This window comes from Cuculus canorus, chromosome 24 (assembly GCF_017976375.1).
Source record: "Cuculus canorus isolate bCucCan1 chromosome 24, bCucCan1.pri, whole genome shotgun sequence".
NCBI classification, from domain to species: domain Eukaryota; kingdom Metazoa; phylum Chordata; class Aves; order Cuculiformes; family Cuculidae; genus Cuculus; species Cuculus canorus.
In genome coordinates this window covers 2,148,011-2,380,203 of record NC_071424.1, presented here as the reverse complement: position 1 = coordinate 2,380,203, position 232,193 = coordinate 2,148,011, and the positions used below count along the sequence as shown (strand labels likewise).

The window sequence follows — 232,193 nt, the reverse complement described above, 5'->3', positions numbered from 1 at the left end:
AGACAAGAGGGAAAGAGTTAAAAGCTGTCTCCGGGCAGGAGGATAAAAACGCTTTTGCACTCATCTTGCTTGCTACGCTCATCTAATTACGTTATTTAACAAGATACCCTCTCATTGATTTTAATTACTCACATAATTTGGGAAGTAATTCACAGCACATCCCTGCAGGGTGCATGAGTCTGAGCTGGGAACAATGGGCTCAAATCTTCCTTCCTACATGAAAGGAGAAGACGGGGAGGACGAGGAGGACGAGCCCGGGTGCAGCCGGCAGGGGGAACGTGGCCGTGGTGGCTCTTTGGGGCTGATTTCTCTGGCAGGACAGAAGCTTGGGATGCACCAAGATGCCAGCGAGGCCGGCATCGCACCTCAACAATAGATTATCAGCCGTGGGTGTTGATGCAGACCCGTTCTTGTCGCCCATCGCTGTCGCCCCCGCCCAGCCCGCTGTTCCCAGTGGGATTTTCAGTGGGATGCGGCGATGCTGCAGCTGCCGCCCGCATGGACGCGACTCAAGGAGCTCCTTGTCCCTCACCATCCCCCACGCGGAGCAGCTGCGGGTTCATCACCCCTTGGATACCGCCGGGGAGATGCTCGTCCCGCTCGCTGCCCACAGCTCTCCCTCCAAACCCTCCTGGAGCAAAGAGCCGCTCCCGCTCACTGAAGACCCTTAATCAAACACTCTCCATCATTATTAACTATTAAAACTGCTTTTTTTTCCCCCACAGCTCTCCTGCAGTCTTAATGTACATTTTTAAACACAGTTACTCACGGCTTCGCAAAATTGGGCTGCGCATCCCCAGCAGACACTTGTGTGGTTTCTTCAGTGTCTTTTGTACGATCCCAACTTAATTAGGATGCAAACAATCCCAGAGGAATGTTTAATTAATATGATAAAGCAACAATGGGATGATTAAGCAAGTCTGGGCAGCTGCTATTTATACACAGGGCATGTGGCACTTGTTGGGGGTGAGCGTGTCAAGGAAACATCGCTCCACGGGCCTTTCTGTGAGATTTTATTGCTTGTTTTAATTGTCTGGCTCAGTCCCTTTCTCCTCTTTGTGTTCGCTCAGGCAGAGCGAGAGAAACAGCGATTTCGCTCGGTCTCTTGTTCAGCTTAATTACAGAGTGAAAGCTTTCAAGCGAGGAGCCGCTCTCCCACCCCTTTCTCTTCTATCCCAGCCACGAGGTCTCTAGAAACCACCCAACCGCAGCTTTGGGCAACGAATGCCCTAAAACTGGTCCAGGAATAGCATCCGGGAGGCCCCTTCCAGCAGAAAAATACCCCGGAGGGAGGCTTTGAGGATCAGAGATGTGAAAGGGCTCTGCCGGGAGCAGCAGTGAGCGCTCGGCTGCCCCGTGCGAGGGGATGGGATGGGATGGGATGGGATGGGATGGGATGGGATGGGATGGGATGGGATGAGATGGGATAGGATGGGATGAATCCTGGGCTGGTGTGCGTGGGGGCTGCGTGCAGCATCACGGTGTCCGTAGCAGGCAGCCCCAACCCTGTAGAATTAAATGCACTCCTTGAACGGTTAAGCGATGCTCTCATTGCGCAGCGGCCTCATGGCACTGGGGTTTAGGGCATTTGCTATTCAGAAAATATTCCTTCTCTGCAGCTTGCATGCAACCTGAAGTAATCGCGTTTGCCTCGGGTTGAACTCCTTTCTAAAAATAAACACTTGATTTCTTCGCCTTCCCGTGGAGCCGTCCCCACCGAGAGCAGCAAGCAAACAAATTAATAAAAAATGGAAGGAAATGGGAAATCCAATAGGAGAAGGCAGCGGCGCAGCCCCAGCCCTCTTAGGGATGAACGGCTCGTAATACAGCGTGAATAAAGTCGTATGAACACAACTACGAGGCAAGAAATAGCACACCCCAACAGCCCCACGACCCAGCAGCAGGACTCGGGGTGCTGTGCATCCTAGGGAAGGCTCTCCACAGCCTTTCCCTCTAGAAATCTTCTGGCAGCTCAAAGAGCTCAGTCCTGAGACTCCGAGGAGCCTTTTCCCTCCTTCCCAAGGGCAGCAGTTTTGCCTCCAGCTGCTCTGACTCACCCTGACGTGTTTTATTCACCACCTCACACTTATTCAATTATTACTCCAGCCCTGGCTCCGCTCTGGGAAGTTTATCTCACACCAAATCCTTCTCGGTCAAGTCCTGAACACGGGTTGTTTCAGAAGGAGAAGCCCCAAAGCTACGTGGCAGCTGCTGGTCGGACTGCATCACCTGCGGAATAAAAGGGAGCGCCCTGAGCTCAGGAGTGCAGCAAAACCCGGTCCTGCTCTTGCAAACACTCGTGGGAAACGTGCAGCGGGACAACCCAGCTGCAACATCCTGAAGGCGTAAAGTCCAGCTCGTTGAAGCCAGCAGCTCCCTCCCTGGGGTCTTCCTCCGGGAGCAGGATCCAAGGCTGTAAGCGCCGTGCAGCCACTGCGCTGCTGTTGTAGTTTTGAGAGCGCTGAGGCTGTTGTTAAAGGACTCTTTTAGCGCGATGCCATCTCCTGAAGGCGCCCCGTTCTTCTGTGATGGTACTCAGGGTGTGGGAGGGCAGAAGGGCTCTCAAAGTCTACTGGAAATCAGGAAACTCTTTCAACAGCCACCAACAAACAGGCCATGAGAGTTTCTTGGAGAAAACCTCTTTTCAGGGAGTCTTTTTGGCTGAGAGGGGTTAACCGCATACATCCCAAGGGATGACAAGCCTGTACAGTCAGCATTGTTTCTTTTAACCCCAAGGTGTTCAGCCCTGAGCGACGAGGGGCTGCGCAGTGGCTGGGGGGCAGAGATGGATTACCACATCAGAGCCAAATCCACACGTTTAGATCAGAAAACTTCCCTCCAAGCCAGTAAAACGTGTCATTTGCTCAAGCAGAGCCTGTGACAGGACACATAAGTATCTCCTCCTACTAAAGTCCTGCAAAAATAGTCACATTTTTCCATCTTTCCATTGAAATTCATGTCCGTTTGTAATGGGACAGTGGGAAACAAGAGGCTTCTGTTTGCTGTTTAGATGTCTGGCCAGATTTCTGGTACTTCTGCACTGGCCAATATATCATCTGGTGACTGAGGTGCACTTATAGGAGAGAAGCCCATGGGTACGGAAGAGAGAAGCTCCAGTTGGTCTTTGCTTTGTTCCACCCCAGCCTCTATGCTTCGCTCCGAGATGATGTTGTGCCTTTCCCTGTCCCTTTAGGGTCACTGCGAGCGGTGCACGGGAGGACCAGCATCGGGTCTCCCTCCTTTCAAACATCATCTCTTATAATGGATTATCCCGCAGGGCTGCCGGGCAGTCGTATTTAATAACGGGCAGTGTTTCAAATCCAACGAGTTCTCCTGGGAAGTTAAGCCACGCTGACGCAGCAGCTTGACACCTCTCATTTCCAAAGCCAAAGGAAAAACAGTCGATGGGTGCTGGACTGTCCGTGCCCCTCGGGATGTTCCATCCACACACCGACGTGGGGACGGCTGAGTGAAGTCAGTTTGATGTTTGTAACAACTCAGGCAGGGAACAGCAGCAGAGACGCAGCGCCTCTGGGAACCCTCGTTCACCCCAAAATGGGTTGCAAGAAACCGGGTTTGTATTTAAAACGCTTTCAGGAAGAAAAGCAAAATGATTAACTCTCCTTTTGCAGAGGAGCTCGGCTGCTGCTCTCCCTGGGGTCGCTCCAAAGGACACCCAGAGCTCTTTCCCAGGTTTCCTGGCTGCACGACACAGCTCCATGGGGATTAATCCCAGCAGCATCCTGCGAGCGAAGTTGGTCCAGCACAAGGTGGTCGTCACCCGCTGCCGGAGGCGAGAGTCTGCCTGGCGCTGCCTCGCTCAGCCCATGAATTTGTCCTTTGTTGCCGATCCTGGGCCATGGCAGCAGCTGCCGGCCGTGCGTGCCCTGCTGCTGCCCAGCCCGCGTGCCGGAGCCGTCCCCCTTCGGGCACGCAGCACGGGAGCGCTGCCAGCACCCGCAGCGCCCTCCCCTCCACAGCACAACGGGCTCCTTATTCCCCATCCGAGCCAGCGGGATGTGCCAGCGAGGGGCTGGCTCTTGGCCTCAAACGGTGCTACCACCCAAAGAAAACGCCAGGGATGTTTGAACTCAGGCTTCTGCCTGGGTCGGCGAGACGGAGCAGGAGTCGTGCTGATCCGAGCAATTCCTCTGTCCCAAAAGGGCATCGAGCAGCCGGGATTTGCTGAAGAGCCGGCACAGCCAAGCCGCAAGGACGGGCACCTCGGGCTCTGTAATTCCAGCTCTGTCACCAACTTGTCCAAAACCTCTGACCAACAATTTCACCTTCCTCTGCTGCTGCTGCTCCCTCCGGAACGCTTCCCGTTGGAAAGGAGGGCCAGGGGTTCCTGGACAATGTGGATAACGGGGTGTCACTCAGTGCTCTGGTCCCACCCGCTGAGAGGCATGAGCTGAGTTTCTCGGGGTGCAAGTTCTCTGCAAAGGGAGGAAGAAAAGGCTCGTGACAGTCCCAGGGTAGCGCACACAGTTTCCCAACACCGGGATTAGCAAGTAACCGAGCTAAAGGCCAGCCAGGGGCAGCCACATTAGCACAGTGCTGTGCCAGGGCTACTGTGAGCTCGCAGCCCGGCTAATTAGCCCTGGCATAGCCTCTAATTAGAGCTGGCTTGCGGGTCTGCACAGAGCCCCAGGCAGGGAGCTCGGAGCGCTCGGCAGTACGGGCACGTGGTGGTCAAACCTGCCCATCCCCAGCTCCGACCACGGGCAGGAGATTCCTGAGCGACACAGGGAGACCAGGAACCCTCGGAGGTAAGGCAGGAGCCGCTCCTGTCCCTGCTCACTGCAGCCACTGTCAGGGAACTGGATTTCCAGGCGAGTGGTAGGTGAAACCATCGCAATACACCGCACGGTACCTTGGCCGCTGGACGCCTTCACTGGCAACGAATCCAAGTCCAGGAAAGTCCGCAGGCACTGAGCTCAGCCAAGCGGCGGTTTTACTGCTGGGCACTTTCTTTTGTGATGCTGCTGGGGAGCTGCTTCCAGAGCGGCTCATCCGCCTCCTCCCACACAGGGATTGTCTCTGGGTTTGTGGTTCTCTCGGCAGGGAGGGCACAGCCAGGGCACCAGACCCAGCGAGGACAGCCCAGCCCCTCCCTGGCTGTACCGAACGGCATCCGCTCCACCGTGAAACTCAATCTCACTTCTCCTGGCAAAATAAATAAAGGATTGGTTAGTTTGGGTGATTTTGCAAAGGTTAACTTCAAACTTTACACCGCGAGACCTCTCAGCAGCACGTTCTGCAACACCAAGAATGGAGCGGAGCTGATCCTGCCTGCGCCAGCATCGCTGCTCTCTCCAGAGACGACACAACATCTCCTGCCACAGCTCCTGCTTTGCTGTGCATTCAGATCAACATCAAAACTTGATGCTGCAACACTCCAGCGAGGCAGGGCATTACTGAGCAGTTGCTGCCTGGTCCGTCCCACACTAGATGGAAAAACATGATTTAAAATTACCTTTAGATAACACCGAAAATAGATAAACACAGGTGGAGAAGTTGAAGCACAGTGTATTTGTGCAGACAGCAGTGAATCACCGGCTGAATTAGTGCACAGCTCGAATTGTTGCAAAGAGCAGGCGGAGGGCTTCGGGGCTTCATGGAAATAGTAAATGTGCTCCTTTCCTCAGAGTAAAATGTTTCTTTGCTGGTGGATGCTGGTCAAGCGCAGAAGCGTGCAGCTCCTTCAGGAAGGCTTTTCTTTTACCCTTTCCTTAAGACATTCTTCCATAAACTGATTTTTAAGCCAGTGAAACATTAAACACCAAGTGCTTTAGGACACATTTGGTTTGGGCATAGAACTACCCCGCATCTGCGGCAGTGAATCCAAGGGCAGAATCCAGGCTATTGTGCCGAAATCCATTAGATTAAAACATTTGTTCCAGTGAGAAAACCATCACTGTCTGAGGCACACAGGGAAGTGCCGGAGCGGGACCCGTTCTCGCACCGCTGGTGCCTCAGCAGAAACCAGGGCTTCACCCTCCCAACTATTCTATTTTCACTCTGGTGTAATGGAACTCAGCGCCTTCACCGCTCCAGCCCCTCTCGGTGCCTGATGTTTTCCGACATCACCATCTAGTGGCAAAGCCAACGGGCTTGGGAAGCTCTTCCACCCTGCTACAACCTCTTCCTCCATCACTTACACCAAAGTTCCGTCTCCTTGTGCCACCCAGGGCTCAGCCCGGGCTCAGCCCGCTGCTCCTGCCTCTCCTGGGACGCCAGCATCAACTACAAACCTCTCCCGCAGTCCACCTTTTGCAGGAGATGGGGTGAGGGGAGCAGATCCAGCTCCCTGCGAGGCACCCAGTGCAGTCACTGGCATTGCTCTCGGACACCCACCCTGCTGTGCTCCAGGCAGATCCCGCTCCGGACAGAAAACACAATAGAAAAGGCTGGACTTGCCTTCACCAGATCCACCAGTGACAAAAGGGTGGGAACAGCTGGACTGGGAGATGCTGCTGAGATGCCAAGTCAGGTCAAGCTCCCCAACCACCGCACAGCCCAGCTCTGCGGGCAGGAGATAACGCAGTCGGCTCTTGCCTATAAAACATTCGGTTTTTAGGAGATGAGGTCTGATGGGTTTACGGGACACGCTGCAACCCCAACGTCACAGTTAGTTTTCTGCCTGTAGAGAAGAGACATCGCAGCAATCGGCGGGTACATTAAAATTACTTTATTACTAAAATATTTGTACATTTAGTAAAGGTAACCAACCTGCAGATACTATGCTCCAACCCCTCCAGAAAAGGGAGGCGCAGAGGTAAGGTGAAAGCAACCGGCTAAGAACTACATTTCTCCTAGGAGCTTGTAAGTAGGCAGATGTGTTCACATCGTCTTCATCCAACTGTTTCCATCCAGTCTTGTTTGGGCTGCAATTAGAGACTGGGATCTCTGTATAATTCAACAGCTGCATCAGTAACAACTCTAAAAAAAAACCCTATTTATAGAAATTTCTCCTCCCTGCTTTTCAATAAAACTGTACGGTGGCTCCGTGAACGACTGCTCACCAGGCATTACACCGGGATTTCCCATCCAAACCACCAGGACACACTCCATCCTGGGTTTTCTCCACTGTAAAGATACATTTCTCACTTACTCCGAGTCCTCCAGTGCTGCAGGAATTCCCACAGCATCCCACGCGGATGGGATTTGGGTCTCCCAGGTGCCAAAGGCGGCTCTTGTGGATCCGCAGGATCGAGGTGGAGCATCCGTGGGGCTCTTCACATCCTGTTCTCTTAAACTTTATGAAACCAAGAAGTATTTAAAAACCAGAAACAAACCCAAAATGAAGCAAAAAGCCAATCAGGTGGCTGTGCCAATCAGGTTTGGCTAAGAATGGAAACCAGCTGTTGACTTGCTGGAATTGTATTTGGACAGAACCAGCTTTCAACTCCATGGCTTTGTGTTGAGATGCCGACCATGAGAGCTCATCCCACCCGGAGGCAGCAGCACCAAAGCGGGGATTCCACCCCAAAATCCATGGCCGTGCGACACCAGAGATCAAAGCAAAGGTCAGACCTTGACACAGTGTTAAAGGAAATGCGTACATATAAAAACAACTGTACAGAGGAGATATTTTCAGCAGAATCAAACTTTAAACACTCAAAAGAACGTTAAAAAGTGATTAAAAGTGGCCTTCTGTGCTCAAACGCACCCGACGAGGAGGCTGCGTGAAGACATCGCCTCAGCAGAACGTTGGCTGTAAGAAAACATCTACCAGAACGGGACAGGAGTTCACAAAACACAGATAAACCCCAAAGCCTGGAAACCATAACAAAAACACAGAAACAAAATGAAAATGTACTAAAATTTAATCATTCATAAAAGCTGTAATTTAATCTGTGACAGTAAAACACAAGAAGCAATATTAGAGTTGGTTTAGTATATTATATATTTTTTGCTTTTAAAGCCATAGAAATCAGTTATCCCAGGTTTTTTTTCCTATAAAAGACCCATTTTTTTCCAAAGCATTATGCACAAACATTTTTAATTAGAATAGAATGGCAGAATGAAAATAATGATATTCCGTAACTTTTTAAATATAAAATGAAGTCAATGACTCAAAAAGTTATTTGCTGCAGTGAGTTCAAAGGGAAATTTCCGATAATATATATATATATATATATCTATAGTTATAGATACAAAATAGAACGGTGGAGTATTTTTAGTGCTTGACAGGGAGGAATTATGATAAAGGGGTCAATATGAAATTTGAATTATAGTAGCAATATCTAACATTTGAAATGCATCCATGCTCCTTTGTACAATCATACGCTACAGTCAATGATATTTATTTTCACACCTGTTAACAGCAAAGGAGGAGAACTATGGGCTTAGATTTCCAAGAGGGATGCACAGAGCAATTGCTTTTTCCAGGGACTGTGTGCAAACCATTTTAAGATCTAAATTCTTCTCGTAGTACATAAAAAACAGGAGAAGCTTCTTCAGATATGTTATTAATTTCCATAAGGTTTTGAAGTTCGGGAATGCTGGCACTTTCCATTGAGGCAACAGTTCTTCATTCCTGCAATCTGGACAAAGTAAAAAGAGGTGATGGAGAATATGTTCCTCATCCCACTGAGGAGATAGAATCACAGAATGGTTTGGCTTGGAAAAGTCCTTTAAGATCATCGAGTCCAACCATCGATCCAGCCCTGCCAAGTCCCCCACCAGATCATGTCCCCAAGTCCGATATCTACTTGTCTCTTAAACCCCTCCAGGGATGGGGACTCAACCACCTCCTGGGCAGCCTCTGCCAGCACTTGGCAACCCTTTCAGTAAAGGAATTCATCCTTGCATCCAACCTAAATCTCCCCTGGCGCATCTTGAGGCCATTTCCCCTTGTTCTACCATTCGCTACCAAGGAGAAGAGATCAACCCCCACTTCGCTACAACCTCCTTTCAGGTTGTTGTAGAGAGCAATGAGGTCTCCCCTCAGCCTCCTTTTCTGCAGACTAAACAACCCCAGGTCCCTCAGCTGCTCCTCACAAGGCTTCTGCTGTAAAACTTCCTCAGCTTTGTTGCCCTTCTCTGGACATTCCAGCATCTCGATGACCTTCTGGTAGTGAGGGGCCCAAAACTGAACACGGATGATCTCCAATAGAAGCCTGAACACTTCCCCTCACCCAGGCATGTAAAACCACGCAGTGTTTCAGTCGGAAGAGCTCATCTTCGTGGTGGCCCCATCCCTGGAGTTGTTCAAGGCTAGGTTAGATGGGCCGTGGAGCAACCTGATCCAGTGGGAGGTGTCCCTGCCCGTGGCTGACTGGCTGCGGGAAGTCCTTTGGCAGCTGCTGACGGGTCAGAGCTGCGCTGCTGGGAATGCTGGGTGGGATCCCAGCCAGGAGAGCGAGGGGAGAGCCTCAATGCGCCTGGGGAAATGTCTCCAAGAGCCATCCTGGCTGACCTCACGCTACCTAAATTCAGATACATCACCTGAGGCACAGGAAAAGCCACTTGAGACTCTTCAACTCCTTTTCCTAAAACCTTCGTTTCCCCACCACTCTAAGCTATTACTTTCTGGCGTTCAAAGCTCAGGATAAGGGACTCATCAATCACGGAAGTACAAGACATTAGAGGCTGGGTTAACTGCACAGCCCCAATTAAGCCACTCAATCACACCCAGGCTACATAAATGGCCACCTAGAGCCCAAACTGCAGATCTGGCAGAAAGCCGAGAGCCACCCACTTTCAGGAATTAATCCCCCAAATCCTTCTGCGATCAGGAGTTTGTCCTAAATGCTACAGGACGATGGCCCTTGAGTTGCTTTGCCAGCTACACTGCACCTATCAGGAATTTAAAGAGCAGAACACAGAGCCGATGGGTCACAGAAGCCATAAGAAGTGACAGCCTTGCGTAGGCAAAGACTTTGCTGTCAGCCGTGGCCCGGCTGCCCCTCTGCCCTCGCAGGCTGAACGTGCTCTACGCTATAACAGCCACTCCAGATTCCTTTCTGACCTGTTTTAACTTCCTAGTGCAGAGATGGGCCACCCACTCCGTGCCCTCCTCCGCCTCCGCAGGGCGCCAGGCAGCACGGGGCAGCCACGGTGACATTCCTGTCCAAAACCTGAAGCCACAGAAATGCCCTTTCCTTTCAGCAGCGCGACAGAACAGCTGTAAGAACACAGAGCACCCTGCCAGGGTACACAGGAAGATTATTTATAGCTCTGTCCAACCTTGGGGTGGGTTTGTTGTTTTCCTTTTTGTTTCGGGTGGGTTTTTGCTGGGCAGCCTTTTATTTCTGTGCCATTGGAATCCAGGTCCCACCCAGACCCATTTGGAATTGTCCCCACATCACTTAGGGCTGAGACAGCTGCTGCAACAATGGCACAAGTGACACGGATGCATCAGCAGAGGATAAAAAGGAAGCAAAGCTGAGCGGTGGTGACTCAGAGCGCGCTGTCACAAGACAGAGAACCTGCGAGCGGAAAAGGGAAGCCCCTGCCCGTCTCCATTAGTTCCTGCGCTCTTGCACTCATCAACCCAAGTGAAAGGGCAAAGGGAGAGAAGCAGATGTTTCTCTGCCAGGTCAGACAGCAGAGCTGACTGTTTTAACGCAGCAGAATGAGGAGGAATTTTGTATTTGGGAGTACACAGAAGGAAAAGGAGTGGATGGAAGGGGAGACCATCCTCTCTCTCTCTCGGAAGCAGCTCACAGTTCCATCACCTGAGCTGTCGCGAGAATTCAGACGCCTCTTACCTGGCTCAGAGCTGCTGCGCGATGGGAGTCTAAAGCAGCAGACAGGATTTCTTTTTAGGTTTCTTCTTTTCCACTGGTGTTTTTCTATTTATCTGTCTGACCAGGTCATAAAAGATCTGAAAATGAAAAACACAAACTGAAAATCAAAGTAAGAAAACACTACTCATGTCAAAAACTAGGCAAAAACTTTCCTAGGAGCTGCAGTCTTAGAAATTCAATTAAACTGCTGGCATTTACTTAAATGCGTTTCTCAACTTGTGGGATAAGAGTGCACGGAGCACACATAAGAGTGCAGAACATTGCGGGGCTGTGAACTCGTACCCTCAGCGCACAGCTCTCTTCTTCAGGCTGCGCAGGACCAAAGGCTTCCGGAGCTCACAGCAACGCAAGAGCAACAAAGCCCTTACTTTGGAAAACTGAGCAACGACAAAAGGGTTTTTAAATGACAGACAATGTCCTTACGGATTGTCTTCTCCCTGGTGCTCCCTGGGCTGATGGGTGCCTCCCTTTTCCCTGGCATCCCGTTTTCCTTGGCATTCACCTTCCACAGCGGTCCTCCTTTACCCACTGCACAGGATGCACTGCTCTTTCTCCTCTTTGCCAGGTTTGAGCTGCTAACCACTTCACCTTATTGCCTGGCTTAATCTTTGGAGTTTATTAATAACATTAACAAGGAGAAGCAAAACATCTGCCCCAAATGCAGATATTTCCAGAAGGGGATGATTACAGGGGCCTCTTTCAGCTTCAGAGAGGAGTTTCTTGTGAGCGCTTTTGCCACGAGTTGTTTTCCCAGCAATACCCAACCCATTTATAGCAAAAGAAGCTTTGGCAAAAATGCTTGGAGCTGGGTCAGAGTATTGAGGAGAAATATTTAAACCTCCTGAAGGCTCCACCCTTGTCCCTGTTTACTTTTTTTTCCTTCCTGGAGTGGCTGACAGCTCACAAATTCTTGTTGACTCCAAGGAAATTCAGAAAACAAAGAGACAGTTTATAAAAAATGACAACAACTGGAAATTTCAGGTTTTCCGGCTGTTACCTCCACGGAAAAGCACAGTTAAAGAGTTTCAAATGAAATGGAAGCGACACAGTCTGTACTCTCACAGCTGAGACGCTCAAAAGTGAATAGATGAGATAGAAAGAAGCAGTTTCTGTAGGAGAAAGCAATTAATAAGTGGCATCTTCTACGCTGATGCAAAACAGCTTTCAGTATTGAGCCTTTATAAGCAAGAGCCAAGATGATTTGAAGGCGATTATGATGTGTCTGGATTTCCGAAGGCACCAACCACCTTTGCTCCGGCAAAAAGATGTTTTGAGGCAGAGCCCTCTCACCTTCCCAAGGCTAAGGGAGAGGAAAAAAATCCCAAAGTTGGATATTTCAAGTGCTTGCACAGACCACAAGCACAGAATGAAGCCTGCAAGGCTTCAGGAATGCCACTATCCCTAAGAAAAGCCAGTGAGATGCAAGAGCATCACGCAGGGCACCAGAAAGTCTTCAGAGCGCTGCTACTGAGACTGACTCTCACTGCATTAAACTCTCGCTATCGGTATGAACGGTTTGTTTCACTTCCAGCAAATGCACACGGGAATTTATCATATTTCAGCCCAGATTTTAACAAAGTTAGAAAGTCCAAAAGCAGCCAACTCCCACCCAAACCCGGAATCACGCAAATGCTTTCCCAGTTTGTGAGCGAGCAGAACAAACAAAAATCCAGCACAATAAGTCAATTGATTCACCATGTTAGATTTCCTCAGCTTGTATGTTTTTCATAACATGAAAATATAAACTGGCAGAAACCCAGAAAATGAAGATCCCAATAAAGCCAGAAACAAATTTTCCAGGTGATAATTTTGCGCCCTCTGATCTGAGTCTCACCGGAGGCAGCAGGCAGGAGAGGGAATCAGGGAGACACAGGATTCACACATTAAGGATGCTGTATGTAAACATAGGCATGCATTTGCCTCCAGACAGCTCAGCTCTGACTCCTGGAGAAACCTCTTCCCTGCACAGCTTGCAGGAAAGCTCTAAGTCACCTTTGCCTAATGAGAAATCCATCTCAAACTGAGGAAATACAAATTAAATACAATTTGTTGTACTCTGTAGTGATCTCTGCAGTGACTGAGCCACTGGTTTCTCCATTAACGGTCCTGGTTTTACTACAGCTCAGACACACACACAGAAATAATCCTTTCTGGCAGCAGTCGAGCCCAGTGAGCTGTATTTACCAGGTTAGATTTGTGCACACTGCAGCTCAGCCGATGGCAGCCACAGAGGCTGCAGTTGTTGCAGCCGGGAGCTCCTTTCCTTTCCCACTGGGGGAGATGCAGCGCCGCGCGCATCCCACCGGCTGCCAAACAAACGCTGGATCCAGTCCAAGATCCTACTGCTCCTGCTTATCACACAGCCTCCTAAATGGTCCCAGTTATCTCCTGGCACCGAACCAGCGGTGCTCGCTGGGGTCACCTTAGCTCCTGCGGCTCGAGCCTGGCCTCTGCCACAGCCCGATAATTCACAGCAGAGAACAAAAACTCAGTGCCCGACGCCCAGCAGAGCTCCCTCAGCAGCACCACACAGCAGCAAAGACACGCCGACGGCAGAGGTGTTTCTGCTTAGACAGATCTATGTTTGGACATAGACTCTCCGTAGGTCCGCGCTTTCCCAGAGGACTGCGGTGTGTGGTCAGCTGGAGCAGCCGACCTCGCCGGAATGGGAAAAGCAAAGACTTACAAAAACAATAGTCAGCGATACACGACATGACATGAAACACAACTGGGCGTAACCCACGCTCTGAACAGCAGCAGCAGTTACCTTGAAAAAGTATATTCTCCTTATAAACTTCATCTAAGCTAAGAGTCATCCAGTTATCCCAGCTTACTCTGGAGCCTCTGCTATCCACGTCCTCTGGCATCGGCTATAGACAGCACTCACCTGGTGAAGACATCCACCTTTTGCAGAGAAAACGGAGCAGATCCATAAAACAAAGAGAAAGCAGCACCTAAACACGCTGCCACTCAAGCTTTTCTTAGGATTTCAGAACCGTCCTGAACATTCCCGACCAATAAACACACAAAGGACCGCACCGTTTAACGGTGGCATCCATGCTGAAGTAGGATAGACAAGGGACCAGCAGATAGTTACCTCATTAACGTTGATTTTCGACTTTGCAGATGATTCTAGAAAGGCACAGTTACACCACTGTCTTGCTAAGTTTTGACCCTGTTCTTTGCCGACTACACGCTCTTCCTCCAGGTCACATTTATTGCCGACCAGAATCATTGGAACCTGGAGAGGAGACAAGCAACAAGAGAGACATCGGCACGTTAACGCTCAATCTGGGCTGTAACGCTGCGGCTCACACGGGCACCTGGGGAAGACAATAGAGACAGTATGAAAACCAATAAAAACCAGAGTTTGGCAGTGCTTACAGACGAGACTGGAATTTAGATGCCTGCTGGGAAGGAGGTGAACAAAGTCCACGGTTATGGACACCGTGGTTCACTTTAGGATTAAACACCTGGAGGACCCCATAAAGCAAAAAGGTGTTATTTCAGCACAGTCTGAGTTAGTAAAGATTTACTTTCTGGTCTCTACATCCAAAACCATTCTGGTCAAAAACTTAATTTACTACTGAAATGCATTTCAGGACTTTGACGTGGCAGCAGGAAACGTGCCTGGCAGCTTAGCCTGGTTTAGACAACGGAACATGCAGCACGTGTGTCTGTTCCAGCCCCTTTGACCTGTCTCCTCAACCTGTTGTCAAGCCACACAACAATCAATGGAAGCCACTTTTTATTCCCTGGGCAGGGAATAAAAAAGGAATAGTTCTGTGCAGCAAAGTATTCTCCAACCCTGTGCACAAGACCCTCCTTTCTCACCTCAATACTGTACAAACCACTGATGGGTTTTGCACACACAGGGAAGAGGAGGTTCGCTACAAAAGGCACAAACAGCGTGTGCTTGATTTATAATAATTTAAATTATTACTATTACTATGACTCCCAGCAGCTCCACTCCTGAAAGGACATCACTTCCAATAAATAATCTCACGCGACATTAAACCAAACATTTGATGCATGTTCAGAAGATTCATCCCACACCCGTGATTCAAACACAGGCAAATCATTTGTCTGAGACAACGGTGAAAGGGCATCTGCCCCTCTCCTTGAGTCGCTGGCTTTCTAACGTGTCTGAGTGAGTCACCTTCTCGCTCCTTCACGAGGAGAAAGAAAGTGCCTTGAGGAAACCATATTCCTCGTGACGTTTCCTCCTGAAAGGCAGAGACATTTAATACCATAGGAAAATGACCTTGGCTGTAGTAAATTGTCTCAAAGTATCAAAGTAAGCATTGGTAGGTGAGCAGAAGGAGATGAGCTCTCATCAGTTACGTTGAGACATTGAGTTAAAACGCTTTCAGAGAAAGAAATCTTAAAATCAGTACCAAGACGTCTCAGGAATAATGCCCCAATATACCATTCCAGGAGGCTTTCCCTACTTCTCCGGAAGCCTCGACCATGGCAGCAGCCCACAAAAGATGTCACAAATGGGTAGAAAAGACCTTAAACAAGCAACAACGCTCAAAGCACCCAAAAACTCCACCCACAAACCCCAAAGTGCTCCCAGGTGCCCTTTCTAGAGCCCCAGAGGGTGCACGCGGTCCCAGCCGCTGCCTCCCCCTCCGCCAGGACCCTTCCCAAGGGCACTCAGCCCCATTCCCACCACTCTCCCTGCACTTTTTGCAGATCTGGAGACAGATCTGCAGCTCGGGACTCTCTGCGCCCGGGAATGGTGGGCTACACACCATTGTGACATTTGCTTTTTACAGCCTGCATTTCACAGACCTTCAGCCTGAGGCGGACTCTGAAAGGCAGGAGCACAGCAGGATCTGCAGGACGCGCCGCAGCGCTCCGCGTGCAGCCAGAAGCGGGAGCATCCTGTTTCCTCACGCTGTGTGAAAGCACAGAACCTACAGAACTGCTGATACTGGGTGTGCACCCGCTCCATTTCCTGAAGCATTCAATTCTTCGAACAGAAAATTAGCATTTTCCAGCTGGAAAATAAATCATCATCCGCTTCCTTTGGTAACTCACAATGCATTGTACGCTTTTAATCTACTTCAGTGTTAATATTTGTAGCCTCTTCCTAATTCAAGTATGCTCAAAAATAATTTTTTCTATTTTAAATTTACAACCATAAGGATTGGAAAATTATCTTCTTTTATTTTTAAGAAATAAGTTTTACTCATTACATCAGAAACCTGAAGTCATGACACGCATGAGGTGAACACAAAAAAGCTTACTTCACATCCGAGACCAACAGGATATTTCCAACTATCTCATCTTAATGCCATTCTTTACAGTTATCTAAGCTGTTAAATGAATTTTACTCATACCAACACAGGCAAATGTGTTTTGAAGATGTTCAGCAAAAAAAATAAAGGTATGAAATAATAGCAAAAAGGTGGCATTTGGATTATAGGATTGAAAGCACTGAAACTCTAAAGGGTTATTTCACAAGGCAGTGATTGTTTATTATAGAGCCAAACTGGAAGCTTGATGAACAACCAGCTTTTCATCATTTACTATATCACAAAGACTGGAATTTAAGCTTTGTTAGATGTACATAACTTAATGCTTTAAATATTGGGATTTTAAGAGAAATTCTGGAACTCAATACAGGAAGGAGTGCATTTTCCTAACTCCGCAGAACACAGCTTCAAAGGTTCCCAGGCTTGGGTTCAACAAGTAACACCCCCTGAACACAGAATAAATAAATGCACATTAATAATTCAATCAGAGCACTGACATAAACCCCAAAGCACCAGTCTATTGTCTGATGGGCTCGACCAGCTTACGGTGCAAATTCCCCTGCAGCGAGCGCAGCGGAACGGAGCGTTGGGCTCTGACCAAGAGGCTGATAAAGGACTCGTGCTTCCAGGGATTTGTGCAAGCATAATCCCTACCTAAATGGAAATCAGTTTTGCATAAATAGAAGTTCAATTTGTTAAACCAAGGCAAGAACCAAAGCCATTCCACACAAAGTCATCGGGATACGACACAAGATCCGAGAGAAAGCAGCAGCCCCGAGAGGTTGCGTTGAGTCCCACAGCAGCATCGCTGCTCTCCTCTCTCTCTGCCTCGCTCTGCTCTTTGCTCCAACCACCCGTTCCTGAATAGCTATTCCAATACAACGCACACGGCTTACCAGGATTTGGCCTGCGTACATATTCCAGCCCTGTTCTCCGACTGCCTCTGCTCCTCCAGCCCCAGGAGCGCTGGAAGGAGAGAAAGGCTGGGAGCGAGGGGCTGGTGCCACTCCTGCAGCTCTGCCAGCCAGCCCTGCAGTGGCTGACACAGCCTGAAGGCAATCGGCATCAAAGGCAGCGGGGAAAAATACAGGCAATCCTTTTCACATCCCTCAGGGCAAACCCCTGAGTACATCACCAACAAAAGAAAACCATTTCAGCTCCCTCTGGAAGAAGCCTACACAGAGCGAGGGTTCCCACGCATCTCCACCAGCCACACGGCTACTGCAGCCTCAACTCCACCACACATTTGGAAATTAAAACCCATCGAGGGGTTCCAGTGACAGGGGTTGGGCCAGGAAATATGGTAAATGGTTTGCTTAGAATCATGGAATGGTTTGGGTTGGAAGGGATGCAATAAGATCCAGGGATGCTTCATCTAACAAACAGCTCCTGCAGCCGGAGCAGAGGCAACAGAGGAGGCTCCCGTCGCCTCCCCAGCCCTACTGATGCTGCCTTCTCACTCACAGGAATGAAAATAAAGGGATATCCAATGATTTTACCCCCAAAAAAGCTAATGACAACCTACAAAGCATGGTCTGGTCAATATGCTGAACGTGCCCTTTCTGTTTGCAGGTTCACCAGCTTGGATTGGGACTCCTACGCGTGGGAGCGGCACGGAAGGCACAGCGTACAACACAGCCTGCAGGAAACATCACGGCTTTGTAACGCAATTCCTGCTTCAAACATTTGGGAAAAGCAATGCCAGTCTCCAGTTGGGAAAAGCAATGCCAGCCTCCACCACAAAAGAGCTGCAGATCTACTGAATATATAATTTGCGTGAGTTTAACTATTATTTCTCCTTAACTTTGAGGGATGTGAGACACAGCTAAAGCCCGACGAAAAAAGAAAATGCAAATACTGGAAAGGAGTTAAAAAGAGGAGAAAAAACCCATTGTTTTCAGTCAACTCCCACCATTTCTGAGGACCATCAGCCTTCTGGTACTCGTGGAAATCTGGTTTCACTGTGTCCTTTAGCAGGCGCTGGACCTCAAATAACAACATGTATGGCAAACCTTTGTGTTGAGGTTTCCCTTGCCCGGTTTGTTATTAAACAGGGCAAGGGAAACTTCAACACAAAGCTTTGCCATATAGCAAAGAATGTTCTTAGGAAGAAATCTTGCTCACAGATTCTTGGTTGATTAATTACAAGAGCATTTTAACCATTTGCAGAAGAACAAATACTCTACTTACATCTTCAGTGTCCTTAACCCGTAAAATCTGTTCCCGCAGGTCCTGTAAGTCGTTAAACGTGGACTGCGCTGTTATGGAATATACTAGTGCAAACCCTTGGCCGTTCTTCATATAGAGATCCCTCATGGCTGTAAATTGCTCCTGTAATCAAATATTTTAAAAAGTAATTAGCTACTGAACACAACTAATGAACCTTTACAAGGGAATACTTTATTGTAACAGAGACAAGGATACAGCACAGCACGCCTCTACATTTTCAGTCCTTACAGGGATTCACTGGAGCGTGTAAATTTAATAAAAGCATTAACCAATCTCTTGCCATTTGTTTTTCTTCCTCTAGTAGTGAAAAAGGTTTCTTGACAAAAAGGAGACGATCAAAAGCAACTACAAAAACGTATCTGCAGGCAGACTGCTGTACGCTCCACGCCACAACAGGAGGCGTTAGGATTTGGCTGCTTTGTTTTGTAGCGATCTTTCGTTTATTTTCTGATACGGCGTGAAGCGTAAGCCTGCCATCAGATATGGACTGGGAATTCCATTTCTCCTCTACACAATATTGAAACAGGACTGGGTGTCACACACAGATGATTTACTCTGAGCACGACTGCGTGGGCAGGCGGTGCCTGATCCCCTCCAAACACAAGCAGTTAACATCGCAGTCAGCTCCAGCACAAGAACAGCTTAAAGGTTCAGTGCAATGAAATGAAGGCTGAAAAAACTGCCCCGGACCAGAGCTGCCTTTGTCCAGGTCGGTGAAAGGAGGCTTTATCAGAATTGTGTAACAATGCCTTCTGTTTCCACACATTTGTGTTGCTGTTGGTAATTTCCAAAGCTTTCTAAATAAAATCAACATTTAGGAATCGTGTCCTCCTGCTGTGACGTACACTCAATATTGCAAAGTCTGCTTCTTTAGGGACAGGACTTTGCAGGACAGTGAGTGATGCCGGCATGGCAAAGGGAGTTTCTCTCAGAGTGGAAGGACACGTAGAGATACCACCTGGGTATAGAAACATTCCTTCACAGATACAAAGTCTTTACTGACTGAATGCTCCCCACGTGGGCGGGTGTGACGTGCTGGGAGCTGATCCCTATCCATTCCTTCAATCTGCGTCTCTCCAGCCACTTGCAAAATTCATGCATACAATTATTCCGTATGGGTGTGTTGACAGCACGACGACGGTGGATAGCAGAGAAGAGGAGAGCGGCACAGGATGCACCAATCCTTGTGTCCCAGCACTGGGGCACCAGCTGGGGAACGGGCTCACAACGCTGCTGGTGGGGCTGCAGAAGCCTCATTCACCGCACTGGTTTGGGGTTACGTGACATAACCACCCGATTTAAATCACTGATGCTGATCTATTGCTTTTGCTTGGGCAGCATTATTACATTAGTGTAAGTTCTACTCGACTTCTCACCTCATTCTTAACAAACAAACTCCATCCCAGGTACAAAAAGAGATCATACTCACTGTCCCTGCGGTATCGAGGATTTCCAGCATACACTGCTGACAGTCTACTTCCACTTGCTAGGGGGAAAAACGAAGAGAGAAACACAGTTAAAGCTAAAAAGTCAGAAATGGGACAGGCAAGAAGAAGAGCAGCTTCATTTTCACTTCTCCCACAAAGATCTCTGTAAGCAAGGCAGGAACCGGCATTGCCCAAATGCTGAGAGGCACCAATGTTAGAGGATTAATTCCACCCCAGGGCAGGTATTTGGGTTCACTTACGCTCAAAGACTCTGTTAACCACAAAAGCCTAAACGAGCATCTCATTGCGAACATCTCAATTTAACTGAGATAAAAATTCACTCATACAAATCAAAGGACCCTGAACTTCAATTTTCCTTTGCTGCTGGGGGAGAAGCAAAGAAGGAAGAGAAAGCAAAATATTGAGAGATCCTCACAGTGAAGCTTAGCATCTCTTCCACTCACTGAGAAACGAAGGGAATTCCAGCATAAGTCAAATAAATTTGACAGCAGAACTCATACCACAATTTACATTTAATCACCACAGGCACAAATGTTAAATGGGTTTGTTTTCTGTCACGGTGCCTTTAATTATGCTAACATTGATGCTCGTCCGTAAAACAATGGGTGACTTGATATCAGTCACGGGAAGAAAGCAGCTCTGTTGTAGAATTACGCAACACGACCGTGTCAGGGATCCTGACAAGGACTTTCGCTCAGCAATTTCAAGCCTGCATCCAAACCGGCTCTAAAGAATTGTAAACGCCTGCAAACCAAGCAGAGCGCGCTCGAACTAAACAGTGAAACAGCCACTCCTGAAAGAAAACAACAAAACGCGATTTCTGTGCTGCGGTAACGTAACCTACTGAGATGAATGATGTACGTGTCCTTATAATAACTGCTATAGATAGCAAACATAGCAAATATCGCTGCCTTTATGTTTTGAAGTAATCATTATATGTTGAATTGCAGCACACAGAGCTGAGTAAGAGCCTGAGCCTTGTTTGGTTGAGCTGCTTCCACCACAGCAGTGATGGCTCAGGAGAATGCACCAGGCTGAGCTCTGGGCAACCTCGAACGGGAGAGCAGCAGCCTCCAACTGCCTCATCTCGAGTCAGAGGAGACTGAAAGTGAAAGCTCTTGGGCGCACGGAGCCGTGTGAAACAGAACTCAGTTCGGAAGGAGTCCAAATAACAGCAAAATTTGTCATTCCCTGATAATTCAGCTTTACAGTACCTGATATAATTGGTCTGACCGCATCCAGACACCCTAAACGAGTGAAACTCTGAAGTGGAAGAGAACCGCATGAAACCATTTCATCTGCACGGAACCAGCTCCAAGACTGATGCTTCTCTACCCATCACTTTCCTGCTGAGGTTTTATGCAGCCCTAACACTTCCCAGACAAGACCTTTCTCATTCCAATAGCTTCTGTTGCATTATTAAAGAGAAATGAGCTTTACGAGACTTGAAAGAAATAAGTCATGTTCTTTTACCTTTCTGTATGAATCCTCTATTGTTGGGTCATATTTTTCAACAAAAATTCCCTGAACGAACTGTACAGTCTGCAGGGAAAAGAAAGGAGAAAAATATTAACTGAATGAACACAACCAGAAACATTTATCAAGAAGCACTTTATGGAAATGTAAGAACACCAAAACTACTCAATAATGCGGTTAAAATTCAGTCATATAGAGCACAGAAAGGGAAATAGAAATTTTCTATTTTTTTACAATAAAATTCATGCAGTTTCTGATAAAAATCACTTTATTCAAGAAGGTTTCCATAACTTTTTTGAAATGCAAACAGCCTGCCTGCATTTTCGCAAAAGGTGACACCTGCAAAACCACCTTTGCTTCAGCGCCTGCAACTTTAGAAGAATAAAGATCACTAAATATGGAAGATTTGAAATTGAATCAGAGGAACTGGCAATCTGCACGCTGTGGTACCTTATGGGAACTCTACATTTCAATTCAAATCCCACTGGAGTTCCCCGGAGCTGCTCTGGATTACACGCCCAGAGCACAGACACGTTTCAGAGCAGCAAGTTCCATCTGGAGCATCTCCAGATGCTCCATTTGTATCAAACCATTAAAGAAGGAGACATCATTCATTTCCAAAAGGAAACCACTCTCCTTCTATATAATTATTCAAAGCAAATCCACTCAAAATATTTCCCATCAAGCTGCCATCCGGATGTGGCCCACTCTGGACATCCAAGCTCTGCTCTCCAAGCACTGATGTCGTCCGGTCACATCGGTTCTGCTCTGTCCTGGGAGCCGTGTTTGTGACCGGCCTTCAGCGTCAGAACCTGACAAACCACTCGCTGCATTTCATCTTGCTACTATACCACCAGAGTCTTATCTTCTATTCACAGTACTGCTCAGAAAGATTAAACTGGGCCCAGGTATTCATTCCCCAAATTGTTTTATTTCTAACAGATCTCTGTTCTAATTTCTATTCTCTCAGCTGACGCCCATGTGTTCATGGAAAATCATAATTACGGCTATATTCCACTTCATTCATAACCTACCTTACTACCTAATATTCTTAAGCTCTGATGTCCTTTAATGTTATCAATCAGAGGAGAAAAGAGAGGCCAAGGGAGAAGATACAAATTAGGGTTGTTTTCAGGTTATGCGTGGATTCGAGACTTCTATAACTTTTTGTTAGTTGGGGGGGTTGTGCATCCCATCTTTCTTTTCCAGTTCCTTTATAGAGGATGATCCACAACTGGATATTCCTGGTAGAACTGCCTGCCCGCTGACGCTACAGAGGATCAGAAATGAGGAGACAGCTTCTGTACAGGAAACACTTATAAAGAAGCCGCAAGATAACTGCCCGAGTAACCGCACAGGGTGTTCTGCTATGCTCTCATTCCCAAAAGGCACAATCGGCATCATATTGACACAGAAGAGTTAATGCGACAAGAAGGATTTGCAGTGAAACAACACCATATTGTGATGCACTCTCACGACAACCCAGGACTGAACACCAGCCCCTTTGTCACACATTTCAGTTTATACAGTTGAAGAATGAAATCTTAAAGTGACCTCCAAATTTCTTTTTCAATCCCACCTTGTAACCTCTCCTCGCTGGTGCTTGTAAATAAGCAGACAGGCATGTCAAAAGGTAAATATTATTCACACTTAACGTGCTAATGGGCACTTATTCTGCCCTGTCACAAAAATAAGTGTTATGTAGGAATTACAATATATGCTTACTTAGCACCGGGACTGTCAGAAAGAATTTAACTTTTGTTTACCAGACGCATTAAGTATTTGCATTTCAGCTTTTAAGAAGGCTGGTGATGGATGCTGACTCAGACTTCACACCACAAATAAGGAAATTCAAGTATGTCAGACGCTGAATAGCTTTCATGTACAGCATATTAGTGCCCTATTTTACTTAGCGAGTCTCTCACCACTATAGAAGGAAAGGAAGATAATCAATCAAGAGGATGCTGATGGAAAGAGTGATACAGTGTGTTTAAGCTGCTGCGGAAGAACTGAGCGTATCAAAAACATTTTACTCCTACATCTTGTTAACATTAGGATGAGATGTCTGAAAGAGCACATTGAATTTCATAAGCAATTGAATAATCGTTCCCCTTCTTTCACCTGGATCCTGCAGGCAATTATACTAAGATTATTAGCAGCCCATAAAAGACAGAGCGAGGAGCAGTGTCTGCTACAGGAAGGGCTGGCCAGCTGTTATCATCGTCTGTGAGATGGGAGAGGGTGTAGCCCCTTGTTTTAGATAACTTTACACTTACACCGGTTCTTTGCCTTTCTTCTTGGAGGGAGCTGCTTGACTGATCTGTGATAAATAGGTGACAGATTTCTCTTACAATGCTTTACTATCAACTCTACTATGTAAACCTCTTCTAGAATCAACAAAAGTACTTGAGGAGTGCAAAGTGTCATCGGGCCGCTTATCCCTCTGCACTGCATGCACTGGAGGCAACTCCTCATTCTGCCCCGGGTTTTTAGTGCTGCACACTCAGGTTCAATCCGGGATGGAAAAGACACAGCCTTCAAGGTATGAGAGGCTGCAACCATCCCCGGTTCACTGCCACACACAGCCAGGCTTCACTGGCCATTCCAGTGTCCTCTGGCTTTTAATACTTAGATATTCAGTCATTTACAATCTTACAGCCACGCAGGACGCAGAAATGAAACGCTGACTATTCTAACAGTGATTAATCGGTGGCTGCTTCTCCAAATCACGGCACATGTTCATTCACAGGTAAGTCAGCAGCGTCATGTGGAAGTCCCTACACAAGTTAAAAGCGATACAGAGATGCCAATGCACTTAATGAGCATTGTCTGCAAGAAGACAGGCCAGTTTTGTGTATCTGTTTCAGAACTGCTTCCCAAAACTCACCAGAGCAGACTTCCCCACACCTCCTGAGCCAAGGACCACCAGCTTGTACTCACGCATGGTGTGGTCTGTTCAGAGAGCGGCGATCTGGAAGGCAGAGAAAAGCCAAGTTTAAAGCGCCCCCGTACATAAAGATTTATGACAATGTCTTCTGGAGAAGCAACACGCTCCCCTTCCCCAAAAGGGAAGCGCAGTTGGACGCGCCCGCTCTCAGCCGCACCGGGCAGCACCAGCTCTCGCCGCCGGACCTCTGTGTTCTCAGCATTTTACAGCACAAAACAATGAGTATCAGGCAAGAAAATCAGATCAGGAAGATGCAAGGAGAGAGGTTTCCTTCTCCTCCCCACTGGGAAGGATTTAGGTCAGTATTTTCTCTCTGGAAAAGGTCAGGCCTCGCTGACGGCTGCCAAGGCAGAACCTCGCTGCTCCCCAAGCAAGGGCTCTGCCTTTTTATGGAAATCTTGCAACTCCCTCGACTTGCTACGCAGCACCACTAAACTTCTCGTTCTCCTCGAGATTCCCCGACAAATAAGGCAAATGACAAAGCCGGCGAGAAAACACTTTACGGTGTGTTTACATTATACGCCGGGCTGGGCTGTCCCTGTCGAGGGAGCGCAGGCAAACAATGACCTCAGCAGCGAAGGATCTTCCCCTCTTCCCCTGCACACAGCACTTTCTTCCCAAGTAAGGCTTCGGAAACACGAGTGCGATGAGGCTGCGGCTCTCAGAGGCATTTCAAATGAACGTTAGCCCCAGGATTTATGAGCTCCCTGGCTACAGTTTGGAGACGGCTTTAAACATAAAAATGTATTCCAAGTAGTTTGGTAGAGAAATGCATCACCGTGTTGAGTACCGGTAACCACCATCTGCGAGAAACGGGGATCTTACTTCCAGTTTTGCAATTGTGGACAACTCCCTGACACTGTGTCTCAAGTTTATACATCATTAAATCAGGATGGGTTTTCTTCTATCATTTAAATTCCCAAGGGAAAGCTGTAACACACAGAGAGAAGAGGAGACCCCCAGCCGGTCCCTGCAGGAGCTGCACCGGGCAGCTGGACACGGTACCGGAGACCTTACCTACTTGGCACACCAATTCTGGTTTAACACCACTTGAAGCTCATTTTTAAGCCAGAAGAAGAGAAATACCAGGCTGGTCTGCCTATGCCAAGGCTCTGTGGGCACACAGCCACTCTGCCCTTCCCGCATCCGAGCCTTAAGAGAGGGAACGGAGCTGAAGCTGTCGGCAGCAGCTCATAGCTTTAAGCACCTCGGGGTGGCTTTTCTTCAATTCTTCAAGCCTCTATGAGCTGCAGTTGCTTAACTGCATAGAAATTGTGAAATTAAGTCAAACTGAAAAGGAATTTTCCAAAATGGTAACTTTAAATATCTAAAAGCAGAGGGAGCAATGTCCACGCGCTTGAGTCCACTGACAATATTTTGGGGTTAAGTTCTGGCAGCTGTAAGCTCACCCACTTGAAAATTTCCTCAAGAAGGAACATTCGCTTCCTTTCTTTCAAAAAATCACTATTCTGGATGGGAAGGAGAGGGTAACAGTAATTAGCAATGATTTTCCCCTTGATAATCTATAGAAATTAAAAGGCAATGCATTTTTCATAAAGTATAAATGCAACTTATTGATCCAGTTCACCTTCAGCTTCCAGTTTTGCAGTCTGTTCCACCCAAAAAGCAATCAAGCTACGGGTTAAATTTATCTGTGAACTCTTTCACTTCTTATTTATAGTAAAAATACTTGTGGGAAAGTTTCAGCTGGGAGCAGTACAAGCCGAACTTCTCATTTCTGCTCTACAAGATTTGCTGATTATGTTTTTTTTTCAGGTGCAACAGGAAACCAAGATCCTGAAATGCATAAGCCTTATTACTGTAAACCCCACACGCCTTCATTATCTTGTGGCTCTTTCACAAGTATGTTAATGCTCTCTGTTTATGCAACGTGAATAGAGTGCTCGAGAAATTACTACGCTGCATCCCAGCCAGCTTTTCGTTTGGCAGCTGTTTATGGCCACCTAAACTCGGGCAGACACAGCAGCTTTCATTTCCATCCAGAGTTTCACGTAGTGGAGCTGCATGCTGTGAAGCAATGGCTAAACGGAACGAAATTATGGGTGTTAAGTGCTTCTTTTGAGTCAAGAAAAGAATATGATCAATAAGGACTGGAAGAAACCTAACTTTTAGCACTGTTGTAAATGTTGTGAAACCGGTCTCATTAGTTCTGAATGCTACGGAATAAAATAAAGCAAATGCTGAGCACATCTCGTTGCTCACAGTCCCTTTTCCCACACGCACGCGGCCACGGCAGGACATCCATGGGGCACAGAGCATGTTCCACACCGACCCACTGCTGCCCTGACTGCAGGCTACCTCCTCCCCACTGTACCAGGATTCTCCAACCTACCCAGTGCTTTACAGCCACATTAAATACAGCGTAATAAATTAGCAGGGTTCAGGTTTCTATAATAAAGAACAAGCTTTGCTTCTATACTGCGAAACACCTGGCACGTCAGAATTAATCTCTCCTTTATTCTTTAAGAGGAACCTCTCTTTGTCACTGTCGCCAGTGTTGCCTGGAAAGGGACAGAGATGGATATTCAGCTATTGACAGCATCAGCCCTGAAGTGCTCGGCTCTTCCCTGAAGGGAGGGTGAAGAAAATCATAGAATGAAGGAATGGTTTGGGTTGGAAGGGACCTCAAAGCCCATCCAGTGCCACCCCTGCCATGGGCAGGGACACCTCCCACTGGCTCAGGGGCTCCGAGCCCCATCCAACCTGGCCTGGAACCCCTCCAGAGATGGGGCAGCCACCACTGCTCTGGGCAACCTGGGCCAGGGGCTCCCCACCCTCACAGCAAAACATTTCTTCCTAAGATCTCATCTCAATCTCCCCTCTATCAGCTGAAAACCATTCCCCCTTTCTTTTAACACACAAAAGCAAAAGGCAGTGCATGCGGAGCGGCAGAAGGATCTCTGAGAATGACCAGGAGAGGGATGCAGATGAAGCTGTAACACGAAACGTGGTTCCAAGCACCTGCTCAGCCACATCTTGATTCAGCCAGGCACTCGCCACGCTCTTAACCGCACGGATGCTCTTTCGTCCTGTTGCAATCGAGAGGCTGAATCAGGGTACAAAGAAGAAAAACACTCAGGGTATTTCCCAACCAGTGGAAGAAGTCGGGCAGAGGCTGTGGAGAGGGCAGCGTGGGGAGAGCAGCCCAGGCACCCTTCAGGAGATAAAGCTGCCACAAATATTGGCTGCTCCGGCTACAAAAGCTTTACCAGCTCAGTTTAGCATCCAGGTGGTAAGGAGAGAGAAGCACGAACAAAGATCAGTGAACACAGCACAGAAAGACAATGGGTGCAAGAACTTCACGCTAACTAAACATAGATGTGCCCATCTGAAGAAGGCAGTTTGTATTTAGTAGTTTCTCCTTCCTCCTCCAAATGCTGATGGAGCCACAAGCAGCAGGAAGTGCAGATACGCCGCTCAGTGTGCGGAAGACCATGGAAAGAGCACGTGGTCTGATGGTTTTGCATAACTCGTTGGCCATAACTGATGACAAAACCTCCATTAAGTGAGGTGATAACAGAAAAACATAAAAATCAGAACAGACACGTTCTTGACTCAGCCTTAAGCACTGTGGACTGCGATCGTGGATTTGTGTTTTGTACAGCAGCAGGGAAGACGGGACACAAAACCTCAAGGCTTCCTTTCCCCACTATGGCAAATGAGCATCAGGCAACTTCTGATTCTCAGCAACGCATTATATGCAGCAATTCCTGAATTCCCTCAGCTGCCAAGGGTTTCACAGTTAGCAATTTCCTTTGAAATATACTGAGAAGACTGAAAAACTCATACCTTGGCATAAAAGATCTCTCATCAGTGTCAGCAGCACTACTGAAGGTTTTTCCAGGCTCCCTACAGGGACTGAAAAGAAAAAAAAGGAATTAATCTATTTTTCAATGACACTGCATGTAAGCATCAAATCTTCTCTTTACAGCTTCAAACCAAATGTGCCTGGTACAAAATTTCCTCTTTGCTTTATCCATTCTGAATATCTTTCTGAACACTCAGATCAAATTACCTTAAACACAAGAGTGCCGTCACAATTCAACTCTGCCTCTGGGATGGGAAAAGACCGGGGGTGTTCAGGCACAAACCAATGGCAAAACCCAATTTCTACTTCATCGCGTCACTGAAAAACTGCTTTACATGAGGTGAACCATAGGAAGATGACACAAAACTGAACTTCCTTAGGTTATAAAGCAAAAATGAAGCTCACAACTGTCTAAACCTCCCTTGGCACAGCTTGAGGCCATTTCCCCTCATCCTATCGCTTGTCGCTTGGGAGAAGAGACCAGCACCCACCTCACCACAACCTCCAAGTTCCTGTTGGACTTTTTCTCCCTAATAAAATCTGCACAAAACTTCCCTTACAAAAACCAAACTGCAGTCAGCCAAACCCTATCAAGCTTGCAAGGCATTTTAAGAGAAAAACCTTCCAAGGGATGAAAGAAGCAATTGTTCCCCTTTTAAGGCCAAATTCATGGTAAGTTTAAATGAAAACCTAGTAATTTGTTTTTTTTCCAAAGCTTTCTTTCTAGCAGCTCTGCATCCAGTGCTCCAGAGCCACGGGCACGTGCCAGCTGAGAGCCACAGACATCATAGTGTTTGAGAAACAGATAACGAAGCTGTCATAGTCCTTGTCCAAAATTTTCCCAACTTTAATCGGAACTGAGCCTTCGGCAAAGCAGAGCTCAGCCAGGCAAGCATTCACTCGGACCCCATTGGTGCACACCTGAAAAGTGGGATTTTTAGGGAAAGCGCTGAGCCAGTCTCAGCTACAGGAGTGGGGGCAGATGACAGCTCGGCACTGCGGGCTGTGTTGTCGCTCCAGAAGCGGGACAGGCAGCCCTAGTTTGAAATAAGGGCGAGAAAAAAAGGAGTGGAAAAGAGGAAGGCACCGAGCGAGCACGCTCCAAACCACAAGCATCAGCTCCTGGAGACAAGGTGAAACGGCTTCTTGAGGTGCGGCTCCTGGGCATTGCTAACCTGCTGGGAATTGTGCTGTTCCCTGGAATGATGATAGAGGAGAGAGGAACAGGGAGCAAACAGCACTCACTCGGCTTCAGGGGAGAGAAAAGCAAATCGCCTCCTCCTGAGTACCTGCTCACTCACCACCCACACCTCCCTTTTCTTGCAGTCTGATTTTCACATATGGAAAAGAGAATATTCCACATTTCCAAGGGAAAACGTGCTGTCAGCATCTTACAGACCCAGGAGGGGAAGGCGCAGAGCTGAGCAGATTCCTGGGATGTTCCAGCCGCAGGTCCTGGCTATTTTTACTCTGGCAGGTAAATATTGAATCATGGCTACTATAAACAAACCTGTTCAATTTGGAACTTGTTCTTCACACCTGGGTTTGAAGCCACCACAAACCAGACCATGAAAAGGGGTGGATTCTTCTCAGAGTGTCTACTCAACACTGCTCAATCCTGCCTCAAAATCCTTTCAGCACCACAGCCCTGTCGGCAAACCAAACTCGAACCCTGAGCTTCTGCAAAGAAAAGATTTACGATGGCCAAAATCACCCTAAAACCGATGCAGTAAGGAAAGCCGGGAACACGAGACTCTTGCCTTGGCTTCATCCTGGCTGAGCACCAGCGCCTCACCATCTGCTCCCTGATTAGTTACCTGTTACACACCGTGTGCCCAGGTATTGAATTACTCGATGAATTCGAAAGCACGTTAAATACTTCCCTAATATTAATCAAAGCTGTCCACAATGACGCAATTGTTACACGCGAGCTACGGAAACGTGGCAGGAAGAGGGATGGTGGACCACAAATGAAAGGGCGTTTGTGCAAATCTCAATTAATTAACAGATGGCTCCCCTAAAAGAAAAGGGACAAACACCAGCCACAGACTTACCTTGTTAGTATGGCATTTACTTAAATAACACCAATCGCTGCCATGGACTCACTCACCAATCCCTTCCCCTTGGCAGTTGATCTCCCTCTCTTTAGGGTACACTAAATCTCCTGCACCTTTCCTGAGGCCATCAACATTAGTAGAATGAGAGGGAAGGAAAAGAGAGAAGGGAAAAAAAAGACAAGCAGGACTTCAAGGTGGCGTTAAAGTCCAATTTGCCAAACTTTGATTCCCACCATCTTCAAAGTTGCCTCTGGTTTAGTGCTCATAGTGGCGTCCAATACCCGAGTAAATGGATTTTATACATCAACATTATAAAAGCAGAGTTCACCTTTTATACGTTATGGCAGGAGCCTCACCCTCAAATTTACAATTTTAACAATAAAACATTATCATTTCCACTTGCTGCTTTTACCATCAAACCCAATACCAATCCAAGCAAGACAAGCTGCAGGACGCGTTGCTACCCAACTGGAGCACAACTGGTTCTGCAGTTCACATCCAGCCCAGAGCAGTGGTGGCTGCCCCATCCCTGGAGGGGTTCCAGGCCAGGTTGGATGGGGCTTGGAGCCCCTGATCCAGTGGGAGGTGTCCCTGCCCATGGCAGGGGGTGGGACTGGATGATGTTGGGAGGTGAATCTACTCCTGAGCCACTGTTTGTACTAAAGAGTATTTTAATAAAGTTACTATAAGCCAAGTTAACTGTGATGAGTGAAAAGCATGACAGTATTTCATTACCATAACTTCCTAATATTTCTAAAAGAGAGCTTTCACCGATAATTCATGTATTTACAAACAAGAAGACAGCAATGCTTTCATAACAGATCTTGTCCAAGTGAGAGGCAATCACCATTTGGGAATCGAAATCTAAATACATTGTTTTGGTTTTGAAGCACCAGATAAAACCAAAAAAAGCACAGAGAGAAGCAGTGAACGAAGCTCATGACGAGCCAAGGAAGCCAGTAGGTGTGCGAGATCCCTCGAGCACAACAGCATTGCTGCGAGATGTCACAGTGAGCGTTCGATAGGCAAAGGTAGGAGATCAGCCTTCACATCTTGCGCTGTTAAAGCCTCTGATCCCGACCTTGTGCTCCTAAACCACCTCTGAATTGCCAGTTCTGGCACAGTCTCTCCTCTCCTGCAGCGCAGCGGGAAGGTCACTGATGCAGGGCTGGAGCCACAAAAGCGTGGGCTGAGGGTAAAGTCCCCCAGCAACAGAGTTTGGCTTTGGTGCTGTGCTGGACCACAGCTTTGTGCAGATGAGCCGCACACAGATACATCGGAGCTATCGGCTTCTCTGAAAACAGCCACAATTCTGTCATTTGAAACAGCGACTTTATGCACAATCATACCGAGAGCGATCTTCCTCCGCCTGTAGCCTTCACTGCAACCAGCTTTGCGCTGAACTGGCAATTTTAAACATCAGAACATCTACGGCTACGGAAGCGATGCCTCATTGTAAATCGCTTTGCAAGAGCAGCACTAAAAAGCTGAAGCCTGCCATGCCAAAAAGGCTAATTCATTTTTTGTCCTATTGGTCTGCATGTGCAGAAAGATGCCAGGGCTGTATGCCAGGCAGACAGAGAGCGGGGAAAGGAAGCCAGGAGCAAAACTCGGAGCCCAACACACACCCCTCCTCCCCGAATCAGAGCATCGCTGCGTCACTCGCTGCAACTGGCAGCCTTGGCTCTGAACGGACTGCGGCACCACGGCAAAGCCCATGCGAATGGACACCAGCCTGCACGCAGGAGGGCAGACAACACCTAAACTGGGAGGATTCGGGGGTAAACAGACTTTTCTCAACCATAGACAGAACAGTTTAATTGGAAGTGTGGTGTAACCATACAGTGGTAACCAACCAGCGATGAGTTGCCGGCAGGAGAGGGGTCCTCCCCAGCCACACCACAGCCACACGCAGCCGTTCCTCCTCATCTCAGCTACTCGAGGACTTCCGGCAGAGGGGTTTGCACAACTCTGAGGAGTTCTCAACAGCTTTTTTTGGAAGAAGAAAAGAAAAACATTTCCTTTCCCTTTTCCTCATCAGCAAAACACATAAATGTTAAGGGGCATAAACATCAGACGTAGAAGCCGTTGGTGGGACTTCCTCTAGCTCATCTGCCACAGCCACAGTTGCTGCTGATTTTTAAGTCCTACAACTTTTTTTTTCCTCCATTTTCTTTAGTGGAAAAAACATTCTGACCTTTTCTAATACAGATTAAATTCCAGACAGACTCTGAGAGGCTCAACCATAGCAAAACACCAATGATGTTTTACTTGGTAAGGGTCATTTGTTGTGCTGATAGTAGCTTGGCAACGTTCTGGACTGTGTTCTTCCTGGTTTATATAATTCGAGTAAATAAGTGACACGAGGCGGGTAGGCTGTCACTGCCCGTTCAGCTCGTGCTGCAATAAGTTCATTTCTGCAGGAACAGTGAGCAGACACTGGTCCCTGCCGGGAGCTGGAGCCCAGCTTACCCTCATTTCATAGAATCATGGAATGGGTTGGGTTGGAAGGGACCTCAAAGCCCATCCAGTCCCACCCCCCACCATGGGCAGGGACACTTCCCACTGCATCAGGTTGCTCAAAGCCCCATCCAACCTGGCCTTGAACCCATCCAGGGATGGGGCAGCCACCACTTCCCTGGGCTCCTGCGATGGTGGCTCACCTGGTCAATGACGATTGTTTGAATTTGATTGTGTTCAGTTTCTTTTCCCTCGCTACAAGAAGGACATAGAGGGGCTGGAGCGCATCCAGAGAAGAGGAAGGAAGCTGGGGAAGGGTCTGGAGAACAGGAGTTATGAGGAGTGGCTGAGGGAGCTGGAGTTGTTTAGCCTGAAGAAAAAGAGGCTGAGGGGAGACCTTATCACTGTCTACAATTGCCTGAAAGGAGATTGTGGTGAAGAGGGTGGTGCTCTCTTCTTCCAAGTGAAGAGACGAGAAGAACTGGCCTCAAGTTGCACCAAGGGGGGTTAGATTGGATATTCGGAACAATTCTTTCACCCAAAGCTTCCTCAGGCACTGGCAGAGGCTGCCCAGGGAGGTGTTTGAGTCACCATCCCTGGAGGTGTTTAAAAGACAGGAAGATGAGGTGCTCAGGGATGGTTCAGTAGTGAACAGGTACTGTTGGACTTGAAGATCTCAAAGGTCTTTTCCAACCAAACGATTCTATGATTCTACGAATGAAAAGCCCCACTCACCATATGGCCATTCATTAATAGTACAATGTTTAGAACTTCAAATAAAACCCCTACAGCAACGAGTATCCACGTAACGAACACATAAATCCATTTGACGACAGCTGCATTATAGCTCTGTGAAGCAGAATTCTTGAAGCGTTTTCATGGCAAATCGTTAAGGTTCGATAGGAGTGAGAATAGTAGTCAGTTAATATACAGAATTAGCTTAAAACACAGAAAAAGTAACAGTTGTGTTACCTTTTATAATGAAGTTATTTAATACAGTACCTAATCCTCCAGCTCAGTCCCTCAATGCTGCTTTCCAAGGACGGAGTGGGGTGGGAACTGAATTTTCTTTTACAACACAAACAACATTTTCTTCTGTGTGAAGCTTTTAGCTGAAGCAATATTCAAAACTGTTATTAACACTTCAGTGCTGGAGGCTGAGGGGGGTCACAGCAAGATCTTTCGGGCCAGGAGGGTCAAGACCTGAACTGTGGGCAGATCTGACCTCTCCGGAGTTTTTATACCCCTCCTGGGTTTCAACTTTCCTTTATGAAAAATAAAAGGTGACACTAACCCCTAAAGGAAACAGCTCTGATAGTTGAAATCAGTTTTATATGAGCCATTTCAGTATTTATAGGTCAAGCTTGATTACAACCAAAATAGATTACTATCCAGCTGTCTTTAACCGACCACAACACAAACGCAGGGCAGTTGGACACCCGCTCCCAGCAGAAGAGTTGCTATGTTTAACTCCCCAGGAAGGGAGGGGACATCCTACATCAATGAACAGATGAGCACCCCCTGGCATCAGCCGGCCCTCCCCCTCTGCCTCACCAACAGCCTTCAAACAGGAACAAGAACAAGTCTGCTTGTTTTTAACGTCTCTTCGAAACGATAAGGCATAAAGCAATAGGAGAAAGCTCTCTCCCATATTAGGATGCAAACTGGTTCCATACATGGCCTGGAGACAGCCAGTCCTACGCTCTGAGCAAGAGCTTAGAGCACGCCACGCTGAATTTGAATGGTAACTGCCGTTATCCACAATTTCTGTGCTTTCCATTCGGGCCAGGATAACTTTTTATGGCAGTAAAGCCCTCACTCAACTGTTTCTGCTACACCAGATTCACAAATACAACACACCAGCCATGCAAACACATCACCACCACTGGTTTAATATACATTTAACATACATTAGCATACATTTGCTAAACCTCTGCCTGTAGAAACAGTCGCTACGGACTTGGCATAAAAAGAATAAAAGAAGTTTCAGCCTCTCAGCTCCACGTGGACTGGAGTTTTCCTGACACCACCCCAGCACTGCAGTGACTGGTACCCGATATCGTGCGTACGACGCAGGTTCAGAACAAACACCGCGTGCAACAGAGCCTACAAAGCACCCAAACTGCAGAATAAAGGAGGAGATCCATTTTTCTCGGAACCCCACCATTGAGAAAAGGGCCCTGGAACATTGAAACTCCTGTTTGATCCTATTAAATGAGATTTCTGAGAAAGTTTTACTCTTTATTTGAGAGCCTTCAAGTGACCAATAGACTAATGCAGTGTATTGGCGAGACAAGAAAAAGTCATAGTAATAATACAATCCCTATGATAAGTGATCTGATGAGTTGAAAGCCCTAAATGCATGAATATTTCACGAGAGAGGCTGTCTGGAACTGCTTCAGTCCGTATCTTTAATCTTAATGTTATTTTCAACTACAATTACTGCTATAATCCAAGGCAGAAGGCATCGACTGGCTGAATTTATTTTATCTTCATCTGTCTTGGCTTCATAAATCCATCGAGATTTCTGTTCCTCAGGCTCAATACGCAGCAGTGGTCAACCAGCACAGCCCTCACACATCCCACCTCGGGGTAAATCAGGATGTGCTGGAATGGGAGGACTTACGCAAAAAGGAGAACTGTGCCAGAAATAACCTTACCCAGTGAACTATGATTTACTTCAACCCGTCACGTGGGAGCTGGCGTATAAAAAGATATCATTCTGCATGTCAGCTGTCTGTAATGAAAGTTTTCCTCTTCACAGCAGCCCCTCCCTACAACTTCAAGTTTATTTGCACTAAAGAAAAGGCGATTATATAAAAAGCAACACAAAAGGCGCTGCAACCCATGCATCCAGCCGAGCTGCTCCTCCCACAGACCCAGCGCTTCTCAGAGGAAGGGTCTGTTTCCAGCTCATGTGTAAAAAATGTGCGATGCCCGATTCCATACGGATTATTCACTGGGACGAAAACTAACAGCGGTCTTGCTTCTAGAACACAGAGCACTCACAGTCACAACCAGAGATGCTCTGATCTTTTAAAAAGCAGATTGCGCAGCCATGAGTTCACACGCAATTTAAATATGATAAAAGCAATTTTTTTCTCACTGTTAGAACACAACAGCGTCGGATACAACAAATGGTGTAACAAAAATGCCCCATGAGCCCGGCCAGCCTTGCCGTTCTGGCCACTGACAAGTGAAACGCGACTGTCTGTTTGTCCGTAATGCTCCAGCAAGCAGCAGTTGCGCAATGCAACCCGCTGACAAACACGCTGTGTGCTACCAGCTGCAGTGAGCTTCCAAAAAGCAGTTTTTCCACTAACTTTTGAGAGGGAGACAATTACCTATTACAGAAATGCCCATCCTGCTCCTCAGGCGAGTGTATGAAGCACACATTTCTGAGTGCCTCATTTAAGCGATCAATAATGATCTGTTTCAGCCACAGCACACCCACCGCTGGGGATGCATCCACATCTCCTGTTTCAGCACCCAAATGGGTTTAAATACTTTCCGTCTTAAGGAATCACAGAATAGTTTGGGTTGGAAGGGACCTCAAAGCCCATCCAGTCCCACCTCCTGCCATGGGCAGGGACACCTCCCACTGGCTCAGGGGCTCCAAGCCCCATCCAACCTGGCCATGAACCCCTCCAGGGATGGGGCAGCCACCACTGCTCTGGGCAACCTGGGCCAGGGCCTCCCCACCTGAACAGCAAAACATTTCTTCCGAAGATCTCATTTCAATCTACCTTCTTTCAGCTGAAAACTGTATCAATATTCAAAATATATAACAAACCATAATGACTCGGGCCACCTGCCCAGGACTATTGAATGGCTCCTCATATTTTCAGCCAAATTAAGCGAAAAAGGTGAGAAAGCCAAGCCAACCTCCTGCAGCCCTGAAGCCTCCTTTAGTTTGCTGTTTGTCCTCCGTCACCAGCTTCTTCCCTGTTATAAAGGCTCTGCGGAGGGTCAGACTTTCCCCCCAGATAAAGGATGCTGTTCATCAAAAGAAGACAAACAGCAGCTTTTACCCCACGCTAAGCTTCGTTTCTGTCAGCATCTGGATTTCTCAAACCAAAAATATGAAATATGTGCTCTCACCCAGGCTCAGACCGAGCCACCGCAGCTGCGCCGAGGAAGTGCCTGTTCAGGTAGAACAGGTATTTCCCAACACCCAGCACCCAATTCCTGCTGGACCACTCGCAGCGCGGAGCAGCCACATACATCAAAACATCATCTTCATGTGGCCACATTCGGATTCCAGCAGAGCTGCCCTACCTGCTCCAGCCAGCTGACGGGGTGGGAAAGAGCCCTGCGCTGTGCCCTCTGGACTGACAGCACGAGAGACAGAAACAACACCACTTCCAACTTCATCATCACCTGCTACGGTGGCGTGAGTATATTCTGTAAACATAGACATTTCAAACCTCAAAATGATCGGTGATCAAAGTTTGAGAAGGTTTCTGGTGTCCTGTTTCTTCCCACGCACACCTCCAAGGGTTTTCCCACTGCGGATGAATGCGATTTAAGTTTAAACACACCATTTCTGATTAGGAATGTAACGCTTGGCGCCTCCTCCTTGAACACCACCCATCTTCCCACAGCCTCTGCATTTTAATATCATTAAATGGACTACTTTGGACAACCTTAATTACTGCAGTATTGGCAAGGGGAGAAGGAATCTCTCAGTAACCACCTTCTGTCCTGCTCAGAGCTTTGGAGATCAAAACTCATCTCATACCAAAGCTAGGACCGAAACGGAATCAGTACATCTAGCACCAGAACAAAGAGCTTCAGTGTGAATTGAAGCAGGGATGTGCTGTCCCGAATGATGCTCTGCTGTTGCTAAGGTCTACACAGCTTCTCCTCGCCCTCTTCTTTCTTCAGAAGAGCGCTTAGAGAAAAGAGTCAATAATTAACCAAATTATCACCATCGCAGGAAAACACAGGTACCTTCTAGTGATGAACTATCGACCTCCAAAAGGTTTCAGCCAGCCAACAGACACGTAAGCCAAACTCACAGGCAAGGTCTTAAAATCCACAAACGTAACAAGCAAAGCCAACTGAAAAACAAGCGGTGAAGACTCTAAATGTGCTGCAACAAAACAGCAGCTTGATATAAACTCCCATAAATGCCGGCTGCAACTCCACTGAGGACAGAGAGCAAATATTCACCTATTTGTCCACCACCCAGAACAAACCACAGGTCGCATTCTCTCCAGGTTTAACAGGAGAGCCATCACGTTACCTCTGCCACACAGAAAAGTTCCATCCTAAGTAATACGTGGCCAGGGACTTGTTTCTCACTCTCTCCGCAACTTCTTCTCTCACTGAGTGCTGGTACTTGCACAGCCACACCGCGAGTCAGAGCAAGAACTGATGTGGCCGAAAACTGCAGATATATTTTTGGGTCCAGCTCAGTTTTCAGCAAACTGAGCTTCCTAAGTTACCTCAACATCCACAAGCGCCAGTACCAGAGCAAGGAGGACACTGGGGCGTGCAACAGCGTTTAGTGACCAGGAAACCCCAGCCTGGAGCTCTGGCCATCTCGCTGCATCTCACCCACTCTACCAAGAGATACAACAGTGCCATGGAGGTTGAGACACCATCCCTGGAGGTGTTTAAGGAACGGGTGGATGAAGTGCTTAGGGACATGGTTTAGGGAGTGTTAGGAATGGTTGGACTCAATGATCCGGTGGGTCCTTTCCAACCTGGTGATTCTGTGATTCTACGGAAACACAGACCAAGCAGAGGGCAATTCAGGTTGCACTGGATCCCCAAAGGTCTCTGCTCCAAACAGCGCCAAAACCGATGTCAAACTAGGTCACTCACCTTGCCTGGTCAAGTTCTGCGTATCCTCAACGACAGAGACTTCAGAGGGCCCTGGGCAGCCCGTTCCAGCATTTAACCGCTCCCAGAGGAACAGCCTGTCCTTGCTGAAGGGAAATATCCCTTGCTGCCACAACTCCTCACACAGCGTTGCCTTGCCCTGGCCACAACCGGCTCCAAGGGACAGGCAGGGTCAGCCACTTGGTGAGACGTCTGCGGATGTTGGGGTAGACTCAGACTCAGAACCCACCTTGCTCATCCACCAACAGCTCGTGTCAAACATCCTCAGCTTCCTGTGCTTTTAACGATACGGGCTGCGTGCTCATCTTAGCAGACACAAAGCAACTATTTACACATCAGACCAAATGGAATGTGGAAAAATGGCTTTTTTTTTGCACACGGAAGGCACTGTCTACAGAAAGAGAAGTTACCTCCTCTGCTCCATCAGGGCTGCCACCCACAGCAAAACCACCCTGACCTTGAAGGTGCTTTTTTATGGCCTGCTCCGGCACCTGAGGAAGAGGAAATCAACCCAAAGCGCACTCAGCTGGAGCCTCAGAGCTTACTTTAAAGCCTTGCAGCTGCCTTCCACCCTAGTGATACTCCATGAAACATAACTAAAACATCATTATTTGTAGACTATAAGCAGATTTGTCCTAAAAATTGGACATTATCAGATGAAATGCTGCATTGACTGCCAGGTTTACAAGCCACACAGCAACCTTAAAAAGTCTATTATTTACATTTTTACAAAACTCCAAGGCATTGCTAGGAAAACCAGCATTTACTCTAAAAACCATTTTATAAATCAAAAGAAACCACGCGTTCTGCAGAGCTTGTTTAAGTACAATTCAAGAAATCTTACGGAGAAAGGAAAATACTAGATGGACCCAAGGAATCTGTTTTGCTTCTGATGATACGGGATTGTTTTCCAGAGAACCAGCCAGCAAGAACACCTGGCTGAGCTTCACCCTGTTTGGGTAACAACAGACCAAGAAGTTCAAACCCTTAATTTGTGCTCTGGCCCCTGAGCGATCCAACCCTAAAGATGCCAACTGCCCACAGAGGCAGCTCCTTCCTCCGACGGGGACCTCCCTGGAAGCCCACAGGCAGGGACACAAACGCAGGCAGGAAAACAAAAGGGATGAGGACACCTCTGAGCAGAACCAGTCACCACGCCAAGACCAGAACACGACGGCCTCCCACCAGGTCACTCAGAACACACGAGTTTCTCAAACACAAACCTCCACTACATTTGGGTTCTACGAATATTTAAATAAGGTTTGTGTGAATTTTGAATAATTTACATAAATAAATATTTAAATGATTTGGGTATCGAAGACTATTTCTCCTTCCTGCAGTAACTTTCCTTGGTGGCACAGGACTTTCAGAGAAGACGGCTAAAAGCAACGCTGAACCACAGAATTCATGTCATATGGCCAGACGCTATTTTTTGTCAATGTGGAATTCACAAGTGTGCCTGCAGGCCGACCAAAGGTCATTTCTATTTCAACATATTGATATAAAAAGTGTCCCCACAGATACTTCACATTAGATAATTTTTGTTTATATCCTTCTTACTCAGAAGCTATTCATGAAAGTGTCTCTTCTTCACATCTATTTTAATCCTGGGCTACATCGGAGGAACCACAGCCCGCAGGGCGAGGGAGGGGATTCTCTCCCTCTACTCCTCTCATGAGACCCCACCTGGAGTCCTGGGTTCAGTTCTGGAATCCCCAACATGAGAAGGAAATGGAGCTGTTGGAACAGGTCCAGAGCCGACCACAACAATGATCCGAGGACTGGAGCACCTCCTGTACGAGGACAGGCTGAGAGAGTTGGGGTTCAGCCTGGAGAAGAGAAGGCTCAGGGGAGACCTTAGAGCAGCTTCCAGCACTGAAAGGGGCTCCAGAAAAGCTGGGGAGGGGCTCTGGATCAGGGAGGGCAGGGAGAGGACAAGGGGAATGGTTCTAATCTGAAAGAGGGGAGATTGAGATGAGATCTTTGGAAGAAAAGCTTTCCTGTGAGGGTGGGGAGATCCTGGCCCAGGGTGCCCAGAGGAGCTGAGGCTGTCCCATCCCTGGAGGGCTTCAAAGCCAGGTTGGATGGGGCAGCCCTTGGCAGGAGGGAGGAACTGGATGTGCTTTAAGGTCCCTTCCAACCAAAACCATTCTATAATTTGACCAACGTGGGTTATTTTTCATTCCAACATCAGCGTTACAGACACTGCACCGGAGCAGTGAGGCTCCAACTCGGTTCCTGCTTCCCAGCATTCCTGAATCCTCAACAATAAGAACTCAACAATGGGAAGGCAAAGGAGTGAAATCTGCACCTTGCCTAGAAGCTCTGATCTTATTGTACAACAGCAGAGCATGAAGAACCTACTGCTACTTCTGACCGAGTGGCTCTAAGAATAAAGCCAACCATTCCGGGAAATGTTTTACCCAGAAAACTGTGCCTCTTCTCAGGCTGATTGATAAAACTCAGCACTCGTACACGTAGGATTGAAATAAATGCATCTTCGCATCTTTACGCTCTATTTAGCCATTTAGCCTACTGAACTCGATGATGTTTGCCACATGAGCAGTGGGAAACACGCTGTATTTTCAGTGTGAGTAACAGCCATGAGCTAACACAGCCGCAGCCTCGTCCCAACCTGAGCTTCATGAACAAAAAGCCAGATCCTCCCTTATCCTCTTCACACATCTTTAACATGCTGGGATATAATCCAAGGAGAAACCTGTTTAAGAGGTGAACATTTTTAGGGCAGTAATTTATACCCAGAGAGCAGTCTAGGAACCCAAATAATCTCAAACCCAGACTTGAGTCCTGCAGCAAATAAACCAAAACACCTCGCACAAGTTTCAGCATCCGAACAAGACAGACTGGATCAAATTCAACAGCTCAGCAAGATTAACTTTGCTTTCCAGCTTTCTAACATCCTCACTTATCTCAGCCATTAGTGTCACATTTGCAGGATCAGAAGCTTTTGCAAAATGCAAACGTAAAAATTTTACCCTGGGATTTATCAGCAGCCCTTGAAGAAGATATTTTCATTAAAATTCTATTTAATTTCCTATTAAATAAAAGAGTAAAAGCAAATCAACAACTGCTTCAGAGCTTCTGATAAAACAAATTCAGGCTACACTCAAACCACCATCCCCACCCTCTCCTCTTTAAAAAAAACAACAACAAACCAAAACCCACCTCAAATCACGGCCAAAAATAAAATCCAAACCACCCCTGGGACTTGACTGAGTTTTAAAAGTTGAGTCACTTGAATCTGGTTCTGCAGAACTAAACACACAGAGCTAGCAGAACTGCTTGGTGTTTCACACCAACCTGGCTCATCAGAAATGAGAAGAAAGCGTTGAAATTGGAAGTTCTCCCCTGTTTCCTGGAACACGGCGCTGACGGGGGATCCGCAGCCAGGTCCAGCAGCGCTGAACCCACTGCAGCAGGGCTGAAAGCAACAGCAGATCACGAAGAACCCCGAATTCCACACAGCTACGAGTGTGTGGAATAAAATAAAGAAGTATTTTAAATATAAAACTTGGAACTGTCTGTATGTTCAGGAGATTCACTTCCTTTTCTCTGGTAGAAATGGATGCCACGTTCCTGTTCTCAGAATATTTGGATTCCTCTTTAAGAATGATTTTTTTTGAAGTCTCTGTAAAGTTGCAGAGAAGCAACGTGTTCTCTAAACGCTAAGTACGTGTTCCCCTACAAGAAAAAAGACCACAATATATAGCACCAACAAGCGTTTAGAGCTTCAACACACAACTCCAACTCTTACGTGAGAGTATGACCATGTTACACTGCTGCTATCTAATTACATCTCAATTTTTTAAGAGCAGTCCTCAAACGGGATGAACGGCAATGAAATGGGTCACAAATAGCCTGTGCCTATGTATTTGCAGCTTAGGGTTTCAAAGATAAACCATTCTGATAACCTGCGTAAACACGAGTCTCCAAATAAAAGCATTAGCGTGTCACTGGAATTACACTGCGCTCGTAATTCAGCCCGTTTGGCACGCTGTCCTCTTAAAATCTTCAGCAAAGCTACTTATCCTGGAAACGGCCACGCCAGAGCCAAGCCACGTGATGACCTACACCGCTCTGGGTTCCTCCGAGTCTTCGGAATTACAACTCCGGGGTCTGCCGTGGAGGTTCCCTCTGCACCATCCACACTCCCCGGAGCAGTCCGACTGCGCCCTTCTGGGCACACACTAACAAAGGCCATAAGGAATCCCTGCTTTTAAGACGTACAACTCGTTTTTCTGCAGAAACAGAGCACAAACACTCGGCACCTTCCAGTGCGTTGAAAACTGCGCATGAAACCAGATTATTTTTAGCAGCAGCGCATGTGAGCGCAGCCCTTCCTGACGACTCCACCTTGAAGGACAACAGACGTCTTCTCATCCGCATTTCCGAAACGAGCATTTCACAACTTCGGCTGCCCGGCACAACAGAGGGAAGGAAGAAATAACCTCCCAGTTTCTAACTTGGCATTAAAAACTTCTGTCGGAATACAATGTCGGTCTCCAATAGATCCATGGCATTATTTTCTGCCACGATGATGACAGAACGTTAAATGTTTTTATTTATTACACCGCTCTTTTCCATAGCAACAGGACGTGGACACGGCATTCCCAGCATAATGAAGTCACTATAGCAACATGATAATGATGTCAGAATAATCAGAGAGCATTTCATACTTGGGACACGGTGAACTCCACCACTTCTCTGAATTCAAAGGCAGGAGAGCTCCATCTAAAAGTTCCCTTTAAGTTGCCTCACTCCAGATAACTCCTCGTTAAAGGCACAGACCTGTCTGCTAACGTACTTTCTGTTTCTCCATACCTCCATCCGTTACTGCCTAACAGCTTCAGAAATTCCCACATCCCAGATCCGAGAGATCTGCCAGCACCACCGAGAGGTAACGACAGTCTGCTTTGGTATGAAAAAAAAAAGCAGCAGCAAAAATCACAACAGCGAAACACTTCCCGGCAGACAGCCTCTCTCAACCCTACAGCCGGTTTCCTCCGTTTAACTCTTCAAATCATCTCACAGCTCTTTTTACGGAGAGCAACTCGGGCAGAACCACAAAAGCAACAGGAATTACGGAGTGCTAATACAACCCTCTGAAGGCAGGCAGGCGTTTGCAAGTCAAACTACAATTTAATAAATATTATCTCCCTTGTCAAGCTACCGAAAGGCAAAAAAAAACCGGAGTTCTCATGGTTTGCCCTTCCTGTTTGCAGCTCTTTACAAGTTGTGAGCAGCGCAAAACCAAAGAGACGATTCTTGCTCCGCGTCGCTCTGCATCGACTCAGAGAATCCAAACCCCGACCCTCCCGCTTCGCAGAAATCCCTGCACCAAAACTGCAGTATCATAGCTTAAATATTGTAAGCAGAGACGCTAATTAAAAGGAAAAATATACAAACACAAAAGTTTCCCTACATGGAGAACAGTTTCTCTTTAAAGCAACTGAAGGAAGTGCAAGAACCATTGTAGAGCTGAAGTGGTCCGAGATAACGGCTCTCTGGGCCTGGAGGATGAGGGCAGACTGTGCATTGCCTGCTTCCCAGATTAAGCCGTCCCCTTGGTCTGGCTTCTCCCACCTGCCTCTGGTCCAAGCCTAGAGCCTAAACCTCTGGCCCAAACCCCTGGTTCAAATCTCTGGACCATCTTTGGTCTGACCTTCTGGACCCTCTTTAGTCTGACCTTCTGGACCACCTTTGGTCTGACCTTCTGGACCACCTTTGGTCTGACCTTCTGGACCATCTTTGGTCTGACCTTCTGGACCATCTTTAGTCTGACCTTCTGGACCAAGCCTCCAGTCCGAGCCTCCGGACCAAGCCTCTGATCTCAGCCTCTGGTTCCAGTCTCTGGACCAAACCTCGAGCCCGAGCTTCTGGACCAAAATCTCTGGTCTGAGCTCCTGAAGCCTGAATTTCTGGACCAAATCTTCAGCCCCAGTCTCCATCCATCCATTGGGGTCAGAGCCACGACGCAGCTAGCAAAGTCTGACCCTGTCCCTTGCGATGCCAACCACCCTGTCCCGTCCGCCGTCCCTCTCCCTGCATCCTCACTCTCCCCCAGTCTTTAGGGACGGCGATGCCCGGTGTTTGCTCCCCAAAACCTGCTCGGTGTGAACCCACAGGGATTCGCAGAACATCCCAAACTGGAAGGGATCCACTAGGATCACCAAGCCCAGCTCCTGCCCCTGCCCAGGACACCCCAGCATCCACAGCGCCACCCCAGCATCCATCCCGTGATCCCAACATCCACACCGTGTCCTCAGCATCCGCACTGTGACTCCAATATCCACGCTGTGACCCCAACATCCACGCTGTGACCCCAATATCCACAGCATGACCCCAATATCCACAATGTGACCCCAATACCCACAGTGTGACTCCAACATCCACTGTGACCCCAACATCCACAACATGACCCCAACACCCACTCCGTGACCCCAATACCCACAGTGTGACCCCAACAACCACTCTGTGCCCCCAATACCCACAGTGTGACCCCAACAACCACCCCAATACCCACGGTGTGACCCCAATACCCACTCTGCAACCCCAACATCCACTCTGCGTCCCCGATACCCACTCTGTGACCCCAACATCCACTCCGTGACCCCAATATCCACAGTGTGACCCCAACAACCACCCCAATACCCACAGTGTGACCCCAATACCCACTCTGCAACCCCAACATCCACTCTGTGTCCCCGATACCCACTCTGTGACCCCAACATCCACTCTGTGCCCCCAATACCCACAGTGTGACCCCAATACCCACTCTGTGACCCCAACATCCACCCCAATACCCACAGTGTGACCCCAATACCCACTCTGTGACCCCAACATCCATCCCAATACCCACTCTGTGACCCCAACATCGACTCTGTGCTCTCAACACCCACTCTGTGACCCCAACATCCACTCTGTGCCCCCAATACCCACAGTGTGACCCCTATACCCACTCTGTAACCCCAACAACCACCCCAATACCCACTCTGCGACCCCAACATCCACTCTGTGCTCTCAATACCCACTCTGCGACCCCAACATCCACTCTGTGCTCTCGATACCCACTATACGACCCCAACAACCACCCCAATACCCACTCTGCGACTCCAACATCCACTCCGCGCCCCCAATAGCCACAGTGTGACCCCACCAACCACCCCAATACCCACTCTGTGCCCCCAATACCCACTGTGTGCCCCCTATACCAACTCTGCGACCCCAACACCCACTCTGTGCTCTCGATACCCACTCTGTGACCCCAACATCCACCCCAATACCCACAGTGTGACCCCGATACCCACCCCGCGCCCCCGATACCGCCCCCCCCGGCGCCCCGTCCCCCGGTACTGACCCGCTGCCGGTGCCTGGCCCCGCTCCTGCCCGCGGCGGCCCCGCCGGGCGCTCCCCCCGCGCTCCCCCCGCTCCGGCCCCGCTCGCCGCCGCTCCGGCCCCGCCGCTCCGCCCGCTCCGCCCCCGCTGCGCCCGGGGAGGGCTCGGGGCGGGCACGGGAGGGGCGGGGCCGGGCCGGGGGACGGGGAGGAGGCGGTGACGGGAAGAGAGGGAGAGGGGAGCGGCGGACGCGGCCTCGGGGGACGCTGCGGTCAACGGGACCTCCGTGTGCCGCCATCCCGCAGGAGACCCCCACATCCAGGGACTTCTGGATCCCCCGGGACACCCCGCATCCCCCAGACGCCCCATAACCTCCACATTCCAGGATCTCCCAGGACTCCCCCGAACCTCCACATTCCAGGATCTCCATAACCTCCACATTCCAGGATCCCCCAGGACCCCACAGCTCCCCACATTCCTGGATCCCCACAGCCCAAGACCCCCCCAGGACTCCCCGGTTCCCCAGGACCCCCACATCCAGGGATCCTCCAAGACCCTGGGCCCCCTGCATCCCAGGACCCCCCAGCTCCCCATATTCCAGGATCCCCAGGAACCCTCACATCCTGGGATCCTCCAGCTCCCAGGGACCCCTAATATCCCAGGATCCCCCAGGACCCCCACATTCCAGGATTCCCCACATCCAGGGATCCCCCAGGACCCCCACATCCCAGGATGCCCTAGGGCCCCCCAGCTCCCTGTGACCCCCCCCAAATCCAGGGCTCTCCCAGGACTCACCAGCTCCCCAGGACCCCCACACCCCAGGATGCCCTAAGACCCTCCAGCTCCCTGGGACTCCCACATCCCCATTTCCCCTTGGATCCCCCAGGGTCCCCCTGGATCCCCTAGGACCCCTCAGCTCCCCAGGATCCCCACATCCCAGCACCCTCCACAGCCCCGGACCCCCAGACAACAGGACCACTGCGGAGTAGCGTAGTTTTTTTATTAGGAAAAAAAAGCATAAAGAAGTGTAATATTGAATTAAAAAGCATCTTTAATCAAGGAGAAAAGGGTGAAACAGAGGAAACACCACATGTGTATATTTACCTACATTGATATATATTTATTTATATTTGATTCAGTGTTTAGATTGGATATTAGGAACCGTTTCTCGCTGACGGAGCGGTGAAGCCCTGGCAGAGGCTTCCCGGGACAGTGCCGGACCCTTCATCCTTGGAGGGGGTTCAAAATCCACGTAGACGTGGTGCTTCGGGACATGGTTGAGTAGGCACAGTAGGGCTGGGCTGACGGGTGGACTAGATGAGCTTAGAGGTCTTTGCCAGCCTCAGTGATTCTATACATTTGTTATATATTTATATTTTTACGTCACTTGGGGGCTGTAACAGCACCACACAGAAAAGATCAGGGCAGAAGCTCTCCACCGTCACTGCACTGGGCCTCGTGATCTGTTAGATCGCTTCCTTAGCCCCAACGTAAACTGTAATTCAGCTATAAAACACATAGTTGAGAAAAGCCCATGTCAACGGTTCATAAATTTTATTAAAATCTCATTTTTTCTGGTTCAAAACGTATCAACACCCTGTGAAGAGCTGTAATTCCGTCCCCTCTCCAAATACGCCGCTCTCTGCGAGCGGTACTGGCAGTGCAGAGGGATATTGAGCGCGGTGCCACCGCGTTACCTGACAGCAGCTCTGTCCCCAGGATGCTCGAGGTGAGGCTGCAGACCAGGGGCTCGCGGCCACCCTCCCCAGCACCGGTCTCGCTCCACGGGCAAAACTCCAGGGACACAAGCAGATTTGTGGAAGTCTGAGGAAAGAACAAAGCTATTTTTGCATTCATCCAGAACTCAAAAAAAAAAAATGCTAAATATTACTCCTCTGGCTTTCCAGATGAGGCAACTAAGACAAAGAGATTAAATGACTTATCGAAAATCCCTAGCAAGTCAGCAGCCAGGATTGGAACACAGCTCTGAGTCTCCACACTCCTCCTCCACTAATTGAGACAACACCGTGCTCCAGTTCTTCTGCCCCTGCGCTTTGTGAGAAACACACCAGGCAAAGAATTTTGCTTCCAGGTACAACTCACGGCTGCTGATACTCATCCACAAATCCCTCTTCTTTATGGCTCAAGTCCTAGCAAGGCTTCTCCTTCCCCAGGGTCCAAGATGCTGGGAGCAAGCAGGTGAATCACTGTTTCTTAACGCGCGTGGCTGCAGGCACGGTAATCTCCAAGGGATTTCCACATTTGCCATCTCTGCGGGACTCTGCCTCGCCAGCCCCGGTGGCACAGGGATCAGTCCCTCCTCTGGCAGCGGGGCGGTTGGAGCGGAGAGATCATCTGCCTTCGAGGATGCTTAACTCGTGCGGTGGAGCCACTTGCTTCCTCCGAATACAAACAGGATTGTGAAAGCTGAATTTAGGAAGTTACCAGCTCGTGGTTAACAACGTGAGGCTGTATCTGAGAAGAAAGCGGAGACAAAATACCAGCAACAACTTTGGGTTTGAAAGCTGTAAAGTCAGGAAAATAAGTAAATAAGTGATCATTCCTGTGGACTGAAACTTAAGGCTGAGAGAGTTGAGGTTGTTCAGCCTGGAGAAAAGAAGGCTCACGGGAGACCACAGAGCAGCTTCCAGCACTGAAAGGGGCTCCAGGAAAGCTGGGGAAGGGCTCTGGATCAGGGCACACAGGGATAGGATGAGGAGGAATTGTTTTCAGATGAAAGAGGAGAGACTGAGATGAGATTTTTAGAAGAAATGTTCTGCTGTTCAGGTGGGGAGGCCCTGGCTCAGGTTGCCCAGAGCAGTGGTGGCTGCCCCATCCCTGGAGGGGTTCCAGGCCAGGTTGGATGGGGCTCAGAGCCCCTGATCCAGTGGGAGGTGTCCCTGCCCATGGATGGAGGTGGGACTGGATGGGCTTTGAGGACCCTTCCAACCTAAACCATTCTTTAGAACTGCACAAGGAGATTATGTCCTTCGAGAGGCTCAGCATCCATGGAAGCGCATCACCATTCTGCGAGGTTTCACCCGGTGTTTCCTTTGAGATTCAAAGTTTCCTAAACTTCACCCCCAATATCAATGCATCTGCAGGTTTTCCCACTCAGCACTGACTGAAGAATTTGATTCTATCCAATGAATCCAACGCTTTTTCGTAGGTTGTGGCTCACCTTCTAGGTTTCAAAACAATAAGGGTCCAAGCGCACTAAGGGTCTGACTCAGCAAGAGACGAAGCTCCGACTGGATGGCTTTTCTGGGAAGGTTGACTCTCTCTCAGTTTTCTGCAGGTTTGAATGGGAGCTGATAACATTTATTGCTGAGTCAGACATCACAAGTGTGCGAAATCAGATCGGGATGGATGCGAGCCTGGTTATGAAACGATTAGAAGGGAAGGAGAAAGGGGTCCAAGTTCAGCTGCAATCAGAGGGACTTTCCTTAACCGAGTTCAGCAGGGAAGAAATCTGGATCTTCATTTCTCCCGGCACCATGTGCTGCCCTTCTCCCTCAGCAGGAGGGACGTGGCCCCACGCAGAGCACCGGCGCCGGACCCCATTTCCCTGCTGTGCTGCTGCACTTCAGCTCTTGTGCAACGGCCTCGTCAGCAAATCCAGTCTGTCAGCAGGGCGCTAAACCCCACGTCCACACCTTCTCTCCCTCGGTGCATTTTCCAATTTATAGCAAACTATTATTTCAGGAAGATGGGCGATATTATCGATGACCTCACCAGTATTTGTTGGAAGGGGGTAAAAACCTGCTGACAGCCCCAAACGCTGTGTTTCTACTCACACCACCTCAGCAGCAACACAAGATAAGGGAAAGAGAACAGGGTCTTCCCATCCTGCCACACAGGATACAGCCTGCTACGTCCTGGACACTGCCCACGATACCCAGTGACCCTTCACACTGCAGTTTTACTAAGAATATTGTAATTTATCAATTCCCTTCTGTTTATATAAAACCTGAGTTGACATAAGAATGGCTTTTCTGAGCTCGCCAGTCACAAATCCACTGATATTGTTTAATTCCATCAGCATTTCACTCCCTTTCTGGCACGTGGCAGCAGTGAAAGACTGAAGGGAAGATGCTGCTATCCCAGCACCTGCAGCAGGGCTGCGATTCTCTGCCTGGTTTTGCAGCCGAGTTGCAGGGGCAGCACTGAGACTTTATACAGAGAAATGATAATTCATCATAATCTCTTCGGACTTCTTTTATTCCCAAATAGCACTCGGATACATTATCACGAGTTGAGCAGATGTAAATACCTAGCGAGTGCCCATTTGTTGATTTAATGAAAGCCAGAAACAATTTGCAAGCGCATAATGAGCTTGGATTCCTGGCTGATAGCATCACAAGACGGGAGAGCAAAAGGCAGCTCCGCAACGCACATCACCAGCACGTTTAAATGAAAGTGCCTTTGACACTGTACACATTATAACACGTTATTATTATTATTATTGCTCTAGTCATTAAAAGCAAAGGTGCTGACTTCATGATGAGCATGTCCCGATTGAACTTAAACTGCACAGAAATGGAGCTGGTCCTCTCTAAACATTCAATAATCATTTCTTAAAAAAACAATAATCATGGGAGAATTAAGGAAAAAACGCTCAGTACAAAAGAGCTCAGCATGAGCTTCTGAAGCCAAGCATAGTATTTTCTTTACAGATGAGATAGCAGCGCATCATTAGGAATAATGACTCAATTATGTTATTAAGAGCGCATACCCGCATCCCTGACGCGGTGCTGACAGCGACTCCTCCGAGCGATGACGCGGCTGCAGGGGTCACTGAGCACGCAGTTCACGGTGCAGCGCCCTGATGCAGCGCTCCAGAGGGTGCAGCGTCCTTGCCAGGGTGCAGAGCGTAAAGGATCGCTAAACGCTCACCAGCATCCCACAAGTTCTTTGAAGGCAGGTGAGCTGCAGACTCCTGCTGGGAACACCACCCCTCCTCAGACCACAGCAGACCTGGTTTTTCCATGCCTGCCGTCTGGCCGGGTGAAGCCACTGGATAATTAAGCAGACGAACTGGGAGGTGTGGAAGCTGGGGAGGGAGGGCTGGTCCCAAGGCAGTGCTCCACAAAAGGTCTAGCAGGTTCCCAAAGGGAAAGCCTGGGCTGGCTTTTCCATGAGCAATAACCCTGGGGCAGCGGTGCTGCTGCCCTTCTCGTCTCCCGACTCAGTTGGGATCATTAAAGCTGCCTGAAAACACAGGAGAGGCTGAACCCCATCGGGTAGCTGCAAACGCTGAAGTACTTTCCAGGTCTGAGCCTTAAAGACAATGTCCCCACCTGTCAGCGCAGGGACTGCAGAAAGAAAGGATGAGCAGGGCTCCCTTTATCAGCAACTTCCCTCCTTTGTGACTTTGTCCCTCTGGAAAGACGATGAGATGGAGCCTTCTGATGCATCTGCGTGAACATCATCCTGACTTGCAAGCATCCCAGTGCCACTCTTGCGTCTGCTCTTTGCGATTCCACAGAGCAGGGAGAAAGGCAGAGGCTGGTTTCTGGTTCAAGAGTTTTATAAATAAATAGCATAGGAGGCTGTGAAGTCACAGGGGAAGGAAGCACAAATCATGCTTCCCGCTGTCAGGAATGACATGGAACGGCTTATTATCATACGCAGCGTTTCCCATTTTTTTCAGTCTAATGGCAACATAATGGGCTGCTTTTACCGTTTGCTTTCTATGAGCAAGAATTTACTTGTCCCAAACCGTAGGAGCCTGGCATTTACTACCAGAGGAGACTGTTGGCAAGGAAATAACCACGAGAGAGCTGAGACAGGAGCAGAGACATCACCCTGGGTACCTCTGTCCTTAATCACAGGTGTCGGCTGCAGAGCTATATTGGATTTAGCCATCCAGGCAATGTTACCCCGGCATCTCCCGATGACAAAGCCTATTCATGGCAGAGAGCTGCGACCGAGCAGTTCGCCGTGTCTGGTTTTGGGTGGCAGAGGTGGTTTTATGTTTCAGCGCTGGGATACACAACGGTAGATGGACCCAGCCTGGGGTGGGATCTCACCAAGCAGCAGCTCCTACCTCCCCAAAGCATCAGGCCAAGCAGAAACACTGGGATGCATTGCAGGGTGTGATGGAGAGGGCTCTAATTTTTAAAGCAGCAGTCTGGAGGCCCAGAAGGAAGCGGTCCTCCCCACACAGCTCTACACACATCCTGCTTTCAGGTGGAAACTCTGGTAAGGCAACGGGACACTGTGTTGCCTGCAGTTTTTTTCACCCTGGGACTTTCTCCAGCTCCTGAGGATCCATTCCTCCTCCTGGCCCACCTGGGTGGCTGCACAGGTGAAACTCCCCAGTGGTTCCTCTGCCTTGCTAAGCCAAAACCTGCCTGCCTCGTGCTGCCCAGTGGACACAAAACCAGCAGCAGCAGCGTATTTCAGTCATGCATGAATAGCGCTCAGCCCAGGTGAGGGATGCGCTGTGCCGTTCCCTCTAGGATGCCCTCACATAGCAGGAGTTGACAGGAACCGCAACTGGAAGAGCACAGCCCAGGGCCTCGCTCTGCCCTCGCTTATCCCAGACGTGATCAAAGCCGCTGGATTGGCATCAGACAAAGCCAAAGGAGAGGAGACCAAAGCTCCCAGCAACGGCGGGGAGAGGCGCAGTCACAAGCACAAAAGGCTGGGACAGCAGAGCTGACAATGAGCAATCACAAGCATTATTCTTCCAGCTGACAGACTGCGCTCACCGCTCAAAGGCAGCTGCAACCACACATTTTCTGCTCTTACCCAGCTCCCTCCTATGCAGCATTCCGGAGCCAAGCACTCGCTCACCCCACGGGACAAGGTGGTGCCTCCGTGTGTCACCCAGGTACCAAACCTCCTCCTCCACCAGCAGCTGCTGCTGGTTTTGCATGCTTCTAGGGCAGAAATAGCTTCCATTTCTCTACTTGGACTTTGTCGAATTCAGACAGTATAGGAAGGTGCAGGAAGTACTGGAAAAAAAAACCCCAAAATTAAAGTGAAATTTACATTTTAACATTTTAAGTAGTAGAGGAAGCCAGATATATCCCTCTGACTTTGCAGGCAGGCTGGTGACCACACAATGAGGCAAACATTGCACTGAGGTTAAGCATCACATATACTGAAATGGGACAAAGTCAAATTCAACAAGCGCTTGCGCCCATCACAGAATCACCAGGTTGGAAAGGACCCATTGGATCATCGAGTCCAACCATTCCTAACACTCCCTAAACCATGTCCCTCAGCACTTCATCCACCCATTCCTTAAACGCCTCCAGGGAAGGCGACTCGACCCCCTCCCTGGGCAGCTGTTCCAGTGCCCATTGACTCTTACTGTGAAGAATTTTTTTCTGATATCCAACCTGATCCTCCCCTGGCGGAGCTTCAGGCCATTCCCGTTGTCCTGTCCCCTGTCACTTGGGAGAAGAGCCCAGCTCCCTCCTCTCCACAACCTCCTCTCAGGTAGTTGTAGAGAGTAATAAGGTCTCCCCTCAGCCTCCTCTTCTCCAGGCTAAACAACCCCAGCTCTCTCAGCCGCTCCTCATCAGACGTTCTCCAGCCCCTTCACCATGCTTCCTTTCATGGGCTTTCAGCACTTGTTTTCCTTACACGTGGTCACCTCATGACTGTAGCACAGCCAGGAGGCAATTCTTGGTTAGTGGGTAAAAGAAGCCATCCAGCTACTCGCCTACAACCTGCTGGAAGCCCTTGAGATCTACAAGATTTCTTTATTACCTGTTCCTGATTTCCCTCATTTGACAGGTGATCCCTCCCAGGGTCAGACACCGCAGGAACCACAAACTCCAGACCAGCAGCACCCCCACCATCCAGCTGGGACAAGCCCAGGGCTGCAGGATGGGGCTTATAAAGCCATCAGTGAGTACATAATAAAGTCACCTGTACCTGGATAAGAGATGTGTGTTTCCAATTAATGCTCCTCTGCTGTGCTAAGTGGACTTCATCATCCCATAGCCTCGGAGACCCTCTGGCACATCCCAGCTACCTCATACTCCCACTTTCAGGTGTTTGCAGGAGCTCGTCTTGAAGCAGCTGTTTCAGGAGAGGCTGTTCCTCAGCTCTCTTTATTAGTCGCTCCGCTGTAATTAGGATTACGATTCTGGTAGCACTCCTTATTTCCCGATTGCTATGAACTAATAGTATTGGCTTTATGCTTCTTGCTTGGGAAGGAGCAGGCATTTTCCTGCAGGAGGGGCCGTTACTTTATGTTAACAGTAAAGCAAACACTGAATGATAGGGACCACGAGATGTTTCACTCTGGAGTACAGGGCAGTGAGTACAAGGTTCTCCTGCACAGACCTGCAGGTCACAGTCACCATCCCACCAGCAACGCAGCCGTGAGTTCCTCTCTGAAATCAGCTGTATCCTCCTCACCAAATCGTGAGTAATTTCCACTATGGCTATGACTCAGTCGACTGGAAACGTTGCCTGCAGAAGGGCTGGAGGTCTTATTCATGGTTCTCCAGCCCTGGTGAGGTTCATCCCTAGGGGCTGGCAGGGCTGCCCTGCGATGCCCAGACACCCAAGCAGCACACACTGGTCTGTCTGGCTGCACCGAAAGATCACAGACAGTGGTAAACTCTTCCAAAGATGAGCCACCATGCCTGTCACCAGCGAGCAGCACGCACGTCTGCATCGCCAGCAGAAAAGAAGCCCAACTCCATCCCAGAAACATCTGGGGGTGCTTTGGTTTTCAACGCTTGTCTCTGTTGCCCATTGAAAAGCGAGTGTTTGTGTAAATAACAGCAGATGCGTTTTAAAATAGCTCCTCTCCCAGCCAGGGTTTAGCAATAGAAATGAGCAAAGATAAAACAGTTGCATATGATGTGAGAACCCCAGCAGATGGGTCTGCAGGGGGAAGCCGGGCAGGCTGCGCTGCCGGTGTCAGCGTGACGGACGCTGTCGCTAACTGCCTGCACAGATTGCAGCTCCCGGGGCACCGGCAGCTCCCCCAGAGGGCTCAGCACCAGCAGGAAAGCCATCTTTGAGCTGCACATTTCTTGCCTGCTTGTTTCAGAGATGCGTGCATGAGGTGCAGATGGAGGCAGGACCAGCGAGCGCATCGGTTTGCTGTGGCTCTGCCCCGGGTGCCATCTTCTCTTGGGGCAGCAACTGCAGGGACCCCTTTATCCCACAGGCCATCTCCCCCTTATTTCCAACCCCTCTGCCACGGGCAGGGACACCTCCCACTGGCTCAGGGGCTCCAAGCCCCATCCAACCTGGCCTGGAACCCCTCCAGGGATGGGGCAGCACCACTGCTCTGGGCAACCTGGGCCAGGGCCTCCCCACCCTCACAGCAAAACATTTCTGCCTAAGATGTCATCTCAATCTCCCCTTTTTCAGCTGAAAACCATACCCCTCATCCTATCTCTGCACTCCCTGATCCACAGCCCCTCCCCAGCTTTCCTGGAGCCCCTTTCTGTTCTGGAAGCTGCTTTAAAGTGTCTCAAGAACCTTCTCTTCTCCAGGCTGAACAACCCCAACTCTCTCAGCCTGTCCTCGTACAGGAGGTGCTCCAGCCCTTGGATCATCTCTGTGGCCTTCTCTGGACTCGCTCCAACAGATCCACGTCCTTGCACTAACATACAAACCCTTCAAGATCCTTTCCTTCAACTCACAAGCCTTCAAAAGAAATGCAGCCATTTGCTGTCATCCGCAGAGCTCTGGCCTTCCTTCTCTGTTTGCCACCAAAACCTCTTGCCGTGCCCACTTAGCAACTGTAAGATACCAGTCCTTCCCAGTCTGCGTCAATGGGAAAACCCCATGTGTGTGCTATTCCCACTGGGATGTGACGACGTGATGGTGGTGTAGGTGTGGAACTGACAGCAGTGAAGATTCAGGTCTCGTGGACTGAATTTACACTGGCACTGCCAAGAATTGGGAAGAAACCTGAACGCACGGACCTCACAGCAGGCAGCCCAGCAAGGACCTGAGCAATCTGGGGGCAAACAGCCAGGTTTTGGGTCACCTAAGTTCTTGGCTTCCCACTAAAACAGATGGTGGGCATTGGGCTGAGCTTCAGAGGTGGTGCCAAGTCCTCAGCATGGTGACGCCGTGGTGAAGAGGGCTGGAAGGCAGCGGTGCTCCTAGGGCTGTGTTCCCAAGAAGGAGCATGCCAGGCATGGGAATATTTATCCACTAGATCTTACATTTACCCAAAACAGCCAAGAAGTCTCCCAAGAAACTGCTGCCCCATTTGGCACACGAAGACGTGTCCCGAGCTCGTGGGGTGAGTGGGGCCAGTTCTTAGTTGCCTCCACACCACAAAACTCCACTTGTATTTCCAGAGTTATGGAAACCGCAACACTATCAGCCCATTTAATCGCTTGTTTTACTGCCTGGGCTGTGTGTTGTGGTGAGGTGCCGCATACCAGACTGACGGGTTCTCACTGAGGGCTCCTGTCACCACTGCGCGCTGCTGCAAGGGCACGTCCCTGGGAGGGAGCCAGGGCTCCCGAGATGCTCACCCACTCTGCTCCATGCCTTCTGTCCCTCGACAGCGAGTGGTGGGGCAGCTCAGCGCGGGCTCCAGCCCCTCCACGCTGTCCCTGGGCTTGGAACCTGCCTGCCAGCCTGGCCAAGAGCCGGAACCGTGGCCTCTGTGTTGCTCCAACTGGGATCTTCCAGGCACTGCAGTGCCAGCGGGACAGCAGCAGCTCTTTGGCCCTTGCTTTGCTGGGGCTTGGTGGCTTCTGCTGCTTCTCCAGAGTCTTCCTCACTGCAGGCATCCGGCAGCCTGCGCAGAGGGTTTTGCCATTGAGGTTTGATGCAGAATGAGAGTGACTCATGTCTTGCAACAGCTAAAAAATGTCCTCGGTGCAGTTCTTCCGGTGTCACCATGGCTCTTCTGTGCACGGTGACTTGTGCTGACCTGCAAATCCCCATGGAGGAAGCCTTTGTCTGCCCGCCCGCTGCCATCACCTTGTCAAATCCATGGTGCCTTTAGCTGAGCTCGGCTGGTGGCAAGGACATCAGCTACAGAGGACAGCAGGCAGCTCGGCGCCTGGAGCCTCTGATTTGGAGCAATTTCTCCTCCAAGCCCAGCACTGGTGACACAGCCCGCGATCCTGACCCTGCAGGCTCTGTGCCAGCGAGGAAGAGGAGGAGGAAGAGGAGAGAAGCTGGGCAAGCCCCTGGCAGGTAGTGCCACCTTGGAGAGCCAGCACACAGGGATGGAGTGGGTCCAAAAAGGCAGCGTGGCAGGACGGTGATGCAAAGCCTCGTCTGTGTTGCCTCCGTGCTCAGCCAGACGGGCAGGGAGGGGAGTTTTTTCCAGCTGTGAGCAAGTGAGCGGTGCCGGCAGCAAACTTCAAGGCTCTGAAGCAAGGTGAGTGCCACTCCCTCACACTCATTGCTCCCGCATCTTCCTCTGTCACCATCCTCGCCCGCTCCAAGCTGAGCTCTCATGCTATTTCCCTGCATCCCATCAATTTATCTATTTATCTGTATCTGTGTCCAACAGCTCTTGGCTCGGGTGCCCTCCCTGTGTCCTGCTCACGCAGGTCCCACTCCAGCTGGCACGGATCCTGGGCCGGCTCATGGGCTCCCCCCTCTCCATCCTCGCATGGAAACCTTGAACGAGCGTGATTTGCATTTCCCTTCTGCCAAATGAGCAAAGCCCAGCTCAGCACTTTCATTCCCCCACGCGTTTGAAGCGGAGCGGAAATGGTGAGGACCTGAGGAGATGGAAACACAAATGCTTTATCTCACCCTGCTTCCAGATCTGCATTTCTCATATTTCTTCTTCAGCAAAAAAAATATATAACGGCTGTGTCATGCAATCTTCCATAACTCCAGCCATCCCATCACCTGGCAGCTCCATCTGCGGCTCCGAGGTGCTGTAAAGCTGCACAGAACTGGTACTAAATCTTATTCCTAGGCCAGTAACCAATGCTGTGTTACTATTTATCCTGCAATACGTTCAGATTATGTTCACTTCCACTATAGAGTAAGTGCCTCGTGTTTCTTAGAGGCAAACTCCAGGTACGTCATTATAAGACTCCAGAACTGCATTGGAGCAAGCGTTTAAGAACTATTTATTTCCCCCCAAATCAGGGCAGCAATCTTGGCAATGAGTGTCATTAGAAAAGCTGAGATTTCTGCTACAATGAGAGATCTGTGTGTGTTTTGCTGCAAATAATAAAGAAAAATAAATCCCTTCTTTTCCTCCCCTAAGGAACCAAATAAGAACTTGAATTGTAGAACAAGAGAGGCCTTGATTTCTACCATACATCATGGAAAGCGCTGGAGCCAAATATACAGAAATTAAAAATAAAAAGGTATAAACAATGCTTCCTTCCTCAGGAGCCTCCCTGGTCATCCTGGACCCCGAACCCGACTGCCTGTGGCTCATCTTCCTGTCTGCCGAGGCTGCCCTGGCGCAGAGCCCGGCTCCCCAGGAGGCTCTGGCCACTTTGTACCCTCTCAGGAGGACCGGTGCCCTCGAAAATGGTTTGTTTTCAGTAGCATCTCTGGGGAAATAAAGACCAGAAGCTTTTTCTTCCCCCCCCCCCCCCCCAGCACCTCCATATGTGACCGTCATTCACTTTCTGTCCTGGGAAGCTGTTGCTGCACGGCTTCATGAGGTGAGTGCCGAGCCTTGCACCTTCCAAGGCGCTCAGGGATGTGGGCAGGTATGGTTGGACTCAATGATGACAGAATAGTTTGAGTTGGAAGGGACCTTAAAGATCATCCAGTCCCACCCCCTGCCATGGGCAGGGACCTCCCACTGGATCAGGAGTTCCAAGCATCATCCAACCTGGCCTGGAACCCCTCCAGGGATGGGGCAGCCACATCCTGCTGTTGTGGCTGCCGTTGTCCAGTTCCCTGGACAACCTGGGCCAGTGTCTCCCCACTCTCATGGTGAAGAAATTCTTCCTAATGTCCAGTCTAAATCTGCCTCTCTCCAGTTTATACCCATTCCCCCCCATCCTATCCCCACAAGCCTTTATGAACAGCCCCTCTCCAGCTTTCCTGGAGCCCCTTCAGGCACTGGAAGTTCACGGAACCGCTGCGCCTCGCTTGTTGGGGCGCCAGCAGCTCTGTGCCACTTCAGCAACAGCTTTTGGGGTCTCCTTTGTATATTTTCACGTGAACTACTGTTCCTGGGGGGAAAGCCTCTGCTCCCACCTCCAAGAGGATTATCGCAGCCACGGGACCAAATCCCTGTGTTCATTACACCCGTGTAAATCTGGAGCAAATCCTTTTAAGCCATTGGGGCCACTCCAGGCTTACCCAGACATAAATGGCCCTACTATAAATAAGACCTTGGTTTGATTAGAGAATGAAAGGCAGGAAAAAAGCACTTAAAAGACATCCAGAAGAAATGTAAGCTGCCGTCCCCCAGGTGGTTACGCTGACAGTGATGAATTTGCCCATGGTGCCAGTCAGACTGAGTCACGTTCCAGAAATAAATTCACATGGATATTCCCCATCCCCGAGGACTCACCCATGGCAGGAGATCCCCACAAAACACGACAGGTGAGAAGGTGGAGGTTGGAGCCAGGAACACCTGAGACGGTGACATCACGCCGGGCTCCCTGCAGCCAGAGGGGACTTGGGAAGGGGAACGGCCAAGGCAGTAGAGGGCGTGGAGAAAGGTGACAAAGGGGTAATGGGACTCGATTAATGAGACAGTCACTAATCAGTTGCCCTTGGGGACTTCAGCAGCATCCAGCCCCACGACGGGACACAGGCGTGTCGCAAAGAGCAAAGGCAGCGTTGCACTTTCTGCCCTGGCTTCTGCAGCGTGACCTGACGTGGTGCGACAGGGGCCAGCCCGCTGCTGGGTGATGTGTCTCAGCGCCAAAGTCCTCTGGTGTTGACGAGGAAACGAGAGGAGGGTCAAGAAGGGAGGGTTCTGAGCTGTTCGCAGCAGCCCCCAAATCCTTTTGGCCCATAACTAATGGGTCAGCAGGAAAAGCACAACGTGATACAGCTCAGTTGCAGCCCCAGGGAGTCGGGAAGAAAAGAACAGCCCGGGGAGAGATGGATAACCAGGGGGAATCACCACTCCCACTGGAGGTGGAAAAGATCATTGCTGTGTAGGTGAGTGGCTTTGGCATCATGTGGGGTCCTGTGCCGATGGCTCTGCCCAGCTGAGGCTTCACCCACTCCGCAGCCACTCCCAAAGAAAACCCCAAACCCTCCAATTATGATGAAATTAATTTTGAAACACGTGAAACTATTATTTATCAGAGCCCCTTGTCCCTGCATTCCTGCCCTGTTTGCACAGGAGGTCCAAGAAACAACACCAAGAGCCGTTCCAAAGCCACAGCTGCTGCGTCCCCGCTGTCTGCCAGGCAAACCCAACGCGCTGTACTGGTTTGGCTGCCCCGTCTCCCTCCTACATAGGCGCTGCGCTCCCCAACGAGCTGAGCAAGAAAAGCAAACAGAGACACTCACTCCCAGGTTTCGGGAGGTTTGAAATCCAAACCCGCATAATCCAGCCGAGCAAAACCGCACAGGGAGCATGAGTATCACACACCAGTTTCAGGGTGCAAGTTTCACTTCTGGAGCAGCATTTTCCCCCTCACTCAGGGCAGGGACAGCATCCAGCTCCCCACACCAGGACCCTCGAACAAAGCACGGACACCGCAGTGGTGTCCATCCAGCCCTGCCCGCAGAGAGCAGCCTCCAGGAAGGGATGCCGACCCATGGATGCCATCCCCATACATGGAGAAGGCTGCCACGGGGGGAGCTTTATTGGCTTCCTGGACTTAAAAGGAGTGATGCTCTTCCCACAGTGGGGCAGAGGCTGGCAGCCTGCTCGGGAGAGGAGCAACCCCACTCTGCAGGGAACATCTCCTGTCAGCTTCCCTGCTCACCCGGCAAGAGATTAGGGATGGGTTTCTGCAATCTGTGAGCTGCCAGTGTGCCACTTGTCCCCATGGTGCTGCCCTGGGAAGCCGGCTGCTCCACTCCCACTCGCGGAGAGGAGGAGGGATGGGCTGTCTCTGCAGGAGGTGCACAGGTCCTTGAGAAATCAGGCAAACCCACAGGTTGCCATCTCCCAGAAATTAAAATAGACTCATAGAATCGTAGATCTGTTTGGGCTGGAAGGGACCTCAAATCTCACCCAGTCCCAACCCCTGCCATGGGGACACCTCCCGCTGGCTCAGGGGCTCCAAGCCCCATCCAACCTGGCCTGGAACCCCTCCAGGGATGGGGCAGCCACCACTGCTCTGGGCAATCTGTTCCAGGGCCTCCTCACCCTCACAGCAAAACATTTCTCCCTGAGATTTCATCTCCATCTCCCCTCTTTCAGCTGCTCTGCTTTAAACAACACCCAGGAGCAGCCAAGGCTGAGACCATCCCCGCAGTTGCACTGGAGAGCAGTCAGCAGCAGATCCACATTTTCACCCTTTTCCGGCTGTAGAAAACACTGGGTGAGTCACCAGGAGAAATCCCCCGCTTTCCAGCCCAGTTCAAGGTCAGGGAACAGCATGTAAAAGGGAAGAAGAGCTTTCCAGATCTGATCCTCCACCGGCAATTTGCTTCTGATGGGGGTTGAAATCATCTTTGGAACAAAATCCGGATTCTAAGGATGGTGAACTTTGTCTCTCAGTGAAGCTTTGTGCAACCGGGAGAGCATTCTGCAGGTTTTCCTCTCCGTGGCAAACACTAACAGCAGCTTTTAACATCGCTGTGTCTCAGTATCCAAGAGGGCAAGTGAAACGATGCCCAAATTGTGTCAGAAGGAAATTGAAAGCTCCCGTCCAGCCTTTCCCCACACACAGAGCGCTGCCAGGACTGTATTGACCCTCCTCTTCCCATGGATGGGGAAACTGAGGCACAGAGCGGGGACATGACAGCACCAGGCTCCAGACTTTCATTTCGGCTCGTTATTCACCAGACCACAATCACTCTCTGTTAAACCAGATGTGACCCTGCTTCACATTCACATCCTCTCCCTGCTTTGCTTTCACTTCCTTCCAAGGCAGCAAAGAGCCAGGACGGCACTCACTGCTCACCACCGCTCGCTTTTATGAGCTGCTCCTTTTTATATCCTATGAAGTAAACACTACATTTTAAAGTCCCAGGCAAAAAAAAAAAAATCCTCCATGCCTCCTGGCCCATGAGCAGCAGCACAGAGAGAGGAATGAGAGCGCACTATGGTGATGTCTCAAAGCGATGAGGTCCTGCACACCGGCACCGCGTGAGCATCCAGCCCAGAGCATGGTGTGCAGGAAGGGCTGATGGCACAGATGCTGCCTTTTTACCTCCTTCAAGTGTTTTACAGCCCTGGTAGAGCAAAGGTGGCTGTGGCTGCTGCTGACTCACATGATAAGATCACTGTGGTGCGATTAGTTGGGGGTTTTTTTTCTGCATCTATGTGTCACTTAGAAATAAATAAAACAGAAAGTCTCTACTCCTCCCCTCCACCCCCAGTGCGAAAAGGGAATCGGTGCTCAAAGCCACAGCTGGGGTTGCAGATAGACCCTTCCCTTCCTGATCCTTATCTCACCAGGATGTAGGAGGACCCTTGGGGAATCTGCTGGAAGCCTTTCGCTGGAGCCATCCAAGAACCGAGCAAGATGACTACAGTTTTCAAATGGCAAATCCATCAAGTGCTCGGGGACCAGGATCCGAATCATTGTTTAACCCCATCGAACTGGGAGTTCTCTGGGCTCTGCCACACAGGAGCTGCCCCAGCGCTGAGCCCAACCTGCCCTGGGCACGGGCTCCTCCTCGAGATGCCTTCTTCACGGAGCTCTGCGGGCACTACAGCTCAATAAAATGATCTAAAAATACACCTTCCAATCCTAATCTAAACCAAAGCCTTAAACTGCTGGCTCACAAACTTACTCCAGTGCACGCAGGCGGGTAGGTTGGTATGGCAGCAAACCCAAGGCTGAGTTTCTCTTGAGCTTCAAGCACTCCAGGGTGACCCCAGCTCCAAGAGCCCAGACGATGCCTGCACCCATGCAGGAGCAGGACTGGAGAGCTCGCTGGCTCCCGCACAGCAGGACGGGGAATAAAAGGTGGTGGGGACCAAAGAGGGGTCTGGTTCTTTCCACTCCTTCAGGCTCGGACACACCAGCGCTTCTGGTTGCAGCACAGAGCTACAGCTGGGAGCTCAGGACCCACAGGGAAGGATGGAGCCCCCTGAGTGACCAGAGAAGGCTGAGGGTCGGCAGGTGCTGAAGTTCCCCATGACAGCCATAAACCAAGGAGGTGATGGAGACTCTGTCAGCATCGTCCTCCCACTTGTCCAGAGCAGACTGCCAGAATGTCTGCCAGATTCCTGTCTTTGCTCCATGGCTGATGCCCAGCAGATACCATGGAGGAATGGAAAACTGAATCCCGGACCCCCCGTGCAAATGAGCTTGATCCTTCTTACTCACAGTCCCTCCTGCTGCCGGCTTTAGTGACCGGCACACGGCTGCCTGCTTCAAATCACAGCTGTTCTCATGGCAAAATATTACTGTATGTGGCAGTAAAGGTGTCCAAATACTCCGACCATGCTGACACAAGGACTGATTATAGATTACGGCAGCGTATATTTATACTCACACACACGTGTGCTCGCAGGGTAAAGCCACCAGCGGTGACAAGCAGAGGATGATGAGCACTGAAGTTCAGGGTTCTGCTGCCTGAGCTCAGCCATATGTTTCCCTAAGCCTCTCGGCAGGAGCACAACGGCTGCTTACAGGAGAGCAATGCGGGAGAGAAGAAAGGAGGGGGCCCTTTGGTCGGGATTTAGGGCTGGATGACATTAAATAAATAGTGAGAAGGGGACGGCAGAGCTGGTTTCCACACCTAAGCGCTCCCTGATCCCACGTTCCAGCCCCATCTGGCTCCTCTGTGCAGGGAGTGTTTAATCACTTTGTGAGCTGTAAAAACCTCCAGCCCAGGGTTTCCTGATGCTGGGACTGCGTGAGAGAGGAGCCGAGTGCCCATGGAAGGAGGATGCGGGGCCGGAGGAGGGATGCAGCACCCACAGCCCCCCGAGCATCCCTGGGCTGGGGGTGAAGCCATGCTCACGCCGCCAGGGCACAGGTTCATCCTCCGCAGGCGACAGAGGACGGGCAGCAGCCTGGCAGCCTGGTTCTTTCACATTTCAGGCAGGAAACAGATGCTGCCTGGTGGAGGAAACATCTGAAGAAGATAAGTGCACCTTGTAGCCTCGTTCCAGGAAGGAACGGGGGGTGCTGGGCTGAAGCACCCGAATTTGGCCCCGTCAGGGCAGGTGCAGCTCAGCGGGCTCAGGGGCATCGCCTGTGGCTGTGCCAGAGGGGATGGGCCCAAAGGGCTTTTTCCTTTGGGTCTTTCAACTCTCCTTAGCAGCACGAAAGCAGGGATTAGCCTGTTGGGAAGGCAACGCTGCCCTCCTCATGCAGCAACAGCCCCTTGTGCTGTCTGCTCTGATGAAAAGAGTGGATGAAGCATTTCCCACCTTGCCTACAGCCTGGGAAACAAGGGCTCTGTACCGCATAGCCTGAGGACGAGGCCAGACCCCCTCCCATGGCTCAGCAGCAAGTTTCCAAGCTACCTGTTTTGCTCCCTTCCCAAAGCAGCTGCTGCTGCCCCAGTGAGCTACATCAGAGCATTTGCAAGCCACGAAGCGCCCTCGCCCAGCAGCTGGCCCAGACCTGCGTCCTCCTCACCTGGTCTGCATTCAGTTCTGGAGTCTTCAGCACGGGAAGGACATGGAGCTGTTGAAGCGAGTCCACAGAGACAACCCAAGGGCTGGAGCCCCTCTGCTATGAGGACAGGCTGAGAGAGGTGGGGTTGTTCAGCCTGGAGAAGAAAAGGCTCAGAGAGACCTTAGAGCAGCTTCCAGCACGGAAAGGGGCTCCAGGAAAGCTGGGGAGGGGCTCTGGAGCAGGGAGTGAAGGGATAGGATGAAGGGAACAGTTTTCAGCTGAAAGAGGGGAGATTGAGATGAGATGAGATCTTAGGGAGAAATGTTTTGCTGTGAGGGTGGGGAGGCCCTGGAACAGGGTGCCCAGAGCAGTGGTGGCTGCTCCATCCCTGGAGGGGTTCCAGGCCAGGTTGGATGGGGCTTGGAGCCCCTGAGCCAGTGGGAGGTGTCCCTGCCCAAGGAACTCGATGGGCTTTGAAGTCCCTTCCAACCCAAAGCATCCTATGATTCTCCTGTGCTGCTTTGTGCAACCAGAAATCAGACAACCAGGGTGCAGCTTCTTCTTACATCCTATGATACTACAGTGTCTGTGGCAACATGCCAGAGCATTTCTTTGTAGCTCCACCAGTCTCAGAAACAGTTTCCTTAAACAGAACTTAAAAGACAAAGCAAATACTGTTAAAGGAAGAGCTGTGCAGGGCAGTAGCAGAGCCAAAGGCTAATGTCAGCCCTCCTGTCAACATGCGGGAGCTGACTGCGCTCCAGGGCTGCTTGTGAGCACCTTCCCCTGTGTTTTGTGGTTGCTCTGAGCCTTTGGCTCTGCCTCAGTTCACCTTGCAGCTGCAGAAAGATTTGGGCCAGCCCAAGGGAAAGGGCTGGGAAATGGGTCCCCTAGGAGGGAGAGGAAGAGTCCGCATCTCATCAGGGCTCAGACCCACGGAGAGCCCCTACCAAACCGCGCTGCTGGCCTGTGGAGCACCACGATGCTGCTTATTAACACATAAGCACGAGCAGCACCACTCTGTCCCCTGCACACAGCCGTCCCTCATCCAGCTGCCACTCTGTTCCAAACCCCTCACACCTGTGTGCTCAGAAATGCAGAAGTTCTTCTTTATTTTGGGAGTTAGCCAGGATCCTGGACTCATAAATGCACTGCCCAGAGCCGAATTAGCTGAACACTGAAATATAAACACAATTACTGCTCTAGAATGCGTGGTCCGAGCACTATCTTGGTGTTTGTGCCATCTTCACCCCACTCGTGTTGCTCCCACGCTGTTCCAGTTGTCGTGTCCAGACCGGGCACAGCTCAGCTGGTGCTTGGTCCCGGCTGCTCTGCTGTGCGCTCCACGCTAGAAACAGTCATCTCCGACTTCTGGAGCAGGATGTAAGTCCTCAGAATGAAAGCGTATGTTTCTTTGAACTTCTGTATTTTGAAGGAGTAGACGATGGGGTTCATGGCAGAGTTGGCGTGAGACAGCAGGATGCTCAGGGACATCAGCGGCTGCGGGATGGCGCAGGAACGGCAGAAGTATGAAACACAGTTCAGGATGCCCAGAGGCAGCCAAGAGACTGCAAATAAGAAGAGGACAAGGGCCATGTATTTGGCCATTTTATATTGCTTCCCACACACTGTTCCTCCTCCTGGAGGACTTGCTGAGCCCAGGCTCAGTTTTACCCACATGATGTAGAAAATCTCAGTGTAGAGAGCACACATGATGAGCAAGGGAAGGAGGATCCAGGTGAAGAAGCTGAAATACACCACGTAATCCATTCCCATCACGGCCAAATAGTGACACTCGATGTAACCAGAGCTGCCCGTGTGCTGGTTCCACCCCAGCATGGGGATCAGCCCCACCAGCACAGACATGAGCCAGCAGAGTCCCAGCATCCCACAAATCCTTTTCTTGGTGACAGCTGCTCTGTACCTGGGTGGGCAGGAAGCACCAGCCACATTAGATATGATTAATCAGAAAAAAAAACCCTACAAAATTCAGGAACTTGGACTTCTAAGCACTTGTTTGTGGTTGGCCCGATCTGTGTTAAACATAGCTCTGTGCAGCTGGTCCTTAGCAGCTTCTGATATTTAAAATGCATTTTGAAACTACAGGGGAACCTCCAAACAGGCACTAATCCCTTTTAAATGAGAACGCACAGAGGCGGGGTTTCCCTTTCCTTGGAAATACCAGTTCATTTTGACCGGGATCGGCAGAGCAGTAGGATTTATCCCAAGGGAACTCCTAAAGACTTATCCAGACTAAAAAGCTTACCCAGACTTAAGCAGATACACATTTATGAGCAACCTTTCCCTGTCTCTCCATGGCTTTCCAGGCAATGCTGAATTATAACGAAACAAGAAAAAAAAAAATAGCCGAGAACATCCAGTTATAAAGAGGGGAAGTTAAGGATAGGTCATCTTATGGGTGCTGCAGAGTAACGGTTACAAATGCAGAGTTAGGGCTTGTCTCAAAAGAAGATTTGGAAGCTTATGCTCCATTTTGTGACAACGAACCTGTCGCATTTCAACACATGAGATCTTGAAACCATCCTTAACTATTCTAAGCACTTGTGCTTAACATGACCTGGGTTGTCTTCCCCAACAGATATAAAATAATCACTACAGAGAGAAGAGTCCGGTGGGCGCTAGGTTTGTGCTGGTCTGTGTCCCTGCTGGCAGGATTAGTCCCCATGTTTGGGTGGAACAAGGCAGAACCAAGAAACTCTGGCTTTCTCAGGTGTCGCTTCACCTCTGTGATGAAGATGGAATACATGGTGTACTTTGGCTTCTTCACATGGACCCTGGTCCCTCTGCTCATCATGTGCGCTCTGTACATTGAAATCTTTAACATTATCCGGACAAAGCTACATCAAGGTTCAACCAGTGTGAGAGGGGCAGGAGGTTTTTATGGACAGGAGTTCAAGACAGCCAAATCTCTAACACTTGTTCTCTTCCTGTTTGCTGTATCCTGGTTGCCTCTGTGCATTATAAACTGTGTTTCCTACTTTTATCCTAAATGTCAGATCCCCAAGTATTTGATGTACTTGGGAATTGTGTTATCCCATGCCAATTCTGCCATGAATCCCATTGTCTATGCTTGCAAGATAAAAAAGTTCAAAACCACATACCTTTTCATTTTAAGGACCTATATCCTCTGCAAAAAACCAGACCCGGTTCTTACAGAGCAAAAACCAGACCAGCAGTCGTAAATAAAGGACAAATGATGACCTGCCAGTACACGCCAGACCACTGATAAACCACTTTGTTAAGAAACCCATGTGAAAATTTGTGTCGTTTCATCTGTTCCCACTCTTGCACAAACTGTTTCACGATAAGGGCAAGCGTCTCTTACTCAATCTGATGCATATTTGACATTAATTTTGTAAGGATCATTTCTGATCTCCGGCATCATTATACCCAAGAGAACTCTCCTCAGTGGCCACCGTATGCAGCCCAGCTTTTCCAGGCCAGCATCTTCATTTAACAGGACCTTCCAGTTATTATTGATCAGCCTGAGCGTTATTTGGTCAGCCAGTGACTCAAAGCACCATTAACAAGGCAGATGTTTTGCTCCTTGTTCCCCAGCTCAGATCCATGGAGAGCTGGTAAAGACAGTGCTTGGTTGTCCCTAGATTTAACCCAAGACTGAAAACTCTTTGTTACGACTCTGATTTTTGGTTTTGCCCAGTTACAGGCCCTTTGCTTACAGACAGACAAACTTGCCCTGACTCTGTTTTTGACAGTAGCGCCTCTCCAATAGTAGCATCTCCTGTGACATCTCCAGCTGCAGATGCACAACCACAGTGTCAAACCACCCTCGCTCGCTGACGGCCATCTCAGCTGACAGCTCGGAAGCTGCACTGACTTTGATGACCTCCTCCCTTCTTTAGCGAGATGCTGGCAGTGGGAGACTTCAGTCAAGATGCTGCTGACCTCAGAAGCCTGCAAGAACAGACCTCAGACACAGAGCACCAGGCAGGAGCCGTTCATTAATGAGACATGCTGGGGCAGGGGAGCATGCCAGGAAGAGATGACTGTCAAAAAATGAACTAATGGCATATTTAAGTTCTCTCCTTCTTCCCCAGGAATCAACTTGACAGTCTCTAAACCATCAAGGATGAACCTTCCCATTTTTTTTCCACTTAAACCCACCCATTTGGAGAATTCTTCTTACACAGCACATTCCCAAGCTTAACTCCCCCTACAATCACAAACCATTTTCCTGACACCCGATTCAAGAATGACTGGTTGCAAGTCTCCTCTTGTAAACCCAAAGAACAGCTGCTTGTTTTGTGACAACCTGCTACAGACCGAAAGACAGCTCTAAAGGTGTTTGTAAATATGTCTAGATATGTCTTCATATTAACTCATTTCAAAATACAGAAGAGATACTTAAGCCAAATTTTGTCCAGTGGTGGTTTTTTCCATAAGGATTGGCTGTGTCCACTGAAAGAGAGGACAAATGTGTTCTTTGTTGTTGGTAAGACAGCAATTCACAAGCGAGCCATGTCCTCACTGACCATTCTTACACCCTTCAGCTTCTCTCTTGATTTAGGCTATAAATTTGAGCCTGGTGCTACAGTGTTGTCACTTTTAAATGAATAATAATAAATATTAAATGAATTTTATATTAATCCAGCCTGCTGTTCTCCCATGACAAACAAACCAACCTAGTGATTCTGCGTAAAAAAGAACCCTGGATGAAATCTTCACTCTGTTTTGGTTGGTGTCCTCACTGGGATGGCACAGAAACTGCAGGATTACACCACAGCTTGTTTTTGGGGAACATGGGTCAAGCTGAAATAGGTCATTAAAGGCCAGGCTCTTTTTTCTCTTTTCTCCTCCATCTTTAAATAATAACGGCAGTCTAGAAAAAGCAGAAAAGGGAATGCATCGTTCTGTTATTTAACTCAGAAAGAGTTGGCATCTCCTCCTTCAGCTGAGATCAGACATCTCAATTTATTATCTGATGTAACCCTCATCAGAGGCCAAAGTTCTGCCCTGTTACACAGCTCAACTCTATTAATAAACAGCAAAGGAAGTCACTGCACAAGAACATTGGAATTTTGCTACACAATCTCTTATTATCAGTTGATGGAGCTGATTGCTTTCAGAGAAAAACAAGTTCCACTTCAAGAGCACAAAATCGTTCGCTAGGATGATGTATTTTTGATAAAGTGAGAAAAGAAGGAGAAATACCGCACAGAATTGCTAGCAGGCTGCCTGATAAACTCTTAAAGAACAAGGTGTAGGGACACAGAGAAGGAGAAAAAGAGAGGACGAGAGAAGGGGAAGCTGCCCTACCTTCTGAAAGCAAGCTGCAAAAGAGGATCTGGGCATGCTGACTAACCCTGCTCACCCCCGAGGGAACGCCAGGCAGCAGCTCACCTTGGAGCGATGCAGCTGGACACTGGCTGTGGCTAGATCCAGCATCTCTCCGTAAGGAAACCAGAGGAGTTGCTCCACTGCGGCAGAGGTCTATCAGCTGGTTCTGCCCGCAGAACAGCTGCCTGGAAAGGGTTCACACAGGTCTATGACCCCGACTATCACTCCCAGCAGTTACACTGGAAACTGTTGTGGCTTCAGCCCCAGGCAGAGATCAAACAGGCTGAGTAATGCTTAAACTGGGTGTGAAGATGGACAAAGGCACACATCAGCAGTTTGTGTGTATACAAATATCACTCAGGGACAGCAAAGGACTGAGGTCTTCTATGAGAGCTGACTTGGGGAAACGCAGCCTGCCACCAGATCAGCACCATCGCTGTAGCTCTAACAATCCATCCTTTTAACAATGCAAACACATGATCGGTTCCAAAAGGGCAGGGAGTATCACAGTCCTTGCATCCTTCAAAGCACCGCTTAACCCGTGAGCCGTTTCCACCCACCCTCCCGCGGCTGGACAAATTGTACTGGACTTCCCCATACCCATTCCTCACAAACTCCTGATGTAAAAGCCTGTCTTTAAGGAGACCAAAAGTACAAACACCTCCAACAGAAAGGTGCTGAGAGAGTGAAAATGGGAGAGCCAAAACAGAGGATCTGCAGCCTCTCCTCTATTTGGATCAGCAGTGCAGTTGTCCCAAGCTCCTCTAGATGTCTGATGGCTGTCCTTAAGAGCTGTGTATGACTACACAGCTCTTAGCGTGGGAAAGCAAGAGGCAGAGGGATGCTCTGGGATGGTTCCTGGACTTGTTTGCAGCCACCAAAGGGAGGTTCTCTGTCAACCTCCATCTCTGAGGGCTGAATTGCTGCACAGAGTACGTGAAATGAGCGTGCTAAGTCTCAGTACAATTTACAGTGAGGAAAATTCTACATAAAACCCCAACATCCTGGTTGGTCTCAGGGTGGAGAGATAAAGCCCATGATGAGTCACCTTTTCTTGCACTTCTAGCACAGAATCTAACAGTATCTGACACAAAAGAGGCATTTTTGTTGGTACAGTGAAAAAACACTTGTGCAAGCCAGGTAAATGTTCAGATTTTCTTGTTCCTCAGTCGCTGTTAGGCAGAGTAACGCTCTTATTCGTTAAAAAAAACCCACTAAAACCAGAACAAAACCCAAACCAAACAAAAAAACTGTACCAACCACAATCATGCCTCATGATCCACACAGCAGCTGCACATTTTAAGGAGTAATACGGTATTTTCTGTAGTATTTAGCGCTTGAAGAAATTGCCATGACTGAATGAAAGCCGATAACAGCAAAACACAGACCAAAAGTCCTACTCTGGCCCTGTGAAACAGCCACCAAGCTGGATTTCGGAATATAAGGTGTTTGTGCCCTTGCTTTGCAGTGAGGGCCCAGCCTCCACCAGTGTCTGCAGGCGTGAACAAAGCCCAACAGAGCTGGGACAGACTCTCCCAACTGCCTGCTGGACAGACACCAAAGAGCCCAATCCAACAGCCCATCTGTGGCTTCATGCTGCCATCAGGTGTCATCAGCTGCAGCGCACAGGCTGCAGGAACTGAGGCACTCAGTCCTGCCCAAAAGATTCCTCTAGAGAGGCATTTGTGATAGCGTGCACGCAAACATCTGCATTTTCAGAACAGAAATACTTGCAAGAGTCTGACACTCCCTGGGGAGCAGAAATAAGGAGGCCTCTGAAGCCTAGAGGGCTGGGACAGCAGGAAACTTCGCTCTGATTCAGCCTTACAGGAGAAATACTGAACAATAGATGGGGAACGCTACTTACTCAGACAACAAACCTCCCGTCTGCAGGCACAGGGACATGCAGAGAGGCTTCTCTGTGGCTGCTGTGTCACTAGTAGTAACTTATTCCCAAGTTTATGAAGAGGAGGTGATTTTTATTTAGAACGCTATGGGTAATAACATAGCATTTCCAGACTGTCACACTGTGATTGTGCATTTCTTTTATGTGACCCAATCAGGAAGCAGTCGTTTGCATACAAATATTTCATTATTGTGACTTCAATAAGCAGAACATAACTAACCAGAGCACTTGGCAAACGGAAAAAAAAACCCCAAGAAAAATGGTATTGTCAGTGGTTGAGAAGGGAAACAGAAACTTTACAAGTGCATTTGCAGGGACTCACTGAGGTTTCTCCAGATGAGGAAAGATGGTCTAAAACGCAATTTGTCCACAGGTTTGGAACAGGAGATATTATTTCCCCATAGTAACCATAGAACACGCTGGTGTTACATACAGCAGTGCTGGCGTTTCTCAGAGCAGCGTGGGCCTCGAGGTAATGTTCTGGTCCACTTGATGTGCAAGAAATAAAAGCATCTTCATTTCAGTAGAAGCCTTTTCACTACACGGCCATCAGCGTCGAGCTCTTCCTGAATACCAGAGAGGTGTAGGCAACTTCACTCTGGGGATGTGAAAGAACCCACAAACACTAAAGAGAGCACAAGCATCACATCTCAGCATGAATTCCCTGCTTCTGCATTGTCCCCAGTGCTGCAGGCCACAAGCAGTGACAGTCTGTCCCTGCACACGGGAGATCCAGTGACCACTGTGCTGCGTCAGACCCATGTTAGTCTAGCTCAGAAACACGGGCTGACTCTGCGTCAAGGGCTTCCGAAGAATTGATATCTTGAATGAAAACAGCAGAAATGCTTGTCTTTTGAAAAGAATTTCCACTAACCTGATGCCCAGGGACCTCATCACATCTCCCTGCACTACTATAAACACAGGCTGAAGCCTTTAATGCACAAAAGAAAGCCCTCTTCCTTAATCAAAAGGACTCAACATTTGAGCTTGAAGAGTAAACCTCTTCTTCCCCACCTCCAATTAGTATTTACCATTCCAAAATGAATCTGAAGTCTCTGCAGAAAGCACTAGCAATCAGAGTTGTGAACTCTACCTGGGTGTTGTTGGCAGATTCCTCAGTCACCGTCTGGGAGGGACTTTGCTCCTCTGAACTGTGGTGGGATCTCTTGCACTCTGGGAAGGAGAGGGAGAGCGGTCTCAGCTGTCTGCACCAAGTTTGAAGACAGCAGTGCAAGAGCAGCACCGAATCATGGTGACTGAGTGGCACTAGAGCGTGCACAGTCTGCATCGCTGCGCTGCCAGTGCTCCTTCTGTGGTGCCACTTACTTTTCCTGCAGAGACAGATGACTGCAAAAACCAGAACAGTCAGCAGGACACCAGAGAGAAAGACTAGTGAGATGTAGAGAATTTCATGGCTGTTGATGCACAGAAAATAGTGTCAGAACCCCCAGTCCAAACAGAGGTGCAGGAGATATTGCTCAAACTCAACAGGCTTTATGAAACGTAACCATAAACTGCTTTGGGTTTGAAGAGACTTTAAAGCCCATCCTGTTCCAACCCCTGCCATGGGCAGGGACACCTCCCACTGGCTCAGGGGCTCCAAGCCCCATCCAACCTGGCCTGGAACCCCTCCAGGGATGGGGCAGCCACCACTGCTCTGGGCAACCTGAGCCACAGCCTCCCAACCCTCAGCATGACGAATTTCTCCTAATATCTAATCTAAATCTTCCCCCTTCCAGTTTAAAGCCATTTCCCCTCATCCTATCCCTCCAGGCCGTTGTAAAAAGAACCTCCCCATCTCTCCCGGAGCCCCTTTCAGTACTGGAAGCTGCTCTAAGGTCTCCTCGGAGCCTTCTCTTCTCCAGATTGAACAACCCCAACCCTCTCACAGTCTGTACTCCTAGCAGAGGGGCTCCAGCCCTCAGATCATCTCTGTGGCTTCCTTGGGACCCATTCCCCCAGTTTCATATCCTTATGTTGTGGATTCCAGACTGGACATACAACACTGGGGGCAGTCTCACGAGAGCAGAGCAGAGAGGGAGAATCCCCTCCCTTGCCCCACTGGCTATACTTTATGCACCATTTATCCCAAGCCCTATGACATTAAAAAAGTTCAGATCTGCACTAAGCATCGCTATGAATTAAATACCCAGTGCTCAGACTGGGAAATTCTAAACAACCCTTTAAAACTCCCAAGACATAAAACGCATTAGAGCTAACTCCTCCCTTACAGGAGGAGTCTGCAGCCTCAGGAAGGTCTGAAGCCAGGAAATAAAGTTGGAGCATTTACTTATCAATCCAGCATTTAACTTCTGAAGCTTTAAAGTCAGCTGTGGTCATGGTGGTATATACAGTGGTGTGTACAGTAACAGCAGTTGAAATGGGCGCAGGTGTTGTAACTAGGAGTGAATAGAAAGAAAAATACCAAATTGAGGGTTTGAAATGTATTAATTTCTCAGGTATTATGACAAGCAACAAGAACAGAGACATATTTGTCTATTTGAGTAAGTATTATTGAGTTTAATGTGTTCCTGTCAGAGGACTGAAAGCAGAAACACCAAACAATGGTTTGTTCAGATTGTTACTGTCCTTAAGTTCTTCTCCAATTGCGGAGCTGCCCCCACAGCAGGCAGGACAATTCCAACTTAGTCAAGAATATGACATCTAAAAAATGTCCTTAAGGAAGAAAATACCTGCTTTTTCTTTTGAAGATCCACCTCCCATTCTCTTCAAATGCTCACGAACATTAAGAAGAGCTAAAAGAAGGAGAGGCGGGAAGAAGGAGTTATAGTTACACACATATACACGTGCTAGAGCATAGCAAACCCATCACCCTCCCTAACTTAGGGAGTTTCTCTGTTTCAGAGTTCTTAAACTGCCCGGTACAAAGTGGCAGCAGCAAACCCAGCACTCACTCAGCACAAATCCTATTTCCCAGTGCCTCGTTCCTGTGCACACATGGACATCCACTATGCTTTGGTGACCACGCTGCCTCCTCTCAGGACAGAGGATATTTAACAACTAAGAAAGCATCTGTAATTATTTTTGTAGCAGGTGGAACTGAGTGAGCTTTAACAACATCTTCACCATCAGAAGCGGCACTGACAAAACATCCATTTAAGTTTTTCTTTCTGAAGTTACACCGTCTTTTTTCACCAAAGCAGGAATGACGACTTCAAACTTGGGGGTAGAATCTTAACAACAGGGAAACACCAGTCTACTACGCACATTCCTACCCCAGCATTTCCTGCTACATGGTTTGCAAACACCACGTTGTGAATGACATGGCAGTATTGCTGACAAAATGACAGCAAATATCCTGATCTCTGTCACTGTCATCTTTTATTACAGAACCATTTCAGTTGCAAAAGACCTTCAAGATCACCGAGTCCAACCATTAATCCAGCCCTGCTAAGCCCACCACCAGACCATGTCCCCAAGTACAACAGCTACTCATCTTTTAAACCCTTCCAGGGATGGGGACTAAAACACCTCCCAGGGCAGCCTCTGCCAGTGCCTAACAACCCTTTCAGTAAAGAAATTCCTCCTCATATCCAACCTAAATCTCCCCTGGTGCATCTTGAGGCCCTTTCCCCTTGTCCTGTCACTGGCTACCAGGGAGATCAACTCCCATCTCGCTACAACCTCCTTTCAAGCTGTTCTAGGAAACAATGAGGTCTCCCCTCAGCCTCCTTTTCTCCAGACTAAACCACCCCGATTCCTTCAGCCACTCCTCATAGGACTTGTACACTAAACCTTCCCCAGCTTTGTTGTCCTTCTCTGGACATTCCAGCATCTCGACAACCTTCTTGTAGCGAGGGGCCCAAAACTGAACACAGTATTAGAGTCATTTTCCTGCCTCCATTCCACAAGAGTCAGTTAACGCCTCCCAGTTCCCCATGCCAAGCCTGTTAAGTGCATTGTGCTGGCAGTAATTAAAGTCAGGAAAAGAAGCAGTACAGCCCCACCTTACCTCACACCATGCAACTGCTGCCCAGCAGCCTGCAGAACGCTCCCAAAGCACTGGCAGCAGTTTCTGGCAGCACAGTTTAACAGCTCCCTTTGTATAAAGAATCTCTGTCAAACTAGTTACAGCCCCAGTGTCATTCAAACATGGGCTTGCACAAATGTGGAAGTTGAGCAACTTCGCTTTTTTTTTCATTTTGAAAAAGGAAATTATGTAAAACACCTGCATTCTCAGGAACTGTTCGCTAGCCAGCTTCAGCTCAAATTGCCTTACTTTGAAGTAAGTTTCTTACCGCTAAAAAAATGCCTTTTTTTCCTTCCTCAGCTGTCGTACTGAAAACTGTAGAAAAGCCTGCTATTTTGCTAACTCCACTAAAAGTCAGCACACTCCAGCCTGCTTCTTACGCACTGCATAAATCACTTCAAAAGCCAAGGCTACACACAGGGAAGCGCTTTGCTCAGCTTGGACATTTGAGATTCAATTTCCTTGGGCAGGGGGGGAAAGTCTCCTATAAAAAGAAAATGAGAAGGCTTACCCTGTGTATTACTGTAACACACACAGAACTGGGTTGTTTTACAGGAAAAAAAAGTTGTGCTTGTTTTTGTGTAAATCCAGGAAACCCCCACCCCCTACAACAAACTCATCCATTTCACCATTCTAAAATGAATACTAGCGAGTTCAGCTGATGTCAAGTTTTCGGGTAGCTCTCGTTACGCTTCCTGCCAGCTACATTCTCTTTTCCACAGCACAGGAAGGTGCTGTCATAATTATTTGAAGCTTTGTTACGAAAGTGGGTTTTTCCAGTTCATTTTCAGAACGTGGACATTAATTCGGAGTGCCTCCAAGGTGAATGGGGGCACTGGCACTCTACTCGCAAATGCCTTTACCACCACAGCACATCTCTACAGGTTGTTATCAGAGAGAATTCTAAACCAAACACTGCTGACTGCGTTTGCACCAGAGTTTTTCACTGGGAAGTTCTGTTCTTTGTCTCTGGAAGCGTTCATAACCAAACCACACATTGTGGTTGCAAGCAACTCCCCACTATAAAACTAATGGTAGTGGTTTATGTGACCAATTTAGTTACTTCAAACACAGAAGGAAAATCACTGCTGGTACTGCTAGAGAAAGACAGCCGACTGGTTGGTTTGTCTGTGTTTAATGACACTTTAGAACCATACAGTTTCCAACAGAAAGGAGACACATGTCAGCGGAATCAGAAGTGGTTACAGTGCTGCCTGGGCACTCTTTGATAACGCCTTCAGGTCCAGAATGCACTTCGCGATGCTCTCCTTCTGCTGCAAGAGAGAGGAGAACAGCTTTCAGAGCTAAGACTTCATCAAAGAGGCTTAAACCAGCAAAATAAACATCCTAATGCAGTTCAGATCCTCCTTTTTAGACCCATAAAATGGATTACAGACTAAATGCGATATGATTACATCTCATGGAGTCAGCAATTCAAATCCAAACAACAACCTCTGTTGAAGCATCTGCACGCACTGCTGGGAACATGTTTTCTTTATGGTTCTCAGCCTTGCTCTCCAAAAGAAAGGACACCCAGAGCCCACCTGCAGATCTGAAACTGCCAGGGTCTCACACAAAGCACTTCACAAGTCAACTCCCTGACCTGTTAGCCTAACATCTTATCACATGCTTAGCTCTACACTGCAACCACAAACCCCACACGTGATTCTATTTTAAATCACAAACATCTGGTATCCAGTAACCAGGCTCATCAGTTCTCACTCAGCAGCAGGAATGCACTGCAGCCACATTTGTAAGTCAAATATGAGCAATCTTCTTCTGGTTTAAACCCGAATCCCTGGACAGAAGGGATCTGCACAGGCTAACATGTAAAGCAGATTAAAAAGTACCTGCTGAGGTGTGATGCTCTGGACAACGTTTTTCTCCACCCACTGAATCATGTGATCCTGTTCCTTCTGGCGCTTCAAGGTCTGCATTGCAACCTGATAGTCCAGTCTTTTCTTCACTTCATTGTACACCATCAGCAATCTTTCTCTGTAGTTTGCTTCCAGCAGCATTGCAATATTGTTCTAGACACAGAAGATGAAAACAAAGGGTTAATGTTTGAGAATACAAAACAGCAGCAAGTGTTTTATAGCAAAAGTCACTGGATCAGGTAGTGGAATGGAACCCACAGAGGGTAAAGAGTTTCACAGGATAGTTTAGGTGGAAAAACTACCTACAAAATCAACAAGTTTAACAGTAAAGTTACATTTTCAAACACAATCAACATTTTTAAGGCATTAATTGCTGATAGACCTGCCTCATCACTCCTTAGCAGTTTAAGAAGACTAATGTTAGCCAGTAGAGGCTGCTGTGTAAGCTGAGTGCAGAGCTGGAACTGCTTACCCGCTTGGCATCAAAGAGGAAACTGCGGCCTTCGACCCGCCACTGCTCCTTCTTCTCCTCCTCAATTGCAGACTCCAGATTCTTAATAGCCTCATTCTTCACAGCTGCCACTTTAGCAATTTTCTCCTGAAAGATGAAACAAAAAAAGATCTGTTTCAGAATTCAAGATGTAAGCAAAACAAGAATTAACCTGTGAAATTCTGCATTCACATTTGATAAACGTCTGCAGAAATTAGACTGTGCCAGGGCTGAGGTTAAGTGGCAAGAGAGAAGAATCCGGGTTTATCATCAATTGTACTTCCAAAAAATCCTTCATACTGGTATGGGATGTTTTGGTTTTGAAGACTTAACGTTAACAATCATTGAATGGTTTGGGTTGGAAAGGAGCTCAAAGCCCACCCAGTTCCACCCCCTCCCATGTGCAGGGACACCTCCCACCGGCGCACTGTGCACAAAACCAATCTAGAACACACCTGATTTAAGCAACGCTCTCAAGGTATCAGAGTGAGGTTGTTATGCCATCGGGACACTGCAGTCTTTAGCTATTTTAAGCAGATAACCTAGAAGAGTTACTAACGACTACATAGTTAGATTAGGGTTTCTTCTGTTACCTCATTAAGTTTGTCAGCAAAAGCCGCTACATCATGTCCAAATTTTTTTATGCCATAAATAAGGACTGACAAAATGCAGGCAGCTGCAACCGTCTCATGGTTAATCACATAGATTTCCTTTGAGAGAAAGTAAAGCAGGAGTCCGGTTCCCAACATGTAAGGGCCTAAAGAAAAAACAAAGCAGCATTATTTGTACAAAGACGCACTCAAAAGTCAAACACCTACAAAGTGAATAGCTTAAGGCTTTCAAGATGAGGAACTGCTCTCTTTTACCATGAAAAGAAATGGGAACCCAGTCCCACAGAGGGTGCCAGGAGGCCACTCAGTAGAGTGCGAGCAACTTGTACCTTACGTGGCACCTTCTGCTTTCACTCATTCAGAGCAAAAATCTCTGTTTAGAGGTTCTGAGGATCAGCAGGCAAATAAACCTCCTTGCAAGACCAAGCTCACGATGCTCTTTTAGCCTTTATGTAAAGCACAGGTGCCTGGCTTTGTCTAGAGCCAAGAAGTGCTCTACTGGCTCATCTTTCCCCATCTCTTTCTGCAAACATATACACAAATAAACCCTAATATTTTACCTTTTCATCAGTCAGAAGCGGCGGACAGATCTAAATAAGCACAAGTAAACACACACACATTTTAAAGAAAAACTGCATATATTAACCTGTAACTCCTGTTTTAGGATACAGAAACTGGAAAAACTCCTCGGGGATCAAACCATGCCGTACTTCTCCTCCTTTCTCAGGCAGAGGCGGCAAAGGAGATGAACATTGTTGGGTTGTATGCAGCGGTCTTGAGTGCAATACACTATAGTGAGAAAGTTCACATTAAGCTGATTTTTCACTGTCCTCACCCTCAGATGAGGCTCAAATACATTCCCAATTAAACAGTGAGTCCAGAAAGCCAATTGCATCCCAGGCTGCATCCAAAGCAGAGAGAACTGCAAGGTGAGGAAGGGCATTCTGTCCCTCTGGTCTGCCCTCATGAGTCCCCACCTCAAGACCTGAGTGACATTCAGGAATCACAAACATAAGAAGGAAATGGAACTGTTGGAATGGGTCAAGAGGAGGCCACAAAAATAATTTGGGGGCTAGAACACCTCTGCTATGAGTACAAGCTGAGAGAAACTTTTTCAGCCTGGATAAAAGAAGGTTGTACTTAGAGCAGCTTCCAGTACTGAAAAGGGCTCCAGGAAAGCTGGTGAGGGACTTTTTCCAAGGGCCTGGAGTGGCAGGATGAAAGAGAATGGCTTTAAACTGGAAGGGGAATGATTTAAATTGGACATTAGTAAGAAACTCTTCCTAATGAGGGTGGCGAGGCCCTGGCCCAGGTTGCCCAGAGCAGTGGTGACTGCCCCATCCCTGGAGATGTTCAAGGCCTCTCGTAACCCTTGTTCTCCAACTCACTCCTCTTCTCTGGAAGCGCTCCTGCCCCTCAGTGTCCATCCTGTACTGAGGGGCCCAAAACTGAACCCAGGATTCGAGGTGCAGCCTCACCAGCGCTAAGCACAGAGGCCCCATCACCTCTGCCCTGCTCCCCACAGCTCATGTCACAGCCCAGGCCCATGGTGTGAAGCAGCCATCAATAGGGTACAGCAGGTGGGCCAGGGAACACTCACCTCACGGCGACTGGGGGCGGCAGGGACCTGAGCGCGGCCGGGGCTGCGGGGAGAAGAGGGCAGAGAGCTCGTCAGGACACAGCTCAGCCGCGAGAACCCCCCACCCCAGCGAGGCGGCGCTTCCCCCCCGCTCACCGGCGCGGAGAATGAGACGGGAGAGCATGGCGGGAGGGACAGAGACCGGGCGGGACGCGCCGGGCAGCGCCTCTGACCCCCTTCGTCCCGGTGACCGCCGGCCGCCTCCGCACCAAGATGGCGGAGAGGAACGATCGCGAGAGGTGCGCAGCGCGGGCGGGAGATCTCGCGACGTTTAACCAGCGGGGCGGGCGTTCACTTGAGTGCCTGTGGCATCACGGGAGTTCTCGCGAGAGTTTCGCGGGGGCTCTTGCAGTAGATGGGCAGGGCGGAGTTCTCGCGAGAGTTGCGAGGTGCGGCGGAAGTTCTCGTTAGACGCAGTAGTGTCTTGCTAGAGGTAGTGGCGCGAGTTCTCGCGAGAGTTGCGCGGGAGCTTTCGCAGGAGGTGGGGAGGCAGCGCGGAGTTCTCGCGAGAGTTACGCGGCTGCACCGGCTCGCTCTCCAGAGAGAAGGAAGCTCCTCCTCAGGAGTTCTCGCGAGAGTCACTGGAGTTCTCGCGAGAGCGGCGCGCGGGCGGAAGCACGTGGGGCGCCGCGGGCCCCGCTCCCGCCGTTCGCGCCGCCGCTGCTGCCGCCATGGAGGAGCCTCCGGCCGAGCAGCCCCCGGCCGGCCCTGAGTGGAACATCCCTCCCAACGCTCCCGCCTGCATGGAACGGTTCCTAGAGGGCGTTCACTACCGCGCAGGTAACGGGGAGGGGCCCCGGGCCGCCCGGTGCCTCGAGGCACGGTGGCGGGCGCTGACCGTGCCGCTGCTGTCGCCTCTCCTACAGACGGGACGCTGCTGCTGGGCGCCTCGGGGCTGACCGGGCGCTGCTGGGCCGGTTCCCTCTGGGTGTTCGCCGATCCCCGCCGCGCCCCCAGCGAAGGCTTCTGCATCGCCGGTGTCCAGACCGAGGCGGGCGTCGCCGACCTGCGCTGGGTGGCGGACAGGGGCATCCTGGTGGCCTCCGATTCCGGTAAGCGTCGAGCATCCCCCTAAAGCGAAGGAGGAGCTTCTCCCCAAAAAGCAGGGGGGCTGCCTCCTCGTTTCCTAAAGCGCTGTGGGTGTCTCTGTTGCCCCGTCCCTTCCTCCTGCTCCTAAAAGAACAACACGTGCCCCCATTCCTTCCTTTCCCTAAAAACACAACGGGTGGCTCCGTCCCTTCCTCCCCACAAAAGCCCAGTGGGTGGCCCTGTTCCCCGCAAAAGCAAAGCACATTCCCTCCCCCTGGCCCCCAAAAGCAAAACGTGTTCCCTCCCCCTGGCCTCCAAAAGCAGAGCACATTCCCGATCCCCAAAAACAAAGCCTGTTCGCCACCGACCCCAAAAAGCAAAGAGGGTCCTTCCTGCCTCCCCCCAGGCGCCGTGGAGCTGTGGGAGCTGGAGGAGAATGAAACCCTCATTGTCAACAAGTTCTGTAAATATGAACACGATGACATCGTGATGACGGTTGCTGTCCTGGCTGGCAACAACCAGGCTGTTAGTGGCGGCAGGGACTTCTGGTGAGTGTCCCCAGCCCAGCTGCACGCTCTGGGGCTGGAATGGGTGCTGGAACCGATGCTGGGTACTAACTGCTGGCTCTTGTCCACAGTGTGAAAGTCTGGGACCTCCCACAACAAACGGTGCTTCGCTCCTACAGAGGTGAGTGCCACGTGGGTCCCTTCGCTGCAGCTCCTCCCGATCCCTCGCTGCTGCTGAGCTGCCTCCTGGGGCATCGCTGGTTGACAGCCGGTGACGTTTCTGGCACAGCTTATTTCTTTGTTGATCGTTTCTCCCTGCAAAATGAACACTGCAAGGTTGAGTTTGCCTTGCATCTCTAAGCGTATTTTAGAGTAGCTCTTGTACTGAAATCTTCCTTCCACCTGCAAGTGATTGTTTTGAACAATGGCTCGTTAGAGACGATGCTGATCTTTGGAGATGTGGCATTGCGATCTGTAGGCATAGCAGAGGCCACGCTTTGTTTGGTCCTCTTTCTCCCAGCCCCCTTCTGTCCCCTTTCTCCCCCCGTCTTCTGTCTGGAGAGGCTTTCTCACGCTTATGCACATCACAGGGACTTGGACTTGGCCTGGGTGGCTCTGGTTGGATTTGGCAGTTCTCCAGTTTCTTAGGAAGCAGCTGGTTATTATTGAGTAGAAGTTATCATGTATTTGGGCATAAACTGCTGCTCATTATATTGCTGTGCCTTCTGAGGTCCTTGGGAACGCGTGGGAGAGTTTGACACAACCTTTGAGGCTCTTATCCTTTTGTGCTTTTGATAGCTCACTCCAGTTCAGTGTCATGCGTGGCTTCCTGTCCTGGTAAGGACACCGTGTTCCTGTCCTGTGCTGAGGTAAAGCCTGCTCCCTGTCTAAATCTATTCCATAAAAATGAGATTTAACTTCAGTTAGATTGCAGTTAAACCATTTACTGAGAAACCACCTATTGTGTTGCAAGCTGTATCGCTGTGTTATTTAAATGGTCCAGTTTGATAAAGTTACTGATTGGCTTATAAAGCTGATTTGTGCAGGTTTGTATTAAAATGTGGGATGGGAGCTCCTAGGTCTGCGCTGGGGACGACTGGAGGAGCCAACTTGCAGTTAACGTCCGCATAGTGTTGAGGCAAAGAAAGAGGTGGTGTGGGTTTGCATGTGGGTCAGTAGCCCTTGTGCTGTGAGTCTGAGTTTGTGCCTCCCTCCAGCCACAAAGAAATTGTCAAATACTTCTTTTCTCATTCCTGTTGCATTTATAGGACAGCAGAACGTTACTCTGGGACACCAGATGCCCCAAGCCGGCTACTCGGATCGGTACGTTTCGGCACGCAGTCCCAGCTTGTGTGTGAGATTGGAAGAAACACATTCTTTTATGCTTGACTGTCTAATTTCAGACCTAGCAATCTTATCACTAAAAAAGCCCATTAAAACCTAAGGAAGTCTGATGCTGTTACAGAGTGCAATAAGCTTTTAAGTATTCATCTCTGTACTGACTATTTTCCCACTCATTCCAATTTATTTGCCGGCAGTTTGCAGTGCCTGTAATCACCTCCCTACCTCAGTCATGTGGCATCCACAGAAAAGCGAAGTCTTTGCTTTGGGTAAGGGATGCTTTTGTTATTTGACCTTCACCAAGCAAATCAAGGTCTTTCTTTTCCCATGACAGTTCAGTAATGACCTCGTTATCCTTCCCTCTCTTGAAGGTGATGAGAACGGAACAGTTGCACTAGTCGACACGAGGAATCCTGATTCTGCTCTCAGCTCCCGTGTGCACATCCGGAGAATCACAGGGTTTGCATTTTCTGCACACAGGTACAGTCTGATCCTGCGGCTTAGAACATGCTATATGTACACTTAAAAGCCTAAAGAGTAAAACCTATGAGCGCACTGGTTTGGGTCTCCTAATCAAGAAGATCCATAGTGAAGAATAGAGTAAACCAAACTAAGTTTCACTTCTGATAAGTGTGTGAATGTAAATGAGAACACTGTTGCAGTATGCAGAACAGTTGACTCACTTACGGTCAGGATTTTTCCACTTACTCTCACCTCTGCTGGAAGAATCTTGGGTCACTTTCAATGCAGATAGAATATTCTTGTTGGGGTGTGCTGGCAGCCTGCCAAACGGTGATGAAAATGGGTTATCTTAAGATTGGTCTTTGTGAATCCATTGTACCTGGGTCAGACTTACTGAGAAAACTGCTTTTCATAAGTTTATCCCTAAGAAGCTTCTTTGCGTTTGATTATTTTAACCGTGGTCTCATCTCTGTCCTCTAGTTTGCCCCTACTGGCTTCCATCAGCGAAGACTGTACCGTAGCTGTTCTTGATGCGAACCTCTCAGAGGTGTAAGTACTGCACAGAGCGTATTCATTGCTGTAGCGATTTGTCTTGTTCGTTTAAATTAATTATTTATCTGTATGTTATTTCATATGTAAGATGAAAATACTCCTTAAATAGGGGAGCGTCATCCTAATTGTAGCGAGATGGGAGTTGGTCTCTTGTCCCTGGTAGTCAGTGACAGGACAAGGAGAAATAGCCTCAAGATGCGCCAGGGGAGATTTAGGTTGGATACAAAGAGCAATTTCTTTACTGAAGGAGTTGTTAGGCACTGGCAGAGGCTGCCCAGGGGGGTGTTTTAGTCCCCATCCCTGGAGGGGTTTAAAAGACGAGTAGCTGTTGTACTTGGGGACACGGTCTGGTGGTGGGCTTAGCAGGGCTGGATTGATGGTTGGACTCTGTGATCTTAAAGGTCTTTTCCAACCAAAACCATCCTATAATTCTAATTGCACAAGCTTCTAAACTCTTGGGGACGTCACTTTATGGCTAACGGATTGTGCTTGTTTTCCAGATTCAGAGACCATTCCCATCAAGACTTTGTGAAAGGTTTATCGTGGTCTCCTTCAGATGATGCCCTGCTCACTACAGCTGGATGGGATCATCAGGTTTTACATCACACTGTCCCCGTACCAACCGGCGAAACTTCTGGAGTCAACTGTGTAAAAGAATAGTTTTATAAACACATTTGTCCAGATTCCTTCCTGGCATTCCTTTGATTCTGGTGGAGTCGAAGGTATGTGTGAACTGGAGCAGGTATGGTCTGTTGTCTGCCTGGAAGCTTGTGATCAAGAAGGTTCCTATAGTAACTTTGAACTAGGCTTAAGTTAGTTACAAACCAAGCTTTACCCTCTCCTCAGAAGTTGGCTTCACCTCTGATGAGACTCCAGTATTTTACTGAGGGAAAAAAAAAATGACTTTGAGTGACAGAAGAGACTCGGAGGGAGAGGGATTTAGGTACAGTTAAAAAAAAACCAAAACACCCAAAAGACTCAGTTCCTCCCCAGTTTTCCATCCACGGAATTAATGGGATCATTTTTGAGGAGGTTGAACACAAAACCTCTTATTAGTTGGATGCAAGAGCCTCCCACCTGAGCAAAGTTCTTTACTAATTAATCAGTTCTTCCAAGTGAGTGGGAAGACAGAGTAGAATTTAAGGACTAGGAGGGTTCTGCTGGTGTCTTTGATGCAGCACATGGTTTCAAGGGTCAGTGCCTGCTATCGTGCATCCTGCGGTGAGCACTGTTGACGCACTTCTCCCTTAATGGGTGTGGGAATAACAGTGCGTGGAGCCTGGCGTGCTGTGCGAGGATGCTGGCAGTAGCCTTGTGATAAAACCCCTTCCTGATCGTGGGGACACGTGCCGAAACACTGGGCCCTGTGATGCTCAGCAGCTGGAAGGGGCTGTCACTGCACCGCGTGGAAAGCCAAGGGACGTCAGCAGCTGCCACGCTGTTTGACACTGTGTTTCATCTCCGTTCTGAAGACAACGTACTCCAACAACGTTTGTGAATAAACGTTTCTGTAAGGGAAAAACTGGACTAAGGACCTCAGTTTTCATTTCCTTGTTCCTATCGACGGACTCTGCTTGGTGGTAAATGAGATCCTTTATGCGATGAGTGACTTTGTGCTGCAGACAGAGGGGAGCAAGCACTCCTTTAATCTCCAAAACAGACTTCACATAACCGTTGGAGGTGTTTTTTTGTAATCTATCACACATTTTTAGACTAAACTGTTGCCCTGGAACGTATTTAACTGAAAATAATCCCTGCTCTGCATGCATGGCCACTGCTCTAGCTAGGTTTGATCCAGCCTCCTATTTCCTAGGCAGAATAAAGCCAGTCCTAACTCATGAAACAAAAAATACTATTGGAATGAATGCTACTCCTGGTACTTTACATGATAGCAACGCTAAAATGTGCGCCACTTCCAGAGGGCTTATCCCTGCATAAACAGGTTTTAATGGATCCAGAGCCCTCAGTTAGCCCTTAAGCAGAATAAGCTTTCCCAGGCTCTTAAACTCTTTTTAAACCTTGTTTGCTGCTTTTTTAATTCCCTTGGCATATAGTTGTTCGCAGGGCAAACTGATCTAGCATAGTGTATGACAAGGAGAGGGGAAATGATTATAAAAACTGACAAGTTCCCTCAAAAGCACCCCTTGAACAACCACAAACCTTACCTGCCAGGGGCTTCTGGCGCAGTGAGAGCTGAAACAGGTCTTGTGCTTGTTTGTGGTAAAGGTTATCTTGGAGAAAATGGAAGACAGGTTTAAATAAATCATACTTTCCGTTTGTAACTGGGTTTGAGTCTCAGCAGGCCACCTCGGCAGTGGTGAAGAGCCAGCTCAGATCATTCACACTGTTAAAGTGATTATTTCTGTCCCTGAAATTAAAGCCGCTGTTAAAAGCTGCACAGCCTTGCTGTTCAGTGCTGGGGTGCGATGAACCCTCAGCGCCTCGTCAGTGCAAGTCCTGCTTGGTGTAGGGTTTCCATTGTGCACAACTAGAAGGAAATGCTTCAAATGGCAGATATTAAACCATGTAGCATTCCTCACGTTGCTACCCTGCAAGTAAAGCACAACAGCACGTGGCAAAAACAGAATGGTAAAGCTCATATGGACAACATGTCACTATTCATAGATGAATCCTGTTTTTACAGTTGCGTAAAGCCTTCTGGTGTAGCAGCACAAAAATGTAACTGCTTGAGCGTCTGGCAGCTCTCTGGGTGAAGCTTTGTGTTCCGCCACAGGCGGGCAGCAACTGCCAGCAGAGAGGTGGCGAGGCAGCATCCGGCCCGCTGCAATGCAAACAGGGCCGGGGACGCTTCTCTACATAAACTGTGTGCAGAGTGAACGCTTCAAGATACCCATTGCACTCTTCCCTCACAGGGAACCTGGTTCTGCAGCCAGAGACGAATAAGAGAGAGAAGAATGCAAATGTAACATTGAGGGGCAGAGAGAAACAGCCACTGTGAAGCCAAGGCTGCCTTTTACGTTGTGCTTGCATTGCTTACACTGCGTTTTCAATTTTAAGTACAATGTTCTTGTTAGGACTTGCAAATAACTAATGAAAATAACTAGTTATAGAAGCAGCATAGGCTCCTTTAACCAGCGGGGCGTGAGGGGTGTTTCTGGAGCGGTGGGGCCACCTATTCATTCCCTGATCCGGCTTCCAAAAGCTTGAAATGGCCACAGGGTTTGTATCCACAAGTGTTGAGCAGGAATTGGACCAAGCTGAAACATGGTCTGGTGCTGAGGCCGGTTTGAGCGGTTTCCTCTGCCTTTTAATTGTGCCAAGACCTTGGTCTCGCAGCAGACGGACACTTAAGCAATACTGAATAAAGTCAGACTGAAATAAAACGATGCGTCCAGACATATTTAATGCAAGAAGGTTGGTGTTCAGTGGCACTCAAATAAGAGACTTCAGCACTTCACAAGTTAAGCTCTCGGCTATACTACATCAGCCGGTGCTTTTGGGGAAAAGGCAGCTGCAGGGGATCATTTAAGTCATATCAAGACCTGAGTGAGTGAGCTGTGCTACAGAGAGCTGAAGTGAGGATGATGCCATTATCAGGCCTCAAGATTGCTTTCAGTGCTGAGACCGGGCTACGAGGGTAACCCGTTTCACTCTCCCTTCGCTGTCACTGTATTTAGGGTGAAACAGAGCTGGGGTGGAACAGAAAGAGGAATCTAATACAGGTTCGCTCTTTATTATGGATTTAACTGAGTGCTTTGGCTGCCAGCAGCTCGGACAGTGGTGTCTTTGTAAGCCAAACAGTTCCCAATGCCACTTGTCACCAAAATACTAGAACTGTGCTTAACGCATTCACAAGGAGCCAGGAACAGCCCAAAGTGTTTAAAGAATAAAAGAGTTCCACTGCTGTTCCTCCCAACTAGTTTTACCACTGTTGGCTCAGCCCTGGCCGATTTAGTTACAGCTTAGGCTGCCACACGCTCCCCGAATGGGCGCAATGTGAATGGATAATGGCTATTCCATAAAACCGATGGATGTTATACTTCTGATATTTAATCTAAACAAATACAGGTCTGCTAGGAACATGATCCTCCACACTCTTAACACCATGGCACAACTACCCGTGGATTGCGTGTCGGGGTGAAATAGTAAATGTAAAATTCAAAGCAAGTGCCAAGTTTCACGTTCCTAAGAAAAAAACACGCTTAATGTTGGGGATACACTCAAATTTAGGAGAATCAGAGGGGGAAGCTTGCACACACAGCAATTTCAGGGCAAAGTCAGTCCTGGAGGCTGAAGTCACCCAACAAGCCTTTAAATTTAAATCTGCTTTTGAGAATTGGCAGTTACTACTTTGGGAGGAAAAAAAAGTATCGGGGAGAACAACCAAGCAGGTTACAACATTCTCCAAGAGGCTGCTTTGTTTTGTTTCAAGTGAAACTGGTGAAACTTCATCCCGTGTTAAAACACAGCCCTGAAGCCACTCAAACAGGATCACAGCTTTGCTTCTACAGGTAAGAATCCTCAGATGCTCCTTGCATGGAGCAACGTCCTCGTTCAAGGCAGGAGGCTATTCTACAGCCACCAGCACACTGCAATCCCCAGACAGCTACTCTATAGCCATTTTTCTCCATAAACCAACACCCAGATATTCAAAACAGGATATTTCAGTCCTGGCTGCAGTAAGCACACTTAGAAATCTCCCATCACTGCAACTCACTGACATAAAGACACCGTTTGAATTCACTATCAGACCAACGAGGATATTTATGTTCTGATTTTATTCACAACACAGTAAAGTTCAGAACATTGGAAGCTGCTGCAAGATCTGAAACAGCCGTTAAATTATCAGGGAAAGCTGGAAATAGCAAAAAATAGAGCATCAAAGACATGACAACAGAGTTCCACCATGAAGGAAAATCTATCACCGAGTTGTGTGTTGACCTGTAGAGCAGAATGCTGACACGTGCACCTACGCACGCCGGATAAACCGGAGCGGGACTGACAATATTGTTCGGTATCGAAAACAGAAAGTGCTTTCCATAAAAGTAGACTAATGTCTCAAAGTGCTTTTAGTTTGCCAGTGATTAGAAAACATTCTCTAGAAGTTTTTACACCTATCTTACAGCGATTGGCAGCACGGAGGAAGATGATCTATTTCTAACCCCAGGAAGCTGGCTATTCAAATCTTTGGTCAGCCGTCGTGAGGCTGTATCACTCGCTCGGGAGTATAAAATACCCTCCTCAAGGCTCTCCTCTCTCCCAGCCACTGCTAGCTCCGAGCAGGACCTCGAGATGGGCTGGCACATGCACCCAGCACCCAGAGAAGTGCTTCTGGAGACATTTCACACAGCAGGAGCATCCAATACTCTACTACCACACCCGAATTTACCTTCTCGGTCCCTCCCATCAGGCAAATCAAAGCCAATCTCACTACAGCATTTTGTAAGGACTCTGTGGTTTGGCTTTTAGAGGGGTTTATGCGGATGCGAAGTGGCAAGGGACCCCTCAAGGAAGGCACCGCCGGCACAGCACCGTGACGAGTCGCCGGAGGAAAAGGACTGGAGACTGAGCACATGGAGCAAGGTGCTTCACAGTCATCCATCCGGGCCTCACTGCCTTCTTCCCTGAGGAAGAGCCACCAGCAGGAACACCGACAGTGACCAAAAGGAGCAGGAAAGCCAGGCTTGTGCTCCTGAAGCCGCTCCCTGGAGAAGAGGGCTCAGACCACGGGGCAGAGCTGTGCTCGGCTTGCCGGGACAGGCACTAAAAGCCAGGAGCTTCTTTTTAAGGCATAGTTCATTTGCTCCAGGCTCTTGCAGGCGGTGGGGACGGAAGAGCTCAGGCTCCAGACACCCCAAACTCCAGTTCTACCCCATGGGCCTCACATTCTTACTGTAATTCCCCTACACTGCGCTATACGTTGGCTTGCTCCCACAAGGCACATCTCCCCGCTGGTTTGTCCCCACTCCTAAGCACGTGGGATTTCAACCAACTGAAAAAGAAAAGCAAACCAAAAGCAATCTCTCCAGTAGCGATGCTCTCTAAAGAGAACTAAGAGTGCTTTTTTACTTTCTTACAAGACCTACCAGGGAATAATACAAGGGGGGAATAGGAGAAGAAAAACCATATTTGCTCACGTAACAGGACAGCAGCCGGTCTCCTGCAGTAACCACCCTCCGTAACAGTCCTTTGAGAAGAGTCCAAGTCCCAGGTTCACCCCCACCTTCTCCATCAGTAGATTCAAGCAGTGCATTTGAGGGCTGGGTTGGGATCCTCCTCGGTGCCTGTGGAGGATCCGACCCACCCTGCTCATCCCTTCCCAGCCAGATAAAGGTGGTGGAGCAGCCCTGCAGATGAACCTATCGGTGGCCACTCTGGTAGACGTAGGAGATGGGCTGCCGCGCGCCAGGCCTGACCGTGAAGGTGTTGGTGGGTCCGCTGTACTGCGAGGTGCCATGGGCAGGTCTGGAGGGAAAACAGAGTGAAAAGTCACTAAAAGCCAAGGAAACTCTTTGTTTTCATTCAAAACTTCTTTTTCCCCCCCCTCCCCTCCATCGGAGCAGGAGTTTAACATCGCCTCACGTCTCAACACGGCAAAGAGAGGTGATGGGTGCCAGGGTTATGGCTGGACCATGGGACAGCTGCAACCTGGACCAAGGCGGTGGGACTAGAAGAGCAACGAAGCTGGAGAAGGGGCTGGAGAAAAGTCTTACGAGAAGTGGCTGAGGGACCTGGGGTTGTTTATCCTGGAGAAGAGGGGGCTGAGGGGAGACCTTATTGCTCTTTGCAACTACCTGAAAGGAGGTTGGAGAGAGGAGGGAGCTGGGCTCTTCTCCCCAGTGACAGGACAGGACAAGGGGGAATGGCCTCAAGCTGCGCCAGGGGAGGGTCAGCATGGACATCAGGAAAAAAATTTTCACAGAAAGGGTCACGGGGCACTGTCAGAGGCTGCCCAGGGAGGGGGTGGAGTCCCCATCCCTGGAGGGATTGAAAAGACAGGCGGATGAGGTGCTCAGGGACATGGTTTAGTGGCAGACAGGAGGGGTTGGACACAATGATCCAAGAAGTCTTTTCCAATCTGGTAATTCTATGACTTCTCTTGGTCCAGCCCAGGGTCCAAATCCAAGGAACCCAGAGGACAGGGAAGGGCTCAGCTCAGGAGAACACGCACCTGCTGGCAGACACCACACCGGCGGACGAGAAATCCCCATTCTGCCCCTTGTACTTGGCTTCAGCCCCAGTACTGCTGTAGGTCATGGCTTTCCCAGTAGCATCCAGGGACGTCCGCCTGCCCTGCGCGCTCACGGGGCCGTTCCTGTGGGCAGAGCTGAGGCGGCGGACACCCTCCCCGGTGCCGTAGGACAGGGTGCCGGTGGCCCGAGGCGCTGGGGCTGCCCGGGGGTAGGAGCTGTCAGGCTCAGAGACGTAGAGGCGCTTCTTGATCAGTGGGCGCGGGGTCGGACCGTGGCCAACGTAACCGGCAGAGCTGCTGTAATCTGGGTACTGGGGCGTAAAGTCGCTATTCCTCCTGCTCTTCTCCGAGGGCAGCAGGGCTGGTGGCTCATGGTTGCCCCCATAGCCGTAGCCTCGGCCGTATCCAGGCCACCTGAAGTACCGCGGTGGCTCCGAGTTCCGGCTGTAGTCAGGGAAGCTGGGGCACTTGCGGTTCTCTTCTCGGCTTGGGAAGGACCCTTCAGCCTCTTCCACCTCATTGCTGAATTCGGGGGGTGGGGGTATAATCCCAAAGTCCAGCACCATCTCCCCGTTCTCCTCCTCATCCTCCATGCCGTGGCGGGATGTGCCTAGCCGTGTCGGCTGCCCCAAGTCGAGGAGACCCTGCACCAGGCTGGAGGCAGCAGCTCGCCGGTCGCCGGGGATGCTCGAGGACTGCGCTACGCCCGCTGCCCGTGCATCCCTGCCCTGCTCCGAGGAGCTGGAGAAGGATGGAGGTTTGCTCCATCCTGGCCCTGCTGTACCCACCCCAGGTGGCCGTGGCACCACGATGAAGGAGTAGGGCTTGGATTCATGCCGGTAGAAGCTGGTGGAGGTGGTATCCGAGGAGGCACTGCCAAATTTCAGCGGTAGCTTTGCCCGTGGCACAGCTCCCACCTCCCCACCCTGCCGTCCCCGCTGGGCGCGCTGCCGGGCTGCCAGGAGCAGCGCCATGGGGGAGCCTCGCTCCACCAGCTCGCCCGTCACCGGGTGGATCAGCACCTCGTCCTGCCCCGCTCCCGAGGGACTCAGCGGGCTCCTGGCTGAACTTGTAGGGCAAGGCGGCTCGGTTGTGCTTGTGGGGCAGGGTGGTTCAGCCGAGCTTGTGGGACAGGGCGGCTCGGCCAAGCTGGCCCCAGCCCGATGTACTTTGTACTGGAAGATGGACGCATCCGGCTGCGGTGCTGGGCTCTGTGCGGGAGAAACCGGGGGCGAGGGGCAGGTGGGAGCAGGGGGCTTCTCTGCTGGTTCCTGAGGTGGGTCTGGGGGGCTCATATTGCTCTCGGGGGACTCTGGAGCAGGGGTTGAGGTCTCTGTAGCCTTGCTAGTGGCGGGAGCAGGATGGTCCTCATGCCCTGCTTCATCCTTCTCTGCTGCAGCCACTGGTGCTGGGAGAGGGCTTGGGGCTGGTTTTGGCATCACTGAGTCATCTGGGTCAGGGGGGCTCTTCCTCGCGTCAGGGGGGCTCTTCCTCACGTCAGGGGGGCTCTTCCTCACCCGTGGGGTGCTGCTGCCATCCTTGGTGCCCTGCTTCTGTCCACTGAGCACCGGAGCAGGTTTCCCTTCTTTCTTCAGGGACAGCACAGCCTCCAGCTCATTCCTTATCTCCATCACGCTGCGGGTCTGCGTGGTGGCGTTGCTGTCTGGAGCGGGGAGCGCCGTGCTGGGAGAGCCCCCCTTGGCACTGGGGGCTCCGCTGGGCACCTCCTTCTTCTCACTCTTCCCTCCTGTAAGTGACTGTGCATCCTTCCCGGCAGGTCTAGCCAGTTGGGGTCCGTTGAGCCTGGGCTCGTGGCTGATGGTGTGTTCGGCAGTGCCGGACACGGGCCGGGGAGCCGCTGGCTTCTCCGTTGGCCTCTCATCCCTCCGTGGGGAACGCAGGAGGGCTGAGAGCTCATCCCGCAGCTTGTTCAGGTTGCTGGCGTCCTTCCAGTCATCCTCGCACATTGGGTAGTCCGGAGGGGGCAGGTCCAGGTCGTTTGCAGAGAAAGATTCAGACGTTGGAGGAGAGTCTCTCTCAGCTGGTTTTGGCGGTGGAACCTTCTCTGGCTCAGATGCTGGCAGCGGGGACCGGCGACCGGCAGGATTTGTCCCCTGGCCAAGCCCTGGACCAGGCTTGGGGCTTAGCGGTGGGGGTGTGGGCACAGCCGGCTTCGCGGTGGTTTGTCTCAGCACGGAATTCCTTTGCTCGGCTTCTCCTCCTGCGTAAGCCTTGGCTGCGGGTCTGATGGTGAAGCAGGGTGGGAGAGGCGGCCGGGCGTGAGGCTGCCGGGCGAAGGGCTCCTGCCGGCTGGGCTGGCTCTCCTGCACGGGGATGGAGGACGAGCGGGCTGGGGCTGGCGGGGGCACCTTGAAGGACCTGGGGAAGGTGAGGTGGGGCTCAGGGCACTGCTTGGGCTGCACGCTTTCCTTCGGGCTGGGGTCAGCCGGCACAGTCTCAGCAGGGCAGAGCGGCCCCTCGGCATCTGCTTGCCTCGTGTTCAACATCGTCTCAGACTTCCACTTGGAGATGCCGGTGGTGAAGGGTGCCAGGGTACGGCTGGGCTGCAAGGCACCTGGTGGGGCTGGTGGGATGAAGTCTGGAGGAGCCGGTGTGCTGGGGGAGGACAGAGCAGAGCCCGGAGGTGGTGGAGGTGCCACAGCGGGAGGTGGCGGCACCATCTCAGGCGGTGGCGGCACCACCTCAGGCGGTGGTGGTGGTGGCGGCAGCATTTCGGGTGGTGGAGGGGCTGGCGAGGCTGGAGGTGGTGGCGCAGGCGCTGGCGTCGTTGGAGGGGGTGGTGGAGGCACCGATGGTGGTGGAGGGATGTCTTCATCCAGGTCATTCTCCTCAAGAGCCTGCGGGCGCAGGTCCCCCACCGAGCTGTACATTCGGTGGTTCCCATTGATCTGGGAGCCAGAGCCTGCAAGGAAGAACGAGAAGACCATGGTGTGAGCATCTTCTCCATCCGCACGGTGACAGCCAGCATCGCCCCTGGCCAGCGAGTCTAGGAAGCCAGGTTTTTAAAGCGTGCTGACCCGTAACAGCCACTATGCCTCACCCCTCAGAAAGGAATTAATTTCCAATGACTTAAGTAATTAATAGCAGACTCTTTTAGCATGAAAATCTCATGATCAGGCTGTCTGCTCCAGAGCTCTGTACACGCATGCTTCCCTCCCCGAGGGCACTGCTGAGCATTTAAGGCACTCAGCACCATCCAGGGCTCAACCAAGAAGATCCCTTACCAAGAGCTGCTTTTTCCTCAAAGCCCTCTGGCACCGATGGCGTTGGCACAGGCACCCCGTGTGACTCCTGGGCATTCTGCAATAGGTGAGAACACAGAGCTCTTAGTTACAGGTCTTAGGAGGAGTGGCTGAGGGCTCTGGGGCTGTTTAGTCTGGAGAAGAAGAGGCTGAGGGGAGACCTCATCACTCCCTGCAGCTCCCAGAAAGGAGGTTGTGGTGAGGTGGGTGCTGGGCTCTTCTCCCCAGTAAAGAAGTGATGGGATGAGAGGAAATGGCCTCAAGCTGTGCCAGAGTGGATGTTAGGAACACATTCTTCACTGAAAAGCACTGGCAGAGGCTTCCCAGGGCAGTGGTTGAGTCCTCACGCCCAGAGGTGTTGAAAAGCCCAGCAGACGAGGTGCTCAGGGATGGTTTAGTAGTGGACAGGAATGGTTGGACTCTATGATCTCAAAGGTCTTTTCCTACCCAATGATTCTATGATTCTACGTTTTACACCCAGGGTATCAGAGCAAAGCACCGTCAGCAGGTCCTAACCTGGACAGATGTCAATTTGTCTGTGCAAACAGGAACCTGATGGGATCCAGGGCTATTTATGAGACACAGAGGTTCCTGTGGTTGATGGGGTTCAAGAGGATGAGTAAAGAGATCAAGACTGCACAAACCCTGGGCACAGCTTCCCTGTGCTAGTCAGGGGCTGGAGAGGAGCACGGCTGTTTCACACCCAAGCTTCGTGCTCCCCTGCCCACCACCAGCACCGTTAGCTTCTCACCATTCACGTACCAACCACATTCAATCACTCCCGAGGGGCTGGTGGGTTTTGCTCTCCAGCAAGCGCTGCCAGCTCATGCCGCAGTCACAAAGTGACGTCGCAGACAAGATTCCAGCTCTTTGGGAAACCGGCACCAGCATCTCTGAACACTCCGGGGAAAGCGGCTACCTGTGTGGTTTGTGTTTCACTCTCAATTACTCCCTTTGCGTTCACGCTGACAACTCAGCAGCGCGTTTAGCTGGTCCAGGACTGTGCAGCTCAGCAGCCTACACTTTTGTGAGGATGCTCACAGCCAGGACACTTTGGATAATTACAGCCACCCACCCTGAGATATTCCTGGCCTGCTGATTCACCTGGAATGCTGACCAGGGCTCCTACGCCCGCCGGCAGCAGAAAGCTTCTCCTTCCCACTAGTGACTCACCAGCAAGATTGCTCGGCAGAGGGACCAGAGCCACAAAACGCACACGAACGCACCCGTATCCAAAAGACAAACTGCTGCTGAACCAGGCTGTCAGCACAGACTGAGGCAAGGGGCTGGGCTTTGATGGAAATAACGCTCTATGGGTAGCAGAAGCTCGCAGACCCCACGGGCAGCAGCCAGTTCCCAGGCTCTGGGGTCTCCCCGTTGCGCTCCTGCTCACCCCAGGCAGCTGTGAACATCTCATCTTGCAAAGGGAATGTTATCCTGCCCTCCGTCTGCGCCCTGGTATGCTGCACATAAAAGCCTAGAGAACGCCTGAGCCCCTGCCCTTTGCCTTTCCCTGGCATTAACGCTATTTTTACAAGAGATTCCAAAGTCTCTTCGTTCAAAGATCAAGCTGGGTTTATCCCGCCAGCCCTACCCAGGGCTCGGGCAGCACATGAACATTACGCACTGCCCTGGGCCTGGGGAGATCGGGAGCTGCTGCGCAAAGCTGACTTTAACGGCAGCAGCCTGGGCTCCTTCCGACGAGTCCTGGGATCCCTCCGCCTTGTGAAAATGATAAGAAAATAGACACGCTTTGCTCGCCTGCAGGTGGCCAAAGGTCCTCTATAACCACAAGGGCACAAGCCAGGTATTGGAAAGCCAGGAGAGAGTGAGTGGGAGTTCACAGTCATAGAATCATGGAACGGTTTGAGTTGGAACGGACCTTAAAGATCATCCAGTTCCATGGGCAGGGACACTCCTCACTGGATCAGGAGCTCCAAGCCCCATCCAACCTGGCCATGAACCCCTCCAGGGATGGGGCAGCCACCACTGCTCTGGGCAACCTGGGCCAGGGCCTCCCCACCCTCACAGCAAAACATTTCTTCCCAAGATCTCATCTCAATCTTCCCTCTTTCAGCTGAAAACCGTTCCCTTCATCCTCTTCCTGCACCCCCTGAGCCAGAGCCCCTCTGCAGCTTCCCTGGCGCCCCTTTCAGTACTGGAAGCTGCTCTAAGGTCTACTCAGAGCCTTCTCTTCCTTCTCCAGGGCTGAACAACCCAGACTCTCTCAGTCCTGGGATTGCATAACTGCCTTGTGCTGATGGAGAAGCCAAGTTCTGCAGAGGCGCTAGGACAGATCTCTTAGCTGCAAAACATCAGCCTAGGTGAGTTGTAGAGCCTTATCTAAGACCTCTTTACTGGTCCCAAAGACACAGCACAATGCTGAAGTAAGATCCTAACTTGAGCTGAAAGCCAGAGAGCAGACAAAAAGCCAATAGAGGCACTTCATGAGCCAATAATGAAACTGCAGAGCGATGAGATACCAAAACCCACCAAGAACAAACAGCCAGCAGTGCCCATTTCCTATGGAAATCCATCGCTGCCAGGCTCAGGAGCACATTGAGGATCTGTGCTCACTTACAGGGAAAGAAAGATGTCTGGAAATGAATTAAAAATAACACATGCATCACATGTTTTGATAGGAGTAGAAAGGGAGGGCAGTCGGAAGAGATCTATGCAAAGCTGGAGGAAATGGTGTTCACATTTCACGAATTCTGGACCTGACATTTCGACAAGACCTGAAAACTGGGCGAGCCTGTTCCACACCAAGAATTACTGTGGCAGTTTGCTAATGCTCAGCATCTCGCCCCAAACCCACCCATCCTCACGTCATGAGCTGGCTTCTGAAATGGAAAGCATCTCCAGCACGCTGCCAGTCTCCCGAGCTTTCTGACTGGAAAGAGTGGTTCCCCGTGCTGTGTTTGCTAGGGGTGTGCCCAGCCCAGCACACCTCCAGCTGATTCAGAACAGGCTGCTGCGCTCTGGGTGGTGCCAGGAACCTGCCTTTCCAGTTTGTGGTACTTCCACCAGGTTTATGTACGCTGAGGATCCCATTGGGACCAGCTTTCACTGTAACCACCAGGAATCGCTTTTCAGTGCTGGAACAGAGTTTGGTATCATAGAATGTGCTGAGTTGGAAGAGACCTACAAGGATCATCAAGTCCAACTCCTGTCCAGAGGAGGGGAGCATGCTTGTCCTCATAGTCCCCAGCTGTCCTGGTCTTTCGGGAGCCTGTGCTTTCCACTCATTAAATGAACTAGGTTTAAGGCTGCGTGTTACAAAAAAACACAGCAAAACACAACTGCTTGGCATCCTGAGGCCTCAGAGAGGCCAAGGGTTTCTGCGAATGTGAACAGCTACACCCAAACTTGTTCTGAAGCAGAGCTAGGGTAGTTTGGTGGTTAACTAAAGGAATTTTAGGTAAATTCCCCAAAGAAGCCATCGCTGCCCCATCCCTGGAGGTGTCCAAGGCCAGGTTGGATGAGGCTTGGAGCCCCTGACCCAGTGGGAGGTGCCCCTGCCCATGGCAGGGGTGGAACTGGATGGGATTTGGGGTACCTTCCAACCCCAACCATTCTGCGATTCTAATTTATCCTCCCGGGACGCCAAGGCTCTGTGGCACCTGCAGTGCCTGGGGAGGGCAGGGGGCCGTGGTGGTACCCAAGCAGCTGGCAGTGAAGCTTCCTCTCCTGCAATTCCTGTTTTGACTCAGCCTGGGATTCCAGGTGGCTCAGGGTGAAGGAAGCTGCTCCGTGCGGGCAGAGGTGCCAGGCACACGAAGCCCCGCAAGGGCGGCTGCTGGGCAGGGTGTGGGCATCCTCCTGACTCACAGCTTCGCAGGCGGCTGCTTCTCAGCCTCCCCCCGCACAGAGGAGCTTGGGGGGTGTGGTGGAAAGAAAGGGTTAAGGCGGGAGCTGCAGAACAGCCCAATGCAAGTATGCATGCGGCAGCAGGAGTGTCTGTGCTAAATCACATCATCATCAAACCTAATCAAAATAATGCAAATACCCAACACAGACTGGTCCTTAAAAAACGTTGCTTATTCCTGCTCATTTCTTCGATGAAACCTGTTACTCTTGGAAGAGAAACATGGGAGAGGGACCCTCACAGGGGCAACGGAGGGGGAAAAAAAGCCCTGCGAGTAACAGGAAAGCACCATGGCTGGGGTGAGAGCCCTCCGCAGTTATCCCAGGCACATTTGTGCTGTTTATTCCTCTACCACACACTCTTAGAATCACAGAATCATTAAGGTTGGAAAAGATCTCTAACATCATCCAGTACAATCACCAGCCCAGTCCCACCGTGCCTACTAAACCATGTCCCAAAGTGCCATGGCCACACAATTTTTGAACCCCTCCAGGGATGGAGACTCCACCACCTCTACTAGTAAAGCATATGAAAGCTCTAAAAAGATGCAAAAGACCAGTTGCACCCTAAAAACCTGAGGATAAGGGTGCCAGCTGTGGTCGCACACCCAAGTCTGTGTGAACAAAGCAGAGTTTCCCCGGCACCCATCCTACAGTTACTTGACTCGGAGCCCAAGTGAGAACTTTCACTTGCTGTGATCTTTTGGAAGGCATCACAGAGGGCACAACCCTTTTGTAGAACCCATGTAATCCCATAACCTCCTAATTACGCTCTCAAATAGATATATAAACTCCCTCCCCAGCTGTCCTCCAGATGACACCTGTACAACCCCATTAACTCCTAATTGCACCCAGGAGACAGCAGACCAGCCCATTTTCTGCTTTTGGCAACGGCTACTCTAAACAAAGAGGATTTAAAGGAAAAAACATCTCTGGCATTCAGATTTTTGTCAGGATCGAGGGCTTCTAAGTGTTTTGCTGCCTTCACCGACCTGCGTGCATCACTTCAGATTTAGCTCTTGCCATCTCCAAGCGATTTCTGAGCAATCACACGCTTCACTGTACCCTTTAGGGGATGAGGGCGTTGGGAAGGTGGGATACGTGGGGGAGGAAAGCTTGCTCAGCACCTGTGGCTCCTTGGAGCCAAGGAGCATGTGTGGCTTCCGGAGCTGGGATAAAGCCACCTCTGGCCGCACTGGCATTCACTGCTCCAGTCCCCGCAGCGGCAGCTCTGCAGGGAACAGTTTCCCTCACTGGAGAATCAGCCTGCCTGCTGCATCACCTCCTCCTTCCTCTGCTGTCAGGACAGCTTTGCTATCACTCTCTCCAGCAACTGGCCTGATCCAGAGGGAGATACCACCACTATCGGTTAGAAAAACGCAGCGCAAGCCAGATCTATCATCTACAGGCTCAGCAAATGTTTTAATTGAAAATACAAGTCTGACGATGCTTGTGTCTCTCGCCCAAGTATCTCGCCTATGTCCAACACAACCTTGTACTCAAATCACCTCCTAATCCCTTCTATCCAGTGTTATTATAGAGTGGTTTGGCTTTTCATTTATTTTCTCCCCTGGGGTGGAGGGCGAGAGCAGCAGCCAGCCCAGCTGGTTCTGGGCACCAGTAACTCGTGCTGCAGTAATGAATCCCAGCGGCGAGGCGGATACTCACAAGGGGTAAGAAAGTCAGGAGCGGCCGGACTCTCGGACGAGGTTTAAGTGTTGCTGTGCCAGAGTCAGTTGTTGTCCCAAAGCGATTGTCCCCATAGTACACTTCAATCACCTCACCTGAGGGGAAGAGAAGACCGTTAGCAGCAGCACGGGCTTTGAGGCAACAGGAAAAACAACACTGGACACCACTTAATGTTAAAAAGCGCTGTGAAGAATTTGCTGTATCAGCTCCCAGGAACGGGCAAATCCCTTCAGATTGAGGGTGTTTTGGAGCTGAGCTGAGAGGAGGAGAAAGGTCCTAGGTGAGCAGGACCCTGCGAAGGTGCCGGAAGACCTGACACACTCCTTCACCCTTCCCAGAACTTCAGATGCTCGAGTTTAAAGAGCAGAGTCCTCAAGTCTTTTCTGAGAGTCTAGTTTCTAACAGTAGCCAACATAAATTTACCTAAGGACCATCAAAAGTTAGCGCAAGCACTCAATTCACTCCCCACCCAGATTATATTTAGAGAAGGAAAATGCTTCAGGAGCAGCTGGATCATCTCTTTGGAGCACCGCAAGGCCCTGACACTCAAGAGAGCAGGAGCAGGTCCAGGGCTGGTGCCTACAGAGGTGACCAAACCCACCTCGTAAGCTCAGGCCCGATGTGATCTTGGCTGGAATCAAGGGGAGAGGCAGCTGCAGGGTCTGACCACCAACCACGCCAGCTGCAGGGGAACCCCTGCCTTCCCGCTGCCCGCTGTGGGCAGAGCGGCTGCACCAAAGCCCAGAGCTCCTCAGAGGTTCTCCACGCAGCTCCATCAGGACACCAGGTCCCTGTAGGGCAGAGGGCCAGCAGAGGTGTCCCTGCCCGCCTGCTGGTCTGTGCCGAGCAGGACCAGGGCGAACGCAGGGAAATGCTCGCTGCATCACTGGGACCCAGGGATGGAAACAGGACACGTGAGGGCTTCCCAGGGAGGTTCTGCCCTCCACTTTTTGCTGCCGAGGGCTGAAGGCAGCAGGAGGGAGGACCCGCAGCTGCTCTCCCTGCGGTGGATGGATGCCTGCACCATCCTCTGCTCACTGCTGGAGCAATTTGTTTCTGACCCCAATGTAGCTGGCACTGGAGGACAAATCGCGCTTGCCACAATGCTTTCACACTTCAGCCTGGCTTACAGAGAAAGGCTCTGCACATCTTCCCATGAAATCCTCCTATGAATGGAGAGGCTGTGGCAGAAAGCAGTCAGCGACCCCAGTGTTAGAAGAAGAAGTCACCAGTTCCCAGCCCCACGCATTAGTTCCTGGTTCCCAGCCCTGTGCTTCTACCTTGAACCACACCTTTTGGGCCAGTTTATTTCTGACAGCGAATAAAGCTCATAAAATTAGTTTAATTATGGTCTTTGTGTCTGATTAACAGCAGGAATTAACAAGCAGAAGAAGCACTGAGGCATGTAAACCCCACCTTGGCTGGGAGGAGATACACAAATACTTGGTAGCCAAGGAGACCAACATTAAAGAAAATGGGAAGTTTGAGGAAGTAGAGGGAAGCGAGCGAAGCGATTGTGATCAGAAAGAAAACTGCAGGAGGGTTCCCACCTAAGAGATGTCAATAGTGGTTTCAGGGAGAAGGAAAAGCAAACAACCTCCCCCCCAGCCCAAAACACAAACACCAAGAAGTAAACAGCTTCCCTGCTAAAAAAGTTGGAAAACAGTCCTCAGTTCCAACCCCAGGCTGAAGTGTGGAGCACAGATGCAGTTTCTGTCAAGTATCGTCCAGCAATTAAAAGCCGAGGAGCGGCAGAGGGAATGCTGTGTAGGCTTTGTACGCAGGCAGAGGGGCTGGGCTGTGTTTCTAAGCCTCTGAAAGCCACAGGCAGCGCTCGCTGAAGAGCTGCCTGTCCAAGGAGTCTCCTGCACCACTGTCCCTGGCCAAAACCATGCAAATAACCAGCTGCTGCCACAGCCCCAACCGCTGTCCCTGCTCCCTCACAGCCCCACGTTAGCCCAAGGCACAGCCTGTGCCCTCCACGTGCTGCTGGACTCAGCACGTGCAGGTGGAACCACCGACCAGGGCCTCTGACCCATCACTGAGTGTCATGGCATGTAGTTGTGGCTGTCACCAAGTCTTTGCCCTCCTTGGATGGGGAGAGATGAGCCAAGAAGCTCCCAAGGAGTTCGCTGAGTTCAGTGAAAAAATAAGTGGAGAGCAAACACTCGTGTGTGCTCTCACAGAAGACAAATACTTGGATGAACACCTGGAATGAAGAACCTGGCCACGCCAGGGACTCGGTAGGAGCTCCCTCAGCCTCTGCTGAAGTGATGGGTTTGCAGGCAGATGAATTCCGCACAACATTAAGATGTGCCAGAGTCCTGCAAGCCTGTGGGTTTGTCCTTTCTCCCACCGCTACACCCAAAGTTACCCTGTGATAGACGCAGGAGCATCCATCTTCCTATCACTCTCCTTAGAGTTGGTCACAACTTCCTCTCCCTTATCCCAAACTTCTGCCTCTACAAGGGATTCTTTACCAAAAGGACGTTTTCTCCAGCTTTCAAAACACTTGTCAGCCTGCAATCAGTTAGGGTGGTCCTGCCAACAACAGTTCCACCCTTCTCTGCCTGTGCGGGGCCTGAGGAGGTGCCGCTGGAGCCCCCGAGGACAGCACAGATCCCACACATAACTATTATTTTTGCATAACCTCTTGGGTGACCCCACACTCGGCAAGTAAGCAACACGGATTGAGGCCAATGTAACATCCGAGTTTGGATCCAGACAGCTTTGTGGAGCAGGGATAGAGTAGTTCAGAGACTTGAAACGAGGAGCTTTTTATATTAAACAAGACACCCGGTAAACTCAGTGAGAAACCGGACTGAAGATCACAAGGTCTTTGATCCTAGATTACTAAGCATTGCTAGCCTGAATGCATTTAATTAAAGTAAAATGAAGTGCTTGTAGTTGTGTTTTCTTTGCTAGATAAACAGGACTTGCCTGCTAAGAGCCTGTCACTGGTAAGACCTGTGCTCTGCCGCCTTCGTTTCCTGGAAGGAGGGATCAGGAAACCCGCTTTCGGAGGCTGTCGGAAGCAGCTGGCCCTGGCTACACACTTTGGCCACTTTTTGACATCCAGCGTGTCCCGGAGACCTTTGGGTCCACTCAGCCATGGGAAATACAACAAGCAATCTGCAACCTATGTAATGGAACTTCTTCCTCCTTCGGGGTTGCATCACCTGGAGTGGGCGAAGCAGGTTTGACGCTGGGGTATCCACAGCTCACAGCGAGGAGGCAGCATCCGTCGCTGCGTTCAGGAATCTCTGAGTCAGTGACAGGCAAACCTACACCCATTCCACGTTGCCTAACTTGTGTTTACTTTGTGTGAAAAAACTAAGGTGGGGATTAGCAGGAGCTGTGGACTCCCCCTGGCAGCGGCGACGGCGTGGAGCTACGCAGCGAGGATTCCACAAACAGGGGATGGGGCTGCGCTTGGGAAGAGCTTGGCACCACGGAAATCAAGGGACAATGAAATCCACCCCTTGCGAGGACCCACATCTCACTCCCCACATAGTCCCTCAGCTTCAGGGTGTCACCCAACCCTACACAAATTACATTAACGACATAAATGCCAGCAGGAGGGAGTGAACAGCTCTGATTTACGCTCAGATTTCAAGGATTCCTGGCTTTTTCTCTGCAGGCTGAGCTGCAGAGCAGTTCCCCACACCTGAAAGGAATCCCTTTGCCCCTCAATCACAGCCACAGAAATCAGGCTGGGAATAAGCAGACACAGCCACTTTTTTTGTTGTTGTTTTTTAAATCCAAACCACATCAGAGGGAAGCGTGAATCCTCCATGGGGTTTACAACAGTTAGAAATCAGCAATTTTCCTTTTGTGTTGAAGAGTTACACGAAACCGTCTGTCACATTTTCATTTTATCTTAGCCCCCTCTGCTCGGCCCACGGGGTGTAACCACCTCATGATGGACACTGCTCTGCATCACACAGCTCAGCAAGCAATGTTTAAGCTTGAAAGCGTTTATTGGAAACTTACGGCCACCAAACTTCACCCATAAACTGCTATCTGTTATCCGCCTGGCTCCAGCTCTATTAATTTGGTTCCCTCCTACACGAGCCTCCAGGGCACGGGATTGCAATTTAAACCATGAAGAAATACAAATAAATCCTGTGGAATATGTAATCATAGAACCATAGAATGGTTTGGGGTGGAAGGAAACTCAAAGCCCATCCAGTCCCACCCTGTGCTATGGGCAGGGACACCTCCCACTGGCTCAGGGGCTCCAAACCCCATCCAGCCTGGCCTGGAACCCCTCCAGGGATGGGGCACCACCACTGCTCTGGGCAACCTGGGCCAGGGCCTCACCACCCTCATCTTGAGGAATTTCTCCCTAATATTCAGTGTAAATCTCTCTCCTTCCAGTTTAAAGCCATTCCTATGCTCCATGGCCTTGTAAGAAGCCCCTCCTCAGCTTTCCTGGAGCCCCTATCAGCACTGGAAGCTGCTCTGAGGTCTCCCCAGAGCCTTCTCTCCTCCAGACTGAACAACCCCAACTCTCTACAAGTTCTCCCGGGATCCTTTTGGAACCCCCAACTTCCTCCACGCACAAAGTCCTCCAAGAAACACCTTTACAAGCAAATACCGAAAACCTGGGAAGGAGCGGAGCGTGCACAGCATGGGAAAGAGCTCCTGGAAACACATAAAACCCATTCACCAACTATTTCTCAGCTCGCTCGGGTCAAGCTCAGGGTCCCGGAGGGCCTGGGGAGCCTCAGGGAGCCCCGAAGCGGCTCAGGGGCTGCTTTAGGGCTGGGAACCCGCAGGTTTAAAGCTTCCCTCGTGTCCCCCAGCTCCTCCCGGGGGTCCCAGCCCTGAGGGGAGCGCTGCTCCCCATCCCCGAGCGACCCCAAAAAGGGGAGGATGGAAGGGGGAGATACCGACCGGTGCCCCCCGCGCTGTCCGAGGACACCTCCTGCGAGAAGATCCAGGGCGGGTTGGTAGCGAAGAGGGAGGAGGAGGATGAGGAGGACGAAGAAGCGGTGGGGCTGGCGTGCCGCTTGCCGAAGAGGCGGCTGAAAGTGCCCTGTACCGAGTGATGCTTCTTCATGGCGGCCGAGCCCGAGCGCTGCCCGCCGCGCTCCCACCGGGCAGCCCCGCCGCGCCGGGGCCGCGGGGCCGCCTCGGAGCTGCACCTGGGGACACGCCCCCACAGGTAGCCACGCCCACAAGCAGGTAGCCACACCTCCAATGAGGTAGCCACGCCCTTTAGCCTGCGTGGCCACGCCCCACAAGGTACCCACGCCCCACAAGGTGCCCACGCCCTCAGCCAATGGAGCCACGCCCCCCTGACCCCTTGGCCACGCCCCAACCCGATGTAGCCACGCCCCCAATCCACGCCGTCGCACTCCAACCAGAGTAGCCAGGCCCACCGCACGCTTGGCCGCGCCCCTAACCGGTGCCACCATGCCCAAAGTCGGCGTGGCCACGCCCCTAAGCAATGTAGCCACGCCCCTGAGCCGCTTGACCACGCCCTCAATCACGTATGTACGCCCCCATGCAGCAGCTGGCCACGCCCACAGTCTCAACGGCCACGCCCTCCTGACCACGCCCACTGCCTATCTGACCACGCCCCCACATCCTGTCATGGGCAGGGACACCTCCCACTGGCTCAGGGGCTCCAAGCCCCATCCAACCTGGCCTGGAACCCCTCCAGGGATGGGGCAGCCACCACTGCTCTGGGCAACCTGGGCCAGGGCCTCCCCACCCTCACAGGAGAACATTTCTTCCTCAGATCTCATCTCAATCTCCCCTCTTTCAGCTGAAAACCGTTCCCCCTCGTCCCATCCCTGAGCTCCCTGACATGGAGGGGGGTCTTGTAAAGATGTCATCAGGGTTCGGGATAGTTTTGATACAAAAGCTTAAATACGTTTGTTCTTGACTCCAAATCGTTTCCTGTTACAGATACAAAAGCAAGAGTCTAACATTGCCACAATATTCTACAGGGAAAACCAGAGTTAATGGGTAACATCGGTTATTAATAAATGCTGGAGAACTTTAAACCCAAAACAGTTGTCAAAACATTAACTCTGAAACACAGCTTCAAGGTAAGATCATCCTGGTTTGTATCCTCTTCTATTTCCACTACGTTTTGAGAGTCAAAATTATAGAGATTGCTTTTCCCAGGCATAAGTGGCACTTATTTCATAGAATCCTAGAATCACTAGGTTGGAAGGGACCCATTGGATCATCGAGTCCAACCATTTAAACACTTTGAAATCAAGCTTTCCGCTGCCTTTTCTTGCCACAAAGGACAGAGTGGGGTAAGGCATTAAATCACACAGCAACAATTTAAAACAAGCACTGTTATGACATTCCTACAGGAAAATCTGGCATAAATTGTCACAAAATACAGAGAAATAGCATGAATGGCAAATGCAGAAGGGAAGGGTGACATGCTGCGCCACGTGGAGCCAATCCTGGGGCTGCGATTTAGGGGCTATAATTATTTCAGGCAATTTAGTCGGGTCTGCAGCTCCATCCAGCTTGTTGGATGCCGTTTCCCAGCTGGGATGGAGGAGGCTCCATGGGCAGCCTGTGCCCAGCTCCCAGAAATCTGCTCTAGGAGCAGCAGGCGATGCCGGAGGGACGGCTCCATGTGCAAGGGCTGCAATTAGCGGGACAGTTATCTTAACTGCGCTTTGGGTGAGACAGGGAGAGGGACTAATCCTGCAAGAATCCAAGTGCTGCACGCCTGGAGCTCTCTGTGCAGGGAACAAAGCGCGGGGACCCGCAACTGCAGTTCTGCTGAGATCTTCCCATCCCTGGAGGGGTTCCAGGCCAGGTTGGATGGAGCTTGGAGCCCCTGATCCAGTGGGAGGTGTCCCTGCCCATGGCAGAGGGTGGGACTGGATGGGCTTTGAGGTCCCTTCCAACCCAAACCACTCCATGATTCCATGATTCTATGAAGACAGGCGAGGTTTGCACCATTCTTGACATCCAGTCTTTTATGGAGTGAACTGAGCACCATAAGAAGAGAGATAAGGTCAGGGAAAAGGGGAAGGAAAAGGGGAACTATTTTAAGAAAAGAAGCCAATAAAATCCATGGAATGAGGAACCTTAGACTCCTGCAGGAAGGTGTCCCACAAAACTAGAGAGACTTCAAAGGGGCTGCAGGGCTGTGGCGATGCTCTGTGGGAATGGGAAAGCATGATTCAGCTCGCTGACAGCTGCTCCCAAGGTGTTCTTCTACCCTGGGGCAGGAGGAATCCAGAGCTGCACCCGTGCCACCCCACCGACGACGCTTCTGCCTCACCCTGGGTGGTGAGCGTAAGAAAACATCCTCCTCACAACATGAAGGGATGTGTGTTTTGAGGTGAATTTATTAGCCCAGTGAACACAAGCTGCTGAACAATTCCAAAAGAGCCTCCCAGGAAAGCACGAACCTCCCTCAGAAGCAGCTCAGGACCAGCAAGAAGAATGTGCTAGGTGTGGCGCTGGGCTGACTTCTGCAGTGCAAACCCCAAGGACGCAGAGAAGATGCCCTCGTTGGTGGCAGGGATGTGTTTTTAGGGGACAACTTTCACTTTGCTGCAGTCTCCTGAGCGACAGAGGCCACTCAGCTCCAGGAACCGGTGGGCTGGGCTGGGCACAAAGCACTGGGAAGCACTGGGAATATCACCAGCAGGCTTTATAGCATAGAAATGGCAATGTGAGCGCTGCTCTGATGTAAGGCACCGTGGTGTGGGGCTGCCTTTGATCCTGAGATGGGTAAACACCCCAGTACAATCTGCCTTTGCATCAATGTGAGGAGCCGCATGGCAGATCTGACTTTGCAGGTGTGCAAAGTGCTTGTGCAGCGCAGTTCCCAGCCGGACCCAAAAGAGGGAGGGAGGGATGGGAGGAGAAACCCTCGTGTGTGGCTGCAGAACAGCTAAAAGCACCTGTGGAAAGAGGAACAGCTCGTGTTTGTGGTGGGGAACAGGTCTGTGCTGCCAAAGCCATGTTTTGGTGGGGGTGGCAGGGCCAGCAGAGCAGCCCAGAGTGCTCCGTCTGGATGGGCAGCAGTGCTGGTTTCCATCAGGATGCAACGCTTCCCCTGTCCCATCAGCTCTGGAGAAACAGCACCCTCCTAATTCCCAACCCCCTGCACCCTTTGCCCGAGGAGCTCTGCTCAGCCTGGTGACAGCCACCACCCCGGTGACACCTCGGGTGTCCCAATGGCTCTGGGTGTCCGTGATGGCCCTGCCAGCGCTGCCTCCAGCCCCACGCCAGGCAGCCCAAGGACGTGACCTCGCAGCTGGGAGCCCTTGGCTCACGGTTTGGCAGGAGGGACTCCCATTCCCGTAGGAAGGGGTTTGGAAGACCCTTGCCTATGGGTGGCCAGGACAAAAAGGTGTCAGCGTGATGCATCATCCCTCCCCTGCTGCACAAATCCACCCGGCTGCTCTGCTGATAAGGGCAGAGAGCAAACGGCACCTGATAGTCCTGCGATGGCTCCGCAGGGACGAGCGTGGGAGTGGGGACTCCTGGCGGCACCACAGCTGCCCAGGGGGACGCTTTGATGGATGTCTGAACCCTTCGTGCTTTGCTGCTTATCGAAGTCACTCTTCTCTCTGTGACCCGACCCGTGGGGAATCTCCCCGGGGAGACAACAAACAATTTGGGAGGGATTAGGGATCTCTAAAGGTATGACTGAATGCAATAGGATTAGGTGGGACTCTAAATTCAGGCACAGAGCTCCGGTAGTGCCATAAATAGCGCTGTGGACATTGAGCTGGTGCTTCCCCTCCAAGAGGGTGATCACGTAAGAGGGTGCTCTCACCCGGGCACGAAGGATATTTCTGTCAAGTTTTAACCCCCAGCGCAGACAGACCCCATCACAAGAGCAAAGCCTGACGCTTGACACTGCCTGGCGTGGTGTCCTGCGCGTCACCGGCAATGACCACCAGCCCTGTTCTGCCAAGAGCCGGCAAGGCTTGCCCGTCTCAAAAGCATCTACGTGACTTAGCAGTTGGGTTTTCAAAGTAGCTACGGCTTCACCTCCACACCCCGATGCTTTAATAGCGTTAATGCCTCCCTGCTGGGTGGATGCACTTGCGGCAGCGCAGTCGTGTGCGTACTTGTCCCTTATCTTCCAAAGTGAGAAAAGCCATGTGTTATAATCATGCATCGAGGTGAAGAACTTCTGAACAAACGCAAGTGTGTTCCGAGCGGGGATACACAAATCACGCTGATATGGCGTAAAATCTGCTCTTCGGGAGTCAAAATCCCACTATTTTATACCCTGTGGAAAAAAAGGACTGATGATTCCTTGCAGCAGTAACTGCTGACGCAACATTTGTCCTGAGCTCCAGCAACGGAGCCTTTCAAGCATCTGCCAGGAGGCTATCTTGAGGAAATGAGTGACAAAAAGAGGTAGTGAACCCAGGGGACAGATCTGGTAATTTCCCTCCAAGGCTTTAAAGAGATTTCTAACCAATTTGCGGGTGTTCCCCTCTAATAGGTTTAGAGGCCAGTGCTCAGAGCCACCTACAGGGAACAGAAATAGAGCAGCAAGTAAGGCAAAGCGTCACGGAAACTAGGAAACCTCTTTACCAGGTTAAAAATAAAGCACAAGGCAGCAAAGCATTTATTTAGGACGCCTGGGAGTAAATCGGATAATTGCCAGGGGGAGAGTGAGTTTCCATGAGCGCAGAGGTGTCATCAACGAAAACAAGATAACTGAGTCATGGTTAAATAATAGCAGCAGAAATGCTTTTCCCAGTCAAGCACGGCCTTGGAGCAGCCATGAGTGACAAAATGGGCTGTTTCTGTGATTCTCGGTCCCCCACGCTCACTGATGGCACTGACAGTGCTCCAAGGCTTCTGAGATGTGACCCAGCTGATGACAAGGAAGAGCTTGCCTCACAAGAGTCAGCAAACCTATTTTTCCCATTTGGGGGGGAAATATCCACTAAGAGTTACGGCAAAACCAATTAGGATGGTGAGAAGGGGCGCAGGGTGGTGTTAGGTCCCTGCAGAGGGACCAGAAGCCTTCTGAGCTGCGTTTGCAAAGCATGGTGCTACGTGTTTGCCATCAGTGAGACCCCTGTCTTGTGGGGCAAGACTGGTTTGTCACAGCTGTGGTTTGGAGAAGACTCTACGAGGAGCGTGTATTTCTGTCGTTTATAGCTATTAGAAATGAAACCTTGATCTGGGCCAGGGGCTCCTCTGTGCCAAGACTTCGTATAGAATCATTAAGGTTGGAAAAGACCTCTAAGATCATCAAGTCCAGCCATATCACCCTCAAGTGATGAATGCGTAAGGCAGGTCAGACCGACAGCAGGAACATCAAAAGCTTTATATTCACTCTGCACTGTCACAAATAACCAGCTGAAATGCAAGAGAGAATCAAGACCTTCGACTCTCATCGTGTGCGTTCTCTCAGTACACTTTACTTTTTCAGTAAGTCGCTGCCTTATTTCCAGTTCATTTGATTTTCACTTTCTCTTTAAATAACACCACCTTAGATTTTTAGCCAAAGAGTGTAAATATCTGACCTCTCAGCATTTGCCCTCTGTTGACTGTCCTTACAGCCAGCACAAGCCCTCTGGCTCTCCCTAAGCTCTCCTGGTTTTATTTTGGTCACCAGCACACAACTCATGTCAGAACCTTAAGCTCTGATGAGGATGACAAATTGTGGAGGCAACTGCAATACATTTGTCTGGGTTCTTGGCTCCACCAGAAGCCTCCGGCAAAAACCGCAGGAGACCAAAAGGGATGGAGGACACCAAGGCAATACAGGAGGTCTCTCACGCCCACCCCAACACGCCAGCAGCCTCCAGCACATCACCACAAGGACCAGACTTTGGACACTCGCTTCATGCCTTTCATTGCCTACTTTGGGGCCGTCAGCCTGACTCCTTCAAGTTTGTCTTCTACAATCCACGCATCTCCAACTCGTACAGACCCTTCTACACCGCACAGAAGCCAACCTGAGGGTACCGCTACAACCGCAGCACCGATCACACCAAGAAGGTGATGGACATCTCGAGTGCAAACATTGTGAAATGGGGATCCATCCCGAGCACAAAGTGATAGCTGAGAGCAATAAACCCTAAGCAATGAAACCAGAGACAACTGTGCCTTCAGCTTCCCACAGAGTGTGTGATTTACAACCAGCAGCGAGCACGTGAGCCGAGGAATGAGCGGTGAGACCATGTCACTGCTCCCCAGAAAAACATGCGGTGTGGGTTTTGCTCTAAAAACCCAGTCTGACTTGTCCTGGCATTTATTCCAACTGTTTTCATGGAGGTACTGGGTGTCGGCAGCACATAGCGCTCCAGGAATGGCCAGTCCTGCTCATCTGCACAAGCCTGGCCTTAGCACACACTGCAAAACCTGGAAAGGGTTCACCAGCTTCTTCAGCTGAGTGTAAATTCTGCTCCCTTTTTGCAAGGACTTCTTTCCCTAAGCTAGATGCAGGCAAAGTATTGTTCTCAGCGAATGGAAAAGCAGGTTTCACTCCAAATGAGACAGCAATAGGAGCTGAAATTCATCTGACATGCCCCTACAGCTTTTCCCTGGAACGCAGCATGAAATGATTCAGCTTTTGCATTGCTCATTTGGGGAACTGGATGCACCATTAGCAAATGCTTGAAACAGTTGGTGAGCCCATAGCCACGTTTAATGCACAACATTTCTGCTACTAATGAATGCTCAGCTACCTCAACCCCTCTCAGTGCTTCAAGACGGGTGACCCCAGCCATGTCCCCTTGGGTCAGAGCCCAGGGCACTCGGTGACAGCTCACCTCGCTGGTGAGCTTCAGGATTAGAGCATCCAATTAGTGTTCCTCAGCCTAATTCCTTTTTCATAACTGATTCACCATTGTGTAATGCCACCTGCTTTAGCACAGTTGTTCCTAATTTCCTTCGGTGCGGAAGCAACACTAAGCTCCGCAGTGCGTGAGAGCCAGCCAGTCTTTTTGTCTTAAAGTCATCAGATATGAAAATGGAAGTGTTATGGGACAGATTCTGTGGGTGGAGATCCAGTATTCGCACCCATTTCATCACTAGTGGAGGATCTACTTTTTGATCTCACAGTCTATCCCTGAATGCTGTGTGTCAGGGCCAAAATAACATCAGTTTTGGTCCTGTTGACACAGAGTTTTTCGTGGCAATTCATCATAAATGGAAATCAAAGCTGCATTCTACTCTACCGGTCCCAGCGCAGCAGCCAGGATGGGATGCCAGGATGCATGGGGCGATTCCGTGGGAGAAACTATTGCCTGGCAGGACCAGAGGAGTGAACAAGGGGACCTGGCAGTTGGATGGAGAGGAGGTTTTCCCTTCAGGAAGTCATCGTAACATCTGGTGTCTGCATTTAGAGCACTTAAAGCTTTACCATTCAACTCAATTATGTTTCTATGTTTGGCTCAGCGCACCAAATGCACTCCGATACCGCACCTCTTACAGGGGCTGCAAGGATGCTTCCCTCTCTGAATTTCAGGCTCAAATGAAGGGCCCCGTCTAGAAACCCTCTGGCCAAAACAAGTCTCAGGGAGACAAAACAGTAACACTACAGAGGCCTTGAGCGGCTTTCTCTCTTTCTTCTTACTCTAATACTGGTGAAACAGTTATTGCTCATCTGACCCCACTCAAAATCATAAATGAAGTGGATTAGGAGATTACACCATCACGGAGAAAATTCCACCCCTATAATCTCCTGCTAGCCCTGTAATCTCCAAGACTTTCCCATTTTACCTCCTTTCTATTTTTAACCCCAAACTCCTAATGCCTGGCAGGAGCCCATCACCCCCCTGAGCCTCATTGGCCAGGAAGGGATTTGCAGGGTACTTAAATGTCACCCTCCTGTTTGAAGAAGGTTTTGTGCTTTTGAGTTTTCCTGTCGAGAGCTGTCTTCTGCTTCCATCACCACCAGCACTGAATCAGGACAGCTCATGCACAAGGCAGTTTGGTTTTTCCGGATACGGTGATCGGGACATTTGGACTTGAAAGACAAGAAGCAGAATTCAAAGGCAAGCCCTTAAATTCCAGAAGACAACCAATTTTTGCTGCAAAGTGACCAGCGTTTGGTGTGGAGATGGGGAACATGGATGGGAAATCTGTGGAGGAGCTGAGCACTACCGAATGCCACCAGTGGTACAAGAAGTTCATGACGGAGTGTCCTTCTGGCCAACTCACCCTCTATGAGTTCAAACAGTTTTTTGGCTTGAAAAACCTGAGTCCGTCAGCGAACAAATACGTTGAGCAAATGTTTGAGACGTTTGACTTTAATAAGGTAAATATTGTCCTTCCCACTCGGGCTGCGCTCTGCTCCCTGTCTGCGCTGGCGTGTGGTGTATTTGGGTGTATGCAAAGTAGATGTGTGTCCACGTGTGCCTGGTCTGACCCTCTGGGGCCTCAGAAATTGTAAAATCAGTTATAAAAGGTGAAAAATGTCACCAGAAACTCCTTGCATGCTGACCGTTCTGGGAGAAAATAAACTTCTCTCAGAAGTGATGTCGTAGAGTCAAGGAATGGCTTGGGTTGGAAGGGACCTCAAAGCCCATCCAGTCCCACCCCTGCCATGGGCAGGGACACCTCCCACTGGCTCAGGGGCTCCAAGCCCCATCCAACCTGGCCTGGAACCCCTCCAGGGATGGGGCAGCCACAATTTCCCTTTTAAGATACTCAAATTGTGGGGGTTTATCTGTTGCTCTGGGATTCCTTTAAAATGAAATGTCCTTTAATCCTTTGATATTGCATGCTGTGACAGTGAGGAACAAGTGAGCCTCGGGAGAAGGAGCGCTGAATTCCTGCCGGAACAGCGTGTTCCCAAGCCGCGCAGCGTGGCGTGAACATTGGTTTACAGAACAGAGCGGGATTGGTTTTCTATTGTTTTCATATACAAATGGATTACACTCTCATTGATTTTATTACCTGGGCTCAGTCCCATCCGATAAGGAGTTCAGGCTCTTCCATCCCTGCACGAGAGGCTTTGCACCCGGGGCTGTGGCTGGGCTGGACCTCAGAGCAGGGCAGTCCTGGAGCGCTGTTCTCCCGGCTCAGAAGCCGTGCCAGGGAAACAGATGGATGCTGAGTCTCTGAGAGGAAACAACATCCTCCTTTACTTGCAAATGGTTTGCAATTGCACCTCCTGTGGGAAGAGGAATATACTTTATGGCAACTCGAAGGGCTTTAGTGGGGCTTAATCCCACTAAAACAATACAGTTCAGACCCCAAATCCTTCAGGTGTTTGGTTTGTGCTTGGCCTTTCCCTCGCTCACTGCCCCGTGTTTGAATGCATGCCTGGAAAGGGAATTGATGCGCAGGAAATCCTGCTGGGAATGGGGCTCAGGAGCTATTTATACCTAATCTGGCTGCTGCAGCAGCAGGATAAAGCAGATGATCTCTTCTTGAACCGGCCCCGCAGTGCGGTGGCTTTGTTCATTGACAAAACCCTGGCTTATTCCCTCCCAAAGGCTTTCCGTGGCTTACAGTACGTGCCATTTCCAGAGAATCTGAGCTCATCCAGTCCAACCTTCAGCCCAGCCCCATCATACCTACTAAACCATGTCCTGAAGTGCCACAGCCACACGTTCTTCGAACCCCTCCAGGGATGGAGACTTCACCAACGCCCTGGGCAGCCTGTTCCTCCAAAGCGCTTTGTATCTCAATGGTCTGTGCTGTTGAGATGCTCCGTGGTGGGCAATCCATGTTTTAGCAGGTTTCCTCAGAGCTGTGGGCATCACAAGGGGGTGGCTGGAGGTGGGTTGGTGGCACGTGGGCTCACCCCAGCCCAGCTTATGGCTGGTGAGCTCTCTGCGTACCCAGCTGAAAAACCCTAATGCCACAGCCAGTGATGGGCAAACCCCTAGGAGGAAAGGCAGAGATAAAAATGTGCTTTTGATGGGACCAAACGCGAAGCAGGCACACAAATGGCACAGGGATAGAGCAGCATTGCCAGCCCAAGACGTCAGCAACATGCTGAGACAATTCCTGGGTTTTTTTCCTCTCCTGGTGGTTTGCGTGCGAGGTCCCTGCGCAGCAGGAGAGAGCTGTAGGTGTGTGCAGACAGGATGACATTAGGTAATCCCTCAGAGTTCATCTCCGTAAGCCTGTTTCTCTTTGACCTCTGAGTTATCACTGCTTTGCACAAAGCAATTCCTTCAGCACAGGCAGGCTTTCGAGGCTTCGTTAGTCCCCACGCCACGTGTAGACACCAGGTTTGTTCATTATCAACCTATAATGGCTCTGCACAGCTCAATGTGGAGCCCTCACCATAGAACACATTGGCTTTAACTGTGGGTGTGCAGGAGATACATGGAATTGTTAAGGATGGAAAAGACCTCTGAGATCATCCAGTCCAAACATCAGCCAAGCCCCTTCTGCTGTGCTCCCTAACCCCTGCCCTCAAGATGCCAGCCACCTGCTTCCAGTAGGAACTTCCATAAATGACCAGGAAAATCACTTACTGCCTGACTCTTGGCTTCTAATCTCACCTGGCTTCTTACCTTCTGCCTTTAGGATGGCTACATAGATTTTATGGAGTATGTGGCAGCCCTGAGTCTGGTCCTGAAAGGGAAGGTGGATCAGAAGCTGCGATGGTATTTCAAGCTTTACGATGTGGATGGGAACGGCTGCATTGACCGGGGAGAACTGCTGAACATCATCAAAGTGAGTGGCCTCTGCTTTTTCCACCTTCTTTCACAGACGATGGTTATTAAGCACAGGTAGACAGAGAGATCGTAATAGGAATATTCCAGCCTGAAAGACAACTCCCTGGTACATTAGTAGGCACTGCCCAAACCGGCTGTGTGTCCTCTGCGTGTCCTCCCACCGGGTTGGCCTCCTGGCCAGACCCGTCTCAACGCCCCGCGCCCCACGGCACCTGCACGCTCCGACACGCAGCGGCCCCATGTTTAACCACAGCCACCGAAACCCAGGCTCAGATAAGCACTTGGCTTTAATCTAAGGATTTCCAGAGGTGAACTGGCTTATCCCAGTGTGCCTGCTTAATCTTTTAATGCATTGATTGCCTTTTTAAGTTATTTTAGTCTCCGGTTTTTTAGAAAGGACTTATTCCTGCAGAAAAGTTTGGTTTCTCGTGTCAGGTTGCTTACCACTTGTACCGACGGATACACAAAGCCCACAGCGCTCAGTCCTTGTTCTCTGTGTCCTTTCTCTCCAGGCTATTCGGGCCATCAATCGATGCAACGAAACGATGACGGCTGAGGAATTCACAAACATGGTGTTTGACAAAATTGATATAAATGGAGACGGTAAGGAACTTGCTTACGTGATGCCAACTACGGCTCCCACTCCTCCCTTACCTGCAGTTCGGTCTGCCAGGTCCTGGATGTCCCAAAGAGCAGGACATCAGGGGGGAGCCTGCAGAGAGCGGCTCTGCGTGAAGGTTTAGCTCCCATGGGCTGCAGCCAACCTGAGGGGACACTGCAAACTCTCCTTCTCCATCCTGGCAGGGTGGGCATCTGCGTGGGGTTTAGGGGTAAACAAGACACAGACCAGGGACCTCACAAAGGGCTCTGTTTTATGTCTGTGAGACTCCTGGGAGGCTGCTCTGAGGCTGCTGGGGGAGGGAGAAGAATCATGGAATGGTTTGGGTTGGAAGGGACCTCAAAGCCCATCCAGTTCCACCCCTGCCATGGGCAGGGACACCTCCCACTGGCTCAGGGGCTCCAAGCCCCATCCAACCTGGCCTGGAACCCCTCCAGGGATGGGGCAGCACCACTGCTCTGGGCAACCTGGGCCAGGGCCTCCCCACCCTCACAGGAGAACATCTCTTCTCAAGATCTCATCTCAATCTCCCCTCTTTTAACTAAAAAGCCTTCCCGTTCGCCCTGTTCCTGTGCTCCCTGACCAAGAGCCCCCCCCCCCAGCTTTTCCATAGGCAATGAAAGAAAGGCTGCAGGATTTCACTGACCTTTTCTGACCGTGCTCTCGCAGGCGAGCTCTCCCTGGAAGAGTTCATGGATGGGGTACAGAAGGATGAAGTGCTGCTCGACATCCTCACCCGCAGCCTGGACCTGACCCACATCGTCCAACTGATCCAGAACGATGGGCAGAACCCACAAGAAAAGGAGCAGGCAGCGAACGCTGCCCAGTAGGCTCCTGGGACGCGTTCCTCTCCATCTCTACTTTCTCCCCTTTGCATTATTAAAACAAATCGAGTTGTGGTTGTGGGAACTGGTGAGCTGTCCCAGCGCCGGTGCAACAAGCAATAGACTATCCCGCTAGTGCAGGGACCGGGATCTGCTCTGAAGGCACTGCTCCCCTGGCTGATGGGCTGGGGAAGACTGGAGATCACCAGGCACCGCCCTGGCCATACCACCGCACCAGCCGGCGAGAGGAGAGGCAGATAAGGCATGGAGAAAGCCTCAAAATTCACGCCAAGGCCACGGGCAACAGCAGTGTCCGCGGGGGACGAACCCCAGGGCTGCCCAGTGCTTTGCCTGGGGCGAGGGGGTCCCCAGGGACACCTAGAAAGCAGACTCAAACCTTCTCTTCCCATATACATTTCTAGAGCAGGAGATCAGCAGTTTTGGTCACTTGTTCTGCGATTTGTTATAATTATATTAGCAATCATTAGTGATAATGAAAGGTAAAAATATCCGAGCTAGAAAAAGGAGAGCAGCGGAGTGGTGAACGCAGTGGCTATTCTTTGTTTAAAAGCATTAAAAACATACAATGGTGCCTTTTTTAACAACTAGCTGAACTTTCAGGGAATGGTTCTCCTTGAAGTAGGAAAGGCTGCAATGGCAGAAACCCACCATGGAGAAGATTTAGATGTCTGTAGGACTATTCCTGCATGTCCTATCTCCTATACAACAACCTCTCCTGCGAGTTACTCTCCGTGGCATCCTTGAGCATCGCGTGGCTTTGGCTGCAACGGCAGCAAATCATCTGCGTGGAGCTCAGAGGGGAGAACCACCGGAGAGGGGCCAGAGGCAGCGTCTGCACCACGAGCATCTGCACGTACCCGAGCATTCCTGAGCAGCAACGGGTACCACAACCTCCAAGTGGGCTCAGGAATTGTCTCCCATGGAATAAAACCCAGTCACCCCTTATTACTGTATCCTGGGACAGCAACCTTGTCGGCCGGTGCTAATTACCCATGAGCAGGGACTGCACCCAGGACCCAGCACACGCACAACGGAGGCTGCGAGAGCAGCGGCTTCGCCCCCACACCACCCACCGTCCTGCACCGAGCCGGGGCTGCGCCTTGGCTGCTCCTCGAGAGGAGTTTCCTCATCCGATTGGAACAAGTTTCAGGCACGGTGAGGCAATACAGGACAGCGGGAAGGATATCTTGCCCAGCTGAAAGACTTGTTATTTAGCACTGGATTCTTGCAATTCATAAGCAACTGACTCTTCTTCCTGCACATCTTTTTCATTTGACCATTTTACCTGGAAGCTTTTGTACTTCCAATCTTATAGCGAACTAATAAAGATATTGTACAATATTATTCAAGGTTGTACTTTTTCTCTCTTTCAATAAATCATTCTGTCTTCAGTAGGACAGAGTCTCTCATGTAAGTGCAGAAACCTCCCTCTGGCAGCCTGCTTCACACTCCGGCGCTGTGGGATGGGCACACAAACCAGAAGGCCACAGAAAGGAACCCTTTGATGGGCCAGCAGTTATGGCACTGCGAGAGATTAAGCTGCAATGGGCTTCTTGGAGCTCAGTTGAGCTGTTTACCCAGTGTCCAACACTCCTTGCAGCAGAATTTATAGCCTCACGGAATCATTAAGGTTGGAAAAGACCTCTAAGCTCATCCAGTCCCACCGTCAGCCCAGCCCCATCATGCCAATGAAACCATATCCTGAAAATCCTCAAATCCCTGAAAATGTAAGGTCCTGCGCCTGGATTGGGGCAATCCCCATTTTCAGTACACGATGGGGGATGATGTGATTGAGAGCAGAGGAGGCTACAAAGATGATTGGAGGGCTGGAGCACTTCCTTACGAGGACAGGCTGAGAGAGTTGGGGTTGTTCAGCCTGGAGAAGAGAAGGCTCAGAGGAGACCTTATAGTGACCTTCCAGTGCCTGAAGGGGCTCCAGGAAAGCTGGAGAGGGGCTGTTCACAAAGGCTTGTGGGGATATAGGATGAGGGGGAATGGGTACAAACTGGAGAGGGGCAGATTTAGACTGGACATTAGCTAGAATTTCTTCACCATGAGAGTGGTGAGGCCCTGGCCCGGGTTATCCAGGGACATGGTGTCTGCCCCATCCCTGGAGGGGTTCCAGGCCAGGTTGGATGGGCCTTGGGCAGCCTGAGCCAGTGGGATGTCCCTGCCCATGGCAGGGTGTGGGAACTGGATGATCTTTAAGGTCCCTTCCAACCCAAACTATTCTATGATTCTACAAAAATCTACTTCCCCATCCCCTCTCGTCTCTGTTCCCATTTCCATCCCATCCCTCTCCCCACCCTGTCCTGTCCCTGCTCCCATTCCCATCCCGCATGCTCTCTGCTGCCCAGCAAGGCCAGGCCCCCCCCAGTGCAGACACCTCTGTCCCAGGAATGTGCTGGGAACGCAGCCAGGGGGCTCTGGGACAGCAAACCCAGACACGCAGGACACTGAGTGACAGCAAATAGCTAAAATAACATCTCCTTTTACATCCTCACATGTCAGGGATTGAAGAAATCAAACTGGTTCTCGGCCAGGTCCTTCCAGAGGTCTCTTATCCCCATGGAATGCGGCTGCTCTATGGCACAGCTCCAGCGTTCCCACTCCATGTATCTCAAAACACCATTAGTTACCTTAAATACAAGGTTTTTAAGGATAACACATGTTTGAGATCGATTCTGTCCTTCTGAGGCACACTTCCCTTCCAAGAGGAAAAGGAAAGAAAGAAAGGAATGTTCTTCTATTTGGCCACAGCTGAACACAGGTGACATGAGAGAACAACCAAGTATGACAAGACCACAACGAAGTCCCCACAGCGACCAGCACCACACTGCCTAAGCCCTGGCACGGCCGCTCTGTATTTCACTGTGATGTTATCATAGGGAAGCTGCACACGGTGCTTTGGGAATGACCTGGACACAAGACTTCCCTTGGGACAGCCACCGAACCCCGGCTCCCTGCGAGTGAGCCTCCCCTCTCTGAGCAGCCAGTGCACAGACAAAGCGCACGGCTTAGCACAGAGCAAGATGTAATTACCCTCCTTCCTTCTCAGCCTCATTATTTCTAGTGCTTTCACTGGGAATGCTCCTTCCAAAGCATTTTAGGATGCAAAGCCTCCTTGGCTCTTGTCCCCTCTCACCGCCAGCCACCCTCACCTTCAACTTTCTAACCCGATTATTTTGCCTCCAATCCTACCCGACTTCAGAGGCATCAAACATCGAAGCAGATGGTAGAAGCTCAGAAAAGAAAAACAACAAAAATCACACAGCATTTGCCTATTCCAGGCCATCCTGTTTCCCAACTTAGACTAAGACGAAATCCGATCAGCCAAATCCAATTCTAGCTGGGCCACAGGTCTGGAAAAATGGATTATGCAAAAAGCCTGACATCAACCCCTTGATGCGACTGTTGAATCAAGTTTGGGTGGAGATCAAAGTGTTTAGTCCTATTTTTATATCCATAGGTATAAGACCAAAGCATCTTACAATGCCTTAACTGAAGATTACACGATTGACAAGAGAAACAATTTTCCATGGTGCTACACCAGCCCCAAAACAAGCGTTACCTGCTGTGCACAGCGCTACCACCCTCAGTCTGCCCCAGCCAGAGGAGGTGGAGGCATGCAGCATCCCAGTCCAAGGCTTTAGAATCATGGAATGGTTTGGGTAGGAGAGGACCTTACCGAGTCCCACCCCCTGCCACAGGCAGGGACACCTCCCACTGGCTCAGGGGCTCCAAGCCCCATCCAACCTGGCCTGGAACCCCTCCAGGGATGGGGCAGCCACCACTGCTCTGGGCAACCTGGGCCAGGGCCTCCCCACCCTCACAGCAAAACATTTCTCCCTCAGATCTCATCTCAATCTCCCCTCTCTCAGCTGAAACCCACTCCTCTCCCTGCAGTCCTTGATCAAAAGCCCCTCTCCATCCCCATCTTTGAACCCTAATTGCTTCAAGGTTTCTGCTTTAGTCCTAGCAGTGCCTTAACAGGGGTCCTCTTGCCACACTAAGCTCACTTTATCATACCTACTCCAAATTGCACTGAGAATTGTTATTTTCATGCTTCACTTACGCTTTTCACTGTCATTACACAGAAGTTAGACAGAAGAGACTCCTTTCGTACTCTGCATCTGCAGTAACGGCACATCTCTGCCTTCCATTCACCTTATCTGGGTTAACTGTCCCAAACACCTCCCTTAAACTCATCATGCTAGTTTCAAAGACCACTATTTCAGTCAGATCCTCAGGTGCTCGCACAATTCGCCTTCATTCTAAGTGAAAAAAAAAATAATACAGAACAGATAAAATCTTAATAAATAACTCTTTATTCAATTCACGTGTTACAAAATTCCACCAACACTCAGTGTTAGGATGCCCTCTACCACCCTGGCCGAGGACTGCTGGTGTGAGGGACACAGCTCCTGGTCCGACCGGGCGAAGAGATGAAGAATGCTTACAGCATTTCAGTAGACCTGCAGGACGCAACTACAGGAACCAGACACTTCAGTTGTGCAAGCAGCAATGGTGCTCGAGATGGAGTTAGAGATATATCCTCCCATGGAAACATTGGTCCATAGGCTGGAAAAGTCAGTAAAGTGAATCTTTTCCTTCAGCTCTTTGAAGGATTCATGCTCAAGTCAAGAGTTTAACAGCTGCTTTGCAGCATGACCTAGAAGCGTAGCCAGCTCTGATAAGAATACCTGCCACAAGCTAGTGTGTATTGACAGAGAACTCCTAGAAAGGCTATTTGAAGTAGATACGGATGGATTTGAACTCTAGCACTGTGTCTTACCCTGAAGACTTCCTCGTGTTCCTAAATTTAAACACTGGTTAAATCAACAAGACTGCAAACCGGCACACTCAACTAACAAAAAGACACTACAGTCATCATTAAAGGCCACAAAAAAAGGGATAACAAATCTTGCCATGGATGTGACTTGGCCCACTGATTCCCTGGAAAAATTAAAATAAAAGACTAAAACCCATGAAATTCCCCTGGAGAGATGTTTCTTGCTAAGTAAGTCCAATAAAAGTGAACAAAAATATTAGTTCAACTCAAATCCTTTTTGTACATACAAGTATTTATGCAGGATATGGGTCAGAATAGCAGAGCTCAGCCTCAACCTGCACGTGTTTCTTATCTACAGTCTGGGGCTAAATTAAGTCCAGTGTAAAACCACTGTACTGCTTCAGGAACTCCTATTTTCTGTCCTCGTTCCCCTCTGTGGTGCTGCCAATAAAGCAGCACTAATCCCACATTGCAGCAATGCGGCAGAACTCTGCTTTTCCCCCCCACCTTATTGCTTCTTCCACACTAAACTGCTCCCAGTGAGGTGACAGCCCTGGAGATCCTGGAGCTCCACCAATTTTCAGAGGGCAGGAAAAGCAGCTCTAGGGTGATGATTCTGTAAGAAAAAGGGGCTCAAAAGAATCCCCACTTGTGCAAACCTGTCCAAGTGAGGCTGTCAGGAAGAGGTACAGTTTCTACCGCTGCTCAGTGTTCAGAAACAGCATTTTTGCAGCCCCTGAGAAACTCAGGTCCGACTGAACAGAAGAAACAGCCTCTGGTCCACAGGAGGGAGATGCAGTTATAGCACTCAGCATCCTGTCCAGCCCACATATTGCCTTTTCCTCATCTCCGTGTACTCTTCTGGCTACTGCTTACAATCCCATTCACCTTCAACGCCAATGTATCACTATCTATGCTCTTCCATTAGCAGTAGTACAGTTCCCAGCTACACACAGACTGTTCCCAGCTGTGTGACACCTGCCAGAGCACCTCCTGCTGCCACTTTCGGTTCGATGTGCTTATATCTCTGCAGGCACGAATGATGCAAACACTAGGCTGCACTGGAGACAGCACCACTGCATCAGGATTCCTCACTTCCCAATCCCACCTGTCCGACTAAAAACCCTGCCCAAGATCTGCTGCAGGAAGCCACGAAGTTTGTTCCTTGGGGCGCAACCAAACACATGAGCTGGCCAACCTGGTATTGTGTACACAGAAAGACTTATTATGGGCCATAAAATAGTCTCTGGGTACCAGCAGTACACAGCACATGGGTTTTAGATCGAGATATGGCTTCTTAAACCACGGGTGTTTTCATATGGATGCTGAGGTTGTGTTAAAAAGGAAAGCCTCTACCACCCTGGGGTACCGGAGCCACAGTCATGGTCAGCATCACCTTTTCAGCAATATCAAAGCAGAGTTGTCTCAAAACAAAGCGCTCTTTCTCCTCTGCTCCGAGATCCAGCCCCCAGGGTTTACATCCATTTGCAACATCTTCATCACCCACTTGTCTTTCCTGGCCCCGTCAATGAATTCATCAAGAGACAACTGCCCTGTGTGAGAGATGGGGAGGACACAGGATGGAGAGACAAAACAGGCCAGATAAGACAAAAAGAGGACGGCCAGAAGGAAAAAACTAGCTAAGGTTCAGAAAACATGCTAATAAGATCAGAGCTATGTATTATGTCCCCGTGTTTCAGCCACATGGCTGAAAGACAAACCACCACACTGTAACGCAGCTCATTCACTCCTACTCCATCCCATTAGCTACCATGAGCTGTTGCAGCAGCTCACATGTGCTCTTCCAGGAGGGTTGCAAGTCTGACCCCACAGGCTCCGATCCCAGAGGAGCCACTGGCTTTGCTCAGGCTGTTTGTGGCCAATTTGGGACCTGCACTCTGGAGGCTTTCAAGGATGAGATCCGTGGGGCATCAAAATCCAGACAATAGTGACCCCTCCCCTCCCCATATCTTACATTAAAATGATAATCAAGACGACTCCCTCCTACTGCACCAACTTATTCTCTATTTAACAAACAGCCCAGAACCAAACCTGATGTGTCCAATATGAGTGACGCAATAGTCCTCGGTGATGAATTGACAGATGTAATCAAAGCTGGTCTGCCCAGCAGAGATAACTCCTCACTACGCATGGATGCAATCTGAGCCATTGATCACTTACCATCTCCATTCTCATCCACCAACTGAAATATCCTGTCCACAACTTCCTCTGGGGTGAGCAGTGGGGTCCTCTCCTCCACCTCTGACCGACACACTTTCTTCAGCTTGTAGATAGACTGGAAAGAAGTTAACAGATTAGGAAAGGGACTGGGAAAGAAAAAGCAATGACCTCTATCTTCCCAACAGCGCAAAGGCCTCTCACAAAGGCTGTGGTTTTAACCTTCCCAGGAAGTTCTGCCACTTGACAGCCTCAGACGTGTATGAAACCTCTGACCTTACCCTCACACGGACTGAATTCCTTAATTTGCTCTTTGAAGCTGCTGCCCTCCTGTTTCCCTGACACGGATAGCAAAGGAACCCTGAGGTCTGACCAAAGAACAAGGGAAGAGTTTCACAGATGAGGAAATCATCCGAGTATGACTTTTTTTTCCCTAACATCTGAGGCCAGGCACATCTGGACTTACCCAGCCCTCTCTCCCAAGGAGCTCATACCCGCGCTGCAAGATCAAACCTGCATTAACACATACTTTGACCCATAGTTTCTGTTCCACTTTGTCACTGGCAAGAGGAAGATTTTAACTATTCCTCCCACGATGACCTCCCAGTTGTTATTAACTTTACTTCCTTGGCTGAAGGGTTTTGTCTGAAGTCTTCCCACAGCAGGGATTAGCAAGGGCCTAACACAATTCTGGCCAATTCCTGGTTGACCTCAAAACTATAATTGGCCCTGCCCCAGACGAGCTCCCCAACGCTCTCACACCTGGGACCGCAGGGAAAAAGCCAAGCACTTCCCAGCCATAAGGGCCTGCTCTCCACAGACTCCATTTCTGATGTTTTCCCGATACTGTATTACACACGAGACCCTAAAGCATTTGATAAGCATCGATCCAGTCTCGCAGGCATTGCTACGCAAGGGTAGCGGCGCCGTCACCGAGGTGTTTACCTGAAGCAGGAACCCAGGTGCCCTGTGTCTGACAGACCGAGCCTCTTCCCTCCTCTCACCTTCACACAGCCACTAGTTAGAACTTACTGCCGAACAAACTCAGAAAGGAATCATTAAAAAAGGGATTCCTGAACTAATTTATGTCTCTCTGTATTCTCACCAGCTACTCAGGAACCCTCTGCCACCGACCAGTACAATGGATCTTGGTGTGAAAAGGTGGAAAGAGGTAGAGTGGAGATACTGGAGCTCCACCACAGCACCTCCGGCCAAGATGCCCACAGTGGATTGAACCCACCCCTCAGCCACCCCACCAGGCTCCACCAAAACCACTAAGCACTTGACCCTTTCACCAGGATCAGGCATTCTCACTTCATCACTCCCCACAGCTGCCTTGAAACCCGATTATCACAAGCACATAGACATAACATTGCCAAAGAACTGTGATTGCTTAAATAAGTGATGAGGCAACACCTCCTTACCTCAACAATTTCCAGCAGCTCAGGTTTATCTATGCAGCCATTCCCATCCTTGTCATACACTTTGAATGTCCACCTCAGCTTGTGTTCCAGTTTTCCTCGTAAAACGAGATTCAAGGCAGCTACATATTCCAGAAAATCAATGGTGTTATCCTGTAGAGACAGAAAAGGAGCTCAATGGCACTTGACTGGGTACAGCTAAGAGAAAACTGCTTTGGAAACCTGGATAAAAGAACTGCTAAGAGGATAATCTACTGTAGAGCTATTTATTTTTTTGCTTTATGGAAGACTTGTGCCAATCCAAGACCACCAGTGAGTACAGCCACATCCCACTGCACCAAAGATGCCTTCCCAGGAGGGACAGTGGAGAGCAAAGTGGTTTCCCTACATCACAATAAGGGGGACGCCTACCAGGACTCCAGAAATGAGCAATTTAAACACCCCAAGCCAACACAGATCACACGGAGCATGGGGAGGCTGATGAGGATCAGATCAGGAGGCAGACTTTTGGGAAGGGATTGCCATTCTCAATCACAGTTGCTTCACAGATGAGACCAACACCCAACCATTACACCTCTTCCTTCCATCCTTCCCCTTGTTTGAACTTGATCCATCTGGGGAGGGCAGACAACAAAAACATCACCATTCAGGAGGGGGCAGCAGGAACACCCACAATCAAGAGTTTACATCAGGTGTTCATCCTCCTACAATCTTCAGAGGCAGCAAAGGAGCACAGGGCTCCCTCCTGTCCTCCGGCACACGGCCCTCATGCAGACCAACACCACTCTAGAGCTGAGCTGGGGCCCCACTTCACTTTCCGGCCCTTCCAGCCCAGGCAGCAAAACCCTTGGAAGATCCAGGTTGCACATCTCCTCCCCGGCAACAAAAACCTCATCAGTAACAGTGACCAAAACCCGCTACTGCTGGATCGCCAAGGCCAGTAAGCATAAAAAGACAATTTAGGATTCATTTTCTTTTCTTACTGTATTACTAACAATCATAATATTGTATCATAGAATGGTTTGAGTTGGAAGGCACCTTAAAGATCATCCAGCTCAATCCTTAGGTCCCACTCAACTACATATCATGAGCATAACTAAACAAAAGCATGAACTTGGGCCTAATTTAATTTTCTTAATACCTCCAAGTACCAGTGTCTCTGAAAAGCAGATTTTCAGTCTTAATAGGACAACTCCTACAAACTCGGAGCAGGACTTTGTCTCTTACGTACATGCGTTGCTCCGCAACCCTTTCTGCACAGCTTTCATAACAGGATTTGGACCTGGCCTTTCCAGGGTTTGGCAGGAACCTGAGCTTTAGCAACTTCAAATTCCGAGACCACGTCTTCCATAGCTTTCTTAATACTTTCTTGCAAATCCACTTTTGTTGCCACCTCAATACAAGTTTGCCACTGGCTTCAAAGGAAGCTGAAAGGAAATCACTATGCCTGAGAGATGAGAGACATGCCTCCCTTTTTCCTGTATTGACACACAACAAACCACCCCGTGCTTCAAATGTGATCAAGAAAGGGAAAAAAACAACCAAGCATTGCTTACGCATTTCAAGATGAGAAAGGAAACCACATCACATTTCCTTTGAGTATCTAACACACCGCAGGCTGGAATTAGGCTCTTCTGCACCAATATGTGGGTACGTACGAACTGCTACTAAACCAGAAAGCCCTCTTTTCCCAGGTAGAGGGAATCAAAACCAGAAAGTCCCAATTGTTCAGCATTCCTTCACTTTTAAGCAGCAAAAGAATCAGTGCTTTATCACACGTTACCTGTTCACGCTGTGTATCGTGCTTTCTCCAGGGTATAGTGAGTCTGAATAGGACCTCCCCCCAACACAACTCCCCCTCAATCGTGACAGATAACTACTTTATTGCAGCCTCAGCTATTTGAGGATCTTTCAACAATACTGTCTCAAATAGCCACTGCTTCAACATCAGCCTTTTAAGTCATCCTTAGTCCCTTAAAGGCACATTCTGTCCTTAATTTGTGCAGATTTACGAGCAGATAAATCCATACCAGCCCAGACAGAGCAGTGCTCCTTCTCCTGCCCTAGCAGGTCCATCGCCCTTGCTTCAGTCTCATGAAGCACAGTAACAAGCGTGGGAACAGCACCAAAAAGCCTCCAAATCACAGAAGGTGTGCAAATTATTAGGCAAATAACTGTAAAAGCTCTTCCCCACTTACCCCATTCTTATCAAAAGCTCTGAACATGTTTTCAATATACTCTGCAGCTTCCTGGTTATCCTGGACCCCGAAGAACTGCTTGAATTCATGCATGAAGAGGGTCCCACTGGGACATTCAACTACAAACTTCTTGTACCATTCCTGCAATTCGGCAACATCCATCTCCCTTTGTTCCCCTTGTGCATTGGTGAACTGCTGTCCCATTTTTCTTTGCAAAGCAAGAATAAGAGAGGAAACAAAAGGAAAGCCCTGCTAAAGTTGTTTGCTTGTATTATCCTTTTATCACCTTTAGTTATGTCTTCGTTGTTCTTTTTCTTCTTGTTGTCTTCTACCTTTATTTGATATTAATATTGTCCTACCATTTCATCTTCTTTTTGTGCTTTACTTTCTTCTTCCTCTCTCTCTCCTGCAGTTTTCACTGCCACAGCTTTGTGTGTTCACTGGACGATTGCAGCGATGCTTCTCTGCACTAGGACAGTACAACGAGTGTTTTCAAGCTCGTATAAAAATAACTAAGATCATTAGGAGATTCCCACCTATGAGTCAGAGGGACCTTCAGATGTTCTGAGCTGTGCCCTATTTAAGAGCAAACTCGAGAGGCTCAGGGTCCTTCTGCACATGAATACCTTCACATCGAAGAATTTGAGAGCTGAAGATCCCTTTGCAAGCGTGAAAAAATGCCACTCACTCTTCTTCAGTAGGATTTTCCTAGAAACAAAAAAATATCGTAAGTGAACTTCCCTACTGCAAAACTTTCGGTATCGGTGGGTATCCCTGCTAGTAGAGATACTCAGTGTTTTGGTACATTAGTAACATCATAGTAACAGCTACAGGGAGCAAACCCTGACAAAATAAACACAACTTACAACAATCACACAATAAAAGCAGCTAACACACAAAGTTAATAGAATGCCTATGATCAGCTTTAACCCCCACAAAGTAATCAATAAGAACCAGCAACTGCCCAAAACCACAAACAGGCATATTTCACTTCTACAACTCTTTCTTAGAACTCTGAATCAAAAATACTATGAACATTTCAGCTCCCCATTTAGCTACTTTTTAAAGCATTAAGTTCTCCTTATTCCCCTTGTTATGCCTTTTTCCACTGAAGCACTCCTACTTACCCTTATTGCTTCTGTTCCAGACCCAACATGCAGCTCTACCCCAGCCCCTTCTCTGCTCACCATAACCCAACAGCAACCCCCACACACCAGAAACCAAACCCTTCTCCCTACAGATAAACAACTCTTCCTCACCAGGGCCACCAGCTTTTATCCACACCATACCAGGTGTTCTCAACCAACCATTATCTGTGTCAGGTGGAAAGAACTGACCTGTAGCTATAAATGTGTCTGAGCCAGCCTAGCCTCTAGATAGGACTCTTAAGAGGATTGAAGTAGTATTAACAAGAGGCTTCCCCCTTATTGTAAAGGTAAAGCCATGGTCTAGAGGGGGTTAAGCTGTTAATTTTTTGGAATATGGTTTGGTTTGGGTTTTTTTTCTTTGGTTTTTATTTTCTCTGTTGGTTTGGAAAGGAGGGTTTCTTATATAGAAGAACACTGATCAAGAATCAAAACTTGATACCGGAGAACAGCAATTCACACTCTGTGTAAGAACAGGGTTTGCTCTGAATCTGCTCACCCCGTAAGTAACCCAGCAGTGGTGTTGTGTGGGCACATACACATGCACGTCCAGCCCAGTTTGCAGAAGCACAGCATGGCTTTGCCCTTCTGTACACAAGGGTGTAGAGGCAATGCATGGCTTGCTTAAGAGCTTCAAGCAAGAAGAGGAGATGGGAAAGACCAGAGATGGATGGGAAGGACCAGAGGGGCTGCCAGAAGGATTAAGACCACTCTCTTTCAATGAAAAGCTGCATTCTTATTTAATACTGTAGAGTAAACCTGTTTGTCTACCTTTGTGCCTAGAAGAATGCACCAGGATTAATAAACTCAATCCTTCCTTCTGTCAATGCTCCAGCCCCTTGGCTCTAACATAACTCGTCTGCAGCAGAGCAGCTCAAGGTCTGGCTCAGTGAAATAATCACGCTGCATCCTTGCGTTTCCCTCTTCCCTGGACCTGATGGAAAGATGTCTCTGGCAGCCACTGCCATGTTTATAAAATAGCTGTGTTCCCCATTTCCCTGTGATTTCTTGCGTATCCCATGTAAAGAAATAGCCTTTCCCTCCGTGATCTTCCTTGGAGTGTCTTGGCTACAGTCTGGCGAGGGCATGGGTTCTCCCTCTGGGTCCCAAAAGGTTTTGGAGGAGCAGAGATGCTGCTGCTGGGACAGCGCTGGGGAAAGGTTCCCAGTGGCTTTTCCTGCAGCACAGCTGCGGAATTTGCAGGCGCTGCTGTGAAGCCTTCCATGGTTTCATGCTGCTCCCCTGCACCCAGGCTGGAATGCGAGTGCTGCGAGCGTGCAGCAAGACTCCACACGCCCAGGACGGTCTCTTGCCTCATTGCATAATTGTGTTTTGCCTTATGAGAGCTTTGCGATCTGTTCCCAGGAGAGAAAATGGTTCCCTTTTGTTTTGATGACTGCAATCTTTTCCAGTAAGGAACAAGGAACTGCGAGAGACCAGGGTTACAAAGCCTGGCTGGTGCTATTGCTGGTATCATGACACACAATCGTGTTGATAAAAGCACTGCTGTTAATTTGGCACTGAAATAAATTAAATCCCATAGCTCCTGGTATGAAAATTCTTCTGCCTCTGCTCTCATTGTCCAACGTGTGCTTCGCAGGCTGTGCTGAAAGAGCTGCTGTCGCTCAGCTGGTAGAAAGTCACTACATGAAGTAGTTTGTCAGTTGAAGGATTTCTTCATTTGATTTGGGGGGGGAAAAAGGTAAATATAATCAGAGGGAGTAAAAATAAAAAGAGTGATTTCTAGAAAACACTGCAGTAAAGAGTTCGGTGCTGTTTGGCTGCGTGAAGGGTGAGGATCGATGCTTTTATATATATATGTATAATGTCAGAGTGGATGTGTTGGATGATTAATTGCAAGCAGGGAACATCTTACGTGTCCTCCCTGGTGAGCTATCCCTGGATTATCACCCATTCAGCCCAAAGGCTCCAGAGTTTCCCAGCTGAGAGCATGGAAAAAGCCCTCCCGTTTCCCATCAGCTCACACAACGTGCCGCCACTTGCTTCGAAACAGCCTGGTAGAAACTAGAGGGAACAAAACCACCCAAACTTTGCAGAGGGCTGGGAAGATTCATTCGTTTGGCATCTGTGCTGCTGCTCAGCGAAGGCAGAGGCTGCACCAAAGGCAGCAGAGTGCCGGCAGGACTAACGTTGATGAAACTGGAGGCAAGGCGAGCTCTTTCGTCCATGCCGGAGCAGCGCTCCTAAAGTCATTTTGAAGCATTGCTTAATTAAATACCCCAGCCCTGCCCCAAGCCCCCTCTTGTGGGCTGGGCAGGCTCAGGTGTCCTTACAGAGGACGGAAGGAGAGCAAAGCTCTGCCCAGGGCTGCTCCCAGCCAGCCTGGGGCGAGCGGGTGAGCGTGCAGCATCGCTCTTGGTGTCTGCTTCTGAGCATCCAACCGCAAACCTGAAGCATCCTTACATTTACCCATCGCTGGGCAGGACAGAGGCGGATGGGAGGAATGCATGAGGATGAACGGCAGCCTTTGTGCTGAGCTGCTGGAGGAGAGATCAAAGCTCCCTCACGCTTTGGCCAGGAGTTCAGCCCAATGTCTTGGTGCATCTCTTCCCGATTGCTCACCAAATTGGACACCCCACTGCACATTGTTTTACAGTGGGAAAGATGATGTAGCAGAAGGTGGGATGGTGTGATTATGGGAGCGACTTTGTTTTGCCTATCAAACGTCACAGAATGGTTTGTTTTGCAGAATCAAACCCTATAACCCAAAATGGCTCCTTTGTTATCAACTTCCAAGGTCTTCAAGGCGAACAACGCCAAGTTCTAACAAATGCTCCCAGCCCCCCTTGTCTGCTTTCGCACATCAGGTTTGGACTGGAAGAGACCTTAAAGCTCATCCAGTTCAACCCCTCTGCCATGGGCAGGGACACCTCGCATTGCATCAGGGGCTCCAAGCCCCATCCAACCTGGCCTGGAACCCCTCCAGGGATGGGGCAGCCACCACTGCTCTGGGCAACCTGCGCCACCCTCACAGGAAACCATTTCTCCCTAAGATCTCATCTCAATCTCCCCTCTTTCAGCTGAAAACCACTCCCCCCCATCCTGTCCCTGCACTCCCTGATCCAGAGCCCCTTTCCTGGAACCCCTTTCGACCCTGGAAGCCGCTCTAAGGTCTCCCCAGAGCCTTCTCCTCCCCAGGCTGAACAACCCCAACTCTCTCAGCCTGTATTTGCACAGGAGGTGCTCCAGCCCTCGGATCACCTTTGTGGCCTCCTCTGGACCTGTTCCAACAGTTCTATGTCCTCCTTATGTTGGGGATTCCAGGACTGAACACAGGGCTCCAGGTGGGGGTCTCATCAGAGTGGAGCAGAGGGGCAGAGCCCCCTCCCTCACCCCGCTGCCCACGCTGCTTCGGATGCAGCCCAGGACACAGCTGGCTCTCTGGGCTGTATGTTCCGCTGGCTCATGCTCAGCTTCTCATCAATCAGCACCCCCAAAAAATGCAAAAATTACTTCTTCTCTGCCTGTGAAGACTTTCAATATTTTGCATAATTCCAAAGCCCTGGTGCAAGCTTCAGCGTGGGGTGTAAATCATCCTCTCCAGACCCAGGACTCGGTACTGCCCGTAGTGTTCATGATGGGAGGGAGAAGGGAAATTCCACTGTTTTCCAGTTCAGGGAAACTGAATGGTAGAGTGTTGGATGATCTCTTGATACCAAGATTCACCACTGAGTCACAGTTCTCCACCTACGAGGAAAAGGAATGAAAGGCCAGGCTGGTGGAGACCACGCTGGGAAGCTGCGGATGGGCCAAGGGGGAGATGCTGCAGAGCCTCCCGGCATCCCAAGGTAGGTGTGTGAGTGGGGATGGAGGTGGAGGAAAGGAACCTTCTCGCTGTGCCCGTGTCTTCGTGTTAATCAGCGCAGACTTTGAGTTTAGTCCTTGTTCCGCACTGTGGATCAAGTGGGCCAAATACGCTTGGAACGGTGATAAAACGGGAACTTCGGTTTGTTTCCTAAACATTCCTTTAAACAAAGAAAAAGGAGGTGGTAAAATGATGGAGGGTGTGGACGCCGTGGGGGTGTGGAGTGGGACCCCCCCCTTCCCCTGCGGCCAAGGGTGCGCAGAGCAGAACTGGGGGTCGTATCCCCCCCCCAAAGTGGGTGCAGTGTGGAGCCCCCACACCCCCGGGGGTGCAGAGCAGAACTCAGGGGTGCAAGCCGTGGATGCTGATCAGATCCCCCCCTTTCTCCCCCACTTTGTGGGGCTCCCCCCGGTGCTGGTTTCTCCCCCATTTCAGATGCCCCCCCCCCCCCCTTTTGCGGGGCTCTCCGGGCTATGGATAAGGATCAGACCCCCACTTTGCGGGTCCCCCTGTTCCGAACTCCTCCCATTTCAGAACCCACCTCTTCCCTTTTCGGGCTCCCCCCGTTTGCAGATCAGATCCTTCCCCCCACTTTGCAGGTCTCCCCCATTTGGACAGCCCCCCCACTCCGTGGGTTTCCCCAGTCTGTAACCCCTCTCCCCTTTGCGCGTCTCCCCTGTTTTGAACCCCCTCTTGTTTTGACCCCCCCCTTTACACATCTCCCCCATTTTGAACCCCCCCTTTGCATGTCTCCTCCGTTTCGAACCCTCCCCCCCCCCCACCGTTTGGGTCTCCCCGTTTCGAACCCCCTCCCGTTTCGACCCCCCCCTTTGCGGGTCTCCCCCGTTTTGAACCCCCCCCTTTTGCGGGTCCCCCCCGTTTCGACACCCCCTTTTGTGGGTCTCCCCCGTTTCGACCCCCCCTTTTGTGGGTCTCCCTCGTTTCGACCCCCCCCTTTGCGGTCCCCCCCGTTTCGACCCCCCCCCCCCTTTGCGGGTCTCCCCCATTTCGAACCCCCTCCCCTTTCGACCCCCCCCCCGTGCGGTCCCCCCCCCGTTTCGACCCCCCCTTTTGCGGGTCTCCCGCGTTTCGAACCCCCTCCCGTTTCGACCCCCCGTCCTCCTCGCGGGTCCCCCCCCGTCCCGTCCCCCCCCTCTTTGCGCGCCTCCCTGTTCCGCCCCCGCTCTCGTCGTCCCCCCCCCCCCCCTCCTTTGCGGGTCTCCCCACTCCCATCCCGCCCCCCTCTCTCCGGGTCCCGCCCCCGCCCCCCCGAGGGTGCCCCCCCCTCCTTTGCGGGCCTCCCCCCCCCCAGCCCGCCCCCCTCTCTCCGGGTCTCCCCCCCCCCCCCTTTGCGGGTCTCCCCCCCCCCGCGGGTCCCCCCGGGCCGGGGGCGGGGCTGGCGGCGCGGCTGCGCCCATCGCACCTGGGCAGGTGAGGGCGGGTCGGGCGGCTCCGATTCCCGCGGCCGCGCTCGCCCCGTTCCCCCCCCCCCCCCTCCACTGCGGGTCTGTCCCGTGTCCTTTTCCCCCCCCCACCGGGGGGCGGCCAGGACCCCCCCCTACGGGCTCCGAGCCGCTTCCAGCACCCCATCCCGGAGCGGTAAGTTGGGAGCGGAGTTTGGGATCCGCGGGGGCGGAAAATACGCGTGTGTGTGTGTGTTACGGGTGGGTTCGTGTCCTCGGGGCAGGAGGAGCGTCCTGATCCCCCGGGAATGGAACGGGGCTGCCCGGTGTCCCGTGTCGGGAGGGCAAAGCTGGAAATCCCCGTTGCTCCCTCCCTGCCCATCGGCTCCTGCGGGATCAGCCCCGGGCGGCGCCTTTGCAGCGGCTGAGCCGAGCCCTGGAGTGGGGGGGAATGGTGCCACCCCCTCAGCTCCCTCACTGACAGCTTTTTTGGGGACCACAGCCCCCAGATCCCAAATTATCCATCACCCCTTCCAGCTCCGTGGGCTGTCCGGATATGGCAAAGGGCTGTGGATATGGGATTGGGGCGCAGGGATTGGGAATCCAGAGTTAATTGTGCTCAAAGCGTGTTCCTTGTCCTGCACAGGGCAGGGGAGTGTGAGGGGCTGTGGGAGAAGCTCCCAAAAACTTGGGAGCTGTGGGTTCCTGGTGCAGGGAGGTGATGGAAGTGTTGTGCGCTCCGATGGGAATTCAGTCTGTTTCGCTGTGGCTACCTCTTCCCAGTGGTTAAACCGAGCCCTGGAGCTTGGGATGGGGTGATATTTGCCTCCCCAGACCACTGTTACTACCGCAGTATCCCAAATTATCCATCACCTCTTCCAGCTCCATGGGCTGTCCAGACATGGCAGAGGGCTGTGGGTATGGGATTGCGGCACAGGGACTGGGAATTCTGAGAGTTAATTGTGCTCAAAGGGTGTTCTTTGCCCTGCGCAGGGCAGGGGAGCACAGGTGGCTGCAAGAAAAGCGATATATGGGGCTCTGAAATGTGGGAGCTGTGGGTTCCCGGGACAGGGAGGTGATGTGTTGGGTGCTTGGATGGGAATTCAGCCTGTTTCTTTGTGGGATCACCGGTACTAAGAGTTGAGTCGCTTGCCTTTAGAAAAATGGATATAAATCCATGAAATAGAAGATAACGTCATCAATCATGAGCAAGGAATGAGGTCTGTGATGTCGCAGGGATGATCCCAGAGCAGACCCCTTCCTCCCTCCAAGCCTTTGCAAATGGGGTGGAGCAGGAGCTCTGAATACGTTGGGCGTGCAGGCGAAGAGGGGAAGCATCAGCAAGGCTGAGACGGGATTCTGGAGGCGTTTTCCTGGTGCACTGTGTGCTGTTACACTGTCTGGAACCGTGCTGGAGCTCCGAGGGTCACCATGGTTCACCGGGGGTCTCCCTGGCCTTGGTCACTGGTCTGGGGAAGCAGTTGCAGGATGCTTGCTCCTTGCCAGGTTTGAGGTTCTCTTGTTGGGATGAATGTCTCCCTGCTAAGGAAAAATGTGCAATAATAGTGAATAATAATTGGAGTACAGGGAATAATTCCATCACTGAGCAGGAGGATGTGCCAGCCAGTTTAGTGGGAATAAAGCAAACTGGAGGATTCCTGGGTATGTGCACCAAGGAGTCTTGAGTGAGGGCCAAACCTTGGCAAATCTCATTAATAGCACGAAGACGTTCCCCGAGCTCACCCTTGGAGCTCTCAGCACAGGAGCAGCCACAGGCGTTAGTGAACCCCTCTGGATGGAAGCCGAAGGCTGTTCCAGACTGACTCACCGTCTGAGCCGAGCAATAGGATTCAAGTTGATTTGCTCTTGGTTATTGTGTCAACAAGTCATTGGTGATAAAAGGTCATAAAGCATTGTAATGTCGCGCATTGACAGGCGCTGTCTGCCATCCCAGAGACAATTCCAACCAGCGCTTGCTCCACGTGACCAAACGTATTTGGGCTGAGAGCGGCATGAAGTGTTCTGCTTGGGCTGTGGGTTTGAATTTCCTCTTGGTCTCGCAGATGTCTTGTGTTAGGAGCTGAGAGGGCTGCTCATAAAGGGATGTGTGAAAAAGATGCTGGAAATAAGCTTTAGCTCTTCTTACAATGAGAATCACTTTTTTCCCTTTGTGAGGGAAACTGATACCTGGTTTCAGTCTCAATTCTAAGACCAGGATTAACCTGGCCTTTGTGGCTTTGCAGACAGGCTACTGGAAGTTTAATTCTGATAGGATTTTCAACACATAACCAACACGGTAGAGTTTCAGAAGCACAAATATAATCTCAGTGATTGCTTTCTGATCCTTCGCAGCTCCTGCGAATCAGACTGCAGCCCCAGGTCCTCGAGGAAGAAGACTTCCAAACTGTTATTTAAAGATGATTTGCATTTGAATAAGAACATGGTTTTTTTTGCTTAACAGATAAAATAAGTTGTGTTCAGATTAATTTTGCGTGAACACTTGCATCTGAATGGGATCTGCAGGTATTTGAACAACTAAAACCTGTTCCTAGACAAGTTCTTGATAGGATTTTTTAATCTCTGTGCTACGAGACACATCTGGCAACTCCTACAGCAGTAGTCAGAGTTTATGGTGAAGGTTTTACTTATTCTGTAAGTGCTCTATTAATGGGAATATTTGCACCTTCTGAGCACTTGTATAGTATAAAGTCATAGAATCATGGAATGGGTTGGGTTGGAAGGGACCTCAAAGCCCATCCATTCCACCCTCTGCCATGCGCAGGGACACCTCCCACTGGATTATGTTGCTCCAGGCCCCATCCAACCTGGCCTTGAACACCTCCAGGGACATCAAAACCGTTCCTCCTCGTCCTATCCCTGTACTCTCTGATAAAGAGCCCCTCCCAGCTTTCCTGTAGGCAATTCCCCCCCAACATCTAAAGATCCCCAACGCCATCCCTTCCTGCAGGGGCACAATCATTAGTTTTGTTTGTTTGGCACAAGAAAAATAGTGTTGGTTTGAAACGTAGTAGGAACAGGGGACTACTTGAAGAACTACAGATTTGCTCAGCTAACCTGCAGCGCTGTTTTGTGTAAAACCCTCAACATTAAGTCAACATCATTTGATTTGTAGCACGAGTTCTTGCAGACCTGCAGTTCGTGTCTTTCTGGATGAACATCCTGGTTGTTGTAGGTCAGTGATGTTTGACGATGATTATCCTCCGCTCAAAGCGCTCGTGAAAAAGTCACAAAATGACTTCCAGAGGAACATCTGTCTGTGATAAAATGGGTCCCCTCTGCTTCAGCTGATGCTTCCACCTGTACCTCAACAGGAGCAGAAGCCTCTTGTTCGGCACGTGTTTGTTTTTCCCCTCCTAGATGGAAGTCCGATGCGACTGAAGCAGAACAAGAGCAGATAGGCCCCTTCGCTAAGGCATACGTGGAGGCTTTTGAAATCCGACTGTCTGTTCTTGCTGTGGCTTGTTCGTGGCTTTATCTCCTGCGCAGCATTTACAGCTCCGTTTGATTGGAGCTCGCCCTCTGTGCGCTCAGTTAACCCAAATAATGCGCCGTCTCCGCTTACAGGAATAGTTAAATATTGTAAGTTGTTCTTGCAACAATTATGGTTCCCGATTCCTGATGCGTTTGTAACTCCTCCTGGCAGGAGATTCGTCTGGTTGAAGCGGAATTAATGGTTTCATTGTGCGGTAACATAACAAACAGTAGCACAGAGTCCTTTTTCAGTATCAACTCAATATCCTTCTTGTACAAAGAAGGAGTCTCCATCCTTGGAAGTGTTTGAAAAACGTGTCTACCTGGCACATGCAGACATGGTTCAGTAGGCGCATTAGGATTGGGCTGATGGTTGGACTGGATGATCTTCAAGGTCTTTTCCAACCTCAATGATTCTACGATTTTAATCAAACTAACTTTTTTCAGTTTTTCTGCTCTTGTCCCTGTCTTCTGTAGACAATGGCGTTACACCCACGAAGAGTTCGCTTGAAGCCGTGGCTGGTAGCCCAGGTCGACAGTGGCATGTATCCCGGCCTTATCTGGCTAAATCGAGAAGCGAAGCGGTTTCAGATCCCCTGGAAGCACGCAACTCGGCACAGCCCGCAGCACGAGGAGGAGAACACCATCTTCAAGGTGAGGGAGGGGAAGCTGAGTTATAGCACGGCTGGTAGACAGAAACAAAGGGTTGAATTGTTGGCCCAGGAGCTGGATAGGCATCTCGGTTGCTGGTTCCAGGCACATTTTGTCCTGTTTCTTTGACCTCAGAAAAGCCACTTTGTGTACCTGGATGCCAAGCTTGGCACAGCCTGAAATGGTGTTGGATTCTTTAACCCTTTCTGACAACTGAAGACTTGATGATGTGTAATTGCATGGACTGGAGCATTGCTTCTGTTTGCTTCCTCTGCTTGGTTTAGGATGTGGTGGCTGGCTGGTTCTTAGAGCAAACAATTAAACACTGTTATACTAATCTTAAGAGGTCCACCAAAAACTTCCAATACTCATCACTGCTGCCCCTAATATTCTTATCCCACGGAATTCATTGTAACTCCTACACTCCTCTGAGGAGTTTCTGACCACTGCCTTGGAAGGATCTTGGATTGATAGCCTGATTTTGGGGTGAGGGAGGGAGAGGGCCCGCTGGATGTCTGTGCCTGCTCTTCCACTCCCCTTGAACCCAGTCCACTCCTCCTACGCAGGGCATGGCTCGTTGTCAAAAATGACTTTTGTTATTGAACCTGAGATGCTTAGAAAAACTGAGTCCCATACAATTTGTACTTTCTTAGCTTGCATGAAACTGCAAGCTCAGAATAGCTAATGGGTTTCGGAAAGTAGGATTTAAATCTCTCCCTCCTCTCTTCTTTTAATGGGAAAACCAGGAATTTCTGTTGTTATCAGAAGAGCTGTAGTTCAGACTGCTGCAAGGGAAGGGTTTTACAGTGAATTTGTTTGGAAGTTTGATTTCTGATAAAAGCTGCTCTGTCGAGAAAGCCGGACTGAGCACCATGTACTTTGTCCCCAGGCTTGGGCTGTGGAAACAGGAAAGTACCAGGAAGGAGTCGATGAGCCAGACCCCGCAAAGTGGAAAGCCCAGCTCCGATGCGCTCTTAACAAAAGCCGGGAATTCAATTTGATGTATGATGGCACCAAGGAGGTGCCCATGAATCCGATTAAAATTTATGAAGTGTGCGATATCCCGCAGTCCCAGGGATCAATCATTAATCCAGGTGAGGGCTGGTTCTCGAGCAGGCGTTCGTCCAATGCGAGTTCCTTTCCCTCTGTGGCGTTAACTCTCAAGCTGCCTTTGTGCGCAGCTGCCGTGTGTAAGCCCAGTTGTACTTAAACAAAGAGAACTTTGACCTGTACCTGCACAAAAATTAATAAAGCTGCACACAGTTGCATGTTTTTTGCTAAACAGTCCAATTTTGATGATAGTTTATCTGTTCCTTAGCTTCCTAGAATTATATAGTAAACAAAACAGTATGTTGTACATGTCAGATTTTTCCCTTTTTTTAACTTATACTCAGAAAACACACAAATAAACTTCCAGTATTGTGCAAAGCCAATGAAGATCACATTATTTTTGAAGTGCGCTGCAGAGTTTCACACTGATCAACTGCCCGCAAGGATGTGCTTGTTTGCAGGCTCCACTGGCTCGGCTCCGTGGGATGAAAAAGATAATGATCTTGATGACGAAGAGGAGGAAGAACTGAATCAATCTCAGCATGTCCCCATTCAAGAGACGTTTCCATTTCTCAATATCAATGGTTGGTGGCACAGATTAACGTATGAGTGAAGGAATTTGCTTGTAAATTGGTGCATGCTGGAAATAAAATCTTGCTTTATTGAAAAATTGTGTTCTTTCTGTAGATTCTCCAATGGCTCCAGCCAGCGCAGAAAACTGTAGCTCCGAAGCTGTGTGGCCAAAGAATGAACCTCTAGATATGGAAATGCCCCCAACTGCCTTGCAGCCTGACTTCTTCAGCAGCCCGGAGCTCTGGATCAGCTCTCTGCCAAGTACGTATGTGGATTTGTGGTGCTTCTGTCAGTGACCTTTGAAAAAACAACATGGTTTGACTTTTCCCTGTGGCTTAGTTAGCGTAGGGAACTATGTATAGTTCAAACATCCCTGTGACTTGCATGGTGTGTCTCTGCTGCTGCTACAATACATGCAAAAGTCCAGGCGAAACCATACTGACAGCTTCTCTTTCAGTGACAGACCTGGAAATCAAGTTTGAATATCGAGGAAAGGAGACTGGACCAACGACGACTGTAAGCAACCCGCAGGGATGCAGACTTTTCTATGGAGAGCTGGGTCCTATGCCAGACCAGGAAGAGCTCTTTGGGCCCATTAGTTTGGAGCAAGTAAAGTTTCCTGGGACAGAGCAAATCACCAATGAAAGGCAGAAGATCTTTACAAGTCGGCTGCTGGATGTTATGGACAGGGGACTGATCCTGGAGGTCAGTGGCCACGCCATTTACGCTGTCCGGCTCTGCCAGTGCAAGGTGTACTGGTCTGGTCCCTGTGCGCCTTCCTCCACCACACCAAATTTGATCGAGAGACAAAAGAAAGTCAAACTTTTCTGTCTGGAAACATTCCTTAGTGGTAAGTTGCTTCTGTTTGTGGAAAATAGCTTTGGATGCGCTGGTCTGGGTGCTTGGTAGAACTACTGGAAAGGGTGACCTGCAGTGGGGATCAGCCTGGATGCATCAGTTGGTTTGCTCGTGCACGGAGCCTTGCTAAGAGCCACCACTTCCCTGGCCTCAGTGGACTGTGGAGCAGGTATGCATCAGGAGAAAGTGAAGGTGCACTCATTTGATACTCCAGGAAATATTGGTGCGCCTTGCTTTTAGAGAAAGCTCTTCTGGGTGCAAGAAATAAGCTGTGATTGTGTACGTGTAAGAGGTGGCTGTGGCAAAGGACGGTGTGTAGGTAAGACCTGGGACAGTGTAGTGAGGTGGGAGGTGGCGAGTGTTTCTAATCCAAAAATGACAACCCTGCAGTGTTCTGCTTTTCTTCCTAGAGCTGATTGCCCATCAGAAAGGACAAATTGAGAAACAACCACCATATGAGATCTACTTCTGTTTTGGAGAAGAGTGGCCCGATGGGAAACCCAGGGAGAGGAAGCTGATTGTGGTTCAGGTAGGAGCCGAGGCTCTGAAGTGAATGTGCCAGCCTTCCTGGGCCAGCGTGTTGGCTCTGAATCGATGCCCACGGATAGCAGAGACCTGTTCTCCTCTGTTGTGGTCGCTGACACTGGCAAAGCCCAGCAGGGCTGGTGGGTTTGGTCACGGCAAATGCAAACGTTAGGTGTGCCGAATAGTATTGGCTGCGAGCGCGCTGTAGGTTGTTGTGGAAACCATCCCCTGCATCCAGGACAGGAGATTCCTGCAAACGCGACTGTTGGGCTAAAACAACTGACTCTTTTTCCAACAGGTCATCCCAGTCGTGGCCCGGATGATCTACGAAATGTTCTCCGGTGACTTCACGCGCTCCTTTGACAGCGGCAGTGTGCGGCTTCAGATCTCCACGCCTGACATCAAGGACAACATCGTGGCTCACCTGAAGCAGCTGTACCGCCTGCTGCAGAACCACCAGGAGGGGTGGCCAATGCCGGCCCCTGCCATGCACTTGGCTCAGCCGCTCCCAGCCCAGTGATGGGTGCCTTGCTTCGCTCCGAGCTTCACGTTGTACATAGAGGAGCATTTCTTAGAGTGCCTTGCCTAAATCTGAATAAAAGATGTAAATCTGGTAATCTGGTTCAATTCCAGCAGTCTGTGGTGCTTTTGTCTTGGAAGTGTTCAAAACAGAGGGCATGATTGGAATACCTCTTGCTCCTTCGCTATTTTAAGCTGTTTGCTTCGAAACACAATGTGTATGAAGTCCAACACAAAAAACCTGAGCTGAAGTCTGTGGTTTGGGAACCAAGGGTGGGAAGGGAGAGACAGAGTGATGGTTAGAGGACGTGTTCTGACCTGTCACAGTGAGACACAGCTCAGCTCCTTCACTGTGCTCCGTGTAAGTGGACATGCGTTCCAATACCTGTATTGGAAAATGTCGGTGTGCGGAGGGAACAGCGAGTGAATACCAAGTTTCTGGTGATGCTGAAGAAATCTGTGATGGAAACTTTTCCATTATTGATGGTGAAGAGTGCATGTGTCTCAGCTTGTGCTACAACACACCTTGTGTGATCGCTTCTTGTTATTTGTTTAGATCTATTTATAAAACCTATGGATAGACATACAGGCGATGCACACTGCTTGTGTTATATTATCATCTCCTGTGCTACAACAGACAATGACTTTCCTGCAGTCCTAAATGGCAAAGAGATAACTGTCAGAGCCAGGAGAAGGAAAGTGGAGACCCAGATTCAGCTGAGATAAAAACAGACCTCAACAAATACATCATTAAAACAGAATTTGTGCAACTTTCAGGTCCAACTTTCAGGCTGGATGGGGCTCGGAGCCCCCTGACCCAGTGGGAGGTGTCCCTGCTCATGGCTGGGAGTGGAACTGGATGGGCTTTAAGCTCCCTTTCCAACCCAAACTATACCACGATTCTACGATTCTAAAACAGAGCTGGGCCTATTTGTTTATAGAAAATTATAAAAACTATGGATAGAAACACAGAGGATGCACACAGCTCGTGTCACCATCTCTTATACTAAAGGAACAATGTCCTTCCTGCACTCCTGGGCAGGAAATAGCCAAGAGGAGGAATCTGCAGACCCAGATTTACCCAAGATGAAAACTAATCTCAGCAAATATATCATTAAAACACAATTTGTGCAACTTTCAGGCTGGATGGGGCTGGGAGGCCCCTGACCCATTGGGAGGTGTCCCTGCTCATGGCAGGGAGTGGAACTGGATGGGCTTTAAGCTCCCTTTGCAACCCAAACTATACCACAATTCTACGATTCTATTTATAGAAAATTATAAAAACTATGGATAGAAACACAGAGGATGCACGCAGCGTGTGTTACCACCTCTTATACTAAAGGAACAACTTTCTTCCTGCACTCCTGAGCAGGGAACAGCCAAGAGGAGGAATCTGCAGACCCAGATTTACCCAAGATGAAAACCAACCTCAGCAAATATATCATTAAAACAGAATTTGTGCACCTTTCAGGCTGGTTGGGGCTCGGAGCCCCCTGACCCAGTGGGAGGTGTCCCTGCTCATGGCACAAACAGCCAAGAGGAGGAATCTGCACACCCAGATTTAGGCTGAGACGAAAACCAACCTCAGCAAATATATCATTAAACACAATTTGTGCAACTTTCAGGCCCAGCTTTCAGGCTGGATGGGGCTCGGAGCCCCCTGACCCACGGTGGGGTGTCCCTCCCCACGGAACTGGAGGGGTTTGGAGGTGCTCCCCACAGCCGGGGAGCCGGGCAGGGGCGGATGGCCCCGCCAGGGCCGGGCCGGGGCTGCTGTATCGCGGCCATCTCAGGCGGTGCCGCCCCGGAAGCGATGGCGAAGCTGCTCCCCCGCCCCCCCCCCCAGTCCGCCATGTCGGGGCGGCTGCAGGCCTTGCGGGCGGCTCGGGAGGAGCTGGGAATGGGCCGAAAATGCCGTTTGCCGGCGGGCAGAGCCTTGCAGCTGGCAGGGGAGGTGCTGGCGGTTGCAGCAGGGTTGAAACCGGCTTTGCTTTGCGATTGCGGGGCGGCGGGCGTTGCGGAGTGGAGGCGGTACCTGGGCAGGCTGAGGGAGGCCGGGCTGCTGCGGGGCTCGCTGCATCTGCTGCGTTTGGGGGGTTCGGCCCTGGTGCTGCGCCCCGAGCTCGCCCAGAGGAGGGTGGGGGCCGTGCTGTGTGCCCACCCTGCGCCCTTCATCGATGTGTCTGCGGCGAGGAGGAGCCCGGCTCTCTGCGGGCAAGAGGAAGCTGAAGCCATCAGGGGCCACCTCGCTGTGCTGCTTGGCCACCTAAGGGCTACCTGCCCCATGTCCTCCATCCCTGCGTCCTCCAGCCCTGCATCCTCCATCCCTGCGTCCTCCAGCCCTGCGTCTTCCAGCCCTGCGTCCTCCATCCCTGCATCCTCCTTCACTGCATCCTCCAGCCCTGCTCCCTGCAGCCTCACATCATCCTGCTCCGTGCCTACCAACCCTACACCCTGCTGCCGCATGTCCACTTGCTCTGTGCCCTCCATCACCACATCCTCCACCCCCATGCCCTGTAACACTGCATCCTCCAACCCTATGCCCTCTAACGCCATGTCCTCCAACTCTGTGCCCTCTAACGCCATGTCCTCCAACTCTGTGCCCTCTAACGCCATGTCCTCCAACCCCATGCTCTCTCATGCCATGTCATCCAGCCCTACAGCCTCGCACTCCACGTCCTCCAACCCCGTGCTCTCTAATGCCACATCCTCCTGCCCCACATCGTCAGGCTCCGCAGCCTCCTGCCCCACATCCTTCAACTCCGCGTCCTCCAGCTCTGTATCTTCCAGCGAGGTCGTCCCCACGGGCTGGAACCTCTGCACCATTGTTGGGGTGCTGCTGGGCTACCCAGCAGCGTACACCTTCGCCACAGAGGAGGGTGGTGAGAACTGCCTGGCAATGACGCTGCTGAGGGTGTTCACGGTGCAGGCTGCCTGCCCCAGGATAAAGGACGGTCTTGTGGTCCAGATCTACTCTTTCAGCATCCCAGAGAGCCTCTGCACGGAGCTGAAGGAGCTGCTGGATGCCTGGTGTGAGGAGCTGAAGGAGGCTTTCCGCGTACAGAGCGACTTTGTGGATCTACGCATTTTGAGTGAGGTGGTGTCTCTTCCAGCAGTTGCCTTGTGAAAGACAAGATTTCTGGGCTGATTTCTCCCGTGGGTCAGGAACAGAGGGGAGAGATCTGGTTCCTGTGTGTTGCAGCTCGAGGTGCCTGAGGACTAAAAGCGGAATTGTGACAAACTTGGGCCCTGACCTCGTAGCCCGAGTGCAGATCAAGGATGTGAGCTTCCCAGACGAGCGATGCATGGATGTGCACACACAGCTGCCTTGCAGCCTTGAGACTGAGTGCCTGTAAGGTCATGGTGTATTTATTTGCAAGCAACTGAGTATTAATAAAAGTGTGAACACCACAGTATTCTGATTTTAAGTTTATTGTGGTCTCCATGTCCTATTGACTACTCATGCGATGTGTCGTGTACCACTTTGTAGTGGAGCCTGTGCTGGAATAAAGGGTTGCACAGTCCAGCTCCAAAAGAGTCTTCAGCTTCTGCATGTCGAGTTAACGAGCTAGCAGTGAAGGGGAGGTGGATGTGGCTGTGAGGATGCTTGGCCACCAGATGGGCTGGAAGAGCGTTGGGCCTAACTGGGGCAGGGCAGGTGGGCGGTGGGAAAGCAGCTCAGGGTGGGTAGTGCACGGGGGCAGTAAACCCCCTGAGCTGAGTTTCTTTGTCAGGTATCAGCAGGGATGGACCAGGGTCAAATACCTCCCATTGCCCCATGCCTGAAGGTGTTGAAGTTGGGTGAGGTTGGGTGAGGCTTTGAGTGATGTGATCCAGTAGGAGGTGTCCCTGCTCATGGCAAGGTGGGTTGGAACTGGGTTGGCTTTAAGGTCCCTTCCAACGGCCCATTCCATGATTCTGTGATCTAGGGTGGTGATAAATAAAGGAAGATAATTTAGTAGTCCTCTCAGCTGCCTGGCATGGAAACCAGGGAGACTGGATCCTAAGAGCAGAGGATGCCCCGTCCCTGCTGCTCTGTCTCTCTGGACCCTTTGAGCCCTGGCAGCGGCAGGTGAAGTGGCTTTGTCTCTCACCATTATATGTTCTGGGCAGCACAAACTTCAACTGAGGCAGAATAACAAAAGCAACCAAGGGAGAGGGCGATCTCCCTTGTGGGAGTTGGGAGTGAGACCGGCTCAAGATATGAACCAAACAGATAGTACAAAACAGTAGACGATGCGCTGCGGCGAGGGTGCCTTGCTACTGGTGAAGGAGAAGTCAGTTCCTGCGGTGAGATCAGTCAGCGAGAAGGTCTTTCATGGTTTGTAGCTTGCCAGGAGGGTGGCTATGGCTATTGCTATCACCGCCACCAGGAGAGGAATCCAGTGACTACGCTGCCTCTGCAAAGAGAATCGTAGAATCACAGAATGGTTTGGGTTGGAAGGGACCTTAAAGCCCATCCAGTTCCAACCCCCTGCCATCTCATCTCTAGCATTCATCTTCCCCACACTGCACCAAGAAACGGGGGAATTTTACCCGGACCCATCTGTAACTTCTGTCCAAAAGACACTGGGAGTTGGGGTGAGGAACGCTTCCCACCTTTGCCTTCTTGCTCTGGAAGCGGTTGAGCTCGTCGCGGCACTGGCGCAGCCTGGTCAGGCAGGAGCGGTACTCCTCGCTCAGGACCTCCAGCTCAGAGCGCAGCTCGGTGCACTGCAGGCACAGGAAGCGGCCCTCAGCAGGAGGGATCCCCTCGCTGTTGTACGCACCCCGAGCGGCAGGGCTCCCGCAGCAGCCGCAGCGCCTTGTCCGTGCCCGGGCACTGCAGTGATGGGGGACGTTCCCTTCTGCTGTCTGTGTGCCCAGATGCACCTACAGGGACAGAGCAGAGCTCGGTGTCGCTGGAAATGTGAGGACAGAGGCAACACCCAGTCTATTCCCATCCCCTGGCCTCCCTGGCTTTGCTGCCACCTCTCACATCCCATAGGAGAAAGAAGCAATTGTTATTTTTACGATCACAGAAGTGTGCAGGTCAGAAAGAAGACATTGAATGCAAGCTTATGGTGGGTTTTTCCTCTCATTTTGGAATATAGTCTGCCTTTCACTGACTGCAGGAGCAATCGCAGAGTACTTTAAACCTCCTGAACGTGGGACACACAGGACGAGCACCTTGGTTGTGGTGCACAACCCTAAAACCCAAGGAGCATCTTTGTTGGGAATGGCCGCGCTGCCGTCCGCGTGGGTCCTGGATGAGCTGCAGCTGCTGCAGAGGAGCTGCCCCCCAGCTGCTCCCTTTCACCTTGATTGTGCCCGAATAAAAGCCTTCCCCAGGTGGTGCTGGGTGATGCTGGTGGTGCCTTTGCTTGCGTGGGTCAGTCGGACAAGCTCTTCACCTGCCAGGCTCTAAGCTCTGCTACGGTAAGTTATAAATCCTTTTTTAAGAAATCCTTGCTCTCTGCTTACTGCTGTAAGAAATGCGGGGCTGCTGCTTGGCAGAAGGCATGGTTTGTTCTATCAGTCTTGCATCCTAAAATAGTCTCTGAGTTTGGAAAGAGCGTGTAAGAGATCAGAAAGCTTTGAACTGTTTTTTTTGCAGCTCAGTTGTGAGGGCATTCCTTTCGTTCCCAGACCCTTCTTGTTATTTGCAAGCCTGCTTTTTTCCTTCTCTCCTTCCTTTGTATTTAAGCTTTCAGTTCTTTAAGCGTGGCTTTGTTTTTTTCCGTGTGAGGTTGTCAAGACTCTCAGGTCTGTGAGGGCAGAGATAAGTTTTTGTGGAGACTGCAGAGCACCAGCCTCGCGTGTGGACGCTGCATCTGAGGTTTGACCGAGGCTGTTAGGGTAAAAATTCAGTTTAGAGCATTATTGCTGGAGATACCAAGAATAACCCGTAGCTCTATTTACTTCCAGGAGCTTTGTTGGGTTGGGTTGTGCTGCTGGAGCACTTCAGCCAGTGTCTTGTGTCCCAGCCATGGTTCTGGGACTTCCTCACCTCCTTCTCCTTTGCTGTAAGCTGGGATGTCTTGTTCTGCATCTCATCCTTTAGCCTTTCCTCGCCTGCCTTCTCCTCGGGTCGCTCTAATGGAGCGTTTTGGTTTTCCTTGGCAGGAGCGGGAGGTGGGATTTGCGTGGTGACAACCTGGTCTACAAAACAGTCAGACTTCTGGTGAGAAATGGCTCCAGGCTTTTATTATGTAATGGCAATTGTAAATGCAACTTGTAATAATTGTGTGTTTTGCTTGGTTAAAAAAAATGGCATAGCCCCTGAATTAGAATATGCAGTGATATATGTTTATTTTTTTCAAGTGTTTGCTGTTATAAATATGCTGATGTTTTAAATGTTAACTAGCAAAAATAGACTAATTCGTTTTGCACAGCTTTAAAATAATCCTTTATTCTAAACCAATGTGGATTTCTAGAGCCAGGTCTAAGGTTCTGTGTCCAGAGAGAGGAGCACTAGGTGGGGGTTACAGAGTCTGCTGACCTTTCCTTCGCTCCGTCCCCTCCTGGCTCTTCTGTTGGTTGCTCTGGTTCTGGATCAGGTCTGTAGGGATGAAAAGCCACTGCTACTGCCCACTGCACTAACGCGGGTCTCTGACTTCACACTCCTTTCTGTTACTCACTGTTCAAGTGGCTGATTGTTGCCTCTAGCTTTACCTTCTGGGTTTGTTCTTTTTGCAATTTATCTGAAACAATAATGAGAAGAAAATCAAGATTGATGTAAATCTCTGTGTATCTTTATGTGAGGACGGCAACTTTCCCTTTATCCAGGGGTGTGAAGCGGACTGGATGTTGTTGGGACTTGCTTCTCTGCAGGGATGTGATTTTTAACTGTTAAAGTTTCCTTGCCTCGATGTGAATGGATCTTTTTGGACACTATTAGCACGTTTGTGTGGTGATAATGTGTTTATGTGCTGCTAATATCTCCCAGCCTGCAGACACCTCAGAGAGTGATGGGTGCTGCCTGCCAGGCGCTTGCATTGCTGTCTTTGCGTCTGACAAAGGATGCCAAAGACCCTATCAAAGCTGAGGACTCCTGTGTTTTTTAGATCTCTCTTTCCATGCTTACTTTAGGAAAGTCACTTGACTCCTCTGAGGTCCTTAAGCCTGATCTGAGTGAACATGTCCTTGCTCCTGCTGGAGGCTTGGACTGGACGACCTGTAAAGGTCCCTCTCAACCTGAACCATTCTATGATCCTGCTGTCTAGTTGGAAATGACTTTGTGAGCCCTTTTGAAACCAGAGGCTTTCTCAGTAAGCTCAGATGTGTGACACATTCAGAGAGAATCGTAGAACAGTTTGGGTTGGAAGGGACTTTAAAGATCACCTAGTTCTGTCCCTCCTGCCATGGACACGGACATCCCACTACAGAGTGAGCCTTGTGTGTGTGCTTGGCTTAAGGACCAGAGGGTTGTAAGAGCATTTTCCAGGTATTCTCCCTTCAGCTGGAGGACAGACCCCCTCCATTCCCCTGCACACCATACCTTCAATGGTGCTGATGTGCTCAGCCTTCTGGTGGTTGTCCTCCTGCAAGGTGCTGGCTCTCCGGTGGAGCGTGGCGTGCTCGCTCTGCAAGCTGTGCAGGGCCTGCTGGAGCTGCTCCTTCTGTGTGGCTGCTCGCTGTGGGTGAGAAGAGCCCTGGCATCACCCCAGCCCCACCATCATCCTGCCACGGGCAGCCCATGAGCCAGCTTTCCAGCAACAAAAGGCAGCTAAGAACAAAACTGCATTGCATGGGCAACTGCTGTGCTTTGTCAAAGTGGGTTTATTAAATAGCGATCTCGACCTGGGGGCTTCCAGCTTGCAAGCTGGAAAACGCAGACTCCTGTGGGGAACTAAGGTACCTGCAGTTCGCTTTGCAAAACGTGGAAGCTGTTCTCGAGCTCTGTATGCGCCGTGGTCATCTTGGTCCATTCGGCTTTGAGAGTGGTATAGTGCTCTTTCCAGAAGGCGAGGTCCTCTCTTGTCGCTGCCAGGCTTCTCTAGGGAAGAGAGCCAAGACCCAAGGGTGGGCTGGGACCGGCGGACCATGCCAGGCTGTCCCAGACAACATCCCAGGGTCCTTGGCATCAGCCCGGCTGTGCATGGGGCCAGGGCAGCGCTGCCTCCTCCTGCACCAGGGCTGCGAGTCCTGCGTGGGTCTGATGCCATCTGATGGGCAGAGGGCTTGCTGTGCAGCCTGAATCCTGTGCTGCTGGGAGATCTAGAAGCCTGGTAGCGTTTGGAAGAAGTGATTTGGGTTTGTTTTTTTTTTTCTGAAATGCCAGTTACCCTGTGAGTAGGAACAAATTGCAGCTTCTTGGGAGAAAATCTGTTTTCTTATAGAAAAACAGGTCCAGGTAAAAGCATCTCTGGAGACCTCGTGCCCTGGATATCTAGGTGTGTGGCTTGTTGATCCCTGCATGCAGGGCAGGGGGTGGGAGGAAGGGGTGGTGGAGGGGGGGTTATGCTTCAGACTTCCAAGCAGCAGTGGATTCTCTCACCTGTTTTTAATAACCTCATGTGTGGATCAGAAAAGGAGCACAGGACTGAGCTGCTTTAGACATTGCTCAGTAGTTGAAAAAGGGTATTTTTGCAGCTTTGTTGCTCATGGGAAGCTGGTCGTCCCGTTTCCCTGAACTGTGGGGGCTCTTCATCACAATTGGACTGGATTAAAGCAAAGCAAGGTTTAAAACATGTTGCTTACCTGCGAATTTTGCAGCTGCTGTTCAGTTTGGAGTTTGTCCTCCAGCATCTTCTGAAGAGCCTCTTTTGCCTTCTGCTCGTAGGTCTGTTTCTGGTCCTCCATCTCGATCAGGATCTTCTTCACGCACTCCTTTGAGTAACTCTTTAAAGGAATTAGAGTGCTTGGAGGGTCTTATCTGACACATTCCTAATCTGGCTAAACCTGAATATGAGCAAATCCAGAGTGTCTAAATGCTGCTGCTAATGTGGTGTGAAACATTGCTTCAGCAAAGAGAACAAATCCTTTTCAGGTCCATATCTAATCAGATTGCTGTGGAATCTGAGACCCCACCTAATTACATGGTTCACTATTTGGTTTTCAAGCCCCCCCTTCACCCACGTTTGTTCCTCGGTGAATCAGACATTACCTGTGTGCAAGCCTGTAGCTGATTTTCAAGTGCCCTTAGTTTACACTTCAGTTTGTCTTCATTCAGCTGACCCTGGGGAGAAAACAATTGGACTAATGTGTGAAATCCTGAACTATACTGTATACCTGTGATGTTTTGTTGACTTCTGTTCTGATTCGCTTTCTCCTTTCACCTACAATATTGTGGATAAATTTGGTTGAAGTCTCTTGAACACTTCAAGACAAAATAAGCCTTCACACTCTTAGGATAAATGGATTATGGGACAAGTAAAACTTTGATGTATTGAAAAGCTCTCCTGAGGCAGTTCCACTGGTTACCGTGCGCAAGTGCTTGAAGCAAGAGGAGAAGTTAAGAGCAAAGGGATTTCAGGTTCTGCTGGATGGGTCTGGCAGAGGCATAGCTGCTGCCTGTCCCTGTGGACAACCCTGTTCCCTGGCTGCCGGTTCCTCCCTGCACCGCTCCTTGCCTTAAGCTGGTGCTGAGGTCTCGTGTTGCTGATTCCCTTAGGAAATAGGTTGGGTCTGCCTTGCAACACCCAGCAGCTGGGCAGGGGGACAGAGCGCAATGGCAATGATTCATTTTCATTATTATAATCTCCTCTTGGTGTTAGTCAGGCTGCTTGGGTTTTGTGAAACTAAACTGCATGCATATTCAGCTAAAATTTCTAGCAAAGAGCTTGCGTGGGCTGGTTTTCCACCACTGATAGCAAGAACGCTGGTATCCTCTCTGCTTGCTGCTGCTTGAAGTCAAGCCTCTGAGAAGCAGCTTCTTGATGTTATATGAATAGTTGTCAGACCCAAACAAAACCAGGTTGTCTGGTGCCTCAGCATTCTTTAAATTTACACAGAAATATGATTGTAGTCCCCAAAACCAAATCTTGGAATCATACAGTGTTCCAAGTTGGAAGGGAGACCCAAAAGCATCTTCAAGTCCAACTCCTATCCCTCTTGGTACAAGAACTAAAGGCTCTCTCCTCCTGGAAAGTAGGTGGAATTTTGAAAAAGCATTTTTATATGGGAAGTATTCTGCCTGATTTTCCCCTGCATTTTTTCTGCTCTCTGCAGAGGTTCCTCTTGGGGGGTGGTGGGGTTACAGCAGTTGAGCACAGAGGTAAATGACTGTGCAAAGTACAAAGCAGCAGGGCACGCGGTCCTTCCTACGCTTCGGAGCAGAAATGTGCTGGCAAACTCCTTTCATAGAGCCACAGCTTATAAATTGGCAAAAGAACATAAAGATTTCCCTAAATGGAATAAGTTGTCTGTTGGGGCTCTTAGCAGTGAGAGGTGAGGGGGATGTGCAGAGATGTGGGAGAGCAGAAGAAATCATGCTTCTGTCCAGAGAAGCTGTGTGAGCAAATCTTGTGTTGAAGCTTATCTACATAAGAGGAACTGTTTTAAATAAAACCCAAACCAGCCCCCCCAAACCAACCAAACAACCCCCCTAGCTACAACTAAACAGCACAACAGCAAAAACCCCACAACCCTATAGGCTGCATCCTGGGATGAGTGTGGGTTTTCCGTTCAGCAGAGGCTCTGTTTGAACACCAGGTGGGGATCCCTGCGCTGTGCCTTGCTGGAGAGCCAAAGACCCTTCCTGGAAGCCAGGCAGAGGAGAGCATTAGGGATAAGATGCTCCCAAAACATCCACTCTTGCAAATACTGGATTGCAATTCTCTGTAGCCCACTGCTTCAGAGCTTACCTTGCTTGGGCAGCTCTAAAACCTCTCCTAAACTCCTCTGCATTTCTCTGCTGCTGTCATTTAAGTGCTATATAAGTATTTTAAACTAGATTTGGTTGTCCTGTGATGGGTGAATTCTCTAATATCCCTTCCCTTAGTAATTTTAAGTAGCTGGTTTAAAACAATAATAATAAATGCTGTTTCTGGAAGGCTTCTGTTTTGCCCAAACATTGATGCTTGTGCTAGGAAGTAGCAAGTCCACGCAGTAGCAATAATGCATTGGAAATGGTGAAGGGCTTAAAGTCTGCTTCCAGAAGTCCGGCTCAAGTTCAGCGGTGAGGAAGGGAAGAATAATATATTAAAGTAGCAATTTTTTTCTTGAAGATCGAGAACAGTTAAGCTCTAACTAAAATCAAGTAACGTACTTTGCTTCCTTTATCTAACAGCTTTTTTTAATCGGCTAAGCCAGTTCTACAAGAGATGGGGGTTTAAGGTACAGACCTGTGGTGAGAAGGGCTCTGAATCTAAAAGTAAAATCTTGAGAGAGGAGAAGGAATCAAATGCTTTATCCCTTCAGTTTAACTACGTCCTATCTTCCTGTGGAATATTTGCTTGATCCATCAAACTCACAAACACGAGCAGCATCTCCAAAATGACTCTGTGGCCATTTCAAGAGTCACTGACAGATCATTTGAGTACGCAGTCATGTTTCTTTGAAGCCCAAGAGATGGGGAAGGATTAAAAAGCCTTCACAACAAGCATTAGGCATCTCTCCTGATAATGGGCAACCCACCATCAGTTTGTGCAGCACAGCATTAAGTGCAGGACCTGTCTGTACCTCCTGGAGAAGCCCACTACCCCCAGCCTCCCTCTCTCCATGCAGCTCCCCAGGGATCCCCTCCACGCAGGCAGCATAAGCCTGGTTTATCCAGTTTATTTTTAGTCTGATGGAAAGCTGAATTGGGGAGACAGCAGCGAAGTCTCTTCTCTGTTGCAGAGAGAGCAAGAAGCAAAGTGCACCCACCTGTTTCTAACCTAAGGCTTCCTGGCTGCTTCCTGCCAAGTGTGTCAGGGTGTTTTTTCCTGCTCATATTTAAAGCAGCAAGTGACGGCGGAAGTTTCTAACCACAGAGCATCTAACACAAGGGGTTTTATACCCAATCTCTCCTTTTTCTGCCCCAAAAGAATTTTCAAACCACTTTTTTTTTAATGGCACAGTAAGCTGTGAATTAGTATTTAAGTATCCCTGTATAAACCACTTAATATGTTGCATAAAATGCATCGCCTTGCTAAGAAACAACGAAAATTCCTCCTGATAGCAAAAAAGGTGGGCCCTGGTTCACTACTGTCCAGAGGATGTTGTATGAGCTGTGAGAAAGTAATTTGATGTTGTAGAGTAATGGGATGGTTTGGGTTGGAAGGGACCTCAAAGCTCATCCAATTCCACGCTGTCTTTTCCCTTCTCCAATGTGGTGTTTAAGAGCATTTGGATGAACCTAAAGTTTTTATTTCCAGCTTAAAAAAATTTCATTAAAAATATTTAAGACTTGTTTTGACTAGGAAAGAAAACTTGATGAAATATGTTTGTTTGGGCTTATTCTGATTCCCCCCCCAAGTTATACACTTCTTTGATTTTATTTAAGAAAAAGTGGGAAAGGCAAGTATTAAAAAACCCCTAAAACCTTATAGAAGGAAAGGGTTTTGCACTTCCTGTCGATCTTAAAGTGAAGTAGGTTTTGTAGCAATCTTTTGGGGCACAAAAGGGAAAAATTTGAAGCCAAGTTGCCTCCTAAGTTCAGAGTTGGTGTTCAGCCCTCCCTAAAAAGAGAGGGACAGAGGCAGGACAAGTGGCTGCATGCAGGTGAACGGCTCTGCACAGCATCTTGTCTGGTGGGTGACAGCTCTGGGGCATCTCCAAGCCTGTACAGCGTGGGAGCCTGGCAGAACCAGAGCTTGGCTCCTGGAAAAGGAGCGAGTTCCATGGGGTGTTCCTGCTTCTGCACACAAACCTGCTCTCACTGTGGTAAAACCTCCCCCAGCCCCAGCAGGAATTGCCTCACGCGGCTTTCGGGTACCTGCCAGGTTTTTTCCGATGCCTCCAGCAGCGTGGAGAAAAGCTCCTGCAAAATCAGCATCTTCTGCTTGAGGAGCAGCTCGCGGTGCAGAGCCTCCTGAGGGGAAGGGGAGAGAGGGGGTCAGCGGGACCAGCCTGGTCCCAGCTTGGGGCTCCTGCACTCGCTGGGGTTCAGGCAGTGCCCTGGGTGCAGTGGCTCATCCGTAGGCTTTCCTGGCTGAGTTAAAATCAGGTATAGAACACCTTTTTGTTTAATAATCATCATCAATTCAGAAGTGGGGATGTCCTGCATCCCAGGAGGACACGGACAGTGATGGATACCCACCTTCAGGTAGTTGGAGAGCTGCACCATTTCCTGAAAGGGAAAGGGCAAATGCTTAAAACCCATAATTTTGATTCTGTGTGTAAATATTTTATGAACTGGCTACAAAATCCAAAGCTTGAGTGTGAGCAGAGGAGAGGAGTGGAGCTCCTGGCGTTCCTTTGTGGGCCTTTTCCAGGGAAGGGAAAATCTTGTGTCCCACTGGAGTTCTGACCCCTTTGCCATGCGGTGTATGGATCAGGGCAGCTGCTGAATGGGACCAGGAGATACCCATGGTTCAGAAGTGCCTTTCTCTCCTACAGTAGCAGCATCATGATTTTTGAAGCTATGGAAATTTAGCAATGGTCAATGTCCTGGTCAGACATTATAGAAACTCATTCCTCTTGCTAGTTGTTGTTTTGCTTACCTTATTGAAAACTGCTATTCCACAGCTAAAATGAAAAAAAAACCCTGTTAGATGAGGGCGATGTGGGGTCTGCAGCAGCCCAGGGCTCTGGATGCCAGCAGCTCCCCAGCAGAGTGAGAGTGTTTGTACAGCAAAAGCTTGGGCTGGGATGAAGCACATCTGGGCTCGGGGATCCAAGGCTGCTGCCCTGTGTGTGCCCAAATCCGCAGCCCAGGGAGGGAGGGCAGGGTTGGCTTACTCTGTCTGCTGGCTCGAGTCTTTCAGTCCTGTGCTTGGCTGTGTAAGGGTCTGGGTTCCTGCGAAAGCAAAGCAAAAAGATGGGACCGATCTGATCATCGGGGTCTACAGCTTCCTCGCAAGGAGAGGTGGAGGAGCGAGCCCTGATCTCTTCTCTCTGGACCAGAGGGAATGGTGGGAAGATGGGCCAGGGGAGAGTTAGGTGGGACTTTAGGAGAAGGTTCTTCCCCCAGAGGGTGATGGAGCACTGGAGCAGCTCCCAGGGAAGCAGTCACAGTGCTGGACCTGACAGTGTTCCAGAGGCATTTGGCCAATGCCCTCAGACACATGGGGTGGATGTTGGGATGTCCTGTGCAGGGATAGGAGCTGGACGTGATCTTTTTGGGTCCCTTCTAACTCTGAGTATTCTGTGATTCTGTAGGAGACCCAAGCATCCCTCACCTACCTTGAGTGTTCACGGAGACACCTCGCCTGGGGGTAGCTTCTGCTGAAATGCCGAGGGGAACGCTGAGGTGGAGCAGGGAGTGTGCAGGGGAGAGCATGGGGCAGCTCCAGGGCTTCTGCAATGAGAGGGCAACTCAATACATGTCTCCCTAAAATGGGCTGTGAGGAGTGGAGGGGAAGGGGCTGTGGTGAGGCTTTGTACTTGCAGCAGGGGGCATCGAGGAGATGCCAAGAAACCACAGCAAATCCCCAATGAGCTGGTGCAGAGGTGAGGTGAGGGAAAACCTGCCGGCTTCTTGAGAGGGATGGAGGAACAGGGACACCAGAACAGAACAAAGAACCCCAAACTGCCTTGAGATATTTTTGGAAGGGGACTTTTGGTGGCAGGGGGCTGGGTTCTGGCTGAGGTCTCTACTGGTGTTTGGAGCAGAAGTACGTGTCCTGCGCTGGCTTTCCCTGGGCTGGGGGAGCAGGGTGCTTGCCCCATGGCCCCTCTGCTCTCTGCAGCCTCCTGCCCCTCGTTATTGCCACAAAAGCAAACTGGGAAGGCACTGTGCATGGGCTGTGTATCTGCTTGTTCCAGATTCCTGCTGTCCAGTGGGTAATTAAAGCTGGTGAAGCAGAAGGCAATGGGAGGCAGGTAATTGCTCTGCATCTTCTGGTGTTGCAAAGGGATCTTGAGGCGTGCCCGTGTGTGTAAGGCATCTCATGTTCGATTGTCACTGCTCACAGAGGTTTGAAGCCCCTTGGGTGAACTCAGTCTATGAGGGAAACTGTTCATTTTGCACAGCGTATAAGTTTAGAAGGAAATGTGTTTGGCTCTCAGATTGGGGTGGTTTGCATCTTGCTGTAGGAGTGATTGAAGGCAGTGACTCCTCTGGGCTGCTGTTGGCTGTGCAGCACAGGGGAGGTCATGAGTACCTGGGAGTCTCCTAATTCCTGCACCCTTCCTGCTAACAGTGATGGAGAGAAGCTGGGCGTTTAAGGGTGAAAACAATTTAAGTGCAAAACTGGAACCTGGAAGACAGGATGTGGGGTTGTACTTGGAGGAATGGTCAAAAATCAGCCTGGTTCAGGGTTTGGAAAAGGAGAGGAGCTCACCAGGAGGGAGGCGACAGCATTTACCTGTGCCCACCTCCACAGTTCATAAGGAAATGCACTTTTTTGTTGGTGCGTTCTCACTTATCTGTACTTTGATTTGGACCTGGTGCTGTTGTGATAAGCAGATAGGCTGGGCTTGCCTCAGTGGGTGCCACCTGGAGCACTGAGCTGTGTTATGAGGGCAGGCGTTACCTGGAGCAAGGTGGGTGACCTCAGATCCAACCATGAGGAGAGGTCTGGGGGGATGCGTGCTTCAAGCTCCTGTCCCAGAGGTGTCCTTCCAGCATCGCTTGCCAGGTTTCTCCTCCTCAGGAACTCCCTTTGCCGGGGGCTCGGTGGTGGCTGTCCTGTTCCCTTCCGGACACGGCGGCAGGTTGTCCTGTTGTTTCGCCACCGCAGGTTCTCCCGCTTCTCGTGCCGCCGCTCACACTTCTCATCGTAGCTCTCATTCACCCGCCTGTGCCGTGCCCGTGCCTTCTCGGGCTGGCTGATCATGTTGGGTGCAGCGCTGCTGCTCCTCTGTGACCGTCCTGTTCGCTCGGGGGGTCCTTTATGCTGATTGAACCAAGGGAAAAGACTCCATGTGAGTGAAAACCATCTGTGTGCTGGCCAGGCTGAGCCTTGGTTCCCCCATTGCAAATACAAATGTGGTGGCTGACTGTTATGTGTGGGATTAATTCAATATCAAGCTGTGCTCAAGAACTGTGGGCACAGGCTCTTGAGGGCACTGGTTTGCCTCAGGCACGAATTCCACCTGTTTCTGGGGACTTTGTGGCCAAAACCAGGCAGTGGCTTGGCTGAGGGAGGAGCTCCCCCATCTTAGCACCATTGCATCGTCTACGTGTGTACGCTGGGCATAGATCTGCAGCCCCTTCCTCCCTTTTCCTCACCTCTGCAAACCACCGGTGCAATGGTTTTTACTGGACTTTAGTCGTATCGAGCATGTTTAGGACTTTGCCTCTGCATCAGTTAAAGAGAAAGCTGAGCAACAGCTGCCCACAACAGCTCCTTTTCCCTTCTCCCCTTGAGTGAAGGCTGCGTCCCCCCCTCCTGTCCCCTCACTGCATCAGTGGCAAAGAGCCTCATCATCCCTGTGTGTATCCCGTGCTGTGGGACTTCTCTCGTGTTCCGTAAGTCATGGTTATGTAGCAAGGAGGGCAAGAAAGGATTTTAGACTTTGACAATTCAGGCTAAATGTTCTTCAGTGTCACACAAACCCACCAAAACTTCATTGGTCTCATTCTGTCTCAAGCAATTAAGAGTTGTTGAATCTACTGACAAAAAACAATGGGAACGAGTAAACCCTATTTACATATGTGATGCTTTTGTGCTTTTATTCTGCAGTAAAATCTGCTCCCTAATTCCTGTTCTTGTCCTTGTGCTAGCTCTGGGGTACTCAAAGCTCATCGCTGGTGCTTCCTTTGGAAGGAGCGCAGTTGGCTCTCGCTCTGGGCAGGGAAGGTGCCTGCAACCCTGCAGCCAGGAAACTGCTCCCAGTGCTGAGCCCAAATGGAATGTGGGCTTGGAGAGCCCTGAAGTAGGGCTTGTGTGCTTTTATTCATTTGTATTTGAATATTCTCTTCTTCAAAGCTTTGTGCAACCTGATCCAATGGGAGGTGTCCTTGCCCATGGCAGGGAAACTGGATGGGCTTTAAGGTCCCTTCCAACCCAAACCATTCCATGATTTTGAGTAACTTCTGAAGTGTCTCTAATTTTAGCTTAAATTTACTGAAGGTTCCCAACAGTATTTCGCTATTTGGTGTTTCTTACTGTGAGACACAGCTGGAGGAGTCTTGAGGAAATAAAAGGCTGAGCAGGTTATTCCCATGCGGCTTTCTCATCCGTACCATAGCAATCCCTCTGTGCTCACCCAGGGCCTTCTCCTGTGCTGCACACAGGCTTTCCTTGGCCTCTCAGGCAAGAACAACTCTTGCTGAGAGCTTCACACATAGAAATGCAGGCTGGACATGAACTGAGACAAAGCGTTCACCTCCAGCCAGACTGCTCCGATCTTTTCAGGGCACTTTAAAAGCATTTTTCAACTAGTTTTTCTTCATTTTTAGAAATGGCCCAGTTGCCTGTTCAATCTGGACCTCGGATGTTGTGCTGGGTCCCTACTCAACCAACTCTTCCCAAGAGGAATAGCTCAGCCCCAATCCCACCTCCACTGCCCAGTGCACCCCAAAACCAGCTCTCGTGGTAGCCTCAATTAACCAAAAATGTGCTTTAAAGCTTAAAAAAAAGACACAGTCCATTACTCACCCCAAGCTGAGCCAACTGTTGAGGCCTTCTTGACAAGCTAATACTCTATTTCCTCCTCCTGTTACCCCAAATTACCCTCTCTAATTAGCAAACACGTCCCTTCTCTTTGCTTTCCAAGCTGTTACGCTTCTCGCTTCAAGGAAAACAACCGGAAAAAAAGTGCTTCATGCTGGTTCATGTTACACCCTCCTGGTGTCGATTGTGGAGGCTGAAAGTGGGGTGAAAAAGGAAAGAAGATGCATGCCAGTGCCTTTAGCACCCTCCATCCCTCTCTGACTGCGGGTGCTGCGGGTACTTACCTGGCCCGTGGGTGCCGTCCTACCCCTCGATCGCCACGGAGGAGCAGGATGAGCCGGTGGTTATCGGGCACAAACACGCTCCAACTGCCATCTTCGTGCCAAGCACCTCATTTTGCTGCTCTCACTCTTTTACTCGCTCTGTGAAACAGGAAACGTTGCAGCCGAGCCCCGGTTCCTGTCTCTGCACGCAGCCCGATCGCAGGGGCCCGGCTCGAAGCGGGGATCTGGGTTATCTTGGAACCCCAAAGTTCTCCAGCTTTGCTAAGCAGAGCAAGCGTTATCTTTTGGGCCATCTCCCGTTATCAGTCTCTGACATGTGGAGGTTGAGTGCTGGGTCACAGCTGCTTGTGGCACCCGGTGACCGAGTCTCTCCAAGCTGCTTTGGGGTAGGGAAATCCAGACTTAGGGAAGTACAGGCATGCTATTATTGTAAGGCTCCTTGCGGACTGGGAAGGGGAAAAAATGTGTATGGGCAGCTGAGGAGAGGTCACCAGTGGCAGAAATTCGTTAAGGTCTTTAGGGAAGTGAAAGCCACATTAATGCAAATCACGCAGGGAGGTCGGTTTAACGGGGTGGGTGCTGCTCAGGGCCCTGTGCAAGTGGAAAGGGAACACAAGTAAAAGCAGAGACGATGTAATGGAACACAAGGTTTATTTTTACACTAGAATCGTAGAATCACTAGGTTGGAAGGGACCCACTGGGTCATCGAGTCCAATCATTAATAGAAAGTATCCATGACACTTCCTGGTGCAAAGACTCTCTCGTCGTGTTGGGTGTTTGTGCTGTTTGGCCCCAAACCCCCATTCAGGGCTGTGGCTCTGGTTGCTTCCCGCAGTGCTCAGCACCGCAGGCTCTGGGGCTTTCTATGGGGGAATGGTTTCTGGAAATTGAGAAGGAAGCCTGCTGGTAAGCAGGACCCTGGCAGCAGATCCTGCTGCCCAGAGCTTCTCCAAAGTGCCTCTTGGTCAGAAAAAGAAGGTTGCAAGAGTTAATTACTAAAAAGTACATTTTCATGCTGTATGTTACGGGCTCGTGGTGCATCCCCTCTCGGGTTGCTAGGGAAGTGCATGGGATGGCAAAGAAAAGAGCACCCAAGCAGCCAGACTGACACCCAAGTGCCTCCTGCCTGGGCCAAGGTGTCCTGGCATGCTCGCCACCATGGGGACTATGTTCTTCTCATGTTTTCTAAGTTGTAGCCTCTCATTATGAGGGAGTCGACAAAGTCAGGGGCGATAGCCCTGAGGAGGACCAGGCTGCCCACCTTCCAGGGTGGGTAGTACAGCTCCCGCTGGCGCAGTGCCCCGCTCTTGATGATCTCCAGTGCACACTCTTCCTTTGGCGCTGGTGTGTCCTTTATAGCGTGTGAGACCGCTCGCATGGCACTCTCTGGAGAGATGGGAGGACAGGGAGAGGAGGAGCTGTGTTAGATGGAGGGGTAGCAGGCACCACTGGCTCAGGCAGGGTGTCTGTCTCTTCCTCTGATGAACTGACAAACTCTGGGGATCAGACCTACTTAACAAGGCTCAGCATAGTTAAAATAAATAACAATTATAGCCATGTCCTTCCTGTTCCTTTCCACCTCTTGAGTGACCATAGGATGGAACCCCCACCTCCCCAGGTTTGCTGCAAGAATAGCAGTTGAGCGTCTCTGACAAAGCTTTTGAAGAGTTAGGGTCACATTTCCACCATTGCGCATCCGCTGCAGGCTGGGTCCGGTGGTGGTGGCCAAGCAGGGTGCTGAGCAGCCTGGGGCCAGAGGGCTGGTGCTGGGATCAGTGTGGCTCTGTTGGGAAATGCACTGTTCCCTGGGGCCCCAGCGATGCTGAGCTTACCTGTGTTGATGAAGCCCAGGATGCAGAGTGTGATGGAGACGTTAACCTTCTCCATGATGAATTCATGTCGCAAGGAGCTGTAAAATCCATCTAAAGCAAACTTGGTTGCAGAATAGGGAGCGGTAAACGGGCTGCCAACTTTACCTGGAGTAGGAACGCAACATCAGGGTTTGTGTACTAGGTGGACACTAGGCTGCATGGTTCTTCCTTCCTCTTGCCCATCAAGTAGCTACAATATTGTGATTTAGGATGACTAAGGGAAGGGTCATGGATACTGGAGAGAAATAAACTGGTGCAGGAATGTTTAGGATGTAACATATAGCACACGGTGACATGAGGTACCTTCAGTTGTGGGTGGTACTGTTCTTCTATTCCTCCATAGCCAACAAGTGTAATATGTGGTGATGCACACAACCTGCAGTGAGGGACCATCGGCTGCAGCACATGCTGGTCATTAGTGGGTGCAAAGAGACCAGCAGGACAGGACATAGAGCATTAATCCCCCAGAGGACTCGAATTGCACATCCAGGATATAAATCACTTGCTGATCCCAACTCCTAGGAGAGCAACTCTCTGCCTGATGGTCCTTGTTCTGTCTTTTGATGAACCACTGCGGCAGGGAGGGGATGTGGGCATGGAGAGCCTGGGCCTTTGCGTGCTCACCTGCCATGGATGAAACCACCACGATGTTGCCCTCGCTCTCCTTCAGCATGGGAAGCGCAGACGCTGTCATCGCCACGAAGCTGAGGAAGTTGACCTCTAGGAGCTTCCGTACTTCCTTAACGTCCCCATTGAAGTAGTTGAAGTAGGTTTCACCGATGTGGTTTAGGATGAGCATATCGAGGCCTCCTGGAAGCAGAGCATGCTCGCTATTAGCAACCGGCAGCTCAAAACAAAGCAGCTTCCTGGTGGCTGGGGTGGCCCCAAAATGTGTTGGAGTGAGGAGGGGCCAGGTCCCCACCACCTACCCCAGGTGTTCTCAGCCTCCTTCACCACCATCTCGGCGAAGGTGGTGTCCTCCATGGAGCCACTCATGTAGTAGGCGGATGCGGCGCCCAGCTTCAGGCACTGCTCCACAACCTGTGGCGACAGCGAGAGCCGTGTTGGCAGTGGGAACTCCTACAGATCCCCCCAACTGTTGTTGCTATCTTAGGGTGGATGGGCTGCGCATCTCCCTGTCCTGCTGGAAACCCCTCACCCTTCATGGGAGGAGTAATCTTTCTGGCTGCAGAGTTAAAAACTGGAATCTCTGAGCCAAATATTTAGTATTTATAAATAGGGATGCGATGGCTTGGTTTTGATTCTGTTGTATATGGGATGCAAAAAGAGTTCATTTGGCTTCGGTAGGACAAATCACAGAGAATTGTAGGTAGAATTCACAGCTGAAGGCTATGGAGAAAGAAATGCTGTGCTGTCAACATTGAAAATGTGATTTGTTGCAGTGGGAAGTGTGTGTCTTGGAAAGGGCTCGTGCTGGGAAAACACAGGAGTGGATCTGTAGGGTATCTGGCATTCCTGTGTGCTCAGCCTGGGGTGAATATCTGCATTCTGTGAGGTTCTGGGTTGCAAATGTGTTTTGCCAGCCTGGCACGCTCTGCTTGCCGTTTACTTTCTGCAGCTTGGCCTCGGTGCGTGCCGTGAGCAGTAGGTGAGCCTCCATGCGTGCCAGGTGATACGCCATCTGCTCCCCGATGCCGGTGCTGGCTCCCGTCACGATCACCCGCTTCCTCCGGAGCATCTCTGGAGAGGAGAGGTGCAGAGCTCAGAGCCCCTACAGCCCACACCATCACCCCCCACACCGTCACCACGGGCGTGGACCCCCACCGGAGTCTGGGCACTAATCCTGGCGTGATGGGGAACGTGTGCAAGGTTTGAGCTTTGCATCCAGCCTGGTTCTGGAGCGGCTTTTGGAAACAGTGAGAGGATTAAACGTTCAAAGTGGGTAACTACACATTTGCTAAGTAAATAATTTACTGAGATCGCACACTTAAACTGAGTCTGCTGGGACACACGGCAATGCCGGGAGCTCTCCTGTGCGGTGCAGGGTGCTCTGACCCCTTGCACCACGCACTGCCTGTGCTCCCCTTCCAGCCCTCAGCCCTCCCACGCTTTGGCTTTTCTGGTTGCGCTTTCAAAGTCCCTTCAAAGGGCCCTGGCTCTTCCGCAGGGGCACATGCTGCCACGCGGGCAGCAGCCTCGCTGGTAGCAATTTCAAAGCATGTTTTTCAATGACTTACCTTCATTGAAATTCTTGGGTGCTGAATAAAAATAAAAAGCTAGCGCCAGTCCTAGCAAGGGGATGGAAACCTTCCGGAGCAGCCCCATCCTTTGGCAAAAGGACAGGCACGAGTGGACAAACTGTGGCTCTGACCGCAGGCAGGTGGACACGGCCGTGTGTTACAAATGGAGCTGGGAGTGAGCAGTTTTGCACTGGTTATCTTGCATACGTTTGCTGGTATCTGCTGGACCTTTTCTTGGCCCTTCCTGTGGTTTAGCAAACATTAACCCAAGGGAGAGTGTCACTTTGGACTTCAGGCTGTCCCTTTGCCCCCTTATCTTGCCTTATCCCTTGAAGTTTCAGGCGTGGTTTAGAAAGTGTTAAAGGGAAGATGTGGAAAAGCCTTTTGCTCTGTGGAGCGGTGGGTGTGGTGTTTGGTGGCTAGGATATGTGTCCCCCCTCAGCGCAGACCTCTGTGGGATGGGCATCCTTCTCTCCATGTCTAAACCCAAGGCAACACTTCCCTTCCTCGCTGGCTGCTGCAAGGATTGATTGATCAGTAACATTCCAGGTTCCTTGGAATGTCTAGAGAGAACAGGGCTGGCTGATGTGAGTTTTTAAACCCTTATTGGTGCTTCTGGCTTATCCCATGTGATATCATCACTGATGGAACATGACTGGGTTGATCTGATACCTAAAAATCTGCACTTTTGTGGAATCCACTGATCTCAAAAGGCAGTGAAAGAGCCAGGTGGATGAATCATAAAGATCTTCAGCTTTCACACGTGTTGTGTGTGTTGTCGCGCTGCTCAGCATCTGCCTGGGCGTACGGCGAACGCGTTGTCAAGTGATTTTTCTGAACAAGAAAGTTGAAAAGGCAAAAAACCTTGCTCAGTGTGCGCTGCTTTGTGTGGGCGATCTTGGGATAAGGGGAACAGAAGTGCCAGCTCTTGTTTTCCTTTTAAAGTGAGGAGGAAACTGAGTCTGGTTACTAATCTGGTGCCAAGGGGTTGGGGAGGTTTGGTGTTGCTTCATCTCTGCACAGTTGGTGCTGGTGCAACTGGGAGGTGTCCCTGCCCATGGCATGGGGTTGGAAGTGGATGGGCTTTGAGATCCCTTCCAACCCAAACCATTCCGTGATTCTAGAATTCAAATAATAAAGGGAAGCAGTGGAGTGTCCATGCTTGGGGATGTTCAAAGAATGTGTGGCTATGTCACTTCAGGATGTGCTTTAGTGGTCACAGTGGGGTTGTGCTGGTGGTTGGACTGGATGAGCTGAGAGGTCTTTTCATAGAATCATAGAACAGCTTGGGTTGGAAGGGACCTTAAAGATCATCCAGTTCCAATCCCGTGCCATGGGCAGGGACACCTCCCACTGGATCAAGAGCTCCAAGGTCCATCCAACCTGGCCTGGAACATCTCCAGGGATCTCCAGGGCAGCTGCCACTGCTCTGGGCAACCTGTTCCAGGGCCTCCCCACCTTCATGGTGAAGAAATTCCTCCTTATGTCCAGTCTAAATCTGCCCCTCTCCAGTTTGGACCCGTTCCCCCTCATCCTATATCTCCACAAGCCTTTATGAACAGCCCCTCTCCAGCTTTCCTGGAGCCCCTTTAGGTCCTGGAAGGTCACTATAAGGTCTCCTTGGAGCCTTCTCTTCTCCAGGCTGAACAATCCCAACTCTCTCAGCCTGTCCTCGCAGGGAAGGTGCTCCATCCCTCCCATCATCTTTGTACCTCTGTACCATCTTTTTCTAACCTTAATCTTTCTGTGATTCTACGATTTAAGGATTAAGTCAGGGACTCAGTTTTCCTCTTCCAGTGGAGCTGTGGCCGTTCTGGGCGCCGTTCGGGCCAAACCCCAGCACAGAGCACACACAGCTGTCGGCTTGGAGAGTTTTATTTAGTAATTGGTTCGTTCCTGCCCTCCCGTGCGCTGCGGGAGGGAAGGGCTCCGCTCTCCCACGCCTCATCCCGGGCCGGAAAGGCGCTCGGAGGATGCAGGAGAGCGCGCGCCGGGCCATGGCTATAACGAGGGCGCTAATTAGCGCTTCTTTAGAGGCGGTAGCGGCTGCGGACGAGGTAGTCGAGGAGGTCCGCGGCGCAGTCCCGGAGCAGCAGCGGCAGGCGGGTGGAGCCGTAGCGGTAGTAGAGCTCGCGGAGCCGCAGCGCTCCCGCCCGCACGATCTCCAGCGCGCACTCGGCCCGCGGCGCCGGCGGCGAGAGGAGCACTCCCGCGGCATCCCGCACCGCCCGCTCTGCCGGCACCGCGTCAGGGGGGACCGCACGGGACCGGGAGGGGGATGGGGGGGATGGGGGGGCTGCTCGGGGATGGGAGATTGGGGGGGGATGCTCGGGGATGGGGGGGGGGGGGGGGGAAGGGATGCTGGGGATGGGGGGGGATTGGGGGGGGATGCTCGGGGATAGGGGGAGTGCTGGGGGAGGGATGGGGGGGATTAGGGGGGGATGCTCGGGGATAAGGGGGAGTGCTGGAGGGAGGGATGCTGGGGAATGGAGGGGAGGGATGCTCGGGGATGGGGGGGTGCTCGGGGAAGGGATGCTGGGGGATGGGGGGGATGCTGGGGGGAGGGATGCTCGGGGATGGGGACGGGGAGAGGAAGAGGATACTCGAGCGAGGAGTGGGGGGGCTCCGAGACCGAGGAAGGGATGGGGAGGAAGAAAATGCTCGAGGATGGGGAGGGGGATGAGGGGAGGAAGAGGATGCTCGAGCCAGGAGTGAGGGGCTCCGAGACCGAGGAAGGGATGGGGAGGAGGAAAATGCTCGAGGATGGGGAGGGGGATGAGGGGAGGAAGAGGATGCTCGAGCCAGGAGTGGGGGGGCTCCGAGACCGAGGAAGGGATGGGGAGGAGGAAAATGCTCGCGGGAAGGGAGTGGAGAGGAGGGGGGTGCTCGAGGCGGGGATGGGGAGGAAGAGGATGCTCGAGGCGGCGGTGGGGGTCATTGTGGGGAGGGGGAAGAATGCTTGAGGTGGTGTGCTCCTCATGGGGGGCGAGGATGCTCGAGCGGGGGCAGCGGGAGCTCCTTGGCTGGGGTAGGGGGTATCTTGACCAGAGGAGGGCGCTCCTCGAGTGGGAAGGGGCTCCGGGAGCGGAATGGGGTTCCTTCTGGGGCAGAGAGGTGGGATCCCCGGGATAGCAGATGGCACACACTCCCACCACAGCAGGGGTGGGGGAAAGTGGCAGAGGTGAAGGGGGAAAGTAGTGGCGGAGAGGCTTGAGGGGTGGGGTGAGAAGCTGGGAAGAATTTGAGGCCGATGAAACAACACTCACCGGTATCGATAAAACCAAGGATGCAGAGGGTGATGGAGACATTAACATTCTGCATGGTGAATTCCTGTCTCAGGGAGCTGAAAAATCCGTCCAAGGCAAACTTAGTTGCAGAGTAGGGAACCGTAAAGGGAAACCCGACTTTACCTGGACACAGAGTGAAGTTCTGTTAGAGCTGTTCTGCCCAAACCTCTGTTCTGCCCTTCATCAGATCAAATTCTGTGCCTAAAGGGAGTTTATGGTGGTGAAATGTCATCCTTGCACCTGAACAGCAGCATCACATGCATCCCTGCCAGCTTCCTTGTCTCTTGTCTGTGCTCAGGGTGTGAGCAACCGTGGGAACTGGGAAACCCTCGGAGGGGAGAAATGGAGTGGAGTTTAAGCTCTTGTCTCTGGCCACTGAGCTGATGACCAGCAGGCTTAACCACCGTACCGAGCAGGGACATCTGCAAGTGATGCAGTTCCCCAAGTCAATAGGAATCCATTAGAACAGCATCATGATTTTTGTGAATAGAGTCAGTCAATAACTCGCTCCACAACTATCAGTAGGAACTTGACCTACTAAATCGAGATGAACAGTCGCAGGACTGATGCAGGGAGAAATTGGGGTTGGACTGCATGACCTGTGAAGGTCTCTTCCAACCCAGAGCGTTGTATGATTCTATGAAGTTACTGCATTTCCACTTTTCTCCATAAAAACAGGGGTATTTGAGCTCTGCTTTTGTGAGCCTGTCCACCAGGGTGTGGGGTGTAATTACAGGGATGGTTGAAAAGCAACCTGGGGGGTTGAGTTGCCTCAGAGAGCAAATTCCATTGAGAAAACAGAAAAAAAATCTGGATCTGGGTTGATTTTTTTGAGTGTGTTAAGTAGTTATGGCTCCTTTAGGATGCCTGGTGCCTCTGCAAATCAGCCCACTGCGTGTCACCTACCTGCCATGGATGAAACCACCACAATGCTGCCCTTGCTCTCCTTGAGCATGGGCAGGGCGGTTGTGGTCATGGCCACATAGCTGAGGAAGTTGATCTCCAGAAGCTTCCGTACGTGCTCAACATCCCCGTTATAGTAACCGAAGTACGATGCGCCGACGTGGTTAAGAATCAGCATGTCGAGGCCTCCTGCAAGAGAGGACCTGATGTTAGTGCCTGGGAGGGGTCTGCAACCAGCAGAGCAGAGTAAATGTCGGCAAAAGAAATCAGGTTTTTGGGTCACGGCTGTCACTCATATCTGAACCAGGGATATAGTCAGGATGGGGGCTGCCAGAAAAAAATGTTATTTTTGTTTTTCTCGAGTTTAAAATGCAAGTACCATGGCACAAGGGAGATCACCCTTGAGTTCTCTGTGGGCGCAGGGCAGGCGAGCTGAAACATTGTGTTTCCACAGCCATGACCCATGCCTGCAATAGCAAGGCTGCCGCTGGCCGGAGAGTGTTTCCGACCACAGTAGCTGGGGGTGATGAAATCCGAGATTCTGGTACTGGGACAGGATGCCCTGAAGGCACAGAGCTGAAATTGCAAGTGTGGTTCAGTTGGAGCTGGAGCGATAGAGCCGGGTAGAGGCGTGGGGTCACAAAGGGCAGATTTAAGGGACAACCTCACCCGGTTCCATATCTTTTATTGGACATATAGCAAAAAGCAGCATGGCCAAGGTGAGATGCAGTGTTCAGCTGTCACTTGTGGAGCGCAGGCTGTGAACGTACCCAGCAAGGTCCCTGCCTCCTTCACCACGTGGTCGGCGAAGGCCATGTCCTCCATGGTTCCGCTGATGTATCGCGCAGAGGCTGCTCCCAGCTCCCGGCACCGCTCCACCACCTGCACACACACCCCATGTGTGAGAGAGCCCTTTCCCTGCCCTGGGAAGGCTGGTGTCGTACGCAATGAGTGCTCAGTGTGCTGTGTCCCTGCCTTAAAACAGCGGTTTGGAGCTTCAGGAGTATGTTTGGGGCCTTTTAAGCTTGAAAGGGAGCCTGAAAAGTTATTTCTTTGGGCAATGTGTTACCCATAGAATCTTTTAAGTTGGAAAAGACCTTTAAGATCTTTGAGTCCAACCCCACTGAACCACGTCCCTAAGCACCACATCTCTATGGCTCTTAAATCCCTCCGGGGACGGGCTCTCCATCACTGCCCTGGGCAGCTGGTTCCGATGCTTGACAACCCCTTTGGGGAAGGATTTTTTTCCTGATGTCCAATCTAACCCTCCCCTGGTGCAGCTTGAGGCCATTTCCTCTGATCGTTTCTTACTTGGGAGAAGAGCCCAACACCCACCTTTCTCCAGCCTGCTGTCGGGGAGGTGTGGAGAGGGATGAAGTCTCCCCTCAGCCTCCTTTTCTCTGGACTAAGCACCCCCAGGGTGGGCTGGCTGCGGTCTGTGCAGGAATTGCTTGTGTGTAGGGTCAGCAGGAGCCTGTCTGTCACCGCATTGGAAGGCAGGTGTGTGTATGTGCTGAGGGAGCCCATGTGGATGGGATTGTGTGTGTACAACTCTTAAATCCAATCCTCTGTGCCGCGCAGGGTGCGTGTGTCCCCAGGAGAGGGGTTTCTGTGCATGCAGAGCCTTGGGCAGCACAGGTATGTGTCCCCGTGAGTGCAGCTGTGTCTGTAGGCTGTTTGCACCGTGGCAGTCGCACGTGTGTATGTTCGTGTGTGTACCTGTGGGCTGAGATTGGCGTTTGTGTGCACGCTGCTACCCATGTGCGTGTGTGAGCGCTTAGCTTGCCATTTACTTTCTGTAGTTTGGCCTCTGTCCGTGCTGTGATCAAAACGTGAGCTCCCATCCGCGCCAGGTGATACGCCATCTGCTCGCCGATCCCAGTGCTCGCCCCGGTGACGATCACCCGCTTCCCTTTCAGCATCTCTGGGGACCAAGGCACAGGGCTTGAATTTATCCAAACCTTATTTAAAAATCCAATCCAGTCCCCTGGCGTCCCTGAGAGGGAGCGGTTTATTGGGAGCCAAGTGATCCTGCAAGTGTGGACCGTCCGGCACCAGGACGCTCTTCCATCTACTGGAAAAAGCCGCTCTGGGAAGCGGCTGCAGCTCCTCTCCAGAGGCAGCTACACGGCAACAGCACAGGACTCTTGGTCAGGACACAAATTATAAACACCTCAGCTATTCCATAATAAGAATCATCTCCTCTGTGCATGCTTCAAACCTTAAAATCCTACATTTTGAAGTCATATTTCTGAATTCTTTTGTTCCACACTAGAAAAGAGAGCGTTTGGACCCCTCTCCATCTCATATCCCGGCCTCTCCTCCTCCCTTAGGAACTATTCCTGCATATTAATTGCTCATTTGATTTCAAATCTTTGTTAAAACAACTTCCCATATCAGCCACCACCCAAAGGCTCAGACTGGTCCAAGCTCTATCCAGTTTCTGTGCAAAATACTCAAATGTGGCTTTTAAGATTTCCCCTTAAAGACAAATACGCTTTTAATACTCACCCGGCTTGAAGTTCTCCCTTGCAGAATAGAACCAGAAGGCCAAAACCAAACCCAAAAAGGGGATTGCAATCTTTTGCCACCGACCCATCCCACTGTGGAGTTGGGAAATAAAACATGAAAGAGAAGGGAGGGGGGGAAAGAAAAATCCCTCTGCAGGGCTGCTCCAGAGGGAAGCAGCGATGCCAATCCTTTAAAACCTGTTAGCGAAGGAACTGCACTTCCACAGCACTGGAAAAATCACGGTGGATGGAGAAGGGAAGCAAAACCCTTTAATTTGCTCCCTGCCGGAGCTGGCAGACCTGACCTATTCAAGGGTGCTGTTTGGGTTCTGCCGGGGCTCTTTTCATATTTCCTGTCCTACGTTAAAATGCAGAATTTTGCACAACACCCTGGAAGAGGTGTGTCTTTGCTGAGCAGCATCAAGTTTCACTCCGAGAACATCAGAGGCAGCCTAGTGCAGGTGGTTAAACAGTCTTTTATTCCTGCTGGCACCGTACGCCGATGCGTATGGAGATGTGGCCCCGGGTAAGATGAAAGCCTGGCGGTGGGGCAGGCACTGGGGGAGAAAGTGGGGGCTCTGGTGCTGTGGGGAGGGTGTGCAGTAAACATTTTGTGCCCCCCAGGGCATCGTTGTTCCATAATCTGAGGCTGCTGCCTGGCACTGGGATGCTGATAGGCTGAGAGAGTTGAGGTTGTTCTGCCTGGCGAAGAGAAGGCTCAGAGGAGATCTTATAGCGACCTTCCAGTACCTGAAGGGGCTCCAGGAAAGCTGGAGAGGGGCTGTTTTCAAAGGCATGGAGTGGCAGGATGGGGGGCAATGGGTATAAACTGGAGAGGGGCACTTTTAGACTAGACATAAGGAGCGAGCTCTTTGCTATGTGAGTGGCGAGACACTGGCCCAGGTTGCCCAGGGAGGCTGTGGCTGCCCCATCCCTGGAGGTGTTCCAGGACAGGTTGGATGGACCGTGGGCAGCCTGAGCCAGTGGGACGTGACCCTGCCCATTGCAGGAACTACGTGATCTTTAAGGTCCCTTCCAACCCAAGCTACTCTATGATTCTATGCTGAGCAGTGGGACCTTCCCCAAACAGCTCCAAAAATGCTTTGCTGAGACAGGGTTTGTTTTTCCTAGAATCGTTAAGGTTGGAAAAGACCTTTAAGTTCATCCAGTCCAATCAGGAGCGTATGAGGGAGCAGAGGCTGAGAGGGTTGTGCTGAATCCATCACCGGGGGTGCAAGCACCCCAGCTCCAAACCAACGTTCCGGCACAGGGAGGTTTGCGATGAAACCCTGGGTCTTGTTTCGTGCAGAGAAATGAGGATCCTTGCTGCTGCAGTTCCTGTTTTGAGTTTTGCATTGTTGCCTTTAAGTGAACATAGCCTGAGGAAGAACCACGTAACATCTGCCGGCTCCCTTGGTATGGGCAGTGGCAGACTCAATGCCGTTGATTTTGCACAGTTGGTATGAGTTGTGCTCCAGCCCTCGTCTGGTGCTGGGATCTCCATTGCCAGTACCTGCTATGGCATGAGAATGCTCTGTTGGAGCTTCATGTGCTCTCTGGAGCTGCCTTGGTAGATCCTCTGCTTCATCAGCCAGAAAAGCTGGGTTTGCTGAGATAAGAGCCTCACCTGCAGTGTCAGCACTGCACTGTGGTCCCATCCGCTCTGGGCAGTGGTGGAGTCACCATTCCTGGAGGCATTAAAGAAACATCTAGAGGTGGCACTTAGAATGCGGTTTAGTAGGCATGATGGGGTTGGACTGGATGAGCCTAGAGATTTTAGGTGCTGGTGAGACACTGGAACAGATTGCCAAAGGAAGTTGTTGATGTCCCCTCCCTGGAGGTGTTTAAGGCCAGGTTGGATGGGGCTGATCCAGTGGGAGGTGTCCCTGCCCATGGCAGGAGTGGAACTGGATGGGCTTTGAGGTCCCTTCCAACCCAAACCGTTCTGTGATTCTTTTCCAACCTCAGTGACTCTATGGTCTGATTTGTGTGAGCACAGGGCTGTGGTTGTCCCCTCTCAGACCCCTCCTCTATAACCAGCCAGAAAGTATTATTTAAAGAAAACTCTCTTTCCTATTGCAGCTTTAAAATAAAAATCATTCAATTCAGTGACCTGGTGGGACGGTGGAGCTTTCTAGTGTTGCTTTTGCTTTATCGATTATTGCTTTTGTCTTTGTCTTTCTCCTTCAGTCTCAACTTTCTCTCTGATAAGAAGCACTTGACCCATATTTGATCAGATAACACCACGACCGTCATTCTGCCTTTTCCTGCCTCCCTTTGCTTTGAACTTGGGTCATGATCACGAGGCAACCATTTCATTCCTTGGCTTCAACAAGATTACCCTCATTAACCTTTCCTTGGCTGTGATCTTGTCTGTGTTGCCGGCAGGGAGAAAGGCTCTTAGGGTATGGCAGGAGAGTGATAACTGCCAACCTTTGTGCACCATCCACAAGTGTGTCAGGAAGGTGTCGTGCTCTTTGCTCCGTGTCGGCACGGGGGGGACACGGGGCTGGTGGGTACGGAGCCGAACGTGGTGCTTGCCTCGCTGGTGCCTTGTTTAATTGCGACTGTTTGCAGATGTTGCATGAAGCAAAAGAAGTGATAATAAAGAACTGAAATACTGAACGTATTGGATGTAAATAAAGGTTTATAAAGGAAAACTTGGGTCTGTGCCATTTGGGGTGTCCTGTGTGGAAATGAAGCAGGGGGAGCTGCTGGTGTGGTCCCTGGGAAGGCTGGGGCTGTGGTGGCAGCAGGAGTTGCCGGATCCCGCCGTGGTTTGCTGCTGGCGTGGGTTTGCTCTTGGCTGTCTGTCACCCTTCCAGGGCACTGCCGCTCCTCACTCCCACTCACAGCTTTTTCTGCGTTTGTTTTGCTGAATGCAACTTAAGAACTTGTTTTTAACCTTTCCCTGGAGGCGGGGAGCGAGGGAAGGGAGAGGAAGGAAGAGGCGACTACAGAAATGTGTTTTCTGATCTCCGCTGGTCCTGGCCCTGCTGCTGCTGCCAAACTTTCACGGCTTGGCAGAGAGGAGCCGGCTGGTGTTCCCAGCCCGGTGAGGGAGCCCTGGGGCCCAGCGGGAGCAACCTGCTGTTTCTGGAAGGGCTTCACCCGAGTTAGCCTGGATGTATCTCCCCGCTGCAGGTCGCTTCGGTATGGCTGATCTGTTTGAAGATGGGGTGATGCTCCGGGGCGATGCTCGACGCTGGGCTGACTGCTCTGCAGTTCTGTGTTTAGTGCCGACTGAAGCTCACTTGGAGGAAAGAAATCTGTGAAGGGAATTTGTTGGGATGGCAAAGTGGCAGAGCAGCCGAGGGGAGAGCCCCTGCCCGCAGCCGGGTACCGCTGGAGGAGGGACGCGCTCCGAGGACGGCGCTGGGGTTTGGGGAGGTTACTGCACACAACTCACGGACTCCAAAGCACATGGCAGGAATTGGGACTCTACTTCTTGATTATCTTTTGAGTGATATTTGGCTTTTTTCAATCCCATTACTAAACCATTGTTAAATGTAGAGTATTCTTTCTCCCACCCCCTGCTTTCCTTTATCACGTGGACTTGGAGTCATTATTTCTCATTCCCAGGGTGCTTTACCATAACCATGGATCTGATTCCTTTCCTTACCGTAGGGATATCACTGTTTGAAAGGGTTGCCCTTGGTTAGACTCACATTAGGCTGGCGTGCATGTCAACACGATGCTATTGAGCCATGACAGACGTGAGTGTGTTTCAGCACAGCCGCCTCACCGTGGCTTGTGGACGTGGCCCACGGGTGGTGCCGACATCCAGCAAACACCATCGCTGTCACGGCTGTCCTGCTCCAGACAAATGTGCTCTCGGGTCCCACGGGAAGCTCGAGATGTTTGCAGGACTGGTTTTGGTTTGATACCACATTTCTACTCACTGGTTTGGAGAAAATACTGTGATATTTAAGCCGTTTTGAAGCGCTGAATTTATTTTTTCCCCCTATGTGCCTGGTTCAGGAATTCCTGCCTTGATATTTGGCTGTTGGTGCTGTGGCTGCGTTGAGTCTTGGCCACTCTCCGTGTCCCCAGTGCCCTTGGTGTTGGGTAGCAGAGGCTGATATTGTTATCTGGGCCCCTGATTTTACCCTGGCAGCTCTTGAAACACCCGGAGCCCAACCTGCAAAAATAGAGAGTGAGGACTCTCCAAAGATATTTGGCTCATGTCCTTCTGAGAGAGGGCTGCTGGGTCTCAGGTGGCCTACAGCTCTGTATGATGAAAGCCTGGACTACAGCTCCAAGCTGAAATAAGATCTTAGAGGAGGTGCTGCAGGATGGGTTCAGACAAATACTTACGAGCTTTCCTGCCAGCTATAGTTTTCCTGAGGATTTAATGCATCGGGAAAATGTCACATTTACAAGTTAAACTGGTTTGGGTTGGAAGGGACCTCCATGGGCAGGGACACCTCCCACTGGCTCAGGGGCTCCAAGCCCCATCCAACCTGGCCTGGAACCCCTCCAGGGATGGGGCAGCCCCCACTGCTCTGGGCAACCTGGGCCAGGGCCTCCACACCCTCACCACAAAACAAGTCCTTAGTAATATTTAGTCTTAATCTTCCCTCTTTCAGCTTAAAGCCATTCCCCTTCTTCTATCACTCCATGCCCATGTAGAAAGCCCCTCCCCAGCTTTCCCGGAGCCCCTTTCAGCACTGGCAGCTGCTCTAAGGTCTCCCTGGAGCCTTCTCTTCTCCAGGCTGAACAACCCCAACTCTCTCAGCCTGTCCTTCTATGGGAGATGCTACAGCCCTCACATGATCTTTGTGGCCTCCACTGGTCTCGCTCCAGCAGTTCCATGTCCTTCCTGTGCTGAGGACTCCAGAAATCAATGCAGGACTCCAGGTGGGGTCTCACCAGAGCGGAGCAGAGGGTCAGAATCCCCTCTCACCCTGCTGGTCGATACAGACAAGACTAAAGAGAATAACTAAAATCAATCTCGTGCAGACTCAGCAACGTAACTCACACCTTGGGGCAGCGGTGTGGCTCTCCTCAGGAGCCCATCTCTCGGGACTTTGGTTTAACTCAGTCTTAAATGTTCCACGTGCTTCTATGCTGTGGTTTGCGTGAGGTGTCCTTCCTAGCAGTGACTGCACTTCTTATTGTGCCTCGTTGCTCTCTGGTTCGTCCTAGCGCTTCTAATTAAATTCCTTTTTGCTGTTCACATCCAGGCTTTGGGAATGACTCTGCCATGCTCTGTTGCCGGTGTGTGCGGATGCAGTTTCCTGGTTGCAAGGGGTTGTATTTGTGGCCAAGGCTGCCTGCGATTTGTCTAGCGTTGAAATACAGATGTGAGGGGGCTCAGGAGACGGAGCCGGGAAAGGGGCTGTTTCGGAGAGTCGCGCTGTGGTTTAAAGATGGAGAAGTTTGCCGAAGCCTTTTAATGCGTTGCATCTGGCAAGTCTGTCATTCATCGGGGTTAAAGCGATGCTAAATGGATTACTAAGCCTCCCTGCGTGCTGAATTGATCCTTGTGTGGTTTAAACAAGACTTTATGTGGTGACTGTGGTAAAGTCAGCCATTAATATGTGTCAAATTCACAGCTCTGCGGAGCCAGTCCTGTCTAACATCGGTGCAATCCGCTGTGGGCACGGCAACGCGTAGGCTGGACCTCTTGGGCCGACCTTTCAGGGTGAAGATGCGGGAGGTGATGACCTCTGAGCTCGCAGTGCGTCAGGAGGCTGGAGATCGCCTTCAGCAGGACGTGGGGATACCGTGTTGGCTCCAGGACCGCTGGTGCGGCGCGGTGCTTTAGCTGTCTAATCCCGTTAGCTGTCCTAGCAGAAGCTATTTTGATTGTTCCACAAACCTCTTTGCTTTAAGCTCCTAAACTCCATGGATAACTGTGGAGAGGAGGTGAGGGCAGCAGGGTGCCAGCACTGTGCGAGGCGGCCGTGGCCATGGGGTGAAGGTGGACCTGAGGTCCAAATCCAGAAGCAGTGGAGGTCAGCAGAGACGGACTCGGAAGCTGAGCTTGTTTTCCTCTGAGCCAGCCGGCAGCATGTCGCTGTGCATCTCCCGGCTGCGGTGCCAGTTGTTTAGCAGGATCTGCCCACTGCCCCCTCTTTGCCGCTGAGCAGTCTAAGAGGGATTTTCTGTCCTGGTTGTGGCTTTTGAGCTGACAAAGAGGGATTTTCTGCCCCAGTCATGGCTGACAGGGACTATTTCCCTTCCCTCGGGATCTTCCAGCGGTGGTTGACTGGAAGGTTTATTTAACTAACGTGACCCCGTTCCGAAGGCTACAGATAATTACTCAGCCCAGGAAAGGTTTTTAAAGAGGTGAAAGTCCTCCAGTGAGGCTGGCAGTGCCCTGGAGTTTTGATCCCTCTTTCCACACCCTCCAGACTGACCATGCCATCACGTCCCTCCGCGCTCCAGTCTTTCCATCTGTGACACCCTTGTAATACTGGAAGCTGATTTTATCCCATGTAATTAGGTGCCTGTGAAGGGTTTGTGAAGGGTCCTAGGAAAGGCAGAAGATTGTTTTTAAAGCTTTTCTAGCTGTTCAGCCTCCGTAGCTGGTTAAAGGATTGCCAGGGTTTGGGCAGGGTTTTATTTAAACAGTTCTGGGCGCACAGTGCCATGGCAGAGGCGTGAATCTGTGTCATTAAACCCAGATAACCCAGGAAAGTACAACCCCACCTCCAGCTCAGGGCATGCATCTGCCATCCTGTGAGACAAATGCCACCTCCTCCCCTCATCCCAGTTGGCCCAGTTTGGAAGAGAGCCGCTGCTGGAGGTGCAGAAAGGCCACCCCCCTTGGTCCCAGAGCAGCTTCACCACCCTCGACTGTTCCCTGAGCCCCCCTGCTACCCCCGGGAGGAAACAGAGGCACGGGCACTTGCAAATCTGTAAGAGGTGAGTTTGAAACAAATGCAGCTTGGAGAGCACCAGTACCATATAAAATATTTATTGATTTTGTAAAATGTTGTAAAATGCATCTGTAATAAAAATAAGAAACCATGCTGTGCATCTTGCACATTTTTATACCAACAAAAGGTATTTTTTCCCCACTGCTGCACAGCAGCAAATATAACCGTTCACTTCTTTCAAGTCTTGTCCTTGCGGTCTCCTCCTTCAGCCAACCTTTCTCTCTTGCTGGAACCACCACCAGGTACGATAGGACAGCAGAGTCTCTTGTGCTTGGTTGCTGGCAGGCAGCTCTCCGGGCGCGGGGCTCTTAGGAAGCGTGCTGTCTGGTCACCAGGGCCCTCTGTATCGCCACCGTCTTCTTGCTCTTTTCCAAGATCAAATCCTCCTGTTTCTGAGGCAGCTCTTGCTCTCGTGCCGGGGCAGCTTTCTTCTCCTCCTCCTCCTCTAGCCTCCCTTCGGAGGTGAAGGGACTGCACACTGTCTCCACCAGACCAATAACCACGCTGAAGAACGCCAGCACGCTGCCCAGCATGTACAGCTTGACCATTTTCCTGTTGGGCTTCTGGCTGAGCATTTCTTTGGCAAAGGGGATCAGCTCATGCATGGTTTCCATTTTTGTTGGTTTGTTTGTTTGTTTTTAGCAGATTTGGAAGGTGTCAGCTCTGCAAGAGAAGAGAGAGGCAGAGTTACATTAGTTAAATCCAGCTGCTTTCTCCTGTGGTGATCAGAGCTCTCCACAGACCCCTAACCCCGCTTTAAGTTGGGATTTTGGATTTTTGCTAGAGGATCCCTTCAGGAAAACACATCCACCCCATCACCCCAGTGCTTGAGCAGCTTCAGAGCAGACCCTCCAGAGCTGGGCTGCGGCGTAGGGGGTGAATCCAGCTGCACCCTCCCGTGCATAGGGAGGGAGTGAGGAGGGAATCCAGCTGGTCTCCCTATGGCATGGCCCCATATTTTGTGCAGCATCCCCTGCATCCCACTCATCACATCCCTCTGTCTCAGTTGTGCATCCCACCCATCGCTCCTCTTGTGCATCCCCTGCATCCCACCCATCGCTCCCCTTTCTCTCCTTATGCATCCCCTGCATCCCACCCATCGCTCCCCCTTTTCCCCTTGTGCATCCCCCCCATCGCTCCCTTTTCTCCCCCTTATGCATCCCCTGCATCCCACCCATCGCTCCCTTTTCTCCCCCTTGTGCATCCCCTGCATCCCCCCCATCGCATCCCTCGCCCGGAGGCAGCAGCATCCTCTTGCCCCCCTCCCCGTCCTCCCGCATCCCACTCCTCGCATCCCTTACCCAGAGGCGGCTGCTGCCGGGCAGGGGAGGGGGCGGTGAGCGCTGCGAGCTGAGCTGGGCTCTGCTGGGCTGGGCTCTGCTGGGCTCGGCTCTGCCCGGCTCGGCAGCTGCTGCCCGCTGCCCTCCGCTGCCTCCTTTTATTGCCACCGGGACGGGGCGGGATGCAGAGGGAGGGATGCTCCCAGCACGCCTCCAGCACGGGCCGCCCTCGGCTCTTGGCACCTCCCCCACTTAATTCCTCCAAGCTAAAAAAAAAAACACCAAACCCCACCCTCTCTTTTTATCTTTTTTTTTTTTTTTTTCATTTACAAAGTTGTTCTCCCTTCCCCCTCCCGAGGAAGAATAAATCATTCCAAAGGCTGGTTCGCAGCCAGAGATCCGATATACAACTTGGAACGCAGCTCCCTGGCTGCTCCTATAAGGAACGTTTAATATTTCACTTTAGCTTAACAAAATAGCTTTAGTCTGAGCAAGTCCTTGGCCAGGGGGGAGAGGGTCTGTGTCCATAGCTTGTAAAACATTGGAGCCTTTGGATCTAGGGTTTGGATTTGGGCACAGTCTAGTTCATCAAATCCGATGTTTTTCCCTTTACTGCCTTTTCTTGTAGTGAAGGGGTTAAAAAAACCTGTCTCAGTGGAGCAAGACAAAGGTGTTACCCGGGATAAGGGGTGGAGAGGCTTCTGAAGGGGTTCTATAGGCAGTAAACGGCTGATGAATATGTGTCAGTCTTGATTTCTTGGAAATAAGAATGACTGGAAAGTCCTAAATTAGAAAAAGTTCCAGGCAACCTGCAAAGACCCCGTTCTTCGCTTTTCCTATGCTCAGTGCGGAAATTTTCTAACACCCAGTTGTGTCGCTCCTTGTGACTCAGGGGAAGGACAGTTTATTTCCTTTTTGGGGCAAAGCAGAAGACGGGATTGTCACACTTCTTCCCTGGCTCGCTGCCCGAGAGCCTTGCACCAGTCCCGTATGGCAGATTGCATCGCCTGCATCCGCGATGCCTCCATCCCCACACAGGCACTGCTCCGGCTGGGAGAACCGCACGTGTTTTGGTGCCTGCTGACCTTAGAGAAGCTGTGAGAAGTTGTTGGGATGTGCAACTTCTGATTTCCCAGAGAAGGTGATGCGTCAGGGCAGAATTTCTTGTCTGATCCTTATGATGTGAATTCCTTTACCAGGGCAGCATATAGAAATTACAGTACAGTGTGGGTTCGTGCGATAGCAGCGCTTTTCAGGAGCTCTTGGTGTGAATAGAAAGAGCAAAAGCTCAGAGGGAGCCTTGGTGAATGATTCTGCGAAGGAGGCTGCTGCCTGGTGGGTCCCCAGGCTGAATCCCCTGGAGGGGCACCCAGGGCTGTTCCTAACCCTGTTCCTAACCCCCAAAGCTGGAGCTGAACAGGGCTTGTCTTTAAACGGGAAAAGGGGGGCTCTCTTACTCCCTGCCCCAGCTTATGGAAAGCAGGGTTGGTAGCCCAGGGAATGGGGCTTTGTTGCACCTGAGCTGGGTTTTATTTCAACCCAGCTCAGAGAAACTTCTCTATGATGTGAAAAGCTTGTGATGTGACGAATCATTGGTGCTGTGTTTCCCATTCCTGCCCCTGTCTGTGTGCGTGGCACAGCCAAGGCCGAGCACTGGTTCCATCTGCAAGTGTGGGAGAGAGGTCTGAGCGACATAGGAACCACCAGAACATGTGTGTGTTAGCCACGCTCCCTTTTTTCTTTTGTTGGAGGGCTTAAACACCTTCCCTTCTGAAAAACTACCTCAGGGTGCGAATTCTGCCACTGAACTGACTACTGAGGGTCGGACTGGATGGTCTTTAAGGTCCCAATACAAACCATTCCCTGATTCTATAAGTAAAACCACACTGAAGCCTGGCTTGTGTTGGGGTCACGGTTCCGAACTCTTGCTTCCAACCCTCTAGGTGCAGACGCTGCTGTCTTCCTCCCCTCTTCTCCTGCCCTTCTTGAGCATTAATGCCCCGCGCGCTGCTCTGCTCCCTGAGCGTGGCCGGTGTCCATCCTGCCTCTTGGAGGGCTGTGCTGCTTGAGTTTCTCGGTCTGGGGTTTTCCCCCTTCCCTGCTGAACTGTGTGCCAGGCGTGTGTGGAGCACTGAGTCACCCATCGCTCCTCACATCCCGCACGTCGAGGGAGGTTTTCCACCCCCCAGCGCCCAGGCGGGAGGGAGTTCACAGCAAAGAAAACTCTGCCAGTGAAAACTTGGGGGTTTTATGCAAGTTTTGAATGTGCTTAGGAAATTGTATTGCAAGACTGGCTGTAAAAGTTGCTAAAGACTTGTCTATTCCTCCTCAGCGTCTGGGTTTTTGTCTTGAAATAAAAGGTCCTTATCTTCTCTGCCAACTTGGCAGCAAAGGTTGCGGCTGATTCCTGCATTTGAGCTGTGTTTTTCTCTTCTGCGAGGCTTTGGAAAATGACCGTTGAGGAGCAGATAGCCGGAGGAGACAGCAATTAGACAGGGGAAAGGTCAAGGGCACCGTACCTCTGGCCAGGGCTGGCGTTTGGCTCCCGGTGATGCGATCCGTGCGCTCACCTTCCAGCCCTCGGGAATGATGAGCCGTGCGAGCTGGGCCCTGCACAAACACCAGAAAAGCAGCGTGTCTGTGTGCAAGAAGCAAAGGTCAGTCTGAAGAGTTGGAATCATGACCTTTTGCCTAAAAAAAGATTTTTTTGGTTTTTTTTTTTGAGGCAGGATATTCTTTGCCTCCTGACCCTGATGTTTGAAAGTCTCTCTTCCAACCTGCAGCCTAGGAAGGGTATTTGCTATTCCTTAAACAGAGACAGAGATGCCGATATGATCCCAACGTCCTGAGAGCTGCAGGGAGAGCACAGAGCCCACAATAACTCTGAGGGTTAATCAAGCAGCTGATAATCATCTGTTTCAAACACCTCTTATTACAGCACTTGGATTGCATTGATTTAATTCAATTATATTTAATTCAATTTCGGTTTAAATTTGAGTAACAAAGTCTGTGCAAGCTCGTTGTGCGGACATTTAAATTGGATTAAGAGTGGATAAAAGGATTAATGATTAACACTAAATTACACTAATTTTAGATGTTCCTAATCTTATTTATCAGAGTCTGCACAAGGAGGTTGTCAGGTTTAATTGCAACTTTGATTAAACCGGGCTTTATAGCTGGGAAAACTCCATGAGTTTAACGTCATCTGGAAGAAGACCTCTGCCTGAATTTGCAAAGTAGCGGAAGAACTTGAGGCTTAACCTAGATATCGCCGACCTGGGGAAGGCTGGGACACGGGATGGCTCGGAGCGGCTCAGGGAGATGATGCTCCTCAGCTGAGCTCCGCTCACCAGCTTTGTGCGTGCTGAGCTCAGCCGGTGCCTGCTCTGGAGTAGCATTGAAGTTGCTTTGGAGGGTGCATGTGAAGCCTTCCAGCCTAGGTTTAACTTTCTGGCTGGTGTGGCTCCTTTTGCGCAGGGATGACCTGGACGATGCTCCACTATGGGAGCGCTGGGAGCAAGAGCTGTGGGTGGACGTGCTTGAGGAGAGGAGCGGTGAGCATTTCCAGCTCCACAGAGGGGCTGGAGAGGGCTTGGTTTCCAGGCTGGCAAGAGGTGGTTTGGCTCCAGTTTCAGCTGTGTCCCTTGGCCGGCACACAGCTCTGCACTGGCAGCACGGGCAGATCCTCATCCTGCGCAGGGGCATGACAGGTGCTGGGCACGCGGAGGGTGCGTGCTGGCGGCTTGGGGGGACGCCTGCTGCAAGAGGGGCTGGAAGGGAACTGACTCTGGCGTAAGGACCAGCCCCGGCTGCCAGAGCATCCCTGTAGGAGGCTCCAAGAAATCTTCAGGACAGCCGTTCTGCTCAGGCGTGAGTGTGCTGCAGGTGTTACCCCTCAAAACGGCTCAGTAAAATAGAGGTGTAAAAAGAAAAGGAAACCTCGAAGTCCAGCAAGCCACGTTAAGGGCCTGTTCCTATTAAAAAATTAACTAGGTTTTGTTCCCCTGGTGGTTTCTGCTGTGTACCTGCTTGGGGCGAGTACAGAGGAGTCTTTCCTCAGGCTGCGACAGGCGCAGGGTGAAGACAGGGTAGATGTTGGGTGTGAGATGGCCACATGGCTCAGCTGTGGTGGCCTTGGTCAGTTTGTGGCCGTGCTCTGCTGTGGGGTCTGGAGGAGCCAGAGCTGCCACCTGGAGAGGAGGAGGTGCGGACTTGGGTGCTCAGCACCTCACATCACCCCCGTTTCACATGATTTTGCACCCGGCTGCTCTTCCAGCCAACCTGTTGTAGGTCCGGCCATGTTTTCTTGTCTGAACCCATATTCTGAACCCAATTTTGTTGGGTTTTCATTTAACTTTACGTTGGAGGAAGACATTCAACCATAATTAACACAATGCTTTAGTGTAAGAGTTGTGAGGCTGAGGGGGACCATCCTGACCTCACTGGGAGGCACCTTGGCCTTGATGGCCACTGGAGGTCCCTTCCTGCCAGCCCGGGCCCTGGCTCTAGGTTTTGCAGGACTGTGGAAGGGAACTGGAGCCAAAACACTGAGCTGATCTCTGCCACTTGGTGACACTTCCTAAAATGTGGCATGGGATCATCTCGGTGGGTCCCGGCAGGAGCATTGCTGAGGTGGAAAGATGTGTTGCCTCATCTTCCACACGTCCATGTGTGGACAAGGGTCGGTGCTGCTGGACTTTGTCCGCAACAAGCACAAGCTCCGTGGTGTTCCAGCCCCACGTGCAGCCCAGGGTGGGGAAAGAGGAGGCAAACACTTCTCTTTTACTCTGGCAGGATCAAACCCATGCACAGCAAGTCCCTTGTCTCAATTCAAGTTGGCCGGGGGAGGAACAAGCTCGCAATCAGGAGGAGAAAATAGCGTGACCTCCGTTTTAGTCACCACTTGTGCTGTCAAGGGAGGATATGAGGCTTAAAGAGGGCTCCAAAATACCCCATGAGTTTAAACTTTGTGCTTGCAGGTGGAGGCGCAGGGTTGCTGTGCCGAGGGGCTTTCTGGGCAGCAGGAGCACAGGGACCCTCTCCCTGCTCCATCACCGTAACCTGGAAAAGCTGAAATCCTCCCGAGGGTAGCCGGACACTTTCTTAATGGAATATTTTCTCCTTTAGAAAATGGGGACATGACAAAAATAGAGATGTTCCGCTGCAGGGATAAGTTTATCAAGGCTCCCAGTGGAAAGCAGGCAGGGTTCCCAGCCTGCCAATCCTTTCGGCTTAGCTGCACGGATCGCGCTGTGCTGCGAGTGATGGGCAGCCACGCGGGGGCCCGGGCTGACCCTGTGTGCGTCTGGGCACGTGAAACTGCTGGGTGTGGAAAGGAGCCAGTGGGAAGAAAGGAGAAGTCTGATTTATGGTTGAATGCAGACAGTCTTTGCTATAGCTTTAGTCCACAGCTGGTGCATCACTCCCGAAGGAGAGCTGATCCCACCTCCCCTGGGCTTGGGCTGGTTGTGCATGGATCGGCTGCGTTTGGCCAGGGCTGTGCCAAGGAGGAGAAGCCACCATGCAGCCCACGTCCCAGACTTACCTGCAGCTGGAACGCGGCACCGAGCGGGGACACAAAGGGAGGCAGCAGCCTCCATAGGCTGAGTCAGAGGGATGCTGCCCTTGGAGCCAGCTCCCCAGGTAACCTGGATTTAGACCCAGACTAGGTCAGGTGGATATCTGTTCAAAGTTTTATTTGCTTTCAGGCCAGGTGTAGGGTTTTCAGGACACGAATTGGAATTTCATTAGAAATTCCGGCAATGCTTTTAAAAAAGAAAGCATGACAATTAGCAAGGACAGTGTTTGAAATCATCTGCGTGTGCTGGAGCGAGGAGGTGGTTTCATAGAATCACAGAATGGTTTCGATTGGAAGGGAGCTCAAAGCCCATCCAGAACCACCCCCTGCCATGCGCAGGGACACCTCCCACTGGATCAGGGGGCTCAAAGCTCCATCCAACCTGGCTTCAAACACCTCCAGGGATGGGGCAGCCACAACTCCGGAGCCTGCTCTCCCCTGTGCCAAGATCCCACTTGGCATCACTTCGCAAATCAACCCTCTGTCTTGTTTTTTGATTTAAATAGCAGCTGCCCCTATAGCCAATGTGCTCTCAGAACTTGTGTTTCAGGCATTCATTCATCCTTCAATAAACAATACAGCAACGGCATTGAGCATTGTTTAATGTTGATGTGCTCAAGCTATGAAGTTATACTCAATTAGCGTCCTTTTTCCTTAATGGAGATTTTTGGTTTCAAGAAGTTAAGTGTTCTCGCACTTCACGTTGGCGCACTGAAAGCTGGAGCTCCTCAGGACTGGTTGTGCATCCATCCTGGAGCAGATGCTTCCAGCAGGGTAGTGTCCCCTAATGCCGTGTTAGGGCAGGGTACATCCCATGACTCAAAGCACAATTTCCTGCCCTAGTGAGTGTTATTTGTTTTCCAGGGAAGGTCTTGCCGAGCCCTCTGAGGCTTGTGGGCTCTGACACAGAACGGTGCAGGTTGGTGCAGCCGCAGGCTCAACTGAAAGAGCACTGGCAGCCCTGGGAGAATCTTTCTTGTCCCTCACGTTGATGGCAGAGGGTTGCTCCAACAATTTTATTTTACTTTTTGTAGTGTCTTTTTACTGTCGACGTCTCTGTATTTGGCCGGCTCTGCTGTCGTGATGCATCTTGATCTATAATGCACCTTTGCCTCCTGGTCTTCAGGGCAACGCTGTCGTCTGTGCCTGGAAAAGTGGGCAGAGCCCAGCCTGGAGCAGCCCGGGAGCCTGAGCTCAGGGGCACGGGACTGCCTGGGATCCGCTGAGCTGAGATATCCCAGCTGCTGGCAGCTCTTTTGTTTCTTTCCTGCTTTTATTGAGTTGCAGTAGATATTTTAGAAATGAGGCTATTCCTGGCTTTTGTTGTCATTCGAACTTGTAGAGCCTGAAATTCCAGGTGATAATCATAAAATCATTAAGATTGGAAAAGATCTCTAAGCTCATCCAGTCCAACCATCAGCCCTAAACGGGTTGCCTTGCTTTGGCAAGGTGGGAGGAGGAAAGGCAGGATCCAGGTATTTTGGTTACCTCGTTGGAACAGCTTGTGGTTGAGATAGCATTTTCCAAGCATTTCCCTTGTTTGTGGGGTGGAATTGTGATGTCCTGTGCTTTATAACTTGGGGTGAAAGATCACCATTACAGAGCATATTAACGCTCAGTGCTGCAGGATCGAAGTGCTGAAGGCATTTACAGTCTCTCCAAGGCTTCAGCCTCTCTGTTTGACTACCAGTGCTTTTGGGTGTGTTTTGCCTTTAAACCGGGCAGAACAGGCCACCAGCAACGGACCTTATAACATCATAGACTGCTTTGGGTTGGAAGGGACCTTTACAGGTCATCCAGCCCAACCCCCCTGCAGGAACAGGGACATTTTTAACCACATCAGGCTGCTCAGAGCCCCATCCAACCTGGCCTTCCCTTCCTTTGCCTTCTCCAACACAATTGCTCCACCACAGGAGAAATTAGGAGAGCTTGATGTGATTTCTCGCAGAGCCTGGGGTGGGTGGTTGGCACTTCCCTGCACCGCGTTACGCTGCCGATGGGTTTGACGGTGCGGCGGTTGCTCACAGCCAGCGTGCAGGAACGGTGTCGTCAGCTCATGGCACGTCTCGTCTCTCTGTAAACCATTCCAGCATTGATTCCCACTTCCTTTTTGCTGCCAGCTGAGATGGGGAGGAGGTACCTTCGCTGCTGGAGAAGGAATGTGGTGTTACCGCATAGCTGAGCCCTAACAGGGTGAGGGCAGGCGCACCCAGCGCTGCGGGCACACCTCAGCCAGGCAGAACCTCAGCCAATGTTTCACATTCTGTAGCCTAGGGGATAATATATTTTTTTTCCTCATCTCTGTGTGTACCCTTTCTCTGAGCTCCTGATCCTCAGCTTGCCTGTGCCTGCGTGTCTCAGCGTGAGGATGGGGAGGTAGGTAGTGTGGTCTGCTGAGCTGCCCCTCCAGCAGGGCAGAGGATGTGATTTTTTGGGGTTATTTCAGTAAAGTAAATGGAAGAGGCTTGATATAAATGTTTCTGAGGATGAAAAACTGTGTTTTAGCTAAAACGTAGCACGCGAGCAATGCTTGGGAGCCGTGTGTGTGGTGGTGGTGGTGTGTGCAAGCTGCTGAGCTCCACTCTCCCCACTGATGGTACCGTCCCCATCAATCCTAATGTAAAGCAACTGCAGCAGCTGAGGTGTCAAGTGCAAGAGAGCTCAGAATTAGGTCCCAAGTAGGAGAGAAGGGCTCCTCATCAGCTGGGCGTGAAGCCAGGGCTCAGGGTCTCCTACAGCCTCCTAAGCTACTATTAGAAACAATCCTGGTATGATAAAGAGTCCTTTTGGAACTCTTGGCACTTTTCTGGCTATCCAAACAAGAACTATGCTTCTTAAAAAATTTGATGACTCTCTGATTTATTTCACTTCTGGTGAGTTCACAGGATGGCGTTTGCAGATTATCTTCAAGCTCATCTTATTTAATTTTGTGTCTTGAGGAATTCCAGCGCTGCAGATGGGAAAGGGGCTGCGTGACCAACACTGCCTGCATCGCCCAGTCACTGCCTTCGAGGTCGCCTTCAGGCTGAAGTCTGATGTGTGACTACTATCCAGTGGGATTATAACTCCCATGAACATCCCTAATTAGGCTTTAAACAATCAAGTCGAGGCGCTGATAGCGGTGCTGCCTTGTTGTCGTGATGCTAAGCATGGATGCAAGACCCATCTGCGAGGGTGGGTAAGCATTTGGGCGCTCTGCGGCTCTGGAGGGACTTGGTTTCAAGCTGGCTTGGCGATGTCCTGGTGGTGGCCACCCTTTTCCTGGTGGGCTTATCTATGGATGGGCTTCGCTTGTTACCTGCAGAGCTGCTGGTTCACGCTGCTGTCATCCTCCAGAGTGACTTATGTCTGTGGCCATGCGCCCTGCGAGTTACGCGGCAACTGGGTGTGTGTGTCTGGAGATCCCTGAATCACTGCCTTTATCATTCCTGCACCCACAGGCACCTTCTCTCCCAGGTGAGGCAGCTGCGCATTAAAAGCCGGGAGAGGAGAGAGCCAGCGCTCAGAGGGCTCTTGCGGTGCAGATCGGCTGCTGGGAGGAGACAGAGCCATCGCCACGAAGGTGTGGGACGCTGCAAGGACCAGGACCAGGGCTCCTCTGGCACAGGGACCAGGGCAGGTGAGGTTTGCGACTGCTGAGGCTGTGCTGGCAGCTCTGTCTCCCCTGGGCTCTCCCACAGGACTTCCCGTGGAGAGCGGGCAGCGGATGCTTATTCTGCTGTCGTTTTTGTGCTTTTCTTCTTTCCATATAGAACAAGACCTTGGGCCGTCGCCTGCGCTGGTGAGTTTTGGTCTGGGATCAATTCTAGAGATGCGGGTGAAGGGTGGGGCTGGAGAACAGAAAGTGCAGTGTTCCTGGGAAGCGGTGGCTGTGTGTGGGGGTGTGCGCGCACACTCCTTGGAGCATTGGCCCTGTGTTGCAGCTCAGCAGCAGCACTGTCTCCCTGCCCGCTGCGGCTTCGGCGTGTCCCCGGGGAGCCGGGCAGTTGGAAATTACAGCTCTGCTGAGAGCGAGGTGCCGTGCTGGTTCCTGTGGTTCACCTCAGTGATAACCTAAAGATCGTGTTTGAGGGAGAGAGCCGTTTCTTAGACAGTTTAGGAGACTTCTGCACGCTTCATAAATTAGACAAAAAGCTGAGGTTCTTCTTATATTAAAAAAAAAAAAATTCAATCCGAGCATCTGATTTTTCTCTTTATTATTCTTGATTTTTCACCCCTGTTAAAATTATCTCCCTGTAAACTGAGAAGGAATGTGAAGGACCTGGATTGAGCTTTAGACTGGCATCTTCTGCTCATTTTGGCTCATGCTGCAAACTCTTGTCTAGGTGTGTCCTCAGTGGCATGGAGTCCCGCTGCTGGCCGTGGCCCTGGGCGGTCTTTGTCCTTCTGGGTAAGGCTCCCGTATGGTGTTTCAAAATGGAAATGGGGGAAGCTGACTAAATACTAACAGTGCTAATGTGGGCTTTCTGCTTGTGGCAGTCTTGTGGCAGCAGCTGGGAGATCAGTGGCTGAAAGCAGTGCTGGTGTTTGGCAAAAGGTTGCTCTCTGTCCTGAGACACCGGCTGTCGGGGCAGCTATAAGGTTAACAACGGACTCCAAACAGGGTTGTTTGGCGTGATGGGCAGGGAACTGAGCATCCTTGCAGCCCAAACGCTAGGGTCAAGGAAAAGAAGGGTTTCATAAATAACTGTTCATAAAAACACATTAAAATGCTTTTTTCTTATTAAAAATAAAGGCATCTCAGCGGCATAATACCTTTGTCCTTTTCAGCACATACATTTTTATGCTTATCCCAAGCACGGCAGGAGTTGGGATGTTGCAGAAAACAGGAGATGTGCTGGTTGATGTCTGTGCCACCCTGACAAAACCCCAAACCGTGTTTTCTGGCTCTTTCAGCTGCCCTGAGGCTGCCAGGTGCCCAGCCAGCCTGCTCCCGGGGAGCCTGCTATCCCCCCACCGGAGACCTGCTGCTGGGACGAGCCTCTCACCTGAAAGCCTCCTCCACCTGCGGCCTCACTGAGACCGAGAGGTACTGCACACCCCATGGGGAGGTACGTTCACCTCTGTGCTCCTCAACATCACGGAGGGATGCTAGAGCCTTTACCCATCCTGTCCTTTCTACCCTTCTGCAAGGATGTGTTTAACCTATTTCAGATGTTTACCTTCCTTCCAACCATGCCGGGGGTCATTGCAGCATCTGTGGTCCTTCCTTGAGCCCTTCTCTACCCATCCCTGTGGTTGGGGAGGGGGGCTGAGCACAAATGTGGTGGCAGGGAAAGGGCAGCAAAGGTTTGGCATGAAGCATCAGAGACAAAACAGAAGCTTTTGCGTCCAAAATATCCCAAATCTTCCCATCCTTGGGGTTTTTAGTTATAAACAAAACTCGTATTTCGCTTGTCAAAGATGGGAACGCTTCTTTTCATAAAGACTTGGAAAATCCTCTTGACTGAACAACTGTTTTCAATCATGCTGGTTGCGTGGAGGCAGGAGATCGTGCTGGGGAGGGTAATGTCTGAGCCAGCTGCAGATTCCCAGGCTCCAAAGCTGCCTCCAAACCAGACTAAGTTGAAGGATAAGTCTGCCTGAGCACAGAGCTGAAAATGCTTCAGGGGTGATGTCTCTGATGTGAGCCCTTCCTGAAGCCTGGCCGGGCAATGTTAACTCTGTAACCGCCTGGGAGCAGCTCAAAAGGGAGCGGGTTCAGTGCGGGACAGGCAAAAAGGGTGTTGGAAGTGGTGCTTGAGAGGAAAGGAGATGGAAGCCCTCCAGCGAGGCAGTTTTTTCTACAGTGAAATCCACCTGGAGTGAGTCAGCCTTCATCTGTTTTTAATTCCCCTGCAAGCTGAAGGCCAAACTGTGACAGTAAGTGGATTTGCTGTGGAGTTGGCGATGTTCTCACTGGGCTGGAGAGATTTTTGCTCCTCTGTGGGCTCAGGGATGGCTGGGAGGTGTTGCTTGGTCTGGAGCTGGGGCAGCTCCCTGGCCCTGACGGGTATGAGCATCACCTCCTCCTGGACGCCGGCCTGGCTGCGGCATCTGCCCTTTGCCAGGCGGGTTTCCAGCCTGACACTTGTGGTCGAGCATTTCCTCTGCTCACACTCCCACTCACTTCTGTCAGAGCTGTTTTGCTGGTCCCAGGAGTGAGATTGTTTGCTCGCATTCCTGCTGCCTCTCATGGCTGCTGTGGCCCACGGACAGGGCAAAAACCAGGGCAATTATTCCTGCTCTCCCTTAATTTTTTCTTTTCACCCCAATTTCTGTTCATTCTTGAAGAAAGCGACATAAATGTACTTTGGAAATCTTCATGTGACGTTTGACATCTTTGAGGAGGCGTGGGCTGTGAGAAGCGTGTCTGCTAAACCTTGATTGCATTGGTCATCCCAGAACCAGCTGGAAAAGGCTGGAAAGGGCTGGAAACGGCTGCCTATTCCTTTTGCCTGACCTTGTGAGATCCTTCTGAAGGGCCTTTGGCTGTGATCATCTGCATCGCTTGTGAGCTCTGAAGTGGAGACTGAGTGTCTCTGCGGGCTGCGTTACACCCTGGGCAGAAATGAGCAGGATTTGAGGTGCAGCTTCACCGGTGCTGAGTACGAGGGAAGGATCTGTGCCCTGGTCCTATTGGCCACGCGATTCCTGATGCAGGCCAGGGTGCTGTTGGCCATGGCTGGCTCCTCCTCAGCTGACTGACTCCCTACCTGTGTGCGTGTCATCCTTTCCTTTACTGAAAGGAGAGATGAATCATTACTGTTAGCAGATTCCTCAGAGCCTTATTTCTGTTCTGCAGCTGGGATGATTACTGGACGTATGTGTATACCAACTCCTGTTTTTTTTACAGGAGAAATTCCTGGGCAATAAGCATTTCCTAATTTTTTCTCCCTTTTTCTACTTCCTATTTTAAGCAAAAATTAATCCCCTGAACTCCATTTTCCTATTCCCATCCCGTAAGATTAGATTTATTGACTCATGACTTTTTTTTTTTGGTACAAGCCTTGCTCTTGTTTTGTTGCCAAATAGGTACAAATTTGGAGCCGTTTTTTGCAATCTCGGCAGAGGGCATGGGATGAGGGGTTGTGCCAGCTGCCGGGCGCGTGCTATCACCCTGCTGCCAGCCCCACGGTGCTCTTTTGCAATTTTGTGGCTGCGGGCATCGATTTCAGCCTCTGCTGCATTGTCTGCTCCAGTTCCAAACCCCTCTAACCTTTATACTTTGCACTCCGGATTGCTCCATTCTTTGGCTGGAGGCTCTGTCTGGTGAAATCCAAGAGGGACACTCAAGTGTTGCCATTTATAGCGCAGGGCACTGCAGCGATGATTAGAAAAGTGATGGAGGGTGGGAGCCAGGCAAACCAATGGCGTGGCTTGGAAATCGCTTGGGAAACGGCTGTTGGAGTCGGCAGAGAAAGGAAAAGCAAGAGGGAAAGTGAAAATACAATAGAAAAATAAGTGAGGCTGGATTTGGAGTCGTAAAGGCTGCGTGTGTGGAAATACTCTCATTGACTGAGGTGTCATTCGAAGCTCAGTCAACTTATCTATTTAAATGCTAAGTCTAACGCTGTGATGGAATACGGAGTAGCTCCCTGCTCTAGCCAAGGGAAGGCTTTCACACGGTTTAGCGGATTCCCAGTCCCCTCACCTTGTGCCTGTCCCTTTCAAGTGACCGCACGAGGGCTGTGCACGTCTTTGGCTCTTTGCTTCCCTGCTGGGAGCAGCGGTACCTGTGCTGTGGCGTGTTTGCACCCACCAGGATTAACACTTCTCTGGAAGGAGGGCTGTTCCTTTCTCCAGGCTTGTGTAATGCTGAAAGACAAATTCAGAACTAGAAAATAGCTACAGACTTTGCCGGTTGTTTTATTAATGTTGAAGTGTATCCAAAGCACCCTGAGCATCACTAGGAAAGCTTTTGCTAAAGGCGAGGCAAGAGTGGATGGAAGCTGCGTGTCCTTGCGCTTGTGTTTCTGCTCCGTTTCCTGCGTCCCGCAGCAGAGCAGTTCGTGTGCGTGGTGTGATCTTCACACCCCGACCTTGGGAGATTTCGAGTATTAAAATGTTGTTTGCATAGGGTCCAGCACCAAGATTTTCTGCCTGCTCTTCATGGGCACTCAGTAGATGTGAGCAGTGATGGGTGGGAAGCCACCTTCATCCTCCTTTGTGTTGTGGTGACAAGGGATCATCCATCTGGGAATGGAGATGAGAAGGTCCCAAGGAAGCCTAATTTCTAAACTAGGGATTTTTGGAGCATGCGCCCGTTGGGAGAGCTCCTGGCAGAGCAGAGGGTTTCTTCTCCTGCTGAGGGATGGTGGCAGCTGCCTGGCAGCGTTGGTCTGTAGCATCTCTCTCTGTGGTTTCTTGGCACTGAGTTGTCTTTGGCTGCTTCCAAAAATACAGGCAAAGGAGAATATGTGCAAGACTAATGCTTCTGTTTGCCTTATTGCTGCCGCGGGTGGTTACAGCTGCTTGCCCACCTGCGTGAGTCGGGCAGGGAGCTCGGTGCTGCTCCAAAACAAGCTGCCTGCAGGCCCTCGGCGTGTTGGAACAGGGAGAAGTGTGCTGAAAAGCTACTGCACCTCCCAGCTCATTTGCTTTGCAGATTCACGTCATCTCTCAAACTTGTTTTTTTACACCAAAAAAGGCAGTCCCAAAATCATGAAATAGTTGTGGTCGGATGGGACTGTAGGGGGATTTGATCGCTTTCTCTAGTTTAGGGAGTGTCCGCTGAATAATCTGTGTTCCTGACCTGCTGAAGGTAATACGGCAGCCAAGAGTTGCTGCTCTATGCTTATCTCATCTTATTCAGGCGTTCAGACACACCCTGCTCTTTCCTGCAGGGATGTGTCTCGACCTGCAGTGAATGTGCAGAAGAAAAACCCTATTTCTCATAGTTTTTTTTTTTTTCTCCACCTTCTTTCTCTGTATTGAAGAGCATCTTCCAGTACTCAAAGGGGCTCCAGGAAAGCTGGGGAGGTGCTTCTGGTCAGGGAGGGCAGGGATGGGGTGAGGGGGCAGGGTTTGAGCTGAAAGAGGGGAGATCAAGTTGAGATTTTAGGGAGAAATGTTTTTTGAGGGTGGGGAGGCCCTGGCCCAGGGTGCCCAGAGCAGTGGTGCTGCCCCATCCCTGGAGGGGTTCCAGGCCAGGTTGGATGGGGCTTGGAGCCCCTGAGCCAGTGGGAGGTGTCCCTGCCAAGGGGTGGAACTCGATGGGCTTTGAGGTCCCTTCCAACCCAATCCATTCTGTGATTCTATGATCTTCTTTTGCCACGCGACTGTGAATTGACACACGTGCTGGGAGACATCCCGCCATCCCCTCGCAGGCGAGTGAAGGACCCCAGCGATGCACGTGGGGTGTGGAGATGGGGTTTGCAGACTACCATCTTGGCAGGTTTTAAATGAAGTTTTGCTGAGAAGAGATGGTGTGAGAACAGACGGGACGAGGAAAACACGCACCCATGTGCTTGCTTTTGAGCCAGAGAAGTGAACTTCATTTCCCTACACTCCATCCCTGGACTGTTTGTCATGTTTGTGACTTCACCCCCACCTCTGAATTTGGGGGTCACTGGTAAAACCAAGCTGAGGGTTGGGGCCCTCGATTTATCTTTTGAGCAGAACCTTAGCGCTCACTTTCCAGTGTCACTTCTGAGTGCTCAAGAAAGGATGTGACGCTGGAAGATGAGCTCTGAGGTTCTGCTCTAAAGACAGACCGAGGGCTCTGACCACCAGCTGTGCTCCAGAACTGAGGCACAGCCCGGTTTAGCAGACACTGGGTGCTTGGTGAGCACTTGAACGACGCTGATATAACCAGGGGTAACTTTAACCATGTTTTCCCATGGACAATAGATGGAGCTTTTCCCAGGCAAGATGATTCTTGAGCCTGGGGCAGCGACGTCCTACCCTGATGTTAACAGGGAGTGAAAAGGGTTTGGAATACAGAATGGCATAACTTGGCTTTAGCAGGTGCTGCGTCTCCTCAGGTGATTTATCCCTACTGCCCACCCTGTTTCTTAATGAACCTCAGTCTCACTCTATACATATAAATTCCCACTGCCTTCCAGATTGTCCCCAGATAAACTCAGAATGGTTAATTCCTGTTCCTATATAATAATTATTGTGCAAGACCCTGCCAGGCTTTGGTGTTGGAGGCTGTGTGCCAGGAGCTCGACTGACACAGTGCTTCATGCTGACACTGAGCTGGGTTAAACGCAGGAGCACCGAGGTCTCTGCAGCTATGAAAGGTCTTCGTTTCATCACTGGAGAGAAGTAGCTTCCTATTTTTGCTGAATAACTTCAGTTTATTTTAGGCCGTGCACCTATGCCAGAAGATCTTATTTCAAAGACTCTCTGCTCATGTTAAAATGGCAGCGAGAGCTACTTAAAATACTTTGGGCTGAGTCCATCGGCTTTAAATGGTTTGCAGCTTTCTGCCCCTGCGTGAGCGGGGACGTGTGGGAGGCTGAGCCGCAACTGGTTCACAAGGTCAGAACAGGGGGAGAGCAGCAGCAACGGGCGAGGGCTTGTTCTGCACCTTTTTTCCTGCACGTACAGAAGTGTCCCAGCAGCCTGATGTAATGTGTGGGCATTTTTACACCAACTGATTGTTCTTCTGTGTGGATTTTGTCTTCTTTTCCCCTCCAACATTTATCTCTAAAACATGTATTTGTTTATTCTCTACACACCAGCTTTTCCTCTGCAATGACTGCCTTCTGGATTATCTTTCAAAAGGCTGGAACAGGTTTCCTTTAATCTCTGAACCTCCGTAACGTGTATTTTAGGTGACTCCAAGAGTGGCTTGGAGGCACAGAGGGGTTGGTTTCCATGCAGCCCTATGACTTCTTTTGCTCCAAGACCCTTCCAGTCCCACGTCCCGTGCCGACTCAAACGTGTTCCGATTCGGCTCTGGTGTCTGGCAGGGAGGGTTCGATGTGCTGGGGCTGCCCCGGGGGCCGAGGGCTGAACTCAGACTGTCACCCCATGATTTCCATTCGTCACGTATTCCCCCAGCCCTGCTCTATTCCTGGCAAGCCCGGCTCGGAGCGATCTACTGAGTCTGCTGCTGGTAAAAAAAGAAGGGGAGAGCTGGGGAAAAGTGTGGGAGTGGTGGATCTCCCCTCAGCCTGGCGCTGGACTCTCATTTTTAGTAATTTCCCTCTGTCCCGAGTAACTTTGAGACACATATTCACAGTCAGTAACAGCAAATTCTCCTGTTGGGCAATAGAGGGGTTTCACAATTTGCTCCAAGGATGTGAAATGAATTTTGCTTCCAGTGTTAATTTTAGCCTTGATTAAATAGTTGGAGGAAAAAAAAAAAATAAAAGAGGCAGGGTGAAAAAAAAGGGGGGGAAAAAAGTAGGTGAAGCTGTTTGCACTGAGCACAGCCCCCAGGCTGCCTGGGGAGGGTCCATCACACACCCTTTAGGCTTCATCTTCCCTCAGCACTGCATTTTAAGCGCGATTGCAGCTTCATGGCCAACATTGCACTTGTAGCTACTGGAAGGGATTGTGTCTGTGGCCCTGTGAATGGGCAGATGAGCGCGCATGAATCATTCCTAATGAATAATTCAGCCACGATTAACCTTTCCCCTCGCAGAAAGCCTTCCTTCTCCCTTTGCTGATCACAGTCAGAACTGCTGGAAAGTTTAATCATTATTGGGAATTGTGTGGCTAATTCCTGGAGCTCCCTGACAATTTGCTGCTTGGAGTCATTACCTGCAGTGAGTTCTTCTGCCTGGACCCATTATATTATTTCTGATTCTTCCTGGCAGAGCCAGGAGGAGTTGGTAGAGCCAGGGAAATTGCATGATTATATATTTTGAATTCTCTGTTTGCTTACTTTGCAATATCATTATAAATATTGTAGTTAGCCAACTCCTGTTCTGGGATATTTATAGACAAGAGAACATAAAGCCTGTGGGAAATATTATGGAAACAGATCAGTTTGATGTGAGGATCTCCTCAATATCCACCCAGTTGCTGGAAGGTTCCCAGTTCTGAAGGCAGAGCAGGGCTGCTCAGGGATGTGGTGGAGTCCGCATCGCTGGGAGCATTCAATAAACACGTGGGTGTGATGCTTGGGGACGTGGTTCCGTGGTGGGGTTGGCAGTGTGAGGTTTACAGTTGGACTCAGTGAGCTTCAAGGTCTTTTCCAACCTAAATGATTCTGTGATTCTGTAAACCCTATCCACGATCTGAGCTCCTGTCCGCACACCAGCACCCTCCGTCCGCCCGTGGGTTGGGAGAAAGCCAGTGGCTTTGCATTGATGTGGTACCAGTTAGTGCTTTCTGGTCAAAGCCAGCCCATGCCTTGTGTGGAAGCAAGCAAAAAGGTAACTCTAGGCAAAGTTTTCTGTGGAATTTTCTTTAAATTTAAAAAAAAAAAAAAGTTCTTGTGAAGCTGAGCCAATTTTTCTAGAAATAAGAGATTGGCTGACTTAGGTGAGCCTGGTTCAGGAGTAAGGAAATATGTGTAAGATGGCAAAGGGGAAACAAGAAATCTTGGTGTCACTGTGCCCTCCTGCTGCCTTTCCGAGGCGCGGCTCCCTCCCGACCCCAGCTCACGGGTAGGATCGTGCTTGGGTTGGAATCGCCTCGTTTGTAAAGTATCAGATTTGGAGATTTTTTTTTATTTTAAATGGAGATGGACGTGAAGTGCTGCTTGTCACTTTGTCACCTGCGGTCTCTGCTCCACCACTGACAGCTGATCCCATCACTGGGCTCCCAAACATGCCCATGCCTTTGCTGTCCCCTTGTGCCACCGCGGCGACTGCCAGCTCTCGCAGCACGGTGTCTCATTGCCCTCCTGGTGTCAGGTGTTCAGTGCTGTGCCAGGACATGCTCCTCTCCTCTCCTCCAAACCTATTTTCCTCCTGAGATGACCTTTCTGAGCTGTCTTGTCCCATGCCGCCCAGGCCAGTGCCTGCCATTGCTGGTCAACACCGTTCTTGATCTTCTCCAGTTTCTCGGGCTTTGGGATGTGGGTGTAAAGCTCGTGTCCCACTGCTCTACTTGGGAGGCTCCTTTACTGCTCAGGCCGCTGACAGCCTCAGTTTCTAGTTGAAATGTTTCATAGCACTTTTGCTTTTGGCACAGCGTTATCTGCAGCCCCTTCTGTTTCCTAGAATGGTTTGGATTGGAAGGGACCCTAAAGCCTGTCCAGCTCCAGTGCCCCTGCCGCGGGCAGGGATGCTTCCCATGGGTTCAGGTTGCTCCAAGCCCCATCCAACCTGGCCTGGAACCCCTCCAGGGATGGGGCAGCCATCACTGCTCTGGGCAACCTGGGCCAGGGCCTCCCCATCCTCACAGCAAAACATTTCTCCCTAAGATCTCATTTCAATCTCCCCTCTTTCAGCTGAAAACATTTACCCCTCATCCTCTCCCTGCCCTCCCTGATCCAGAGCCCCTCCCCAGCTTTCCTGGAGCCTCTTTCAGCCCTGGAAGCTGCTCTAAGGTCTCCCTGGAGCCTTCTCTTCTCCACGCTGAACAACCCCACCTCTCTCAGCCTGTCCTCATTTGAGAGGTGCTCCAGCTCTCAGATCATCTCCGTGACCTCCTCTGGTCTCACTCCAACAGATCCATGTCCTTTCTTTTCTGAGGACTCTAGAACTGATCACAGCGTTTGCCTCTCTCTGCGCATGGCGAGTACCGAGCGCTTTGCACGGTGCCTCCCCGCGTGCCCCGCAGGATGCTGCCGCAGCTTCTGTCATCACCTGCTTTTCTAACATCCCCTGGGACCCGCCCTTCCCACCTTGGCATCACCTGGATGTCTCCCTGAGTTTTGCAGTGGCTCTCTCCCATCCTGCTTACCCACCTCTCCTCTTGGCCCACCTTCCAACCTTCCCCACTCCCCTTCTCTCGCTCAATCTCCACCCTGCTGCTTTCTACACATTTTGAAGCCCACTCCTGTGCCGCACGTACTGGGTGGCCCCACGTTAGAGGCTGCATGGAGTGTTGCTTGGTTTAGTCAACATTTGGGTACTTGTTTGCCCCTCAGGGACTGTTTTTTCCCATTCCCGTATTCCCCGTGCTACGTTTCTGTTTGCTCCTTGAATTACTTACTCAAGTGAAGGGCTGAACTTTGAGTCCGTCGACTTCCCACCCACTGACTTCTCACCCGCTGTGCTGTTTGCTCCTGCTCTGCTCCCAGGGGAGAGCGCCGGGGGGTGAGCATCGCCCGGGGCTTTTGGATGGGAGAGAAAGGCCTTTCTGTTCACCCAAACAAACAGCCCCTCGGTTGTGTGGAAAAGGCAAACTGGTCCTGAAAAGCTGCAGAGAGCTTTCTATCAAGGGTTGTCTTTGTGGAAAACAGGATATGTGTGTGCTTTAAAAATAGGCATTTTTGATAGTTTGCCAAAAAATGTGTTTTGGTTGAAAGCGTTTTGGTCTTAGCTTTTAGTCCATAAACCCATGAGTGAAGGAGACCACTTGAGTGTTGTGTGTTATTAATTTTATTGATCACGGGTTTTCAGATCTCTAATAAACTTTTACTGATGCCTTTTGTTCCTTGGTGAGTCCACGCTGTGCTTGGTCCCATCGCTTCTGGGATCTGCAGTGGAGTCTTTCCCTCCGAGTGAGTCAGGATGGTGGCTTCCACCCACTCTTTCTCTTCCAGTGGAGCATGAGATGCTGCAGGTGCGACTCGCGGCTACCTCACTCCTACAGCGGCCACCGCGTGGAGAACATCTTGTCCTCCGCCGGGCACTCGCGCTGGTGGCAGTCCCAGAATGGTGAGTGCTGGATGTGCTGGGCTCCTCCTCACAATGAACGGCATGAAGGGTAGAGGAGGAGAGGGTGTTGAGTTCAGTAGATCGGAAGGAAAGAAGGGAATAAATGCCTTGGCTCAGGCAGCTGAGCGATTTGTGGTGCTGCCTCTCTGTGCCCACAGGTGTCGAGCACGTCTCTTTGCAGCTGGACCTGGACCAGACATTTCAACTCAACAACATCCTGCTTCACTTCAGGGTTCGTGCGCAGCATCTCTGCTGGCGAGGACGGTGCATGGGGCCCCGCTGGCTCCCTGTGGGATGTGGGGATCCCAGTGCACAGCTCCCTTTGGGCTCCTGATAGGAAGCACACTAGGGTCCCTGTCCCCCCTTTTTCCCTGTTTTCCACGGCCATTCCCCTAGGTGTTTGGGAGGGAGCAGAGCAGGGTGGTGGGTTCCCATCCCATGAACGTCTACTGCATAATCTCCTTGGTGCAAATGTGCGCTTTGTGGCTGCAGCAGGCCTGGCCGAGGGGGAGGAGTGGCTCAGGGATTGTTGGTAACCTGCAGGAGAAGGGATTGCTCCAGCAGGTGGTGGAGAACTGAGCCTGGAGTGAGGAGCAGGAGGAGGACAGCATCCCCGGGCCCCAGGATGGGAGCTGGTTACAGATTTGCCTCTTTCCCCACTCTGCAGTCGCCGCTGCCCGCTGCGATGCTGATTGAGCGCTCTACCGACTTCGGCAAGACCTGGGAGGTGTACCAGTACCTGGCCTCCGACTGCGCTGCCACCCTGCCGGGTGTCCCCCAGCGCTCCTCTGAGGGCTGGCAGGATGCTCGGTGCCAGACGCTGCAGGGACACTCATTGCACGGGGGCAAGGTAGGGTTTGGGGGGGTTTGTGACACAGGGACTCCCCCATGTGTCCGTTCCCCCTGCTGTGACCCTGGGATTGGGGTGAGAGGCCTGCTCAGCACCGCAGAGACACGTGGTGGCCTTTTACGTGCTTTACACCCGGTGAGGGATGGAGCCCATGGACACTCAGCACTGCTGAGGGGACTCCTTGGGAGGATTCTGCTCCTCCAGGAGGAAAGGAATTAGGAAATATGTCTTTATGGAAGGAGTGCTGAAGCACTGGAAGAGTCTGCCCCGGGGCAGTAGTGGAGTCTTTTTTCCCTGGAGCAGTTAAAAACCACATAGAGGTGGCACTTTGGAACATGGTTTAGTAAGCATGGTGGGATTAAGCTGATGAGCTTAGAGGTCATCTCCCACCTTAATGATTCTGTGATTCTTTGAAAAGCCCTCGCTGCTCTTTGACAAGCAAGGTGTTATACTGGCGTTCTTATAAAATCCTCTGCAACTCTGATGCCTTTTTCCTGTGTTAAGTGGTATTCCACAGCAGCAGGTCCGGAGCATACACTTTCCAGAGTGTGAGAAGAAAGCACCTTCTCTTTCCTGCTTTTCTGCTTATTTTTTTTTTCTCCCTTTTCAGGTGAAATTCAGTGTCCAAGACCTGGCGTCTACCATCACAACCTCTTACAGCGAGATTGTCGATAGTAAGTGAACAGCCTCTCTTATGAGTCTTGTGAGGAGCATCTGAGGTAACTGGAGATGTTCAGTCTTGAGAAGAGAAGGCTGAGGGGAGACCTCGTTGCTGTCTGCAGCTCCCTGAAAGGAGGCTGTAGGAGGTGGATGTGGTCTCTTCTCCCAAATAACAAGCAATAGGATGAAAGGAAATGGCCTCAAGTTGCGCCTGGAGATGTTTACATTGGGTATTAGGAACAATTTATTCTCTGAAAGGGTTGTCAAGCATTGGAAGAGGCTGCCCAGGGCAGTGGTGGAATCTCCATCCCTGGAGGTGTTCAAAAAAACATGTAGACACATGGTTTAGTAGGCACAGTGATGTTAGGCTGATGGTTGGACTGGGTAATCTTAGAGGTCTTTTCCAACCTTAATGATTCTGTGATATTTCAGAAAGGAAGAGGGGAATGATGCACCTCATGGTCTTTCCTACACATGATAGAGAGTGTGAGCTGGGGTAACCCCGTGGGGGAACAGGTCCTGGCCAAACAAAGCCTCCAGCTGCCTGTTTGCTGCTGCCCTGGCACCTCCAGTGTGCTGAGGAGCAGTGTTTGGTCTTTGCTGATGACTCGGCTGCTGCTCTTTGAGCTGATGTCTCTGTCTCTTGCCCTGAGCCCCCCCCACCGTGAATCGCAGTACCGGTGCCTGGGTACCTGCTGTCCCCTCACACCTCTTCTCGGTCCCCATCAGAGCTGGGGCAGTTCACCAACCTGCGGATCAACTTCACCAAACTCCCCCACATTGCGCGCCAGGGCTACCACTCACCCAGCACCTTCTACGCTGTGACGGAGATGCGGGTACTGGGGAGCTGCTTCTGCTACGGACATGCTGACCGCTGCACCCCTTCAGATGACCTAAATGCTGTGGTGAGCACCAAGGTGAACTGAAAAAGGCTAAAGACAAGCTCTGAGATATCAGACTATCCCTGAATCCCAGTGGGGACATCGGGTTCCACCACATGCCCAGAAGTCCTTCTTGGGAGACCTTGGCTGGGGTGACCAGCCAAGAAGGATGTGGAAGTCTTTCTCCTGGCCAGAGGCTGCTTGTAATCAGGGGAAATAATGCTCTGTTTGGCCTGCAGCGATGGGATGGTGGCTGTGAAACAGCAGGCTCTGGTACCCCATGTAAGCCCTCTTGGTGTGTTGGGAAGGAGGTGGAGGAGCTTTATAAGGAGTTATGAAGCTCAGTGGCTATGGGAGGTCATTCTCTGGGGGGAAATGGGTTTCTCAGCTGGGTGGGGGACACATAGCAGTAGGTTTCAGCAGACTTGTTCATACCTAGGAGGATTTGCCAGCACAGTTTGTTAGCTGTTGTGGGGTTTTCTTGTCCTCAGGTCATACTTCTCCACTTTGCGTTGGGTGTGATCATCCTTGAGTAGGGGATAGAGGAGGTGGGAATCATTCTGTTGCTGCGGGTGAGGAGCAGCAGCCCTGGCTGGGTGCTGGAGCTTCGCCTCGGGGAATGGGGGCTGCATGGGGGCAGGCACTGGCCAGGCACATGGTGGAAAGGTGTTGGGGGGATGGAGCTCTGAACTGAGCAGGTACAATCCCGGAGGGGTAAAGCGTTGTCTCTGCAGCAGGTCCACGGGCACTGCGTGTGTCAGCACAACACCGCCGGTCCCAACTGCGATCGCTGCGCCGCCCTCTACAACGACCGGCCATGGGCACCCGCAGAGGACAACGATCCCCACGACTGCCAGAGTACGTTGAGTGCCTTTCTCTTCTCCTTTTCCCGAGGCCTTTCCTAAATCCATGAACAACGGGACGTGGAGCGAGCTCAGAGACCTTTGGCCAGGACACCGTGGGGCGCGACTGTCTCTGCAAAGGGCACCCTGAGACATCTGCACGCTGGGCTTTGCTCTGTGGGGCTGTGCCCAAGCGATGTCGTGGGCTCCTGAGCTGTGCCAGCGCTCGGCTGCACTGTCCAGTGGTGCCAGCTCGGTCCTTGGGGCCATTGGCGGATGTCGCAGTGTCACAGAGGGGCCTTGGGCACCCTCTAGTGCTGGAGCTGCCGCTGCTGGGGATGCACGGTCACAGCACCCGCTGGGATGTTCTGTTGGGTTTTTTTAGGGTGCAACTGCAATGGTCACTCAGCCTCCTGCCACTTCGACCCGGAGCTGTACCGCGCCAGCGGAGGGGTGAGCGGGGGTGTCTGCGATGACTGCCAGCACAACACCGAAGGCAACAACTGTGAGCGCTGCAAAACTAACTATTTTCGCAACCAGCGACAAGATCTCACCCATCCTGAAACCTGTTTGCGTGAGTGCCCGCTTACCACCCCCAGCACCTTCCCCAGACCCCCAACTGCCCCTCGTACCCCTCAGCAGTGCTGTTTCTCACGTGTTTCCAGCCTGTGAGTGTGACCCAGACGGCACCGTGCCGGGCTCCATCTGTGACCCGCTGACGGGGCGCTGCGTCTGCAAGGAGAACGTGCAGGGGGATCGCTGCCACCTCTGCAAGCCGGGGTTCACTCAGCTGGCCAACGCCAACCCCATGGGGTGCCGCAGTGAGTACATCCCCTGCTTCCTGGTGTGCTCCCGCCCCTCCTCTGTGATCAGTATCCTTGGTGGCTCTTGAAGAGATGCACTTCCCAGCCAGCTTTGATCTGGGGTTTCCAAGCCAAAGACCATTTTTCAAAGGCTTATTAATCTCCTTGCTCAGTCCCTGGCCTGCCTCAGGCATAAGTTTGACAAAAGGAGCAGGGAAAGCAGAGTTTGGGGTGTGTTGGGCTGTATCCCCGTCCCTCCGTGGCTGCGCAGGGCGTGGGAAGGTGCAGGAGGTGATGCTGTGCAGGCGAGTGGGCAGCTGGGGCTTGAGTCAGCGCTCTGTGTGCTGCTGGAGGGATGCTGAGCCTCTCTCCGGCTGCCGAGTCCTGCCACAGCGCTTGGGTGGGTACCGCAGAGTTAGAGCAGAGGTGTGGATCCTTTGTGCTAAGCTCAGGTACAGGAAGAGACGGGAGACCTCATCCTTGGGCGGCTGCAAGATGCTTCTGTAGATCTGGCTTTGTGGGAAACCGGGCTGGTGCTCTGTGCCCACTTTCAATATGACAAAACCCTCTCCATTTCAGAATGCACCTGCAACGCGCTGGGCACGCGGCAGGACATGCCCTGCGACGACGAGACAGGGAGGTGCTTCTGCCTGCCCAACGTGGTGGGGAGCGACTGCGGCCAGTGCGCGGCCGAGCACTGGGAGATGGCGAGCGGCCGCGGCTGCCAGCCCTGCGGCTGCCACCCCCAGGGCTCCCGCAGCCCCCACTGCAACCAGGTACCGCCCAGCCCGTCCGCAGAACCCTCAGCACAGAGTCAGCCTATTTCTTTTTCGTCTCCCTGCCTTCTTTCGTGCATGCACCTGCAAGGTCGCTCTCATTTTTTATCGTCCCCAACTCTGGGAACGCCGCTGCAAGAGGCTGCCCGGGGACAGCAGGGAGGAACTGTGTGGCCAAGAGTGCCACTGCCAGCAGATCCCACCCTGTTGGGTGGCTCCGTTGTCCTGTCCTGTCCATTTAAGCCTCCAAAAAAAGGCCATGCAATCCCTAGCATATCTTGCTCTTATTTTCCTTTTCCTATCTCCTAGAAAACACTATGACAAGCTAGTCAGGAAAATGAAAGAAGGTGGTAATTATTGAGGCAGGATTAAGCCGTTTTAAGAGGCCTGATATTTAGCAAGGAAGTCCTAATAAGAGATCATCATGCAGGCGAGACAACTTGATTATCCTCATTTGTCAATGAAAAGCGTGTGTGTCACTTCAGGTTTCAGAGACAACTGCGAAAATTGATGTTAAATGTCAAAAAAACCCATGACAAATGCAAAGAGCCAAAGGTAGGTCCCCAGTGAGCTCAGTGCAGGGAGAGAGAGAGACCTGAAATGGCAAAGCAGCCACTTGTGGCTGCTCCCTTTGGCTTTGAAACCAAGCTTAAAACTCTGCTTTGCGACTCCTGGGCTGTTTGGAGCCTCTCTGCATTGCCATGGCTGAGCCCGCAGCCCGACAGGAGCAGTTTGGGCATGTCCTGGGACACAGGCGGGTGGAGGAGGTTGTCCAGGTGCTTTGGTGCTCAAGAGCAGTCGAGGGAGGGCTTTCCCAGGTAAGCATCCAGAGCTGGATCTCCCTGATGTACTTCTTTCCTCAGTTCACAGGACAGTGTCCGTGTAGAGAAGGCTTCACGGGACGGACGTGCTCTGCCGCACAGGAGCAGATTTGCCCTGATGGACATTACGGAGACATCCGGGTGGGGTGCACAGGTAGGGAGCACCTGTTTTGTTTGCTCTTGGTGTTGCTCAGCACTGAAATCGTGGCTTGTCAGGGAAAGAGCACCTGGCCCATGTCCCTACGCTTGTTTCTCATGCTATTTTGCAAGACACAATTCCTCTCTGCAACAGCTTCCTAGTTTATAGAATCATGGAATGGTTTGGGTTGGGAAGGACCTTAAAGCCCATGCAGTTTCATCCCCTGCCACCTCCCACTGGCTCAGGGGCTCCAAGCCCCATCCAGCCTGGCCTGGAACCCCTCCAGGGATGGGGCAGCCACCACTGCTCTGGGCAACCTGGGACAGTGTTCCAGTTAATCCCTGTTGCTCTGCCCCATCTCCAGGCATCCACCGGTCCCTTCTCAGGAGCTCTGAGTGAGACAGTTGGCTGTGCCGCTCTGGCCCTGCAGGGTCAGGGGTTGGATGAGCCACAGGGCTTGAGGGCTTTTCCCATTCCTGTGCCCACGCCACCTCCTTCGCAGATGCTGCGGGGGCTGAAGAGTGGGATTGACCTTCAGGTTGTGTTGGCATCTCATTAACAGGGTCTGATTTTATATATATATGTATATAAATCTATTCCCCTCTCCATTTTGGTGGGCTTCACCTCTGTGTCTCTCCACCTTTGCACCCCCAGAGTGTGACTGTGACTTCCAGGGAACAGAAGACGTGGGATGTGACAAGACCACGGGCCGATGCCTCTGCCGCCCGGGTGTCACAGGGTCCCGCTGTGACCAGTGTGAGCGGGGCCGTTGCAGCACCCACCCCGGCTGCGAGCTGTGCCACCCCTGCTTCCGCACCTACGACGAGGACGTCCAGCGCCTGCGCCTGCGCCTGCCTGCGCTCAGCAACTCCACTGTAGGGCTGCCCTTGGGCAGCGGGGGATCCCGCTACAGCTCCCGGCTCTCGCAGGCAGAGAGCAATGTGCAGGAGGTGCAGAGCATCCTCAGCCACTCTCCGGTGATGGAACAAAGCCTGGCCCAGATGGGCAGCGCGCTTGCTGCGATCAGGTGAGGGATAGATGCTGCTAATGCGGTGCATCCCTTAGCCAGGAGGGGATGCTGGCTTTCTTCTGTGTGCTCAGTCCTTCCTTTTCTCTGAGCCGCTTCCACGTGTTTCTGTGCTTTGTTTCTGTGCCTGACAATCTTGCTCCGCTCACGCGGTGCCCAGGGATGCAAGAAAACAGTGCTTCCACGTGTGCTCATCCGGTGCAAAGTGTTGCCAAGGCAGGAGGCCGGTGGGCAGGTGGCATCTTGCCCGGTCCCTGCATGGGAACAGCCCTGCGACCTGTAGCCTGGCCCTGCTCTCTGCAAACCTGTGAGGCCATGGTGTGTCCTTGGCTATCAGCTCTCCGGGCTCGGAAGTGCCCTCTCCGGGTGCTGGCAGCGTCCCAGTATGGATGGGCCCTGCCCTCTGTTTGCAGGTGCTTTGCTTTCTGCCTCAATTCACTTTTTTTTCTGCTTTTTCTCTCCCAGAGAGCAGGTCCAAGGCATAAACCCTGACCTTCGTTTGCTGGATGAGACTGCCTCCCTATCGAGGGAGCTTGAAGCCCTCAACAGCAGCTTGCTTATTGCTAACACCCAGTATCAGAGCAAGAAGACCCAGTTTGAAACCAGCCGCAGCACGGATCTGTCAGGTACGGTGCTGCAGCTCTAATATCTCTTAATTTGCGGCTGTTAATTCACCTCAGCGTTACTGAGCCTGGTGGTTTCCCACTGACCGGGTGGATGAGATGGAGTTTTTAACCTGCTGTCAGCTCAGGAACAGCAAACAGGTCTTCCTTCCCGAACGAGAGGGATGCTTTCTACCCAGCTTCTGGTCCACAGCTCAGGTTTTCATGCTATTTAGTTATTTGCTGTGGCATTTTGGGGCTGGGTAGTTTGCTTCGTGGGCACCGTGTTCCCGTCCCCCAGTGCCGCAGGAATGGTGGGAAGCAGGGAGCCCTGCTGGGAGCCTGTCACCAAACCCAGGAGGAAGCTGGAATAATGAAGGTTGTGCACAGACGGAAGGGATGGAGGGGTGGCAAAGAGAGCCAGGAGGCTGCCAGGCACTTAGGAAAAGAGCTAATTAAGCCCTGCGGTGGTGCTGCTGGTAGGCTGCCATTATATCCCTGCTACAGCTAATTCCAAGTGTCTCATTGCTGCCTCCACCTCTGCTGGGCGCGGATGTGGAGCCGTGGGCAGGTTTGCTGCATCCCTCACTGTCCGAGCAGCGCTCAGGAGTCCTCCTTCTTCCAGGCTGTGGTGATGGAGAGGAGGGAGAGCCCTCAGGGCTGCCCAGAGCAAAGCCCGGGATCACCACGTGCGTGTTGTCTTTGGTTTTGTTTCAGCCTTTTAGCCCCAACCCAGAATTCCCTCCTTCCTGAAAGCTCTGTAGCTCACTTGAAGAAATGGCTGAAAGGTGTTTGTGAATAAAAGAAGCTTTTTCCACTGTGCTGTCGTGACTAATCACGCGGGCTGTGTCCCCCTCTTCTCTCTGCTCACATCCACTCGCAGGCTGTAGTCGGTCCTTCCTCTGGGTAGCTTTGCTGCATTGATGAGTCACAGAGGCATTTGTGTCATTTATTGGTTTTATTCCTGCAGGAGCCTTCAAGACAATCAGATCTGCTTACCAGACATCCAGCAATGCCAACAGGCTCGTCGCTGGCGCCTCTGGGCTGCTGGCTGAGTCCCGGGAGAGCCGCAGGAGGGCCGCGGGGCTGGAAGGGGTGCTTGCAGAGGCCACCTCCAAGCTGCTGACCCTGAAGGGCGAGATAGCTTCATCACCCAACCTGACCCCCGTCATAAATAAGGTGAAGATACAAAGCAGATTTATGACTTCCCCACTGCGCAAATCTCGTTTTCAGGAGGGCCGTGTGGTGCTCAGGAGGCAGAAGTCTCATCACGCAGTCATGCATCTTAAACAGTCCATCCACAAAGTCTCTGTCTAGAGAGACTCATAAATGACATCTAAGCACCCTGCTGCTTTGGGACATCAGCGGAGAATTGTCTGAGCATCCCTTGCCTGGGGATCACAGATACCAAAGCATTGCCCCCCACCCCCTCCCAAGCACGCACTTTTCCTCCAGGGACTCTCTCCTGTGTCAGCTCTTGTATCTCAAAGACCCATTTAATTTCTGGATGAGGTTTCTTTGATTTCTCCTTCGCTGCTTTGTTATTGCCATGGAGATCCATTTCGGTGTCTCCTAATGCACGGTTGCTGTGGAGACCACCAACCTCCCCTTTCTACTTTTCAGGGCAGCAGCCCATTCCCAAGCGACAGCCTGTGCTGGTGCTTGCGCTGGATCTGGGTTTGCGGGTGCCCCTGCTGCAGGGTGCTCCGCTGGGTGGTAGTTCTGGAAGATGCCATGTAATTAAAACCACTGATGTCTGGGCAAGAAGGCAGGATCTTCTCATCTCTTTCTGTCTCCCAAAGCAAACTGCGCAGGTTGGACAGGGTTCCTCACCCACGAAGGGAAGAGTTCCTGTCTTGAGTGTCAATGAGACATTTGTTCCGTGCAGACGAGCCCTGTTACTTTGTGAGCTGCTGGGGTTTAGCTCCAGCTCTGCTCCCATTTCTGCTCCAGCAGGGACATCCCACTGGCTCAGGGGCTCTAAGCCCCATCCAACCTGGCCTTGAACACCTCCAGGGATGGGGCAGCCGCATTCTCCCTGGGCAACCTGTGCCAGTGTCTCACCACTCTCATGGTGAAGAAATTCTTCCTAATGTCCAGCCTAAATCTGCCTCTCTCCAGTTTATACCCATTATACATCGCTATCAGCCCAATCAAGAAGGCTGAGTCCCTTCCCATTCCCGTGCCGAGCTCCTGCTCCATGAGTGTGGCGAGTTCCCCAGCTCCCTTGATGAGGATCTATCAAACTTGGGCCACTGGAACATGCTGCTTTTCTTCCCCGAGGGCGCTGAGACCTCACCAGTGAGGTGAATGCTGTTGCTGCCCCATCGCTCTCTCCTTCTCCAGATCTGCGGTGGCTTCCAAGGGGAGACGTGCACTCCTGCCCGGTGCGAGGGGCTGCTCTGCCCACGAGACAACAGCACTGCCTGCGGGGCCGGCCAGCCCTGCCGGGGCATCGTCCCCGTGTCGAGTGGAGCCCTCGCCACGGCTAGGGAAGCTGCCAGGGAATTTCGCAGCCTGAGCGCCCGACTCCAGGAGACGACTCAGCTGGTGAGTGCGGGCAGCACTGCCCTTCCCGCAGCCGAGCCCCACGCTCCATTCCTCAATGTCAAGTAGCAGAGCCTAAGGGGAAAGAAGCAGCTGTGATAACAACCTAATCTCAAACTCAAGTTGAGGATTGGTCTTACGGACAGCTTCAGAAATTCAGGATTTTTTTGAGTGAGAGTCTCCCTGCTGCACGTGTGGTTCTTGCCATGGGAGCCATGGAGCTAACGGCACCCATGTGTCTCTGGAGATGTCCCAAGGGAGCTTGTCCACCTGGTTAGGATTGGTGTGGCTGAAGGGGTGGGGGTTTGGAAGACTGAATCTGCAGGTCTGCCTGCTCTAACGTTCCAGCCACTCTAGGGTACCGGCTCTGGCACTGTTGCAGCTTCTTTCTACGACCTCTCGGGTGCTTGCAAAGACAAAGAGAGTTATCAAAGTCATTCAAAATCCATTTCAAAAGTGGTTTAGAAAGCTAAACAGTACTGCTCCTCTTTGAGACCTTCCTTTGCCAATCCACTTCTCTATCTTTAATATTTACGATCCTTTGAAGCAGTGGCACATTAAGGATGGGGAATAAGTTCAAAGCGACTGGCCCAGCTCTCAGAGTTGAGGTGGGGCTGATGGGACTCCAGGTCAAGAAGAAACAGCTCTATCAGGATGTTGTTGATTGCAGATTAAAACAACAGAGATGTCTGCAAACCAGATTCAAAGCAACGCTCAGCGGCTTGTGGAGCAGATGAGCGTGACGAGGACCCAGGTCGAAGGAGATGTGCGGCGCATCCAGCAGTTCATCCAGCAAGTTCGAAACTTCTTGTCAGGTAGCGCTCTGCAAGCTGTAATTTATGCGTGTGCAGGGCGGCTGCTGCAGGGGAACAGCTCATTTTTACTGTGGTATTAGGTCTGAGATAGAGTCCAAAGCATCAGCTGAACAGCTCACCCCAGTTAGACTCGGGATAACCAGTTTATCTGCACGTGGGTGTTTACGTAGCAAAGGTAATGCACATTCTCTGAGACAGCAAAGCGGGCTCAGAGAGTGTTTTCTGGGAAGCGGGGAAGATCTTCCAGCAGTACAGAAGCCCGTGCTTTTGCGAGGAGCTGCGGTTTATCCCTCTGACCTGCTCAGCATTGACCATGCTGTTCTGATTGACCCAAATTAATCCTGGCTGGTTTATCTGTGTCAGCTTCCCTGGGATGTCACCAGGGCAGACCCTGCCTCTTCCTCTGGGGGTATTTTGGGGGCCGTCTGTGAGGCCTGTGGGGGAGGAGGTACTGCGCGGCCATGACCTTCTGTGCACAGGGCTTCGTGGAAGGGTTTTGCAACATCCTCCCGTGAACTCCTCTCTGGTATTCCCTCTAAGACAATGAATGGGATTAATATAAGTGGAAAGCTGTGGAAGAGGCAGTCTTTTGTCTGGACCACCACTTGCTTCGGGTCCCACTCTCTGCTGTGGAGGCTCAAGGACAAACCCATCCCTGGGGCCGGTGCTCTCCTAGCGTTTGCAGTTGGCTTTGACCCCGTGCAGCACAAGGTTTGCCGGCAACGCTCCCTGACCGGAGATAAACAGACAAATCTTCTCTGGAACAGGCTATTAATCAGATGAGAATTCCTCGTTGTCCTATAAACCAACGGGATGACTTACTGTTTGCAGACAGATTGTAATAACATAATAAGCCTCATGAGCGTTAGCTGAATAAGAAAATCGGGTCATTTGGTTCTGCCTGGTGTTAATGATGAGTGAAGATATTTCTGAGCTAATTGCTGGGCTAATGTCTCTGGGGCTCTGCCTGCTTCTCATTCCTCGGTTTTATTAACTTCCATTTGTGAAATAAAAGAAGGTTTGTCTTGAAACGCAACCTCATCTGCTCAGTGAGGTCCACCTGACTCTTCTCTGGGCTTAGCCACGGTGGTTTTGTTGCCAACTTAAAGGCACCATTTCTGTCTTTTCCTGAAAGTTTTCCTGATGTGAATGATAAGTACGTTAAGTTCAGGAGGATTAAATTCAGGGTGGACTCTGGCAGCTGTCTGAAATGGAGACGCTGTGTGCGTGAGAGCATGCATGTCTGGATGTCTGCCCTCGCCCTCCCTTGTGTTTGCACTCCTGCCTTTCCCCTCTCCCATTCCTGACGCCGTCTGTCTGCTTGCTCTGTAGACAAGGACACGGACCCTGCCACCATCCAGGAAATCAGCGAGTCTGTTCTCTCCCTGCGTCTCCCCACGGATGCCACTGCAGTCCTGAGAAAGATGACTGAGATCCAAAATCTGGCGACTAAGCTGCAGTGCCCGGAGAGCGTACTTGCCCAGACGGCCGAGGACATCGCTAGAGCCAAGCAGCTTCAGCAGGAGGCAGAACAAGCCAGGTCGGTTGGGGCTCAAGGGCTTTTAGCAACTGAAGGTTCACTCAGACGCCGTGAATGTGGTAGTTCTCAGTTGTGTTGAAATCTCACTCTACTGGAGCTGCACTGACTTGCGCGATCTTGAAGTTTTAGCCCAGAGTCTTCAACATCCACACAGTGCCTAAAAGAATGAGTCTGAAGTCTCTACAAGACACCTCCCTGGTGCCCAATGCAAATAAGAAATCAGGCTGCCCAGAACAGATCTTGTTAGAGATGCTAGAACGAGGTGTTTACCAAAAGTAATGGAGGCTTTTCTCTATCTCTTGAGCCCCTGTGATGGGAGATGACAAGCTTGCCCGGGTATTACTTGAGATTGGTGACCTACATCCTAGTTGCACAAGAGAGCATGAGGAGATTAAATGGGCTGTTTGTTTTCTGGGTGAAAGTTGGGAGGATTATCTCATGGTCCCTTAAAAAGTCATAACAGAGTGTCCTTGCAAATTTGGAGCATCTACTTTGTCACATGGTGACTTGCAGCAATATCCTAGCGCGAAGGTTAGTGGGATAAGTATGTAAACTCCTTGGAGTGTCTGACACCTGCTTAACCTGTTCGAAGCGATGAGACAAGGGCAGCTGCCTTTCTCCAGAGAGCTCTGTCACCCAACCTCAGTAGTCTCACTGTGAGCAAAGAAGTGTTTGTTGAGCCACTTCAGTGGTTATTACTTTCCTTTCAACACTCTTTCTTGCACCACAAAATAAATGTTTCTAACTAGCATAAAGGAATACTTTTCTCTCCCCTTCTCGCTTTGTCTCCTCTGCTTGGGGGTATGAAATGGAAGTAACACTTTCCTCAGGAGAAACCTGCTCTCATGACTGTAGCGTGGTGTGTCCAGATGTGTGGGTTTGTGGCTTTTTGAGGCAGGAAGGGGAGGGAGTTTGGAACCTTCTCAACCTTCCATGTTTTGTCTCTGCGACGCCGGCTTCCAGCCTGTTCAATTCTCTGTACTCGCATTTCCCCAGGAACCGGGCGAATGCTGTTGAGGGCAATGTGGAAGAGGTGGTTGGAAATCTGCGACGAGCAAACACGGTGCTCCTGGAGGCCCAAGGTGCTATCAGGGGCTCTGGCTCTTCCCTTCGGTTCATTCAGGAGCGTGTTGATGAAGTAAGTGATGTGCAGTGACTTCCTAAATAAGGATACGGTCCCCCACTCACCACTCCTTTCAGACTTCCCCACCTGGTAGAGTCCCGCACCGGCGCAGCTGGGAAAGGGGATCTGGAGGAGCTTTTGCTTGAAAAATCTCTTCTTTCTGCTCTGCCTGACTTTTGTGCTTCTCCAAACTCGGGTCCTAGTCCCTGCCAGAGCCCCCTGAGACAAACCCTGACGCAGCTTCTGCCATGTGGCTGTCAAGCAGCACATCTGGGCCCTCCATGGAGGAAGAACATGTTAGCAGTGGGGTGTGGGTGTGATTTCCTTCTCAATGTGGAGTACTCTGCTTTCAGATTGAGGCTGTTCTTGGTCCAGCCGAGAAGAACGTGAAGTCCATTGCAGGCCAGCTGGATGGGCTGGTGGAGAGGCTCTCTCAGCTGCAGCGCAGCACAGACCAGAACCGCTTGCGGGCCACCGATACGCGGCAGACGGCCGAGGAGGCGGCTGAACAGGCCAGGAGCGCGCAGCAGGTACCAGGCTCCGGCACTTCGCGGGCTGGGGTGGTCACGGCTGGGCTGTGCTTTCTCACTGTCCTTAGACAGCAAAGCCATCCGTGTCCTGGCACGTGTTTAGATAAGGCAAAGAGGCTTTCCTGTTCAGAGCACAGCTTACGTGTTATTGTGTCACTTCTTATTAAGCTGATGCGGTTCCCCACTGCTGAATTCTTCTTCCAGGACCTTTATCAAACCTAATGCATTTGCTGGAAAGGTCATTCTATTCCATGATTCTATAATCATGGAATGGTTTCGATTGGTTTGCCTCCCCCCTATCACAGCAAAACATTTCTCCCTAAGATCTCATCTCAATCTCCCCTCTTTCAGGTTAAAACTGTTCCCCCTCGTCCTCTCCCTGCCCTCCCTGATCCAGAACCCCTCCCCAGATTTCCTGGAGCCCCTTTCAGCCCTGGAAACTGCTCTAAGGTCTCCCTGGAGCCTTCTCTTCTCCAGGCTGAACACCTCACCTCAACCCGTCCCTTGGATGGGAGGTGGTCGAGCTGTATCTCCTGCCTTGCACAGGTCAGTCCCACCAACACTTGCTTTTCCACAGGCTTTCGAACAAGTGAAACAAATGTATACTGAGTTGAAGGGAAGGATGGAGCAGAGCCCGGCACTGGGGGAGCAGGGCAGCAGAGTGCAGAGCATCGACCTGGAGGCACAGGCTCTGTTTGAGGAAACTTTGGCCATGATGCTCAGGATGGAAAGTAAGGCTCTTTATGAACTCAGCCTAATAACCTCACGCACTGGAGAAGGGCTTTGGATTCTCAGAGGGGTGATGGAAAGAAACAACAGGGAAGACAACATACTTTTGGTGGTGAGATGGTGTGAATTTGGGCTGCGTCTGCTGGTGCTGTAAGTTTAGAGTTTGTGAGGAGGGAAAGGTGGCCATGGAAAGGAGACCCTGCCTGCAATGTCTCCGTGCTCGCTTCTATTTTTAAGCATTCCAAACTAACAGCTCTCTTCAGAGCAGTTGTGTTCATGCCTTTTTTTATTGAGGGGGAAAAACGGGAAATGTGGGCTGTTGGTGTCTCTGGCTCCACCAGAGCTGTGCAGGAGGGCAGTGGATGCTCAGCTCAGTGTGCTGGGGTGGGTAATGGCCATGATGCCTTTCTCTTGCTGATCACACAATAACCCTTTCCTGCCTTCTTTCCTCAGCTTTACAGACAGAAATTCAGGAAAGCAACAAGGCTTTGATGTCCAAGTCAACTAGACTGTTGGGCCTGGAGGAGCAGGTGGGAAGGATCCGGGATGCCATCAACAAGCGGGTCGCCTACTATGAGAGCTGTTCCTGAGTGCTCCAACGGCTTTGCTCTCCTCCTCTGCAGACACTGACTTGTGTATTTATTCCCATTTTCTGACTGGAGCTCTCCTGTACCTAACATCTCTATTCTTAGCAAACTGAGTTTCCATACCTCTGGAAAATCGCTGCACCGAGCTGAAGGAGCAACTCTTTGGAGAGGGTTAACCTTGGTTGGACTGGCTGAAACTGCCTGGTGGTTGGATGGAAAAGAGGGAGAGCCGTCAAACTTCCTTTGCAAATAAAGACAGCCTCAAGACTTATTTCCAGACGGGTTTGAAAACCGAGACATTATTTCTTGTTCTAGCAAATTCAAGCTCTTTTAGATGAATTTCACTGTTCAAATTAACACCCTTACATGGGCCTTTGTATCTCCGCTGCAGTTAATCCTTAAAACTTGCCGTAGCTTCAGTACTTCCCTCCTAGATCTTTCTTCAAAGAGCCGGATCACAGCTATGCAGAATTTTATATCTCTCATATCTATACAACATACCTATATTTATCTGAATAAGGGAAACGCGGTCTCATTCTCAGCGGTGAAGTCAAATATCTTTTGACTTTCTGCCACAATCAGCTTATTCACCATGTAACTCTCTGCCAGAAAAATCCCAGAGGGAGCAGGGCTGCAGATGCATGGGGGATGCTTTAAAAAGGACTTAATAGACCATTTTCACATCAGATTTCTATGAATAACCAACAGGCACTTTACAAAACAAAACTCAGCTTTATTAAGCAAGTATTTATTGTGCAATTACAGACTCGGAAGCAGGGAATTTTGACCTCTCTGTGATTATTATCCAACATATGGAGGTTGCTAGCAGGTTGTCTTTCCTTTTGTAGCCAAAGTGAGAGTTGCGCAGCCTAGGCAGCTGGTTGATGCTCAACTTTCAGAGCACTGAAGCCTGGGACTAACCAAAATCCAAGGAATGGATAGGATGCAGATTGTAAAAATATAACTGAGCTGCCAGTGAGTAAACTTCTGCATGGCTTTGGTTTGTGGGGTTTACATAGTGCAGTGCAATTTTTATGCATGGGACAACTAAACAGTGTGCAGAAAACAAAAGCTTATAGCACTGAGCAGTGTCGTATGGATAATATACACTGAATATGCTCGCAGTAGCCTCAGACTTTCCCTTGCCTTCTCCCAGCTTTGAGCGATCCAGAAACACACCCTGAGGTCACTGCGTTGATGGATTCCTGGGACTAACGTGCCACGTGTCATCAGTCGGTTCTTCTCTCTGAGACGCTGCTGCCCACCTGCTCCGGGCGGGACACAGCCTCCTTTCTTGCTTGCACTCTTGATGTCTGGCTTTGAAGTGCAGAAAAGAGTAAAACAGCCCTTCTGTTTCTGCAAGAGAGAGAGTTGCAACTGAAGATTGAACTTTGCTTCGCTATGCTACCTTCAAACCGTGCTCTGTTAATAAGTAGTAGCGTGGGGGTTAGGAACAGCTTAGATCCCTTTGTCTGCCTTGGTTATAAAGGTTTATGATGTGACTGATCATTGGAACGAAGCTTTTTAGAGCCTATTGTAGATCTTACTCGTGTCTGCCTCTTCTAGTAATCCTTTGTATATTACAGTTCTGTTCATGTAATCTCTTCAGTAGACAGTGTCATAAAAGATGAGAGGAAGTGGCTCAATTTATGCAGCTGAAGCTCACCTAGAGGAACATTATTGCAGGATCTAAGAGCAATACATTTTACCACTCATATGTAATGCAGTGCATATGATAACAATTTAGCTAGTCCCGAATTAATCCAATCTGTGGTTAAAATAGGATGAAACTTTGATGATTGTACTTTGCTCACCTACAAAACTAACATCTCCATGATCTGTGCTCTGGTAACAAAGCAACCATCATGGGAATGGCTCCAGCCTGCAGTGGAGGAGGTTTAGATTGGACATTAGGAAGCATTTCTTTACTGAGAAGGTGGTGAAATGCTGGAACAGGCTTCATGGAGAGAGGTGGCCAATGTTCCAAGCCTGTTAGTGTTTAAGAGGCATTTGGACAATGCTCTTAATAACTTGGTGAGCCAAGACTAGATGAACGTTGTAGGACCCTTCCAACTGAAATAGTCTATTCTATTCTAACTTCAACTGACCTGCCTGGATCAGACTTGGATCAGATCAGCCATGGATCGGCAGCCTGTTGTCAACCCTTTGCTCATGGTCACAGCTGAGACCCATCTGAAAAGCCCTAATCTCAGCTGATGAAGCTGTTTTCTTCCAGTGTGATTCCCAGTGAGTAGCTTTGAATAATTGTAGAGTTTGCTGTGAAGGGTCCATGTGTGGCTCCCTTTCACACATTCCTTGTTAGAATTGTAAGAATTGGATTCAGAGTCACTGGACTGGCCTTAATGGGAGATGAAAGGATATATTCCTTGAAAGATGGTGTAGTTAAGGCTCTTTCTGTTGCAAAAAAAACCTGAGTCAATTGATTTCATGTACAATCGCTTTGCTATTTGTGCCTTTCCCTTTTTAACACCATAATGGGATTAATTAAAAGCAGCTGGTGATTGGATTGCAGAGCACTTACCGCTGGCAATGTGGGGAGCCCAGTGGCTGCTGCCTCATCACATGATCAAACAAACTCCAGTTTGCCCAGTGCCACAGTGAGAAGAGTGTTTACTGGCTTTCATTGGAACAAGGACTTCTGATTTGAAATGGCTGGTTGGAAGGGAAGAATGAGAAGAGAAAGAATTAAAAAGAGAAATAGGAATATTTAAGATCATTCTGGAAGCGAATTGAAGTTGTGTTTTCAATGTAAAGAACACCAGGTGCTGAAAGCAAAGCAGAGCTGGGTGCGAGTCACCACTGCAGCAAAGGCAGAGGCCAATCGCTCAGCCCCGGCTGAGTCATTGGCAGCTTTAACCACAGGCAGTTTTGGTCTCTGCAGAGCAAATATGCTCAAGTCAATGGAGTGTGGCAGCTGAGTCCTGCAAGCTTTGCCATGATGCCTGGGCAATGTGCCTCACCTGATGCTCCTTCAAACAGAAAATACTTTCCAGGGCACCTCTACCCAGTCAGCCAAAGCATTTGTTTCTGTCCTTATCCCTCCCTCCTTTCTACTTCCACCAGGGGCTGGTGACTTATGTGCTAAACAACTCCTCCCAGAGGTGTCATTACGGGAATGATGGTCATTTGTTGGAAATCATAGCTAATTACTTGGATACCTACTGGGATTTTGCAGATTTTTTGAAAAGCACCGTTTCAGAGCAGAAGGATGTCTTTGTTTTCTCGTGCCCCACACAGGCTGGGCTGCAGCCACAAGAAGTTCTAGTTGGTGGGCTGTGGTTATCCGGCAGGACGGGGCTGCTGCCTGCAGGCAGCGGTCCGTTCTCTGGGTGGCTTTGTATCTTTTCATCGCTCATTTCTGTATCTTGCTCCACCTCAGCAGGAGGGTTGGGAGAGCCCTGCTTGGGGACCAGAGGGAGCGATGTGTCCTTGTCTTCAGTTGGCGTCGCTGTCTGGGTGGCCACCATGGGTGTATTGGGTCTGGAAGCCTCCGTGACTTGTATAACAGGGAGGGTGCTCTCAGCCGCTGTATGATGACCGTTCATGTGGAGCTTCTTCATGTGGTGCACAACGGCTGCAGCGTTGAAGGCTTGCTGGGGAAGAAATAAAAACACCCGCAGTGAGCACCTGGTGATGCCAGGATGAATGCAGTGTCCCCCTAAGGTGATGATTGCCCGCATAGGGTGGGCAGCGTTGGTTTGGATGGTTTCTGGGAAGTGGAATGTGATCATTCCTGGCATATAAACCCCGTGGTTTCTATAGAGTGCAAACTGTGGGTGCTTTGGAAAACTACAACCAGTTCCACATGAGGAAGTCAGGTGGGACAGCTGTAATTTACACAGCAGTGTGAAATAGAGACTCAAGCTGAGTTTTGAATGTATTTAATGCTATCGTGTATGTGGTTCCTATAGCGTTCCTCTTTCCTACCAAAACTCTTCCTACAAATGAAGTACTAATTTATCTTCAAGGCTGAAAGGAGGAGAAGCTGAACCAAGCTCCCCAAAAGGTCTACTGATGGAACACCAGTTTCACTCCCTCAGTACAAAGGCAATCATCCTTTTCCCCTCTCCTTTGCTTCCTTGACCAGGGCACTATGGTGGTAAATCTGCCTGTGCGCAGCAGGGAATATTGGTGCAAACACACTCTAAGCAGTAAGTGTAGATAATTTCCAGGCAGCCTTTGGAGGATCTCCGCCTTTAGGTGCTTCCCCACCCAGCTGAAGCCTTGCTTGTTGCTAGATGGCAGCAACTGACGTTGGTTGGTGAAGTGGCTGTAGGCTCCCACCAGCGAACGACTTACCCTCCATTTGCTCTTTGCGAAGTTTTTCTGGATCTGAGCGCTGACAGATGGGTATATGTCACGGTGAAGGGCTGTATTTCCATTAATCCTGCAGATGGGGAGAGAAGAAAACGGGCTCATAGGCAGATGGCATTTGTAAGGCATTCCACATTCTGGAGGCAACTAACTGCTTTGTACGTTCAATCAGCAATAATTAAACCCAAAGGAAAAACAGCAACAAAATGTAACACAAACACACACTTCAAAGCTTAGGGAAGCTCAGAATGGGATTTCTTCTTCTTTGCCTCTGTTTATGGAGGCAAATATGCACAAATTGCACCTTTAATTATTCATAATTTTCTTTCTTCTCACACAGAAAAAAAAAACCAGCCAGGGCTACGTGGAGGCAGACGGTGATGATAATGAAGCAGGGCTGGGGAGACGTCCCTGTTCTTGGCTGCCACCGTGCCCAGGGACCGAGATGTGGATACTGGCAAATCGCCATGGGCACCAATTCCTGTTGGGGTCCCAGTCTGCTCACCATGGGTGCCGCAGGGCTTCCTCGCAGGAGAACCTCGTGTTTGGGTTCTTCTCCAGTAAATGTCTGATGAAATCCTTGGCTGGTTGGGAAAGTAGGAGAAGCAGAGAGAAAAGGTTATTTTTCAACTTGTTCCAAGATCTGATCCCAACAGGACGTGGCAAATGCTGGTGGATAAACACCACAAAAGGCAGCCCTGAGAAGGAGATGTCTGTACCGCTTCATTCCTCCATCAAAGGGAGATGTTTGTAGCAAAAGGCTCTCGATGCAAAAATGTGAACGGAGGATGTACCAAACTTCATGCTTAAACTACAGGAATTTGAGTTGAATTATTCAGCTAAAAATAACTCTTAAAAAACATCAGAAATTGCAAACTGAGCAGATTATGAAGTTACTGTAAATAGTGCTTATGTCCCTCCCAGTTTTTCCCAGTTTTATGCAGGGAGGGTTGTGCTGTTTGTTATTAAGTCCTAACAAACCTCCCACTATTTTTGTTTGTATGGGTAAAAGATTGATGTTCAAAATATGCTGCTAAGATGCTGCCTTTGGTAAACTTGGGCAGGGGAGCTCCACAAGGAGGTTGGTCTGGTGAAGGGTGCAGCGGTGGCTGACGCAGCTCATCAGGAAAGTGATGTAAGGAAAGGTGATGCCATGGGATGGAAAGAAAAGGAGACAAGGGAAATACCTCTGAGATTTCCAAGGGAATCCTAAACCCTTGTCTGAGCTCTCTAATTGTTTGTGAAAATAAGAGTTTGGTTAATAGAGGCTTCAGCTGAGGATGCAGGACACAAAGTACCCTGAGCTCTGCCGGTGCCGCTCAGCTCTGGTGTTGTCACCCCTGCTGCTATGTTCAGCAATGAGTTCCCACGTCTGGGGCTTTGCTGTTGCGAGTGACTCAGTTCAGCACCTCCTCATCCTTTCCTGTCCTTGCCGAGGCCAGCGAAGGGTATCTGGGGGTGTGTGTGGCTTAGATTCATAGAATCATTAAGGTTGGAAAAGCCCTCTGAGATGAAGTCCAACTGTCAGCCCAACCCCGTAGGTGGCAGGGCTTTGGGTTGCGGCTGTGGGTGGGAGCACGGTGCTTCCCGGCGTCTGAGCTTTACCTGACTCAGAGATATCGTCCCAAAATGGAGACTCAAACTCAAAGTAGCCTTCCTTGATCTTTTCAAACAGTTTGGATTCGGTCTCTTCATAGAAAGGAGGGTACCCGCACAGCCTGGAAGAGAGCAGAAAGCCAGTGGCCCTTTAGCACCGCTGTCCGTGTCGGCACGTGCCGGCGACGCGGACGACTCAGTGACTCCATCCATCTGTCTGTCCCTCACGTCTAAGCGTACCGGTAAAGCTGCAGAAAAGAGTTAAAAACTTAACAGCAGCAGTGAAAGGACAAAGCCACAGCTGGTACAGAGCTGCACGGCGTGGGAGGGAATGAAACAAAAAGTACCGAGGAAGATTGAACGGTAGTTGTTAGCAATGGGGAAAAAAAAAAACCAAAACAAAGCATGGGATGAGGCACATAATAGAGAAAATGTGATTCCTTTCATCTTGTCTCCAGTACTTGATTCCCCGCATCCCTTTCATTTCTATAGTCTAGTGAATCTGTGTGAAGGAAGAATACACTGCTGCTGCGTCGCCGCAGCAAAACGGGTGGTGCGGCATCGCCTCCGCGCACGCTGCCGCTCTGCAGAGGTGTCGGGAGCGACAAGGGAGCTGGGAAAAGCGCAGAAAAACAAGTGGGATGCTGTCTGCTCTTACTCACAGGATATAGGTGATGACTCCGATGGACCAGCAGTCTACGGCTTTGCTGTATGGTTTCTGGGCGAGGACTTCAGGGGCTGCAGAACAGTAAAAGGAAAAGAGGTTTCTGAGCATTAATAAACTCCTCAATAGTTTCTTGTACGCTTTGCCTCTGAGGTACCAGCACAGAGAACCAGCCAGTAACAGTTTACCAGTCTGTGCTTTCCGTATCTTTTTTTATGCCGTTGAATAGAAAGAATAGAGAATTTCTGCCCGCATCCTGAGTTTTTAATCACTAAGCTGTGGATCAAGCCGGTGCAGCCTGGTGAACGTGATACAAAATCCTTTCTTGTTAAAATGATGTTTGTAATTTTTCTGTAAATTTATGACTAATGCTGGGATGTATCGCCTTTGAAATTATCCTTTCTTTGCACTTTTAAACATTCCCTAATTTTGTAGTCTCTATACTCAATCCTAATCCACTCTTTATGTGGTCCGCACAGTGCATCTGTGAGTAGAGTGGTGTTGTTAACATAATTCGGTATGTTTTTCCTTTCTGCTAGGTGAGGTACTCTACGTGCATAACTCTTTTTCCAACCCCTTTCTGATCCTTGGTTTACCAACATATCCAGGAGTCCCACAGGCGGTGGACATGATGCCATTCTGCTCCATTTTAGACAAGCCAAAGTCCGTGATCATGATTTTGGAGTTCTCCTCGGGAGTAAGGTAAAGAAGATTTTCAGGCTGTGAACACAGGGGTGTTAGAGGTTGGAATTTGTGTTAGGAAAATGGAAAGAAAGAACAGAAAGTCCTGGAGCGGAGCAGGTGAAGCCCCACAAGGCGCTGCTGTCGCGGTGGGGCAGGTCTTACCTTCAAGTCACGGTGCACTATCCCATTTTCATGGAGGTACTTGACTGCTGTCAGGACCTGGTGGATCACCACGCTCGCGTCTTTCTCAGTGTAAACTCCTCGTTCCAAGATTCGGTCGAACAGCTCTCCCCCGGATACTCTGTAGGAACGGTGGGTCAGAAAGAAAAAGATTGAAAAGAAGACTAAACAAAGTTAATCTCGTTTTTGTGTTAGACAAGCTGACTTGCTGGTGATTTTACAACTCCACCTACAGCAGAACCACTCCTTGGGCAGCTGAGAGGCTGGTGGACGCTCTCGAGGGCAGTTTCAGGGTGTCAGTAAGTATTATTTTGATGGAATTTGGGTTGGGTTATGATGCAGCTCTCTGCAGGTCTGAGCCACAGGCAGCACCGTGGGCAGGATTGCCTCCAGGCTCTGCTGCACAAGTGGATACGTGTTTTCATGTGATGCCTTCCCTTAGCTAACTTTATGAGTTAGCAGTAGCAGCCGGGTGCTCGGAGCTGATGCCCACAGCAAGCTGCTCTCTCTGGAGCTGACATTCTGCCCAGTTTCATTTCTAGAAACCCTGCATGGCACAGCTTTAATTAGCAATACTTCTGTCTCTGCCCTGCTCAAGTGTGATGAATTAATTTGCATAAATAGATCCTAATCTTGGTTTAGAAGCTCACTGCTAAAAAGAGCATGGGCCAAGGCAACATGAGAAGGGTCCTGGTTAGTTCAAACCATGCCTGAGGGGGGTTTGAATGGGTCTTGTGTGTCAGGGTTTTACATGTGAGGGGCTCCGATGTGTAGATGCTGAAATGCGATGCATCACCGTGGTCCCACCGCTCTTCTTCCTTTGTGGCCCACAAAGAAATGACTCTGGTGATACTCACAGCTGCATGACCAGGTAGAAGTGGGTTGTGCTCTCATAAATGTCTTCTAAAGTCACTATGTTTTCATGCTTTATCCTGCAAAGAGAAATGTGGGTCAGGAACAAACCTGGCAAGGACAAAACGGGGAGAACTTAGAGCAGCTTCCAGTGCTTAAAGGTGCTCCAGGAAAGCTGGGGACTTTTTAGCAAGGCCTGTTGTGGCAGGACAAGGAGCTATAGTTTTAAACTAAGGGAGGGGAGATTCAGGCTGGATATTTCCTTCCATGAGTCTGGGAAAATATGGCTGTGTTGGAGCTACAAAGCCAGCCAGGAAATGAGAGGACGAACTTCCCCAATCTACTAATTTACAGTAATATCGATATATTCTTTAAAAAGAAATGCTTCTTGATGTCATTCTTGTCGCAGAGCCACATCTGGGGAAAGGATGCTTGTTCTGCTTCACAGTATAGGAAGGTACTCACTTTTTCAACACTGCTATTTCATTCTCCAAGCTGCTGTCTCTTGTGAGAGGAGACTTCTTAATGCATTTCAGAGCAAAGAGCTTGCCAGTGCTTCTTTGTTTCACTAAGAAAACTTCCGAAAAGGCGCCTCTGCAGAAAGGAGAAGTTGGGGTTCAGTAGGTGCTGCTGCTGTGAACTGGAAGGATGCTTACAGAGGGAAAGAGGGAAAAGCAACAGGGCAGTAGTTTAATCCAAAGTGGATGCTGATTATAGAGCTAGAACGACATCTCCAGCAGCCCCATATTTACGATAGTCAATGCAAGATTATGCAATATGTAGGGAAAACCTCCACAATTTGTTATTTTTGCATAGTTCATCATGAAGCTCTGTTGAGGTGGTGGACCAAAAAGACCCCTGCAATGAAATGAAATCAAATCATGTTCTTCGGGAGCATCTGTAAAGGCAGTCAAGTGTTTTAGTCCTGTGTGTGCCAGGCTATGGGTGAGCTCCAGCCGTGCCTGGCTTGGAGCACACCTCCAAGGAGGCAGATGGCAAATTCAGCTGTCAGCACGTGCCTTGGGTGGGTGCAGGAGGATGCACCGACCACGGTTTGACAGCTTGCTGCCTTTGAAGGATCGCGTGCACTTGAATCCATCAGGACTGTGGGGATGTTCCTGGGCTAATTTCAAGCCCAGCTGAAGGGCTGTAGGAGAGCCCCTTCATTAATAGGGCAGTCTGCAGCTCAGGCATTCCATGGGGTTAACAGCCCTTCATGGAAAGATCTTAACACTGCTGAGGCCAAATTCCTACTTAATGCAAATTGTGTGTCCTCAGAGCCCCTGTGTCTTAACGCAGTCCTTCACTTTCCCTGGTCAGCCTTGCCCCGAGGACAGAGGCAGCTGAACTGCGGTGAGGAGAGCCCGGTTAGGTAGCAGTTTGGGTGCATCAACCAACGTTCTGTGTATCTGAAGATGAAAATTACCAAATTATCTCAGTCAATATTTTCATTCAGCATCTAACGTGTTTTCCTTTCTGCAGAAACTGCTAATACCCGTGTACCCACAGTCCCAAAGTGACAATGAATGTCTTGTACATTCCCAACAAAGGTTCAGCCCAGTGCAGCTACAAGCAGGTATTTATAACATGCTTAAAGCTCACAATCCTGTTAAAGGTTTGTCTTAGGCAGCTGAACACGTGTCTCGGAATAGTGACAGTGGATACTTTGCCAGGTCAGTCCTCAATAATCCTCATCAAATGAGCAACAGATTAATTGATGGCAGTTAAATGGAACCTGAGTCTGCAAAGCCCTGTGGGGAGCTGGAGGGCAGAGCAAGCAAGATGAGAGCAGTGGCAGCACCTTCTCAGTTGGGATGCTATTTCAGCCAACGCAATAAATGAGGGCAGAAAACCTCCTGTAATCCACTAAACAAAGAATCCAGCGTGCTGTGCCGCTGGGTTGGCTGAGCCGTACCCATCTGGCATGGGGGGCTTTGCTCATGTGTCTTTGCTAGTGAGCGGCAGCCGGCGATGAAGCAGGGAGAGGGAGCCGAAGGCAGCTCCTCACTGGGCTCAGCTTTCCTCCTTCTCCCGTGGGCCCTCGCGTGATGCCAAAACAACGTGCAAGACCATTGGTCTTGTGAGGAACTCGCCTGTGCCAGGACTGGTTCCTCGCAAGGTAAAGATAACCCAAATCAAACCCCAAAGATTTTTGGGAAGGCATCCCAACAGATGAATCCAAATGTTTCACTCAGTAAATTATATGTAATGATCTTCTCTCTTTTGGCCCCAAATGCAGGTGGTGTTGGGACCTTTTCCCAGTTTCACGTTTCTCTCCTTTTACCCATTCAAACTCTGTTTTGTGGAAATGCCTTTCAAACTCCCAAAAGCTCTCTGGAAATAAGTTGGGCCATCCTCGCTAAGATCTCTAATCCAACAGTTGTGGCTGCTGGGGGAAGGTGACAGTAACTTTCCAGGTAGCTTTAGGTTCCGGATCTTCATTTCTGTTCTTCAGCTCGCTGGAGTGGTGTGTGTGGAAAAACCCCAATTTCTGATGCTAGGTTTTCCTATTAATGTAATAGTAGGAAATGAACAACCTACAAATCAGATGCTGGGGCATCTGTTCCATAGAGCTGTCCCAAACAGTTTATGATAATTATGCCCCTTATTAAAAATTGGTGAATCAACAAGTTGGCTAGGAAAGAACAAAGCCTTTTACAACCTCATTCCTGCAGAGAAAGCTGCTGGATAATTTAACTAATACGCGAGGCTGACCAGAAACTTGATTATTTAAAACATCTCTGAGCTCTGGACTAGTTGTGTTTTTTGGGAGCTTTGCGGTGGGTTCTAAAGTCACAGAAAATCTGGACGTGACAGGACTCGCTGGTGGAGGTAATTCAATTCCTCCTCCAGAATCCTGGAAATGTTTTCTTGTCTCTTGCGCATGAATAGGCAAATTAAGCTGTTAACTCACAGAGAAGTATTGTGCAACTTGAACATCCTTGTTCTTGTTTCATCCCTCAACTGAGTCAGGGTTTATGAGCTAAATATACTAGTTGTTATTATTATAATGCCTCCCCCAGAGCCATCCCTCAACCCCGCCTGACCTTGTGGCAGCAGCAGCAGACCAGTGTGTGCAGAAGGAAAGAGCAAAGACTTGACTGAGCTGCCATCCAGGCTTAGAGGAAAGGAGGAGAGGGACCTGGGGCTGGTCAGCCTGGAGAAGAGGAGGCTGAGGGGAGACTTCATCGCTCTCTCCAGCTCCTGAAAGGACGTTGTAGCAAGGCAGGTGTTGGTCTCTTCTCCCAAGTCATGAGAGATAGGATGGGAGGAAATTGGCCTCAAGTTGCACCAGGGGAGGTTTAGATTGGATATTAGGAAAAAATTCTTTACTGAAAGAGTGGTGAAGCCCTGGCATAGGCTGCCCAGGGCAGTAGGGGAGACCCCATCACTGAAGGGGCTCAAAAAACACGTGGACTTGGCACTTTGGGACATGGTTTAGCAGACATGGTGGGGTTGGGCTGATAGTTGGACTGGATGAGCTTAGAGGGCTTTTCCAACCTTAACGATTCTATGAGGAAAAGGCAGGGCTGACCCAGAGCCGGTGCTGTGGGGCTGGGAGGGAGGGAGGGAGCTGCTCTGGTGCCGCTTGGCAAGCGCAAGCCATGAATCACAGCACCAGCAACAGTGACAGAGCATCCACTCCTCACCTCAAGGTTGTTCCCTGACTCAGAAGGTGACACTTGCTTGTGGCACTGGCCAGTGGCTGGGAAGCTGGTACTTAGGCATGGCTCTGCCTGGAAAGCAGCTCTGATACTTACGATCCCAGGGCCTCCATGAAAATGAATGTTTTTCGGATGTTACTCGTCTGTTTCTTCCAGGAGCTGCTGTCGTCCTCTTCCTTGCGACCCATCTCCTCCAGAGTGGAAGCAGGGAACGCTGCGAGGAAGAGGAGAGAGGTGACTGATGTGGCAAGTGCTTACATGAAGAACAGGAGCCCGGGAGCCAGTGGGGCTCAGGATGCCATGGATGGTGTTTCCTTGGTCAGAGGAGTCAGACTTTTCAAGCATGTGAATTTTGTGCTTCTTTTGCTCCTCCCAACCGTAAGTGCTGACCATGTCCCTGCCGCTACCTCCCGCTCCAGCCGTCAGTGCGCCGTAATGCCAGATCTGCTGGGTAGGATCCGGTGACCATATGGTAACACTCTCTTGTCAGTGTAGTCATTTAGCGCATGTTGGCAATTACAAATGTTTATATTGTGCTTCATATTTAGTGGTTAAAAAGGCCCTGCTGAACGGTTGCTAATTTTAACTGCAGCATCCATGCCTAACGGATTAAAAGTTAGGTACAACTAGTGATGGAGATGGATTAGAACTGAGCTGCTTTATCGCTCACATAATAGTTTCAAGAGCTCCTGACTGCGGGGAGGGGAATTGATATCAAACATTTTGTTGATCTGTCTTGTGCAGTTTGCGCTGCTGTCATCCTTAATTCTTGTTAATTGACAGATTGCTTCTGCCCTGAGTCATAACCTTCCTGTTGCCTTTGTCTGGCAGGGCTGTGGTGCCACGATGCTGGCCCGGGGGGAGGCTGTTGGTGTGGCAAAGGGGTGCCCTGCCCTGTTGGGGTGTCTCTGCGCTGCAGATGTGAAGCGAGTGGTCCCCACCTGCAGCCCAGCTTGGCACAGGGTGGGTGGCAAGAGCTGCTTAGGAAAACACAGCTTTCTGGAAACTGGTGGTGGCTGAGTGCGTGTGATCAGCGTTGGAGGATGTAACTGCAGGGAATCTGCTCTGTGGGTACAAACAGCCCTGGGACTCCCAACCGATCCGTGGATTTTGCTGCTCACGGGCGGCTTGACCTTGGTCAGGTCCCACTGCCTCATCTCCCCCCCACCGCTAAGCTCTTTAGGGCGCAGGCTGGGCAGCGCGGCTGTAAGACAGAAAGGAAAGCTGTCAGCCTTGTGGAGCTCACCAGAGTGAGGGGAATTAGGTACAGCTTGCACAAGGTCTGGGAGGTGTGAAACGTTATACAAATATCTAATCACCCTTAATAAGATCAAGTCTAGTATTATGGAACTCTAAGTACACTGGAAGGTGAAAACAAGTTTTGAGACTAGAAAAAAATTATAAAAATAAAGTAGTTTTTCCACTCTATTAGGATACAAAAGAAATGCACTAAAAATATCCCTGGGCAGCAGGGACTTGGGTGCCAACAGCAGCGCCTTTGGTGCATGGAGCATCCCCTCAGCACATGGAGCATCGCGCCTCTCGGGAGCAGGAACAGCTGCCCCAGAGCTGAGCCTTCAAAGGACAAAGCACAACCTTTTGTGTAAAAGTAAGCATTTGGAAGAGGAAGAAGTATTAAAGCTGAGAAAAAGCTGGAAGATGTTTCATGACGGGCAGTTTAGATATTGAATTCCTCCTGAACAGTTTTTCTCCTTAATTAGTGCAGTGCCAGGGGTTTGGGCTCCTTGACACAATTTTTTAAAGGTTAACTTAACATTATTGAAAACAAAATTGACTCAACTGTAAACAGTTGAAGGCTTCAGTCTATAAAATCACCAAAGTGCACCTGACCTTTATTTACCTTTTGGATTCTGATGCATCTGTAACTCCTAGAAACACAACTCCTTATAAAATCCAGCAATATTTTGCTGATTGGAATCGGCGATGATCAAAAGTTCTTCACAAAAATGTTGATCAACTACTAAAAACCTTTCTGCCAGTATTTTGAGACCCCATAATGATGTTTTCGTTTGCAGTAACCTGTCCCTCCCACACAAATCTCTACAGAACTGGAACATCACAGAAAGAGAACTCTCAGCAGAGCTGGTGAGTTTTATCCGTTTTAACCAAATATCAACTGCATGATGCCAGAGTGGTGTTGAATGATGGGTGAAATTCAGAAGACCTCTCTGTTTCTTTCTCAGCCTGCTGTCAAACAAAGAATATGAAGTAAAAAAAAAACCCAGATGAGGTTGGGGAGGCCCAGGGACAAGCTGTGTTGTAGGGCTCTGTTCCTGGGCAGCCCCAGCGCTGAGGTGTACCCTGGTTGGCACAAGCTCTTTGGGGCAGCCTGAGCACAGCACGGTGCAGAGATCCCTCCCAGGGATGCTGGACAACGTTCCAGATATCAGGGCAGAGGCAACCGTGTTCCTCCTGGCTGGAGGTGACAGCGGTGCCAGGTACACCTTGTTCTGCAAATTTGGCCCATTTGAACACAAATCTCAAATTTGCCCAATATTTGCTCATTTAAGGTCAATTCCGTTATTAATCTTGTATTTAATTCTTTTTTAATTCGACCAGTTTCTTTTTAAAGTGGATTTTGCTCCTAAAGGAAGGTAGTGTTGTGTTTTCTTCAGTCTCTTGTGAATCATCTGTTCATCTCACAGTCCCTCCTTCTGTCACTCTTTGCGTACGGCATTTAGTTGTGCTGATATCTGGAGGGAAGGCTGGATGAACAGCTCTGACTCCCTACACGTGGATTGGATTTCCTGCTTTCTCAGTTTTTCTGTGCCATCACGAGCAAGTCATTTCCTGCCTCCCCTCGCCTTGCTGCGAGGAAGGGGAGTGCGTGCTGCTATTTTGAGAGCAAAATAATGAAACGTTTGAATTGACTAAAATGTAAAGCTGCATATGTGCTTGGGTGATGAATGCTTGCCCACCTTCCTCCTTCCTGCCCAGGGAAGCGGTGGAGTCACCATCCCTGGAGGAGTTCAAAAAATGTGTAGATGTGGCACTTTGGGACAGGGTTTAATCGGCACGATGGGGTTGGGCTGATGATTGGGCTGGACGAGCTTAGAGGTCTTTTCCAACCTTAACTGTTCTATGATTCTATGATTCCTTGTGTTGGATCATATTATTCTCAATACTTTTCCCTCTTTTGGTACATGGGAAAGTATTTGCCAAAGGGTTTGGTGTAGAGGCCTCTCAGTCCAGCCGTGATTACGGGATTGTGAGAGCTGTGACTGCTGATGCAGGCTCTGGGGACTCACCTTTACTTTGGCTCTCAATCTGGTTAAGCCACTTGTTGCACTTCGCAGCAGTTTGTGAGAATGCAATGTTTGATGTATTTGTGGTCTGGTTTGTGCTATTTATTCAGGCTCTGGCCCAACAGTGTCCTGGCCACAGCGTATGGGTAAACGGAGTTTAATGTACCCAGGCGCTTCACTTTCTGCAGGAATGGAAAACATCATAACAAAAGTTGGGCAAACAGACTTTGTGCTGAGGCTGCAGGTTTTAGAATCATAAAATGGTTTGTGTTGGAAGGGACCTTAAAGCCCATCCAGCTCCAATTCCCCTACCATGGGCAGGGGCACCTTCCACTGGATCAGGTTGCTCATAGCCTCATCCAGCCTTGTCTAACATGATTTCCCCGCTATACGTGTCCACCTGCACCTTTCCATTACACTTCTGACGTGTTTTGTTTGTCGGATCCATCCTGACACCCTGTTCACACGTGCATCATCCTGTAGCTCGGTGGGCGCGTCTCCCAGCCGCGGTATAGGATGTGTGCTTTGGCTACACCCAATGTGCGTTGTTTTAGTCCCCTGATCTAGCGAAGGGTCTGTGTTTGCTCGTTTGCCCACCCACCTTTTGGCAGTGCAAAAACAGTGGTGTGTTTGCAGTAGTAGTGAATTGCTTGATACGATGGAAATGCTTATTAATTAATGTAGATAATGACCTTGGGAGATTAAAACAAAGTACATAATATTGCTTTAATTTGTTTCACTTCCCTCTTCCCCATCATAACCAATTAAGCAATAGGCAGGACTTCAATCTGACAAGCGTAAGTGGAAAGTAGTCAGGAGTTTGAATATTAATGTCCAACCTTTGGGGTCCTACACAGACTAAGTCAATGACCGTGCCTGCTGCCGTACTCTGTCTGCTCCACCACATGACACATCATTGCTTGGAATGTAATGAGTGTTATTGTGACCTTGCTTAAATATTTCCTGAGGAAATTTGTTCCACTTTCCTATCTCGCAGGAACAAATCCATCTGCAGGCAGAGACTCTGCTTCGGCATGGATGTACCGCATTAGCAACATTATTGTAAGGCATGATTAATAGTCTTGTGACAAAGTTACGTGTGGAGGGGGGAGATAGGTGCCGCTTTCGTGGTTTTGCCTTTAGAATTAAAAAGAAGTTTACAGAAAGAAAGGGAGAATACAAAGTCAAAGGACTTTGCTTTATAAAACACACCAAACCAAGCGATCTGCATGTGAATGAATTACCCACCAGGCCAGGCTCTGTGCTCAGGGACAAAAGAACAAGAAACTGAAAACGTGAGCTCACCATCGCACACAAACCCACACTAAACATCTTGTATTCGCCCTGCCGCCCCATCAATTCCAAAGCAGTGCGTTAACTTAGTCGTCCTTGATCAACACTTGCACAAGCACCATTTTCATTCTAAATATTTCACATTCCTTACAATACTTTCAAAGTGAAACATCAGAAAGCAGCTTTCTATGAAACTGCTAAATAGAACACGAGTGCCGTAGGGTACCAGACTAACAGCCTGCACAGAGGAGTCCTCTGGTATTTTCCTGTTCTTGGAGAAAATTCATTTTAAAACCCCAGGTCAGCCCGAATCCCACCTGCTTCACTGCATGGAACAGCCAGGAAAAGCAAATGGCTATTAAAGAAAGAATATTCTCCTTACCCAAGTCAGCACAAAGCAACTCCTGTTGGCTGCTGCTCCGGCTCCCGCGGTCTGTGGGGATTAGAGTCCGCCTGGGTGCTCACGGGCAGCGGGGAGGAGGAGGAGATGGCTCTGCCGTGGTGGTAACCAAGCAGCACTTTGCGGGGAGTAAATCACTCCGGCGCGAGCTGTCGTGGGTGTGCGTGTGCGTGCACGGCGCTGGCGGTAACGGGACCTGGCCACGCGGACACAGGCACCCAGCAGGGATGGATTCTGCTGCCGTGCGTGGTGTGCAGCTGCTCCTGGCAAGAACTGACTTGGGGACTGACATATTCCTGGGTGGAATGCAAGCAGCATTCGCCTTCATCAAGGAAATGACTCCTTGATATTAAAATTGGCCCTATTTTCTGCTGGGTGACAGGGCTGCACAGTGTGGAGTGGGACAGCGTTTCCCACTGGGATGCTCTGGCAAGGCAGCGCTCCCATCTCCAGCCCTGGGGAGGGGATGCTCTCCACCATGTTTACATGGCACAAAAAAACATGGAGAAAAAAATCATTTCAGCAGGGATTAATCTCCATCACTGGAGTTTTGGAGTATTTTAAGCCATACAGTGGCTCTATTTTGCCTTTCAAAGCCTCTGTGTGTGTGTGTGTCTTCCCTAAAGGCACAGCACATATGAATCTAGGAAATATTAATAATTCTTTGCATCTTTTCTATAGTGTAGGATTTTAGAGATGGCAATAACAACTTTACTGACTGCGCTCTGGGTTGATTTACACTGCCATCTAGAAAAATGCATGAAAAAAAGAACCTATCATTGCAAAGTTTAGTTTTATATCGGGAATAAATCAGCTGTGGGGCAATACTAGAAAATCACGTTCTTTTTCTTAATATTTTTTCTTCAGTATCTTAGTTCCAAGGCGCAGGCAGTTTAGTTCTCTCTGTTTCTTTGTTGGCTGGACCCATCACTGCGAATGCCATAGTGTCAGGTCAGAGTTTCTGGGTGTGCTAACATCACATTTAGTGTTTTGGTGGGATCTGCACTGATCTGATCTTGAAACCCTTGTAAAGCTTCATCTCTTCCTCCCTTTGATGTCTTCATTGCAGCAGCACCACAAACCTTTGAGTACCTCCTCTGGAGTGAGGGGGAGCTGCTGGCATCCTGGGCAGGACACCAACATCAGAGCAATGTGAGGTCTTTTATTGAGG

General features: G+C 50.5%; 17 protein-coding genes across 36 annotated transcripts; 6 read left to right on the top strand and 11 right to left on the bottom strand.

The window, feature by feature from the left end:
- Positions 1-8,317: 8,317 nt before the first annotated feature.
- RAP1A (RAP1A, member of RAS oncogene family) lies at positions 8,318-45,785 on the bottom strand. 3 transcript variants are annotated; one of them, XM_054087287.1, is made up of 9 exons: positions 45,696-45,785; positions 27,932-28,000; positions 24,062-24,145; positions 21,172-21,240; positions 19,680-19,736; positions 18,212-18,352; positions 13,855-13,998; positions 10,719-10,834; positions 8,318-8,549 (listed from the first exon to the last, which is right to left on the bottom strand). In XM_054087287.1, the coding sequence occupies exons 3-8, from the start codon at positions 24,116-24,118 to the stop codon at positions 10,748-10,750; spliced, it is 555 nt and encodes a 184-aa protein (XP_053943262.1). In that variant the 5' UTR covers positions 24,119-24,145; positions 27,932-28,000; positions 45,696-45,785; the 3' UTR covers positions 8,318-8,549; positions 10,719-10,747. The 3 variants fall into 3 exon arrangements, with proteins under 3 accessions (XP_053943262.1, XP_053943263.1, XP_053943264.1); XM_054087288.1 differs by lacking the exon at positions 27,932-28,000 and having other exon boundaries at positions 45,696-45,713; XM_054087289.1 differs by lacking the exons at positions 24,062-24,145; positions 45,696-45,785 and having other exon boundaries at positions 27,932-28,006.
- Positions 45,786-65,311: 19,526 nt separating this feature from the next.
- Positions 65,312-71,447, bottom strand: LOC104060027 (adenosine receptor A3-like). Of its 2 annotated transcripts, none has more exons than XM_054087262.1 (2): positions 69,652-71,447; positions 65,312-66,193 (listed from the first exon to the last, which is right to left on the bottom strand). In XM_054087262.1, exon 2 carries the CDS (start codon positions 66,154-66,156, stop codon positions 65,575-65,577), a length of 582 nt encoding a protein of 193 aa, XP_053943237.1. In that variant the 5' UTR covers positions 66,157-66,193; positions 69,652-71,447; the 3' UTR covers positions 65,312-65,574. The 2 variants fall into 2 exon arrangements, with proteins under 2 accessions (XP_053943237.1, XP_053943238.1); XM_054087263.1 differs by having other exon boundaries at positions 65,312-65,769.
- On the top strand, positions 66,156-69,420 carry LOC104060026 (adenosine receptor A3-like). Its single transcript, XM_054087261.1, has one exon. It carries the CDS (start codon positions 66,843-66,845, stop codon positions 67,470-67,472), a length of 630 nt encoding a protein of 209 aa, XP_053943236.1. The 5' UTR covers positions 66,156-66,842; the 3' UTR covers positions 67,473-69,420.
- Positions 71,448-71,455: 8 nt separating the features above from the next.
- On the bottom strand, positions 71,456-76,224 carry LOC128854393 (transmembrane protein C1orf162 homolog). 3 transcript variants are annotated; one of them, XM_054087265.1, is made up of 6 exons: positions 75,754-76,224; positions 74,188-74,250; positions 73,785-73,893; positions 72,821-72,909; positions 72,588-72,667; positions 71,456-72,092 (listed from the first exon to the last, which is right to left on the bottom strand). In XM_054087265.1, the coding sequence occupies exons 2-6, from the start codon at positions 74,216-74,218 to the stop codon at positions 72,033-72,035; spliced, it is 369 nt and encodes a 122-aa protein (XP_053943240.1). In that variant the 5' UTR covers positions 74,219-74,250; positions 75,754-76,224; the 3' UTR covers positions 71,456-72,032. The 3 variants fall into 3 exon arrangements, with proteins under 3 accessions (XP_053943240.1, XP_053943242.1, XP_053943241.1); XM_054087267.1 differs by having other exon boundaries at positions 75,866-76,224; XM_054087266.1 differs by lacking the exon at positions 75,754-76,224 and adding an exon at positions 75,468-75,743.
- A 377-nt stretch (positions 76,225-76,601) lies between these two features.
- On the bottom strand, positions 76,602-80,358 carry ATP5PB (ATP synthase peripheral stalk-membrane subunit b). Its single transcript, XM_009561744.2, has 7 exons — positions 80,199-80,358; positions 80,064-80,106; positions 79,110-79,252; positions 78,446-78,609; positions 77,835-77,960; positions 77,336-77,515; positions 76,602-76,759 (listed from the first exon to the last, which is right to left on the bottom strand). Exons 1-7 carry the CDS (start codon positions 80,224-80,226, stop codon positions 76,688-76,690), a joined length of 756 nt encoding a protein of 251 aa, XP_009560039.2. The 5' UTR covers positions 80,227-80,358; the 3' UTR covers positions 76,602-76,687.
- On the top strand, positions 80,225-87,229 carry WDR77 (WD repeat domain 77). The gene is made up of 11 exons (XM_054087992.1): positions 80,225-80,341; positions 80,540-80,882; positions 80,969-81,154; positions 81,538-81,679; positions 81,769-81,818; positions 82,436-82,506; positions 82,906-82,960; positions 83,176-83,247; positions 83,350-83,458; positions 83,921-83,989; positions 84,493-87,229. The coding sequence occupies exons 1-11, from the start codon at positions 80,225-80,227 to the stop codon at positions 84,650-84,652; spliced, it is 1,374 nt and encodes a 457-aa protein (XP_053943967.1). The 3' UTR covers positions 84,653-87,229.
- Positions 87,230-87,363: 134 nt separating this feature from the next.
- Positions 87,364-105,142, bottom strand: C24H6orf132 (chromosome 24 C6orf132 homolog). The gene is made up of 5 exons (XM_054087260.1): positions 104,864-105,142; positions 99,944-100,059; positions 94,391-94,466; positions 91,125-94,068; positions 87,364-90,418 (listed from the first exon to the last, which is right to left on the bottom strand). Exons 1-5 carry the CDS (start codon positions 105,027-105,029, stop codon positions 90,313-90,315), a joined length of 3,408 nt encoding a protein of 1,135 aa, XP_053943235.1. The 5' UTR covers positions 105,030-105,142; the 3' UTR covers positions 87,364-90,312.
- Positions 105,143-112,898: 7,756 nt separating this feature from the next.
- GUCA1A (guanylate cyclase activator 1A) lies at positions 112,899-118,376 on the top strand. The gene is made up of 4 exons (XM_009561758.2): positions 112,899-113,201; positions 115,430-115,579; positions 116,094-116,184; positions 116,870-118,376. Exons 1-4 carry the CDS (start codon positions 113,004-113,006, stop codon positions 117,028-117,030), a joined length of 600 nt encoding a protein of 199 aa, XP_009560053.1. The 5' UTR covers positions 112,899-113,003; the 3' UTR covers positions 117,031-118,376.
- Positions 118,377-122,300: 3,924 nt separating this feature from the next.
- On the bottom strand, positions 122,301-128,964 carry GUCA1B (guanylate cyclase activator 1B). 2 transcript variants are annotated; one of them, XM_054087525.1, is made up of 5 exons: positions 128,894-128,964; positions 127,635-128,342; positions 125,440-125,589; positions 124,019-124,133; positions 122,301-123,390 (listed from the first exon to the last, which is right to left on the bottom strand). In XM_054087525.1, the coding sequence occupies exons 2-5, from the start codon at positions 127,836-127,838 to the stop codon at positions 123,263-123,265; spliced, it is 597 nt and encodes a 198-aa protein (XP_053943500.1). In that variant the 5' UTR covers positions 127,839-128,342; positions 128,894-128,964; the 3' UTR covers positions 122,301-123,262. The 2 variants fall into 2 exon arrangements, with proteins under 2 accessions (XP_053943500.1, XP_009560038.1); XM_009561743.2 differs by lacking the exon at positions 128,894-128,964 and adding an exon at positions 128,762-128,889.
- Positions 128,965-132,431: 3,467 nt separating this feature from the next.
- On the top strand, positions 132,432-141,797 carry IRF6 (interferon regulatory factor 6). 3 transcript variants are annotated; one of them, XM_054087521.1, is made up of 8 exons: positions 132,432-132,588; positions 137,978-138,154; positions 139,041-139,245; positions 139,546-139,785; positions 139,889-140,035; positions 140,232-140,624; positions 141,043-141,161; positions 141,456-141,797. In XM_054087521.1, exons 2-8 carry the CDS (start codon positions 137,981-137,983, stop codon positions 141,675-141,677), a joined length of 1,500 nt encoding a protein of 499 aa, XP_053943496.1. In that variant the 5' UTR covers positions 132,432-132,588; positions 137,978-137,980; the 3' UTR covers positions 141,678-141,797. The 3 variants fall into 3 exon arrangements, with proteins under 3 accessions (XP_053943496.1, XP_053943495.1, XP_053943497.1); XM_054087520.1 differs by lacking the exon at positions 132,432-132,588 and adding an exon at positions 134,095-134,204; XM_054087522.1 differs by lacking the exon at positions 132,432-132,588 and adding an exon at positions 134,095-134,204 and having other exon boundaries at positions 139,663-139,785; positions 141,456-141,793.
- A 1,725-nt stretch (positions 141,798-143,522) lies between these two features.
- On the top strand, positions 143,523-145,077 carry C24H1orf74 (chromosome 24 C1orf74 homolog). Of its 2 annotated transcripts, XM_054087524.1 has the most exons (2): positions 143,523-144,773; positions 144,879-145,077. In XM_054087524.1, exons 1-2 carry the CDS (start codon positions 143,529-143,531, stop codon positions 144,897-144,899), a joined length of 1,266 nt encoding a protein of 421 aa, XP_053943499.1. In that variant the 5' UTR covers positions 143,523-143,528; the 3' UTR covers positions 144,900-145,077. The 2 variants fall into 2 exon arrangements, with proteins under 2 accessions (XP_053943499.1, XP_053943498.1); XM_054087523.1 differs by having other exon boundaries at positions 143,523-145,076.
- A 53-nt stretch (positions 145,078-145,130) lies between these two features.
- TRAF3IP3 (TRAF3 interacting protein 3) lies at positions 145,131-160,081 on the bottom strand. 8 transcript variants are annotated; one of them, XM_054087512.1, is made up of 17 exons: positions 159,588-160,079; positions 159,289-159,496; positions 157,219-157,581; positions 155,927-156,041; positions 155,483-155,540; positions 155,245-155,269; positions 154,842-154,871; positions 154,518-154,613; positions 150,765-150,836; positions 150,359-150,499; positions 149,517-149,654; positions 149,157-149,292; positions 148,297-148,359; positions 148,158-148,217; positions 147,666-147,817; positions 146,276-146,548; positions 145,131-146,065 (listed from the first exon to the last, which is right to left on the bottom strand). In XM_054087512.1, the coding sequence occupies exons 3-17, from the start codon at positions 157,519-157,521 to the stop codon at positions 145,973-145,975; spliced, it is 1,755 nt and encodes a 584-aa protein (XP_053943487.1). In that variant the 5' UTR covers positions 157,522-157,581; positions 159,289-159,496; positions 159,588-160,079; the 3' UTR covers positions 145,131-145,972. The 8 variants fall into 8 exon arrangements, with proteins under 8 accessions (XP_053943487.1, XP_053943486.1, XP_053943489.1 ...); XM_054087511.1 differs by lacking the exon at positions 159,289-159,496; XM_054087514.1 differs by lacking the exon at positions 159,289-159,496 and having other exon boundaries at positions 145,131-146,076; positions 159,588-160,078.
- A 154-nt stretch (positions 160,082-160,235) lies between these two features.
- Positions 160,236-163,888, bottom strand: LOC104060006 (11-beta-hydroxysteroid dehydrogenase 1). The gene is made up of 6 exons (XM_009561740.2): positions 163,657-163,888; positions 163,029-163,159; positions 162,388-162,499; positions 162,083-162,268; positions 161,420-161,563; positions 160,236-160,973 (listed from the first exon to the last, which is right to left on the bottom strand). Exons 1-6 carry the CDS (start codon positions 163,742-163,744, stop codon positions 160,753-160,755), a joined length of 882 nt encoding a protein of 293 aa, XP_009560035.2. The 5' UTR covers positions 163,745-163,888; the 3' UTR covers positions 160,236-160,752.
- Positions 163,889-165,527: 1,639 nt separating this feature from the next.
- On the bottom strand, positions 165,528-170,695 carry LOC104060020 (11-beta-hydroxysteroid dehydrogenase 1). 4 transcript variants are annotated; one of them, XM_054087850.1, is made up of 7 exons: positions 170,558-170,695; positions 170,361-170,452; positions 169,643-169,773; positions 168,620-168,731; positions 167,853-168,038; positions 166,926-167,069; positions 165,528-165,892 (listed from the first exon to the last, which is right to left on the bottom strand). In XM_054087850.1, exons 2-7 carry the CDS (start codon positions 170,446-170,448, stop codon positions 165,690-165,692), a joined length of 864 nt encoding a protein of 287 aa, XP_053943825.1. In that variant the 5' UTR covers positions 170,449-170,452; positions 170,558-170,695; the 3' UTR covers positions 165,528-165,689. The 4 variants fall into 4 exon arrangements, with proteins under 4 accessions (XP_053943825.1, XP_053943822.1, XP_053943824.1 ...); XM_054087847.1 differs by lacking the exon at positions 170,558-170,695 and having other exon boundaries at positions 169,569-169,773; positions 170,361-170,492; XM_054087849.1 differs by lacking the exon at positions 170,558-170,695 and having other exon boundaries at positions 170,361-170,492.
- Positions 170,696-174,922: 4,227 nt separating this feature from the next.
- LAMB3 (laminin subunit beta 3) lies at positions 174,923-214,091 on the top strand. The gene is made up of 25 exons (XM_054087463.1): positions 174,923-177,232; positions 187,044-187,282; positions 187,545-187,885; positions 188,430-188,494; positions 189,001-189,155; positions 198,701-198,815; positions 198,974-199,047; positions 199,483-199,665; positions 200,276-200,339; positions 201,055-201,230; positions 201,944-202,064; positions 202,434-202,622; positions 202,714-202,869; positions 203,431-203,627; positions 204,491-204,602; positions 205,242-205,614; positions 206,080-206,240; positions 207,187-207,395; positions 208,563-208,766; positions 209,434-209,578; positions 210,911-211,118; positions 212,115-212,256; positions 212,595-212,771; positions 213,349-213,502; positions 213,954-214,091. Exons 4-25 carry the CDS (start codon positions 188,446-188,448, stop codon positions 214,088-214,090), a joined length of 3,501 nt encoding a protein of 1,166 aa, XP_053943438.1. The 5' UTR covers positions 174,923-177,232; positions 187,044-187,282; positions 187,545-187,885; positions 188,430-188,445; the 3' UTR covers position 214,091.
- On the bottom strand, positions 177,269-178,704 carry G0S2 (G0/G1 switch 2). The gene is made up of 2 exons (XM_054087462.1): positions 178,548-178,704; positions 177,269-177,909 (listed from the first exon to the last, which is right to left on the bottom strand). The coding sequence occupies exon 2, from the start codon at positions 177,858-177,860 to the stop codon at positions 177,555-177,557; it is 306 nt and encodes a 101-aa protein (XP_053943437.1). The 5' UTR covers positions 177,861-177,909; positions 178,548-178,704; the 3' UTR covers positions 177,269-177,554.
- A 51-nt stretch (positions 214,092-214,142) lies between the features above and the next one.
- Positions 214,143-231,196, bottom strand: CAMK1G (calcium/calmodulin dependent protein kinase IG). Its single transcript, XM_009561737.2, has 13 exons — positions 231,005-231,196; positions 226,160-226,277; positions 222,864-222,992; positions 222,404-222,478; positions 221,529-221,667; positions 221,279-221,402; positions 220,681-220,756; positions 220,028-220,140; positions 218,928-219,006; positions 218,408-218,495; positions 217,271-217,701; positions 216,630-216,760; positions 214,143-215,443 (listed from the first exon to the last, which is right to left on the bottom strand). Exons 2-12 carry the CDS (start codon positions 226,249-226,251, stop codon positions 216,667-216,669), a joined length of 1,440 nt encoding a protein of 479 aa, XP_009560032.2. The 5' UTR covers positions 226,252-226,277; positions 231,005-231,196; the 3' UTR covers positions 214,143-215,443; positions 216,630-216,666.
- Positions 231,197-232,193: the final 997 nt, after the last annotated feature.

Bases quoted from the DNA above. Each gene is read 5' to 3' on its own strand.
- RAP1A (XM_054087287.1), bottom strand. From the start codon at position 24,118: ATGCGTGAGTACAAGCTGGTGGTCCTTGGCTCAGGAGGTGTGGGGAAG. The intron at 21,241-24,061 runs GTGAGTTTTGGG...TTTTCCCTGCAG, and splicing joins GTGTGGGGAAGTCTGCTCTG to ACTGTACAGTTCGTTCAGGG. The intron at 18,353-19,679 runs GTGAGTATGATC...ATTTGATTACAG, and splicing joins TCCTCGATACCGCAGGGACA to GAGCAATTTACAGCCATGAG.
- LOC104060027 (XM_054087262.1), bottom strand. From the start codon at position 66,156: ATGCTGGGACTCTGCTGGCTCATGTCTGTGCTGGTGGGGCTGATCCCC.
- LOC104060026 (XM_054087261.1), top strand. From the start codon at position 66,843: ATGACCTGGGTTGTCTTCCCCAACAGATATAAAATAATCACTACAGAG.
- LOC128854393 (XM_054087265.1), bottom strand. From the start codon at position 74,218: ATGGGAGGTGGATCTTCAAAAGAAAAAGCAG. The intron at 73,894-74,187 runs GTATTTTCTTCC...ATTCACTCCTAG, and splicing joins ATCTTCAAAAGAAAAAGCAG to TTACAACACCTGCGCCCATT. The intron at 72,668-72,820 runs GTAAGTGGCACC...TCTCCTTCCCAG, and splicing joins CATCTGTCTCTGCAGGAAAA to AGTGCAAGAGATCCCACCAC.
- WDR77 (XM_054087992.1), top strand. From the start codon at position 80,225: ATGGCGGGAGGGACAGAGACCGGGCGGGACGCGCCGGGCAGCGCCTCT. The intron at 81,680-81,768 runs GTGAGTGTCCCC...TCTTGTCCACAG, and splicing joins AGTGGCGGCAGGGACTTCTG to TGTGAAAGTCTGGGACCTCC. The intron at 82,507-82,905 runs GTAAAGCCTGCT...TTGCATTTATAG, and splicing joins TGTTCCTGTCCTGTGCTGAG to GACAGCAGAACGTTACTCTG.
- ATP5PB (XM_009561744.2), bottom strand. From the start codon at position 80,226: ATGCTCTCCCGTCTCATTCTCCGCGCCG. The intron at 77,961-78,445 runs GTAACAGAAGAA...TTCATCTTTCAG, and splicing joins TTGCTGACAAACTTAATGAG to GAGAAAATTGCTAAAGTGGC. The intron at 77,516-77,834 runs GTAAGCAGTTCC...TTCTGTGTCTAG, and splicing joins TCCTCTTTGATGCCAAGCGG to AACAATATTGCAATGCTGCT.
- C24H6orf132 (XM_054087260.1), bottom strand. From the start codon at position 105,029: ATGAAGAAGCATCACTCGGTACAGGGCACTTTCAGCCGCCTCTTCGGC. The intron at 100,060-104,863 runs GTCGGTATCTCC...TCTTCCCCTCAG, and splicing joins GGACAGCGCGGGGGGCACCG to GTGAGGTGATTGAAGTGTAC. The intron at 94,467-99,943 runs GTGAGTATCCGC...CACCTATTGCAG, and splicing joins TCCTGACTTTCTTACCCCTT to AATGCCCAGGAGTCACACGG.
- GUCA1A (XM_009561758.2), top strand. From the start codon at position 113,004: ATGGGGAACATGGATGGGAAATCTGTGGAGGAGCTGAGCACTACCGAA. The intron at 113,202-115,429 runs GTAAATATTGTC...TTCTGCCTTTAG, and splicing joins AGACGTTTGACTTTAATAAG to GATGGCTACATAGATTTTAT. The intron at 115,580-116,093 runs GTGAGTGGCCTC...CTTTCTCTCCAG, and splicing joins AACTGCTGAACATCATCAAA to GCTATTCGGGCCATCAATCG.
- GUCA1B (XM_054087525.1), bottom strand. From the start codon at position 127,838: ATGGGACAGCAGTTCACCAATGCACAAGGGGAACAAAGGGAGATGGAT. The intron at 125,590-127,634 runs GTAAGTGGGGAA...CTGTCTCTACAG, and splicing joins GAGCTTTTGATAAGAATGGG to GATAACACCATTGATTTTCT. The intron at 124,134-125,439 runs GTAAGGAGGTGT...ACTTCTTTCCAG, and splicing joins AGCTGCTGGAAATTGTTGAG to TCTATCTACAAGCTGAAGAA.
- IRF6 (XM_054087521.1), top strand. From the start codon at position 137,981: ATGGCGTTACACCCACGAAGAGTTCGCTTGAAGCCGTGGCTGGTAGCC. The intron at 140,036-140,231 runs GTACGTATGTGG...CTTCTCTTTCAG, and splicing joins CTGGATCAGCTCTCTGCCAA to TGACAGACCTGGAAATCAAG. The intron at 141,162-141,455 runs GTAGGAGCCGAG...TTTTTCCAACAG, and splicing joins GGAAGCTGATTGTGGTTCAG to GTCATCCCAGTCGTGGCCCG.
- C24H1orf74 (XM_054087523.1), top strand. From the start codon at position 143,529: ATGTCGGGGCGGCTGCAGGCCTTGCGGGCGGCTCGGGAGGAGCTGGGA.
- TRAF3IP3 (XM_054087512.1), bottom strand. From the start codon at position 157,521: ATGATCAGCCAGCCCGAGAAGGCACGGGCACGGCACAGGCGGGTGAAT. The intron at 155,541-155,926 runs GTAGGTGAGGGA...TTGCTTTCGCAG, and splicing joins TGTCTCCGTGAACACTCAAG to GAACCCAGACCCTTACACAG. The intron at 147,818-148,157 runs GTCAGCAGACTC...ACTGTTTTGTAG, and splicing joins GGGGACGGAGCGAAGGAAAG to ACCAGGTTGTCACCACGCAA.
- LOC104060006 (XM_009561740.2), bottom strand. From the start codon at position 163,744: ATGGGGCTGCTCCGGAAGGTTTCCATCCCCTTGCTAGGACTGGCGCTA. The intron at 162,269-162,387 runs GTAGGTGGTGGG...CTCTGCTTCCAG, and splicing joins GGAGGCTGAGAACACCTGGG to GAGGCCTCGATATGCTCATC. The intron at 161,564-162,082 runs GTGAGCACGCAA...TTCCTACTCCAG, and splicing joins GGTGGTTTCATCCATGGCAG to GTAAAGTTGGCAGCCCGTTT.
- LOC104060020 (XM_054087847.1), bottom strand. From the start codon at position 170,476: ATGTTTTATTTCCCAACTCCACAGTGGGATGGGTCGGTGGCAAAAGAT. The intron at 169,774-170,360 runs GTGAGTATTAAA...CTTGGTCCCCAG, and splicing joins AAGGGAGAACTTCAAGCCGG to AGATGCTGAAAGGGAAGCGG. The intron at 167,070-167,852 runs GTAGGTGACACG...CTCTGTGTCCAG, and splicing joins GGTGGTTTCATCCATGGCAG to GTAAAGTCGGGTTTCCCTTT.
- G0S2 (XM_054087462.1), bottom strand. From the start codon at position 177,860: ATGGAAACCATGCATGAGCTGATCCCCTTTGCCAAAGAAATGCTCAGC.
- LAMB3 (XM_054087463.1), top strand. From the start codon at position 188,446: ATGGAGTCCCGCTGCTGGCCGTGGCCCTGGGCGGTCTTTGTCCTTCTG. The intron at 202,870-203,430 runs GTGAGTACATCC...TCTCCATTTCAG, and splicing joins CAACCCCATGGGGTGCCGCA to AATGCACCTGCAACGCGCTG. The intron at 209,579-210,910 runs GTAGCGCTCTGC...CTTGCTCTGTAG, and splicing joins AGTTCGAAACTTCTTGTCAG to ACAAGGACACGGACCCTGCC.
- CAMK1G (XM_009561737.2), bottom strand. From the start codon at position 226,251: ATGGGTCGCAAGGAAGAGGACGACAGCAGCTCCTGGAAGAAACAGACG. The intron at 220,141-220,680 runs GTGAGTAAGAGC...GCTCTCTTCCAG, and splicing joins GGAGTCATCACCTATATCCT to GCTGTGCGGGTACCCTCCTT. The intron at 217,702-218,407 runs GTAAGTCGTTCG...TTTCTTCCCCAG, and splicing joins TCGCAAAGAGCAAATGGAGG to CAAGCCTTCAACGCTGCAGC.